The sequence below is a fragment of the Pararge aegeria genome, chromosome Z (genome assembly GCF_905163445.1).
Source record: "Pararge aegeria chromosome Z, ilParAegt1.1, whole genome shotgun sequence".
NCBI lineage: Eukaryota > Metazoa > Arthropoda > Insecta > Lepidoptera > Nymphalidae > Pararge > Pararge aegeria.
This window is the reverse complement of record NC_053208.1, coordinates 16,133,932-16,422,289: the sequence shown is the minus strand read 5'-3', so window position 1 is coordinate 16,422,289 and position 288,358 is coordinate 16,133,932. Positions and strand designations below refer to the sequence as shown.

The following is a 288,358-nucleotide window of genomic DNA, read 5'->3' as shown; positions in this document are numbered from 1 at the left end:
TAAACAAATTTTTTTTAACTACAGTAGAACTCCAATTATCCGAACTCCGACTATCCGAATCGCCGATTATCCGAATCACAAAAAATTGTACCACACCACTTGCAACTGCTCACCGTCAAGCGAATGCGTGACCTGGCTGCCCGAAAACGGTTGAAGACCGAAAAACAGCTTACATTGACGGAGATGTTTAAAAAACAATGATTTTTATTTCTAAACTTGTACATAAGTACATTTTATTTATATTTAAAACATGTGAAAATTTCATGTTTTCAACGTAGCTTTTATTCTCTCCAATGGGAATTTTTTTTTTAAAAATCCGATTATCCGAATATTTGATTATCCGAATGGGTCCCGGTCCCCATTAATTCGGATAATTGGAGTTCTACTGTATACCATTTTTTCTCTTGCAATTAATACCCTAAGCCTGATTAGCGTTTCGTCCGAAGTGGAACCGTCTAAAAAAATGTTAAAACTGTTATAATTTAAAAACGCGTTTTTATCGAACTGACTCGTCAGATTTTCACTGCATCTATAAATTATAGCTATAGTCTTAGCGGGCAATTGTCTCAATATTAGTAAATAAGGTATATCCTATAATATAAAAATGGTAGCTCTATTATTTTCTTTTTACAAATACTTGTTGTATTTTTATGCCTTAGAATAAATTTACACCGGCCACGGTTAAAACTAACTTCCGTAAAGTAGAACTTACCCAGCATTATCCAATGTATTAGAAGCCAAGACTTCGTCCTTTGCTACTTTTCTTGTTTACTAGTAGTAAAGCTTTTTGTGACAGAGCTAACAAGAGCAGACAGTAGTAAGCATATATTTCTGCCGCCAAGCAGCATTCCAGTTATCGGGGCTGAAGGGCGTGGTTCCATTAAAGGCACATGAGACTTAACCCCTACACCTGTATGAAGACAGGGCGGCACTTTGCGGCAACAGGAAGTGTTATTTGCGTGCGTTTCGAAGTGTTGCTCTGTTCATAGGCAATGATGAGTAACCACGCTTCACGCATGCACTCACACATACATGCATGCATACATTCAGTCGTTTGTACAGTTTTATTTAGATATTATAATATTTATATAGAATAAAAAACAAATTTCAATGCATTACTTTATTTATTCAATACACAAACATACTTTTAATAACATTGAATTGAAACATATAGATGTATAGGATTAGAATAAATGTTTATTAGCTAATAGCTAAGATATTATACTTCTACTTAATATGTATGCCATGACTTTACTTCAAACACAGATGGGTAAGTTTTAATAACACAGATTTTGTATGTACCTATAACGCTCTACATTAATTAGGTAAACACTTTGAATACTTTTTACAGGTAATTATGATTTGCATCCTTAAATCATAACATCCATTTACAACACGTGTGTGGTATTATTATAATAAGTAAAATTGCGCCGTATTCCATCACTATGATAAAAAGAGAGTTCAATTATTATCAATACCCCACGTGTATAATACTATGTTTTTCATTGCATTTGAAAATTTAAATAAAGTTAAATATGTATGATAAATTAATTTAAGACGAACCAAGGATATAAAGTAATAAGACCGGAAATGGCGAGATTTTTTTTTTTCAAATCGCAGATTATCATTAATATAGTGTCTACGACTTATTTTATTAAAATAACTAAGAAAAGCGCGTATACATGATGCGCTACATTTACCTAAGGTAGTAACCTACTAAATAAATAACAGAAATACTGTATTTTATTTAGATAAACACAGTTACTTATTTATCGAAATTTTTGCATATCTGTAAGTAGCGAATAAAGTACATCCCGATTGTTCAGCAAAGAGTTTGCTCTAAACTCTTATGTAACACAACTGTAATTTTTTTATCTTTGGTATTTTGAAGGCCATCATCTTGGCCGCCATTAACTACATACTAATGTTACGTGTTATTTGCTATGATTACTTTCTATATACCTTAGTTTAGACAACGAAAACGAGAGCTACATACGATAAAAGGTACTGAATATAATAAAAAATACGGCAAATTTCACAGAATAAGAATTACATTAAGTCAAATTAAATATTATTAGGTATAAATTGGTAATTAAATTAATTTAATTAGAATTAGTATTGAAAATCATTTCAATTAATAAAATAAATTTTTATGTGCACGTAGGCAATATAGATCATTATTACAAGGAATGTCAACAAAAAAAAAGAGTAAATAAAAATAACTTTAACTGAAAAAAAAAAAAAAAACACTATGAATTAAATATAACCTCGTTGCGGTTATGCATTATAATAAATATCCTTTGCAATAAGTATAATTACTTAACCATATATTAAAAGGTATCATAGATTATATAATGATTAATGATGTTAGGAGAAAATGCCATCATAATATTCATCATCATCATCAAATCAACCGTTAGACGTCCACTGCTGGACATAGGTCTTTTGTAGGGAGTTCCAAATTCCACGGTTTTGTGCCGAATGGATCCAGCGGCTACCTGTGACGCGCCAAATGTCGTCCGTCCACCTCGTCGGGGGTCGACCAACGCTGCGTTTACCAGTACGGGGCTGCCATTCCAGCACCTTGGGACCCCAACGTCCATTCCTCCTCCGAACTATGTGCCCCGCCCATTGCCACTTCAGCTTCGCGACTCGTTGAGCTATGTCGGTAATTCTGGTTCTTCTACGGATCTCCACATTTCTGATTTTATCACGTAGAGATACTCCGAGCATAGCTCTTTCCATCGCCCGCTGAGTGACTCTGAGCCTTCTTATGAGTTCATCACTGGCAACACGCACTGTTCGAAGACTTTGGTCTTTAGGCACTGAGGGATTTTTGACGAAAAGATGTCACGAAGCTTCCCGAACGCTGCCCATCCGAGTTGGATTCGGCGGTTCACCTCCTTCTCGGAATTGGACCTACGTAATTGGATCGTGTATCCTGGGTATACGTATTCGTCGACAATTTCGAGTGCAGTGCTCTCAACGATTACTGGTTGAAGCGGAACATGAGCATTAGACATAACCTTCATCTTGCTCATGTTCATTCTTAGGCCAAACTGTTGAGAAACTATGCTGAGGTCACTGAGCATCTCAACCAATCTGCTAGGCAATCCGGTTCTGTAGTTCCAGTTGAAAGCTTTCGGGGTTTTGAAAATGGGCACGAGTAGGTCGGAGTGTAGACTTCACCAGTCTGACTCTTTCAAGCTGAACATTTATACTCAATGTGCCTCTTACCATACGGTGATCGTTTCGGTTTTAATCCTGTTGATCACAGAGACATCATTGAATATATGCCGTTTGGTCGACATGATGAAGTCGATCTCGTTTCTCGTGAAACCATCGGGGCTTATCCAGGTCCATTTCCTGTGTGGCCTCCTTCTACATGAAGTCGGCCAACATTTGGCCCCTGTGGTTCCGTTGCCCGTACCCAAATTGCCCCACGCTCAACTCTGTACCGGTTCGCTCGCCAAGCTTCGCGTTGAAATCCCCCACCACAATACTGTAGTAGGTGCTCGAGGCATCCTCCTCACATCCTCGTCTGGATGTGCCGAGGTATAGGAGGCGCGTATACCTGTATGACCTTCAACGAATACCGTTTGGTAATTTTGAGTATAAGGTATGCTCGACACACTTTCGACTTTTACAATATTGTTGACGAGAGACTTGTGGACGATGAACCCGACACCATCCTGGGACTGTTGGTCACCCTCCCGGTAGTAAAACCAGTTGCCGGATTCCAGGATTATCGAATCCTCCCCCTCTCGTCGGACTTCAGATAATCCTATAATATCACAACGCAACTTGCTCACCACTTCTTCCAGCTCAATCACCTTTCCATCGGTCCTCATCATAATATTAGTTAAATATTTACGCATTTCATCAATTCATTTACGGAACAAGTTAGGGGACCCCTGAGCATCATTATAAGTTCTAGTCGATTGTTTTATCATTCATAAACCATGTGTCTGAATAACACAGACGCCAAATACTTTACCGGAAAGGTATAATAGTCAAGTAATTACAAATATCAATCTCAAAAGTGGAGCTTAACATTATTATTTATTTAGATATACCAATTGTATATATTTTGAAAATGTAAACATCGAAACATTTATAAATGACGTTGAGTAAACATTAAATATATTATTCAATTGGGTTTCGGGATTTTAATTGGGTAGGTATATTTTAATTAAATTCTAGTGTTATTTCTATGCTTATTCATACCATTAAAATTGAAACATCTACGTTTTTGTTATCAAAGGTTAGATAAAATTACTTTGAATAATGTATGTTAGCATGCAAATTTTGAATTTAGTGTATTTTTTTTCTTAATTGGGTACATGATAATACGCATAATACTACACATTTAAACAAGGTCTCTTAGGTCCCGTCAGCGTCGCTTTTTTACTTCTTAGATGATACCTTCATATAAAAAGATTGAGAAATTTTCTGAGATATAACCCGTTTCTAACAATATAATTCCAAATTTTATAAAGAATCTAAAATAAAAATAACCAATATAATTTAACAACAAAAATGCAATTTGTATATTATTCATCAATAATATCTACTGCGGTCCGGCTGGAAGGTAACGGTTTCCTTAGTCAGGAAAGGGTATGTTACCAACTTTATGATTTTATCAAGCACCTTATATAAATTTCACACGCCCTTCCGGTCCAACTTTACTAGTTGGACCGGAAGGGCGTGTGGAAGATTATACCGGAAGATTTATAAATGCGTCTAGCATATCAATAGATTCTCACGTCGAATCTAATGATACCATTCTAAAATGAGAAATGTGTTTCAGAAACGAGCCACGTTCGAGGAGATCGAGATTACAAACTTACTTATTTTATCAAGCACCGTATCAAAATTTCCCATGCCCTTTCGGTTCATCAGGTAAAGTGAGATTTATAATTGCGTGAAGTGTAACAGCCGATCGATTTTTTCTATAACCAGCCTAAAGTTAGCGATGACTCAGAAGCTCTAAATGAAAAAAGTTGTGAGCCGTCACGGGACGCCTGACATATTATGTGAAATAATTAAACTGTTTTATATAATACTGTTACTGCATAAAAGAACAGAGTACGACAGGAATCAGATATATCGTACTGAAAAGATAAAGCATTACAAATTTGTTCCATAAAATAAATAAATTAAATTTTCTATACAAAAAAACTTAAGAATTTATTGGAAATTGCGACAACTCAACTACGCATAGTAGGTACATATATTCCATCATATAGCGTAGCCATGCGTCGCCACGGCATGTACAGCCACGCCAACAATCAGGTTTACCTTCACCTATAGATGTTTCACATCAAAAATACTTTTGAGAATGAGCCACGTTTGGGTACATGAAGATACGAAGTGTCAGCGATGTGTGGTAGATACCATTGCTCTGAGGATCACGGTCGTCGGAGTCCTAAGGTTCAAACGATGCCAGCGACACATAGCTTTTTAAAACGCAATGCACTGACAGCTGGAAACGCTATATATAGGAAACTAGTGGCAGTAATATTGAAATAAATATTAGTTCTTCTGAGTATCGCTCCCTGCAATTATAAATCAACACCATTTTATTCCACAGTAAACTTACACTTAACAAGTCATGGGAAATTATTAACTAAAATAATGAATGTACATATTAAGGTAAAATTATTCTATAGCAAGTAGTTATTACAAAAAATATATATAGAAACAAATTTACTAAAACTACACAATATGTATAAATATATTTATTTATATAGAAGTAAATAAACCGGAAATATATATTTCGATTTTCAAACGCGCACAGATGGATTGAGTCTTACATCTTATTCCTCACTGTCGAGCACTGAGAAATCGTAGCGTTTGTGGGACCTTAATTGTCATGGGCGACCAATTCGCAATTTACGCACAGTTTCCACGTACAGCTTATTGTCAGAGGAGATCTCATCCCGGAGAGCGCGCGGCAGCTGCTCGAAAGTCGGTGCAGGCGGTTCCTCGATATCGGATCGCCTGTAGAACAGGATGTATGGCGTACTGGATCGGTTGAGCTTATTGAGGTGACTCTCATCGGCGTATGTGACCGAGCAGTCGTTATACTTGTGCCACTGATCGTTGTCTTTGGCGAGAGTGTAATAGTGGCCCGAGTCCAGAGTGGTTCCGGCGTGGATGACCGCAGCGAATACGTTGTACGATGCGTGCACCGCCTGTGCGCGCACAGTAGGCAGAGTTATGGTGTGGTTGTAATACACCGTGTGCATCAACTTGGTCTGCACCTGCAGCTTCGAATCGAACCTGTTCATAAGGATCATGTCAGTATTAAGGATCAGGGAATAAGCACCTAAAAGAGTATTAGCATTCCGTAAGTACAAATACCTATGTGGTTATGGTATTAACTCGAACGATAATTATTACGGTTGGAATTTAAAGTGAGACGAGTGCGAGTTACAAATCTTAAACCTGACTGCCATCATCTGTACCTAATAAATATATTCTGCCCTACTATGTACTCTTTAAAATACAACTACGGAAGCACGGTTACTTTTTCTAAAAAAATCTTAGTTTACGTACGTGTTTTTTTTGAAAGCTTAAAATTTAGCGCTTTGGTGACTGGCAAGATATATTTGTCTTAATTTAAATATCGGCTTAGTATTATTAAGTCACATTCGATTTATCATATCATAAAAAAATATTTTTTCAACTTAGCATTTTTTTTTCGTTAGGAATGGGAAAATCCATAAATTTACAAGTTATAGGGAAATCGTCTTAGGACTATTAGTTAATTATTATTTTGTCTTGTGAATACAATCTTGCTATGGATTTATTTTTATCTCAAAAGCAGGAATTAACCATAAAAAATAAATTGGCTATTGTTAAATGCCGATAAATTAAGTAATCATTTCAATGAGTCGGAAGATTTTATAAGCTATATATGTGGTAAAACATAACCCGATTTTCCGTGGTAGCTTTTAAGAGACGTAGTAGTCTGTTTTAATATTTTTTTTTTAATTAGATAACATAATTTAGGTCTTGCGGGGCCTTCTTACCTGATGATCCAAATAATATTAAATTTTCTCAATTACAGCTCAGAAGTTTATATTACAGACAGATAGAAAGACTGTCGCGTTTTAAATTTAAGTCTGATAATTTTTATCGTTCTCAAAAATCTAGCTTTGAAAATTAGTATATTGATTAGTATTTAAAGATAATTTTGACTGAATTTAATTTATGGTAGTATTAATTTATTATCGATACAGACTTTCGTCTCCTATTTCAAGGGTGATTTGTATAAATAGCTTGTAATATTTATATATTATTTTTTTAAATATATCAAGCTAAATGCATCCGGCATTGTTCAAAGAGTGGTATTTTAGTTTTATTTGCAGTGTGAGCCCCATACATATGAACATGAAATAAAACTACTGGGTAGAACTAGACGAAATTTTATCGACAGGGAAAATAATGAATTTATACCTAAACATTGTAAACTACTGACCAAGTATTTTAGAATGTTATTGTTTATCTTAATGAGCAACTATTGTTAATAAAATGTACCGAAGATGGATTATCATTTACCCCCAAAAAAATAACATCATTCAAAATTTTAAAAACTAGAAATAATTCACTGAAAATCAATATCTATAAAGCTCTTTTATATTCTCTTATCTTAGTTTATCTTGATATTCGTTAAAATATTCCTTTCAGTTTTATTACTTTCTTTCGTCTTTGTTGAACGAACAACTCAAAGGAAATGTTTGATCTGGGATAGCAACTAGGTAATTACGGTTTTAACATGATAGAAAACTTTGTTCAGATATTACCAGACAGAACCAATTTCCTTACCTGTAAATAAACTTGAATCTTACTTCACCCAACTTCGTTACTGCACTTTATGGAAACCCACACTGTATATGTAGTTTATGTGTATCAGGAAAACGCGGTGTATAGATATTTGAACTATAATAATGCATAATGCGTTTGTACTCAAATCTCTAAACTAAAACTTAATTGTCAAGCACTCATTTATTATATTCCTAAGGGAACATTTTTTTTAAATTTCGGTGGTATACTTAGCAGAAAACAAATGAAATACTTATCGTTTCATAATAAAAACATAGATCATGTACGATTCTTGCGATTTGATTTTACTTATAGTTTTTTTTAAATGTCACTGCTGAGCGCATACCTCATCTTTCATAGATGATTCAGAGCAGTGACCCGCCACGCTGCTCCAAAGCGGGACGGTGGGCCAATTATGAGTGCCACATTTATTTTAGCTAAGAGACTTGTGTCCAATCGTATAAACACCGATATAAGCTTATTCTAAAACGATTCATTCCATTTTACAACATTTGAAGATGCACAAGGTTTAAACTTACTATAGATTTGGTCACGACATGTAGAGAGACATGTATCTAAGAGTTGCTCAAGTCGTTATATAAAGGACTATAAGAGAGCTGTTTAAGAAAGACTACACACTAAAGCCTGCCCGTCTATATGTGCGGCTTGAAGCCATCGATTAAAGCTGTCTGCTAAACGCTATTCCGCAAGCGTTTATATATAATTAAACTCTTAACAAAGATGAAAAGTTAGCGGGCTATCGGATTTGGTTTGTAGTCATCTTTATGATCATAACAAACTATTTCGACTCAAAATTGAAATATAAGCTATACATCTTGCGACATAACGTGCAGTTCGAACAGTATAACGCATGACCGACGCGTGCCCAACGAGTGGTCCACACGACGTTCATTACTCGCACAATATTATTGAAATGTTTGCTTTATGCCACGTCGTATAAAGCTCACATTCAAATGCATGGTGTCCATGCTTAAAAGCAAATCTACGGCTATTAAAATTTCATCTCGATCATCAGAAACACTAAGCCTACACGTAGCAAATTTTTTTTCACTGACATTCTGATACTTACTGCCATGCGAAACTGATTAAAAATAGTAGACAATAAATCCATAACCCGTAAAGGGCGGCTAACATAAATATTTAACATTGAAGTTTAAAAAAAAATAGATGACATGAACGCAAGAAAACATCGACGAGTGCAAAAAAGCAAAACAACAAACATTAAACAATAATGAAAAAAATATTACGAAGTTCTTTTCCGACGATTGCTATGAAACAAAAATTTTCAATGTACTTTAGAAATTGTATGCTATTGTCAAAATGGTTTTAAATAAGTTATGAACTCCCAAAAATACCCCACAAATAGAAATATATATAAATATCCAACAATTATTCTAAGATAAATTCCAAAAAATTCCAAAAAATAGAAAATTTCTTTAGGTTTATTTTTAATTATTCTAGTTCATCAGGAATAATTAAGACCCAAAACTCAATGAATATTGTAAGAAGACCAGCTTTGTTCATTTTACCTTTTAAGTACAAGTTCCCAAAAGATTTATAATGTCGCAACACATCAATTACTTCGATTCATAAAGACATCGGGTAAAAAGTTATATTGCAAATTTTAACTTAATTTTAAATAGGCGCTCGATAAATAGGCGACCGACAGCTGTCACTTTTGCTAGTCATCAGTTAATTAAACAATTATTAGATTCTAGGTCATACTTAAAAACCAATAAACAACACATTGGTTTGTCCCCGTTATTTAAAAATAAAATAAGTTCACTGAATCCATGATAAAGATATACATATCACTAATGAATTTACAGACTGCTCGAAATAAAACTATGACCCTTTTTAAATTAATTATGTGATAAAATGGAGATCAAATAGATTATAATAAATTTAAAAGAAATACTTACTCTGGAGCCATATTAGGTCGGGTTATATACCTGGATCAATAGATTAAATACAAATGAACACCTACCCGCCTAGATGAAATATTAAATTATTTTAAACAATATTTCATCTAGGGTTGATTATCAATGGTCACTAAAGACCGGATTATATGCCAATAGCATAAAGGCACAAAAAAAGTAAAATAAAAAATTGTAGCTCAATTATGTGACAATTTAATGTTATCCGACATAGGCAAATTTATGAAAATCTTCTGAAGAGGACTTCAATGTTAGGCATCATAGTATGATATTCTTTAGTTAAGTTTATATTAATCTGTAAAAATATATTTAAAATTTATCCGGTCTCTAATGATTACTTATTATACACCGATAACCAAAATGTTGTTAATATAACAATTAATTGAATCTCAGATACTACGTTTTTTTTTATACTCAGAATTGAACTGCTGCAAAAATGTAATAGTATATACCATTAACGGTTATGCAATACTAGATAAAATTTAAGTTTTTCAAATATTAAAGACTATAAATAAATAGCAATCGCAATGATTATTAACGGAGAAAATATAGATGTTATTACGTCTCACGCAAACCAGTTCATTAGGGTGAAAATTGATGAAATTATATCGTTCAGTAAACAGTACTGCTAAATGAGATTGAAATAACTTAAAACTATAAATAATCTATATAGTTAGTCATAGCCAAAAATAAATATGTTATTCATGTTAATTTTTCTAATTAAATGGTTGACCGTTTTACACGATTCAATGAAACTTTCTCGACAGATAAAATATAAAAGTTACCTCTAACGAGAATTTGAAGTGGGTTTTTCTTGGTCATTTATTAAAATTTTGGGATAAAATAAAAAACATGGATGTTGTGATTATGGAGTATTTTGCTTTTCTTAATTAGAACTGTGATTCTGTTTTATAAATTTTTTCAAATTAAAATTCTAATAAAAATATAAAATTTAATTTGTGATGAACACGATTACTGATGAACATAAATAGCAATGTTGCATACTGAAATCTGGAGTACTGGTTACTGAACGATTCGTCTCGTAATTCCGGTCGGTGAATATGTATCTGTGTTCTGTGGTGTGTTACGTATCTAAGTTAGGTGGAACCGTACAAATCTTACAAAGCACACACAATGCATCGCGAAAATACCGGCCAGCATTTCTCACGTGTATCATTACGGGTGAAGTGTTATAAGTTAAATCATAAATTTGATACTTACTTAAAGTTCTTCAGCACTAATATAAGGTATTTGGGCGTAGTCTCGATGAGCACGCTCCTCTCGGCGTCACGCAAGCCGCCGCAATCGTGGCACTGGTACTTGTTATCACCGGAGAGGCTCTCCTTGGAACAGTAGTATTCCAAGAGACTTTGCACGCTGTGCTCCCTGCCCTCAGGCTTCTCGGGGAATGCGAGTTGCAGATCTCGGAAGACGTCGCGAGACAGCGAAGAGGAGCGGCAAACGGTGCATTGGACTCGTGTCAGCAACACCCCTCCGAACATACCATCAATGGCAGAGTCGCGACGCAACACCGTCGCTTCGTTTGTACGTAACCTTTTCCTGGGTGGCAAAGCTAATGGCTCTTTGTTAGAAGAATTACGTTTGAGTGCACTTGAACCGGAGCCTACAAAAAAAGAAATACGATACGGTTTACGTAGTTGGTTGGAATATTGGCGAACATTGCTCTTACAAATAGGTTGGTTATTGTATTGTGCTGTGTGTATGTGGATAAATAATGGATGAAATATTCAAATTCAAAATTCAAAAATTATATTCCTTTAGTTGCCTCGTGCGACTCCCACAGCGGGATGTTTAGTTGATGACTTCACACAGTCAAATTAACGGTACTCCAAAATTTACTCTGCATTAATAAACTGAGTAATGCTTAAAGTAAATAGTTAGAACATACTTACCACGGCTACTACCAGGGCGTGGCGCGACGGGTTGACGGCTGTGACCAGGTTCGGCATGATCTTGAGTTGCACTATAATGTAAAATCATGTATTTAACGAAATGATATGAAATACTTAATGATATAAATACGACAAAAATATAAGTCATAAATATTTCAACTATAGAAAACTTATAAGAACTCATATTACTTTGTCGGGTTTTGATTTTCACTGGATGTCATTATTGCCAGGTTTGCCAATTTCATTATCTGGATAGACTTATTGCTAAAGAATACAGATGGATACTCAAGTAGTTTTGAAAGTTATTACAGTGATGCAAGAAACATCAAGCTTTACTGAAGTAACAAGTCTAAAAATCAATAAATTAAAAATTTAAGACCCCCGACTCTCAGTAAAGTGTAATCTAATAGTCAAGCCCGTTCATGGTTCAATATGGGTATCGAACCTATATTCAGGGAATTGTGAAAGTATAATATGTAAACCGCCATTTTGTGGCGGCGGTCATGTTGGACCGATTTTCATCAAAAATCATTTCAATCAAAGATTCGATGAGAAATTCGATGCTTCATACAGACGCACATACACACAAATAATAATCTTTAATAATTTTTACCTCGTGGAAGTGGAGGGCGGAACATGTGGGTACAAGGCGCGCAAGCGATTAGCTCCATTCAACACCGGTGGCCGAGAGTAATCGTGGTTAGTCTCCGTAGAGTGCTCGTATGACTGGAATAACTCCAGCAAGTAGCTGAAAATATCATAATCATCATATCAACCCATTACCGGCCGACTACAGGGCACAGGTCTCCTCCCACAATGAGAAGGGGTTAAGGCTGTAGTCCACCACGTTGGCACAGTACGCATTGGTGGACTCCACACACCTTTGAGAACATTATGTAGAACTCCCAGGAATGCGGCTTTCCTCACGATGTTTTTCTTCGCCGTTGAAGCAAGTGATATTTTTATTGCTAAAAACGCACTAACTTAAAAGTTTCGTTTTAGTTAAAAGTTAGAGGTGCGTGCTGGGATTCGAACTCGACCCCTCAAAAGTGTGAAGTGAAGTCGAATTCCAATCCACTGGGCTATCACCGCTTCAAAAAGCTGAAAATATACCACTGTTGTTTTACAGAAATGTTACTACTTGATATATGCCCATCCCTTATTATATCTTAAGCTAACTGTTGCATTCGCATTCTTATTCCGCGTTTATTACGAACAATGACTAGCACAAAAAGTATTCCCTGTTACTCTCCTTCAACTAACTCTACGAAAAAAATCACGTTGATTGGTTCTTTAGTTAGGGAAAGTACAAATAAACAAAAAAACATACTTTCGCATTTATAATATAAGTAAGGAAAACTATCTCGTTGGTCTAGTGGTTAGCTTGTCGACTGCAGATCACGAGGTTCGATTGCCGGGTCGGGGAATTTATTGGGTATGGGTTATTTGTATCAAGAAATTCTTCAGAATTCAGTTCCCGCCCGGAGTTTGAAAAATTCGGTTAATCATCCCCAAAATATAAATATTATAATCAAGGATATTATATTCACAGCACAAATCTTATATTACACTTATGGGTATAAAGTATATGTATGATAGCTATATATAATCTATTTCGTACAAACAGACAACACATAATGACTGTCCTTGGCTGGACGCTATCTTTGAAATCATATACTCTTATATTCTTCTGACTAGGAGTGTTTATTTTCCATGGATAGCAAATTTTTATTGAATAGATAACTATGAACGCATGAATTGTTGTTTTATACTTACTGAAATTTTATGAGGTTTCTTTTAAAATGTCACATGTATCAACTCTAGAGTACGTTGCCTGTATTGAACATAAACAAAGAGCGACTTGGATTACATGTCAACATACTTGCACTGTAACAATGTGATTTTATTCCCGATGACCTTACCCCTAATGGAGCTTGTCATATTGTTACGCGTCGGAATGCAGGGATCAGATAAACAATATCCCTGCTTTAATAATAATGGAATATATAATATCTTTAGTTATGGAATTGCAGTCTTATAAAGACATATTACTAGTTAATACTTATATACACCTAAAGTAAAATTAACTAGACGTGATGGCATGTCATTTAAACAATCAGTAGCGACAGTCTAAGTATGAGTATATTAAGCCCGCGCAACTCGTAACAATGATTACATCGCCTATTTATATAAACAAAAATCAATTGCCGTCCGTGTGCATTGAAACTCCTGTATCGGTTTAACGGATTCGAATAATCGAACGAAGTGTCTTAACGCTCGTGCGGCAGGAGTTAACTGGTAGACAACGTGACCTAACGAAAAAGCGTAATGGCCCCTCAAGTATCCAGGAAAACCTTTACTTTTCGAGAAAAGTTTGAAACTCGTTAGTTTTAGGTACTATTTTTGTATTTACTTACGGGGCACGGGTCTCCTCCCACAATTGGTGGACAAACAACATATTTTCTTTTAGAAGAACTAAAAATCATGTTCAAAATATGTCTTCAAATCTACCAAAATTCAAATCGTGACTTGATGAAACATCCATTAATTCAAATCAAAATATTAAATTCAATGTTGAATAAAATGAAAACGTGAACTTATTGGTTACGTTATACCAGAATTGCCACTTTGGACTCCTTGTAATAGTTCCTCAAGAGGTACAAAGTTCACCGTGTCATTTAATAACACATCAATTCACAGTACAAGTCATAAATCAATCACAGATTGATGTATCGACACATGATATATTTATTCGAGTAGCGAGGAGTTCCAAAAAAATTCAATGTTCACTCGGAAGATTATTTTAAAATTATTAATTTCTTTCGACGTGAAAAGGATAAGCCTTTAGAATTTCCCTGCCCCGATAAGGAAAAAGAAACCTAAAATATAAAATGCAACCAACCTAGTCTAATCGCGAACCTAAAGCATCCAGGGGCACACTCAATTTAACAATCAAATAGATTCATCATAATCGGCCCTCGCTTCGCTTAGGAGGATTTCAATGACATAAACACGTTCAGGAGAACTGTATACATACAGATAAGCATGAAGAATTCTTTTCGATTTGTTTGCGCGTTAACCCAAACACCTTTATAATGTAATTCAGTATGGCGATTTAAATTTAGTTTCAGTTACGACAACCAATCTTTTGTCAGAGCCTGTTGCTGTTTTATCAAGATCAAGATATTTAAATTCATTATTCAGATATTGGAAATAACTTTTCATACAAGGTAACATTTACATTACATTGGAGAACCTATTGAATAAACTATTATAGTTCAGCATAGTGAAAAATAACAATACTGCGAAAAAGATAAGGCAGTGAGAATCAAGATACGATTTGGCGGCCATCGGCTATGTCGCAATAGAAGAAAAACGAGCCAAGTGCGAGTAAGACTTGCGTACTGAGTGTTCCGTTCTTAGGAAGGAAACACATATTTATGATTTTGTATCACTTCTGAGAATAGCTCTAGGGTAGGGCTGCTTTGTCGGATTTTTACATTTTTTTATACTAATTATAAATCTCTGAAAAGAAAATTAAAACCTATTTTTGAATACTTTGGGGCTAGATGGCGATAAAATATTAATTTATTTAAATAAAAAAAAAAAAAAAAAAAAGCCAATGAATCGTGCGCCTTAATATGATCATCCCCCGTCCTAGTGATAATTTCTCGTAATTTCAAGATCTCTGGAGGTTTCGATAATCAGCCAGTAAAATAATCAGACCGCTTTCCGAAATCGAACGAAAAAACCGCCAAAAAAGCTTTTTTTTATTTATTTCGTTTCCCTAAAGCCTTATGTTTTTACACAAGGTTTTTTTTTTTTAAATTGAGACTATTGAATTTCTTATTTGGATTAAGTTTCAAATTAGTACCTCAAGCCGTAATCTTAGCAAAAGGGTGGGACGTCCGAACAGACTAATAGACCACGCAGTGATCCAATGAGAGTTTCGTTTGTTTTTTCCCTAAAGCCTTGTGTTTTTCCACAAGGTTTTTTTTTGAAATTGGTACTACTGAATTTCTTATTTGGTATAAGTTTAAAATTAGAACCTCAAACCGTAATCTTAGCAAAAGGGTGGGGACTTACGAACAGACAGATAGACCACGCAGTGATCCAATGAGAGTTTCGTTTGTTTTCGGAACCCTAAAAAGAGAATCTCTATTTAAAACGATGATTTAAAGAGGAGCGCCAAAACCGATCGCTTTATTATGGAAATTACATTCATTATCATATTTAAGCGGGGTATGTAGGTGAGAAGCGCTTCCAACTTAATTTGTTACTCAACAGTTCGTTCGAATCAATACTGTAGGTTAATAACTCTGGGAAAGGCTAAAGCTTGCCCGGGCGGGTATCGGCGCATGTGCTATTATGCACTATCGATCGACCATCACTCTTACATAGCTAGGATAACTTATAAAGGTCAAACCTCGCCGTTGCATGAACCAATTCAATATTTTTATATTAATTTTTATATAACGAACTTTTCCGTTGGTATTTCGGACGTTGTACGGCAGCTACGCTAACAGGATTCAGTATTATGTTCGTGGGTCGAGCGGAAAATTATTAAGGTATTGAATAAATCTGCCCGGAGATAGGAAATTTGCTTATTATTATCATTTATAAGAGCTGCGTGGGTCTAAGTTCTCTCTAATGAGACACGAGGCATAGGATAAATAAGTTATAAATATAATTAATCTGTACAGTGGGCGTGTAAAAGTTATAATTTAAATTAGCAAGGTAGAGTTCAAAAATAACTCTTCTGTGATAATAACGTTGATCTTTTTATTTGTATCAGTTTAGCGATTTCTTTTTTTTTACAGGGATCACGTAAAAAGTATTCTTTTACGTAATAAATCAACGCATAGCCTAAAGTTCTACACCATTCAATTTGAAACTTGGGATTTTGAAAGTAGATTCTTTTCTTACGGAAACATCCACAAAGAAAAAGTTTAAAAAAAGCAACATTCAAAGTTTCACGGGCATTACTTGGATAATGAATGTTATGTATTTCAACTTGGCCACCATTTATAGCTTCGTGTATAAAACATGTAAAATTAAGACTCGCATACAAACTTTTTTTAGGATATTTTGTGCCTTTGGGGTCAGAATTGTCAAAAATTTTGGTTTCACCGGCAACGCCAAGAAATAAGTGCATATACAGGGTCGTAATACAAGCCCTATACAGTCGCTGCGTGAAGTGCGACAGAGATCTTGCCAATTTTTTTTCTAGTAACTATTAACTATGATTTGACGCCCGATTGGCGCAGTTTGCAGCGACCCTGCTTTCTGAGTCCAAGGCCGTGGGTTCGGTTCCCACAACTGGAAAATGTTTGTGTGATGAGCATGAATGTTTTTCAGTGTCTGGGTGTTTATAAGTATTTATGTATTATATTCATAAAAATATTCAACAGCTATCTTAGTTCCCATAACACAAGCTACGCTTACTTTGGGGCTAGGTTGCGATGTGTGTATTGTCGTAGTATATTTATTTATTTATTTATTAACTGATAAAGCAGATGGCCCACCTGATGGTAAGTGGAAACTCATCGCATATAAAGGGTATGCAAGTACACGTCCTGCAAAGTGCCGCTCTGTGTCCAACAATCTGAAATGTAGGTGATAAGCCTCATGCACCGGAAACCACGCTCTTCAGACCGGAACACAGCAACGCTGGTCGGCGACGGAACCAAGCGTGGCGGTTGTACTTCCCCGGACGATACGATACTACTTAACGACATACTGCACTCGACGGCGAGTACACCGCTGAAGTTCGGTATGATGCTCATCGTCATAGCCTATTGCGGTCCGACGCTGGACTAGAGGCCTCTCCCAACGGGAGGTTATGCGAACGGTTTGTTCATCGCATAAGATGGTAGTACAACAGAGGGCGCTGCCGTGGTCCGTCATATTCCATAAGTAGCCTCATGCGACACTTTCGCGAAGAAGAGCGGTGACAACTGAATTCTGATCTGCCGTGACCACACGATACATCACAATGCTCAGTATCCTTAACGGGGTTGGAAGTTTGTTAAGTCACAATATGCGTGCTAAGATTTGATGGAATTTGAATAGCTAGCAAGTTGCAACATATTCCCACACTAAGCAATTCCGAATGTTATTCGTACCGCATTATTACGAAGTTGATCATCCATACTGATATTATAAATGCGAAAGTGTGTTTGTTTGTCACTTCTTCACGCCCTCATTAAGCTTTGTTTGGGGATTATGTTAAATTGTTTTCCAAGAATTTTAAACGCGCTTGCCACTTAGAAAAGACGCGATACATCAAAAATAAAATTAAAAATAGCAGCAATGCAATCAAAACTACTTGGAACATAATTAATGAGGAGACGGGAAGAGCAACACCACGAAATATTAACTTTAAACTTAATGTAGATAATAAAGCCTTAACAACAGATTTCGAGGTGGCTACTGCTTTTGAAACCTTCTTTACCAACATTCCCGTCTCCACAACAGAATCATTAAACTCTTTACCAGATATGGCTCTCTCTCTATTAAAGGAAAATGTGCCTGAGTGTAACCATTCTTTTAAATTCACGCATGTTAGTGGCTCTGACGTTATTAAAGCCTTTAAATTATTAATTAATAAAAAAACAAATGATCTGTGGGGCATTTCCGTAAACGTTGTCAAATCATTAATTGATATTGTTGCACCCGATTTAGCCTTAATATTTAATAATTGTATAGATTGTGGTGTGTTTCCTGACTTAATGAAACTTAGTAAAATAGTTCCATTGTTTAAATCGGGTAGTACTTCTGACCCCACTAACTTTAGACCAGTATCGGTAGTACCCACTTTCAGTAAAATCTTTGAAAAACTCATTTTAAATCAATTACTTTACCATTTTCATAAGTATAATTTACTTCATATTAAGCAATTTGGTTTCACACGGGGTCGCTCAACAATCGACGCAGGTGTTGAGCTAATACAAAACATATTTGAAGCCTGGGAGGAGTCACGTGATGCACTTGGTGTGTTCTGTGACTTATCTAAGGCGTTTGATTGTGTTCAACACGAAACGTTAGTTAGGAAACTACACCCCTATGGAATTCAGGGTGTAGCTCTAGACTTAATGAGTAACTATCTACGCGATAGAATTCAGAAAGTCGACGTGAATGGAAAACGGTCTAATGGATCAGTTATGAAAATAGGTGTCCCACAGGGGTCTATATTAGGACCATTTCTGTTCCTTATTTACATTAATGACCTTCCTTACCTTGCCAAGGATAAACACGGGATAGTTCTGTTTGCCGATGATACATCACTGACTTTTAAAATAAATCGACGTGAACTAGCTTTTGACGACGTAAACAACTCTCTCGCTAAAGTGGTACAGTGGTTTGAAGCTAATAATTTGGTTCTTAACGGAAAAAAAACCAAGTGTATAAAATTCACTTTACCTAATGTTAAACACGTGAAAACCACTGTACTACTTAATAATGAGGAACTGAAACTGGAGGATACGACAGTTTTTCTAGGAATAACGTTAGATTCTAAACTTCAATGGGGCCCTCATGTAAATAATTTATCGAACAGGCTTAGTTCTGCTGCCTAAGCGGTAAAGAAGATACGCCATATGACCGACGTAGAAACTGCGAGACTGGTATATTTTAGTTACTTTCACAGCATTATGTCATATGGAATTTTACTTCGGGGTAATGCTGCTGATATTAGCACTATTTTCGTGCTGCAGAAGAGGGCTGTTCGTTCTATCTACAAAATGGGTCCGAGAGAGTCATTGAGAGATAAATTTAAAGATTTTAAAATAATGACAGTGTATAGTCAGTACATATTTGAAAATTTAATGTACGTTCATAAAAACATTTCTAAATTTAAGAAAAAATGTGACTGCAATAATTTAAACATTAGAAGTAAGAATAAACTTACAGTGCAATATACTAGGTTCATAATTCGTTTAAAGGAAATTGCATACAATTCTACAATAAACTACCAATTGTCATCTTGGAGATGTCTCTTAAAAAGTTCAAAGTTTGTATTAAACGTAAGCTTAAAGAAAAGTCCTATTATAGTATAAAGGACTACGTAAACGATAAAAAAGCTTGGGTGTAAATTATTGCTCTAACCAGGTTGCTCTTCTAATAATTTAAAATGACATTGTGAGATGGTGATAACAAAAAAAAAAACACCCGGCTTAGTTTGTTGTGGGCTTCTTCTTAGACCAGGACGCGTTTGGAACCCTCGTAGCTTTAGTTTTAAGTTTACGAATGTGGTTATCGCCATCATCTCACTACCGTGTGGTTCTTATGTACGCATCAAACTTTTGACTTTTGACTTTGACTTTGACTTTAAGCAACCGATAAAGCTGATTTTCGGAGCTAGTTGAAACGGCGGAGAGTATGAGCTACTTTACGACTTTCAGTACACTGACAAGTCGACAAGGCTTAAGAATGCGTAGTACCTATAAAATACAAATGTTATATTTTCTATCAATAAAAAAATATATAAGAGCCAGGAAAAAAAAAACTGTTTCTGTTAGCAAAAAAAAACGTGATATCTCGGTCAAAGAACGCGGGCAACAGCTACTTAGTTATTAATAATTTTTATATCTATTAAGGTCGCTATGATTTTGTTTTTACATCCTTTTACATGTAAACCATGTAAACTTTCGTAAAAAGGCGACTTGTTTTTCAAGTTAGGTCTTGACTTTAAACTCTGTGTGATGATGCTCTCCAAGATGGTAGAGTGCTAACTTGTAAGGGGTACGGCAGTTATATTCTATCGATACCCCTAATCGGTTTCTACGCAGCATTGTACTGGAACGCTAAATTGCTGGCGTGTGTTTGACCAGACCAGGAAAAATCCTAAAATTGTATAATCCCTAATTGCCTCCGTCGTGGATCCAAACAGCGCTCCCAACCGTATCAGGTAGGTCGACAAGAAATAAACTGGCAGAAGCAGGTTGGTACTTGACTCTAACAAAAATAAGCACATTTCCTGGATATTTTTTTTTTGTAATTTGATTGTAATATTTACAGAAATATTACGTGCATAAGACTGAGTAACAGAAATAGTTATAGTGCAAGGCACACTATACTGCCTCTTGCCTTCATGGCTTAAAATTATAAAACTTGTGACGTAAGAAACTACAGATCTTCAATGGCATTCGTATTTATTATTAATTTCATAGAGAAGGCTGAAATAAATATTACAATAAAGGTAAAGTATTAATTATTATAACTTACCCCAAAAACTCGGAACTGTCGTGTTGTGTGTCCAGAGTGAAGAAGGGCGGTCTTAAGAATCGGAAGTACTTGTCGGGGTCCAGCTTGTTCGAGACTGAGTACATCATATGGGCAAACAGTTCGCCCAATTTTTCCCAGTACGGGACCGTGAGGTTCCGGAGCACTACATGGGTGCTGAACCTACGACAATGCATGGTAAATTTTACTTATAATTTTAATGTTAGTTTCTGGCATGTGTAAAAGGATTTGAACTTCGAGATTTTTATATTTCGCTGCTGCAGACGATAGATAATTGCGCACACTCATAAGCTGGATGGACTATTCATAGATATCGCAACCAGAGACCCATACAGCCAAAACAATATTTTCTGGCGGCAAATATTGTTTATCGAAATGAGAATTCAAATTTAAGGATTGAATCAAACTGATTCAAAATTGAGATACCGCATTGCTCTTGTAGCAAATAAATAGTCAAATGCAAAAGCAAAGTATTTTTAACATTTACGCACTCATAATTAATATGGAGAGAATTTCTTAGAGAGTCTTTTATTTATTACCTTTAAATAAGTGCAACATTATAATTTGTAATTGCTAGCGTTAATCAACTATCAGAGTGTAACTAAATCGACCGAACAGCAAGCCATAGGGGTGGCGTCTATGCATGTAGGTCTCCGCCCACGTCAGACTTTGTGTAAGTTCGGTGAACGAGCCGATAATTTCGCCGTCTTATTTTCGACTGACTTTTTGCAGGGCGTATGATTTTCGGTATGGGACGCCACCCACGACCGACAATCGCCGAAATTTTATTAAACATACTGATTGAATATTGATTAGAACGCCCATAAAAGTTCGGCAAAATGAGCTGCCTAATCATTGAAAATACACGAGCCTGACGTGGGCGGAGCTAACCCTATTGATTATCAGTTTGCTTCATTTTTTGCCGACATTACATCGGTCGACGATTTGCGAACGTGGGCGCCGCCCCTGAATCGCTAAATTTCATATTCTTGATAAGTAGATAAAGTATTCACTGCTTGCCGGTTTTTATGCCACATATCCGTGTGGTAGGCAAGTATTTTGTCTAACGCCTGCTCTCAGGGTAAAGGCAACATCACGGAAAGAACTAACAATCGAGACAAAAGTTCGGTCTATCTCGCAAGGAATGGTTGACATAGAAGGTAAGTGTTAACATTCACGTGGCCATAAAACAAGTTTCTATAAGCCGCAAAGAATGACTGTGCACACCACATAATTAAATTATTCTAAATATTTTTTTTAAATATATAACTACTAGCATACCCGCGCGACTTCGTCCGCGTATGAGTCAACTTTTAAAAGTATATAGTCTAGTCATATCTTCACACGCTCTCAAAAAGGATATTTTTTGCAACATTTCTCATTAATAACGGTAGCCATTGGTCGTAGCGTGATATTATATAGCCTTAATTGATACTACCAATTAAAAAAAAAACGAAATCGATGCAGCATTTTCTGAGATTAGCGCGGTCAACGAAACAAACTCAAAAACTTGGTAATATTTCAACTATGCCTATCTAAAAAAACACATCAATCTAGAACTCCGTTGCGCGGATTTTAAAAGACAAATGCGGAAAAAATAGCGATGCTATCCTTTAGGAGCTGTTGGCTTTCCTGGGATAAAAATAAGCCTTTCAGCTATTCCAGGATACGCATGCATTCGATCGCTGTCCCATATGCCTTGCGACGTGCTGTTATCTGTCAAGACTTTTGTCCTTTATATCCGACAATACTCATCAGATCTTCATTACGGACAATACATGCTTAATATTACACACTTTCGCATAAAAAAAGAATTATTAAAATCGATTGAAATTTAACGGAGCTATGAAGTAAAATTGATAAAAAATTTCATCCCATTTCCCGGAGGAAACATACTGTTTATCGGGATAAAAAGTATCCTATACCATGAATTATAAGATGAATTTCTTATTGAAATCATATTAAAAACAATTTGCTTTAATCGAAGCATGTCCAAAATTAAATGACCGCATGAATGACATAACAACATGCTGATACTGTCAACACTGAAAAAAGTTCCAATTTGACAGCACAATCCCCATCTGAAATTTCCATTGGTCAATTTGCCCCCATTAACAAAATGATCCGCTATTTATTGAATTTATTAGTTACAAAAACTCCGTTTCCCTCAACGCAAACCACGCGTCAGGCCTTTTCTCTGTATAAAAAAAAAAAAAAAAAAGTCCTTAGAATTTAACTACCTTGCTGAATGAATGAAAACGATGGTAAATCAAAAGGTATTTAATGGTAAATAAAAAAATAATAAAAACATTCGTTAGCATAAGCAAATTTCCGTAGCAAGAAGTAAAATTCGCTTGGCGTGGGTGCGCGTAAATATATATATACATAGCGAAATTTTTGCTTCAAATAAAAAAACATTTCAAATAATAAAAAAATCAAAAATCAATAAATAAAAATTGCTATTTGTAAAACTAAAAAAATAATAGAAGTCTGTAAAAGTAGGCGCAATAAAGAAAACAATCTGTCTTCATGAAAAATCAGTCAATAAAATAATATTATTATCCAAACTGAAGGAGTATTTTTATAGAATAAAATATTTTTGAACAAAAAATAACCGACTAGAACTAAAAAGCAAGAAATAAATATTTTTTACAACTTTTTTAAGGCAAATTTGGTTTTTTACAAATTTGTTTTTTTACAAAACAAATTAAATAGTAATTCGACCAACACACAAGACTTTATAATTTTTATTTTTTCTAGAAATAATAAAAATTGACTTACTGCCTGGTGACAAGAAGTGCTTGGATCACGCTGTTCATATAGCAGGTGTTGCCGAGGTTCAACAGGCCCACCTTCCGCATTGAGACATTATTGTTCCCACCTGGGAATGAATTGCGAGTGCGCCAGGCCGGCAGCTGGAGGAACGTGGACGCTCGAGATGCCATGTGTCGTTCCAAACACAAAATCTGTTGACATTTAAAAAAACTAAAAAACCCACAACAACGGCAACACACTTCTTCACAAACCACCATTGATTTTAATGGAAATGGGACCTGAATCAGAAAAATCTGAATTGTTTGGCGAAACTGCGCTTTAAAATTGCTACACAAGTTGGTTCTAGGAAAATGATTTTTAATCATAAAGTATTGCACTGTCTCCTTGTTGGCCGTAAAATATATCTTGAAAACTGTCCAGAAAAAATATTATGTAGGTAAATAAAAATACACAAAAACAACTCACGCAAGCGCAAACTTTCGTTTTAAAACTACACATATTGTCAATGCAACGTGTGCACTCTACAAGTTTAAGATTTAAATGGCGTAGCCACACATCAATGACCCATAGCCAAGTGGCGGCAAATGATAATTGCGCTACGACGAACGTAGCTACGATATGTAGGTTATTTTATTGAATTTAAGCCCACTATAACGTAGCTCTTTATAACAATCTCACCTGGTAAGTTAGTGATGGTGCAGTCTAAGCTGGTCGCGGGTTCTTTGTTAGAGTTTGCATTTTTATGTAACCTATACCCCTAATTTGATTTTAATGCGGCATCGTACCAGAACTCTAAGTTGCTTGGTCTTTATAAGTGTGGTCTAGTCCGAAACCTACCACCAGTCAATGGGAGTTAAAATGCTATAAAATGTAATAGAAATCGACCTATAGTTTCTCAGACGGGTAATAAGGTTTCAAAGATTTTAAAAACAATAACAATTTCGGTCCATTAATTAAAATGTTAAGAAACTCTTTTGCAAGGAAACCAATCAACCTTTGTATGAATGCTCAATAAAACTTTCTTCAGTTCCTTTATTTGATAAAATGTTTCGAACCATTTACTCAAGCGACCAACCCCGCTCTTCTCAAACAACAAAACATTATATGGCTGCTTTGCTTTGCTAAAATAACAAAAGTTGCACACTTTTACAAGGGCAGGTACGGTGGGTACTCGATCAATATAATGATTAAAGATTTTATTTCCACTTAATAATAAGTATATCATATCTTGGATATAATGTAAAACGACACTAGTTGCTGAGACTGCCTGAGTTTGACAGTCTCCAGTTTGGTTACGAAGTTGTGTGCAAGAAATTCCTTTCTAACTTTCTGCAACTTCATCTTGAAGTTTTCGTTCGAATAACATTCCTAAACTACTATTTCATCAACTATTACTACGCGAATAGGTAGAGATACAGGCATCCAACCAAACATTCATATTGATCTACTATTGCATTTTGTAATATAGTGTGGATAGCAATCAATTTTAAACGTAAGCTAATAGAGAAATTCTATATTTAATTTGTTTAATTATTGTTTGAACGCGCAGCCACTCCAGGACTTTTCGGATTTGAAAATTCTTATTTGCAATTGATAAAAGTAGCGTAACGCTTTGTTTAATTGAAGGCTCAATTGAATTTAAGTAATGTTGAACATGCCTTTTTTTTCTATTTCCAAAGTTTGAAGAGAATAATAACTGATAAATTTAATTATAACGCTTATTTTAAGTTACAATCATAGCCCAAATTATTTATTATATTAAATTCTTCTTCGCGCTACATTTCAAAGTGTAAGTGTTTGAAACCTAACTGAATTTTCACCTATTTTCTAATTGAAATATTAAATAAGTTTATGGCTATGGTACGATACAAGTTACGATGATAATTTAAGTAGGATTCAAATAAAACTGAGGTACGACGTCGTGGCCCGTGATACAGCAAGAAGCAACCTTCGCCCTATATATTATATGAAGATATGTTTTACACGTGTCTGAGTTTTGATGCCGTGATAGTGCACGTCTTTATAAAAAATGTATGGTGCCCTTCAATAACTTTATATCATAATAACATTTTTAATCATTAAACAAGTCTTCAATCGTCGTCCTTCTAAAGAACACTTTTTGCACATGATTTCGTTACAGTAAAAGCCGTTTTCTTCTATAACTTGCGAATATATAAATCTAATAATTCTTCTACCGATGATCCACTCATTTTTATCTTGTCAGATATCGTAAGCCAGCCAGCACACTTAGATAATTTTCATTTGCTGCTGCCAATTCTAATGCTTTCATTGAGTTATCGTGTTCGAAATAAATATGTATGTGTGCTTTTCTCCACCTGCAAGAACTTTCTTACTATTCTGAATGCTTATGAATATTAAGAAAGTTCTTTCTATTCATAAGCATTCATACGCCTATCAATATTAAACTATGTATATAGTTTTAAATGATGATTGGGAATAACCCCTATGGTTGAGAGAACGATTGGAACCACATAGAACTTTTGTTGTTTCCAGGAACCCAACACATCACATCACATGTCTTTTTTGAGTTCAACATAAGTATTTTTAAACAAAATTGCTACCTGACATGCCCTCATGACTATTTGAACTTTGCGTGAATACAAATAAATTATCCTGAATATACCCCACACAATACTGTTTGGAAAGGATTTAGTTACTAGGACACCACCCAAGGAAATTGTCACTAATATAAACTCTATTTGGAGTAATGATATTTCGGTTTCATTTAAAAGTTAAAAAAAACTAAATTCTAAATAATTGACCTGTTTTATTATCCGTTAAGAGGCATATTATTTGTGTTCAGTTTTATACCCCTTTGTTTTTCTTTATCTTTAAACGAGAATCGAGCTGAAACTGCTGGATAAAATTTAAAGCGCGTAATTATAAACGATTAGAATTTCGATTATATTTTAAAAAATAAATTAATTAATTTGATTAAAGGCACTATATAGATGATAGTAAATCTGTAGATATTAAAATTCATGTTCCAGTTCGGTACGGGTTAAGAATCTTGTAAAGTTACTAATTTGTAAGAAGTCTAAATTAAAAATAATCCAATGAAATATTAAACCACTTTCATTTATTAAGTTAAACCGATTACTTACCTCTTCAATGAACAAGGAGTTAAGCTACAGGGATGCGGTGAGTTTTACGGAGCGTACCGCGCCGCTCCGACCTGGCTATACTGTAGACCGTAACACTTACGAGTACATTAAACGTTGTCGTCGAGACCTGGGACTGAACTCCTGGCGAGGTTCGCGCTCCCCCCACCCTCCTGTAACGCTCAACCCTTAAGGTGGTAAGGGTTGAGCGTTACAGATGGGTGGGGGGAGGTTTCGGATGGACATCTATTGTCCATCCGAAACAAAGCGTGTCGACACTCTGTTTACTACTTATATTTCAGCGAAAGATATTTAGAAACTTTTAAATTGTTGATGTTTATTGGAAAAGCATCCAATAATAAAATTTTATAACACCACTTTTATACAAAATATAACAAGTATACCAAATATTTCGCAAAGCTAAATGCGGACGTCCGTTCGGAAGCAATCTCTGATGGAGACTAAAGAGGAAAAATCAGCAACTTCGTAAAAGGGGTAGGTTTTTGATGGCGCGTACGGCGCGGGTGTATCAAAGGCGGTGAAGTGATTTGAAAATGCGGCGGCGGCAAAGACGCCGCTGTAACTTAAGACGGCGTATAGTTACAAGTTCAGATGTTTACAACATTTTATAAATTAATGTGTCCGATTTGAATTTTCATTATTATATAACTGACTGCCCACTAACCTAAAAAATTCTACTAACTGCCCACTTTCTGCAAAAATAAATTGGTGATAACTCAGTGGTTCGGAATTAGTGTCCCTATCGGGGGACCCAGTTCGATTCCCGGCACACAGCTTTATCTTTTCGGAGATATGAGCGTTTTTAATTAAAGTAATTATAATATCACTTGCTTTATCGGAAGGAAAATATCGTGAGGAAACCTGCATGCCAGCGCGATCTCCATAATGTTCTCATAGGTGCGTGAAGTCTACCGAACGGCACTTGGTCAGTCACTTGATCTTCTCATTTTGAGAGTAGACCCATGCCCTGTAGTGGGCCGGTAATTTGATATTTTTTAATTACTAGCAACCTCTAGACAACATCTGTCAAGTAAATTAGTTCCAACGAAACTTTCATTCAACGACCCACGTGTTGCATCGCTCACCTGTTGCTTGTCTCCTATGGATAGAAGCGTGATGTTAAAATTAGCTTATAAGCCTTAACCATAAACTTGTTGAAAATGCAAATAAAAATTTAATCCAACTGTTACTTGCAGAGATTAATTAGCGCGTTCTAATAATACATTTTTTATCCCTTATTTAATCTCCGTGGGCGGTAGAACTTTTATAAGTCGTGAACCACGTGTTTTACCTTTTTAATAAGAAAACCGACTGCTACTTCTAGAGATAAGTGCGTTTTTAAGAGACAAAATAACGTTTTAGCTGTATTATTGTATAGATAATTTTACGTTTTTGATAAGTCTTTTTATTTATACTAGCGGTCAATAATAGCCATGCTGTAGCGAACTTTTAAAGGATTATAACTTACGTACGTTACGTAACTTACGTAAGTACATGATTTTATCGAAACTTTAACCGTTTACGTAGCGTACGCAGCGGAAGCTGTCAAAAGGAAAAATTGCCCGATTCTCAAACATTCTTCATAAGTGCTATGTTTCTATTGGTCTTAGCGTGATCATATATTATAGCCTATTGGTCTTAGCGTGATCATATATTATAGCCTTGCCCGATAAATAGGCTATCCAACACGATGAAAGATTTTTCAAATCAGACCATTATTTCCTGAGATCATCACGTTCAAGTAAACAAACAAACTCTTCAGCTTTATAAGTGTAAATGAAAAACGGAATAATACTTCACAGACTTCAGAGGTACATTATGTACTGTCTCTGAGACTTATCTGTGAAACCGAAACGCTAAAAGTTTTTGAGTAAACCACTGCCACAGTTTTTACTGAAAGAAATCAGATACAGCCCTAAAATCATGTGCAAAATTAAATTAAACTGTCTACTGTGATTAGGTACGCATCGCGTAGCGTAGGTACTATGCACGTGTCGGTCTTCAATACTAGTACTATACTAGTCGTAAGTTGAAAAATAAATAAATAAAATGGGGTTGTCATAACAACGTAAACGTTAACAATTAGAATATTGTGAATTCGTTTCTATGGAAAAATAAATATGCTTCTTTTGATTTAACTGCTAGTCATTGATAATACAATGGTAACGGGCTAACCTATTACGTGTAGGGCAGTTATATTACACCCATACCCTAATCACTTTCATGGCGTACCGGAACGCTAAATCGCTTAGGGGCATTTTTCTAACAGTCCTCCCACTGTGTTAAAAAACCTTTAAACAATTTGTGATGATCAATCGCAAAGTTTGCACCTAGGCCACATTAGAGTTCGAGAGATAACTGGTAAGTTTACGTCTATGCGTATGTGTACGCTGGATTCTCACAGGTTATACCTGATTTAAAAAAAAGGGAGTTTACTGCCATGCAATAATTGATGTTTCGGTGAACTCGTTGCGAAACATTCCATTTTCCTGGCTACAAACTAGGCCTTTTTATGTATATAGCTAACTGTGAAAGTTATCTAAAAGATGGTGAAAGCCGAATCAGAAATCCGACGCGTGTTTCATTAGGAGTCAGCGGATAAACAGACAGACGCAGTGTAAGACACGCTGCGTCTGTCTGTTTCGTACTTTATCGAAATGATATTACGTTACGACCACAACCATTAGGTGAATTCGTGGGGAGGCGCTAGTTCAATATAAGTAACAGGACCAAATTTTTAAATAATTCACCAAAAAAAAACCATTTCTTAATTACACAAAAACAAACTGAAATTGCTCGCAAAGGTTATTATATATATAAGGATTATTGCTGATATCAAAAAAAACTATGCTAGTTAAAGACCTGGTTTTATATTTCCTGTAATAATACACCTACAAACACTCGCCGTGACTAGCATTTGCATTTTATGCATTGAAACTACGAACTTTAGGTAAAATATTATAATAGGTTTTTGAGAAATACTGATTTCGTTGTCAATCTAATAGCTTTTGATAGTCCCTGCTGGACTAAAAGCCTCTCGCATTGTGTATCACACTGCCCAGACAGGTTTGTGATCGCAGTAGATGGTAATAGTAACAGAGGACGCGCCTGCAAGTTCTTCGTTATATTCCCTTAAAGGGCTCGTACGGCAACCGGCGGTAAAGAGGGATGGTGAGAACTTTATTCTAATCTGCCATCAACACTTCATTGTATCCCTACTAATATTATAAATGTCAATGTTAGTTTGTTTGTTAAGCTTTCACGCAAAAACTTCTTAACCGATCCTCATGAAACTTTGTACACATGTTCTTGGAAGTGTTAGAAGTAATATAGGACACTTATTATCCCGACATTAAGCTCGGTTCCTTTGGGAGAGGGGATGAAAGTGTTTGACGATTTTGCACCATAACTCCGACCAATTATTACCGATTGATTTTTTTTTTGTACTATAGAGGTTATAATATGTATTTAATTTTGGCCAAACTTTGTGTAGATCTGATGAATGTGGTTGGAGATAGAGCACATAACTCCTCAGCGGACAGCAGCAAACCCCTCATTTAAGGCTTAGCGATACTGAATACTTTAATTTTTTTAGAACTACATATAACTTAATTGAATGCCACATCAAAAAACAAAACCAAACGCAGACGAAGTCGCGGGCAACAGCTAGTAACATAGTATTATGAAACAATAAAATTTACTTTGAAACATATTTCCCAAAATCCCTTTTTTATAAGTAAGTTAAAAATCTATTTCCTTTATTCATTTGAAGTAAAGAATGTTTTGTAATATTGCAACAATTAAGTGACAATATCATTTTTATTAGAAGTTATTTCTATGAAGAATTTAAAATATCATAAGTAAGAAATTTTATATTTGTGGAATGCAATAGTTTTTACACAAAAGATTCGCTGAACGAATATAGATGTTTTCTTTTTATAAAGATGCCTGCATCCTGGAAACAAACGCGGACGACGCGACGAAGCGTAGAACGGCAACAGGATAATAATTTTCTTTTATTTTCACTCATTCAGTTAGGTATCAGACTCTGCTCTCAAATAGAAATATGAAATAACTAATATTCAGTACAATGAAATAACACAACACTGAATTTAGATTGAGTGCCATCGACTTGATCTAAATATATGTATTTACTTATATACAGGTATATAGGTAGGTTATACGAATGATTCCCTACCCTACCTAACCTAATCCTTGGGTAAGAGACACAAGGTTTATTTCGTGAATCTTTAGTTTTGCACAACATCATAATTATTTTCAACACAAGATTGGTCACCTGGGATTTAGTGACCAATCCACGGGTGGGTGAAATGTTTGTAGAATTATAAAAAGATTGAGACATGATCGGTGTCGATTTCACTACGCAACGTTGCATTTTTTTATGTTTTCGCAATTTTTAATGTATGCAGTTTTTGAGTCGCCGAAGTAATAATAAATCACATTTTATATTTTCATTAGTAAGTGATTGTAACTAAACTCGGAGGAAATAATCTATACTAATATAATGAATGTGAAGGTGTGTTAGTTTGTTCTTACTTTACGGCCTAACTAAACAACAAATTGACTTTTTTTTATCCCAAAAAAAAAAAGGCGTTTTTCACTGGATTCGTAAAAACCATAATAAACGCGGACGAAGATCGCGGGAAACCGCGAGTATCATTATAAATGAGTAATTAAAAAAAGTAGCCAATATATTCAGTAATGTCTGAATAATTTAGTATTTTTTATTTTACCTTCAAATTTCAGTTACCTTTTTCTATCGAGATAATTCGACTGAGTCGTGTAAAACGATCCATTCGGACAAGAATACATACCATTTTTTATTTCGTTGTGAAAAAGAATGTACATAGATTAGTAATAGTTATTTTAACATCATCTTTGAGATGTCTCTCAACAAGTTCAAAGTTTATATAAAACGTAAGCTTATAGAAAAATCCTATTATAATATTAAGGATTACATGAATGATAAAAAAGTTTGGGTATGAATAGCTCTGACTTCATAGCTCAACTAGACTGTGAGATGGTGATAACAAAAAAAAAACCTGGCTGAGTTTGTTGTGGGCTCTTCTTAGACCAGGGCGCGTTTGGAACCCTCCTAACTTAAGTTTTAAGTTAACGAATGCAGTTATCACCATCACTAACATAAGTTTAACATGTAAAATGTATGAACGCTTCATAAGTGCCTGTAATTAGGTCTACATAAATAAAATATTTTTGAATTTGAATTTTGAATGTATTTAGCAACAACTTAAATAAGTAAATAAAGAAAGACCAGCTGTTTTCTAACAATATACGTAGTGGTATATTGTAATAGAACAACACAAGAAGAAATTTATAATCCTTATGACCAGCCGTAGAACATTTGTCTGTTAAAATAATGACGATAATGAAAGGATCAATAAAATTACTTACCACATCAGCATATTTGTCACGGAACATTTCCAGTGCGTCATCCTTCAGGCAGCTAGAGATACGATCGACCATTGCAGTCACTATGTCCACTAGATCTTGAAGGAGTTGCCGGCTCCAATGGCCACTGTCCGAAGCGAGGTGGACCAGCACGTCACCCACCACTGTTGATATCTTTTAAAAAAAAGGTAATAAAATAAAAAAAATACCCGCTATATATAAAGCGGCCGCTAATGGTCACACACACACACACACAAATACACACGCAAACACACACACGAAAACACAAACACATACACACTAACACACAGAGTTATAAAAGAACAAACACGATGGAGACATTGAAAATTTAGCATCTGCGAACGGCTTCAGGGCTAAGTTCTAAGGTTTTGTATCGAACAAATGAAAGATGCTTGACATTGACACAAAACTTCGCTTGACATTTATGGCACTTAATATTTCAAATTGTTACAATACGCCTGCACGCTCTCCATTATCATACACGAACACACAAAGTCACAAAAAATATGGTAAATATTAAGTACCCTATCAAAAGCTTCCACTGATTCGCGAAGAGAGGCCAGTACGTGGAAAATTACGTTGGCTGTATTTTGGTGAACTGGATGCTGTACAGACAGGCAGGAGAGAAGCCTGGCCAGATTATCTTGGCTCGTCTCTATGAGAATGTCATGATGCACGCTCTCCTGTTAAAAAAACAAAATATTTGAAAAAATTATGAAAAACGTGTTCACATGTAACCTTTGTGGTCACAAGGAACTGCGGGGGTGCGGGGTGTCAAGACTCACGGGCAGGATGTTTCTACACGCCTTCTTAGTCGTTTTGAAGTTAGGTGTATCTCGAACTGTTCGAGAAACCAGTAATTTGTATAACACCATAGTACACGCGTTTCATCGTTGAATTCAATATATAATACAACTCAATTCAATATATAAACAATACAATTCAATGTATAAACATGGCACTGGCATATACTCGACTATATGGTTTCGTTCGTTTACATGAAGATATAGGCCGATGGCGCTTCCGTTATCCAGTCCCTGACACACCACGTTTATCTAATGTTTTTTTTTTTTTTTTATAATTATATAACTGGCATAACTCACTTCTAATGCTTTTATGTACGCTAAAATCCAGAAACCAAGCCCGGGAGTGCTGTGCCAGCTATGCAGCCAGCGGTACAGGCAGGACAAAGCAGCACGGAGGCCGGGTCCAGCCGGTCTGTTTTCCGTTTGCTCAACCAACACCCGTGCTGCTGACATAGTCTCATTCTCGTCCGACTCATCTATTATTATTAAAACCGCTGCCGTGGCAGGACAGGCATCAGATTCTATTGACAATAAAATACATTTCGATTTAAACTCCTGTTAAAAGATGTCCCGTCCACACGCTTGCTGTTTGTCACAAACACTAAACACGAGCCAAACAGCGACCACAATCAACAAACACAAACAGGGCATCCACATGCTTGGCGTATTCCGGATAACCAAACGTGGCGAGCGATTGTATGGCAGCAATCACTTGCGGGTTGACCTACGAGTAACAAAGCAAAATGTTGACAATAGAAGACTTTGTTAATCAACTAGAAAGCGAAAAATCTCGAAAGGAATAAATATTTTCTACAACATTTTTACGTCGGTGCCAAGTAATATGTGGAAATTACTGAGTAGGTCTATAAACGTTGTATACCCTATGATATTGTAGCAAGGAAAGTACTAAGTAATTATCGTATGACTTAAATATGTTGTAGAAAATATTTATTTCTTGCTACTTAGCTTTATTTTTAGTCAAAAATTACAGATCTGTTAATAGTTAAAGAGTTCTCCCGAAACTTCAACATTAGCTTTTTTATTATAACGAGCTTGAAATGCTTGAAAACCATATACCAATATCGAATCGCAATTTGTGTAATACTCATTATTATGTAGTCTCAGTGGCTATCCGTGGTGTTCATCATCAGTTTAATTTAACCACACGTTATATGGTTTGAAACAAAAAATAAATTTTCCAAATCGGTTAAACAACAGTAGACAGTGGTCACGAAAAAGCTCTGGTAACAATCATAAAAAAAAAAATATGTATTTACAATCGAATTGAGAACCTCCTCCTATTTTTGAAGTGGGTTTAAAAACCTAGATAAAATGGCATTTCGTAGTAGAGTACATTATTAAATCCGTCCGCAGCCCGCAAGCTTGCGCGTACTACTGATTGCTTGACAAGCGTGGATACATCGCAAACGTGTGTGTCGAACGTTCTTTGATTTGTGCACAAATGCCGCCCACGAACACTGGCAAAAACAAACAAGGCCAACCACACGTTCGTGCTTGTTGTTTGGAGTTCGCTGTTTGGGGTTGTTTGCCAAGCGTATGGAGACACCTTTAGAGCTAGCCCGCACTGCGAAAAAAATCGCGCTATTTTTATTTATATTTAACGTATAGATTTCACCTACTACGCACTGCGAATAAATTTCCGAGTTTTTGAAAGTATTTTTCAAGTTCTTGGCTAATAAGGAGGTCTTAAATGGATAACAAAATATTCAACCGCGATGAACGCTAATTTTAAAACGCAAGTGCGCGTATATTATTGCAAATTGCAGTGCAGACTAGTTCTACATATGTTCCCTGCGGCTTAACCCGCAAAATTAAACAAAGTAAAAATCTCTATTACCTCGTCTCAACATGACATTTTTTTTTTTAAATCCGATTAGTTAGTTCAGTTCGTGAACGAGCAAACTTTTTTTACTATTTTTTAAACTCTTTATCATCATCATCAACCTATAAACATCCAAAACCCAGGCACAGGCCTCTTCTGTCATAGGAGAGGAGTTTAGAGCAGAGAACTACCTGGCTGCTCTAGTGCGGTCTGGTGGGCTTTAAACGACTATTATCAAATGTTAGTGATAATAACCGAGATTAACGTGCTTTCCGACGCACGGGCTGTGGATAACAACAATTTCGTTACCCTGGTACTGAATACACGGTACCCGGTATTGTTTGGATTATCTCGGGAATAGAAGCCACGACGTTGTATTACGTAGTAGAACAAGGTAAACACTATTACAGACCAACGAAATTTTAATCAAAGGTAATGCAACACGTAAATATAAAAAAAAAACATGGTATACTCACGTGGATCAGAAATATATGAATAGAACTTGTTTAGAATTGCGTTGAAAACTTCATATCGAATATCATTGTTGACTGTTGTGACACTACGAAGTAAGTAATTCTCGACAGGTTCCAGTAATTGCCATAGTTGATCCGCGGTGCCTGCAGTGCGAGCTATTGCAAAAAAAATAAAAAACATTTAAATGCGTGTCATAACACGCAAAAGTAAGGTATGTCAGAGCACGCATAAGGCAAAGTATCTGTGGGCAGAAACACCAGTCAAAATATTAAAAGTAAAGAAAATATTAGAAATTTAGCGGTTCATTTTGTTTGTATATTTTAAGTATTAAGCCTTTGCTTATCTAATCTCCGTTTTCAAAATAGCAGCATTGTATTAATAGCTCGATTTAAATACTAACCAAGTCCAAGGCGTGTTACTTCTAAGATGTAAGCTACCAGTTATTCGGGTGGTTTTCAGTGAATAAACTTACAAGTAACATTAAACGTACGAATTGGCGTTGAAATATTTTAAATGTTATTCGAAGTCTATATCTACCCGACATCGACTGCCAAAATGAATGCACTGTGAGGATAAGTAGATTTGAATGATTTTACAGTGAGCTATGTTGCGATGTTAATGTATTAAATCAATGTCTGGACGAGTAAAACTGTAAACTACCAAACGGATTTTCATGCGGATTTCACTAATGAACAGAGTGAAATTAATTCATGCGGAGATTTTAATGTATATTTCATTATGGTATTCTGTAAATTGGCTGACTTGGAGCTTTACTGGCGTACGCATAGTAATTATTGATGATAAATATAAATAATGTACCACATATTTAAAGTAATCATTATAATCTACAAAGTCACAATAGCTGCTTTTTGAAATAATTTGTCAATCAAAACACGGGTATAATCGAAAGAGGGTTACATTCCTTTAATCCTTATCCAGATAACCTGCATTTTCCTTTTTAAATTATTCAAATTGAACCTATTGTTTAGAAGTTACGACGGGTATAGAAATGCTAAAAGCAAGAAAAATGCTGCGAGCCATCTGGCCGCATATGATATAGTTTGGAAATGAAACTAGACCCAGTAGGGTGCGCTGCAATTAGGTTCTAGGTTATTTTTAAGATATTAAAACTTGTAAAGCAATAAACGATTTGATGCAGACGAAGTTGCGCGGGTCAGCTTGTTTTTTTATTATTCGACTGCTAAAAGAATGCTTTTCAGACGTCAGTTGTCAGTTGGTCTCATTACATAACTTAACCGTGTGTCCTCGGTATAAGTAATTGTTGACAGTTTCGCGTGTAGTTTTACCAACAATTACTGGTTGAGGTGGATCCTCATGATCCACCTCAACCAGTAATTGTTGGACAGATTAGACATAATCTTTATAATAAGGTCTCAAAGAGTCTCTATCATTATGATTACATCGTCAGCAAACCGAAATTAAGTGATATACTAGCCGTGGACGTTGATGCCTAGTCTAATCCAGAAGCTTAAAAACGTCCTACAATACAGCGCATCGCACGCCTCGCTGCAATATTATTAGTCTGATTTTGTATACTAAATGACATAGTGGCGTTTTTGTACCGACACTGCAACACTTGACCTTAACATCATAACCAAGTTTCCTCCGAATCGAAGGCTTTCTCAAAGTCCATAAACGCTAAGCAAAGTGGCTGGTTATACGCTTCAGTCTTCTGTATAACCTACCGCTGTCTATGAATGTGGTAGGTATATGGTACTAAAGCTCTTACGAAAACCGGTTTGTCCGGGAGGCCTAAATTCGTTGACATGACTCAGAAGCGAGTTGGGTCTGCATTTCTTCAGCAAGGTATTATCGCCTTTCTTCAAGAACAGAAGCACCACACCTCTTTACCATGCGTCTGACATTTTGCCTTGGTTACTAATGGAATAGCTGAAGAAACGGGGACACTGATTATAGATTTTCCAACCGCTTTCAGAAGTTCTGCTGTTATTTCGTCATCACCCGGCGCCTTTATGTTGTTAAGCTGTTAAAAGCCACATTATTCTCGTATAAGCGGACGTCCGGGATATCTTCAGTATAGTGAAAGGTCATTTGGCTCTAGAATCCTTGGGCAACTCCTCAACAAGCGTCTGTGCTGTGGTAGAAGTGTCCATAGAAGCTCACCCAAGATCTCAGGATTTGAAGAAATAAGACTACAATTGTGGGTGTTCATTCGTATAAACTGGTCTTGAACGACAGAGAGATCTCTAGATAATCGCAAGTCTGTTATTTAGAGATCCACCGGTAAGCGGTCGACTGCTGTAGGCTGTTTTCTCGTCTCTTGCCTCGACATCATAAGCTTGAGTGTATTCGTCAATGGATTTGTATCTAAGGTGGGTCTTATAGAACTTTGACCTGCCAGCTTGTTGTTCAAATCGTCCACAGCGACACTGTGGACGATTTGAACAAGCTGCTAGGCAATCGAACCAGTTCGGTAGTAGTTAGTTGAAAGCTCTCGGGGTTTTGAATATGGGTAAAGTAGGTTGAAGTGTAGACTTCACCTTTTTGACTCTTTCAAGCTGATAGTTCATACTCAAGGCGCCTTTTACGGTTTACCTTAAGGTTATCGCTCACGGTTTTAACCGATTTATTGATTACAGATACATCATTGAATGGTAAAGTAGGTTGAAGTGTAGACTTCACCTTTTTGACTCTTTCAAGCTGATAGTTCATACTCAAGGCGCCTTTTACGGTTTACCTTAAGGTTATCGCTCACGGTTTTAACCGATTTATTGATTACAGATACATCATTGAATATATGCCGTTGGGTCGACATGATGAAGTAATTCTTGTTTCGCGTGGAACCATCGGAGCTTATTGAGGTCCATTTCCTGTTTGGCCACTTCTCGAAGGAGTTCATCATACATTTGCCCCCGATGCTTATAACCAAATTTGCCATTCCATCTTGATAATTTACTTATATTTAGAGTGTTTTAAGAGTACACAATGGTGCTAATTCCAAAAAACTGTTTTGTGCCGCTGTTTGTGCTAACGTATCTAAAAACTAGTTTGCAATAAATCGATCTACTAATCTATCACCTTTGCAATTTTGCTCTTTAGCTCTGTAATCTCTTCATTTTTCTTTTTCCAAGTTTGTTATTTAATTTTCTTATTTAAAAATCATATCTAAGAAGAAGATTCGTCAGTTGACTGTAAAAATTTGGATACAATACATGTTAAAGTAAAAGAAGTCCGTATTTACTTTTTTAATGAAATATGTTTTGTCTTTTACCATAAACTACATATATTCTTCTACGATTATAACCAATATTAATTTAAAATTGGCTATAATCTATATATTCTTCTGAGCTTGCTTTTAAGTTAACATTAAATAGCGCTTTAATGATCTTTGAAAATTTTATGAGCAGTTTATTCTCATCTTACACATCTAAAGAAAATGTCAAGTACTAATCGAAAGGTGATCGTTTTTATTGAAAAAATATTTATACTACTAAGTATAAAGGATTTTTTACAAAAGATAAAAACTATTTTGCTAAAACTGCAGCCATGTCCCCCTTCAGAATTCAATCTACTAAATGAACATCGAGCCAACGCATTGCAGAATATAGACAGAGGCACACTTCGACTTGTACGTTATCAGTGTGGATTTCTGTTGTAGAGTGTTTAAACTAAGTTTCAAACATTTCGCATGTTTGCAATGGCGGGCAGCCGTACGTTCGGTGCCTGTATTCTGTGTACACGTTGCATACAAAATATAACCATAATAAAGCCGCCTTTGACCCGGAACGCCCCCGGTCGTCCGCCCGCTGTTTGACTAGTGCTTTATGGTAAATTCAGAAAACTAGTAGCTTTTACCAAAAATTAAACAATACATCAAATATAAGGGTCCATTATCATTTGGACTCGAGGGCTTTTACAACGTTTACGCATCTTAAAGTTTAATTAAAAGCAATGAATGGACCACTTTAAATTTATAAATTCGACAGAACCATATAACTCAAATGTAGGGTTCGGAAACCAGTTGTAATATCGAACCAATTTCGTACGTTTACTTTGGTTTTGGAATCATGCAGGGGGTTTCGGTTTCCTTTACTTATAACCGGTTAAATAGAGTAACCGCTTCTAATTCTATTTCGCTCAATTAAATGATATCAAGGGTCGTATCACTTATATTTTTTAAATCGCGGCATAAACCGGTTTGGGAAGATGGTAACCAGTTGGTTACCTTCTTCCCAAACCGGTTCCTTTCCGGAATCGTAGAAGATTGTAGGAATACCTTTCCGTGCTGCTCCTCATCCAAGAACTATATTTTATGTGCACAAAAATACTTATACCTATGTTCATTTCTTTACCTCTGATAAAAGTAAATAATAGATTGTAAAAAAAAAATTCCTTATAACTAATCAGCAACTGCTGAATTCAGTCTTAACGGTTATTTCCATACGTCAATTATAATTTAAGAGAAATAGGTATCTTGTTTTTCATGTACTATTTCGGTAGATTTTAATATTAAAATTTTATATTAGTTTAATTTGTATGATAACATCTTCAGTTTTTGCAAAATCGAATATTTCTTTCGTGGATACTAAATGGCTGAACTATATTAAAACAAAGTTTAGTATAGTAGTATAGAAAATCATAAAGGATTTTTCTTTTAATTATCATGGTAATCAAAAATTTAAGGCTGTATATTCTGTGCATGTCTTATAAATTACATGCAGTACTGCCATGCGCAATAGTAGTTTAATCCTAGGAAAACAGGCTAGCAGGCTTACTACCTTCGCTATGAGTGTGTTCAGAATTATTAAAGCTTATTTCTACGAAGGGAGGTCCAAAAATTCGAGGAATTAAAGGGTTTTAAATAAAATGAAGCAAAAAAAATCAATTTTTCCTATTTAATATAATCACTATTAAGCTGAATACATTTATTAGATCTATGAATTATTTTTTCTAAACCATCGCATAAATATTTTTTATATTTTGCCTAAAAATTGTCTCCTTTACCTCAATGTCGTCGGAAAATTTCCTAACCCTAAAGTCTATTTTTAAATTGGGGAACAAATAAAAATAACATGGGGCCCAAATTTAACTGAAGGGTGGGTGGACTAGTAATTCGAAGCCATACGGGAGCAGAGCAACCATTGTAACTCTGCTCTTGCGAACCAGCGCGTTCTCTTTTTGCAAGAGCAACACACCTTTGGTTAATTTTCCTCTACGTTTTTCCTTGATGTCCTCCTTTATATTTTAGTATCATTGCGTAGTATTCTACAGTTATGGTCCTTCCCTTTTCCTTGTAATCAATCAGTATTATCCCCTCACAATCCCAAAAACAGTAGCTATCAACTTTCCCGCCGACTCCGACACTTTAAATTTTTTTGACGGTAATGTCCCATTTTTGTGCCATTGCATTGAGTCTTGTTACAGACAAGCTCAAAGTGATGAACCAATGTTTCATCTCCGGTAACAATCCGCTCCAAAATGTGTGCTGGACGCTGGTTCATCTCCACACAATTCCAAAAATTGGTTTGACGCATCTACGCGTTGCAGTTTGTGACGCGGCGTGAGCATTCTTTTTGACCCCCCGTTGTAAGACGACCTCGTAAACTGTTTTAAGTTTTCTGATCTTGTGGTGTGGAATTTTGAATTTTGAACCGTGAAAATATTATTATGAATCTACTACGTATTACGTTTAGTAGATCTCAAGCCAAGGCCAAACCTCAGCGTCAAACCTGCGTCCTTAGTGGCGTTCAAGTTTGCGTCTGGCATGCGACCAGTCACAAGAAGCGCACGATCGAACAAGACTTGTGATTGGCCGCACGCAGGTAAGAGGCGGCATTGTGACCTTAGCTTAAGAGCTTAACCATTAATTGCAGTCGTTTCCCGAATATGTACAACACATATATTTGATTATGAATTGTTATTATGTGAAACTAGCAACTTGATGTAAAGCATTTATTTATGGTAATTGTTCAAATACAAATTCAAATTCATTTACTTCAAGTAGACCTACATTATAAGCACTTTTGAAACGTCAAGTATGTATGTTTGTGACTCTACCACCGGTTCGGAAAGCAGATTCTACCGAGAAGAGCCGGCAAGAAACTCAGTAGTTGCTCTTTTCCAACATCAACATTTACAATCATTTTGCTATCTTGCGGTAGATGAGAGCGAGGCTGGCTGCTTCCAATCTACCTTGTCATTGAGGAATTCATCAAATGTATAGTAACCTCGCTGTACTAGATGCGTTTTTACACATTTTTTAAATGTATGCATTGGTAGGTCACGAATTTCCTTAGGAATCATGTTGTAAAAGCGTATACTCGCGTTTATTTATAAAGAGTAATATTTTGTCTCACAAAGACTATATTATTATAAATATATTGCGAAGCTACTGTAAGAATACCTATTTGTTTAAATTTTTCACGAAGAGATTCGCGTGATCCAAGTTTATATATTGATCGTACGGCTCTTTTCTGTAGTATAAATATACTTTCAATATCTGCAGCTCTTTCACACAGCAAGATCCCATAGTTACAAGGATTATCTACTGTTAACAATTAAATATAAAATCGTTTTAAAACCTGGAATCAATTGAACGTTATGAAATTATTTCGATGAACAATCAAAGCGGTAAAACAAAGAACAATATTAACCGATTAACCGGAGAGATAAATGATATCAGTTACGGGCCCAATGGCGACATAACTTTTTCAAATATATAAACGTTACTTCAGTGGGGCATGATAGCTTTCAGAAAATTAAATGCCCCACACAAATTAATAACTAATAACACTCCCGGGGGCGTTTCGCTTCTGTTCAGGGTTGATTAAGTGCCGATACTTTCGGTTTTTTTTTTTTAATAATTTTCTGAAGTTGAATGAATCCTTGTTTTCGTCTCGTAAAAACATTTACATCTTCAGCCTAATTAATGAGTCCGATTGTCGGCTTCCCCTCTCATAACTGAAATAACTCAGAGTTTAAGGTCACCATTATCAATAACAATGATCGAGAACTGGGGGCTTTACGTATTCTTCGAGGTACGGAAGACAAAGGGTAAAGGTTAAAAGGCGGCTACCGATTCGCGACCAGATAAACCAGTCCAAACAAATGATTGGCCCTGGCGCATCTAGTTTTCAATGCCCTTATCAAACATAGAGATAGTGTTTTATTTGTATATTTAAAAATTATGATGAAGATAGCTAAGAAATACAATAATACAAAAATAGAATCTTACCCAGACACTTGACAATATCTTGGCATTGCTTGATTAGTTCTTGAAGTGGCGGCAAACAGGTTGACTGTTCATTCATCATTTGGAAGTACTGCGCCAGTGCAGCCAAATCCAGTTGGTCGCGGTTATCAGCAACCAACTGATGTTTTTTAACAGCCATCTTTCCTCTGTAATGGAATTAAGATAATTAGACTTCATCGAAATTACAAATTACAACCTAGCAACTACCCTAATTCGGCGCATCATCATCTCAACCGATTAATGTCATCTGTCGATTTAACAAGGGGTCGCTCCGTTTTCTGCTGTCAAATTCATGTCCTTTAAACTCTCGTTCTTCTACGCATCTCATTATTTTTAATTTCATCACGTAAGGATTGCCAGTGCATAACTCTCGCAATAAGATGTGTATCCTTAATACAAATCTACAGTATGAAAGCGAAATAACTATGGCGATGATAAGCGACTAACTCTCTAGTTATTCGCGTATTTCCGTAAAGCGTAAGAGGTCGCATGGCGAGCTTAATTACGTCTTCTCCTTTTTTTTAAAGTAATTATTGACGGACCGAGCAGATGGCCCACCTGATAGTAAGTGGAAATCCATCGCCTATGAACAGAGCCACATTTCACAACCATATTTCACAGGGCATACAAAGAGCACGTCCTACAATATACCGCCCAGTGTCCATCATATTAAGGTGCCCTACTCCTGCCACTACTGCCCTTATAGAACGTTATGCGGGGTCAGCACTACATGTCTTCTGCAAACTGAAAGACAAACTAGTTGTTTTGGTTTTCGCATATAATTTGTGACGTCAATATGAAGGCGATCCATCCATCCATCCATGGCGCAACGGCGAGCGCTGTAAATTTAAGTTAGAGGTCCCGAGTTCGATTCCCGGCAGAATTTGGGAATTTATAATTTCTGAATTTTCTCTGACCTGGTCTAGTGGGAGGCCGTGGCTAGTTACCCTACCTCTAGCTAGCTAGCTAGTTACTCTACCGAAAAAGACGTGACGCTTAGCGTCACGTCTTAGTGTTCCGGTGCGATATCGCGTAGAAACTGATGAGGGGGTTTGACTACCATACTCCCTAACAGGTTAGATTGCATTCAAGGGCTAACGTAAGGAACAAAAAAAAATAAAAAATATAATTCTCAATAAGGGTCTTGAAACTAAACCCCCGCCCCATGTATCTAATCAAGTATTGTAATCATCCTTCTTGACTCTTGTAATCGCAAAGTCAGTCAGTACATGCTTTAGTAATTTTTTTGGGTATCCGACGGCAAGGATAGGAACATTTTTGTTGATGGAAAAACTGCCATCTTTCGGATCTAATATTGTAATCCCCTTTTAATCGCAGTCAGTCAAAGTCTTCTTTATGCCGTTCACATTAAGATGCATATTTAAATATAAGTGGTTTAAGGAACAGTCACATTATAGGGCAGAGTAACACGAATGAGGGGTGTGCATTTTAATAATATATGTATATTTTATTACGTGACAGTTTGATCTACCGCAGATTGCTCCTACGTCCTCCTGGCGATACGTAAGGTGCCCTCCTACACATTGTATACATTGTATATCCGTGTTGTAGCCACGGATTCCCGCTCACGCAGTATGCTTCGCTAACTAGGCTAGTGAGAACTGCCAGCTTACTAAAAGGTCTACGCAGGAAAAATTTAAAGGAACGGCAGTCTGGCATCAGCCGTTACCGCGTTAACTACTTAGTAATTTGTTATTTTTTTTATAAATGACTTTCGTTCACCGCCACGTCGTATCTGGTGCAGTTGGTTTTGGGGGACGTTTCAGCGAAAAAAAGGCCAATTGAACTATGTCGATCGTGAAAATGGCGACTTTGACTTGGAAGTTGCAAGGAGATGCTGAGAAATTTGAGGTGATTAATGATTTTCTTTGTATTTGAGTATAAGTAGTATATTAAGTTCTGCTTTAAGCTAATTTTGCTTAATAATTAAGCTAAGAGTTGTAAAAAATGTCATGGTCAGGAAGGAGCCATAGTAATACCAAGATGTCTAAGTACTGTACATAACAAATTAATATTATCAAATAGTTAATAGATAGTGGATGCCAAATTACGGTAGTGGTGAATTGAAATATGAAGATATTAAACTGTAAACGTAAGCAATACAACGCTAGTTCCAGGGCAAAATAAGATGACTCCATAAAAAGACAGCAATAGGTACAGAAAGTTATCTTGAAAAGTGCATTCGTGATAATTATAGTCGAGCAACCCTTTCTTAGAGTTGGAGTGTCCAACCTGACCTACGACTGCCCTTTTCGTGATTGGTTCGGTCTAAGAGGAATGGGTTGGTGCGATTTTATAACAGCTTTTTAAGAAATTTATTATTTTTAGAAAATTTCTTGATTGCTCTGTTTAGGGTTTGTTTGTCATATGATTATTTCATAATAACAGACAAAAAGACTATCATTTTACTACTCTTCTCTGTTTTATAACACGTTTTATTTGAAATAGCAAGTGTGAGAACGTCACATTTGCTATTTCAAAATTGAAAATTAATTTATTTCAACTAGGCCTAGCAAGTCAAGTCAGTCTGTTATTGAAGTCTAACAAAGGTTCGGAAGGCAGATTCTCCTTAGAAGAGCCGGCAAGAAACTCAGCAGATTGCTCTTTTCCAACATCATTTTATAGTAAATCTTTAGTTTTTTTCTGTTTTGTGTTGGATGAGAGCGGAGTGGCCTGCTCCAAGCAGCCTTGTTGTTTAGGAATTCATCAATCGTGTAGTATTCACGATAGGTTAAATGTGTTTTAATATATTGTTTAAACTTAGGTTAAGAATTCGGCATCATGTTATAAAAGTATATTATATAGCCATCCCCGCAAAGGATTTCTCGACTTTTCTAAGACGATATGCATATATAATAATATATATAATAATTTATGTCAGTTTCTAGTAATTCGATTGTTTATATAGACTTTTTGTTTGTTTCTTTTTGGTTACTAATGTTTAGTTTAATAAAGATTATATAATTATAAATATATTGCGAGGCTACTATAAGTAGACTTATTTCCTTAAATTTGGCACGAAGGGATTCGCGTGACATATATATAATAGTTTCTATATCAGCAGCTTTGCCCCATAACAAGATCCCATACGACATTACACTATGGAAAAATGCAAAATAAACAAGCTGCTGCACTTTCAACATCTGTTAACTGTCTAATATTTTTGACAGCATAAGCAGCTGAACTGAGCATACTCGCTAATGTCTCGATGTGGTAGAAGTTGTAGTTGCGAAGGTAACTCTGTAATTTTCTGTACATTTGGTAAAATAAATTCCACACACTTTGTTTTTTTTTGTTTTCAAAACTAAGTTAGTTACAGTAAACCAGTGACATACATGCGACATAGCAAGGCTTGTAAATCGTCAGAATTGTCTATACTTCTGTCAGGCTTAAAAATTAAAGATGTATCATCTGCAAACAGTACAATGTCACAAGTGTTACTGAGATGGTGTGGGAGATAATTTATATAAACCGAAAATAGAAAAGGACCCTAAAATGAGCCCTGTGGGACACCTATTAAGGTTGATGAGCCTTGAGACTATGACTTTTATGCATACCCTTTGTTTTTTATCACAAAGATAGGAGGCAATCAAATTCAGTGCAAAAGTTTTGATGCCCTAGTGGCTTATTTTAAGTAATAAGATTTTATGTCAAGGGTAATCTAATGCCTTCGATGAATCACAAAAAACACAAATGGCATTCTGCGAACTTTCCCACACATCATAAACATGTTTTATTAGTTTAGCACCCGCATCCGTTGTGCTACGACCTTTCGTAAAGCCATAATGTTCTGGATGAAGAAGTTTATTAACATTGAAATTATTCAATGGTTGATTAAGTATAATTTTTACAAAGATCTTGACAAGTGCTGGTAAGACTGCAATAGGCCTGTAATTATTTAGATCATTTTTATTGCCAGTTTTAAACACAGGAATAAGTTTTACATGTTTCATTAAATTTGAAAAAATACCTATATGAACATATTTGTTAAAAAATATGGATAAATAAGGGGCAATTGTGTCTATGATTTTTATACATCACTATCACAGACATATCCCATAAATCACCTGTTTTGTTTCAATTTTATCTTACATTCTTTATATTATCGGATGCAGATATATTTTTGAATACAAATAAAATGTTGCACTCTTTAACATTGTCTATTAATAAACTCTTAGCTGCTGTGGGTGAGGAATTTAGAGGATCTGTCAACAAGATGGGAACACTCTGGAAAATGTTTTAGAAATTACTTGCAACCTCTGCGGTTATTTTTCTCAGAGGTTATTTTATTATCGTTGACATAGTACCTTGAAGATTAATAATTTTCCAGGTTGCTTTTATTTTGTCATCAGATTTTGTTATTTTCTCTTTTATATGTAGAGATTTTGCTCGGGCACAAATCTTTTTAAATATTCTTGAGTAAGTTTTGAGGGGTTCGAGGTAAGTTGGCGTCTTAATATACTGTTTTTCCTTATAAAGCTCATAGAACCTATCCCTACTTTTGTATTTGTCTACTGTTTCCCAATAACTAAACCTCAATTTTGTATTGTAATCTAATAAAATTCAAAGTTTTTATTGTTCTAAAAGTGTACCATAAAGGTTGTCGGGATGACTGTTTTCAAATGCAAGGACCAGAACTTTAGCAGATATTTCACCTTTGAATCATGTTAATTTGTTTTTAGTTATGGCCTACCCTTGACAATTTGTTTTTTTTTAAATTGAGATTATTCAAGACTTTAATTTGTTGGCCACAATGGTCTGGCTTTAATTTTTTAGAAAATAAATGGCAACAAAACAAATTTAAACCTTGGTCATACTGAAAGTATAATACTTACTTAAACATAAAAGAGTTATGTTAGAGATGTACATGCACTTAATGGGTATGTTGTTAACATCAATAATAATTAGTAGCTCCTGCTAACAAACATTTTAAATGATCCATTCAAGTAATAAAGCAATGTATCTTTTATCTCATAGACTACCGCTGGCTATAACTGAACCATGTTGTTTTTTGTCATTAGTTATACACCATAACTTATTTAGCCCTTCACCATGGCTATCAGGCAGTGTTATTCTGGTCAATGATCCAGTTCATATGCAATACATCTATTGTCATTCTTTTTAGTTTTAATTTCATAACTAGAATTTTAAGATACAAATGTAGATAGTCTTTTATGCTGTGACTAACCTGTATTTTCTTGAATTTAAACTTAAGCCTTTATTTTGGTATTTTACATCAAAATAAATTGTAAAACAGGCCCACTACAGGACACGGGTCTTACTCGGATCATGGGGGTTACTAATCCTTCTAGAATCACTCCCTCCTCTGTTGATGCATAGACTATTTAGTTTTTTTTTAAATTGTTTTAAAATGTACATTACAATGCACATTTTATATTTACATTTTTTGACTTTCTTTATTTTGTCTATTAAACTCTTTCAATGATCTAGGCCCATAACTATATTATTAATTAATCCCAATGAAATTTTAAGTTTGTGATGTGTCACTGTTTCTCAAAAGAATATGAGTTCCCCTTTTAATATTTATTGTCTCACTTAACCTAGTCTACCCTCCTTCCTTTTTACTAGTTTCCATCCTCCAACTAGTGGCCCACAAATCAAATCTTTAACTACCTTACATTTATTTTCTTAAATTATGTGGTTTCTTTAATTATAAGGCATTGGATTTTGGTAAAGACTATTGCCTAAACCTATTCACTTTATCCAGGCTGTATGATTCTAAGCCCAACATTTGGTAACAATCATGCTAAGAAACTGAGCATAATATTTTGAACAATAAATTAATGGGTATCAAAAAGAAATTCAGTTGCAGTGCAAAACAGAAACAAATATGGAATGCACTTCGTGGCTTTGTGGTATATTAACCACCTTGGGGCTCAATGGTTAAAAGATGAGGGAACTTGATCAAACAGTTCTTGAGCACTCACTCCGAAAATATATCTTATAGAATACCGAAAGACAGGCAACCTTGCAACTATGCTCCAAATGTAAGTTTTTTTATGCCTATGTCACCGACGAGCCTTCAAGCTGTACTTGGCAGGGCCATCCCATAAATGGGAGCATGATTATCACAATTTAATTACATGAAAGGTTGAACCTCCTACCTCTCACCACGCCCATCTGCTTCATCACAGCAGTACTATTGTTATAGTGTCATCGAATGTACAAAAATTATACTATATTATAACCTATGATTAACTTTTATAAATATTACTAGACAGACTGCTATCTGTGTACTGACTGTTGTCAACTTAAGGCTGCTTTAAATATTATCCAGCTGATTTTCCTTAACATTCCCAGTTCATTAATCTCGCATTGTGTTGTAGATAAAATAGCAGTAGTTTATTTTGAAATAAATTAATATTAAGTATAGGAATCAATTCTCTCACTAATCAGCAATACAACTTATTTGGAGCATAATTACATACAGACATCATATTTAAAAACAAATATTTATAGTAGTAGTAGTAATCTTATGATTGACTATAAAGTATAAACTAATTGTACACAGAAAACTTAAAAGCTATATTTCTACTATGAATTTCTTACTTCATTAATTTGGACCTCAGCATTTTGGCTAGCTTTTTTTGCTTTGACGAAAATGATCAAATGTCTATTGCATATTGTTACCTAACACCTAATTCTTAAGTGTTAATTGATAACAACACTATACAATCGTTTAACTAATTTTTTTCGTAATAAAACCTTAAACAGGTCCGTTCGCGCCCGACTCCAGGTAGCGACTATACACCGGGGCTTCTTATCATGCGCATTTGAATCTAGGTCGTAAGTCGTATCTCACTATTTATATCACTATTCCAGCCTCCGTCACAGGACATAAAATGGCTACCTGTACACATATGTTTAATATCTAGATTTCAAACGTCCGAAATACATATAAATACTCACGTTTACGACGAAAAATCGGTGAATCCAACAAAACAACTACGCACGTATTACAGTCCAATCATTGTGAGCACACGTATTTTTAACATCGTCTAATCAATTATCTTTTATATTCTTAACCAAAGCTCTTCATTGTCCATGTATTAATGCAAATACACTCAGTTTAATACTGTCTAGCTGAATTCCGTCATGTTTTGTGAAGTTCAAATACGAATTCTAAATCGACAACAAAAGATTTGTCCACCACACTTCACTGAGTACACTGTATGTACACTTTATAGTATGTATACATATTCCGACCAACCAGATTATTTGTTACTGTCGTTGTTTGTTACAGTTGCTAAGATGTTGCTAATAACTTTTTATCAAAAAAAATAATAGTGTTCATCAATTCATCCCATAACAATTATTATAATTTAATCGCGATTTTCCTTATTTATCAAAAGAAAAATTGATTCAGGAGAATGGAAACCTTTCGTGAAGTTTTCTAGTATAGTCTATGTTATAAAACTAAAATGAGACAACTCGTTTCTTTTTTTAAGGCTTTAACTCAGAGTCAAATTAAAATATGATCTCTTTGCTAAGTCTCTGCCAAGTCCTGGGCACAGACCACATAGATTATATTATAAATCATAGAAACTTTATAATTAAATCTATGATATGATATACCTACCACAATTAGCATTGAGTATACAAATACTTCAGAAATAAGTTTATTTGTGCATTTCGATATGAACATAATATTATAAATCAATGATTCATAATATCTAAAGAAAAAGTCCCGTGCAAAAACAATTTAACCTTAAGGTCCGGGTTGTCTAAAGGTGCGGTCTGCATACTTCTGGACAGAGACAAATATTCCTTCCCATTCCTTCCTCTCAGCATCCCTCCGACTTGAAGTTAAGAAAAACCTGACGCAAGGATCGAATGTGTACTGAAGAAATACTATCAGATAGTCTAATTAGACGGTCGGAAACAGAATCTGACGTGTATTGCCAGCCTTATGTTTCTCGCACACACCTCATTAAAATTGACAATAATCGAAACGCAAAATAAGAAGAAGAAGACAATCATCTAAGTATCATATTATATGTTGTACGTGTATCTACGGAACTATCTACGACCCATTAATATACTTCTATTATATTCACTGACCTCTATTATAACACGCGTACTAAAGTATAATAGAGGTCAGTGATTATACTAGTATAATTTAGAGGTCAGTAACATATTCAGACAGCGAAAAACGTATTAATGTAATTCAGAATTGGCACTTATTTAGTTCAGTTTAGAGATTTCTCTACAACAATATCATCACATTTACGGCATTACTGACCTAAAAGGCAAAGAAAATAATATAATTATTATTCTAAACATAAATAATTTATATGATATGGGTGAATCTATTGTACGGATGATTGCGCGTTGTGTTTATATCCTCTTTGGCTGTTGTCAAATTTACTGTATTCTCAGTTTTAAATTGAAGGTTTATTTACTCTGAAATTGCAGTCCATGCACTACAGTTAGACCAAAAAGTATGATTTTTACTTTTATGAGCAACCAAAAAGCCAAAAACCAAAACCAATTTTGAGTCTTTCTGTCAAATTTGTCATAAGAAGGAAAAATTTCAGTACCTACCTACGAAAAAATAAAAATGTAAAAAATAACTAAAAGTTGTTTATACAGTCTTATTGGTGCAGATGTATAAATTTTGAACAAAATAATGGTGAGGGAGTTAAATTTTAGCGAAAATTAGGTGCATCTATAATGGATGCTTCGGCATCCAAAGTACGGAATGCCGAAATAGATAATTTGTTTGGTATTTACCTCAAAATTGAGAAAGCGTCGTATCCACCTACTTCAAGACAAAAAAAAACAGTGATCAAGTATACAAAACTGCCGGACGACATCAACACCAAAGGTAAGACAGTGAAATGCTTACAAAGGTCTGGTCGATATTTGCTTCCATTATAGAAGTTCATTAATAATTCGTGATTGTAATCAGACATTGCGAATGTTGTAGTATCCGATAACCATAATTAAAATGACAACTTTGTATATTTATTTACTCCAGTGGCGTATTTGCAGTCTTGGCCACCCTAGGCCCCAGTTACTAAGCACCAGTTTCCCAGCACCCATCATATTAGTCCACATATTTTATACAACAAAGGTACGAAAGGTATTTGATGTGAGTGTTATTTATTGGGTGTGTTATTTATTTTATGTGATATTATTTATTTTTACTTTGGGATTTTTTTGCCTATTGGCAATCCCTTAATTCACGCCGCCCTAGGCCTTCAGCCTTAGGGCAAATCCGCCACTGATATACTCCAATCTGTGTCTGTATATTAATAAGAGTAATTGAGTGCATGTATGGGTAGGCTACCATCCAACTGTTATCCAATGTGTTAAAAGCTTACTTGAATTGTATGAAATCTGTTATGCTGTGCTAGGGTTCCATATTATGAGTTCAGTACAACATGTCATATGTTCCAACAAATGCCAACAAAATTAGCCTTCGTTGTCAGTCCATCTGCCTATGTTAGTGGCCTATACTTCCATACTCTAGTAGAAGCTTTTCACAGAATGTATGTTTATAATGTCAAAAATCTTAATAATATTAAGTAGCGCTTCATATTGTAACATAGTATTTGGTATAGTTAATAGAGATATTAACAATTCCAAATACTATGTGAAAGAACTTTGGGTATATCTTCAAATACTCAAAAGAAAATGTAGTCATGCTTCCAATACTTGAATTATCAATTCTTTTATAATAAATGTTTATTTGCTTGCTATCAATGTCCTGCTTATCCACTGCACAAACCTGAAACTGAAATTCTGCTCATATTTAGCTTGCATGATGAAGATGGACATAGTGTAGTTAAAATATAGCGGTGACTGTGTAAGATTAAAAAGAAAACTGGTACAAATGCAGGCAAAGTCGCAGGCACCCTCACCCTAATCATTGCTAAAACAGTAGTCCATAAAGGAAAAAATCATTTAAATGTTTGATTTATAATAATAGATAACTTATCTGCCTTAACCTAAATTATTAACATTAATTTTAGCTTAAAGTTTTGCTTGGAAAATGCTAACAAACATATGGTCAACTTGCATAGAACTCTGTTGGTTTCTTCATTTGTTTTCATTAGATTGCATACAAAGTCATAAGGATACTGATAGGAAATCTCAATTGTAACCAATATAAACATAAACATTAATCTGTGACAACCAGAACAATACGCACAATGCAACTAATAACTTCTTTATATATCACACAACATAAGTAATATAAGGCTTATAGCTTCTGCAACACCACACCACATATTATAAATAATAAATACTACACAAAACTGTATAGTATTTGTCTGGTAATATTGTGATTACAGCAATTTAAGTGTGGTTTTCATTATTAACTATGGGCTACCACAAAGTAACACCTGCTTAACCAAAAATGTACATCCCATTAACAAAATCCTAGCTTACGCCCAGTTTAATCACTTAAATATTATATTAAAAACATAATAATAATTGATAGAATAATATATTAATAATTTATTCAGTCAACTATCATGTTAGCATTTGGCATAATATTATGAGATTATAGGGTCTCGGTATACACTACGGCACTAATGTATAGTTAGTAAAGAACACTGCACAAGTTAAATTAGCATAGTTTTAAAAGAGACACAAAGAAAACTTTATTAATAAAGAATAACATTTTATGAAAACTGTTTAAATATTGTGTGATGGGGCTTTGGTCTGGCATCAAGGAAACAGGATCAGATATTATAGGAAAGAATATATCTGTGGTAAAACATCTCATAGCTTTTGGATATGGGTCATATATCTAATAACTTAAAAAATATTTGAAGACCCCATGCCCTGTAGTGGGCAGTGGTCTTTGCTTAGAATAAGAAAGGTGTAGGTCAAGTTCAGGTGGTAGACTTCCCGAGATGCCTTTGAAAACATAATGGGGAACTCTCAGGCATGCAGGTTTTCTTGCGATAGTTTAATTTACTTTAAAGCAAGTGATATTTAAATTCATAACATACATATTGTTACACTCAGTAGCTCAAGCATAAAAACAGGTGTATATTAACCATGTTTGAAGAAAGATGCTGCTTTTACACATTCCTGAGTCAATGTTCTCCAAAATGTCGAGTCATTTTTGTCTTCAGGGCTTTCTAAGCACAATGATACATCATTATTAACCCATTACCAACCAACCCACTTCAGAAGGGTTCAAGCTCTGCATATTTTATAGGGTCTGCATATATTTCAACCAAATTGAGAACAACCTTTAAGAACATTATGGATATCTCTCAAGCTTGCTGGTTTTTCACAATGCTTTCCTTCACCATTGAAGCAAGTGATATTAAATTGCTATAGAACAATAACTAGAGTAAAATGAATATCTTAAAGTATACTAACCTAACATTATGATTTAAACATATATTAATATTTTAGCATCATGGATGCCCCAAACTTACATTTTAGAACCCAGGCTCAGAAGAATCATAACAATTGAAGAGCCAAAAATTAGCACTTGCAGGTCTTTACAAACAGAAGTGGCAATTCCATCCACTGTCATGGCTTCTGACATTTGTAAACGAAAAATTGTTACAATAGAAGAAGATGAATATAATAGCTACTATCCTAAATACTGTATGTATTCAACAAATTAATATTAATTGTAAATTATTTTATATATCTGCATAACGGTGCTCAAATTTTACAGCACATCATGTAAGAAAAACTTATAATACAAATGTAATTAACCGAGCTATTGAAGCAAAAGAAGATAAACTAATTTCACAACAAAAAATATCAAGATTACCATACAGTTCCAAAAGTATGTATTCGAACTATGGATTATGTATCTTTATAGATTTTTATTTAATGGCAGAGTAGGTTAGTATTGGATGTCATTTTAAATTTAAAATCTGCGTATAAAGTTCTCTACAAAAAAAAGAACTGTGTAGCTAAGAGCTGATAACATATTTATCAGCATTAGCTTCTTAAAATAAGTTCATCATGGTGTTGTTATAACTACGCTCTTGCATAGCTGAGAATTGTTTTTGGACTACTGGTCTTGCAATCTCTGTATTTTACATTCAAATGATATAATCTACATCCGTCCCCATTCATCACTTTGTATGCGCTTAGAGTTTATGACCGTTCTTAAGTAAAATCAGATGGAACAGAATTTTCGGAAATCACATTTTCGTTATATTTTACATAAAAACCTAAAAAAAAAAATCCGGCCCACCACAATCATGTAGTGGTCATGGGTCTCCTCGTACAATGAGAAGGGTTTTTTTGGGATAGGGGGTGAAAATTTTCTATAATTTTATACCATAACTCTGTTAAATCTAAACCGAATTTGTTAAATCTTTTTTACTGGAAAGTTTGTATCATTAGTTTAACTTTTGCAAGCGACTTCACCTACGTTTGTTTTGGAATATTCTTAAAATTCCACCGGAGACCGATTGAAAGTTATATGCCAGCTATATGCAAGCTATATAGCTATATAGCTATGTGCCATTTTCATCATGATTTGCGCAGCGGTTGAGCCGAGTTGAGGTAACAATCAGACACACTTTCGCATTTATAATATTTGTATGGCGTTAGTGAAGACCTGACAAATATTTTTTGAGTTAAGAGGAACGTACACTTAAGCAGAAAATAGCCTAAGTGAGTGGCACTTAGCGCTTTAATTGTAATTGAATACTTCTATGTAGTAACTTCCTTCTATAATTTTTAGGTCCTAAGGATGTAAAGAATACAAAATCCAACATAGCATATACAAATGAGTTAAGCACGAAGTCGGAAAACAAATATAAATTATCAAGAGGAGAAAATGAAAGCCAGGACTGTTCTAAGAATAAAAGTATATATGGTATAGTAAAAAAAGTAGTTACATGTTTTCGTTTTAAGTCAAGGAATTACTTAATAACTTTGGATTTTTCCCTTAGGAACTTCAAGAAGTGTAAAGAATGTTAATTCGTCGTCTAAATATGGTTTAAATAAAAGATGCTCTTCCAGAGAACCTGGCAAAGAAATACCAGTTGCTAAACATAAATTAATAGATGATCGTTTGACTAAACTTGCACCTAAGAATAGAACAACTGTAGATAGAACCAGATTTAGTAGGTCTTCCAATAAGTTGAATCAGAGTAACATATCTCTTCTAAAAGATATCAAGGTAAAACACAAGCCAAGTCCTGTAATACATGTCCCACTTGATGGAAAATTACCCAAGAGGGATGTTGCAACTGAAGTATCAGAAGATATATTAATTTGTTCACAAACTAAGTCCCACGAAGTGGACTCATGTGTTCAAATTACTAATGATACTCTATTGAGAGATACAACTATTGCAGCAGAAGTATTGGTAAAAAAAGTGGATCAAGGAACTGCAGTATATGTAAATAAAGTGGACCAAGGAACTGAAGTATTGCTAAATAAAGTGGATCAATTAACTCAAGTAGATCAAGATTTTATCAAAAATGAGTATAGTGTAAATGATAAAAAAAAGTCGTTTGATAGTCTTGATATACCAAATGTAAGCTTAATTAATAATAGTAAAAGTGATCTGCCCAAAGAAGATATAGTCGACATTATTAATAAGGAATCACTTACTCGAGCCATCCCTATTAGTGTAGTTTCTCAAAAAGATGAAACTGAATTTGGGGAATCTCCTCTTCACAAAAGCTCTTCTTATATTATTAGCAGAGCAACTTTAACATATACTACAAAACAAAAAATAGATTTTCATGTTATCGGCAATAACGATATATTGCAGGCTCACGCACCGTCTAGTCCACTAACGTATCCTGTGAACGTTGTTTCTGTATATAAAAATGAAAAGAGAAATCAAGAGTACTGTGGTGATAACACGAAATTAGATTACGGAAAGGCAGATGAAAGCGATAAATCGCATGACGAACTGGAACATTCAACTGGTTCGACCTCAGTTCATTGTTCGTACGTCTTTGACAATGATAAATTAGTTAAACCTTCGGACATAATTAGCACAATAAAAATTAATAACAGTTTGTTACAAAGCGACTATATCTTTGAACAGTTCCAACGTGAGCTTAACTTTATTGACTCGTTTTTTGAGTCTTTACAGTATTTAGAGAGCTGTTCCCTGTCTGAAAATTGTATTGGCGAAAGGGAAGTCGAGAACTGGATAAATAGCAGCGGAAATGAATTTAAAAATGTGGAGTTCGGGTCATTTTTATCGAAGTTTGAAAATGAAATTAAGATTGGCGATTCGAAAACAATGGCATCCAAGAGTCTTTGTCTGGTAAGTGTTGCTTTTTTAACCGTAAACAATTATGAAATTACCATCATTTGTTATCGTATAATGAGGATACTATTGCCTAACATTCAATTTAAGGTTACAACGTTTATTAAAAAATATTCGAGCGTAATAGTCGTTAGAAGCTCACGTTGAGGTAGATCAATTTATATTTATTTAATTAAAATATTTAAATAATTGCTATTATAATTCATTTCTAGCTCAATTTACTCATTCGCGATGAGCAGAGGCGAGCCAAAAATCTCTTATTTGTCCTTAAAATGCGAGAAGATGCTTTAAAAGATTTTACTAAATCGCAAATACTGTGGCTGGAAAACAAAAAGAAGCAAGATAACACTGATATATCACAACTGAAGAAAAAGCAACGTGGTGCTTTGCTAAAATTACAGCATGAATGTGGTGAAATGCAGCGTATGCGCAAAGCTTTGGTGACTTTATCAGAAAAGCGCAAATTGGCTCTTATGAAAACGAAAAAAAACATCGAAATTAAATTAAAAAAGAGCGTGGATGTAGAACAAATTATTTTGGGCAAAAAGAAATTGAAGCGAAGCTTTTTCAGCGATCGCAACATTGCTCCTCTTAAATGCTTCGAATTGTCTAGCAGTGGATGTGACGACAGCACCACATCACGACCTAGATCCAACACATCAGTTTTCCTACCAAGTATTCCGAAAAGCATAACAAGTGCTGAAAAGTGTGTTCAAACCAGTGAAGGCATCCTTGAAACAGTCTGTGCGGACCGTTCTACAGACACCGCTGACGAGAACTTTATAGTTGTAGATGGCGGTTATCTCAATATCCTTTTTCATAATTTGTCGCCTCAAATATTTAGCAGTGAAAAACAATACGAAGTAAACAAGGAGGCGTTAAATAACATCGTGCACGCAAGTAACATGCACCATTTTAATTGGAACAACGACATCGTAATTGAGGAACTTATGGATCAGATCAAGAATAGTGAGTTGGAATGCCCTAATACGCCTTCCACTGCTCATAGTCTAGTTGAGGAATTTGACCAGATTTACAAAAGTCTCGCCGAAGATATGTCGCTCGGCGATACTACCGATCAAGTTCAGAATGACGCTATAATTGATGAGATTAATGCTGATGTGTCTCACATAGCCGAATCAGAAGCTGCATATAGTGAAAGTTTGCAGAAGTCAGGCTCGCTGGAAAATAGCGAAGATATGAGCGTGCCACCCACAGATGAGTCTTTTGTATGTGAGCCGCTGATGGTATCTGTGGAAACGCAATCAACGAAGGGCAAAGATGCCGCTGCTGTTAGCGTTTCGGGTCCTTTACCAGTGCCGGCGGGAGCCGCGGCCGTAACAGACGATGTAGCAGCTGATCTACCAACTTGGTTGACGCAAAAAGCATCCATGTCTTCTCTTGGTACGTATACGCCCAATTTATAATCTTCAATGTATACCTAATTCTGTCTATATTTTTTTGTATTCATGGAAAGTGAACAGTTAGCGTAAGATTGGACTCGCGTTAGAGAGCCTGTTTTCATTGAGATTAATTATTATAATGTAATTTAATAAAATAGGCCATCATACTACATGTATTTTATATATATATAATTGTCGCAAAATAACCTTGACCCAACTATTAATTTGAGGTTCAATTTGGAAAATTATAATTTTCATTCTCAAATTATAACAGTTAATTGGACTTGTATGAGTAAAACAATAATTCCCACTTAAACTGCAATCGTACTTCATCATTAGGTCAAACGATTTATACGGTACTCGCGGTTCTTTTTCAAAGCGGCTAAATTATAAACATTAATCATCCTAATGCTCTATCGCAAAGTACCTACTATTCTATATTGACATTAAGTGGGTAGTTAGTTAATAAAAATTATAGCAACGTAAATTACCCATCAAAGCGTAATACACATAAAAAAATTAAAATGCTTAGACGAAAGAAAGACAGTGTTCCTAATCACACCATGTTATGTAAGTTTTTAAAAGCAAATTAAAAAGTTTTAATCGTCTTTAATCTTGTATACACACGTATATAAAGCCATTACCGCAGACTTAGCGTAAATAGCCTAAAATGCAATAGCGTGAACGTAATATATGACGAGTTAACAGTATTTATTGTTTTAAATGACATTTCTTTCCTAATAATAATAGTAATATTGATTTGCTGATGAGTGTCATATCTTTTACAGTTGACAGCAGTACTTCGAGCAGTCAGCAAGTGTGCCCCAGTGTGTCTTCACCAGTGAACTACGAAGCTGAGGAGTTACGCCGACAGCAGCTAGCTATAGAAAGAGAGGTGATTTTCATTTTATATTGTTATCGCCCTTTAACTACTGACACCACCAAACTTACATTTCAAACTCAAAATATAAACTAAATTTAAGTATTAAGATCGAAGGCAATAGGTATTTTTAGGTTGACAATTATATTAGTAGAATATACGTAGGATTTAAAGAAATTCCACCCCCAAAGTTTTTTATTTTTATTTTTTAAGACACGCTAATCCTTGGGCTAATAACTAGTCAGGTTTGAAAAATCTTTTTGCATTTGATAGTTTATTTTTTGAGCACGGTTACATGCAACCCTAAGCTAAGAACCCAAGGTGTAGAATGAATGTTTCTATGGGACAAATTTACTTATCAGAAGTTGTAAAAAGCGCGGGCAATTTATACTACTTAGACCTTAGTTCAGAGTTGGTGATCAAAATTCACCAACACTGAACTAAGGACCCGCGCGACTTCGTCCGCGAATGAGCCGACTTAAAAAAATATTCGTATGTTGTCGCGGACTGTTTTATAGAACTTTAAAGAAACAACAATTCCGACAATTCCGATATGCTTACTACATACTTCCGTCGTTTGGCGTAACGTTTACCGTTCACGCATCGCACGCATCAGAATCTCTCAAAAAGAATATTTTTTGCCATTTTTTCCCGAGATTCCAATATAAATGAATACTAGCTAGATCGATCGACCCCGAAACCTCCCAGTATACTGAATTTTATAAAAATCGTTGGAGCCGATTCCGAGTTTCCAATTATATATATATACAAGAATTGCTTGTTTAAAGATATAAGATTATATAATAATATGTGAGTGAAAAGATTTGTCTACAGAGTCTTTGTATTTAACATTTCATAACATTATAAAGAAGCCTTTGATCTCATTGTGAATTCTATATTGTCTTGACATCGTCGTTGCATCACGACACTAAGTAGAGGCTATGTAGGACCCTTGCTATTTATTAAGGCCAGTAAAGCCCGTTTTCACTTAACCTAGGAAACGCTTAAATCAGATGCCTATTGATTTGGGTGATGCGTAGAGAACAAAAGCGTTTCACCATCACTTAGATTATGACTAAGTACGTTAGGCGCCATCTAAAGTTACGACACCGAGTCCGCGGTATGTAATGTGTAGGGTACTCATAAATTGACACTTGACAAGAATCATAGACAAACGAAATGTATGGATCTAGGAATTTTCTTAATTAGACGTTACTTTCTGGGGCATTGTAGCGTGGTTTTAAAGATATATCTAGGCATTGTACTGAAGCTTTGGTTGGTTGATATTATAAGTTTTAGCTTCTAGAATGGACACTCTTTAATTAATTTTTTTTTTAAATTCTTATGTATGTTTTTTTCTCTCAGATCAAAGCTCTAGAACAGCAGCAATGTCAGCTATTGGCCGTGAGAGAGATACCTGATAAGCCTCCGCCGCCTTACACACCGCCCTCGGAATCTAAAGCGCCAAAAAGGCTTGGAAAATATTCCGTCGACCACATAGTCGAAGAAAAAATACGCGCTTTCTTCCCCGATCCTAAGCAAGAGAAATGTGATCCTATGGATCCTTTCGACGTATTCGTCAAAGACTTCTGTCAGGACTCCATAGAAAGACACAATTTGGAGAAGAATCAGAAATATTGGGACACATGTCATTTCCCACCATTTAAACCTGAACTCAATACTGAGGACTTAATCGCGAGGACCACCTCGGAGTTTAAAGAAGTTTTAACCAGTGTTCCACCGACGGATGTGTCTGGTAATTTTTTTGTCTCTTATAATTTTAAGTTCGTGGACATTAGGGAGCGTCCATAAAATACGTGAGATTTTTAAGGGGCGGAGGGGGTCGAGTCATATCTCATCTAATCTTACACTAGAGAGACGGGCGTCTCGGCACGCAATTTTTTTTCTGATTGAAACAAACAAAAGTTATACACCTTTGGACTATTTAATCTAGATTGTACATGCTTGAGATTTAATTTTAAATGCAATCGTAATACGATTAAGATCGTTCACTAATTCGTTCGAAAGAAAATAATTTCGTTCATAATTCGACGTTATACATCTACTGACTGAAAAATTTGTTTTATACAGTTGGTTTTTTTTCTTTTTACAATAACAATTCAACGCGTATACGTAAGAAACCCACATTTTGAAAAATCTCACGTGAGATTGGGGGATGGGGGAAGGGGTTGAATAAAATCTTACGACATCTCACCATACAGAAAATTGATCCTAGCCGTACGTATCAAAAATGTTGATAAAAAAAACGTTTCGTTCGTTTTGATGGAATATCAACCGTAACAGAATGCCACCGCTCACTGCGTCCTGTGGTAGAACGGGGACGGAGGAACAAGATTGTGAAGTTCCAGAGCACACTCACCAGGTTGAGAAGGGCTTACGCTCGCTGGCCTAGTACGGAATTCTTAGGCTTCGCACCCCTTTGAGAACATTATGCAGAACTTCCAGGCAAGCAGGTTTCCTCACGATTTTATCCTTCACTGTTGAAGGTGATATTTGATTGCTCGCTACTTTTATTTTTTACACTTTGGAAAATTTTGCGTACGTCGGTTTCAACTCATACTAACAACGTATAGTAACCGTTAAATTAAGAGAGAAGATACTCTTCGGTAAATTACTTTCAGTTTACGTGAAGCAATATATATATATATATATATATATATATATATATATATATATTAAGTAGTGAATTACTGTACAAATATCAGAAGTAATTTTTCAATTGAATGTATCTCTACACACAACTCCTTTGCTTACGTTTAATCCGTAAATTATTTAAACTCGTGATATTTTTTTAAGTATAGGTCAGATTTAAATGAATATACTAAATGTGTATTTTACTGCTATGTAAATTTCCTTAATGATAAAAGTATTTAATTGAAAAATAATGAATACTGTGATACAAATTAAACCCACTTTCGTTTCTACTGGAGATCTAGTAAAATGTAATAGCACTATTGCGATTTGACTTTGATAGTATATCTAATAATGAGTACTTAAATCATGTAGTACGTATTTTTTTGTATCACCAATAGTTTTTCTCAGCATATGGCAAGTAATTAATTTTACAGGCAAAATTTTACTACTCTAGGTTTTATTGCAATTTTCTTAAGGATTTCAATATTTTTTGAAAATAAATTATATTACCTCTGCTACTTTGAGAAAGTTTAGCTTTCTTTTGGTGAGGAAATGGTTAAAATCTGTCCAGTACCTTAGAGCCTATTTGATACAAACAAACCAAAGAAAATCTTGCCTCTTTATAACATTAGTACTAGTACTATAGATGAATAAGAAAAATACTTTCCTACTATTTTGAGCTTAGTTTATTCTTGCAAATAATTTTAGTGAACTTCCTCCTATGTTAAAAAAAATATATAATATTTTTTAGATATATAGAATCTCTCTCTCTATGTTATATATTATTTTGTTAACAAATTTCAGGCGTAGGAGCAAGGCGGTCCGATCATATTGATGATATACTATTCGCCGAATGGAAGCGATGTGAACCTGAATGGACGTCATTGCATGCCGACGAAGTTATTGTCAAAAATCAAGTGTTCGAAAGTATTTTCCAAAAACTCCTTACAGAGACTGTTGATGAATATAAGAGAACTGTCATTGAGCCACGTAAGGAAACGTAAATTTGAAGTTTGTGTCTACATATTTTTATATATTTACTGTTGAATATTGCTGTGCAATTTCATATTTATAATAAACTTTTAATGTTCTTTTTTGCAGTATAAAAATATTTATTGTGATTTTAACACGCTTACGTGCATGTACATTGACTGGCATTATTGAGCCAGTTAACTAATTAGACTTTTTAATGATCTTTCATACACATCACGTTAGCTTATGTTTGAATTTACCCTAGACTTTACGAGACGTTAGAATTGGTTTCATTCAAATAGACCGGATCGTTTGTTCATACATTTAGTATGATTTTGTAGTTAAAACAACGTAACAAAAAAAAATAACATAATATATTTATATAACATTTCTTCAATATTTAACGGAGATAAACTGAAAAGCCTTTGAAAATTATTTCCTATTCGGGGGATAAGACACGAGGAATTTCAGTCATCAGCCGTACTACTTAAGTAGCCCGTCAACCTACCGCCCGTTAGATGCCACCATTTCAATATGGCGGTATTCCCAATAAAACGGCACATCAAGTACTAAATTATTTATTTAGCAATAGTAATAGAAATGAAAAAAAATATCACATAGCTCTTACATTTTAATCTGACTAAATGTTTTATAAATATTTAACTTAATACAGATTTTCAAGAATTGTTATTTCATAGCTTAATATTATTATAGCTTAATATTATACATTTAAATAATGGATAGTCAAAAAATTATGCCTAAATGTTTTTTTTTTTAATAAATGTATTTATTGCGTTATAGTAATGAAAACGACAGATAAAAAGTGAGCTGGGAATCACTAACAAGGCTTAATATATTTTTTTAATAAATTATATTATTAATAAAATAGCCCGGACATATGCAGAACAAAATCATGTTTCAAATTAAAAAATAAACATTTTAGGCTAGTTAGTGATTTAAATTAAATAACGATAATATACATCATTGATATTCTTATTTGCCATAAAATTAAATTCACAATAATTATCAGAGTATGTTTAAACTAAAGCGGAGACATGAATACCACAATCAAAATAATAATGTCAATTTTTTTACCCTATTTGTGAGGAATCACGTCATCTTTCAATAATAATCTGATTGGTATATCCCTGTACATCTCTCTTTACTGTAGTCGAAGGGTTGTTTAGATAGTCTGTCTCAGAGAGCAAAGCAAATTTTGTTCCCAGTTAAAAAAGTTTTAAATCTGTAGAAATAATTTTTATATGAAATCCCCATTTTTCCCTGGTCTCCGAGCAATTCTATCTGAACACTTTCTAAAATAGCTCTTTTTCTTCTTATTTTATAACCAATTGTATATAGTATAATATGTATATCAAATTATTATTTATATATTAAACAGACACTAACGAAGAATACGCTAAATACACGATACGCAACACAGAGCCTAAAATATAAAATTGAGAGTCAACATCTAAGCATTTTATAATCTGTGGTTAGAGAAGTACATATATTTTTATCGCAAGTGTCGGCCATTGAGTGATACTAGTTGTATAATGCCGAAAACACACCCGTAACACCCCATCTGACGGCAGAGAGATTTGTTCATTCATATCGATTGTATTATTTTATGTGCCTATAATTCTAGATTTTTTTACATATCACATACTAGATTTTTTTGTTGCACAAAACGTTATTTGCACTTCACTGGGGTGTTATTACCACTAATACTGACCAAGTTAAGAAGTATATCATCGTAAGGCCTCGTCTAGTATTCTGTTACTCATTCGGTTGTACTCAAAACCTTAATTAAATGGGAACCTTTAATCTTAGATTAATAACATGTGCATCTCTTAGGGGGAAAATCGAGAGAAAAGGTGTTCGACTTTTCTTCATACTTATCTGTTACTATATCTTGATTGGCGCAGTGGGCAGTAGCCCTGCTTTCTGAGTCCAGGGCCGTGGGTTCGATTCCCATCGCGGGAAAGGGTTTGTGTGATGAACATAAATGGGTTTTCAGTGTCTGGGTGCTTATCTCTCTATTATAGGTATTTATGTATTTTTCCATAACACAAGCTACGCTTACATTGGGGCTAAATGCTGATGTGTATTCTGTCGTAGTATGTTTATTTGTTTTATTTATTTATGAAATCTGTTAAAAAATAACGATACCAATGAGTTATCTGTTTAATATATGTAGTAGGTTCCCGCTTAGAATAAAAAATTCTGTTTGTTTCTAACTGGCAAATTGCGAAAATTGGGTTACCAAACCGTGTGTGACATTTATTTTTCGCAGTTACTTTTTGACGACTGCAAAATATCTATTTTATTATTAGTCGATGGCAGCACTTTTTACCTATAAAGTTTTTCGTATGATTTGAGTACGGACCGAATTGAGTATATAAATGATTACAACCAGAGCGGTTTAAAGATATCTAATTCAACCTTGATATTAGAAATATACTGCACCCGAACTATATATTACACTTCCTGCATTTATGTTTCTAGCGCAGTCTATTTCTAATTTTTATTTTGCATATTGGTATTTGTCCGAGCCTTACGAATATATAATTAAACGCCATTTACATGTAGAGAGTATCTTTTCGTTTGGTTGTGAAAACATGAGTGCATTTTTCACAGGCATAAATCTAAAAGCGATTCTCATGCCATCTTATAGGATTACATGTAGATTGCCTAGGCAATCGTAACTTGGCATACCAATGGTTATCTTTTTGTGCGCAATAGATCACATGCTTACAATGAAGAAATAACAAAGACATACCTATGATTAGCTCATATGTTACCCGTCGGATATCATCATTATAAGTACGATTTCTAAACTATGGTACCAATCAAGAAAAAACAAAACTCACCTGTGATTATGGCATGAATTACTCGTCGGCTAATGATAACTATTAGTGGTTACTTACAAGACATGACATTGCAAAGTGTTTGCTACTTATGATTTCTTGACTTGTCTTAATAATATCGTGTACATTGTTGACATTTTAATTATTTCATACGCCCGGTAATGTTAACATGGAGACTTAGGTAGAAATCGTAAGAAAAAATGCTTATATACTCACCATATGTGATATCCTCCGAACATCATACGTTAGTTACATCTCAAATTTGACTTCTTCAAAATGTACAGAGTACAGGGGAACGCTCCAAAGGGGGATCCCTCGAACGCAAAAATTATTGTTTTCTTGACATCTCCGAGACAAGAAATTCTCTCTATGTAAATGGCGCCTTAAAATAAGAATTCGTTAAATGATTTTATGTGCAACTACCGTAATATAATTTTCAGTCGTCAGCTTTAAGAATTGATTCTAGTGGATTGGGTCCTTTTCTCCTAGGATTAGAAGGAACTTTGGTTGTCTCCGCTGAAAGGAATACATGAAACTTGTTAAAATTTAATATGATTATTGTGCTTTGTACTATGAAGAGATATTCTGGCAATACACAGTAAAAATTATTGATTTATATGTCAAACCAATCTATAAAAACAAATTATGCTTACTAGTACGGCCTTGGGCCGCTTGGTTCACTTCTAAGCAGGCCATCCATTCTGTGATACTGATTTTGGAGTCGTGGTTAACATCGCAGTAACGTGGCAACTTTCTCCCACATCTCCTTAGTGGTTCCGCGTTTGCTATCAATTGGTGGAATGCTTTCCACTCCCGTCTCTCCAGAGCCTTGTTTTTATCCTTGTCTAGCATCACGTAAGTCCATGTAGCCGCCTGCTCTTCTTTTGATGCACCCCATTTCACCATGTCGCTAGATAGGGAATATACAATGTAATTTTATAAAAAATTTTCTTCAGCATTCAATTTTATCCTGTAACCAATACATTGGTAGTCCCAAATACTACCAATGTACATCATATCTAATTGGAATAGAGGTTTTACCATGAGACTTCTATGTCAATCTAATAAGTCGTTAAATTACTTATTTAAATGAAACTTCATAGTCTGAACTACTATATATGTCTATTTTATATAATAATATATGTCTTCTAACTCGAGGCTTTATTGGTGTTATTCCATTGTTACTAAATGATGTTATATTATTATTTTGTTGCAAATTCATCTAATAAGTGCATGTCACTCATGACTTCCCGACCACACATTTTATATATTTATCGTTGCAATATATTTTGTTGTAAGTCATATACGCCATTATAACAGTAGTTTTTTGACTATAACTCAAACTTATCCAGCCCAATGTTATAAGCAGGCTAAATGGCAGTGACTGGTGTCATTTTGTTTAAATTGGGACCTAGGGACAAATACGTTTGTCCTACTTCATGCAATATATTATATTTTTATAATATCAGCGTGTAGTGTAGCGTGTAGTTTAAATTTAAATCAATGTAATGCGTGTTAAATGTCAAAATATCAATGGCTAGTTTAAGATATCGTCGATGTAAAGATATCTTTATGACTCTTTCAAGGTTATACAATGTTTTGGATAAGTAGGTACGTTTTTCTTCTTTAAAATTAGATTTCTGTTGGCGTACCTAACCAGAGATATCTTCTCGGTGTGAGGTTATTATCGTTAACTTTTATATCGTAACTTTAGATGGCTTATGCCCGTTTTCACTAACAACGGAGATGGCAATGCTTAAGTAAGTAACGCCTAAGCAAAGAAGTCATACAATTACGTTTCACTTTTTTGCAAACGGGCATTAGCTGCCACTGAATTAAGGGATTTGTAGTATATGTTGTATTCTTTATAGTGTTGTGTTTAACTAGAAAATTGTTGAATAGTAAATTTGATGTTGTGCTAATTGGTGTTATAGCTAAATTTAAATGTTATCTCGTACCCTGGTCCTGTTCCGTTAATTGAAGTGGTCATCTTCGAAACGAAGAAACTCAACAAATCCTTTAAGAAATGACTCTTCATTGGTTCAGGGCAACCTGAAAATATATTATCTCTTTTAATATATCATTAATGTTTATCGAAGTACCTTGGCAGTAATCTGTTTTTTTGTGAAATCGCGGTTTTTCAGTTCACACTCCTTTGAGCTAGCTCTTCTTTTAAAATAAACTAGTGCCAGCATCCGCGAATTATGCGAATTATATCATTAATGCGAAAAATGAATTGCTTCAGACATAGACGATAGTGAGTAGATAAAATGTTATCTCGGTGAAATAAACTTTGCTGAAAAACGTGATTTTACAAAAATTTTACATTTAGATTAGACAGAAGAAAAATTAGTCGTTAAGGTACTTTGCTGTTATACTAGCCTAATGATATTTAGTGATGATACAGCCTATGGTGGTTTAAATATACGAAAATGGGAGCAAAACCTTATCTAAATACGTATATTCGTCAAAATCTTTATAAATATACCAGAATAACTCGGTATTTAGAAATATACCAGAATATATATACATATAAGGTACATTATATAAAACAATTGCGCAAGTTAATTATAAATGACACTGCGCAATGGTATTGATGTCGAGAATATCATTATCAAGTCATTTGTGTAAATAGACTACGTACAACGATTTTCAAAACTTGTAAGTAAAAGCTACAAATTTACTCGTTTCTACCAGGCCATGAATGCTGTCGGATACTAAATATTATCGCATTGTGTTTATAAGGCGACAGTATAGTTATATTCTTACAGCACAAACGATGACATGGTGCAACCGCACGAGTGAAAAGAGCCATTTTACGAGCAAATGTAGTTGAATTTTTGTATGCCTTCATCATGCCTAGTTTAATAATATGTTTTATACATAAATACATCAAAAGTCTGATTACAGTACACTAAATAGTAGTATTTTTAATTATACAAGTTTTTGCCTAGTGTAAATCGTGCATTTTCTTATTTAGTCGTATTTATTGTTCATTAGTAAATTAAGCTAGTCTTTTTACGATTTGTAAATGCAGCGTTCACACTCATATAAGCACCTTAAACCCAATCCCAAAGGTTCCCAATCGTGTTTGAGCTGGACTCACACTTTTACACCCGTATGCCTGCCCGCCAATTCGCATTAGAGCAATGTGGGTCTGTGCTCTGAAATTCTCCTATGGGCCTGTTTCTAACAATGGTATATATAATGGCAAATAAAGTAAGGGTGATGAGATAGGAGATAAATATTGCAATGATGCTTCCCCACAAATAGTCACCTATTTGCGGGGAAGCATCATTGCAATATTTATGATGAATAAAGGCAAATTAAATAAAATGTATTCTTTTTATAAGATTGCAATAGCTATTTATAAAATTGAGATTTTGTAGTCTTTCGCAAAACTTTAAAAGTGGTCAATTGATTTGATTTTTGCAGAACGTTGCATTTCTTTTTAAAAAGAATAAAATGCCATCGGGAATGGGAATTAATATCAGACTGAGCCACAGCAAAGTATGGCCGGATAAAACTAATAAAATCTTTATTGAAAAAATTAACCATTGTTATGTAGAAGAATTTTTAAGTGAGAAGTTGGGTTATGGGATAGGTACACTCTCTTTAAACTTTATTGTGAACTCTCTGGGCTATATGATAACTAACCTTCAGATCATCAAATTGCCTCAGGTTAAGTAGGTTATCAATAAAACATAAGCATATACATGGCCTTTTGCCAGCTAAATTAGCAATGTGTAAGTTTTCAAAATCAAATAAAGCACATAGCATTAACTGTAATTATATAGTTACTTGGCAGAAAAAAAACTACTCCAGGTAACACAAAGGTAAATATCATAGGCGCTGGTTGAGAATCACTGCTAAGTCTTCGTATATAGTGTGAACGCAGCAGGTCTGAGTCACCGTTCATTTAAAGCGCTTTAACATGATTAAACCGCCTAAGGAGGGCTGGACAAAAAATACTGCCCTGGAACTTCTACCATTGTTTACAAGGTCACTTCTCACAAAGGGTTACTAGGACAGCACATGTAAAAGGTATTCCTAATACTCGATTTAGACATCCACATGTAAACAGTATCACTAATTGATTTTGGGAAATTCTTTATAGTTTTAAGTAAAAATACTTTTTATATAAAAGAAAACTTAGAAAAAAAGGTATAACCCTAGCTAATTTAACATTTACATGTCTATGTGTGCTTGTGAAATTGAGTTATTTTTTAATAACTATATTTACTGCATAAAGTTTTCAGAAATCTTCCCCATTCATCTTGCACGATATTGTTAGCTTACCCATTCGACATATTCTCCGACTAGGCTTGTTAAACGGCACCACATGTCTTATTAGACAATTCTCTCTTTCTAGTTAATTATATTTTACTAGTGGCCAGTTTTCGATTTCAAATTCAGAAAGTAAGACGATTTCTAAGAACAAAAATTTTAAAGAAGTATGTTTTTTATTGATTCTTATCTGGAAAGTAAGTTTTAAAAATAAAAAAAAAACAATGACATTATTTGTACTTTGATAAAAAATCTATGTGAAATTTACATAAAAGCTTTGACTGTTATAAATATAGTAGTAGTATCTTTGATTTGATGAGGTTGATAATGATACTATGTAGAAACATAGCATCATCAGCCTAATACCCCACAGCTACAATAAGATCAATGTCGTGTAAACAACTCTGATCTACGGCTTAACGTGCCCTAATATGCAAGCAGAAAATATGAATGCCAAAGTCGCAACTTATACCGATATCGCTAACCATCTTAGGTCAGTGCAATCGAGTAATTTGCCTTGTTGCAAGTCGGTCTTACCATCCTCTATTAAAATGTAAGAGTGCCAAAAATTATCTATATATCATATCGATATCGATGTATCTGTAAAGTTTTCCAAAACACATTTGTATTTCGCAATTCTATTTGTTTTTCATATTTGATACTATGTATAATAATACTTCTGAATATATCTATAGGTATGTCAAACAAAAATAACGATTGATCGTATCAATACAGTGATAAATTATCTAGAAGTCTATCTATCTATATGTCGTGTCTATCGAACAATTTCATTGCAGTAAGTATATCAGTAGACCTTTGAATGATACATGGTTTCCAGGACCAAGCCAGACATTTTGTCCGGTTCTCCTTCAATAGGTTATTCCAGACAAGTTTTGTATCTATTATTGCATATTATTATTATTATGTTTACAAACTATTGTTGTTTACAATCGTTAATAGTAAAATATGTCTGCATTTTGTCGTTTATTCATTAGTTAGACAAGTTCATCCCCATAAGTGGTACTGTTGTTGTAAGCATTGTCTTAAACGTGTATACTACATTTATCGAAAATATAATCATGTTTCTGACAAATTGTAGTTTTTATATGAATAATTAGTTCCCTATCATTATTTTATTTTAATATATAGAGATAAACGCCTGTGACACCACAACTCTCACCACTGCACCAGCTGTGATAGCCCAGTGGGTAGAACTTCGACTTCACTTTCGGGGGGGGGACGAGTTCGAATCCCAGCACGCACCTCTAACTTATCTAAGTTATGTGCGTTTTAAGCAATTATTAAAATATCACTTGCTTTATTTATACTCTTTATTTGTATACCACTCAAACAAAGAAACAAGACAAAAAAAGAACAAACACATGAAGAATGAAGCAGGATACAAAAGGCGGCCTTATCGCTAAGTAGCGATCTCTGCCAGGCAACCTTAGGATTAGGAAAACTAAAAAGAAAACAAATAGGTGGGGTACACTATTTAGTACATACATACAAATATCTACATACTAATACATAAACCAGACTACACAAATAATAAAAAAAAAAAAATACTATTGATAAATATAAAAAAATAAATATACTAATACATATCTTAATATACCATAAATACTTAAATATGAGTTTGAGTAGATAAATAAATAATAATAGTCGTCTTTACTGAGCGAGATAATGAGCCTTAACAGCATTTTTAAATATGCCCACTGCTTCAATGGTGAAGGAAAACATCGTGAGGAAACCTGCATACCAGAGAGATCACAAGAATGGGTTGATATGTCGAAACGCCTCTAAGTATAACTTATATCCCGATCCCTACTAATGTCCCTACTAAATCCCTACTAATGTCTATTAGTTTAGGAATTTAGGATGGTATATGAACTATAGGCAATAATTACGGTGTTAAATTTTTCGTGCCCTCACTACTCTTATGATTCAAGATGGCCAAATTCTTGCCCGTATATCCAACAGGGAACAGCCGAAAAGTCTATATTAAACTAGCTGACCCCAGCGCCATCTGTCGGGCGGATTTGTGAATCTAAACCATCCAGGGTGCCACCCAAACGTATACCGAAAAATTCATGCAAATCGGTCCAGCCGTCTAGGAGGCGTTCAGTGACATACACACGCACACAAGAAATATATATATTAAGATTTTGTATCCGAATAGTACATATTTCAGATTACTTTCAATAGATGGCGCTCGTTGCTGACTATCTCTCGCTGCGCCATGCACTAATGTCATTTGAAATACTGATTAGGAAAAAAAAAATTTTGGGTGTTATATAAAGTACCTATCAAATTGATTTTGAAGTTTGGACGAATTCCCTGGTGCAGAGGTGAGCGTAGTGATCTTATAAGTAGGAGGTCCCAGGATTGATACCCTGTTTAGTTACCCGTCACTACACAAGCGTCTCTACGGTCTGAGGGGATGTTCAAGCTGTCCTGATCTCTTCGTTAACGAGGCAGCACCAGTAATCGGTTGGGGTGGATCCGGGAGGTAAACAATGGGTTCCCCGGGCGTCTTACAAAGCCAACAATAGGGACGTGCCGTGGCGGTTTTAAGTATGAGTATACCCCCCTTTAGAGGGGGGAGTCCCACATAACCTCCGTCCTGTCCAAAGGCCGGAGGTAGCAACAAAGCTTTTCCTCCACGTCAAAAAAAAAGGATTGATAACCGGCGGAGAAATTTGGGATTTTATAATTTCTTACTTACAGAGTATCTGTTCTGTTTAGACTTGTGCCGTGGCTAGTTATAAATAATAAATAAATAAATACACTACGACAATACACACATCGCCACCTAGCCCCAAAGTAAGCGTAGCTTGTGTTATGGGTACTAAGATGACTGATGAATATTTTTATGAATTATATATACATAAATACTTAGAAAATACATATAAACACCCAGACACTGAAAAACACTTAATGCTCATCACACAAACATTTTCCAGTTGTGGGAATCGAACCCACGGCCTTGGACTCAGAAAGCAGGGTCGCTGCCCACTGCGCCAGTCGGCCACCAGTTATCGGTACGATGCCGCGTGGAAACTGAGTAAGGGTTTAATTCTACTGCCATACCCCTGATTGGTTGGCCTGCTACCATCTTAGACTGCATCGTCACTTACCATCAGGTAAGATGGCAGCAAAGGGTTAATTAACATTTTATAGTGAAGTAAAAAGAAACGAAGTTCATGTCCGGGTCATTTAGTATTTAAAGCCTTAAATATATCCACTTTGATAAATTTAAGGCTAAAAGGAAAACATACTCTAGCGCTTATGTAGTTAACGTTTCAGCTTGGTGCAAGGATATATTAGGTATTCTTCAGACTTTTGGCCTGAGGGCATCGTGTACCGTCGCTATAGAGAAGCGAGCCATCAAATCCTTTCCAAGTTAACGAATGAATACACTTTTATGTACACCAAAGAAAAAAGTAGTTACAGAGATATACACATAGAGCAAGAGAGTACAATTTGGTGCAGAAAAACAGAAAAGACGTAGGTGGTGCAATAAATTAGATATAAATATTACACAAATATATTGTATTTATATATGATATATGTATTAAACAAATAAGGTACATAAATATAAATTAAATATCATTACCCATAATTAATATAAACGTATAACATGGTTTAACATGGGCCTTGTTGCCTTGAGCGACTAAATAAAAATATTTTGCCATGCGGCTATTAAATCTTTAGATACCTCGCATGGGGCTCGCGTGTTGGGGCGCCGCATCACAGTCCGGTCTCTTATCCTTGACTGAGGAGCCAGGGATGGGCTTCCCCGTGTCTTGATGCACACACCAGCAATACCCCGTAGAGCGGTAGCATTGGGCCCTGGCGTACCTGCCGTCTCCCATACACTCCGGTACGTATAGCACTGCACTGCCAGCTTTCTGTATAAAGGAGAAGTATACTACAGTCGAAAAAAAAACATGCGGCGCAGTCTTTAGGTACTACCTATAGAAGAGAAAACTAAATTAATGTGTATATAGGGGAAGGTGGGGTAAAATGGGATACTTAAGAAAAAAAAAACACTTATACGAAATCAACAGTATTTTTAATAAACTTTTTAATTAGAAACAATAGTTAGATACTTATTCATTATTTTAATTTGTACTTTTAGGCTTAATCAACCGATTTTCCTAATTATAAGGAACTAATCACTGAGTGTCAAATTTCCCATTTTGCCCCATGGTCGGGGCAAAACAGGAAACGCTAAGGGGCAAAATGATGAAACAATTTACTCAGGCAAACATTGTGCACAAATGTCGGCCTCGTCATCATCGTCGTCTACTCCGGCGCAGGAATTGTGTGCCCAACCGGCACAAGAGCTACACGCAACCCAACCCTCATCTGACTGCGAATACAGTCATCTTCGTCTTCTTCGGATGAAGTAGGAAATGTGGCTTCACTTTGCTTTTGTTTCTTAGCCTTTTTTTTATTATTTGGTTTGGATATTTTTCTTCGGTCGTTTTTCTTCTTTGGTGCAGTCTTTTTCTTATTTTCCTTACATTCCTTTGCATTCTTTTCCTTAGTCAGGTCATTTTTGTACGGGGAATCCGTAAGTATAGCCGTTTTACCACGTTTTCTCTTTTGTCTTTCCTTACTTCTTAATTCTTTGGGAATTGCCATAATATTTTCAGGCGTAACTGTAAATGCACTCTTTGCTTTTAAAATTTGCCTTTCAGGAGTTTTATCTTTAGGCTTTGAAGTGGATGCGAGAGGTACAAATGGCTGTGTAGAAACTGAAACCATGGAGGTGGACATAGTTAACAAGTTGTCTTGGACGGCGGGTATGATTGGTTCAGAAATGTTTTCATTGAGGTTTGAAATAGACATATTTAATTGGACTTTCTGTAAAATTTGCCTTTCAGGACTTTTTTGACTAGCCATTGAAGCGGATACAGAACAGTTGGTAGGCATAGCATGTTCGTATAATTTATTTGGGTTTGATACGGGCGGATTCAATTGAGCTACTTGTGAATTTCCTGATGATGAAGGTTCGCAGTATGGTGTTGGTACGTCTCCTGAATTTTCCGTATTTAGGCCTTCGATGAAAAGGGTCTCAGTGTTAGTGGTTTCCGCAGCTAAAAAATCAGCTTCTGTGAAAACATTCTTGTCAACAGGCCATATGCCACATTTTTTAAAACCATTTATAGCAGTGCTCATGGTTGATGCTTGTATAAAAGCTTTTCCAAAAAGGTCTGCAACTTGGTAGGAAGTTACTACGCGTCCAGGATGATCTCTTAACCACTTTTTTACTTCAGCACTGTAATATGCGCTTAGTGGCCGCATGAAGGACACGTCTAAGGGTTGAATTCTATGAGTGCAATGTGGTGGTGTACACAACAATATAACACTGTTTTCTCTGGCATAATCTATGAGATCCAGATTTTTGGTGTGGGACACGTGGCCGTCTAACATAAGCAAAACTGGTTTGTCTTTAGAAGGCTTTGTAAAGTCCACGAAACGTGTGAACCAATCGAAAAAAATTGGGCAAGTTATCCAGCCATTGTCGCTGCAGGTTCCCCAAAAGCCGGCTGGTACCATCTAGAAGCTCGTTTTTCATGCGTTTCCTGGCATAAATTAGCATTGGTGGCAAATATACTCCCGTCGCACTAAAACATATTTCAGCTGTCACTAGTTGGCCTCTTTCTCCTGACGTTAGACATCCAACTTGCTTCTGTCCTTTCAGTGATAAAATTTTAGACTGGCTTTTTGGCACAGTGCTTATACCCGTTTCATCCACGTTATATATTATATCTGCAGTCAGTGCATGTTTATCCACAACACTTTCTAATAAATCAAAAAAGCTATTTACAGCGACTCTATTGAATCCCATCGCCCTAGCCGCAGAAGTCGGTTCGGGTTGCCTGTATGATATATCTGGATGGCGTTTAAGAAACCCACTAAGCCAATCCTTCCCTGCCATACCATCTTCTCGATTAAAGGGATTCTCTATATTATTTTTTATAGCTAGTTGGAAAGCTAGTATCCTTAGCTCTGTCCCAGTAATCCCGAATAATCGGGATTGCATCATTTTTACATAAGTGGCTAACTCTTCTTCTTGCTCTTTTGTAAACACTGGTTTGAAGTGCCCTAAACCTTTTTTCCCGTAGTCATTTTCTGAATCTGTATCTGCATCCTGAGACTGGCGAGCTTTTTTAACTCTTCGTTCTAAAGTTGATTTTGGCACAGTATAAGTAGCAGAAGCCCTGAGAAACCCCATTCTATTGAGAAGCACAGCTGATACTGCTCTTCTCATGTCTGCTTCGTCCCATTTTTGTCGATTAGTTTTCTTTTGTAGGTACGAACCATAATGACTGTAAATAAAGAAAAAGGACTTTTAATATAATAACTATAAATCCAGTAAACGAATTATATCCAAACTACTTACTGAGAGAAATAAAAATGTCCTCTATCGCCAGCTTAAATATTAAAATATTAAATTAAATTGCCTCTGTGAGAGGGGCAAAATGGGATACCATCCCAATATACCCCGATCATATTGCCCCAAACATTACTTCTTTCAAATTGGTCGGTCATTTCTAACCACAATAGAAATTGTCAAAAAAGAATTTGAATTTGAATAGGTTAATACCACTCCCACTGATTTATAGTATAAAAGTAAATGCAGGTTATGTACTTACCTCACTACACAAGAGTATATTATATTAAAATAAATAACAATACACTCAAAAACTGTTTTTGTTAGCCACGACACTAAAACACGCACCGACACGTTCCGCTTGCTCTGACTCACGTGCGGCGACAGAACAACGAACAAATGGCACCGCTGTCGGCTTGTGTACGCGTGTGTGCCACGCTCACAAGCTAACTTCCCGTTATGCCCCGAGCCTCATTTTGCCCCACCCTCCCCTACAACGTGTAACGGAATTACAAAATAATTTTGAAGGATGCAAAAGAATACTTCTCATCCTGTAAAAATATTAAATTCAAAATTCAAATTCATTTATTTCAAGTAGGCCTACTTACTTTATAAGCACTTTTGAAACGTCAAGTATGTATCTTTGTAGTGACTCTACCATGATAAATGAAAAGAAGCATATTTATTTTTCCATACAATCGAATTCAAAAAATTCTAACTGTTTGCTTATGACAACCCAATTGAAGATGAAAGACCGGCACGCGCATAGTACCTACGCTACGCGATACCTACCTAATAAAGTGACAGTAGTCTTTATAATCTTGCATATGATGTGTATCTGATTGCTTTCATTAAAAACCATGGTTTACTCAAAACTATTCGGTTTTCGGTTTCACAGATAAGTCTCAGAGACAGTACCTAATGTACCTCCAAAGACTGTGAAGTATTATTTCGGTTTTCATTTACACGTTGTATCCACATGATACATATAGCCTATCGGAACTGTGCGGTGACGATGACGCTAGTGTCACTCTTTTTGCTCACCTAAAGAGTTCACATATAGTATGCATGCGTGTATACTATACACACTACACAGTACACATAAAGTCGTCTCCGACCGCTTTCCATAAGGGTCGGAGACGATAGTGCGACTTTTATTCACCCAAAAAAACGTTAGCTGGAGCTTTGGACTTAAGAAAAACGAAAAGGATCCAAAATTGAGGCAGTTATGAGACTATTGCGGCGTTACCAATGAATTTATAGCATAAAGTCGGAGTAGTTGTGCAGTGCTTTTTCACGCGTTTGTCATTTGACAGGTGCTGTCAGTTGAAGTGTTATAAAACATAAACCTACAAGCATTTTTTGTAAGGCCCGAGATGTCTCGAAACTACCTCAATGCGGGTGCGGTTCTATTCGTCTAACTACTTTTAAATAATCAATGATTTCTCTCGGAGTCTGATCAATATTACGACATTAAAATTAAATCAATGAAAGGTTAACATTTAAAAGACAAAGACAGTCGATCAGTGAGTTTTGGCATGCCACAATACCGATGAAAAGGACCTGTGAACATCCTTTCGATGTCATGATGATGACACAATGTTTATTCGGTAAAATCTATCCATACAAATACAATGTTAAATACGTAAAATCGCAACGACACGCACAGCAATTAGATAACATAAATCATTATGCATGTAGTAAATCAATCGCAATAAATTTGAAGATTCCCAAGGTCAAAATCGCTATGCGTTAAAAGTTCTCCCACGCTTCTTTTGCAAAACATCTTTTAAAAAATATCACCTTGCAACTAGTTTAAGATAACGTGAGTGTGGGAGAACTATTACAAAGAGAATCGCAAGCGCTATAATTTTCGCAAATAGTTTATAACAGATTCCGCGAAGCGAAAAAAAATCTTGTTCATAGTTAATGGGAACCGAGTAATAATTAAAGAGCAAGCCAAGCTTCAATAGGACAATAGTAAAGAGATTGGAAATCCGCAAAGACGTGGGTTCAAATCCTTCTGTCGTAAACACTCCTAGCACAAACTTTACACGGAGGGGTTAGGGTGGATATTCATCGTTTTTGACATGGCTGATTTTGAAATATTTCTTCAAACGAAGTGCGAGTAACAATTACGAAGGGTCCCGTACCATAGACCAATATGTCACGCTCTAGAGTACCTATTGCCAATTATTAAGATCTTGGGTCTCAACTTTTCGCAAAACTGTCAATCCACTGCTTACTCTAATGCAAACTAAATTACTAATAGTGCCTTCCCGATGCCCATTAATTTTAACACTTGTTATAATAATAACAATAGAAATACTTAAACAATCTGTAAAAAAAATTAACTCGCTACCTATTCGGTTCATGAGATAAAGCCCCTTGTCAGTAACTAAGGCTTAGGAAAAGGGTCCCACATCCTAGTTACAGAACCCTAAAAACATAAAACAACTTCACAGTTCACGTTCTGAAATGATTTTATGACAGTGTTTAAAAAATAGGATCGGCTGATTCAATACTTTAAAGCCCGTGCTAGGTAAGGCAGGCAATATTAATTGCTGAAATAAGCAATAATTTGTATTAATGACAATATCACAAGTGGCACACTGATACTGATACTGGCACATTCATACCTGTTCATCTAACACAGCTTGGCGGTCCGTGAGGCAATCGTTCGCCTCGTCCTCACGCGCCACTGAGCCATCGGGGGCGAACGAGTTTCGCATAATTCCCGGCAGCATCGCTGAAAGATAGATTTATTTTATCCCCAAAAAGGTGGGCATACGACATCAAACGACTGCTATATGCCGCTGGAACTCCAACAATAGATGTCACTGGTTGCCATGACGAAATAAGCCAGCAAATAGGTTGTTATTTTAAAATATACTAAATAATAAATATACTAAGACACTATCCACATCGCCATCTAGCCCCAAATTAAGCTTGTGTTATGGGTATTGGGTACTAAGATAGCTGATGAATATAATACACATAAACACTTACAATATACAAATAAACACCCAGACACTGAGAAACATTCTTGTTCATCACAAACATTTTCCAGTTGTGGGATTCGAACCCACGATCTTGGACTCAGAAAGCAGGGCCACTGCCCACTGCGCCACTCGGCCGTCGGTTTTAGCACTTAGACGTTTAAAATCGAAGGTTGGAGGTAATACGACTGAATGTTTGGACTATGTAATTTTAGTCGATAGCTTTAAGGATTCCACTGCTGGTCTAGTCTAGACTAGTCCTCCTCATCGGAAGGGTTTGCATCACCACACGCAGCACAAGGGTAATCGCAGTAGATGGTAGTAGTAGCACAGAGAATGCTCCTGACCGTTCTCCGTTATATTCCTTTAGTCGACTCGTAAGGAACCCGTGAGAAGAGGAAGGGTGGAGATAACTGTATTCTGATCTGCCGTCAACACACGGAACTCTTGTATCTCAATACAATAACACACAGAATATTCGGCAACGGCAAACTGCCTACTCGTAATAGAAGTAACGGCAAAGTAAACACACAGAATATTCGGTATATATTTCCGGTAAATTCAAACAACATAATAAAAAAATCACTGGCTGAAAAACCTAACATACAACATTCGCCTGGTAAAGATAAAAACACAACGCCGTATAAGGATGGCACAGCGATCTTTGCGAAGATATCAGCTAAACACCAACATTGCTTTCATTCAACACCCTTTTAAAGTATGAAGCCCTTGTACACGATGTCAGAAAAACTACAACCAATTCCATAATACATTGTTCTAAACAAAAATGCTTGATGTCGTCTGTCCACCGATGCAGGGTCTAGAAACACTGCGCTTCAAGGTGTGGGTTCGCCACTCCTGCCCTTTGGAAAATACAAATGTCCAGCAATGGTCGCCTACCAGTCGATTTTTATAATAATGCAATAAAACAAAAACGACAAAAAAAAATTATGCACAAAGATGAAACAATAAGTAAAATTATCATTAATCGCGTTAACGATTTCATAACTGTACAAAACCTATTATTTTGCTAGTTTGGTATGTTGAGAAAATTGTCAGTAGAGAATCTGGCACTATGCGATAATTTTGTAATTTCAATGTGCAGACATAGCAATATCTAATCGCGGATCTTAGTACCTACTGGAAGGGCTGGAATTATATCGCTGCACCACGCGTTCTTCCAATATTTAGTTTCACAGTTTGCTTGTTTTTGGTTCGAATGTTTGAACTGGAAAAGTCTGTTGCCAAGGTACGAGATCGATCGAAGTATTTGTTTGTACATATGGCAAAATAACTGAGATTGACGAAATCTGTTTTAAACCGAGTATTATTCAGAGCAATGTATAAAAGAAGTTCCTTTTTTTATTTAAAAAAAATACTAAAGATAAAATTTAAAATCGATGTTAAAGCTTCTCATTTCTCAAGTGTCTTCACGAATTTTTCCCCGAAAGAATTCGATCGAGCTGACGTCATAGTAACAAGGAAACAGTTGAGTTAAATTACAGCGTTAGCTATTTATTTTAATTTGTAACAAAGGTTTATTTGTGCAGCAATTAAAAAGTCTCAAGTCTCCACTTCATATTGTTTGATTACTGTTTGTACGTAAGTGCAATTAGCTCTCATTTAAAACATTGCAGCTACTAATATATCAAAGCAAACTGAGTCATTGCATTAGCAAAATTCAATTGTGAGTAATATGTCCAAGAATTTTGATGATCGTCTCGTAGCGGCCAGCTATATCATCCTTTAAGTGAAGTAGTCATTTAGAGTCAAGTTTTCAGTTTGCAAATTTACAAACATTCTACATCCATAATATATCTAGCTGCGGAATGATTTCTCTAAACCAACCTACAATTTCTAGTTATCTACATTATATGCATTTCCTTTTTTTCCTTTTATAAGCATATCTGAAATGTGTATTTTTTATGTAAATATTTCTGCGTTGTACAACAATGACCCAGATGATTTGTACAATGTATTCTATTCATTAGTAAGAAATAATAAATAACAATAAGTTGGAATCGTAAATAATGATTTGGAATATAAGAGGCATTCTATATAAAGTGTCAGTGGTGTGATGCGGCGCATTGTGAATTGTGAATGTGACAAGTGAATTGATATACAATCAGTAATAAATTGCGGTCGTTTCATGCTGCAGAAAAAATATTCTGATAGTTACTTCATCTGAGAAAATATTAAATGCAGAAATTAATATGTTACATTTTTTATTACAGTTGTAATTTTTTATTTTTTTTAAATATTGAATAAAGGGATGTGTTCGAATGTCGATGTCCAACCATAAAAAAATCAATATGCACATCTATACTAATATTATAAAGAGGAAAGTTTTTTGTTTGTTTGGACCCAATAGACTCCGTAAGTACTTGACCGATTTTAAACATTAATTTGCCGAAAGAAAGCTCAATTATCTACATAACTTATTCAAAAAGTTTTTTAAATTTTTTTTTAAAAATTTAACGCGTATAAAGTCGCGGGCTACAGACTGTTATTTTACAATTTATTATAATAGAAGCCTATTGTAATAAACAGCTGTTATCATCTTGTTATAAAAGAAGCCTATTATATTTCTTAAATATAGTTCAACGGGTACATACCACGATAATATTTTTAGATTTGTCGATTTTTCGATCTAGTTGCATGGATCGTGGTCACGGGACTCAACTGGGACGGAATATTGACAAATCCAAAAATATTATCGTGGTATGTACCAGTTGAACTATATTTAAGAAATGTTGATAAACCACGAAAATCTTAGTTTAAAATCTTTAAGCCTATTATAGTAAAAATGTTGATATTAAGATTTTATGTAACCCCGTTGGGTGTGGCCCTTGGGACTAGACCACTGACGCTAGGTATAATTTACCTGAACTGGGGTCCGTTGGCGGCTCCTCCTCGTTATAGTCAGGCTCGGGTTCAGGTCCGCTGTCGTCGTCTGCATTCAACGACATGAAGAAACGGAGAGAGACTATATATTATTATTATGTTTGCGCATACTTATGCATGCATAACTAACTATTTTTCTTACTAGATAACCGATCCTATAAAGACTAAATAAACTTTTATTGTAGAAAAAGCATTCGACCTAGTAAACGGGACAACTAAATAATGGAATGTGCGGGCGATGCAACGCGGAGTGTCGCAGTATAATGTGTGGAATAGCGAATTCAATTTTTCATAGTGGAAGCTTGAGCGGGAAAGAAGCCGCGGAGAAACGGAGTTTTTAAGTAATGTCTACATAAATTAAAAAAGTAGACACTTCCCGTGTACCTAAATATCCAGGTTAATTCGATATAAGACTAACTAGCATGGCTTCTTATCAAAGTAAATTTACTCTTCATTATCAGGACATCGTACAATCTCCTCATCTGATCCATGCATCCGGGTTTTGCAATAATGAGAATACGGTACAAGTGACTACCACCCTGGCGCAGTTCTAAGCGCTGTGATCTTATAAGTGGAAGTCCCGGGTTTGACCCCTGGGCTATTTGGGAATTTATAATTTCCTAATCTACCCTACCAACAAAGACGTGCCGTTTGAAGCGAGGCTTAGCGTTCCATTACGATGCCGCGTATCTATTGGGGTGCCATCCTCCAAACAGGTCAGCCGCTACCTTGTTCAAATACCGATAAAAAAAAGTTTTTTCATTATACGCCACTGGTTTTAAAACAGTAAACTACTGGTTTATTGTGTTAAACGGGTAGTGTTCCTTGGAGGGTCCCTGTATCGAAACTAGTTGGGTGGGCCCAAATGATACACTTTTCTGGCTTTTTTTCGGTAAATTGATTTATTAAATCTATAATATAAAGGTGAAGACGGTTTCACTTATTCTAAATATCTGCCTCCAAGACAAGTCTGATAGCCGTTCCTGCCCAATCAAAGTCATTAGGTAATTTTTTATCAGTTAAAAAAATTTTTGCTTTTGTTATTTCTGAAGTGAAAACTCTATAAGCTAGTATGATAGTTTATTTTATATGTTTTCTTTCCCGTTAAGCATGAGATTAAATGACATTGTGGATAACATTTTAACGTTAAGGGCCTGTGTAGCCCCGGGGCCCACCTATCATTGATACGGCTAATAGGAAGGTAGGTATGCCACTGGTTAAACCTGTATTAAGGATCTGGATCCTTCCTTTCTTTCTCCACTAAAAGAGCAGTTTCGAGCAGTGGGACGCTAATAGGAGAATTATGATTCTTCATAAAGGTACTTACAGTCCGGAGCTGGAGGCTCAGGGTTCGACAGCAGGCACGCAGTCCATTCTGCTCTTGCGATTTCACCATCCCCATCCCCGTCGCACCCGCGAGTCCACGCCCGCGCGCATCTTTTTGGCTTCACTACCTGTATTTAAAAAAATGAGAATACATACTTATATTATAAATGCGTAAATGTGCCGTTTGTTCCATCTACCGGCTAGCATGGGCAGGATACATTTTCTCCACGGAGAAAGGATTGAAGGTGAATAATATATTAATTAAAATGTTATTTATTTATTAATCAAAAGTAGATTTTAGTAACATTAACAGGGCCGCCGTGTGATATATTAGCCAACCAGCCAGTATAGCCACCTATCGCACAAGCTACTCTTACAATCAACCACGGTATATTATGTATCTAGTATATCCTACAAGGACGTCTTCTTGAATAATAGGTAAAATCAACCTCTTAATTAATCTTGATTTTTGTGTAGGTACTGTAAAACTTTTTCTTTATGTGCTTGTGTGTCCTGATATGACAAGTTATACTGATATTAATTTATTAAGTACAAATACAGTAACGTTACATTCCCTAAGGTTTATTTTTCCACAGCAAAGTAAAAAAAAACAAAGTCCACAACAGAAGAAATTAAGAAATACAAAAGTTCAAAAAGTTTATCGTAAAACTCATCGCAGTTGGACAAAGTTTTAAATGCTTAGTGGTACAGACAAGTGCCTCCTTCAAAGACAGGCCAAGAAAATATGTCGCTAGTTTGACAAAGTTGTTTAAAGGCTTCGTAGTAAATTAACGTGGCTTCGTAGTAATTCTTCAAAGACCAAGTTACCGTGGCGTAAGGTGCCACGCTACTGGAAATAGCAAAGTATTTTTGTTTAGTTGATAAATGATTTATCGTACGGACATGAGTCTCCTTCATGGACCAAGTAAGAGTCACAATTGCGCACACCACTGGAACTTATAAAGTACCTATTTGAGTATTGTTTTCGGTTGTAAAAGTCTAAAGAATATCAGTTTTGTTTTTAGTTGTAAAAGCTATGCCTTGAGGACGCATGTCTCCTTCATAGACCAAGTAAGTTATATTTGTTTTCTATTTATAACAACGAGTCACGATTAGGTATCCTTTACTTAAAACTTTAACTGCAAACAGACTGTACTGGAAAGCTATTTGAACATGCTAATCGCACGCAGAGAGAACTGTTTTTGATTTAAACATTTAATGCTTTGTTTTTCGTGTTTTAATGCTTTGTTGTTGTGTTGTATATTATTTCTGGTTTTTGAAGTTATACTTCTTTTGGCGCGTTAGTGATAAATTATGAGGGTAAATTTTTACGATGCGAGTGCACACCGTCACAAAAAACAGACACCCTGAAGTAAGCCATAAGTCAACATTGAAGTTTAAAAAAAAAGGTTTGAAAGTGTACACTTTCAACTGTCAAAGTCTGCGGGCTCATTAAGTGATTTAATTGATTAAATTGTACGAAAATCTCAAATTTTAATGTGAGTGAAACTTGGATGTCCGATAATGAGATAACTAGATAATGCGTTATAAAAAACTATCGATGTATTAAATACCTTTTTTATATTGTTAGTGTCGTTTTTTCTACAAACGTAGAATAAGGCAAAAGACAAAATCTTGTTACGTCAAAGAAGTATAATTTCTAACGCGTGTACATAAGTAAACACACGTTTTTTTTATGTTATTATTGACGGACCAAATATTTGCTTGGTCCCACCGGATGGAAGGTGGAAAACCATCGCCTAAAATCTGTTTTAAACACTTCGCAGGGCATGCATGGAACACATCCTGCAAAGTCCCTGTGTCCTTCAACCTGAGGCGTAGTTAAGCCTTGAATTACCGCCTTAACATGGTGGTAGTATTTCCCCGGGATCTGTTAAATAAAAACTCTGCTACTACTTAACACAATACTAATTAACACAATAACAAACAGATAGTACCTATCAACTCGACCTGACAAACTCAACGTAACGTAACAAAATCGTAACGTTCTATCACTGACCTACTATATCGCAAGCCAGATCGTTTCAGGATGTTAACTAATCGATTCTATTAATTTCACGTCGTTCATCGTGAATTTCGCGTCTGATCGCAATAGCTGTTCAAGCAAAATTGCCTTCACTGAACGTTACTGACACTGACAAGAACCGATAAAGCCGGAATGTATGGAACTTCATCATTATTTACTGACACTGACAAACAAAGCGTTACACGTGAGGCGAATTTGAGTCTTTATCGGCTAATAAATATGTTCGGCCATTTCGAGGCCTGAAATTAACAGACAGAATACAACTTTATTAACACATTACAACTCACTAAAGGACATGGGTGTCCTCTCAAAATAAGAAGGGATTAAGCCGTAACCACCGAGCAGCCAAGTGGGGATGGGTAGACTAGACACGCAATTGAGAACATTATGGAAAAGTCTCAGATATTCCAGCAAGTGATATTTAAATTGCTTATACTAGCGGTCCCACGCGACCTCGTTCGAGTAAACGAGCCTACCTGTACACATATACATTTTTGTTACTCATAATTTAGATTTTTAATTATTTATAGCATATAACCTGCCTCGATAAATGGACTATCGAATACAAAAGATTCTTCCAATTCTATTCTTCCAAAAGTTAAAAAGAAAAGCGCGTTCAATCAGTCTAACTCTGCCGCTTTAAATATTAGTAATTATATCTTGATAGAACTAGCGATATAGTCCGGTATATAGTCATGACATATATTAAATTCAACAAATCGGTGATCCTAAGGCACTGACCTTTATTAAAACTATCGAAGTCAGTGTTAAGGTGTCTGAAAGAAAAATCGATCTAAGCTGATCTTACAAAATTTCGTATCCACACAAATATTATAAATGCAAATGTGTTTGATAGGCGTGCCTTGTGCATTTGCATTTCTCTCGTGCATAACCAATTATGCCACAAATTCTCTATTTCATTATACACTTAATAATTATGTTTTTGAGTTAAATATCTCTTTTTTTCCACTTCCCATAGCAAACAGTTGAAACTATCTTAGCATAACATAGGTACATTCGTTAGTAAGTTAACTTAGCTATTCTGTTCTATAAGCCTAGTCTGTTCTTCTTTCTTCTTCTTCAATTCTTCTTTCTAATCTTTAAACTATACTTAATTGGCATGTTAAAAATAGTGACAGAGTTCGTACGGACAAGTAGGAACTACTTCAGGCCATGGTTATTTCTTTATTTCGGCCGCCAAACAGCATTGCTGTGGTTCGATCTGAAGGACGTGGTTGCTGGTGTAATACACACGCCTCAGGCAGGCTACTTAGCAGAAATTAGAGTGAATTAACTGTTTATCCCGGAGAAAGGCATAGTCTTAGGCATAGAATCACGTCTGTCTAACGTATCTGTTATAACTATAACCTCTCAGTGTATAAACGCTATTGCATTTAAAACATTAAGAAGGTAGGGTTACAATAAATTTCAATAGTATTACATACTTGCATCGGATGAAGACGTCTGCACTTCTAATATTGAATAAATAAATGGTGTTTCAGTTTTTTTTTTAGACGTCATTTTAGTTTCTTAATTTAATTCAATTATCATCATTCAAATCAGCAGACTGTTGGATATTGTTTTATAAAGTTTTTTTTGCTTTTTCCATAAATGGGGGTGGCCAAGGGTCCTGAATCATTAAATACGCCACTGGTTTTGGTTTCCAGTAGCGTGGTTTGATACTGAACTCCGAAAAAAGAAAAGGACGTCACTACGTTAAATTTAGAAGACATCAAAAGCATTACGGACATGCTGCATTATAAATACCTTCTTAATTAGCCGCCGCAATCCTCTGTACTCTGATTTTTGAAGCGTGCCGCTCCTATCTCGGTCGAGTTCCCTAAATTTCCAGTCAGCTACGGATCGGGAATCTGCGGCCGCCCCGCCTTGATCCGATCTTGCACGATCGAATTCGCCGCTGAATATTTTTATTAGGTTGCTGTTGAACTGAGCACGATCGATTCGCGTACAACCTGGATATCAGAATTGATCAATTTCCGAGTTAAACTGCAACATGTTTTTGTACACGCTGTGAAAATCACGTATAAAATTTTTCAAACAGTCATACGGAAAATCGTCGTTTATACTAAGTAATAAAGTATTATTTTAAAGATTCTAACTGCAGAAATGGAAAGACACAGCCGATGTAACGAACCGAAGTGATGTCATAAGAACTGCGGTGACAGAATGCAAAATAAGTGTCTAATTGATGTCAGCTTTCCAGAGTTTCTAAGCTTAATAGGCCTGCAGATTGCTGACCAATTTTCCACCAATGGTTCGGAGAAGTCAAGCGTGGTAAATAAAGAAACACGCAACGCATCGCGTGGTGGCTACTAATTAACATAATGTGCGCATGGATACCGTGACTCCAAACACTGCAATGAAAGTAAATGCTTGATATGGAAAATAAAATAGGGCCAGTATCCAGTATGTACATTTAGGCGTTGCAGATTTTGAGAACAGATTTTGATATCAACAATGAGCGCCAGCCACACGTCTGGCACTGACATGTTTCGGACTAGACAGCCCCTTAACACCACAAAGGAAAACATTTTTAAATATTTGTTCATTTCGTAAACCCAGAAAACCCCTGATTCTAATTTAAAATAACGTCAGTTTCAATGATAAAATGTCTCTAAAAATAAATTAATTAATAAGGCTTCGGTGCCAATTATACCTATATTGCAGTTCCAGTAGCTTTAACCGGCTGCATGCTCTTTAATTATGTTGTCTATTAAAAATTTACCAGGTCACACAAATTATATTTATACCGACAAAACATTTTTGAGCTATGATATATAGAGACACTACTTTAAATAAACGATTGTACACTCACTTCTTTTGTTCCGTTGGCCACGTACTGATGATCTTCGCTTGGTTTGTGATTTACCTGTAACACACATTTTAATACAGTCAGTGTTGAGTGCCCGTTAGGTCAGATTTGATATCTGTATAGATTTAATTTCATTTAATAACTAACTGGATCTAACATTTAAATTATTGCTGTAACCGAAATCTACCCAGCAGTTATTGTAGGTTGAGAATGAGTACAATGATGATGAGCACATAAAACAATAGAAAACCACTTAAATGAGAAAGTCCCCTCAGTTTATTGTAAATTCGGAGTTCCACAGAAATTTACCAGCTCAGCTAGTATGGTCAGGAAACATTTTTTTCCCTGGTAAGTAAAAATTTTTTCTTCTCCCACCGCTTTATCAACTCTCCAAACACGAGTGGAAATAATGAACAAGTAATATACACTTCTCCTAAGTATTCCCTGTTGCCGTGCTTTGGACCCGTTAATTTTATTCTTTACCAGGGGATACATTTTTTGTCTCTTGCTATGCAGAATCCTTATTGTCAGGTTTGTATGTAAAGTAACATCTGCATTTTAAGGTAAATCCGTCACTTTACATGGTCAAAGCTCGACAGATCCATGCAAATGTACCATATTTAAGATAAGCTACAAATAAGGGCTCGGGCATTTGCCTAAGTTTTCAAATGTATATGGATGCATCGTTTAAAATTAAAGTTGTTCTCGCGGAACCTATTTATTGATCCCCGCGAATCTTATATTGAATTAAAATTTAAAATAAATGAAAATATGTATTGTAAAGATCATTTTCTTAATAAGGGTAGTTAGTTAGGTTCTATAATTTCATCATCACAAAGAGATTCAAGCATCTATAATTAAATTCAGACAAAAAAAGTCGTGGTTGTCTAAAGTCTATTACGAATCCTCTACGGATCATGCACTGACGCCTTTCTTGATCTAAAATGACGTTAATGTCAATTTTACAACATTATTAATAGTGGGTGTGTGGCCCTTTTAAATTATTTCATCCTAATGGTACAATTGATCCAACTCATGACTTTACGAGTTAAATTAGTTAGAACGGATTTAAACAGCTGCCGCTGGTGACTCAATTGCCGCACCTCAATAGCTGTATTTTTTGTTCCACTACAAATTAACCTTTGACTGCTATCTCACTTGCTGGTAAGTTTTGATGCAGTCCAAAGTAGTAACGGCCAACCTGTTAGGAGTATGGCGGTTATACTAAACCATCGTACCGGAAGCTCATTTCTGTAATACACTACTTTCGGACGTTTGTCGCATAAAGACTAAAGCGGTACGTCATCGTCATCATAACAACCCATTAGCTTACAACGGGACACGGGTCTTCTAGAATGGTTACAGATCTGGTTCTCGATCTGGTTACAGCGCATAGAGTTCCACATAAATTTTATACATTAGATTTACATTCCCTTTTTAAAAAATAAGCAATCTATATGACATAAGATATTGTAATGGAATTGTACAGTTCAATGGGTAGGTACATACCACGATAATATTTTGGATTTGTCAAAATATTATCGTGGTATGTACCCGTTGAACTATATTTATGAAATCTTGATTAACCACGACAATCTTCGTTTAAAATCTTTAATGGAATTGTAATTGAATAAATTAATAAATAAATGAGAAGTGTTTAAGGCCACAGTCCAGCGCTGGCAAAGTCCGGATTGATGGACTTCACACCCCGTTGAGTAAATTAATGAGAACTCTTAGGCATGCAGGTTCGCTCACAATTTTTTCCTTCACCGTTAAAGCAAGTTATATTGAATTGCTTGAAACGCACATAACTTAGAACTTAGATGTGCGTGCCGCGGTTCGAACTCGGCCCCGGAAATTGAATCTGAAGTCCTAAACTATTATTATAAGCGATACATTCGTATTTAAATATCCATTCACCATAAATGCAAACGCGCGGCTGTATCTTTCTATTAGATTGCCGACTATTCTGGGTATATATGTGTGTATCGATCGATATGTATTCACTTCTAAAACAGGAATGTTTGGCTACAGTATCAGTTATATTATAACTGCCAAACAATATTTTAGCCGTCCTTTTTCCACGCAACTTCCACGAAACTTTGATATTAACAATATTAATGTGAAAGTAGTCAATCGATAGCCGATAACATACCACATAGCTGGTCTTGAAGCCTTTCCCAAATGTAAAAATATGTGTTAGATAAATATTTGGCTTGGAAACAATAGGCAGCTGTAGGCCGTACATTAAAGATCTAAAGGTGATTTTCATTGCTAAAAACGAACATATCTGAAGGGTGTGAGGTGTGTGCCGGAGATCATCATGATCGGTCCACTAGAAAGGGCAAGCCGAAGTCTTTATTAATACCAGTTTTCCCTGACCGATTTCGGTCACGTTGGTCAACTTCCAGAGAGATTATGCATCTAAGCGGGAGATTAGGTATAGTTCACAACTGTGTGCACACAGGTGCACTCTTTATCCTCAAACTATCGCTCATAGTCAGTTGGGAAGGCAGATCCGACACGACCGGAAAGAGACCTTCGTGCTCAACGTGACACGGTGAATCAACGCCAATTTCCTAACTCCGGGCTTGCACTAAGAATTTTTGTATGAGAAAAAACAGGGATCGGATCCTCGTAATCTGCAGTCGAACATGCTCTTCACGTCTAGTCAACGAGACAGTTAAACTTAAGATCGATGTAACTGGAACAAGTTTGTGTGATGAACATGAATGTTTTTCAAAGTCTAAATGATATATGCACGAATCCTTTTCATTCTGAGATGAAACCCATAACCGGCCCACTACAGGGCTGTAGTGGGCCGGTAATGGGTTGTTGATGATGATGATGATGATGATATAATTAATAAATTTTCATTAAATTTTATTTTAATAACCCATAACATAAACTACGCTAACTTTGGGGCTGTATGTGTGTAGTTTCGTAATACATTTTTTTTTATTTATTAAATAATTGTGCACAAAGAATAAAAATGAAAAAACACAAGCACGCGAAGCTGCTTGCAGAGCTAGTATTACCTACAGACATACTTGATGCAAGTGTGGCGGTGTCCTGGAAGGGGGAGACGGGACCGTAATACATTTATTTTTTTATTTATTAAATAATTGTGCACAAAGAATAAAAATGAAAAAACACAAGCACGCGAAGCTGCTTGCAGAGCTAGTATTACCTACAGACATACTTGATGCAAGTGTGGCGGTGTCCTGCAAGGGGGAGACGGGACCGTCTACACAACCGGTCCAAATGGCAGTGATGTACATTAGTCAATACGAAAACCGGTAACGAACGAGCGTCCCGCAAATGCCTGCGCTGTCCCCATACGTTTTTAATTGAACGTTGGGTAAATGTCTCAATTTGAGACGCTTTATTGCCATGATATGTTTATCAGGGCTTAGGTAAATTTGCATTTAATTTAGAAACGCATTTGCAACAACTCACCAACCGACCAAATAAATCTCAGTATTTATATCAGATACCAGCTGTTGCCAGCGACTTATGTTATTATTATTATATTAATATATATTACAAAAATAATGGCATGTTTAACTCCAAGATGCAAGCTGAATCTATGCAAAATTTTGTCAAGATCGGTTTTGCTACTACGCCGTATAATTTGACTAATCAAGAAAATTCCAATTTTATTTGTAGTGTTAGCGGTCAGGCCTTATGTGTGTGTATAAAGTAACCGTAAGTTCTATGGGCTGTAAGTAGGTTTCTGACAAGACAACACAACAAGACTTTTAAAAATCGATTTATATGTGACAGAGTGGTTAAATGTCGCAGAAGGACACAGATCTTGTTAACAGAAGTCTTAGACAAACCGAAACGTATTATAATAAACTAAATTTATAAAACAAATGGGTTGGTTGCTTGGTTAAAAGCGCTTATCTCCGTAAACCGTCATTGAAGGATAAAGGTGTATGCTTTATAAAATCACGCTATTCTCTAACTCTAATCTGACTCAAAGTTACATTGTTATAAAGGAACAGAAATAACAAATAGACATTCAACGGCCTATTATTTTTACCCTTTTTTTGGAACAACAACGTCGCTGTTTTGGACTCTAAAATAACCCAGTGATCTGATCGGTGGTATCCGATTTCGTTACGTCCCAGACATCCCGGCGGCTAACCGTAGCGTGAACTACTTCAGCCTCGGTTCGGTTATGTACATCATTATAATGATGTACATAACCGATCCGGTCTTTATTATACTCACGTGTTCACGTTGTTAAATTGCCATAGCCCTTTTTGCTCTGCACGCTAATTAAAGGAATGATCGCTGCAGTAGATGTTTTAGTTTATAACTGATTTATGTTTTATATACTAGAGGGTCAAAAACGAAACTTGTGATTGTCACAATTGTTGGTATTAATTGGCTGAATTAGGTGTTCGCTTGCTTGAGCTGCGTATTTAAATTTGTAGCCAATAGTGGAATATTGCCATCCAATCAGAAAGCATTTGGATCGTCACATTGTCGCTTCGATTCAACGCCAATCCAATCTATTTAATTCCAATATGTCCACAACTCCCAAACTTTATTTGTCGTCAGTTTTTCATGCAAATCCATTTCATATTTTCCAAACCCATTTTTCAAATGAGTTTTGTTTGATGATGACAGACACAGATGATTGTCTTTTCGCTTTCAAAGAAAATCGTTAAAATATATTGAGTTAAGTATTAAGTATGAGGTCTTATTCTGTGGATTCCGAAACTAAATGTTTCATATCTGCCACAATTATTTGTATTGTTTGTATGACCGTTCCTATGTATTGATATTTTAAATATACAATATGGAAAAGCAGTTTTTTATTGATATAATTTGTATGACACACATACATACAAACCATAGTTTGTATGTATGCGCTCTTTTATTGTAACACTAACCACCATGCAGGTAGATGACTCGGCTAAAGTACGTATATAAAAGATCAAAGCGGCAAGTTATCCCAGCAAACCTATAAACGATGTCTGAGGAACTTTTTTCTGTCGCCTCATGTTTGAGACGCATTGGCTTTACAATCAGATGAACAAAAAACAGGGTTCCATTGTATTACGGCGTCGAGCTGTCTGACAGGAACGATTTTTTCTTAGAAAACCCGCTCTAACACAGTCGCCCTCACAGTTAACTTCGACAAGTGTTTAATGTGAAGCCATTTTGGTAACTATGTATATGCGACAAAATGCATTTTACCTTGGCTGATCGTTTTTGGAACGGATACGGTAACTTTAATTTTTAAGTTACAGCGTACACGGCGTCTATGTTTAGGTATATATTTATTACTGTAGTTTCAGGTTTGAGGTTTAACGTGGTGCGTTGCCGTGGTGACATTAACGACACAGTTAAGAGCTTTTAAAGCAATTATACCGTTATCGGCATTTACCAATGGCATAAGTATTGGACTGAAATTAACCAGAGTTATAAATAGTTTGTACTTCTTTTCCACGACCACCAGTGCAAAAGGCAGCAATAGGTATAGTTTGAAGATCGAATATTAATTAATGTGAAGTTTTATTGTATTTTTGCAGTAAATACGTCTTATGCACTATGCAAAGCAGAGTAATAACAGAGATATTGAGAAAAAGTAGACTATATACTCACTACTAAGTAGACTATATATATACTTCTTCTGTCTGTGTTTTCTTTAATTCTTCTTCTGTATTTTTTTTTTTTTTTTTAATTTAAATTTGTGTGCAAATAAAGAGTATAAATAAATACATAAAATATATACTATATATTAACCTCTTGCATGTATATATATATATCTATATACATATACATATGTACAAGTGGCTACAAATAAAACCCATATATCCTCGTATTTCGTATCACTTGATTCGATTGTAGTCGATTTAAAGAAATTATTATACAGTCATTCGTGACCCCATTCCCTAATTGACCTTAATTGTAAAAACAGCTGATGCCAGGTTGTCACTGCGTAATTTTCATGACGACTTCATATAGTTATTTCTAACGACCAGTAGTTTACCGAGATCATCACGTTGAAGTAAATTAACAAAAAAAAAATTAACTCTTCAGCTTTCATAATTTCATAAATTCATTAATTATCATTATCAACCCATGACCGGCCCACTACAGGGGACGGGTCTCCTCTCAGATTCAGGAAGTTTTAAACCGAAATCTAAAACGCTGCAATGTTAGAAATGTTATGAATTATGAGGTTTCCTCACGATGTTTTCCTTCACCGTCAAAATATCAACAACGTTAACATAATACTGCTTTTCGCGATGATGGTAAGCCACCCGGAGATAATAAAATAAAATTAAAAAATTGGGAATAAGTAACTATTAAACTTTATCGGTGTTTTTTCCTGCTCATCCACGTTTCTCACAAAACACACCATTACAATGCATATGAGAATAACAATAAATGATTATAAAATGCCTACAATCACAGAGTCTACTAAATTATGCATGATTACGTAGGCTTCAATAAAATTGATCATGTGAAACAAGACTCGATTGTCATCAGTTAATCGGTACACAGTAGGCATGCGTTTACTGGCAACTGTGAGAAAGCAACCAATATCAGTAGGAATCAACTTGTCTCAAAGGTTTCCCAGTAGTTAATCTTACAATTACTCCTTAATATCACTACCTGTTAGTAAAGGGTAGTTGCGGTTGACTTTCACTACTTTTTCTCCTTCTTCTTCTCCTGGGCCGTTTACGCACTTGGTTGGCCTGAAACCGTCCGTTGTACGTGTGGCCACTGATGCGGCTCCCCGCTGGATCATTCCAGCCAGCTCACTCCAGAAGCTTAGCAGGCCGCCCAGGTAGCCGAGTGCTTCGTGGAGTGTTGCTGGGGAGCCAAGGTGTGCTGCGAGTGGTTTTGCTATTTCATTGGAGCATTACGTGTATCGGTGTTTCATCCATCTCCATGCATGCTCTGCAGAGAGGGCTGTAATTTATACTTAACATGGAACGGTGTTTGTTCTGCAGGTAGTGCCCTGTTATCATACCTACAACTGTCCTTAGTTTAACCCGATGTAGTTGCAGTAATTTTGTTGTTAATCGTATGTTGAGGTCTGGTCTGTTGTTTTAAACCATATAGCTCTGAGTGTGTTCATATGACTTTCACTTATAAATGTATTGAAAACATGAGTACTCAATTTTTTTTTCAACCTGTCCTATTCATGTAAAAATCGGAGATTGCAGTCAAAAGTAGTGAAAAAAATCGGGTTCGAGGGCTTTAATGATTATCATATGTTAAGGATAAAAACTAAAAAATTTACTTGCGACAACGCCAATCAAATAACTTACTATTATATCCCAGAGTACATTTTGCCAGGCCCGGGAATCAAACCCTGAAATTCATTATCCTTAAATCAAACATTCTAACCACTAGACCAACGATTACGTACACATCGTGCGTACTGAATTTCATCGTCATGATTTAGGCCTTTCGCACAATCGGGGCAATATAAGTGCTAATGTAATCACAGTATAATTGCCCACGTGAATACTGAACTGCTGTCTGGCGCCACGGGCTCACACAACTAGTATTTATAAATTATGGTCACGTAGACATACACGAAGAAATATGAGCGAAATACTGATGTCGAAAGCTAGGAATAACACGTCCATATCTTCGATGCATTTATTATAAGCAACACCAAATACAGTTCTCGCCACCCCACCTCTTCCCGCGGGTGTCGTACGAAGCGACAAAGGGAGTATAGCAAAGAACGGGCACCAGCGTCCTCTATACTACCATCTACTGCGATCACCAACCAGTGTGCCCAGCGCGTGGTGATGATGGGCAAACCACCCGTAGAGCCGGCAGTGGACTGTTAAGGGCTATCGATTGATTGATTGATCGGAGTTTAATCAGGTAAGACTTCTTAGATTGCCGAGAATTTGTCTGTGACTGCATTAACTCCATATAACTTAGATAATCAATCGGGAATTTTGTCGGTTAATGGTTAATGGTCAGGAATACAAAGAGAGGATATACGTGGGTAAGGCTCGATTATATAATTATTAATTTTCGAAGGAACCGTTAGTTTTCCCGGAATATATAGTATCCTATGTCAGTCTCAAAGATGCAAGCTGTATCTATGCAATATTTCGCAGCGATCGGTTACTGAGAAGCCGTGGATAGGAACAAAGATTGTTTTATTAGAGAAAACCCCCATGGGCTAGAAATACGGGATAATAAGACCAAGATGCTAACAACCATTGTGCACAATATCGGTGCAGTAGTTGTGACGAGGTAACAAAAAAACAAACACACATTTTCGTATTAATAACATTACTATGGATTAGTATGTAATATCAACATCACGTTATAGTTTGAATTATAAAGATGACAGTATGATTCATTTATCTACACTTGAAACAAGAAGCAAGAAATAAAGTAGGTATACTTTATTGTACACCAAGAAACATATACAATGTTAACAAAAACGATACATTGAATAAATAGCTTTACAATTGGCGTCCTTATTCGCTGAAAAGCGATCTCTGCCAGGCAATCAAACTGCTGGATATGATGGAACAAACAGGATACGATGAGTGACAAGTGAGTTATGGTTGTACAAATGGCCTCTTAAGTATTATTTTCATTAAAGTTAAGATTTGCCATAAAGCCTATCGACTGTAAGAATAACACAAACAAAAATACCCGAAAATGCACTATAAATTGTCAGTTTTTCTGTTATGGCTGACCTCTTATTGATCTACAATTGGATGTTCAGCATTATTTCGGAGCAAATTCTGAGATTTATTTCAGTTTTAAGTTCATTCTCCGAACAGCGTTAGTATAACTTAGGTACAACGCGGAATTCTAACAATTAGGAAGATTTTGTGTTAAAAAATAAATATTTGTAGTATTGCTATTGATTAAAGGGGGTTTATAGATGATCGTTATTTCGAAAAAAAATGGCGGGCAATAAGTAATCAGTCAGGATCCATACTAACATATATTCAAACATCTTTGTCTTTAATTAAGTCTTTGAGGCGAACCTCTTTCATCGAGAACCAGATGGACGTTTAACGTAATCTGCGCAATTGAAAATGTGAAATAATATAATATCTAGGCCAACTCAGTGTCAATAAGTTACATTATAACACCCGAGATATATTTTAATGTTTCGCAGTGACAGGTTCAGTATCTCACGCATAATTGAAAAATATCCACCTGTCAATATATTTCATTTATCTCGCCTTTGAAATAAAACTAATTAAATTGATATTATGTTACTATAAATCAAATTCCATGTTAAGGTTTCAAGTAACAAATATTAGAAACCAGAGAGAGGTTAATTGGAAAAACCGAATTCAACAGATTATTGAAACTTTTGCCTATGTTTGTTGATTCGCTAAAGTAGGTATGAAAAAGATAAGTGGTGCAGTTTTATCAGCATAGTGTTTAACAAAAACAAGATGCTTTAGTTTTATTTAGTGTTATTCATTCATATTCATTCAATGAACAATGATATAAGGCAAATTGCATAGAACAATACTTCGATTAAGAAACATTGCTGTTATCGTCTTACATAAAAAATAAAGCCTACAGGTACACAACGAACCATGACGAAATGACAATAATAATTTTCTCAACACATATTAAATGAATAATGCATGCAGACATTCCTAATGCCCATTGGTTTTATATAAATATGAGAATATAAATATAACGGAGATAATTATTGAATATTAGCACCTATCGGTATTCTATAGTAGCTCTAGTTTAAGACTAAGCCCGCGAGAAATTTGAGTCCGTCTTTATTTAGAGTTTTTGTGAAACAATTTTGTTAGAGTTTTTTTTAAGTATTCTGAAAGTTGTATGTCAATTTATAATAGTAATTATGTGATACTGAAATAAAAACCAATAAACAGAGATCATTGAAACTTCAAAAGGTAATAGCCAAACGGTCAGAAATATGTTACTCTTACAAATATAACTTTAACTAATATTATCGCAGCCAGTTATGGCACTTTAACTGCCTGAAAAAAAATCTGGCGAAACATAAATCTGTCAAAACGCAAAAAAAAAAAAAATTTGTTAACGATATAGTATAACGGAAATATAAATAGATATTGCTTCTGTGCATACTTGGGATACACACTCGTGTGTCTGTTAAAATACGAATTTTATTATGCGTCGTTTATTACGAAAGCAACTATAAAATAAATTATTACCATATTCAGACGATAAACAGGCATTCTGTGAGGCTTTATGATAACCGAAAGTACTTCAGCTTAAGGTCTAGACTTATGTTTGTATACTACAATATGTATATTATGTGTATAGTTTTTCTTTGGTTAAGATTGGTTGTAAAATTTTATATTAAAGCGTGTATAAACATCACTGTCCGCCAACCTAATGACTGGTCCATAAATTCTTTAGAAATACCACGTTACTCTGGTAAATAGGTCTGATAAATGTCTGATTTGGTACTAAAACTAATAATTAAACTTTAATTACCTTTTATGTTATTCCTTCTAATTTACAATTAAATTAAACAAGTGGTCAAAAAGAGCTACTGGTGAGCAAAACTAAATATTCTGGGAAAGAGTTTTCCGTAAAGACATGATTTTAACCTTATTTTAAAGCTACAAAACAAAAAAACAAAACAAAACCTTTCCTCTGATTTCCGAAAAACGTGCTTACAAATGAGATTGACCAGATAAATTACCACTGTACTAAGTAATCAAAAACAAGACTCTAAAGTTACGTAAAACATCTGTATACAATATTGTTATCAACAGTACGGATGTGTTGCGATACCATCAAAGTTGTGCATGGAATAAGATATGTCGGTATTCGTAATTTAGATGTTAAACTTGTATACGCTACCTACTCTGGGATATATTAATCAATATCGTACCTAGTTTCAGCTATTTACAAACAAGAAACGGATTTTTAAAAATTCTAATTCAAATATGGAAGGGTGTACTGAGGTCGATTCCCAGCTCTAATGTTATGTGCATTTTTAATTTAGGCAACTAAATATCACTTTTTTTCAAACGCTTGTGAAGTCTACCAATTTGCACTTGACCAGTGTTGTTGACTATGGGCCTCAAATCTTCTCATTCTGGGTGGAGACCCGTGCCCATGATAGCGGGCCCTGCCGCGGGTCTGTGTCCATTAACTATATTACAAGAATAAACCCACCGATGACTACTTTAAATCCATTTAGTACAAGACTAGCGGACTCTCGCGACTTCGTCCGCGTATGAGTCAATGAAGTTAGCATCAGATCTTTTCTAGGTTCTCTGGAATAGATCATATATCATAATCATCGTGGCTAGCTACCTACAATTATTTTAGGTGTTATACTGAGTTTGAAAGTTGTCATTATTTTAGTTGATACATACAACCATCCATATATCCATAGTCACAAACTTTCGCATTTATAATATTTTTTTTTTTTTTTTTTTTTTATAAATATAAAATAAATAAATAAATAAATAAATATACTACGACAATACACACGTCGCCATCTAGCCCCAATTTAAGCGTAACTTGTGTTATGGGTACTAAGATGACTGATGAATATTTTTTATATATAATATACATAAATACTTAGAATATACATATAAACACCCAGACACTGAAAAACATTCATGCTCATCACACAAACATTTTCCAGTTGTGGGAATCGAACCCACGGCCTTGGACTCAGAAAGCAGGGTTGCTGCAAACTGCGCCAATCGGCCGTCATTATTATTAGGATGGTACGCATGCATTCGATCGTTGTCCCATATGCCTTGCGAGTTGCTGTTATTTGTGAAGAGTTACGTCCTTTATCTCCGACAATATTTATCAGATCCTTTTCAAAATAGGACAATACATTTCTGATAGTACACACTTTCAAATAAAATGAGAATTATTAAAATCGGTTCAAATTTAACGGAGCTATGAAGTAAAATTAATAAAAAATTTCATCCCATTTCCCGGAGTAAATATATTGTTCCTCGGGATGAAAAGCATCCTATATATTGACCCGGAATATCAGCTACTACTATACCAAATTTTATTTTAATCCGTTCAGTAGTTTTCACGTTATGCCCGGACAGACAGACAGATATACAGACTAACACACAGACAAAAGTTAAATAAAAATCTGTTTTGGATTCATTATCAATCGATTATAGATAAAGCATTAGTAATATATGATGCTGAAATAAAAACCAATAAACAAAGATCATTGAAACTTTAAAAGGCCCAACAACGGCTATTGCCAGAAATATGTTACTCTTACAAAATACTTTTTTATTTATTTTGTGAACAATAACATAACTTAACTGCTTATAAATGAAAAGATGATCACTTTAGAAGTATGAAACTGCGTAACAGTGTTATACTGACAGACAGACGGACAAAAATTAAAATAAAATCTGTTACGGATTCACTATCGGTTATAAAATAAATTAAATGTACAGAAATCTTCCAGTTACTATTATAAGTATATATAGATATTTAAAGACTGTTACGTTTACATAACTGTTTAATGAAATAGGATTTTTTAAATGCTGGTGGCTAAACGGTACACCAGATGTCATGAATATTTTAAATTAAATATAAACAGTTTTTATAGTATTGCTAGATGGCACGCCCTGGCGCCGCAAAAGTGTCTTTAAATTGTGTTCTTTATTGGTGTAAACCTGAATAGGTGCGTCTCATGCGCTTTATCTAGCGTCTTCAAAACTGGCACGCATTAAATGGAAGTAGAGCAAGGGGGAGTTGCCTTGTTGGTTTAGCGGTTAGCATCGTGGTGTACAATAAAATATCTTATCCTATCTTTCATGATGCTTTGGGTTCAATTCTCGGTAAGGGCTTGTTAGTTGTTGGGTGTTTTGTCGAAAAATTCTCACTTAGGAAAATAGAATAATCCACACACTATTTCATTGGATATCATGACGTGCAGCCATTGGTCTCCGTTACTATCAAATAATATAATGGTAGCATTTAATTATTAAATCAGTCGTAGCCCACCAATTCACATATTATGGGGAGCATGGGGAGTCTCTAAGTACCCTTTTTATTCTCCTTTCAAGAGGTTGCTCAGGTATAATGCTGGCTTACATAAGCATGAGCCTTTATTATTAGCCTAAAAAAAAGCATTACATTATAATATATTTTTATATCATCACATTGTCAAATAAGTAGGTACATTTTGTACAATATTAATACTCCTAAGAAGCCGGCCTACGCAGGGCGATGACGTCCGATGACTCCAGATTGTAGTCTCTAATCGCCAACATCCTTTATTTATTCTATGCGATATACTCTTGCTTATAGATTTGAGCATCAAGTCTAAGTCTACGCATATAATAAACGGGCCCAGAGGATTTACTTTTTATAATTGACTAGCTGTTGCCCGCGACTTCGTCTGCGTTTGATTTTGTTTTTAAAGTATTCAGTATCGCTAAGCCTTAAATGAGTATAGTTGTATATACATATAACATGTGACTGTCAATTAATTATAGACAAATAATTTGCAATAAAATAAAATTGTGACTTTACTTAAAGATCTAAGCTATCCTATCTCTTAAGTTGGACCAGACTGCTTACGGTGTGCCAATTTAATTTAAAATCGGTTCAGTAGTTTAGGAGTCCATCGCGGACAAACATCGTGACAGGAGATTTATATATATTAAGATAAGTCTTTGACTTTGACGACTTTTATGACTTTACTATCATAATAAAACCCAATCTATCCCATTTATTCATAAGTAGGTATACTTTGTGACAGTATGTCTTATATCTATGATCGTGTTTTAGATTATAGTCTAATAGATAAATTACTCATAGCTTTAAGCGAATATATACCAGTATAATTCAAGACTAGAGGTTCGAGTTTGCCCGAATTCCGGAATAAAGAGATGCATCATCTTACAATCTCTGGTTAAGATGCGCTGACAAAGCTGCGGGTATTTGTTAGATTGTTATAAAAATAAACTCAGGTAAAAATTGGCCTGGGTCAATAAGTTTAGACCCGCGGCGACTACATTTTGCACTTAATTCTATCGAAGAATTTTGATTAAGGGCAATTCTTTTTTATTTGCATGCATATAAAATGTCGTTTCTGTGATTGTTTTAGCCGACCAGCCCATTTTAGTAATTGTTTTTTTTTTAAATAAGAAGGAAATAACTTTCGAGAAGCGATTAGTTTTATCCGACTACACAAGAATGGCGAAGGTATTTTACTAGGTGCGTTCACTTACGCACGTCTATTTCTTGGCCGATTTGTGGGAGGTTGTTTAGGTATGAGATAAGACTAATAAATCAACGCATGTAGCGTCCCGTAATTAAAACGCCCATCCCGTTTCAAGTTATTTGATAATGAAATTATTTACGAACATAGCGATTTATTTTCAATGAGAGCAGGAACATCGATGGTTGTACTGAACCACATTTATCTGATACGGGCAGCCATTTCGCATTTGTACTCATACGTCTATCAATGTCGTCTAATAGGATGATAGTAGTGGCCAGTAATCGAGTCTGGATTGCTGCCTTCCGCCTTTGGCAATCGCGCGCTTTGCTTACACAATATATAACGTTAGTACAAGGATAAAGGACGAGATATAATAAAAATACATTAGAAAGACTATATATTGCTGTATCCCTCATTTAAGGCAAAACAAGGGAGATTTGTATAATAGGGTAAACAAAAAAAAAATAGGAATATTGGTTCAGGCTCTAGTATCTAGTTTTATAGCTTATGATATGTGCGAAATAAATAACGCAATACTGTTTTTAATTTTATAATAATTCGTAGTGTGCCGATAATTCAACCTTGTTGAATAGATCGCGGTCATGACGGCACCTGCTGTGGTGGGGGACGTTAATTGAGGTGTCACGGGCAGAATCTATCTTCCATAATCTAAACACGGTTATAAATAAATTGGTCTCTACCCTTTTATAAAAATTAATTATTTTAGTTCACCGAAATTTCACGCAAACGAACTAGCGTGAGCAATTATTATATTACATGAAATTTTTAGTGTTAACATTAGAAACTTATATAACGTTTAAATATTTTTGATCAAGAGGAAGAAGTAAGTATTTAATAACTATGTCTGAGCTCTACTTCGCAAGTATTGCGTGAATTGACTAATTTGTCATTAACAGAATATTGTCCCATATCGTTACTTAGCAGTAAGGTGGTATTTAATTACCAATTTCATATACTAGCTACATATTATTAATAGCTAATAATTAAATATTAACAACTTTTGATAACGCGTTAATGTAGATTTCTTCAATCGCTTTGGGTTATCCTTTTCGTAAAGCTATTTTACGTCCATCGGGAACAGTATCTTTTTCTTGGCGGAAAGTACCCTGTATTCTTTTCTGTACCCCGGGCTTTATGCATTTATGATGATCGGTTGAGTAGTCAAGGCGTAAAATCATAACAGTCAAACCCACAATCGCATTGATAATATGAGTTAGAACAAAATAGGTACCTAGCAACAATATTTACAAAAAAAAATGATAAGTATGAACCGGCTTATTTATATATCTAAAAATGTTGTAGTTGTATAACAAAGTAAAAATTATTAATTTTTAGTCTTTTTTGTCACAAAAAATGTTTTCACTCTTTTTAGAACCCACCCAGGGTTTGCAGTCATATCTAATTTATAATAACCGAGTGTCAACTTCTCATAACCTTGTACAAAATGTTGCTTTTCCTTTTTTTATTAAAGCTCCTTTATTGTGACGAACTATACCATAATCGAAACGTAATTAGTGTAATATTGTTTACTACACTGTTTCACTTGACCAAATGGTGCTTCTAAAAACATAGTCAAATCGCTATAGGTATAGGTGTCCCTGTAATATTTGAAGATTTCCCTCAATTTCTTCAGGACCCCTCAAAAGATCTTGACCTGACGAAAATGGGACCACATGGGAACTATACCGTCTCAAATCAAAATAAAAATATTATTCAAATAGGTCTATAAATGACCGATTTGAATAATATTTTTATTTTGTTTGTACCGAGCTATGAGCTAACATAAAAAAAACGAATTGAGAACCTACTCCTTTATCGCAATTCGGTTAAAAAATAGAATATGCCGCCCGAATTTGTATGGTTGTATTGCAAATTTGGTTTATATTTTAAGCTGCAGCGCTTTGGTGCTACAGAAATGCTCATAAGAGCGGTGAATCGTGTATTGACCGGACTGGACTAAAGAACGACGCTAACTAAAACGCGACCTATAATATTAAATCCACTTTTCAAATTTCAGTTTTATGCAATTGCGATTGTTAGTTGCCTATATTAAACATAATCAAAATAATAAGTAAGCCCCACATATACCCAGCTATACAATATTTATTTTATCTAAAACGCATCTAATTGGACAAATCTTACTGAAAATTTCGAAAAGCTTAGATACTTTGTATTTTGCTTCTATAGAAATAATGTCACTAAATCGTGTAATGCTAAACAATTATTCAGAAATATGGTTTATAATAACTAACCTTTTATAGATTTTTAATAACGTATTTGTTGTTAGATACTCATTTTTATACGACTTACAAAAAAGGAACTCCTCATTTCGGTTGTTTTTTTTTATTTTAACGTCTTTTAGCTCACGACTCGGTCATTTATGAAACGATTTGAATTTTTTTTTGTCTTACTTCCCATTTGATCCCATTTTCATCAGGTCAAGATGTGTTCAAGGGATCTGGAGATTTTGAGGGAACTCTTGAATTATAATAGTCACCTATAGCGATTTGATCATTTTTTAAAGTAACTTTAGCCCCAGCTCCGGGAAAATCAATATTTTGTAGAAGGTTATAAAGATTTGAGATTCAGCTTTTATAACTTAGGTATAAATCACAAACTTATCCTATAAAAAGCATCAAAAAGTTTTTTGTGACACTCAGTATCTTAACATCAGGTGACCCACTATTAATTATAGGCAAAAAAAACTTTAATTACCAGGCAGCAGGCACTAGAACACATCTGTATTCCGAAAAATAAATGAACCATGTTATTTCTCATTATATTATGAATTTGTAAATGATTAAGCTATTCGTGGGAAATTTTAGATGTTAGACATTTAGTCTGTTTTGTATCGTATTGGATAAACAAGTAATACTTTTCGGTGTGAAGATACAACGCAGATTCTTGGCGCCCGAGACCATGCAATAATAAATTAGGAGCCAGTCAGCCGGCCAATGCATTAAACATAACTTAGATAACTCCCAATAAACATCATCACATAACATGCATCATTCAATGCAATGTATCATAATTTTTTACGTTCTGTAAATAGGTAGGTAGGTAACTTCTACGTAGATAAAGATCGCGTCACGTAAAAAGAACTCTGTAGCTCGACATGACGTGCAGCAGATAATTTTTACAATTGCATGCGAGTGAGTTTTTGAATTAGTTATTGAATTTTTTTTTAGTGTTAATAACATTAAAATTAACAATTACTTAATACGTGAAGAGAATATATGGTATAGTGTTCAAATCGACTTACAAAAAAGGAGGATGTTCTCAATTGGTAAACATAGTAGACATTTATTATAGTTACATTTCGTATTGAGAAAGAGTGAGAAAGCTAAAATCCTTTCTAATATTATAAATGCGAAAGTGTGTTTGTATGTTTGTCCTTCCTTCATGCCCTAATTAAGCAACTAATCAACTTGATTTTTGCCATAGAGTTAAAACGTTAGAAAGTAACATAGGCTATTATTTTAAGAAAACAAACTGTTTCCAAGGGATTTGTAAAAATCCGTAATAAACGCGGACATAGAAAGCGGGCAACAGCTAGTTTACAATAATCAACCGAATATTAACCACTAAGCGACTACTTTAGTTTGTATGCATTGCCCTTTGCGCAGTAACACTGTCGGTGCTCTTTTCACGCGACTCGAACTATACGAGTTTGTATCCTAGAATCATTTACGCAAGACATAGTGAAAGATTCGTTCAAAGAAGATGCGCTTGTAAAATAAACTTTGGCTCTCATCTGGAAGAATGTTTATAAACATGCTGAAGCACATTATTTACAATTTGTATTAAACTTAGCAGACGCTTTGAATCCGGGTAGGAAAGATTAGTTTCTAGTAGTGTTGATAAACTGTTCTCTATCACGTAAGTATACAAATACGAATAGGTATGGATAGTGTTAAAAATAAATATTTGCTCTGAGGGATTTGTATCTTCCATAAAGTTAAAACCTTTTATATTTTCTTAACAACGACATAACGTCACATACGGGTTTGTAGCATCAACACAATCACATTTTACAATACTGATGCTCGATGCCACAATTCATAGGAAATATCGTTGTTGCAAAATATAGTTTCTTTTGGAAAGAATACCCCGCAAAGTTTGCATGTACATTGTAAGCATCAAAAATGATTCCCAGTAAATAATAGTCCAGTGATCGATGCAGCGGTTCAGCCAGGCATTGGTAGCAAATAAATGAACAAACAAAGCCAGACGAAGACCAGAAATAATAAAAAATAAAATTTTAACAGCCCGTCCAATAAAATTCGCGATAAAAACTTAAACAAAAAACTGCTGTGGAAACTGCAAATCGAGGAACGTACATTTTCGAATTGGTCTAGGTATGAGAAATTTTTATTTTTTCCTCGGACGGCACTACCATTCGTCGAAGCGAGATGGCGGATATTCCGATGCGGGATGTGTCTTTATTCAAATCACATTACGACCCTTAGGGGTAATGGATTTCCGATTTATAATATTACTACGGAAGTGTGGATGAAATGCGATGCTAGTCTAGTGGTTAGATCTCCCTTCCGAAGAACCGAGTCTGATTTCCAGCACATCGTGCCTCTCAATTATCGGAGTTACGAGCGTTTTTTTAACACTCGCTATAACGGTCACGGAAAATATCGTGTGGACTATATGCCCAAGAGTACCCCATAATGTTCTCAAAGTTGTGTGAAGACTACCAATTAGTACTACAGTAGGAGTAGTAGTCTTTCTGAGATGATCCTGCGCGATTTGTGAAATACTGAAATTCACATCGATGAGTTATAACTTAAGCTTATACTTTTTTGTCGTAGCAAACTTCCGCGGTTTTACCCGCGAAGTCTGGCGAGGCTAGTAATAAATAGCAATCTACAGTAGGATAGTACTCACCCGTCTTTGTGCAGTCAGGCCTGCCGTTCCTCACAGCTGTGTCGGGAAGTGGTTTGCCGTCGGAGGTGACACACCAGCAGCCGGCCGCGGCACCGGCGGCAGCGCATTGCACGGCCGCGTAAGTGCCGTCGGCCCGACAACGCGGCACAAACGCGGCCCGACGTCCGCCCTGCGCGTTCAACGCGTAACGCAGCACGGTCAGGCACGATGACTGACCCTCTATTCAAGAATGCATATCGTTACTCTTCGACCAATATGTACTAGATAGATATGTGTTACACTATGTTGGTTGTTCACTATTTTAAAAGAAGCACAACACAAGACAAGACACTGGCCAAAATCATTGTCAAGGGGAATGTCGTCCCAGTTGCACCGGAGGCATCCAGAAAAAATAAACCATCATTTGACAGTTGCTGTCGTTTGTTCTCTAAAAATTTTTTATTCCACTACAAGTTAGCCCTTGACTGCAATCTCACCTGGTGGTCAGTGATGATGCATTCTAAGATGGAGTCTGGTATTCAAAATTCATCATAGTCTCTTTTGGCGAAGCTAAAATTTGCTCTCCGAGAGGCTCACTTACGAGTACATATATAATATGACACCAAGCATTGAATTTCCAATTTCCAAAAACTTTTTTCCTTCATAGTAGAGAACAATTGACAGACCTAGCAAAGGAATAAACTAGGTAATAGTAAATGGAAAACCATCGTCTATAAACAGTGTGAAAAAAACCAAAAAAATAGCAAGTACATCAGTCGCGAATATTAGGGATAATACTTACGCGATCACGTTTAAATACCAATAAATTAGCAATCCGAATACGACAGACTCTTTTACAGAGTCAAGTCACTAATGTAACTGTTTACATAATGTAAATTGTTGTACATAATGTAAGTTGACACTATAATAATTACAAACTATTAGCAAGTACTTCTTTTAAATTTTCAAGCAGGCTCTTTCATATGGGTAATCTATTATAAAATGTAACACAGCTAAGCTTTCTATTTTCATGTATTGAACGGAACTATAAGGCTCGCATTGTCACGAAAAAAGAACTCACGAAAAACGCTATTGCGGTGTAATCTCTTTCGGAAACTTTTGGTTAAAGAGATGTTCTTAACATAATAACTACCTAATGTATTATGTTAAGGGGCGTAAGTAATTTAATATGTGCTAGTAAAAAAGTGTATGTGCTAGGGAAAAGAGCAACTGCTGAGTTTCTTCTCGCTAGAATCTGCCTTCCGAACCGGTGGTAGAGTCACTACACACAGACAAGACATGACGTTTCAAAAGTGCTTATATTGGCCTATTTGAAATAAATGAATTTTGAATTTTGAATTTTGAATTTTTAATGAAAGTCTTCCATCTTAAGTCGCTATTAGGGACCTATTTATTCATGTAACTAGATAAGCCGCCAGTTATGAAAAAGTGTCTAAGAACTGATCTTCACGAAGAGTGAGAAATGAATTATAAGTGATAATAAGTAATAACCACAATACAGTATATATATTGATAAAGAACAGTCTGACACTTTTTCCCATTTAGTGTGCTAAATACTTGTAAATATAACTTCTCTATTAAATATCACAAGAAACTACATAATTGCTAGCACGCTTGTATAATAGAAGTAAATTTAATAATTAATAGATAACGTAGAGACTTTGGGACGGTGGGGTCCGGAGGCACGAACTCTTTTCAAAGAATTATCGAAAAGGGTTATCCAGTCTACCGGTGACCCTAGCCCTAGCGGGCTGTTACCTTGGTCAACGAATTAGTTTGGCCATCCAAAAGGGCAATGCTGCCAGCACCTTAGGAACTGTTCCTCGCTGCGATGGTTTCGAAGACGTTTTAGATTTTATTTAGTTTTACATAGTTTATTTTAGATTATATTTATAAAACAAATATTTTTAATTATTTAAAAAAAAAAAAAAATCAACTAATTATTTATATTGTTTTGTTCCAAAAGTAATGCGTTCCTTTAGACCATAATATTTGTATCATCTTTGTTGTAGATATCCTTAGTTTAGTCTTTGATGATTTGATCTGTCAAACAATATACAGATGAATATAGATAACTATATAATAAAAATTTAGTTATTTATTAAATAAAAAAAAGAACACTATTTCAATAAAAATGTATGTGCGAAATACTTCTAAATATAACTTTTCTATTAAGTATCACGGTAAACTACTTAATTGCTTGTAATAGAAGTAAATGGATAGTTGGCGTATCACATTATGCAATATAGTAATTGAATCAATAGCCTTGTAATCTTCACAAAGTATTTAACTGCATACGACTACTATTATAATTATCTATTTTATGCTGGACGCCGTTTAGAAATACGATACATCAATGGGTCAGACCAACAAATAAGTAAAGATGGTTATTAATTATTCTCTGAACGTGTAACTGAGGTCTAGTGGGTTTATCAATCCGTACAGGCAAAACAGGTAAGTTGCCTTTTAAGCACTACTAGCTACTAGCTGACCCGTGCAACTTCGTCTGCACCAAATCGGATATTACAGGCAAACACGAATAAAAAATGAATCCTAGCTAGATCGATTTATCGCCCCCGAAACCCCCATATACTAAATTTCGTGAAAATCGTTGGAGCCGATTCCGAGATTCCAATTATATATATTTATATATCTAGAAGAATTGCTCGTTTAAAGATATAAGATATGAGATACAGTTAACATAGAAGGAGGAGGCAAGAGCCCTTTTCAAAGAATTATCGAAAAGGGTTATCGAGTCTACCGGTGATCCTAGAGCGGGCAGTTACCTTGGCCAACGAATTAGTTTGGCCATCCAAAGGGCAATGCAGCCAGCATCTTGGGAACTGTGCCTCGCTGCGGTGGTTTCGAGGACGTTTTAGATTTGATTTAGTTTTTAAATAGTTTATTTTAGGTTATAGTTATGTATTAATAAAAATTATATTTTACATAGAAATACATTTTTGTGATTTTGCTAAAACTGTCTTTAAAATACAAAATAATAATACAATACTACTTACATAAAAAAACATTATTTAGTTCTAGTAAATTATCTATTATCCAGTCGCAGTCGGCAGATATTTGCTACAGGGATTTTCGGTATACCGTTTTACGTCATTATAATCTTCATGCTTATATTACTATCAATACTGTAAAAATAAATCTCTTGAATGTTAACTAAACCCGGATACATTAAGGTATAAAAATGAGTTTTGTGGCGTAAATTTTTACAGCCCTTTATACAAGTAAAGTACCTAGTGTAAATTTTTACGTCACAAATTACGCTATTTTAGTTTATTTTATACAAACCATTTTTTTAACAATAATATCACTCGGTCTTGTTCTCTTGTGTTACCCGTTTTTATTCATATTTTAGTTTTATTGTTTATCATCATCATCAGCCTGGAGATCCTACTGCTAATATAGGCCTCCCTTGTAAATAGAGATTAAAGGCTCTGGCTTCCATTTGATTACACGGACGATTCCCCATATCGCTGGTTCAGAGCTCTGTGACCGATGTTATACCTAGAGCTTCCAGCATGAAGGGTCATGAATATCTGGTCCAACCGAAGCTTTGACCCTCTTTGCTATGAAAGAAAACGCTTGTTTCCAGCTGTATGATAGGCTGAGAATGGTCCATTCTTAATTTTCAAGTTATTCCCGCCTCTATCGTCTCAATTGGCCTAGTTTGCACGCAAGAACAGTACTTAACAATTATAAGTAAATAGATAATACCTTACTCACCCACACACGGTCCTCTGTGAGCTATTGTCACCGTTTCACCAGTACACTGGGCTTTCATAAGGTGACATTTGGAAGGGTACGTGCGACCGTCCGTGCCGCACACAGCTCTATTTGCATTGCCCGTATTAGCCTCACATGCGGCTACCTTGTGATAGCATGTCGCGCTGCTTTGGGTACTAGCCTGCCAAACAATATTTATCATCATCACCATCATATCAAGCCATTACCGGCCCACTACAGGACACGTGTCTCCTCTAACACCACGCTAGCCAAGTGCGGATTGGTGGAATTTACACACCTTGAGAACTTTATGAAGAACTCTCAGGCATGCAGGTTTCCTCACGATGTTTTCCTTCACCGTTGAAGCAAGTGATATTTTAATTGCTTCAAACGCACATGAGTTAGAGGTGCGTGCTGGAATTCGAACTCGGCGTCCCGAAAGTGAAGTCGATGTCCCACCCACTGGGCTTAAACAACATATATAGTGAAATAATAACGTACTGCTACGATCATACGATGCGATTCGCCGTAACTAGCAAAAATATGATGTCAATAAAATGTACAGTTATGGCTTATACTACTTATGTACTTCGCAGGTATTCATTGTGTCAAGACAATACCAGTGAAAGTAATGGAACCAAGAATTTTAGGAGTGTTAACTAACTTAACCGATTATATAAAGCTATAGTACCTACGCAACACGATAGGTCTTAATATATTGTAATGCTTGAGACACTACTGGGGTTTTTTTATGTATGTTATTATGTAAATCATTTATATAAATTAATTCCACTATAGGGTCTGGAAAATTATCATACTTATGCTCAGAAGAGCAGTTACGATGTTTAACCCTTTGAGCCGATAAGTTGCGGTCATTGATTTAATATGTTAGGTTAGGAGTAGTAGGAAGGTTGACAAAATATGCCAAAATCAAGACCACAAGGCTCCAAAAGTCTGTTATCAATATAGAAGAAGACATATTTTGACGACCGCAAGAAGAAAAATAATTAATCAATTCCACTATCCCCTCCTTATTAACAATGAATAACATAAAAAGGTTTTAGAACTTTAGAGAAAAAATTTTAATTCCGTCGTTTTTGCGTAACGTTTACCGTTAATACATCGCACGCATCGAAATCTCTCAAAAAAGATCGTAATCGGAATCGATCGTAGCCTGGTCGTGGTATCTATTGGTCGTAGCGTGATATAATATAGCCGATACTACCAACCCAAAAAAAAAAAACAATTTGAAACCTCAGTTCCTGAGATTAGCGCGTTTAAACAAACCAATTCAAAAGCTTTATAATATTATAGCTAGCAAGCGCCTACTTCATTAGGCGTTAAACATTTTTACTTGTATTCAAATTATCAATGTGTTTCGTTTAGTACTGAGTGCTAAATTAACTGATTTATTACCTGACTTCCAAAAAGAACCTTATATTTTTACTACATATGTAATTGCATGTCAATTTGACTGTATTACATATGAGTGAATGAAATTATTATGATTGAATAAATACTGTTAATTTTTATTCTTCAAAATTTCTCTGTATATAAAAAAAAAAAAGCTAAATTTTGTACACTCCGCGAAATGCCGGAGAATTTGTATGGTGTAGTTTATAATTTCTTCAATCTTTATTTCCACGCCACAAGGATTTTCGGCAAAGTTACGTACGTTTTGCTCCAACACCGGATCATCCTCAGGAGATGTTGACTTCACATTGAATAGTTGTTAACAATGTTTGGTGTGGTGTATAAAGATTGAAGAAATTATAAATTACACATACAGATTCTTCTGCTCTTCGCTTAATTTTCATAATATATCATGGAGTTCCGCAAAGAAACGCCTGCTTCTATCCAATATGTTATGTTTTTATTTGGTACAAAAGGAGTTCCAAGTCGACATAAGCCGACATAGATTATTTCTAAATAGATCGAAATTTTTAACATATAAAAAAACGTTAGGTAACACAAAAGATTACGACATGGTCGCGGTTCCATACCTATCTCGTATTATCTTTTTAACCATTTGTCCAAATTATATGTAGTAAAAGGCAAAAGTAATTTGAATTAAATAATATTATTTAAAATAATATATGTAGTAAAAGGCAAAAGTAATTTGAATTAAATAATATTATTTAAAATAATATTATTAATAGTGTCCCAAACTACATCTTTAACTCATATCGTTAACCCAAATAAAATAATAAAATGACGCTTATAAGTTAATAAAAATGTGTGCGATTATTTATTATAATCCATATTTTCTTCATTTTTTTCCTTGAACGTCAATGACGAAGATACCTATTGTCTCTATTTATATTCAGTTCACAACAATAGCAACTGAGTGAATGTTTCGCTGGCTGCCAATTTAGTCTCTCATGTATCGAATGCCTCTGCATCCGGAAAGATAAATTAAATATTTCTGACCCATAATGTATAAAAAAACTGGATACCTACCTACATTAATGCAAAGTCTACCGAGGCGACTCGATTGAAGTGTAGGGTTAACGAACGCAAGAATAAAATATGCAAATACCATTTTATAATGTTACTTTAGATTATAATTTACTATATTGATCGAGGGTTGTGTGGCCTAGCTGTGATAGCACAAATAATCATTTCGACTAACAGTTTATTAAAAAAAGTTATAAACAACAACAACATTTTTAGAATCGTGTGGAGTATGAACATATAATCACTATCTCAGCATACATATATAATTATATCTGTTATTTTTATATATAAATTGTTGTATTCAATTTATAATAAGAGTACCTGTTATAAAGTTATACAGATCTAATGCAAAAAATCGGTTCAGTTAGAAATACAAACAACATCGCATCCCAAACGCTTGACAGTCTTCGTTCTGTCTTGGGTAAAAAAACTGGTAGATACATCGTTCCATTTACTCATTCTATCTACGTATAGTATTTCAAACTATGCTATGTTTGCCTTATTTCGCGTCCGGGCGAGATGCGATTCGATATCGTTGAACACAAGAAAGTTAATACGTGCGAGTTACGCATACCAACTGGCGCGTTTTAATCTCCCCCCCAAGACTATATATATATATATATATATATATATATTGTTCGTTCGTTAATGGGCCAGATCTGAAGATGACAGCAAACCTGTGAATGGCAGAGCTGCGGGCTTCGACTAAATGGGGATTTTTCTACATAACAAAAAACCTCGTACAATTCTACAATTCACTATCATCAGCATGAATGAAAAAGGTCCCTCTCACTTTTGATATTAAGATACACTTTGAAGACCCTTTTAAAAGATCTTCAAAAAGAAGTTTTCGTTGTTTTGGAAGAAATTAAAAAAAAAAAACGAGCAATTCATTGCTCATCAACAAAATGGTGTTTGAAATTTAATTAATTAACCCCCACGCAAAAACTACCGGGTATTATTATTTTTACGTGTCTTTGTCTGTCTGTGGCATCGTAGTTCCTAAACGGATGAACCTATTTTGATTTTACCTGAACCTATTTTAGTTTTTTTTGTTTGGTAAGGTGTAAGGTCAATAAGTCGGGTGTTATCTTAGCTATGTTTGATTGATAGCCGCCAAAACAAAATTGCGGATTACATATTTTTTCGCAAATCCCTCAATATGGGTATCAAATGAAAGGAATTGATTATTAGAATACTATAATCTATGACATATTTCAAATGCAAAATGGCCGCTAGCACAAATTGGCGAATTTTTATTTTTCATAACGCTTTTTATATAGATATCAAATGAAATGGGTCTACTAGTCATAGTATAACGATGTACACTATAAAAATTCGGGGTTTTTAAATTTGTATTTTATATATTATGCTGATATTCTTCTGGTGTTTCCAATTATGCCTCTGTTAAATCTGAGATAGCAGTACCTACATTAGCTAAGTATATTTTTAATCCCATTCGAATTCTGTTTTGTCTGGTAGGAAACTTTGGCTGTGACTATTTACCACCCTACAGGCCAATTCGAGCCACCAAGCGTTTTAGCGTTCCGGCATGATGTCGCGTAGAAACAGATTAGGTTTAAACTATCTGGTTAGCCCAATACCATCTTAGACTGAATCATCAGATGAAATTGCAGTCAAGGGATAACTCGTAGTGGTGTAAAAAAAATCTACAATACCAAAATAAAGAAAGCTCGATTGATTGTCATACCTAAATGGCCATTTATGAGGTTTATTTGGGTTATTTTATATCATTCGAGAACTAATGCCCGTTTTTACTAAAACTAGGAATCTACTTAATAGGCGTTACTTCTTAGGCATTGCCATGTCCGATTAGTGAAAACGGGCATTAGCTTGTTACTAAGTGTAATATACGCGTAGCGTCTGCCAAGTAACCAATCTGGATGTCTCGACTATTCATTTAGAATGCCGACCGCAATCGTTTTATTATTTAACTTAGTATTCGATGCCCTCTAAAAGATTTCCTGGCTATTGAACTTTATATGGAAATGGTCAGGTTAGGATATCCTTGTGTAGTATTAAATTGTTATCGGTAATGAAACGTTATCTGGCGTCAAAATTAGTCAAGTACGTCTGTGTGTATATAAGGTAGTGTTCTGTAGTGATACCAATTAAGAAAACTTTGAAGTTTGAACACAATAAGTCAAAAATTATTATTGATAACTGAGTTGTTTTTTGGTAAAATTTTCTCTGTTTTAATATTGTTTCTTTTCGTTTCGTTTTGCGATAATGAAAAAAATTAGACCTATTACAAAAAAGAACATATATAGGTATATTACAGGTATACATAGGTATACAATTTTGCGGGGGAGAAAATGAGGAAACTTAAAACCGCTTATTTGGCCTATTTTACTAAAGGGAAAAGTTCCCGTATTAACAGAGTAATTTAAATTTAATTATACATAGGTGCGTTTTAATTAAAATCAAGAGAGAAAAGATTGGGTTTTACTATTCCCCAGATGAATAAGTTACTATTGGTTGACAACATAGCATAATATATTAATTAATTAATATAATATTATGTTTTGGCCAGTTGCTCGTACACTTTTCTGTGCATTCACCTTTGATTCGCCCGGTTACGGTCTAGACTTACATTTGCTGAATCACCAATTTGAAATCGTTTATAGTTAAGATAATTATGATTATCGTCGACTATTTGGGAGTATATTTATAAATCATATCTATATTTCGGGATTTATGTGTATAGTTAAGAAATTATTATTATAGATATCAATTATTACAATAAGTATAGTTTTTAGCAATTAGTAGTATCCTTCCTACAGTATGACGAATTTAACTCAACCGTGATTAGTGGGTCACTTCAAACTAGGAACTTGCGTTATAGGATTTTTTAAAAGGTAGTTTTCGGGATTTAATTCTCCGAGATTATGAATTATTGTTATCTGCATGGTTTGGACCCCACTGTTTTATAACTGTCGAGTAATTTTTGGATATGAACGAAATATTGTTACATAGCTCGCTCTCGGCTGAAAAAAAGAAAACTATCTGGCGTATCGTGACATTTTTAAATTGTAATCCTAATGAACAGGTTCTATTTTTTTATGCGCTATCTACGACTTATTTAGGGAGGTCCAATATTCGAGTATGGAAGACAGAAATAAAATATCCTACCTACGCCTGTAAAAAGCATAAGAACTATTGGCAAAGTAAAAAAAAATGTTAGATCTTTTAAATACATGCTTTCGGGTAAATTTGCCTCCTGATCTTTAAGATGAATGATGGTGAGGATCGTCGTACTCCACGCTGCAGACATAAATTATTTGTTTTTACATTGTGGAGAACAGGGTTACCACCCTGTTCTCCACAATAAATGCAAAGAAATCTTCAGATTATCCCCCGGCAAAAGGAACCGCCCGTTCCTTTCCTATTTAAATGATAGTCATAGGTATCAAACTGCTTTTGTATCTGCACAGGTCAGAGTTGTTGATGTGTTCCAGCTCAGTATGCCATATTTGGTCGTACTTTAGCTATATATAACCAGATCTTGTGTGTTTAATTGGCTCTGCTGAAGCTTTCCTATCCAAGCGATCTAGCTGGATACACCTGGTTTCGAAATGTTATGAGGTATGTATAATCAAAGTTAATACGTGTATTGGATTTTAGTGGTAAATACGTTAAGTTGTATGGGGTTACATTTTACAATGTTTATGGACCCTATTTCGATATTGTACGAGTAAGTTTACATTATCAGCCACGAATTTGCTATACCACTCCACCTGAACACAAGAGAAACGTGCGTCAACTGTACTACTCCCATAGAAATTGATACTGTTGTCTTACAGTTCTTCCTTCATGTGGTGGTTTGAGTGGTTAGGGACAAAGCTTTGTTGCGGTTGCGGTAGTAATGCCATTGATTATTTTGGAATTCTGAAAAAATATTTTCGGCTGCAGCAATGCTGCATAGATTATTAAAGCTGGCGACGATTGCACATTTTCCTGTGCAGTCTGCAGGATGGAAGTTTTTGAAGAAGTGGTCTATGTCATAAACAGACAAAGGTAATTGATTTCTGTCTTTAGGGCTGGTTAATTTCGGTTTTCTATTACCGAATGGGATTCCTAGCCCTTTGTATATATCGCAGCTGTTATTATTGGCTAAATTAATAGCACTCTAGCTAAAATTCAGTCTTATAGCCAAAAGGACAAGGGTAAGCTAGTTGATAAGCACTTCATGTGGTGTAAGTATAATTTCGTGCTAGGCCCTCGGGGTAGGGATTACCGATGTGCGGTATCAAGGCACAACGACCCTATAGAGGGACAAGTTTTCGATAGTACCTCACATGCGAATCGGCAGGATACATCATGAGCAGCTCAAATTGACGTTCGGATATCTCCCCCAATCTCACCCATAATTAAACGTAATGCAAGTAGGTAGGCACCTATTATTTGTTGCTTATCACAACCAATATCTCTTGTAGAGCAACCTGTCACATAAATCACTAGCTCATAGAGTAGGACGTATGCATTTATGTTTAAATGAACTTTAATAAAGATAATATGTTTAATAAACAGGTACCTACTTCATAATAATAAGCTAATAAACATCGATGCTATGAATTATAAACATTATAATGATAATAATTTGTTATGTACATAAAGAATACTTCTATAAACTTACACACTATATTATCTTTTTTAACTTTATTCTAAATAATACAATCAAAAATAATAATACACAAAAAAAATATATTTACCTTCTCACCGGTGCCCGAGCCGGTAACATAATAAATATAATTGAGAAAAAATATATATATCACAATTTCATTGATAATCATAATGCCAATTTTACGCTACTAATAAAAAAATATTAATAAAAAGTTGTAGACCGCTTTTGTTTATTAACAACACTCATTCACAAAACAAAATCGAACTTTCATTGACTCTATGTACGATTAAAATCATTTTTATTATCATTTTGGCATTATCAACATTAGTAAGATAACAGCGTTCTTTGTTTTAAACACTAATTTTAGTTTTAAATAAAAACTTCACGTAAAGATGATGGATAAAAGAGAGAGTTACGGACAGAATAAAGTACAGTACAATAAAGATAAATCCCGATACCGGGTCGCCTAAACACGAGCAAAAAGCGCTCGCGCACCCCACCCAAGTCCCAACGTATATTGAATAGCGTTTCGTTTACCAATCCGCTGGTATTACATAGACAATATACGTATTTGTGTTTCATTTGCTTGTTCATAAAATATTAAAAAAAAATAGATATAAAGCTAAATAAGTACATTTTAACCTTTATTTACTGCATAATTATTTTAATGAATTGTTGAAGCTCTTGAATGATTCTGAACTTAATGTAAGGGTGCACACAAACTGTCAGACTGATCGTTAATCAATGTCATTGTCAACTCTGTGTTTACAAAACAATACCTTTTTTTTTTAGTAAAAAAAAAATATCTTCAATTCAAGCGCAAGCGCAATCTATCTTTTAAACCTATCATCATTTTATAATAGCTAAGAAAAACATATTAATTACGTGATGTGATACTTTTCGAGGTAATCTTTCATGGGTACCTTTCGATGATAATATTTTCGTAAGTTTTGAGTGTGTTGGAACTGTAAGTTTGTAACTGTTCTTTAGTGCTAGTAGGTCTTGACGAATTACTTATTTGCTCTGTTTTTCACATAGCTCAGTGATTCATTTGATAAAAAGTAAATTCCTCTAAACTCCTTACGACTGCCGCTGCCTCACTAAACATCTTCAACTAAATGTTACTTTGGGAATACAACAAGTCGCATGCTGACGTTACAATTCATTACTTTAGAGTAACTTAAAAGCCGAAATTTTCTCAAAAGACTACATCCCTTGTCGCAGCAGCTTTACAGCTTGCAGAAAAAATCCCACATACTTGATGTAAGTTTTACAATTTTAAATAATACCACTAATGGTTGTACATCTAACATATCCTCTATTATAGGGCATATCCCCATGACAAAATATTATTGTAGATTATTGAATAATACAATGTTAAATAACAAAATCCTAACTGTATCCCCACTATTTAAACATAAAAAAACAGTTGAAGTGAAAATCTAAAGGCACACTTAGGGTGCCATGGCCATAACTATTTTTTGAGTAAAGAATCATACATTAATATAAAAATATCCCTTTTGTAAAGAATAACTAAGTTTGATTATGGATGATTAATGCTAATTTCTAAAATGAAATGCTGTTTTTCCATATGATTCTCCTATTGACCTATGTTTTAGCGTAACATTACAACATCCTTTTATTTAACATGGGAGTAGTAATAATGGATTGTACGATAAGACCTACTTTTTTGCCAAGTTTAAAGATTCACAAGGTCAACAAGAAATAACCTGAAGGTGTTGATTGCAATTAATACTAGCTGGTCGGTAGCTAAATAGCACATGCTTTTTACTGTAAATCATGCTTGGAAAAAAAAAAATGCAAAATGGAAAATGCAATTTTTGGTATTCCCCCATAGCCTGTGCTCATCAGGTCTATTCCCTAACAAAAATATATGGCTAGTGCAGGCATTCTAAATAATTTAATACATGGTTGAAACTTCTTACATGAAAAAGAAGTTATCTACAACAATTTTTTTTTGTTACAAAATTTCATCATAAAATAGGATGTAAAATATTATGTTGGCTGCAATAAAACCTGCAGTAAAACTATAGTAGTATTTCTACATCAACACCAGCAATATGTATAGAAGTTATTCAACAACCTCTTTTCAATTAACTATTATTATTACTTTACTGTTATTGATTTTAATACACAGTCATAAAAGGACACATCGTTATAAATTTCACACTAGACTAAATCCAAGAGAAGTCTGTGTACGAGTGGACCAAACACTCAAAGGTTGTTGTCAAAATTACTAATGGAATCAGCGGGAACAAACATGAATGCCTGCAAAATTTTAATAATTACTTAATTGTTTGGGCTTTTCCAGCTCGTCAAAAAAGTTGTTTTCTTCGTCCAGATACAGGTCCATGCAGAGCAGACATTATCCAATGGTATTATGATGTGAGACAAGCAAAGTGTTACCGTTTCTATTGGGGTGGATGTCAAGGCAATGGTAACAAGTTTGAGTCAAAGAAAGAATGTAGAGACTATTGCAGATTAAATATAAGTTATACTCAAAGTATGTTATTGTTAATTTTTATGTTTTTCTACTTCATTGTTATGTGACTGCAGAAGACTGAAGTATGTGAAGTCTTAGTATGATAGTGAAGTAAGAAGTTTTTTGTTCTCATTATTTGTTAAATTATTGTTCTCCCATTATTAGGTTATGGTCAATAATAGGTTATTGTCAAAATGAGAATTTAATTTAATACAACTGACACTGAGTGTTATAAATTTGAACTATTTATCTGTCTGTCTGAACATAATAGCGCTGTAACCAAAGGGCTGATAATAATGAAAATAATAAAATGTATTATTTCAGGCACTAGAATTATTGCCCTATGTATCCTCTATGTTTGATGGAATACCAAGGGTCCAATTCTGAAGTGTGTTTTGGCTTGTAGGGGTTTTATTTTTAATCATGGAAATTGAATTTTTTTTTAGCAAGGATACCATGTTATTGTTCACTATCATTTGATTATGGTACCTGTTTTGGATACTTCAACCGTTGGACTTGGGATGCTTTGACCAAGTAAGACTGACTCATGCATTCCACTATATTTGAAAAAAACGCGCACGAGGCTCTATACGTAAGCCTAAGTTTGATGGACATACGGCAGACTTCACATGCATGTACACATTCTACAAGAATGTGTACATGCATGTGAAGTGTTGCTCTGTATAGGCGAAGGGTTTGAATTTACTGTCAATCCGGGCCATCTGCTTAGTCAACAGACCAAGTAGAAGAAAGATAAAAAAACAGCTATAGTTTGCAAGGCAAACTAACTCGGTTTTCCCCGCAACGAACATACATACATGATATTTTTTTATTGTACGTGAAGTAAAAAAAAATAGCTGTACAGACTCACGACGGGTAACACCGCCGGACAAAAAAATACGTTAGAAAGGAACTTTTTTTTTCGCAGGACATGTCGACGAAAACCGTCGACATGTCCTGCGAAAAAAAAAGTCAGGCCGAATGCCGGGCGACTTGCTTGAATCCACCGAATAATACAATGGGCAGATCTCATTCGTTCACAACTTGCATACCACTTCACGTGCCTGATATTCACTGATATATTTGTAAATTGGTAATATTATTACCATTTCACTAATAGGGGACAATCAAACCTTTTTTTCTGCTTGGCATGCATATCATATTAACATTTAAATAACAAAGTTATTAGGTTTGGTTGTCCGTTTCAATGTGCTTAGGAGTTACCAGTTTTATAAATAAATAAATAAAAATCAAATCTGGACAACCTTTGAACAGTTGAACACGCAAATCTGAGGAGCCACCAGTAAAACTTTTCTTTTTTTGCATTGATTTACATTTTTACATTATATTGTGTAACACTAAGTTTGTTTTCCCAATTCAACAATATTCGTACCTTCTCTGCAATCGAAATACACTATTTAAAAGTTTGCAAACCTAGGCCTTTTTGATGAAGAAAGCTAGGTATATTATTTTTAAAAAATTTACTTGGGTAAAGTAAACTTAAAGTATAACTAGATTCTTAAAAGTCCAGGAAATAATAAAACAACAATTTAATATTTAATACTACTTTAATATTATGATGTGCCTTTTTCCTACTAATCATTTTTCCTACCAGGAATCCCGATAGCGGTGAGCTGGCACTTCAGTGCAAGCACTGAAAGCTTCGGATATACATGTAGACCTATCATGAGGTTGTACAAACATTGCATACCTCCTGCCCTGCACTAAATCTTAAGCGAGAACATAGTACTATCCAGAGGAAGCAAAACTTAGCTTTAGTTCCCATCACCTAGCTTTGGAAACTTAACGTCGATGATAATAGACTCGTAGCGGTCAGTAATACAGACACTTCAAGGCCTGCCTAGATTTTGCATTTAATCCAGCTCTGAAAGTGTGCGTAGCATAATGAAGTATGACACTGATGTCTTTATTATCTGAAATGTTTAAAGTAAAATTAGAAATTTTAAGTAGGTACGATTGTTTAGTAAGTCGGGCATGTAATATTTTAACTCCTGACGTAAATGAAATAGCAAATAACTAACTAAACATAGTTTAGGAGTAAAATAGCATTTATTTGTGGAAGCTCAATTTAGATACTTTAAATATATAAAAAGTGATATATGAAAAGTTTACATGTATTAGCATGTATTTCCGTAGAAAGATGGATGATTTTCAATTTTGGGCAGAGTAGGTTCAGCCTCAGAACGTAGGTACTAAGTATATGAAGAAGATACCTATATACACCTACTCCAGCGCTGAAATAGGAGGGTATGAAAGTGTAGTACCTATTTCTATTATTATACGTAAAAATTATGAAAAGAAAAAGTTCGTAGTCGAGTCGTGTTTTAAATAATGTACATCATTATTGTAAGATTACGCTATTTGATGATAGCCCTGAGACCTTTACCTGAGGCCCTTCTATCAACGCTTATAGCAGTGTTTTTATAATATTATTGACCTTTTGTTACAGAATTATAATCCTTAATTTTAGGAAGTCAAAGTATATCAATTGAATTGACATTTGAAGAGAGGTAATACTGTTATAAGCGATAGTAGTAAGGCCTCTACATTTTTGGATTTGGTTTGTATTTATTGTGTTACTTCATAGTACAGTGTATGTGAAGATATATAGATAGGTGATATGTAATTAGTAGGTAATCTTTTTCGCACCGCAGCCATAGTTTCTACTCCGACGTTAACCATATCCATAGCTTTAATCGCCAACATTCTTTGGGATTGTATCATCATCAAATATACCATTCTTCTGTTAGAATTATCCATGCATTCCCATGGTACACTGTAAACTGCGTTTATCAATTTGTAACTCTAAAAACATTATATTATAGCTTTATAATGGTGTTAATTTATATATTAAACCCTTACATATGAAATTGGCGTTTTGTAAGCGAGAACATCAAAGTTGATTTTTTTTTAATCAAATCTTATTTGATCAAAGTATAATAGCTAATAAATTAAATAAAGCATAGATAGCAATGGTACATCCATTGCTATCTATTCTTTAAGTAGTTCCCCGGGGAAAATTGAAAATTGTTAACGAGCTAAGCCGCGGGCAGACAGCTTTGATCTGGTACGCATGTCGCCTATACTGTGGAAAAGGACATGTACTTTCTATACCGATCTCGAACGAGCGTTAACAAGCTAAGCTTTTTGACCCGATTCTGCAGTCTACGCCGACGAAATCGCGGGTAGATGCTAGAATTACATAATACCTACATTAATTATTTTAGGATAATTACTCCGTTGTATGCTGTCTTATGTCTGTCCGTTCGTGTGTCACCACATTGTATCTCTGAGACAACTTGTGAGTTGTGTTGATAGATTACCTATAAGTACATACCGAATAATTAAGTCAATGTTGCGATAATGTTATACTTAAACATTTCAAGCGTCTCGTTAAAAGCAATAAAATTGTAACCATGAAACCATGGTTCCACCATAAAACACCCACTTAGGGATACACTCGTTCATACTTCATGAGATTTTTCATACATGATCGCAGAAATAAATCAATGTTTTAAAAAACCCCTGGTGAATAATTTAATATACCTAGCCAGAAATTAGGTCAACATTTTAAGAAGGGTATACCTACTTATTAGATCCAAAGGGGAAAGAACGAACGAAACTTCTGGAGGTCGATATAAATTTGAATATGGCACGCATGTTGGAAAAATCTATGATCTCGTAAGAAGCTTCGGAAGTTCATGCGGATTGTTTTTCGCCCCGCATTATTGCCATATTTACAATCTTAGTTCACGCCACCCTGACTCTAACACAGTTTTCACAGCATCATATTCTTAACAAAAATAGTTTCCATCGGCAGCTATCCTAACGCTAATAAATACGAACCCAATATTTTTGTTTTTAATTCTATAGGTATCATAAAATAGCACAAAGCTCTTTACGATGTGTTGTGCCTAAAAAGTACGACCAGTACGTATAAGATTGTCGAGGGAATGGTAATCTTAGGAGGTAGCCTTACCGTCCAAAATAGCATGACAGCTGTTTACTCAGCAGTTTCCTGCGTTTCCAATTCAGATCGAGGGATTCTCATTCTGTTTGCTCCATAATTGATAGATAAAGGATATTGATTCTTATTTCTTACCGTAGTTCCTAAAAGTTCGAACACTACTGACACTTGTACCAGTTGTTGGAGCATCAAAAAGGTTAGCGAGCCGTAACGGATTAAGGCTACCGAATCCTGAAAATACATAATCAGGATAAGTAATCTATTAAGTAATCCTATTTGATTAAAATAACTAAAAACTCATAACACGATTAATGGATTTTATTTAAGTTATTATAATTAATCAAATAGATAGAAATATAGTCGCTAAACATAAGCGGCACAAAACCGTGGCAAATGGAAATTCCCAAGTATGACCTATGTCAAGCAGTACTCATAAACAATAATTGTTTCATGAACAGTTATAAAAATACATAAATGAAACTATGTTATTGTATTGAAGTCGGACGCACGTTGATTGTGACTATTCGGAAGCCAAAGTTTTGCAAATGATTTAAGGATTTTTGTCATTCTATAATTCTATTAGGGAAATATATTGTTGCCTCTTTGAAAGCAAGATTTGTTTGTTTATTTTTTACTTTTATTAATAATTCTTGCTTATAAGAATTACAAAAATGTTTTTTTATCATAATAATTCTTAGAAAGCGTCTTTATCCATAAATAAAATAATTATACCTACCTACTTATAATTAAACTGTAACTGGAAGATTTCTGTACATTTAATATATTTTGAAAATTTTGACCGGGGAATTATAAAGCTATAATCGATACTCAGTCAAATACAGATTTTTATTTAATTTTTGTTTGTCTGTCTGTCTGTCCGGGCATCACGTGAAAAATAATAAACGGATTTAAACAAAAATTTGGTATAGTGGTAGCTGATATTTCAGGTCAACATGTAGGAGACTTTTTATCCCGCTAAACAATAAGTTTCCTCCAGGAAATGGAATGAAAATTTTCATCAATTTTACTTCATTCCTCCCGTTAAATTTGTACCGATTTTAATAACTCTTTTTTTATTTGAAAGTGAATACTATCATGTATTGCCTCATTTTAATGAAGATCTGATAAATATTGTCGGAGATAAAGGACATAACTCTTCACAAATATCAGCAAGTAGCAAGGCATATGGGACAGCGATCGAATGCATGCGGACCATCCTACTAATATTATAAATGCGAAAGTTTATGAGGATGGATGTTTGTATGTATGTATGTATCAAATAAAATAATGACAACTTACTAACTCAGTATACCACATAAAATAAAAGTAGATATATATATAGCTAGCCACGATGATTATGATGTCTATTCTAGCTTCTCGATTGTCTCTCCGCTAGTTAGGCTATAATATCTTATTCCAATTCTTATAAGATTTTAGCGTGAAATAACTACTTAAATATACTTATTTGTAAATAAAGCCAATAAAAATTAACGATCTGTTCTACAGAATAGTGAAAATGTAATTAGGTTTACCTACGTTGATTCTTACAATTATAATATTAGGTACTTAAATATAAATGCACAAATATACATTGCTTCCTTACCATCTGTGAACACTCCAATAGTAATATACACCCGCTCACAACGTGAAACGTGTAATAAAGGATCATAACTGGACCAAAAATTTCCTTCATTCTTGACGTAAATCTGAAATTTTACCAAGTATTGTACCTAGTAACCTACACTCAAGTTGCATCAGCGGAGTTTTAGACTTTTAGTCGTACCCAGGAGAACAGACTTTATACGTAGAAATTTTCCTTAATTGACGATCTTACGTAGGTATCTTATATTCGGGCAAAAGCCAGAAATTTAGTTAGGACAAATTTGATGAATTAAATATTCATCCTTGGAAAAACTGTTGAGTGCGATAGGGCCAGATGTACCTAGGTCAAACAGATTTTACCTACAAAATAACACGATATCCACGTTTCGTATTCCCACGTTTTCTTATCCAAAATTGAGCCGATTAAATTATTATTGGCTTGAAAATTTTAAGAAAGAAGTTTTTCTTTCTGTCATGTTATAACGTTTTCAACATAGTACACTGCGAGCCAATAGGGCTAATATGGGAGCCACGAAATATATGTATGTCTAACATTTTTTCTTATAAGATGAGGCGACAAAATATGAAGACAAGATGTATTTTTGATCAAGAAGACGAGAACATTCACACTCTTCCCGAAAAGTTACTTTATAATTTGAAACTTTACCTTCTAAAACGCTTAGTTCATGACAGGCATATCGAACTGTCAGTTCGCTCCTGTTTGCACAAACCACATATTAACTGACTATCAGACATTGCGGTTTGTGGGAAGCTGCAATTCACATGTATCGACACGAGCCTGTCAGTCTGCGTGTAAGCCGGACAGTCTGTGGTGTCAAGAGGGTCTCAATGTTCAGTTAATCAAACACGTCGACACGAGCCGACCGATCGCCTTCAACGATTATCTTCAAAATTGCTATGTTTTTATTACGAAATGGGCAACAAACCTCCAAGATACCTACTACTCACTTTGCTTACGACTTTTACATATTATTCAGTCTATATCTGTAGGTATAAATTTATCTTACATAAACTCTACTATCGACACCATACAAATCATAGTTAACTTTTACGCGATCGAATTGATGAAAAATGTTGCACTCAGCGCACTGTTAGAGCAGTGTTAAAGTTATTTTCTAGAATTAAATACATTAATGTTTTAACATTAATGTTACTATACGTACTCTATAATAAGATTGTGGTATGTAACAAGCTCCTTCAGTTCGGATGAAACTAGTTTCATTTCTTCCTCAGAATACCATTCTCCGATTTCACCATGTTTGGTCGCAGGTCTTCGGAAATTTTCCAAGCTATGAATTAGTATTTGCAAATGTCCCCAAACGTGGAAAATCATTAGAGCCATTAACCAGTCGAATGTAGAAAAGCAAGAAGAACATATAAGTGTTATATACCAATTGAACATAAACAATGTAATATAGCCTCTGATATCGTGTTCATAATCGAATGGTAGCTGGTAATAAACCGAGTGTTCGAAAGTAACGTTTGTCGTTTTGTAATTATAGAAAGCTCCAGATACTATGTTATTGTAAAGTGGAGTGCATGTGAAGAGAATTATTCCGAAGATCATCGCCAGACATGTATAAATAGAACAGAAATGAGACACCTTGTGTACCAGAATGTGGGTCTGAAACATACAAAAATTCGTAGATTTAACAAATTAGTTAGTTGGGAAGCTACGATAGCACAGTTTGCAGGACTTCACCTTCACTTTCGGGGGGTACGAGCCGTATATAAAATAATATACATAAATATATAAAATAATATTTTTAACTCTAACATTAAAAGTATAAGTCAGAAACGCACTTTATCTCAAGACGTACCTATACCTAATTTTTTATTCGCACCATTTATTTACTTCCATACAATCGATAACTCAAACTACCGAGTAATAATGAATTATCTGCAATTTTCAAAAAACTTAATGTACAGACAGCGCCATGGTACACTATGAAGATGAACTTGAAATTCTAAAGAATAATGCCGAAAAATTTAAAACAAATTATGGATAGCATTCGGTGTACAAATGTGATTTATACAGATTTAGAAAATATAATATTTCAAATGTTGCTAAGTCTGGGAGAAAAACTATCTTTATTAAGAACTCGATTGATTTGATTGAATATATTGGTCTGTGGACAAAAGCAGCGGCGTGCACTGCATACATGCACAAAAGCACTGCATACCCTAATATCTATATATAACTGGGATAGGAGGAGGATTTTTGGCATTTGATGCAATATTCCTGTTGTATGCATACCCTGGTATATAAATCAGTGCACGCAAGTGGACAAAAGATATATAATTATCTGTGAACGATAGCCATTGGCTCGTAGACAGAGAAGTAAATAGACAAATGGATAGCATCCATCGCATTCACACAAGTAAGAGAACAACTTATGTATACGTCTTGTAAATAAACGAGATAAAGCGATAGGGTCTTTTGTTTCATACCGCGTGCCGGTTTTTTCATGGATTAGCAAAGCACTTTGCGAAACAAGTTTGACAGTGAGCCATCGTTTTATTAGTAAGAGATACTCTTATTAGTAAGAAATTCGAGATAAACGGATTGTGAGCACAAAAATACAGACCTAACTAATTTGACATTGTTAATAACCAGCTTCCGTGAAGAGTTTCTGCGAATACATGGCTCGGTGCAGTGTTTTAGGATGTAAAAGTGATAGAGAACGTAAATTTCCGGATTTGTCGTTCCACTCGTAAGTACAATACTTTTGATTTGTTAAAAGTATAGATAATTATCGTTTATTATATTTCTATAATATACAACACAATTTACAATAGAAAATAGATCGTTTATAAGGTTTTATGCTAATTTCAATCATACATAACCTAAAGTATAATAGAGTGCAGTGCTGCCTACATTCAGCATGAAAATTCCCCAAACTGCGCAGTTTAATTTATTAAAATTATAGAATTTCAAGTTTCATGTGTATGTGGAAATAAATTAAATTAATAAATAAAATTAAATAAATTAAATTAATAAATAAAATTAAATAAATTAAATTAATAAATAAAATTAAATAAATTAATTAATGAAATTAAAATAAATTAATTTCATAAATTTAATTCCATGGATGTATGATACGATGTTGATGTATTAGAGAAAAAATGTATTTGGTGGAACTGTAAAAAAAGGAGTTCTGCTGTCCTAATTTAATTATTATAAAGTAACTTTCACAACTTAATACCTATTCTATTGAACAATTTGGCGACTGTTTTTAGAGAAAGTCACCATCACTCACACCGCGAACGATGCGAAGAAAGTTGCAAAGAACCAGACAACAGTCAGCAGATAGACTTAGAAAACTGCGAGCTCTTCGGGAAAAAAAGTAGAAGATTATTAAAGGAAGTGGCAAATATTGGAAAGTGTTATTGCATTAAAATTTGCATCAAGGAGTAGCATTTTTCGCAGAACAAAATATAATGCTGAAACTTATATCTTCGACTTTGAAAATTTGCCAATCTGTGTTTACCAAAGACCATTTTAATAACCAGACTTTTGTTGGTAATCACCGGATCTTGTTGATCAAAGCAATTACGGCGCGTTATTTTGAAATCCGCATTCACCATGCCACAAAAAAATTTGCACCAGAGGATAAAATCAGAAATATCTATACTAAACTTATACTCTTTAAGGGACAGTAAACAAAGAATTCTGTTATTAATTTACGAATTATTATTATTTCTGTTAAGAATGGTCTCCTTGATACAAATATCCCTGATAATCTTTAACAAATTTTCTGCCAAAATACAATTTTTTTAAATCTCGAGAGGTATTCATGAACCCTCGGCTATCTTTAATTAAAACTAGTGGTTCGATAAAACGTGACTTCGTTCGCTCACATTTTTCTATAGCCTTCCTCGATATATAGATTCTTCTGAATTGAGCTGATTAATGCGAAACCTACATTATGCTTCTCTCTTGTTTGGTGTACTTGTTAAATTGTAATTATTACAATTCAATTTTATGATTGTAAAGAAACCATTTAAATGCCTGTAAAACAGCAAAACAATTTTTGTTAATCGTAACAAAATACAGATGTTTACAAAAGTATATATGCAAATAAATGATTATTGTTATATTGTTACCATTATAACGTTGTTTTATTTTTTTCAGTATTTATGTTTTCCTATTCCAACTAATCACGAGCCGAAAGCCTTTCTCATAAAAACTGCCAAATTGCTTCACAGACCAACGTACTAATGTTATTCCATAAACTGTTCCCTTTTTACAATGAAGTTATTTACGGAACATTAATAATTATTATGCAGTTCCTTTAGGATATGTTTCTAAGTGCAGCTGCTTCTAATGAAACAAATGCCTACATTTTGTATGGAACAAATAGTAGATAATAAACAAATACCAACAAACTATAAGTGTGGTAGAAGACCGGAAATCTGGGACCTTAGAATCGGGGTAAAAAAATGTATGGCAACACTTCTCAAATATGCTCTGTCTCACAACCATTCGTCTATTTACTTCTCTGTATTCGCATTGGCTCTATTTTAACGGTGCAAACCTCAGAAAAATGACTTATTACTGACGAATAGTTCTGTGTGCGATGGCTGTACGGTGATATATCTAACTATTTATTTACTGTTCTGGTGATATAATTTTGCCTTTTCAACAGGGAAAAAAGGAAAGGAAATTTTCGTTGTGCAACATAGTCAAAGTTTAAACTAATGAGGTTTGTCCAATAAAAAAATGTGTGTGTACTTATGTACACGCGTTAGAAGTTATACTCCTTTGACGTAACAAGATCAAAATTAAAATTTTTATCTTTCATATTCTACGTTTGTAGAAAAAGGTATCTAATACAATAAAAGATTTTTTATAACGCATCATAGGTTAGTTACTTAGTTAAATATCATAAAGAATATATTTCTATATAATTAAAGAAATGGACATGAATAAACATAATTAAATTTGGAATACTAATGGACTTTGACAATTGAAAGTGCACACTGTCAAACCTTATAGCTAACGTCAGGAGTCGTCTGTGTGTCTGGTGGTTTTTTGAGACTGTGCGCGCGCATTGTAAATATTTACTCTCATCATTTTTCCTAACGCGCCAAAAGAAGTATAACTTCAATAATTTTATCCAACCAATAAAATAACGGCTTAATGTGAAAATGCAGAATGTATTTATATTTTATTATCTAATTTCTATTCATAGAACAAAACCAAAAAGTAGGTATGTAAACATAAAAAAATGAAACCACATAAATATATGAATGTTATTTTAACCTCCATGATAAGTTAATAAGATATGATAAGAATGCTAATAGGATTTTATAAATAAACATATATAATTGCTAAACGTATGTGAGAGACCTTCTCATGATAATATTATTAACTTATAAGTTTGCAGATTATTAAACTCTATAAATCATAAATATGCTACCCAATTTTTTTTTAGTTTTTCTAGGCTTGCTTATCCGGGTTAGATCATAAGATTATATCATCGTTAAAATGGGTTTGAACCAAGTTTAGCACTGCTTTATATTTTGATTGCAAAGAAATATTGAAATTAGTTACTTACCTACGTTTTTAAATGGTGTGTCATTGTTGAATAAATTAAAATATACAAGCAATGAACAAAAGTATTTTAATAATTGGAAAAAAAGAACTAATAAACTTCTTAGTGTTTATATATTCTTAGAATCAAAAATAATTTAATAACGTGTTACACTGTTAAACCAATATATAATATTGTTATGTAATGTGTTGTGTGTTATAACGCCCACCTATATTTCAAACGTTAAAATAAACGGTTGATGATGATGATGATGATGATGAAATTATAAATTTATAATTTTTAAAAACCTCCGATTATAAATAATTCACTTTAAATATTAAACCGTAGGTAGGTACACTATTCTACTTTTCTATGTTAAATGTATTCCGCAACCCTGACTGATTTTGTGAATATTGAAAGTGAATGATTTTGTGCCCGTTGTTTTTACATCTGGGCTTAGGTACAATTAGCACTCACCTGCATTGCATATTCAGATCTGTTTCTATGGTTAAAAAGGTGTATTTTATTAATAAAATCAACAACGATTTTCTCGAATCGTTTCAGAAATATTAGAATTAATCGTAGCTGAAAAATAAATAATACCATAATTATAATTTCAGTAGGCGTCAGTTTTTGGTGATTTTTAGATTTAGTAGGGCAGATCGGAGTAATTTATGTTTTATAGTTAAATTCTGATTAGATCCTGTTAATATTGTACCTGATTTACTCTATAAGTAATATAAAGTATATAGTGATATGAGCTTAATTATTTGAAACCGCGACAACAACCCTTTTGGACTTTTTAAAAGCTACATAACGCGATTGACCTTCCTCGAGTGGGCGTTACGGTGAAAAAGCGCCGGGCCCACACCCCTAACAATAACCACGCGCAGCGCGGCTTATTCTGTTTGAGGTCAGGAGCGGCGCATCGCAACGAGCGGGTGCGTGCCACTTGCAGATGTGTTTAACCTTTTTGATTTCAAGGACCTAGAATCATAATGTTTTGTTCGGCCCGTAACACAACTTAAAATATATAATATTTGTAAGGGGACTTGAATATTTTTACATACAAGTCTAAGATTTTCGTTGTTTTTCAAAATATCGGCCACGTATAAATCACGAGTCAATAGCTTGCATCAAAACTAATAAATATTATCATCAGATACAAAACTATAATTATTTTATCTCATAGCTCATGTCTCTAATGTTCAGCTTCAAAACAAAAACTTTAGAGGTTAACAAACAATAAATTGTTACGTACGGGTTTTTTACGTAATAACTTAAAAAACCGTCTTGTCTTGCGTATGGCACCCGATTAGTGTCATCCTTATTTAATCCGTTGAACCCAGTAGATAAACTCATACTTTATCTCTATCTTTTTTACCACCGAATTAGCGTCTAACCGACAAATTTAAAAGTTTACATTTGACAGTTTACTAAAATTCATTTTTAAAGCTTGTTTTGGAAACTTATTAGTCAAGACTGTAGGGATAAATCTTGTTTTTACTTATTCATAAAAAAGTCTTCTGAGTTACCAAATTTGTCTCTTGAGTCACCATTTTAGTGACCTAGTAGAAATACCCTATAAGAAATTTAACTAATGAAATATCAAATAATAATCTTAAAGTTAAAAGAGTTTTTAAACCGCGGATATTTTTGTGAGCAACTAAAATAAAAAAAAGCATTTGCAGATTCTTCATTGAAACATGCATAAAAACATCCTAATAGTTAAATTCTTTCTTTAGTCTAATTTAGTCCTAGTTTAATTTAAATTACCAACTGCAGTAACTGTTGTTTTAAGCAAAATAAATAATATTAGAAATATTAAAAAATCTATAAAAAATTTGAATTTTTTTTATGGTGTTCCTTTGGAGCTTTAAAAGAACGTAAAATGTGGTTTGATATGATGACAATGATGACTTTTTTTCAAAAAAATTCAAAACAATAATTCAAAATGTATAGAACGTACTAGAAAAAGTAACTGTGCATAAAAAACACGGGTTTGGAACAAAATTTACTATAATGTAGCGTTATCCCTAACTCTCAGTATCGAAGATTTTTAAATCGGTAGGTATATATATAACGTGGCATTAGTAGTCGTTTCAAGGGTCCGTTTTCTACGTTAGGAAATAGTTTCCGGAGGCTATCCCAAGCTTCGGTTATTATTTAGTTCTTAAATAAGAATTGATTAAATAAAAGTTCAGTAATTGATCGTGTTTCGTTGCTTCGGCATTGGACCGTTCATTACTCGTGCCTCTCGAGCTGGCGAGCTCTCTAGAGTTTTTAGAATTGATTAGCACACCCCACAACCGTAGAAGATTTGACCCTTCTTTTGTTATTTTTTAAAAGTAATAACAGGTTACTTCATAATCATAATGAATTATTTAAGTGGACATACTCGTATTATAATACATTAATGAATGAAACTGTTATCAATGTTCTATATGTATGTACCAATGTTATAAAGACGAAAGATTATTTGTTTCTTAGTTGCATGGTTTGTAAAACATAGAATTTGAAACTAGTAAATCGATTTAAAATAAATTATTTCAAAAAGTAAAGTAAACTTTCAGGATGTAACATACGCTATAAATTATTTTCTTCAAGCTTTATAATATTCATAAAATAAAAAATTAAAATTTGTGGTTGCTCAGCAGAAAAAAAAAGCACGCTACCGATATAACTGTAAAGTCTGAACTATCTGAACGATAAAAATGTCAAAAAAATGGCGATAAAAAAAAATTACAAAAAAATATAACATAAAGCATAAAGTTATGCACCATATTTTATGGCAAAAGTAGGGACAAGCATTTGACAAATGATATTTAAAAATGTTTGTATATATTATGAAACAAGGAACTTCGTTTATATCATACGTGCGTTAGAATAACACATGCCTTAGAGATTATTTTAAGCAAGCTATAACGTCCATATCAATTGACCGTTAGGGGCAACCAATATTTGTATGTGAGGCTAATATTTTCTTTTAGGGATACATTTTATTTGACATATACTATTTAATATCAGTGTTACTAGGATGTCTATTGATCTAGTTTATTATGTTACCAGAACTTTAATAATTTTATTTTCGACTTCTTATGGATAAACTGCCAGGACAAAATTCAAAAAGTTGATCGTCACAATATATATTCGTTCCATCCGAAAAAATATAATCCTCACATATGTATAATGAGGATAATATTTTTCCATATGATCAACAAAACTACAACCCGAAACCAGAAAGACAATCATAACTTAGATATATACGGTCTCTCTGCTTACAGGTAGTAGTATACAAAAGGTTTGCAACACCTGACTAAAATAAGTTTCTTAGCATCTTTTTTAAATAATAAAAATTTTAATATATTATTTATTCTACGAGTGATAAAAAAAATATAAAAAACAAAAAAGAATAAAAAATAGCACACAAATTCCTATTAAGTTTAAGTGTAATCAAAACGCTAATATGGACAGAAATAAACGCAGGGCAGACTAAGGAGCAATCACCCACCCTCTATTATGAAAACTAAATAAAATCTAAAACGTCTTCGAAACCACCGCAGCGGGGCACAGTTCCTAAGATGCTGGCAGCATTGCCTCTTAGGATGGCCAAACTAATTCGTTGGTTAAGGTAACGGCCCACTCTTGGATCACCGGTAGACTCGATAACCTTTTCGATAATTCTTAAAGAATAAACAAATTTAATACCATTATTATGATAACGATAAATTTTAACAGCCTTAACACCAACTAACTTCACACTAAAAATAATCTTTTTGGTAACGCACTGATTTATTTGGCGATCAAAGGGTTGTCGATTACGCTAAAAAAATTATAAATCCGAAAGAAAGTTTTTTTTACACTATAAATTACATTACACGATATTTTATTTTTTCATTATATAAAATGGTGAGAGAAACAAAAAAATGTTGTGATTAGGAGAACAATGGTTTTTAATTACAACAAAAACAGAGCCTACTTTGCGTATTTATTTATGATAACAATTTTACTATTAAAATTCAATTCAATTTTTAAATTATTATCCTGTCATTATTAGTTACCCCATTTGACGTATACCCACGCCTTAAGCGATTTTAAATCGTATTTTAAATCAACACTTATACTTGTAAGCATAAAAACCTTTTTACTTCAGCAATGATATGGCATAAAATTAAATTGAAAACCCACACATTACTTAGGTAATTAAATTTCTTTTATATACTTACCGCAGCGACAACATTCATGAATACAGTTATATAAGTACGACCTAAGTCAAGAAATGAAATTGATCCAATACTACGTTTTATATAAAGAATTCCAGGTGGTAGACAAATAAACTCAATGAAAAATATATAACATTTCCCATAGGATGCGTATTTTGATGGATTATTATCGATGATTTTATCAGGCCATGCGTAGAGAATTCTCATAAAAATCCTCAAAAGTTTCATATATTTGATATCTCGAACATGCTTAACGCCACTGCAAAATAAAATAAACGAATCATGAAAGCCAAGTTTTAGTGTGTACGTACCTAAGTAAATTACATTTTCGTCGCCCGCACAATATGATAATTCATATTGACAAGAGCTTTACCCTGCTTTGTGTTTTTTATGCTTCAGGGCTTTGGGCTACATATGTTCCGAGTTTCTTTACGAGTCACACTGTAGGAAATCTTTGAAAATTTTAAATTCATAATAATAAACGCATATTCGCAACAATTTGCACCGGCACCTAATCCAAATCCGTAACAGACACAAAAATAATAGGAAAAATACGCATAGAAATTCTCTATCCACTAGGGACTCAACACTTAATAGTAGACATTAGCGAACTCTAATATAAATAAATTATTAGAACGCGCAAATTTCTGGAAGTACTTCAGACTATTTCTTGAGAAAGGCTATAGGCGTTATAACTTTAAATTTCAGCCGTAAGAAATTTAAATAGGTATTGAAAGTTCTTAGGTTAGTCAACTTATATCGATAAAAGATTATTATTAGTTTAGCCTGAAATCTGAATATTATTGAAATAGTTAATACATTTTTAAGTAGGTACATAAATGCCTCAGCTATGGGGGCTGAAAATGTAATTGGTAAAAGACGGTAATCTCTGACACTAGTCAGTCGGATTTGGCATTATTTTTCTTTGCATAAAGATATATAGAGAAAAACATATGTGAAAGGAATAAAGATGTTAGAATGAATGATTGTTTGGGGCAGAAGTTTTACGCAGAAAAAATCGGCGGGAACACTGGTCATAATTAAAAATAACACCTTATTAGGTGTTACATATGGTTTTTAAATATATTAATTCCTACACACACAAATGCGAAAGCGTGTATCTTTGTCTGTCCTTCCTTCACGCCTTGATAGAGCAACCAAATAACTTGATATTTTTTATTTTTCATTTCAGGAAAGCAAATACTTCCCATGGGTTTTGTTAAAACTGTTATGAACGCGGACAACAGCTAAGAATTAAACACAATATAAGTACATACAACTATAATAATTGATGTAGGCGTAATATTATCTGATTTAAAATAGTAAACTAAAATGTTTGGGAAGTTTTCCTTAGTTCTACAAATCTTCATTTGTAGAACTAAGGAAAAAGTTCTTCAGTTATCTAATGAAAATATAATTATTAAACTTATATATAATAATAATTATACTTTTTTTTATAAACTTTTAATAGTGTTTTTTATTATTTTTTTAAGCATTGATAAGAATTTAAAAAAAAAGGAAAAAGAAAAAATGATAGAATTAAACTTACATAAGATCCCGGCCATCAGTAAATAGCATGACAACCATTTGGTATATTTTATTGTCTTTACTATACTAGTTACTCTTCTGCAAGACAACTTCATATAATGAAGTATCTTTAAGCTACATATTATTACTCATCATAATCGGAATGAAATAAGCAATGCGAAACATAAAATTATATACTCACTTAATAACACTATAATAAGTACCTACTGTACATAAAACTTAAAAGTTCTCTTGTCTGTTTAGCATTATACTAAATTGCAAAAACTCTGATCACGTTACACTTTTCCCTTTTATTATTTATCTGCCATCCTGGGAAGTAGTAAGTGAAATAAGATGTAAACAAAAGAAATCGAGAAATTGAAATTTAAAAATGGAAACCGGTTAATTTTAGACTATTTATTATTTAACAATATTGTTATGATATTGTTTGTTGCGATTGAATATTGTTTGAACAGAAAAATGTTAAAAGATCTAATACAAGTTTATTTAATCAGATTAATTACTTAGTGGTTATTTTGCACTGCCGCTCAGATAACGTCAATCATGAACAGGTACATGAAAATTCTCTCATAGAAAAGACGGAATTAAAGCATACACCAACCTAGCTGGCAAATGACAGTCGGAAACAATCACATGTAAGGTGTAAAAACCGAAACGCGAGTAGCGGTTTTGCTTGCAGCGCAATATGGAAGTACGAGCAAATGCCAATTAGCTAATGCCAGGCTGGTACTTCTTAAATTTTTGGCTGTAGGTACCATAGATAAAAATGCAAAGTACTAGACCAACAAGGCAGTTTATAGATACATAGAAGAACCTTCAAAATGTTACCTACCCAGAAGCGAAATTCTTCTATAATAGATGCTTAAATAACTTGATAAGCTTGTGATTCAGTTGTGCGTGAGTATCGCAGTAAGTATAAAAAATATTATTCCATTTTTGTTGGCAGCGCTTGCAAATAAAAAATATCATAATTTTGAAAAATTACTATGTATCACACAATAAGTCAGTATTATCAATAGTCAGGTAGGTACTGGCAACAATTTGACCAGAAAGGGAATTGGTATTCGAAGTTCTAAATATAATAAAGTTCATATTACTAAAAATTAAGTATAAAAATTATGTAATGATGTTCACGGTTAGCATTAACTAATGTCATGATTATTGAGTTAACGTGAAGTACCTAACCTATTGGTTTTGATTGTCTTCCCAATGTTAATTTAAGAAGTAGGTATAGTCTGATTTTATCACATGTCTACTGAATTATATACGAAAACCTATAGCAGCTATTGAGAAATAAAAATTTAAAATTAATACCTGCTCGCGTTCCTGAGAAATAGGTTCTTGGCAGACAGACAGAGCGCGGAATGTTCCTATATAGTTGCTGTTTTTCTTTTTAAGATATGGTATAATTTAAAATACCAATACCCACCACTTTTGAAACGTGAGTCTATCGTGTAAACGTGAATCCGAAAGGCTACTTTAGAAACTCGTGCATTTGTAGGTCCAAAATAACCTTAGGAATCATGAAAAACACATAGTTACTATAGTTACTCAAAAATTTAAAACATACTTTGCGCTAAAAAGTAATTAAAACCTTGAATACATTATAAGACGTGTTAGAAAAAACGGAGTTAAATGGATTACTCATAAATGTCTCTTTTGTGGCCGTTGTGAGTACTGATTAGTAGGAACTTAATTGTTTCTAACATCAACTTTTTGTTTATAAAGAGTCATGATATGCCTAATAAAAATGATATTGTTTTTCCTCAGTTTGATAGTCGGTTAAAAAAGTAATTCCCGAAGTAGGTGGTTCTTGATAACGAGAATTGCAAAGCTAATAATTATGTCATTAAGCTGTGTTTTACTCACAATACAAGTGTGTTTATCCTATTAAAGATACGTAGGTAATTGTCGTTGCTTATCAATTTCTTTCCATATGTCGCGATAGAAGGAAATTGTTCCCGTAGGTCTTTATGTAATTTACTTGTCAAATGCAATTTGCTATTATGATTAGATAATCGAGTCAATTACCAATTTCTACAATAAACTTCACATTTAGTCATCATAAAGAAGCTTTTCCGCTTCGCTCACATTTTTTATTAGCGCCTGAGTAAACTTTTTAACCAAGGCGCTTATTTTAAGATGGTCTCCTCATTGCAGCAGAAGGTGCATAAGCGAATTTGTAACATTTGTTCCCTGAATTATCTTTATAGTTGAATATTGAATAGTGTACTAGAAAACTAAAATCTATTCCATTTAACTCCATTTTTTCTCACACGTCTTATAATATAAACAATGTTTCATTACTTTTTAGTGTAAATAGGCTAAGAATTTGTTTAATAAGTATTATTATATTAACGAATATTTTTGTGCCAGTTCTTAGTTAGTGTCTTAAGTTTAAAATTGTTGTGTAATCTAGTGTTATAGTAATTCGTAATATAAACTCTAAATATGTAAGAAAATTGCACGCCAGAAATTAGTACAACACCAAAAACATGTACACAGTTAAAGCAATAAAAAAATTATTCTATTCTAAGCTTCTCTATCCACAAGTGATAGGCTATATTTTATTTCTGTGATAATACCATTCAGTCTGAAATAACGTTCATAGTATGTCTTAGCCGCGTGCGCTGTCTTAATGGCGAGTCATACTGAAATACTAAGTATGTTCTGCAAAAACTTCAATTCAATAGAGAGTCAGGGTCTAATAACACTTCACTGGTATTGCTATTATTACGTACCCAATCCGTACTACAAAATTTAATTGATTTCTCAAATGTTACGTAACATACCTTCTTATAATTTTTCAATGTTGTTTTGCAATATATCATTTCACAATTTTATTACTACCTACTCATAAACTTTTAACTGCCTACTTGGCGTTTTTTTAAAGTTTACAACGATTTCTTCACAATCATTCTGTTAATATGAACGTATTTGGACTCTACCTTTTTGGGATATTCTTAATGTTTATTTATCTCACAAATGCTGTAAGTATCATTAATATTTATAGAAATTAGTTCCGTATACGATTTTGCCAGATCGTAAACATGAGTAGGTCCTAGGTACCCGCTTTAGGTATTTAATTCTAAATAATAATAATGTTAAGTTCTTATTTTGGTTACAATTGAACAACAATCGAAGTTTCTGTCTTAGCTACCTTACCTAGTTACCTAGATACCTCTGGGTAATCGAATTACCTTAATTTAAGCCATCTAAATTAAGGAAAGTTGATGAATGGCGTTTTTGTTTGTAGGAACCTTGCTGGAAATTCCCAGCACGACGGATAAAGGAAAAACTATCACAATTCAGAGATCTTTTTAATAAAACAATCGAAGTTTTTAAGCATCGCTTAGCCTTTAAGTATTTAGAGTTAAATTCCAAGTAACAATAAAAGTAGTTTTTTTAGTCATATACTTAACAGCTATCTACTGTAGTATCACTAGATTATACATTAAACAAATTAGAAACGGGACATTAGGACACCACCCATAATAGTTTATAGGTACTTATATAGTGAAAATCATTTTATCCCCCCCCCCCCCCCCCCCAAAAAGAATACGTGGTGACAACCATAACATCAGCTGTGTTCACTTTAAAGGTCAAGTGGGTTAAAGGATTCCTATGGCAACAAATAAGGTTTAATTTTGTCAATTATCTTAGGGTCCTTTCATATAAAAAATAAAGTGATTTTTATTTAAAGAACTTTTATAGTTATTTTGAATGATGTACTACTTACTTATCCTATGTTTGATGATATAAACAAATATAAACATTTTTGAGCTATTATGTGTTCCCATAGCATCTAGATTAAATAAAACGCTTAATTTGTTTTTGTTAGGGGCACCTACAAAGTATTAGTCTCTAATTATGTAAAACTTGACCAGGAAAATAAAACCCTCGTCATATTGCGAAAAGAAATGGATTTTTCTTTTCTATGGGTAGAAACTAGGTAGAAACACTTACTCTGCCCTGGTGTCCCTAGAAGGAAGTTTTTATTTCCCTGGTCAGGCTTTACCTTTTTTCCTTTCTGAACTACGTCATACTAAATGCACCTCGGTATGCATAGGTAGGTACAAGTGAGAAGCCGACCTATCATTTTAGAACAACAAAACATTGTTATTGTTAGCCTTCTGTTTAACGAAAAATTCTATTTCATTCCGTAAATACTTTGTTTTATTATTTTTCAGTGTACAATATGTAATGCGCGTAATAAGCGCGAAGAGGTTGCGGAAAAATATTTCAAATATCCCGTAGCTAACAGGAAATTTATGTTTAGAATGATTAATAGTACATCACCTTACTAGTTTGCTTATCAGATTAGAATTATTATAAATCTTAAATAACTATAGCCACGCACCTAAGTCATTGACTTAATAATACCTAAGGGCTTCGTTAATTTGCCATCTAACAGGATTTTCAAAATAAAATTATGGATAAGAAGAATTTATGGTCCAAATTGAATGAAAATAAAGTACTAGCTCCACAAGTTATGTATATATTGGAACAGCTGAAAGAGAGCCCTCTATTAAAGGATCAGAATGTGCAACAGTCACTTTTGCATCGTTTGAAAGAAATTTTTCATACTACGTCCGAAAAACAATTTACGCGTACTTGCAACCGTTGCAGAATTAAAAAGAATTGATAATTGAAACTGTTTTTTTTAACTACCTAACTACCTTAGTAGTGTGACATAGAATTTTTTCAGTTTATATTTTTCACAGCAGATTAGCGCAGTGGGCACTGCCCCTGCTTTCTGATTCCAAGACTGTGGGTTTCAAAATCATGCATGTATAAACGGGCATGTCATATAAAGGAGAATGGCACGACCCGTAGGACAAAAACCCTGACACGAAATACACTGTTGGTTACACTGTTGATTGTTTAGTGGATAACATGCACGAAGTGCCCTTATAAAGAATATATAGATGGTTTTCCTTATCGTATCAGGCATGTGTTTAAAATTTTCTTTCTCCTTTGATAAAGGAGATGTCATGGTGTGCCTTAATAACATTACAAAAGATATGGTGACCAGTAAGAGTAAAAATAATCAAAATAAAACACGCCTAAACCTAAGCTTGAAAAACTAATAATCAAGTAGAAACAAAGTAAACATGAAAAAGACATATTGAGTCACAAGTGAGTTATGGGTGAGCTGATTGCACAATAATAAGTAAAAGGGTACCAAAAATCTCAATCATAGATAGTATGGAACGCCTCAGAGCGAGGTAACGCCGCATACGTCATGTTTTTTCGTGCGTGCAGCCGGCTCCATCGAATTATAAGACGTTGTCACGTCAAAAGTTTTCATCCAACCAAAGCTTAAAACCAATTAGATAAATAGATAAAAAACATTGGGGGCTGCTGTGTGCTTTACTCTTTTGAGACAGGCATGCTATAAGTATTCATTGTTCGCAGATTTGATACGTCTTGATTTTTTTTACTATTCACTAGTAATGGAAGGGACTCGATCCTTTATGGACTTTGAAAAGACTAGACTCATTATTATCGCCTTACGAATAGATCAGTATTTTAATCCAGAATTCATGTGCCATAATAATAAACAAAGACTAATTTAACTCAACGACGTTACCCTGAGCCTTAAAAACTAAGTTTTTACTTACAAACCTTATAGAACTTAAAAAAAACTCGTACCTTTTTATCTTGAGAGTATTGAGGCATGTCCATATAACAATATGTTTATTTTGCGATTGTCCTGTCCACTAGCGCGCCCATTTTGATCAATTTTCCGCATCTGTTGGGGGTAGTCTGACTTTTAACGCGATGCTGGCAGTGGCACGTGACATTAAAATTTGAGTAGATATGTAAATGTTTGTTTGGGAGCATTTCAACCCCCATTTTACGCGTAGAAGTGAATATTCGAATAAAAAGGAGCCTTTGTTAGGCAGTTTCTATATATTACAGACAGACACGTCAATTTTACTTAGATCTATCGAGTATACATAAAGGAATGATTTGTAACTTTAAAAATCTTAGATGAAAGTGGAAAAACCTTCCTTTATCTGAGGGTAAAACCTATTTGAAAGTAAAATGCAAAGCATCGATATTGATATTGACATTGACAGTTGGTTACTGTGTACATTTCAGAAAAAATTAAAATTATATAAGAAAAGAAAAATCTTTAAAAAAATGTATTCAAACGAATTTCGACCTTATTACATTCTAATCCGAAAAGAAGAAGAAAAAGGTGATAAGTTTGCAAGAATTAATATGGAAGTAAAACATCAGGCAGCACCGGAACCTATCAATCCTTTTACAAAGAAAACTGTGCACACTCAGACGTATCCAACGAAACTTATACCAGCTGCACCACGGCGGGATTGTTGTTACTACTGTAAATAAACAGCTCATAAACTATGCAAAGTCTCTTAGAAAACTCTTAATTACGAAGAAGAAAAGACCTCTAGTCGATTTACTTGGAACAGTTTGGGCGAGAAGTTTTGGAAACGTCTTAGGATCAACAATAGAATTAATTTACTGTCACAAAATGTCCTCTAATTTTTACATCTTCGTATTACAGACTTACCGATATTTAACAGAGTTTTTAAATGTGGAACTTACAGGTTTGGACCAGCTCAAAATTGTAGGGATTGTTAATAAAAATTAATATTAATCGTCGACTAAACAATAAATAAATTACATGTTCCATCAAGGATATGAGTGAGGTTCATAAGCAGTTCGAAATGGCGGAATTTAGCTTTAAAATGATGTGTTCCTTTACCGCAAAGCTTAACTATGTTAAGAAATCTTAAACGAAAAGAATTGGTTTCATAGGAATTATAACAACTTAGCTAAGCACCTCTCGCCTTACATGCTTCTGATAATAATTTTATTTTATTATTAACCTGCGAATGCGATCTATTCAACGTCCAGAGCTAAGTAATAAAAAAATATATCTGCCCTGAATGTTTTTCGCAAACCAAAAACCTTGGTTTGCTAGTCTATTTTCTACCAATGAATGAGCCATGATGAAATTATTTGTCTTTTTGAACAAGATTGATGTAGGCAAGAAATATTATCCTGCAGAAGTTTAAACCTTTATCGATATTTTTGTTTTTGCCGACTCAAATGCAACGTTTAAATGTAACAATCAATAATAAAAAAAACATACATTTAATATTTTATTTTCCCCTCCAAAGAATAATCAAACTAGTACCTAATACCCAATAAGTTATTTGAATTACGAGAGGAGGAAGGAAAGGAGAAAAATAAAGCATGAAACATGTTTGCAAAGTTACAGCAATTAAATTAATAATTGTTAATCTATGTGAAAATTACGTAATACTTTATTGCGAATCTGAAATACGTAGGCAGGTAGATGTACTGTGATTGCTGACGTAGGGATGTGTACACGAGCCTGTTGTTAGATAAGGTTCCTAAGCCTTCATTAAAAATGCATTAGCGAGTACTTCTATAAAAGAGTTCAAATACTACTGAAATGGAGTGTGAGGATATGCAAAACTGGAATCTTCTGACGAGGAGGAAAGAGATAAAGGTGAGTTATTGCTATTTGTCTACATATTTTATATTGTTATTCCAAATGTTAGATGGATTTAAAAAAGATAAATATGAGTTTTAAATAATTATGAGTTAGATAGAGATATCTACTTTATTGTTAGGCTCCTAAAATGAAAATATTCCAAAGATTTATTAGACAAAATCGATTGGAAATCTTCCATAGAGCATTAAATACGCATTAAGGAAAATGGACATACGTAGATAAGGAAGACTATCGCAATATAGCAATATGTAGGTACGTACTTATTATATAAGCTGTTATAGATTGCAGCGTATTGCAGAATTGCATTGCAGTACTTTAATCTTATTCTTACTGCTTTGTAATGATTTTAATTAGCGAAAAATTTTACGATGAGTACCAAAATCCGGACATACGTAGGCCTATGGTCATAGCAAAGGCTGACTGTTGTATGATATTTTTCTACCACGTAGTCTCCAAATTTCTTGCCGAGCTGAAATAAACTACCGCGTAGTTCCGCCCTGAGGCCCCAACGTCCATCGGTTCTCCGAGCTATGTGCCCTGCCTTTTGCCACTTCAGCTTCGCGACACGTTGAGCTATGTTTGTACCTCTAGTTCTTTCTATTATGAGGATTTCCTCATATCTGATTAGTTCAGAAACTTCTAACATAGCTCTTCCCATCGCCGGCTATGTGACTTTGAGCCTTTTTATATTACACATAAATTATTTGGATGCTATTTCCAAACGTGCGTCAATCAGTGCTGGGTGAGATTTTTTTTTTAACATATTTAACACATAAAACTGTAAACCAATAAGTAAAACACTCACCACATGCTACTAATATTATAAACGTCAATGTAAGTTTGTTTGTTACACTTACACACAAAAACTACTTAACCGATCCTCATGAAACTTTGTACACATATTCTTGGAAGTGTTAGAAGTAATATAGGATATTTTTTATCCCGACATTAAGCTCGGTTCCTTTGTGGGATGAGTGTTTGACAATTTTTCACCATAACTCCGACAAATTATAACCGATTTCAATAATTATTTTTGTACTATAGAGATTAGAATATGTGTTTAATTTTGCCCAAACTGTGGTTGGAGATAGAGGACAGAACTCCTCAGCGGACAGCATCAAACCCCTCATTTAAGGCTTAGCAATACTGAATACTTTAATTTTTTTTAGATCTACAACTAAATTTAATGCCACATCAAAAACAAAATCAAACGCAGACGAAATCGCGGGTAACAGCTAGTGCGTGTATAAATGCAGCCATGACATGTGACGAGCTTACGTACCTACTAGGATATTTTCTAATACGCCACGCCAAAGTTCTGAGGCAGCATCGCGTCGTTGGATTCGCTCGGTACGGTCGGTCGAAGACCATATAACTGATGCATATTCGATTACGCTTCTCACAAAGCAGTTGTATACAGATATTCGGTTACCGATGCGGTGTCACCATTGCAACACCTTCATACCCCAACGTCCATCAATAGATGTCAGGGTTGGTAAATGCTAGCCGTACTGGCCGGCTTCGGCCGTGGCTATTACCTATTACCACCTTAAGAAGACAGAATAAAATTATACTCCAAATAGATTATTCTAAATATTATTTCATGGTCATAAAATATCAAACTATATTTAGAGTAATTAGGTTAGTGGGGCTAAATATACGGATCACCTTGCTGGTGAGGAAACTTAGAATAGTAATGCATACGCTAACTTGTAATGTGATAAAAAGAAACTCCATATAGACACATGAATTTTATTTTATTGCAGTGATATTCAAAACAATGTCAGTTCATCATAATTTTAAATTACGCAAGACAGTTGCGGATGTGAATCCGGATATCCCCTCACTTATATTGTTATGCTTGAGTTCTGATTGAACAGCTCACTGCATGTTTAATTCAAGAAAGTAACTTTTATCTGAAACTCGTTGTTACCTTTGTAGTATGACACTAACTGTTGGAAAATGACTTTCATTATTACAACGAAGCAGTTATAACTCTTACTTATCTCGGTGGTCTTGTGGTATGCATGTTCAACTATGGATCATGGGACTCTAGTTTCGATTCCCGGGTCGGTCCAAGAACTTGTTAGGAATTGGGTTAGAAAATGAACCCTAATAAGTTTATTTTTTTAATAGTCATCATCATCACCATATCGAACCATTACCGGTCCACTACAGGGCACGGGCCTCCTCCCACAATGAGAAGAAGTTAAGGCCTTAGTCTAGCATGTTGGCCCATTGCGGATTGGTGGACTCCACATACCTTTGAGATCATTATGTAGAACTCTCAGGCATGCAGGTTCCCTCGCGATGTTTTCCTTCACCGTCGAAGCAAGTGATACTTTTTAATTACTTAAAACGCACATAACTTAGTAAAGTTAGAGATGCGTGCTGGGATTCAAACTCGGCCCCCCCGAATATGAAGTCGAGCTCTTACCCACTGCGGTTAGCGTTACCCTTTTTAATAGTAAAAGCCCGGAATAAGAAATGTGTGTTGTTCACCGTCTTGCTCTCGGACCTCGGAACCGGTGCTGTTAAAGCTCACCAACCAGTATTGAAGCAGCGTCGTGCGGTCATGCTCTAAAGACTTGTCTCCTAGGAAGTCCTATGAGAGAGGAGGCTGGGGCTCAGAAGTGGAACGTTGACAGGCTGATTATAATAACCATTAGCATCATTATTATAAGCATAGGATTCCAATAAAATCCGATTTAAAGCGACGTGCTTTTATTCATCAGCTACTTGGTTAATATAAAATAATATATATAAAAAAAAATTGGACAAAGACTTTGACTTTGAACTAAAAAGCAATAAATAAATATTTTCTACAACATTTTTACGTCGGTGCCAGGTAAAATGTAGAAAGTTACTATGTTTTATAGATCATATACATCGTATTCCTTTTTATATAGTAGCAAGGAAAATACCAGTTATTTTCTACATTTTATTTGGCACCGACTTAAAAATGCTGTAGAAAATATTTCTTGCTTTTTAGTTGTATAATAACGTCGGGTCTTTTTGTCAAAAAAAATATTTCTCTCTTTTTAGTGGAAAGATGTGAAGACATCAAAGTTATAATAGCCAAATGTCAACTGATCATAACCTTCTACAAAATATTTTTTTTCCCGAAGTCGAGCGTTAATTCTTGAGGAGTTCTCCCATCAGCTCCTTTATTGTGTCGAGCATAAATTGCTTACCTACTGTATACCATAGTCGAAGCGCAACCAGTTTAATACTTATTATTGTGTAGTTCCGGTGGCCATCAGTGGCTTCATCATTAGGTTCACTACTTAAATCGCTATAGGTGTCTCTAAAATATCGGATGAGTTCCCTCAATTTCTCCAAGACAAGGGGTTTTGTAGAATCATCCAACTGATCCTGACCCGGTAAAAATGGGACCACATGGGAAGTATACACGGTTTATAAATGACGAGTTCTGAGCTTACAAACATACAAAATCTCCTCCTTTTTTGTAACTTAAAAATAATTTAGATTTAAAGAAGTAAATAGCAAAGTAAATAGCAGCAGGACGGACGAAAAAAGAAGAGAGTACCTAATGTTAGTAATCGTTTCAGCCTGCTTACATTTTCGCAATAACAAGCAACAATTGAAAAAGCGTGCAGCACCCAGTTCAAAATTCTCTACATTTAGAAAGGGGGTGCCAAGCAAGACATGATTATATACACGATAACGTTAAAAATAAGTTTGATTTAAATTAATATTTGTAGTCGTTTAAAACGGATATTTATGTATTAGCGTTACTCGTTCTTGACTCGGATCGTAAAACAAAAATCGAGGTGCTTGTTAATAGCCGATTCCAACTGAGACCAAGAGAGCACGATTGACAATCGCGATAATAATTATAAAGGTAACCTGTCAGTACTTAGTTGTGTCCGTGGTCGCTATTTGTGCGCTCGCCTCGATGTAAGCGCAACGTATTTACGAGTACGTCAATATTATTATGTTTCGCGCATATTAAAAAAAAACAGTAAAATAATAAAAGTGGAAGTTAAATAAACCGAAATAAACTTACACGATGGCTGCTAAGGAACCTGGGGTCAGTATCAAATCATATTAAATTGCAGCCAGAATTAAAGTATTAAAGTTGCGATTTGCTATCCAATTCTAGGTTAGCAGGTAGGTATATTTATGAACTTTCTAATGTTTGTGTTTGTTTACTATTTTATCTTGAATTTAAAAATGGCAACCAATCGTATATAAAATTATAGCATTGCTAATTCGACAATTTATTTTTAAAATCTACTATTTGTGATAAAAGTCTCAGTACTTTTACACTTACTCTTGAGGGTAGGGTTTTTTAAATGAAGGAATTATCTGATTCAAATTGTGCTTTGCGTTTTGTACTATAAAATAGTTGCGAATAATTTGATGGTGTACATACAATACAAAAAGTCATTTTTAATAGATCTGGTTTCCTGGTTGAGTTATTGAGAAGGCGATTTTTTATTGTATTTTTCCTGAAATATTTAGTGCAGTACATTTTTTATTTACTGTTTCGAACCTTCGTGAAACATTAATTAACCTGATTATACCTTGTTATTCCAGTTTTTGTAAATACTTTTTGTAATTAACAGGATAAAAAGTTGGCTGCGTCCCAAGCTTGGGCGAAGGCATTCTTTATACCTACCTAATTAAGATTGAGTCGGTCATAGCCAGTGGATATAACTTCGCCTTGACTTTCGGGGGGCCGAGTTCGAATGCCAGCACAAACCGCCTTACTTTTCATGTTCTGTGCGTTTTAAATAATTAAAAAATATCACTTGCTTCGACGGTGAAGGAAAATATCGTGGTGAAACCTGGATGCCAGTGAGTTCTACATAATGTTCTCAAAGATATGTGGAGTCCACCAATCTGCACTGGGCCTGCGTGGTGGACTACGGCCTTAACCCCTTCTCATTGTGGGAGGAGACCCGTGCCATGTAGTGGGCCGGTAATGGGTTGATATGATGATGATTAAGATTAGGAGGGCCAGATTTTTATTCTGTATACGTGTGCTGTTAAGGCATGTGTGGCTCTGTATAATGCCCTAAGCTATATGGTGCTGATTTTGGATTAAACCTTAAAGTTCATAACATTCTTCCCTGTAGAAGTCAAATTCTCCGTGGTGGCTAAGCAAGTGAAAGAAAGAGTATTTCGTTAAAATAGTTTCTCAGTGCTTTATTTTAAATGTCGTTAATTATTATTCCTCGCGTAATTCTATGGGTATTCATAAAATAATATATTTTATTTAAATAAATAACTTCCATGTAAGTATGCGTAAGTAACTGATTATGAGATGTAAAGTACTTATCTATACTTAGTATAATAATTTAAAATAAAATATTACGACCCCGTAAATGCCGCACCGATTCACTTACGTGCGTACCGTGTTATGTAGTGTAGTGTACCGGTATCTTAGTAGTGTTAAAAAGACGCAGATTTTAATGTTTAAACATCGACCAAGAATTTACGTTGGATAAAGATAATCACACAGCGAGCGATAGAGAGAGCTGTGCTTGGAGTATATCTACTTCAAATCAAATCAGAAATGAGGAAGTCCGTAGAAGAACTAGAGTTACTAAACGAATCGCGAAGCTGCAGGTGCAATGGGTGGAGCACTAGCTGTCATAACTGATGGGCATTGGGGTCCCAAGGTGCTGGAATGGCGACCCCAAAAAACGAAACTAGAACGAGGTCGACGAGTTAAACGAGCAGGTGGAAACCGATTGAAACTAGCGGCCCAAAACCTTGGACTTTTAAATACATGGATCCAGCCGTGGACGTCAATCGATTGATATGATGATGACACCTATGTAGGTAAATTTGTTCCATCGATTCTGTATATCATGCATACGCATTCTAGAGTTATCCCATTGCCCATTAAATACACTACTTAGCGTGTGCCGTGTGCCAATCGTATTAATAAAAAGTGTTATAAAAAATAAAAATGCTTACCTAATTGTGAATATGACCCGACGGCTCGTAAAATATTAAGGTATTACCAAAAATATTTTACGAGCAGTCAGGGCATATACACAACTGTAACGGTATATTACGAGACGGCAGAATCAAGTTCGTTTTTTATGTTATTGCGGAAAAACAGGTAGTCTTTAAGAAATAAACTGTTTTTTTTTTCGTATCCGCGCCATGAATCTGCACGATATATATGTAGTACAGTGTAGAGTATACCTGCTATGCAAAAATATTAAGGACCACAAGCGTCAAATGTGAAGGACGTCAAATCAGAGTCATCACCATAATGTTGTACAATGATTGATGAGAAGATTTTGAGGATATTGATGCAAGACGATGCAGATTTCATTAATAGCAACAGTCCACTGCTGGACCTCACCCAACGGAAGGGCTTTCCCATCATCACCACGCAAGATAATGGTAATAACACAGAAGACTCTGTTGCCCGCTCTCTGTTTTATTACCTTAGTGGCCTCGTACTATGTACACTCCCAGGAAGAGGGGGATGGTGACAACTGTATACTGACCTGCCGTCACTACACAACACGGCACTGAGAAAGTATTATATACATTGAGCTAGACAATTTCTTAGACGGAGGTGAAGGCCATTTCCCAGCTGCAGTGCAGTGATCACTTTTGAGTACCCGTAGAATGGTAATGAGTTGGAGTTTGTTAACCTTTGAGCAGCCCAGCGGGTTGATGGTTGTTATCCTCTCTCCCAATAAAGACCAGCGCCCAGCAGTGGGATAAATAATGATGATAAAGAACACCATAACAAAAAGTCATAAAAGACTTAAGTTTAACGTTTGGACAATATCTATATGTTAGATAACAGTTATAAGACAGTCAGTTTATTGCTTTCAGATTTTGTGATAAGAAGAGCTTATCTTAATCTAACTCTTGTATCCGTTTCGTAACAAAAGTCTTGTAACTTTATCACTTTTTTGATAACAACAATCAAAAGTCATGAAGTGTTTCTATCATGTGTCAAGCACTCAATGTTGTCAGTCAAAAAAAGGATTATGGTCGAAAAGATACTATATGAATTCAATAGGGTATCTTTCTATTTTCATCCAATTCAATTTAAATAATATTTAGCCTTTGTTACTTCCGGATAAAATACTTGGTAAAATAGGTTCAATAATTTCAGAGTTTGTCGTTTACTAACAAACAAATCACTCTTTACAATATTAGTATACAAAAAACTGTTTATGTTGGTACATAGATTTATGGATAGGTTTTATAGGTAGGTAGCACTGGGTAGATTCTAAGGCGTGGGTCGAATTTCTATGCTTCAGCAGAATTTTATTTTGGGACCGGCGGTATAGGTCGTTGCCTTCACATAATCATGTAGGTAGGTATGATAGGTACCCATAATATAATATTAGTACAATGATAACCTATCGATTGTTATTAATTGCAAGTGTTCTCTCAACAACAACCCTGTTTCTGTAATTGAACTAAATACCTCCAATCCGAGGCCATAAGTACAATGGCAGCCCTTCAAAGATAGTGTCGGTTTGTTAGTTTTATCTGAAGAGGGTTAACATAAGAAAAGAAAATACATATCTGCCTATTTGTATAGTTTTCGTGATTATAGATAGGTATCTATCGAGTAGGAGTGCTAAGCGTTCGACAGGTTTTACTTTTTTTTTAAAGTCGCGTGATTTATGTGGAAAAATTGTAGGCGTCCGGGCTCTGGCTTTTACTGTATTTTATTTGGCAAAACAGGATCTCATAATATCGCTCGGTTTCTGTATAAACTGAAAGTTATATCGCTTTTTGAATGCTACCTGCTAAATTTTATAGCAATCTGCTATAAGTTGAAGATATGTCAAAGACTTCCGCAAAGTGCTTATTTAGTTAATATAAGGCCTCGATAATTATTATTAGCTATCCTTCCTGTTGATTGGTTGCATTATGACCCCTCGACCCATCCTTGTTTAGACGATGCTAAGACAAATTGGTAAGTATTTTGAAAATCTATTGCCGGCCGTCGTCGTGTTAAGCCTGTATTTACGCGTTGACTATAACCGTTCACACCGATTTTACCTTTAAAAATTTGAAAATATCGACGTTTCGTACCTATTCCCTGTTTTCTCATCCAAAACTGGGCCAATTAAATTTATTTGTGCTTGAAAATTTTATGAGAGCTTTTTGACCTTCTTTCTTCGTGTTATTTTTTTCGATGATGTTGATGACGATGATGATGGGATACGAATAGAGCCTACTTGACTATAACTAGTACTAGTTTATCACCGCTATACACACAGTACGTGTACAGTATGGCATATGAATAGAGCCTTTAAATACATCGTACGTGCAGGTTAGATTACTTAGGCTATAACTTTTAAGCAATGAAAAATGTAGCTGTAGGTATAACAATTATCTCAAGAATGGAGAATCATGTTCGTAAATAGATAGGTATATACCTACTTGAATTGGTAGTTATTTATCTTCTTTATGGATACTGTATCATGAATGGTACCTACAATATGTAAAGGTCCCTATACACCGACACGATTTCAACGGCAAGTGCACTCGCGTAAGTGTAGCAAGCATCACCGGGCTACCGTATACCGTCGGGTCCGCAGGGTGATACGTATCTCGCGACAGCAATGCGACAAGCGTAAATCTTGCAATCACTACTGTCAAACGTCACTTTTGTTCATTTATTGTATCTATCGGTGAAAAGTACATTAATGTATGCCTAGGTATCTTCTTTGATTAGACGTTACTTACTTAGGCATTGGCGTATTCGTCATTAGTGAAAACGGGCATAAAGTCACAAATTCTGGGTTTAATACAGTATATTAAACCCAGAATTTGTGACTTTATCTTCTTCACGATTTTCACTACTCAACTCTTATAACCTGACTTGTCTATGGTTCTTGTCACAAGGTGGAGGTATTTTTTTGTTTGTATTATCATATTTATAACTTTTCCGATGGATTTTAGGTTATTAAAAGAAAGTGTCAGTTTACGAGTCCTCTAAACTTTCCGCCGAATTGGTGTTGTATTTTTAGATGGCGCCTAACATCGTTAGTCATCACATAAGATTTCGTGAAACGTTTTTTTTTTTCTCTGTGAATCGCCTAAATCACTAGGCATCCGATTAAGGCGGTCCCTAGGTTATAAGAAAACGGGCATAATTAGTATAATTTCATAAGTACAATTTTGTTTTTACGTTACAGTGTCGATAATCGAAAACGATCGCGAGCGTACTAGGTACCTAACTACTAATCTCGCATTAAATGTAGGTAAACATGGTCAATTTAAAGCCAAGGATATAAACCTATTAACGAAATAGCCTATACTTGCAACTTTGCATGGCATGTTGCCCTGAATAGTAAATAAAACGTAGGTAGGTATATAATACCTGTCAAATGCAATCATTACCTTCACTGAGTCTCATTTCGTCCAACAGTTTGCCTTGACATACCTAAGTACTCGGTCGAGACAATGAAAAACGGCTTGATAAGTCGCTGTATAGTAGGTTTCACTACAAAAGAGCGACGATATAAATATACCTTCGTAGAGGGGAATTAATAATAGTAAATGAGTCCGATTATATTTATTGATGAATTATTATTGAGTGTGATAAACAGTAAGTATACATAATTATTATCGTAATGATGGCAAGTCTTGATGTAAACATTTTATCCACTTATCGGGTAAAAGGTAAAAACTATAAATTAAATAATTAGAGAAAGTATACAAAAAATATCCTTAAAAATTAAACAAAAAAAACAAAAAACTATTTTTATTAATTAGAAATAATAAAAATACAGCATTTTACCCGAGACAGATACTCGTATTACGGTTTTCTGGTGATATTTTAGCAATTAAAACGCACATAGGTAACTAAGTGTGGTTTTACAGTGACGCTTTCGCCAGCGCAGTTGGTAAGCGTCGCGGGCCACGAGCTTTGCGTCTCATGGATCATTACATAGTCACGCGGATGGCCCGCGTTGACGGCAATTCAGCCGCGCTTTTCAACCGCGTGCGGGCGAGGAGTCATTGTGTTCAGTGTGCGTTGCACAGTCTCGCCGGTCGGACGCGCGCATGCGTACCGTCGTCGCCAAAATGAATGCGAATTATATCGATACGGGTCGATTGATTGAAGAAGTTCGCTTTCGACCGTTGCTGTGGGATCCATCGAACGAATTATACAAAAACAAAGACGCAAAAAATAAGGCTTGGGAAGAAGTTGGAGAAGCAATCTTTGGAGAAAATTACATAAAGAAAGACAAAGGTATGTTTATAAAATTTGTATTTTTATCAATTACATTTATAATATAAAATTTATATTATGTTGGTATAAAAGTCGTCGTTAAACATATGTAGGGTAAGATTTCAATCGATATGTAGGGTAAGATAAGGTAAATTGATCAATTTTACTTGTTGGAGCACTATCTTTATGGATTTAAAAATAAGATTGTGGATTTTTGATGATTTGAACACTCTTCAACGGTTTACTTGCAGAAAAAACACATTAGATTAGTCATAAATGACTATGAATCATCACTATAGTCTATACTTGAAAGGACGACAATGAATTCAATTCCACTAATAAGTTCTTTCAAATAGGTACTAGGTAGGTACCTCTAGAATATTTGTCTGTCTTGCCACGAAACACTGCCAGCAGGCGATATAAAGTAATCGGCAAACACTTCGCGTAGTGTGTTTCCTGTTCTAGAAACTGGCTGAAGATTCATGTCAATCAAACCACTAATGCTTAATAAGTCATTTCCATTGTAGCCGTCTCGCACTCTGATAAAATTGTGTAATACGCAACAAGCTTTAACTATAGTTTTTGCGTTGGAGAAGCTCACGTTCATTGGAGTGTGAAACACTCTAAACTTGTTTGATAATATTCCAAATGTACATTCTATGTACCTTCTGGCACGGCTTAGACGGTAATTGAATATCTTCTGTTTGTGGCTCATATCATTTCGAAGATAAGGTTTCATCACATAGTTCGATATGCCAAATGCACCATCACCAATTATTATATGAGGTGCCACAATATTAGATCCTTGCAGGTACTTTGGAGCCGGTAACCTTAAATTATTTCTTTCTAACTGTTGAAATAGTACACTGTTTTGGAATATGGTGGAATCAGAGTTTTTCCCACAAGAACCAATGTTGACATAAGTAAAGCAATAGTTGGCATCGCACATTGCCAGAAGGACAATAGAATAAAAATGTTTGTAATTGTAAAACATTGACCCTCCACCTGCGGGATTAACTATGCGTATATGTTTACCATCTATTGCCCCACAACAGTTAGGAAAGTTTGCATACATCTCAAACTCTGCACTAATACGTTGCCACATTTGCGTTGTCGGTTGAGGAATGCATTCTTCGCGTAGTTTTTCCCATATCTCACAGCAAACTTCCTTGACGATTTTGCTTATAGTAGTAACGCCCATTCTGTATGTGACATGTAGATCGGAGTAAGTGTTCCCAGTAGCTAAGAATCTGAAAAAAATATATATAATTATTAGAACTAGTAGAAAGTTCCAAGTAGGAAAGGATTCATAAAAAGTACAAGTGAGAAGGCGTGATACACAAAATATTATTTTTGCCAATTTTTTTTTGTTTCAGATAAGCTTTTACGTCAAAGATGGAAATCTGCAAGAGATGGATATTTCAAAACCAAAGCTAATATGAAAAAAGCACCATCTGGTAGCGGGGCAAAAACCGTTACAAAATACATTTATTTCAAAGAATTAAACTTTCTTGATCGTATCACTGAAAACGAAGTTTCAGAATCTATGTACAACATTAATGAACAATCAAGTTCATCTGAAACAATAGCTCACGTAGTAAATAACGACGAAATTTCTGGCTCTTCTCAAAACAGTTCTACTCCGGTGGCTGACCAAGATAAACCAACATGGACTCGGAAGAGGAAACATGAACGGGTACAAGAGAACTCCGCGTTTGAGAAAAAGTTGGTAGATTTGTTAGACAAAAATATGCCAGACATAAGCTCTGACGATTTGTCATTTTTTAATTCTCTAGGTCCAATACTAAAATCTTTTAACAGTTATAAAAAACTATTATTTCGTTCCAAAGTATTGCAAATCGCCATGGATCTCTCCGCGCCAACTTCAAGTGGCACTACGTCGACGTCCAACATCTTGTCACCAGAACATAACTCAAATTCTACTACAACATCAACAACCAATCATTCTAATGATACTACTACGCAACGAGGTTATCAATCAGCAAGTCAATATTACACCGTCATGTCACCAGAAAATGATTCTAATTCTTCTGTAATGTGTGCAACCAATTCATCATATTTTTCAAACCAAACGCTACCAGTCAACGAATCAATGTCTAGTACCACCACTCAGCAAGGCTATCAAACAGCAAATCAATATGATCCTCATTCAACAGTCAATAATTCTGTTCAGCAAAGCTGTGAAGAAATACAGCACTTTCCAAATATTGCATCAGAAAACGACAATTTCTATTAATTACATTTCAACGAGTTTTGTTTTTTTGATTGTTTAAATTTTCTAAATAAAGTAATTACTAAAAATTAAATAGTATTTTTCATGCCACTTACCTTAAGGTAATCGCCAACTTTTCAACTGGTTCTATAGGTGCTCGACGTAAACTTGATCTTTTTAAATTATGTTCTATCTTGCAGAGTAATTCATTAAATGTTGTTATAGACAGACGAAAATGTTTAAAGAACTTGTCACTATGTTCTCTTAAATCCGCAAACGATGTAGAGAACGCGCCTCTCAGCAATCTAGTGGCATTGTAAGGATGTACTTGTATACGTCGTCGTCGTTGCCTTTTTTTCCATAAGTAATATAGTATAATAAATACGAGAAGTCTCATCACGACTGTATGAGCCGGCAAACCGATCACGACTGTACGAGGCGGCTAACCGCGCGACTAGCTTTAAACTAGTTTTATAGTTTCGAGCGGGTCATCCGCGCGCTTACCACCCGCGCGGACAGTAAGCGTCACTGTAAAACCACACTAAGAAAAGTTAGGTGCGTGCTGAAATTCGAACTAAGCACCCCGAAAGTAAAGTCCAAGTGTTACCCACTGAGCTATCACCGCTTTGGTATTATTAGTCTTCTTTATTGTTAATAATCACAAAAAACTAAATAAATACAGAAAAAACAACTGGCAAATCATTATCATCAAAAGTTAAAAGTCAGCGCTCTTTTGCTGTTATTGATTTATAACAACCTACGTAATCGGTCGTTTTCCTTCTTATGAGATGTCGCGCGGTCGAAATTTTATATAGCACCAAAGTATTTTATCTACTATAATGTTTTCACATCGAAGTGAATTTTTTAACGACATCTATGTATAATTACCGGCTTGATTTCTATGGTGGTATCAGATAGAGAATGTCCACAAAAGTTTTGATTTCGATATTGTTTGGCATAGGCAGCAGTGGCGTGCATAGGGGGTTTTTACGAGGGTAGGCCGAAATCCGCCGGATCGGTAAAGCCGGAAATCTCATAAAATTGAAAAATTCTCCTTCTATAAAAGTTGTATGAAATTTTAAGGGTAGGCAGTGCATTTGTGCTTATACGAAGGCCACACCACTTGTAGGTAGGTAGGTACAAGTTTTGTACGACTAATTTTGAATATTATAATAGGTATGATAAAGATCTTAAATGTTAGTTGTTTTTGTTGTTAAGATAAGTTAAATGTTAGTTATGTTTATGTGTTGCGTAACAACAAAATACTATTTTTTAAGTGGTTTGGAAAATACTAATATACGTATATATATGAGATACGTACTAATCACTCTCTTTACATACGTAGTATTCTACATATTTAATGTTAGTTTTTTATTGTTTTTATTTAGTTTAGTTTTTAATTATTCTATTTATGTTATAGTGTAGTGTGTCGTGATGGGTCATAGATACTAAATAAATAAATAAATTAATTAATTTGGTATGTTATATTGTCGGTAAACCGAAACCGAAAACCGGTGAAATATCTTTTTTTGAGGCCTATCTAGAGTAGGCACCTAGTCTCCCTCATTAAACTTTTTTCTAATATTTACTTGGTATCCATAAATACCTAAGCAAGATTTCAATCAATACGCAATAACTATTTAAACCCAAAACACCAAATCTGGCAATAATAGATATGATATCTATAATGTAGCAATATATTATTTTTCTGTTTGACCTAGATAATGGTAGATTGTTGAACATGGGGGTAATGCAAAGTCTTAATCGCAATCGTAACGAGGCATTTATGACAAAGACAGCTAAACCCATGCTTTAAATAGTCTTCTTTTCAAATCATGCCAGACAATAAAATCAAGGCTAGCATAATAAAATATATCGTCAACAATCGACTTATTTATTAAATAATGAATTTTAAATTAATCAATACCTACTCTTTAGTTCACGTTTCACTGGTTCTGACCAGTGAGAGGGACGCAATCTTTCGCCGAAGCGATATAAAAGCAATATTAGAATGAATAGAATTTTCCATGGATATTTCACAAATCGCATAACAGCCCATAGAAATATTGAATTTCAGTATAAATTTATAACTCCTTACCCCGTAAACCCTTTTGAATGTAATAACGTCGTATCCATTAAATAAGAGGTCTTGTAATAAGGCATTATCGAGCGATCGATCAAACCTCCCACCAGACCACACCAGAGAAAATTCAGATATTAAAATCCCAATTAATACAATTACCTACCGGGCATCGAACACGTGTTCATAAGCTCAGAAAACAACAAAATACTATTTTTTAAATGGTTTGGAAAATACTAATATACGTATATTATATGAGATACGTACTAATCACTCTCTTTACACTACGTATGTAACTCTTTAAAATCTACGTTGTATTCTCTAAACCAAGTATTAAATTTGTATTTTGTTGTTTTTTGAGCTTATGACACTTGCTCAATGTCCGGTTAACTTGTTATACGACACGACCTACAAGATTTTTTGTGCAAGATAAACAAAGATCTTGCAAAGTAGTGATGAAACTAATACAGACCTACATTTATTCAAGGATAAGATAAAAACAGATAAAGATAATAAAAGAGAAAATAAAACATATAATGTTATAGAGAAGACGTAAAACAAAGACAACTCCTTAGCTCATAATTTTAATATGCTAAAGAAATAAATCTCCACTGACAATGAACAATCACATTCCTTATAAATTATGCATACCGAAAGTTTATTGTCAAGACCCATCTAAACACCTTGACAGCGTGTTTATGAAAACTAAAATCGGTACACTATACATACCGGTACAACTAAAATCGGTACATACTTATAATAATAAGTATAATAAAAGTGAGGAGTTTTTTTGTTTGAACGCGCTAATCTCTAGAACTAACACTAAGATTTGAAAAATCTAAAAAAAGTCTAAAAGCTAGTTTACATAACGATGATCGAACGTAGTAATAGTTAGGTTACGCGATTCGGTGGGTCGGTGATCGTAATACAATGTGTAGAATAGCGAATGAAAGTTTGTATGTAAACTCATAAGAAGTTGTAAGCCGCGAAGTATGCCGTTTTACATTTTTTTTCTGCGTAGTTCATGTTTTCAAACGACCTAACAAAATGAGGAGGTTCTTAATGCGACTGTAAAATGCCAAGTAAAATGTAGAATATAACTAGATAATTTCCTTGCTACTATATAAAATACATTACATTTTTCTTGGCATCGACTTAAAAATATTGTAAAATATATTTATTTCTCGATTTTTGTTTGTTTTCCTAAGTCGGTGCGTTTTTGTTAAAAACATTTTTTTTTGCATACCTACCTTTCGAGGAAGGTTATGTGGGAGCCATAATTACCACAAAACCCTAGTGAGTGTAGTGTTATTTAAAGTGAACTCCTCGGTACTAACGGTATCCTCCTTCAACCTTGGTGTCCATCATTGTGTTTTTGAGTTGAGTCAGTGGAGATTTCTGAGTTTACGTAGGTAGGTAGAGTGGTTGTGAGTTAGTTCTTATAGAGAAGTACTGGTTGAGAGTACTACCTGTTTAACTGTTATACTTGCAAGCCCTTAGAAAAGCCGAATGAGTGGTGCAAGATGGGATTGATTGACCTGATTCCGTGACAATTAACTCAGTTTTAAACTTTAACTTCAACCAATTTGAAAAAAAAATAATGAACAAAAATAACAATCATAATCTTCTGTCAATTATAAACTGCGCATTCAATTGCAATATCGTGTCATAAATTTTCAATCATCAGTGTGCAAGAACAGACTATTGTTACGTTGTTAATTGTGATTAAACTGTGCAACGATTAAAATATAGGTACTACAGGAAATTTAGAAAATTCAGTAACTAATAAAAATGAATTGAAATGAAAATGAAATACAAATAAAATAAAAATGATATGAAAATGACAATTAAATGAATATGAAATGAAAGTGAACTGAAAATAAAATAAAAATGAAATGAAATTAGATATGCAACTAAAGTGCGAGTAATGAAGTCTTGCATCCAATCCAGAGAATCCATTCCTCGAGCAAGTCTAAACTTCCTGGAGGAATGGATAACTAGACTAATTATGTGCTTTAAGGGACTTCAAAAAGAGAGAGAGTCTCAAATAAATTCACGGACGTACATACTCGTACGATCTAAAACGGTAAATGATAATGTTCGGATTGAGCAGATGGTCCTCTTGTACACATGCAAAGAACTCTGTCCTGTTGAGACTGCTGTTTTCATTAACATGAAGTGTAGGGGCTAAGCCTCAGGTGCCTATAATAGCACCGACAAAAACGCCCTTTAAACCGTCACGTAGATGTTTGAAGGCAGAATCAAGCATGGGGTAGCGCTTGTCCGCGGTTGTACCTACAACCGCGGACAAGCTCTAAAACTAAATCACATCTAAATACACGAAAAGGCATAAATTAAGATTACCTAAGACTGGAACTAAGAATGGCAGTAAAACTTAGGTTGAGGTAGCACTGCTATACAACAGTCTAAACAGATTATTTGCGAGAAATCTTAATAAACGCGCTACCTTTTATTTTATTTTACTGCTAAAAGCTGTTATAAGTTTATGCTGCTAGTTTTGTATCATACTAACTAGAAAATATATTATCACTTCTTAATGTTAATTTTAATTTCTCATAAGTGAAACTGTTTCTATTGAGAATAAATATCTTTAAACCTAAGCTCAGTCACAAAAAATTCAACTACTACTAAAAGTAAATCTTATATTAAAAAATAAAAACGTGTGTGTACTTACGAGTATGTACACGCGTTATATTTCTTTGGCGTAACAAGATAAAAATGTTTTGAAAAATTGTATCTGACGCCTTATTCTACGTTTTGTAGAGAAAACGACACTAACAATAGAAAAAAAGTTTTGTTTGAATTATTCAATGTCAACTGTACAACCTTTTTTAGAAAAACTAAAATGTTGACTATAGATAACTACATGGTGTCGGTTTTTTGTGACGATGTGCGCGCGCATCGTAAAATTTATTCTCACCATTTTTCCCTAACGCGCCCAAAGAAGTATAACTTCAATATAAAGCTAAAAAGTTTTTTTTATTTGTTTGTTTGTTTGCTTGAACGCGTTTATTACAGGAACTACTGGTTCGATTTAAAAATTTTTTTCAGTGTTAGATAGCCTATTTATCCAGAAAGTCTATATCTAAGAGCTAAGAGCAATAGGAGTATAGCACCAATGAAGAATGCTTAAAAATCCGGGGGCTATGTTCCTTTTCCTCTGCGGGCGCTGCCTAAACGGCTTTTAAATATGCCTATCTTTTAGGCTCACTATATAACCTCTTTTATCTTTACCAAATTTGTGCTAAAACAATTCATTATTTGCGAAATTATTTTTATGAACATGATGTTAATTCTTATTGAAATAAATCTGTTATTCTTCTCTTGTATTTAGTTAAAACCCAAATTACCTTATAATTGCCAACATTCGATTTTTTGAATATCTAAGTGGAAGATTATGTTAGAATTTAGCCCGCAATAGATTTTCGCCGGAAGAGAGTTAACAGCCTTGAGAGATTCCTCGGAGCGTAGCTAATGGAATAGCAAGATGTCTAAGTTGTACTGCAGTAATTAAGACAAAGGAAACCACTAATTTCCCGAATACGTTATAAGTATAGTGTTGAATTACTAAACTGAAATATACTTACTTATTTTTTAACAATTGTAAATTTTGAGAGTACCCAACGACGGGTGCCAAGAGTATCCTGTTAATAAATCCGGTTATCAAAAATAAGACAGTCAAAATGAAGGAGGTTCTCCATGTAATTTTTTTATTTTTTTGCTCAATTAATATTGGTAATTATGACAAAACTGTAACGTATATAATAATTGCTCGGTATTTGAACACTTAGATACTTAGATGGGTAAGGAGTACAAGTAAAATTATTAAGTAAACTAACATATCTAATGATATGGTAAAAGGAACCTGTGTATTAGACACGGATTACGGTCCAAAAACCCATACTTTTTATACGTCGCCCTAAGAGGAGAACTGAGCCTCCCAGGAGGCACCCTTGAGGTCGACGTTTCCCTCTTCCCTCCCTCCCTTCTTTTTATTTAATTCATTTCATAAGAGTTATAAAATCCGTTAACCAATCTGATATAGGTACTCAGTAGCTGCACAAGGCTGGACAATGCCATTTTATACTTGCAGGAGCTATTCAAAGTTTCATCATTCAATTTGTTTAACAATATAGACCAGTGAAAAATTCTGAGATTAACTTCTGTTATCCAAGTAAAGGAGAACACATAATACTTTTCTTTGTATAATTTTAACTTTAAAGTCGTTGCAGAGCAATCAAATTATTAAGATTCGGTGTATTTCAAACAACATATAAGTAGATTATTATTAAATCTATCACAGTGAGCAATTTTCACGAACATATTTCTATACTAATGAATGATTAACCGTTGTACATGATTAAGTAAAATTTTCTCGACAGATAAAAGAACAAAATCAGTAACATAATCGCGTAATCGTAATGTAGTAATAATAAAATAGCTAGGAAAGCTATTTATTTAATCTAGCTAGTTATTACCCGCGACCTCTTACGCGTTTATTTTTACTAGAAAATGTATGACTTCTCGATGGAGGATGGATTCAAACTATTTATATTCAAAATTTCACTAAGTTATAATGGTTTGGAATGGTGATTTTATTGTCATTCCTTCACGACGGGGGGGTAGGTAACGTAGGCCAGCCTACGCCACCCTAGGCTTTTATCCCAAGAAAACAAACTATTTTCAAAAACCGTACTTAATATGAAAGAACAATTTATCATAACTGTTAAATAACAGTGTAAGTAATTTGACAACAGAGTAAGTAATACATATATTGTTTATACCATAACAAGTTAGCCCTTGACTACAATTGCACCTTCTGGTAAATGATGATGCATTCTAAGATGGTAACGGTAACGATGCTATTAGGTAACATAATGACTATCTAACGGAAGGTCAAATCGCTGAGCGGCAAGTCTTTGTCGGTAGAGTTGTACCTAGCCACGGCAGAAGCCTCAAACCAGAAAAATATAAATAGTTAACTAAGTCTAATCTTGAAACAAAACAATTTTTTTTATATTCCTTGCAAATTCCTTGCAAACCTTTAAGCAAATGGCATAGAGAGGAATGGGTCTGAAATTTCTGAAAAATACCTATGTCCAAAGTATCAATAACCATTGAGACAATGTGCGAACAATTCCTTGCATAACTTATTGTATAACTTCACGATTAATTCAAGCATTTATAATATTAGTCAGGATTTTTATCTTTGTCAGTGTATGTATGCGGCATAATAAAGCCAATAAAAGCACTTCTTTATACGGCGGTCCTTCAAAGGAATTTGGAATAATATTGGCTCTATAAACTGGCAAATTTATTGTAATTGAAAATTTTGGTTATCGATGTTCTTTTTTAAAACTAGTTTTTCCCCTGCATTACCTGCATATTCCTATAGCTCTACTAATCTGGTTTAATTCTTGTATCAAGTGTATTTTTTCCTTTGCAGAAACTACCATATCCCAAGTCAGTGGGATTCATCGTCACAAATGAATTCTGCGAGAGATTTTCATATTATGGAATTAGAAGTAAGTAAAAATATCTCGTTATTTAACCATAGACGTTATGTAAACAGAATGACACCGACATATTGGTTTTGAATGTTCAAAGGTGCGAGATGACTGTGTTGCCGACTTGACAGTACCTACAATTTTGTACTGGTTATAATTTCACAAGTTTAACTTCAAATTACTAGACAGTGTAGATTTGCCTTTAGCATTAAATAACTTTAATGGAATGGACATGGTTCAATGTGATCCAAGGAATTATGTTTAACTTTCTAAAACATAATCTCATACTGATCTATATAAATAAAACTGTAACGGGTCGAATTCTGTGCATTGAAGATATTTAAAGATGTTTGGAGGGCACTCTGTAACCGATACTGAACCCAAAACTATATTTTTTTTCATTCGTGTCTGCCTGTCTGTATCTGGGCCGCGCATCACGCTGAAACTACTGAATGATTTCAAAAGAAACTGAACGATTTGAGTTTATGCTACGAGGTAGGACATAGGATACTTTTTATCCCAAATTCTGCTAAGTTCTTTTGGGAGAGGGGACGAAAGTGTTTCACGATTTATCACCATAACTCTGTCAAATGTTAACCGATTTAAATATTTTTTTTTTGTATTGGATAGGTTATACTATCAGTTTAGATTTGCCCATTTCGATTAGATCTAATGAACATGATTGGATATAGAGGACGGAACTCCTCAGCTGATTCACATGAGACTTAACATGTGAGCGGTTTGCTTGTATTATCATGATTAAAGTTATTACCTACAAAAGAGTCCCCGAGGACATATCTAACTATCATAGTTTACTTACAATAGCAGCTCAAATATTGTTTTTGAAGCCGCGGTAGAAACCAAAGTTGGTTGCATTAGTATCGCAGTATTAATGCTTATTAAATGAATAGTTTTATCCTCAAGGCTTATGTAGTAGTAAAATACTTTTTAATTCATTTGTATCGGAATGAATTCAGACGTTATCGAGAATTTTAAAATTTAAGGACTGCAGCTAACCAGCCTTTAGGGTTTAAACCAGGCTTTTAAGGGATAAGTACACTTAATTTAAAAAGCTATTTTTAAAATAATAACTAGAACTACGTATGTTAGTTTCTTCTCTCTCAACTTAACGATAACTATTCGTTGTTAGTGATAAAAGCTGAAACCGACGTACACTAAATTTTACTTAGAAACTCCATAGTGGGTCCTATCCAATTACTGACTCCAGATAACATTGCTTGCCCAGCGCAATCGAATAATTTTTCGCAGCTGCTAACACCACACATTTCTCATATAAACTGTTCCTACACGATGCTTTAAAAACAAAAACAAACGCGGGCGAATTTAGGGGTAACGGCAAGGTGTATATTGGTATGAAATTACATTGTTATTGTTACAAAAGTCGGTTGAAAGGTCTATATTTAGGTTTTAGAAAATTATGAAAAATGTATATCACGGGACGTCGCGTAAGTACATGAGTAAAAAATCCGTGAGGCCAATGCTAATTTAAGACCTTTTAAAGTAAACGCTGGTGAAACCGCGCGTAACAGCTAGTAGATAATAATACCGTTATTTATGAATTGTTTTATGATTGTTATTAGAGTGACGCGTGCAATACATTCGTATGGTCCCGTTTGAGATTACCATCGATGTATTTCAATTCAACACGCGTCGCTTTCGTATAAGGAAGCTCAATTTTAACTGGAATATTTTTAAGGGTGGATAAAGTGTTTTTTTTGTTTATTTGTACCCTATAGGTTCCGAAATTACTGGACCCAGTTTAACTATTTCTTCGCAAAAAGAAAGCTAAACTATCATGAAGTAGAATTGTATGTATTGACTATAATTTATTTTCCATAAAATTAGAGATCCATGAGATAATTGCAATAATGTAACCCAAAGTAGCAATTTTGCCTATGATCTTCATCGTTTGGCGTGCGCTGAGAAAACTATTGAAGATATATAAAAAGTATGTACTACATGATTAAAGTATTTATTATTCCACGAGGCTTTATATCTAACTAAGTAACAATAGTACCTTTTGTGTTATAAAATTTATTTTAAAGCCGCGGTAGAAACGATAGCGGGTAACATTAGTAACGCAGTATTAATTCTTTTTAAATAAATTATCAAGGGTAAAATATTTTTTAATTTATTCCAACTTCTAAATTAAATGTCCAATTAAATTTAGAAGTTATCGCGAGTTTAAAACAATTTAAGGACTGCACTTTGAAGTTATTTTTGTAAAAGTTCTATTTAACTACTGGAACTTAAAAAAATTTAAAAAAAATATCTATAGGACTACACTTTAATTTAATGGTACACATTTACCAAATAAACTGTTCCTACTGGATAGTTTAAAAACGAAAATCAACTCAAACGAGGTCGCCTGCTGCAGCTAGTTGTCTATAAGTAATTTTTGAGTAAATACTTCTTTTCGATTAGATAAGCCTTGCAGATATAGTAATACAGGTATAGTTAGTCAGTCTAGTCTAGTCCATATGGGGTATCGAAATTTTATAATTATTATTGTAGAAGCTCAGGCGTCAAATAAAAGCTGTAAATATACAAATAGTTTTGTTGATAGGTACCTACAATTATTTTGAATTTAAATTACTGTCATACTGATACAAAGTATTTTTGTTTGTGCATTGACTAATGAAATTGCTGCTATTATTTTAACGCTATATATTGTTATTATTTTGACGAAAAATATGATTTAAAAAATTAGAGCTAGCTCGCTGTTAATTTCTATCTATCCATACTTACCGAAAAAAACTTCAATACTTTGGATTTTCTTGTAGTCCTTTAGGTTTATAAAATTTAAATACTTAGTATATAAATAAGCATAGCGAAATTTTTATATGCACACTCTACAGAATGGAACAGAATCACGGAAATCAGATAGGTAGGTACTGTTTAATCAATGGTAGAAATCATTTTTAAAAATTACTTTCAATAGTAAATTATTATATTAAATATCAAACTAAATAGTCTATTCTTTGATAAAGGTGTAAATGGCACATTTTCTAACATTATGATTTCTGTTTATGTTATAAACGCACTATTGAATAATGTCTTACTTCTCATTATTATGTAAATGCGTTTGATGTAAGAGGACACGTGTTGGAATTGATTACATATTTTGCCGAGCGTAGGTTACTTAAGTTTCTTTTAAAACCGGTAGTGTCCAAGTTTATCTATAATAACTTTATTGCCTACAACATTTAATAGTACTAAAATCGTATGTAATAGACTTTTAATAGGTTTGACAATATTAAGAGTTGATTAAATTAATTACCTACCTTCTCAAAATGGAATAAAAATGATAACTAACACCTTTTATTAGGTAATTTAAATTACTAGTTCAGGTACATAACCCAGGTACCTTCCTACATAACCCAGTCATTATTAGCTTTGCGAGGAGGCTCTGGATAGAAATCTATCTTGGTTATATAATATGTTCTTTAGGATTTAATGAACCAAAATGTTGGTAAATTGAGGAAAATCACGACGAATAGCGGGTAGCAAGACTGTGTCGTAACTGAAACTCTTTTTACCGATCGACTAAATAAACTTACGGCCAATTAGTGTCACTGGACTGTTCTTACACTTATGCCCAATTAGCATATACCTACCCGTATGCTTACTTAAGTTTGTTAATTATGGTTTATACATTGATTATTGATTGGATTGCTGGACCGAATTTGACGTGACTCTCACTGACAGATAGATTACCTATTACACAGATAGTTCAGAGTGTTTAATATGGTCTAGACAGCGCGCCACAGTGCGCTAGTAGTGTGGGACCTGATAGTAACATACGGGATACAGTCCCTTATGTTACTATCAGAAGTAAGGGATTACAACTAAGGCCAGTAAAGGTCCTACACTTACTACACCACAGCTCTGTCTGTCTAGACGGTTCATCGTACCTATCGACTATGACTATATTTACTCTGTACTACGCCTTACGAAATATAATGATTTTATATTTTTGTTTCAGCGGTACTATCCTTATACCTCCGTGACAAACTGGGTTACACAGATGACAACGCTACGGTGATTTATCATGTTTTTGTGATGTTTGCATACTTTTTTCCACTAATCGGCGCTATGATCGCTGATGGATGGTTGGGACGATTTAGGTAAGTTATTAATTTAGGGAAATAAAAAACGAAGCATAATATATGAGTAGGTATGCTAAGATATATATTTTTTACGCTCTAGTGTAGCCACTTTTATTAATAAGGCTCTCATAATCATGTTATTAACAAAACAAAATGAACTATTAACATACATTACCTATAGGCTATATTAAAAAGTTATTATAACTTTGTAATAGTAACTTAAACGTAACTTAACTTTGTTACTTTAGCAAAAACAAAGTTAGTAGCTACCTAGTTTCTTTATTTTAATCAAAAGTAGTATTCTTGGGATTTGGGAGAAGTATTTGAAGTATTTGAAAAAAAAATATTGTTTGCAAAGGGACATAGCATGAAATATAATAAATATGTAACCAACGATTTCACTATCGAAACATTGATCGTGAAGAGCCATACACTGTCTTTTGATATTTACAATGTTCAAGATTTCGAGATTTGTTGCAGTCTCATATAAATAAAAAAAATATATATATAGTACGACAATACACACATCGCCATCTAGCCCCAAAGTAACCGTAGCTTGTGTTATGGGTACTAAGATGACTGATGAATATCTTAATTAAAAATATACATAAATACTTATAGTATACAGATAAACAAACACCCAGACACTGAAAAAATTCATGTTCATCACACAAACATTTTAAGAACCCGCGGCCTTGGACTCAGAAAGCAAAGTTGCCCACTGCGCCAATCGACCGCCCAAATAAAGTGGCCCAAAAATTTTTGTAAATCTTAAACGATATTGATATGTACACTGACATAATTACAGGCATATGACAAACTTCTTCACACCTAGGCTTCAGGTTAATGGACACAGGACGGCACTTTACAGGTCGTGTTCCTTGCATGCCTTACAAAGTGTTGGAATATTTATAGGCGATGGTTTGCCACTTATTATTTACTTCCCACACTATATAAGTTGGGCCATGGCCAGGCCTTAGCTAAGGTCTCCTTGATTGTGAGCGTACTAAGGCTGCTGGACCTTTAAAATTATCATAAGTCCTGACTCAGTGGCGTGCATAGAGGGTATGCACAGGGTATGCAAATAATATAAAATTAAGTAAATCTCCAGTACGAGTTATTAATACTTAAGGGTAAGCTTTTTATAACTGTAACAATGCCTATACTTAAGTTTTTTATAACGCGTACTGGAGATTTTCTTCATTTTATGTCATCTGCATACCCTGTCCATACCCTCTATGCACGCCACTGTGACCTGTGTACAAAGGTAATACACAAAAAATGGTGACTACACGAAATAAGGGACAGAATTATCACTCGTATTTAATAAAAACAGCGTTTGGAAAACTTTATTAACGTACCTATATTACCTATATACAAACGTGTAAAAATAAATTTGTATTTTAATGCTTATCACATAAATTCTTAAGTGATTACTTTGGCCTAAATTAAAAACAGGTTATAAATATCACAGGTTAGTCACAAGAACTCTTGGAGTTCAGTGAGCTTATAAATACTAGTAATATATATTTCAACGTTGGAGTCCGTCCTTAGATATGTTGTTAAATGCTAATTAATATAAATGTAATGTATCCATTTTATCTTCGATAAATAAGTTATTCATATTGTTCTATCTGTTGATGTAATGTCTATATAAAATTGCAGGCAGACGGCAGTATCATAGGCTTTTTTATTTTGGTAATTTAACCCTTAACGGTTAAAAGGGGGACTCTCATACCGCCTTACAGTAGACCGTATGAAAGTACCGTGTTTTAGAATAATAAGGACATCAAAAAGATTTGTGTATTCAAGTTTATGTATTTTAGGTTCCTTTTAAAGTTTTCCAGAGTATCCGTTAAAAGTATCTCTAAAATGTATCCCAAAAGGGGTGAAACGGGGGTTGAAAGATTATATGGAAGTCCTGCGTAATTTTGAGACGTTGATGTGAACGACCAAATGTTTATTCCCGAATAAAGAATTTGAATTTGAGGTCAGGGCTTTAAAATACGCATATTTTTAGGGAATATGTTAGCGGACATGGGAGAAATTTATGTGTACCTAATTAAAAATTAGGTACGGGCACCGTAACAAATATCTTAATTTTTTTTATTGTTTATTCCTAAGCAATAGCATTATGGCTAGCAACTTGCTACCTTAAAGTACCTCAGAGTTGAATTTTACGAAAGCTTGAAGATAACTTATTATTGTATTAAGTATACCTAGATAAGTATAGAACGAGTAAAAGTACCCTTGATCAAAAGTTTAATTAGTAATTTTCTAGATTCTCTGAGGAGTCTCGAGAAATCTTACAAATTTTTTGTGCCAGTTCAATATCTTACTTGTTTCCCATTTTAACCGAAATAAGAGCTTTCAAAAAGTTGTTCATGCGTGCACATAGAGCATTCTGAAAGGATAAGTTTGTTGTGTTATAACTTCTTAAACTGGAGGGCTTTTGAAACTGCCGTAACTCAAGTGCTGTTAAATGAGGTTGAAAGAACTTAAGCTATTCATAATCTGTATATTCTTCACAGAGATAAAGAAGAGTATGTTATTCTTGGCCATATTTCTGACTAAATGTTCGTCCATCAATTATTCACTCGAAACAAAAAAAAATACAATGTTACCTCTATCGAAAATACGTTTTTTTTTAGTTATGTACCAAATATTTTGTATAATATAAATAACTCATCACTATCAATAGTCATTAATGAGTATTTTGGTTGTTTTAAATTTTTTTGATACTAAAATAGCAAAAATAAAAATTGCATAAAAATATAATGGAAAATGCGAGGTACACGATGTAAATAAAATCTAAAAGTACTCCCCACCATTCCAAAAGTATGTTTTTACCAGTTACGCATCAAAACTGCCATCTGTAAATTTATTCAAGTTTTGAAGTTTTGTCTTTAACTAGTTAACATGAAAGGTATGGTAAGGTTTTTGAAAAATTTGCCGAAAAATAATAGGGACTCTACAATTTATTCTATGCTCTACATAGAACATAAATTTAAATTGACAAAATTATTTCTTTAATTTTTTGTTACAATGATAGATACTTTATTGGCTTACAATATTTTAATAAATTTTGGTTTAAGTTTATTTTTAAAACAGGTAAAACGTTTTCGAAACTACCACTGCGAGGCACAGTGCCTAAGATGCTTGCAGCTTTACCCCTTTTAATGGCCACACTAATTATTTGGCCAAGGTAACTGCCAGCTCTAGGATTACCAATAGTCTAGCGAGTTAAATGCCACTACACCTAACTGCGGTGGTTATGACGAAAAAGTCAAGTACCTAGGTTTATTTTTGGTAATATTTATTGGCAATTTTTAGCAATGAACATTAAAAAAAAGAAAAAATTAGTGTATAAAAATTGAAATACTTCAAATGTATTATATTTTTCAGGACAATATTTTACCTGTCTCTGGTGTACGCTGCTGGGAGCATTCTCCTATCTGTTACCGCGATGCCACCCGTTAGTTTACCGCCATTGTAAGTACCTACTAGCATAATAGTGATACAACTGGGCATTTATAAATTACATAATCCTAAATGAAAATCCCGTAAACTCCCTCAACGAGATACCATCTTATATCGCGTAGCTCTTATTATATTCTAAAATTAAAGATAACTTTTATACAAAACACCAATAATGGACAAGAGATTTGGAATTTCTTAATTTTATGTCACAATTCTTTTTTATTTTATTACAAGTTAGCCCTTGGCTGCAATCTCACCTGAGATGGTAGCAGGCTATCTTTTTAGGGAGTATGGTAGTCATGCCCCTAATCGGTGTCAGCGCGACATCGCACCGGAACACTAAATCGCATAGCGGCATGTCTTAGTCGGTAGCCACGGCCAGACCAGACCAGTGAAAAATCAGAAATTATAAATTCCCAAATTGCCCCTGCGGGGAATCGAACCCGGGACCTCCTACTTAAACTCACCGCGCTCACCGTTGCGCAAGGGAGGTCGTTAAATTAAGATGAAATAATGAACTTTAAGTACTTTTCTAAACTGGACAGCCAGTTCATTTATAAAATAATTTCAATCATTCATGTTATTAAATAACAATCATATATATTTCAGTCCTAATTTTACTTCTCTAAATTCTACATTTTCAGAGAATTTACAATCCTCGCTCTGCTGTTAATAGCATTCGGAACAGGTGGAATAAAACCCTGTGTTTCCGCTTTTGGTGGAGATCAGTTCAAGTTGCCAGAACAAGAGAAATACTTGGGATACTTCTTCTCCCTCTTCTACTTTTCCATAAACGCGGGTAGTTTGATATCGACGTTCCTCACACCGATTCTGAGAGCTGATGTTAAATGTTTCGGAGAAAATAGCTGCTACTCGTTAGCGTTTGGCGTTCCCGGGGTTCTTATGATCATTTCCATCGGTAAGTTACGATTAATTATTATGTATCTTAGCCTGTTAATATCCCACTGCTAGGTACAGACCTCTTCTCTCATAGAAGTGAGGATTTTCAGATTGAGATTGAGATCATTGAAGCCACACGCGGCTTTAGTGCAGTTTGATGGACTCTTGTACATGGCACAGTGATAACCGGGACCTACAGCCTCCAAGGCACGAGGGTGAATAACTCCAGGCCAGTACTGAAAGTTCCTAGACAGAAAAAAACGATAGAATAAGCTAAAATCATTTAGAAATTAGCAGTTTATTTTCTTTATTGTTGTTTCAGTTTTTTTCGTGGCTGGCAAAAGACTGTACATTATAAAAAATCCATCTGGTAACGTGTTGGGAAAAGTTTCTACTTGCATTGGTGTTAGTATTTTCATAATACATTAATTGCTATAAATTGGTATAACCTTTAAGTCATTCTTATACGCAACATCACATAGATCCTAGTCGTACGAGCATCCTCGGAAAATGTTGATTTTATAACCCATAAATGAGTAGTTTATGATAATAATCGATGATTAAGTATAATAATCAGCTAACCTAATATAGTTAGCGCGGGAGCCCCAAAAATCGGTTGGGGTAGGGTAGACGTCCGGGAGGTATACAACGGGCTCCCCGGGCGTCTTACAAAGCCAACAAAGGGGACAAGCCGTGGTCGATTTTAGTTTATATATCAAAGTTTATATATCCCCTTTACAAGGGGAGACCCTCATAACCTCCGTCCTGCCCAAGGGTCGGAAGAAGTAATAACATTTTCCACCACGCCAAAAATAAGGGTTGACTTGTTTTAGTACAAGAATTGACTAGCTAAAAAAATGATTGACTTGTTGCAGTTAGCATAAGCACTTTACAATATACATAAGGGTTAAAAAAAACAGGATAGAGTAACAATAGTTGAAATTTTAACCTGAAAAATGTACGATTCCTATACAATCTGAAAATTATTAAATGCCTGAACAGATTTTAATGAAATTTTATGCTAAGACTAATTGAGGTTTTGGGATGATGCACAGGATACTTTCCATCCCGAAAAACTTACAATAATATCGTAAAAAGTACAATAAACAATAACGTTATTTTTGCAAATGTAGTCATTTTAATTAATTATCTTTCCTTATTGAGTATTTTGTGAACAGCACGCCATTATGAATTCCTGGAAGTCGAAGCAGAAAAGGGAGCACTGGTTGGACCACGCTGATGATAAGTATGACTCTAATCTAATAGAAGATATAAAATCTCTTCTAAGAGTGCTCGTACTATTCTTGCCGCTACCAGTCTTCTGGGCTCTATTTGATCAACAAGTAAGTTAAACCGTATTCATGATTTATTACACGACCTGATAACTAAACGTAAAGTACGTAATTACACATGGCTTAGCATGTTATGTGATTTAAATTAAGAAAGATCCAGCATCCGAAGAAAAAACTGTAGCTTAGTAGGTACGAGATTTGCTCGCTCGTAATCGAAGAGTCGTTTTCGTATATCATACTCTGTATCCCCAAAGTGAAATGGATCTAAAATTCCTCGTTTTAGAGTCGCAAATCCTGTACTTCTGATTTTGTTTTACAAACGTTCTTTTAAAAACCCTAGCTAATGAATTGTAGGCAATACTGAGTTACAACGTAATGTCAACAAGATTCATTTTACTTCCATACTCGAAAACGACTCCTCATCTAACATCTTATATAATGGCTACTGTTAATTCCACGTGAATAAAGACTTACCACAACCCATATTATGGATTATTGAGTATTATGTTATAAGGTTTATAATATAGGTACTTAGATACTAGCCCTTATTGTATGATCACGCGAGTGGTGAGAAAGAAGTAAAGTATCCAACGCTGGAGAAAAATGCGCACAGAATTATGAAAATACTACTGATACAAACGTTCTATTTAATGAAACCTGTTGATATGGCACAAAGTCGAAGACCTTTCGTAGTCTGAAGCGATGGATGTCCAGTGCATGACGTAGGTCACAGGTCTTTGGAACGGTCTTCCGCACCTTACGTTTTCTATCTTCTGTAATAGTTTTTTGCATCGTAACGTTAATCAAATGCAATGCAAGTTAATAGGTACCTATTAAGTACCCAAACAACCATTAATTTACCGGCTTATTTATCATTTAGTACGTACGTAAAATTGTAAGCGAGGATTTACCACTTTTCGCTCAACTCCAAACTCTCGGTCATCGTCGTAAGGTAGCCAGTTGGTCGGCGTTTTATAGGATATACTTCGGGGACTGTACTTAGGATTGCTTAATCTCGTTCCCTCTTCCCCATTTTACAATCGCACCCCAAGCTACCGGGCGAGTTTACATCCACATATTGTCAATATCCCGAAAACTGGGACAAAGCGATTTTTCGTCTTTCTTTTTTATACGCATGCCTAAAACTTGGAATGCTCTCGAGAGTTCTGTGCTTCCTTACTCTTACAACCTGCGTATCTTTAAAACACGAGTGTAAAGGCATCTTTTAGGTAAGCGCGTCCCATTTTAGGAAAGATCTGCACTTTCCATCTGGCCAGATTGTGGTCTAGTGCTAGTCTATTGATAATTAAAAAAAAAGTAAAAAATATATTATTTCGACGGCCGAGTGGCGCAGTGGGCAGCGACCCTGCTTTCTGAGTCCAAGGCCGTGGGTTCGATTCCCACAACTGGAGAGTGTTTGTGTGATGAACATGAATTTTTTTCAGTGTCTGGGTGTTCATCTGTATATTATAAGTATTTATGTGTATTATATTCATAAAAAAATATTCATCAGCTATCTCAGTACCCATAACACAAGCTACGCTTACTTTGGGGCTAGATGGCGATGTGTGTATTGTCGTAGTATATTTATATTTATTTATTTATATATTTTTAGGGTTCAAGGTGGACGTTCCAAGCAGATAGAATGGAACAAGATATTGGAAGTTGGACATTGAAAGCCGATCAGATGCAAGTTATCAACCCATTTTTAATTTTACTTTTCATTCCATTGTTTGAAGTGGTAAGTTGTTGATAACATTAATTAATTTGTAAATAATGAGTAGCAAGGGGATTAACATAATTTACAGATTTACAATTACTTTTGTTTTTTTTGTAGGCTATTTACCCCTTCATGACGTATTGCAAGCTGATCAAGAAACCGTTGCATAAAATGATCTGGGGTGGAATTTTAGCCGCTGGTGCATTTATAATATCTGGAGTTGTTGAACTTAATTTGTTGGTAAGTATTCTGATTTTCAGATAAAAATTACTTACCTAAAAGTGACATGTAATAACTGCTATCTACCGTTCATAAATACATAGATAGATAGATAGAAGGAGATAAATGAAAAAGTTAGTCCACCTGCTGTCTTTATTATGATATGAAACGGTTTTCTTTTGAGGTTCTCGCAAAAGCTCTTGTTTCTTGTAAAATATTTAATGTTCTTCACCACATTTTATTAGGTAGTATAGTTTAAAAATTTATTATTACATTATAATAATAAATTTGATTAGAAGTGCAAATGCATTTTTCATATCTGCCATTTGGCGGCCGATTGGCGCAGTGGGCAGCGACCCTGCCTTCTGAGTCCAAGGCCGTGGGTTCGATTCCCACATGTGGAAAATATTTCTGTGATGAACATGAATGTTTTTCATTGTCTGGGTGTTTTATTTATATTATAAGTATTTATGTATATTATTCATAAAAATATTCATCAGTTATCCTAGTACCCATAACTTAAGGTGTGTGTATTTATTTATTTAAAAAAAAAAATACATATATATATATATAGTATAGTAGCTTAGCAATGAGAATGAGATTTTAACGAGATATTCAATTAAAATGACCTTCAAGATCCGAGTGATAGTGAAACTGCAGCCCGATTCACTAACTTTTCCAACAAGTTGTCTTCTTCACACAAAAGTTATAATTAAGTGTATCGCAACACTTGTAAACTCATTGCATATTTTGTATAGATATAACAGGCGGCCACGTTTTAGGAACTATTCCTAGTCTATATCAATAATTGAAAATAAGTCGTAACCATTTTTTTGTCTTTTGTAGGTTAGTCATTATTATACCGAAGCTGTAGCCAGTAGTATGTAGATACGATAAGAAAACTTGTTTGTTTTTACGTCACTTTATTATGCCTCGACGATGCGGGCTCTGTTTCGATATTAAAGCGATTTTAAAGCCGGCAACGCATCGGTGGCTCCTCTAGTGTTGCAGATGTTTATGGGCGGCGGTGATCAATTAACATCAGGTGACCCACTTGCCTGCTAAAAAGATATATATAATATTCTCCGCTATCTCCTCCGCGTAATACTTCGGATAAGTACATTTTTCCAATATAAATTTTCTTCCGCTTTCCTACACAATATTCCCAAACGTACTTACCGCTTCGTATCTCCACCCTCGGTATTAATTCGTTTCTCTGTACATAAGGGTCTCAACTCTCAGCGTATATAGAATGGATATTAAATAGCAAGGCTGGTAGTTTCAGAAATAAACGCGTTCATATCAAAGTATACCAAAAACTCTGCAGCTTTATTTTTAGTATAGATTGAGGTGTTTATAATTATATATGTATTTCACAGCTTTCTATTTTTATACCACAATCTTTATTGTTAAATAAAATAAATAATGAAATATTCCACGACAATACACACATCGCCATCTAGCCCCAAAGTAAGCGTAGCTTGTGTTATGGGTACTAAGATGCCTGATGAATATTTTTATGAATAATATACATAAGTACTTAGAAAATACATATAAACACCAAGAAAATGAAAAACAAGCATGCTCATCACACAAACATTGTCCAGTAGTGGGAATCGAACCCACGGCCTTCAAAACATACAGTCCATAAGTTTATAAATATACATGAGTAATTTTGCAGTAAAGCTTTCAATGAAACCGGGAATAATGACAGCTTGTTAATCCTTTTTTTTCAGCCTACTTATGGTACACCTGTAACGAGTGGATTGGCACAATTGAGAGTTTACAACGGACAAAATTGTAACTTTGCTTTGAATATGCATAACCCATACACCAATACTACGGAAAATGCAACTGTTGGACCTTTAGGAGTATACGAAAAACTCGATATTGAGGCAAAGCAGTTGATTGAAATGTCTTATACCCTGCATGGATCTGATAGTTCTTGCGAGAACGTAACTTTCAATGGACATTTCCACTTGTTGGAGAAAAAAGCAAATTCTTATTTTATAACCGACAAAAGTGTCTATAGTTTTATCGATAATAACAATAAAGCCATTGATGGTGTCAGTGTGAGGTACGTATTCGAGTTCTCAATTAAATTGTGTTTACTGGCACTCCTTGGCTTATCTTTGTCATTACAAATGACGTGCTAGACTTTGTTTTACGCACGCACTTTAAGATCAACTCATAATTAACATCATCAATCTATCAACTAATTGACGTTCACTGCAGGACATAGTAGTTACCAGTTCCTAAGCCACGTCCCCTTTTTTTTGAAGAACAGAACCATCACCCTCGTGTGCCATGCTGTCTTGGTAAATTACTAGTATTGAACAAAACGAAGAGTATCGGTTTTCCTACCACTTAAAGTGGTTTGTTGTGATTCCGGCATCACTGGGCGCCTTGCTGTTCCTATTTTCCTAAGTTGTTTGAGAGCCGTGCCTTGAGGTACAGGGCAATTTGAATCAATATGTATATTATAGTAGCACTATCACTATCACTTTTTTGTATGAAATTTTTAATTAAAAATGCCAAAAAGATAAAGCGATTCGATTGCATAAAAAATCTCATTTTTATTTTTCAAATTTCTATACGAAAGTTAAACTTATATAATGGGTAGCAAAGGAGTAAATCTCTATAGCTCGTCTTTAAATTTATGTTTACAATTTTTTGGATCATAATAGTTATTATAGATTTTTTGCCAAAATTTAAACATTCTTTTATCTGGTTTAGAGTCAATTAATTTTGTTTGTTTCGCAAATTTGAATACATTATCTCTTTTTGAAGACATCGGGTGCCACGTAACATTACCAAATTTTTTTATCGAGGTCGGTTTACCCGTTTTGGCAAAATTTGCCCACAGTTGCGAAATATATTCAATAAAAATTCTGTCTTTATCATATTTATCTTCTTTTAGTTTTACGTAAGATTCCCAAAGAGGATCACATTTTAGAATGTAACATATTTCGTCTCCTTGTGCTGCGCCTTTGATTCTAATGTTAGAACCAGCTAAAGATGTCGATTTGACGGCATTAAACTTCCCGAGATAGTTAAATTTATAAACATAAATTTTATTCCCTACTCTTAAAATTTCGTTTATAAATTTAAATATCGGGTATTTATGTAAATCAGACACAAATGTTAAGAAATCATCTATTGAATTCTCGGAAACTCCGCGCTCAAAGTACCAGCTTCTTATTTCTTTTGAAATGCTTTTATATATTTGAGACGAGTATTCATATTTGCAGCCATCTTCGAATGGTACCATAAATTTAAATAAAGAATGAAATAACTTTAAATAGTGGGCGTCGTGAATAAAAGGAATTGCTTCGGATATGCTCTCCTGACTTGTAAAGCCTATAATAATTGGTATTTTACTGAAATTCACGGTTTTTAAAGCCTTATAATCGTATTTATCTATCGATAATAATGATTTGATTGATTTTGTCTCAATTAGTGGTGAAAATGGAACAACAGACCGTTGGAAATTCATAACATCGCTACTATTATAAATCTTCTGAGATGCTTGAATAATGTCTTTCGTTTTAGCACTTCTTAAATCTTTAATACCAATTTTCCCTATTTCTTTTTCCAATCTTTGTTTCTCAATTTCATAATTACCTTGGAATATTGATGGGGAAAATATTGAACCACTTTGTAAAATCATTTTTGTGAATAAGTTTTTGTATTTGGTTAACAATAATAACGAAAGCAATGTACTGGCAGATCCACTTCCCATAACAGTTATTTTATTTTCATCTCCACCGAAGTAGCGAATGTTTCTTTTTATCCACTTGAGCCCTGTAGCTATATCTTTAAGCCCCATATTGGCATTTGAATCAGTTTGATTAAGTTTCAAAAACCCAAAAGCACCTAATCTGTGCGTAAGAGAAATGAATATGACATCATTTTCAATCAGAAAGTCACCTCCGTGTATATGACTGAAACTAGAAGTGAAAGCGTAACCGTGTATCCAAACGATTACTGCTTTTGGTATTTGCTTATCATTATGAGGTAAATTTGGAGTGTAAATATTTAAAAACAAACAGTTTTCAACTCCGTATTGACCATGTTTATGTACAATATGAGCTTGTGCACACGCACCGTGATACTCTTTTGTTGCATCAAGTGGCCTTGTCCATTTTTTAACGGGTTTTGGATCTCTAAATCTTAACTTCCCAATCGGGGGTTGGGCATATGGTACTCCATAAAATGCATAATAACTTCTTTCATTGAATACAGTAACTTCTTTATTTCCAAATACAATTCCCTGTTCAACTGTTACTTTTACATTTAACGGGCTTATGTCTTGTAGCAGAATAGACAAAATTATTAAAGATTTGTCGAACAACATTTCTGGTATGCTGCTCACCTACCGCACTACAATAAAGTCTTATCGTTTTTTAATTAGCCCGACATTTCAACGTTTTCCATTTCGCTCGATAGCAAAATATGCATTCTGTGTCGTAAATAATGAATAGTGTTACTGTAGATTGGTGATAAAAAGGTTAATACTACACCAAACAGTAAAATTCCAGAGTCAATTTCCATTTAGACACTCTTGCTCACGGTGACTACGATTTTTTCCTAGAACTATTTCTTAAGCCAATGAGGAGATGAGGTGAGGTTCAAGGGACTAGAAGTACCCCTTAAATATGACCATAAAGGTTGGTGAGCAACCCACTCAATATGTTTTAAGAGTAAACTTCTTTAATATTTCAGATTTTTATCAAATGTAAACACATCGGCAACCATAACTGTGCTTGATCATAAAAAGAATAGAACAACATTATCATTAACAACTGATGACACATTACAAAGAACTATAGCGAAAGGACAATACGCTGTATTAATTAATGGAATCGTGGTGTTTGAAGATTTCAACTTTAAAGCTGGTGCAGTCTACACAATAAATGTGTTTGAAGCAAATAATGGAAATTATGTACGTATTTTCAGTGTTCGCAGATTTTTTTACATAGGAAATAATTTGAGCAATTGCTGATAACCTAGTGATTCCAGCCTCCCTTTCGAAAGGACAGAGTTTTATCCACGCCCACACTCGGTAACTTTTCGGAGATATGTGCGTTCCTAATTTATCAATTAAGATATCACTTGCTTTAGCGGTGAAGGAAAACAGTTTGAGGAAACGTGATGCCAGAGAGTTCTCCATAACGTACTCACAGGCTTTTGAAGTCTACCTAGTCTATCGAGTCATCAGCGTTGGCCTATACCATTTTTATTCTGAGAAGTGACCCGTAGCCTGGTACGCGAAGTAAGTGAAGTAGGCTGGCTGGTAATGATTGGATAGTGATGAAATATAATTTTTAATTGTCTGTTTCTACATTATTTCATTGATGGACACTGAAGCTTTTGTTTCAATCAGTCAACAGTCAACAATCAACTTCAACTGTTTATGTTACAGATGGCGAACGCGGTTACTATAACTCCTCCGAACAGTGTCCATATACTATGGCTAATACCTCAATACGTTATATTAACAATGGGAGAGGTGATGTTCTCGGTAACAGGACTAGAGTTCTCATTTACCCAGGCCCCTGCCAGCATGAAATCAGTATTAACATCAGTATGGCTACTTACGGTTGCTTTTGGTAATCTTATCGTAGTATTCATCGTTGAAGGAAACTTTTTGGATGCTCAAGTAAGTACAAATATTGCTTCGTTTTGAGTAGGTACGTAGCAAGGACGCTTTATCACTAGAAATTATTTATAAGCTAAGTACTAATAAAAATCTTCTGTCATGTTTAGATGTAAATATACTGAAAATTCTTCCTTTTAAAACATGTTCAGACTTAGTTTGTTGTGTGCAAATGAGCAATTGCCTAAATAACATAATTCTCTCTTTATCATTGCGAAGATACAGCAATAAAATAATTTTCTTGGTTAATTACATTCCACTTATGTGGGAATGTGAACTGGCTGGTTCCCAACATTCTGGGTAAACAAGAATTTCGTTTAGGATCAGGTTTAATTGGACTCCTTTCAAATAATTTTCAGTGAATAGGTACTGCTATTATATTAATTGTAGAACTAACATTTATTTCCCTTTTCAGTGGAAGGAGTTTTTCTTATTCGCTGGATTGATGTTACTCGATATGTTCATATTTATGCTCATGGCGTTTAGATATAAGTATGTTGAGTTGAAGTCAAGTGAAGAAAACAAAGCCGTTGAGGAAATCAGACTGCCTGATAAGGCTCCAAGTTTACAGCTGAAGGAGAACTAGTTGCCACGTTTCGTACAATAATAAATAAGTTTAAGTGTTAATTGTATTGTAATTTATTGTATTAATAATATTAAATGATCAAAAATTGTTACATTATCACTAAAGTTGTTTTCTTCAAACAAGCGTATTGATTAACCCTCCCGACGGAGAAGGCCTTTAGTACAGCAGTGGAGTGTCATAGTATATCAATGGAATGCATGATTAATTAAATCAAATATAATTTATGTATATACAATAATAATGGGTATTTGTAAGAAAAACTAAATATTAAATTTGTCCATGTGGTTGGATAGGTACGTTTTAATGAACGTAGCTTCCTCACCTCAATTTGATGACAAACGATGTAAATTGATATGTGTGTCCAATCAAAGACACCCATGTGGTAATTTGCATCTTTGCGGTTTGTTATATTAAATCCACCTGTGACGTGTATATAAGCGAGTCGATACGGGCTAAGTGGCCACCACTAACGTAAGTGTGGTTATGTGTGGTAATGTATACTAAATGACGTATTAATATTGCTAAACGACTAAGACAGTGAGGACCGGGAGGTATCTTTGCATCGTTTGAGTGCATGTAGGACTGAGGTGCATCGATAATGCAGTCGTATTTATATCAAAATACCCACCAACTCAATGTCATGATCATAAATATCTGGCATATATGAAGTTATAGTTATCAAAAGTTTAATTAAGTATTTACCCACTTTTCTTAATTTACTGTAACAATAGCTTTAAAAAAAAATTGGCAAACAAATATATTGTATACCTACTCAAAGACGCATTAATAGCTTAAAAAAAACAAACAAATATATTATTGTCGCACGTCTGTTGCCACAAATCTTTAAAGTATTTTGGCAGGTCTTAAGGTAGTCTTTCACTAAATTCTTTGTGATCAAGGATAGAACTTGATTTTTGGTCATACAACAGATTTGAGCTCATTGACGGCTCAAATATCTAAATATAGTGCCATGCTTATCCCCGGGGTACATAAGTAATGTTACCCCGGGGATAATGAATATCAACCCATTACCGGTCTACTATAGAGCACGGGTCTCCTATAAGAATGAGATGGGCTAGGCTGTCCACCCCTCAAGCCAAGTGCGAATTGGTAGACTTAACATGCCTTTGAGAAAGATATGAAAAACTATCAGGCATGCAGGTTTCGTCCCGTTTTCCTTCACCATTAAAGCACAAAATGCGCATAACTCTGAAAAGTTAGAGGTGTATGCACTGAACTTGGTATCCTCCAAATAACATTCTAAGTCCTAACCACTAGACTCGGAAAAGATTAGCATTATTTTAAGACAAGAGGAACCAAGGAGAAGGAACCATTTTGTTATTCGCACACAAAACATTAGTCTCGCGGTAAAGACAAAATAGGAACACCATGCAAAAGGAATCACAGACAGTTGCACCTAGTAGGTTTTAGGTACCTACGACTAGCAGCAATTACTATTATTTTTAGTGGCAATTATATTAGTGGCATATACTATAATAATAATAATAATAATAATAATAGGATAGGCATTATAAAAGTTATAAAAAGCCCACCCTTAAGTATTTATAACTCGTATTGGATATTTTCTTCATTTCATAAATTCAAACAATTAAAAATTCATTATTTCAAGTAGGCCTAATATAAGCACTTTTGAAACGTCAATTCTGTCTGTGTTTAGTGACTCTACCACCGGTTCGGAAGGCAGATTCTACCGAGAAGAAGCCGACAAGAAACTGAGCAGTTGCTCTTTTCCAATATCAACAATTTACATTTTACATTTTAAAATTAATTTTTCTATCTTGCGGAGCCAGATGCTTCCAAGCAACCTTGTCATTAAGAAATTCATCAATTGTATAATAACCTCGCTGTAATAAATGTGTTTTAACACATTCTTTAAACTTATGCATTGGTAGGTCTAAAATTACCTTAGGAATCATATTATACTCAATCCCACAAATGACTTCTGCACCTTTCGCAGACGATATGCAGATGTCACTAATTAATGACCATTTCTTGTAAGTCGACTGTTTATATCAACTTGTTTTTTACAAAGACTCATGTGTTGTCTTACAAATACTATATTGTTATAAGTATATTGAGAGGCTACCGTAAGTATACCTATTTCTTTAATCATCATAATTTATCATCTGCATACTCTAATTCACACTTTGTTAAACAGCCATGCGACTATGGCAGTACAAATTGGAGTAAGTATACTAAGCAATGATCATGGTACCTACTCGTGCAATTTGCCCGTAAATAAAAAGCCTACTCGCAAAATTATTTTTATATTGGACACTTATTGTTTATGTGCGCAAAATGCATCTTGCAACTTAAATTATATCATCCGCAGCATAATAACATTATCGCCTCGCCTCTTATAGGAAATAATGTTTCGAAGTATAGATTCACGACGCTGCAGCAACGCGGATTGGTGGGCTAAAGTAACTTAATATTAACTTCAAATGCTTACGTTACTAATTGTTGATATATGAGAGTGTTACGATTTAAATTTAAGAGAAGAAGGACCTTGAACTAGTTATTTCTGTAGGTAAGAAAACTTGAACATTTTCACCGAGAAACCTCAAACGATACAGAAGATTTATCTGACGTTGGTATCTACTTATATTCATCTAAAAACTAACTTTAGACAAACTCAAAGTTATTAATTTAAGTAGGTCTCAGGCACCTGTGTTTAAACTTCAGACATCACTTTTGTTTTCCACTTTCGTTAACTTTAAACCAAGAACAAGGGTAGGGTACTAGAGCCGGAAACTTAAATACGTGGGTTCTAAAGTCGGACGAACTTAAAATCTATACTTTAAAACAGAGTCTACAGATACCTTTTGTAAGTTTGCTAAAAATAAAGAAGGGTTGCAGTTACTGTTTAGATACGTGGGTACTTGCAAATATTTGTATAACAATCTGAGCACACTCAAAAACTACACTCAAAACGTCCAATCTGTTTAGTTTAATGGCGTGAACACATTAGACAATTCGTTTTGGATAATTTGTGTGTTGTTCCCATAGGAGCAGAGCGGTGACGAGTCTGCTTGCTGGAACATGCTTACTGGAGGGATGAGCCGTGTGACGTCGGTTAACCCTCGTGTTCGCTTTATTTTCAATGGGGTCGCAGTGCTCCTCAAACTTAAACGCGTTTTTTTTATCCCAATCCTTATAATTCATGTAGGTACACAAATAATTTTAATTATAATTAGACTAATTCTACCCACATAATTTTTGTTATGAGAAAATTAATTTCATTAAACAATATAAATGTCAATTTGATCTACTTTAAATTAACACCAATACATAAACTTATTTGAAACAGAACCGTTTTTGATATGTAAATTATAATAAATTCCAATAAAACTAAGGATTATTTCTAATTTTTATTTGTGATTTAGTAGGTAAGTACTTACTGGGATTTCGTGATCAGTAACAGGTTTTTGGCTTATAGCCATTGAAACACTGTTTCCTATGTAAACTGCTTGGTATAAAATATATATCCCTAGGGATCTTCATTTGAATATAAAACCTGACTGTTCTTTTTTTAATATAAAATAATGCAAAATAGTTTTGGAACCACTGGCCTGCAGTAAAACTCGTGGGTCTGCAGACGACTTGTTAATAATTGCGTATAATAAATGCTTAAATACAACAAACAGAGAGACAAATACGGGTTGGGGTGTGCAAATAATAGGACCTATTTGGTTTCCGAGCTATTGACAATAATGTTAAGGTTTGTATGAGCTTAAAGATTTTGCGATTTGCATTGACCTCGGATATCGATTGACGAACATTGTCTATTTCCGTCAACTTATTAGTATTTTCCAACGATATTACGAATTTTGATGATATTTGACCGAGATTTCACGATTTTAATGAGCTTTAAGTTTTCTTTCGGAGAGGTTTGTGCATGTGCCATGTAAAATGGCACCATTTAATTCCTAAAGGCAATTTCTGCGAAGCCACTCGTGACATACTTAACCAACTTCGTCTAATCGACCTGCTCAGATTCCGTGTACCTACTATAGATACCTGTAGCTTATATATTCCAAACATATACCAAAGGAACACAGTAATTCAACACAGACGAAATCGCGAGCATAACTGTTAGTAGGTATTTTTATCAGCCGGTCCGTTTATCTGAATTTGTCGCAATGTTCCGGAGCATGACAATTGCAATTACAGTGTTTATTGTGGGAATGCACGACATGGATTAATTAAGTGCTGCCAACTATAGTGTGGACGAAGGCGTCGGTACATGCTCCGACCACTTGGTGCGGCACGCGGCACGCGGCAGGCGGCACGCAGACGCGTGCGCGTGCGCTCGACCCAGAAACACAAAGCCGGGCCTGCGTCAACGTACCCACGTGCATGCACTCACCAGATAATCTCATAGCATATGCAGTCGTATAAATAAATTAACTGGAGCCGATATCCAAAGACGCGCTCGCGGTTTTCCGCTTTGATTTTGGATTAAAATTAATAGGCCTGTGAGTTTTTTTTCTGCTTGGATTAATATTATATTTATTACAATGTATTATGCGTTCTTTGTACTCCACTGGGACCCGATATTTTCTATATTGTTACAAATAATTGTGTTTAAGGTTTTGTGTTATTTTAGGTTAATATACACATATAAATATTATATATCTATATGAGCCTCTAGTGTAATTTATTAAGTTTATTTTCGAGTAACATAAATTTGTAAAACTTGTATGAAGTTCTTCCGCTGAAACTTCCACAGTCTAATTGACAATCTTAATATATATAAATCTCCTGTCACGATGTTTGTCCGCAATGGACTCCTAAACTACTTAACCGATTTTGAATTAAATGGGCACACCGTGAGCAGGCTGGTCCAACTTAAGAGATAGGATAGCTTAGATCTTTAATTATAGTCGCAATTTTATTTTATTGCAAATTTTTTGTCTATAATTAATTGACAGTCACATGTTATATATATATATATATACATATATATATATACTACTATAATCATTTAAGGCTTAGCGATACTGAATACTTTAAAAACAAAATCAAACGCAGACGAAGTCGCGGGCAACAGCTAGTAAACTTATATATTTTCTTACTTATTTAAAAGTTAATATCAATCTAATTTATTATGACTTTATTACTAGCCTTGGTGTTGAATTTACACTTATATTTCAGCTATAGGTCCCGGTTATTATCTTATTAAGTAACAAGTGATAATCAATAACGAAAAGACTTGTGACCTCCCGAAATAGAGCCGCATGCAGGGTTAATAGAGGTCTCGTAACACTCTCTGCTATGACAGACGACTCTGCCCAGCTGTGGGACTTTTAGCCACTTCAGCTTCGCGCCTCGTTGAGCTATATCGCTAACTCTAGTTCTTTTACGGATCTCCTCATTTCTGATATCATTACGTAGATATACTACTTAGTATAGCTCTCTCCATCGCCCGTTGAGTGACTTTGAACCTTCTAATGAGGCACGTAGTAAGCGACGATGTTGTTGACGCTGTAAAACATCACTGGCAACATGCACTGATCGAAGATTTCGGTCTTCAGTCTTCACACACACTGTGTAAAGTATAAACAAACATATTCATCTCGCAAATATAATATCTGCCTAAATACACGGTACAGGCTTCTGGCTCGTTGGGGTCCGTCAAACGGGGTCGTGTGGGGCGTGGTTTGCCCCGTGCTGGTCGCGTGCCGTGCCACTCGCAGGAGTCGCAGGACCCTGGCTGCCCCACTTGCCGTGACAAATCAATTACAGGGTCGACGAGGGCACAACTTCCGAGCGGGAATTAGCAGCAAATTATGGTCGTTGCAGAAATTACTTGTTTGTGCTTCAGGGGACGATTTATGGACGAGTAAATCGGTATGGGAAGCTAAGGGCAGTGGCGTGCATAGAGGGAATGCACATGGTATGCAGATGATATAAATTGAAGAAAATCGCCAGTACGAGTTATAAAAAACTTAAGGTTAGGCATTGTAAGAGTTGTCAAAAGCCTACTCTACTTAACCTGTAGTAGGTTAAGTAGAGTAGGCTTTTGACAACTAGCCTACTTAAGTATTTATAACTTCTTCTTCATTTTATATCATCTGCTTACCCTGTGCATACCCTCTATGCACGTCACTGTCTAAGGGTGGTAGACTTCTTGCAAAAGCATACTATATAGGTTAGCAGTTAGCTGTATATCATCTATTTTAGCTTAGTTTAACCGCCACCTTATCTAAATACAATTCCAGATGATTAAAATAAATTTATCTTTTAGGTCCAAATCTTCAAACCCATGTCACAACTTTAATCATTATTAAACGAAAAAAACGCTCAAGAGAAAATTTCATATACCTAACTATTAATCGAGCTGCCGATTTCATGTTTCTAACTTTAAAACATCACCGCTGTGTAATGCTACACCTGTAAGCGAAAGTCAGGTCAGAATCGAAAAACACAGACAAAAGTTTTAAATACATGTGGTTACGTTGCTGTCTGTAGCGTGCTGTCGAGAAACAGGGGTAGGCTACCGAAGTAAAATGTCGTAATCGCGCGGAAATTTTTGGTAATAAAAAAATGGATATACTTACTTACCTAATTAGGGTTTATTGATTGTGTACCATAGAGTCCTGGGGTCCTTGGAAGTCGGTCATGGGTAGTCGACCCTAGGGTCTATTACCGTAGAATGTCGAGGGAAATGCGACGATCGGAATGCTCTGTAATATGGCCTGCTACGGTTGGCTCATATTATGATCATATTTATCTTATATATCTTTTTCGTTTAGCCGCTCTCTGTGATTTGTTTTATGCTATTCATCCACCTAGCTCAGAGTCCAAGGCTAAGTAAACCATTGCAGCAACTCGGGACCCAATCTTTCATTGGTTCTTCGAGCCATGTACACCGCCCAATGTACTTCAGCACCACGACACGTTGAGACACAAGTTACGCAATTGACCCAACAGTTATGATCACATGCAAACGTCTGATTTATGCGGTATAGTTTGGTACCATTAGTGCGATGTTTGTATATTTACCTTCCTACAATCGCAAATTCAGATATTTAACGCGTAGGTAAGGAAAAATACTGTAACTTTAAATCTGTTTGAATCTTTTATTTCATTCTTAGTCTTTATTTTAATGTTTCGATACGAAATCCAAGTAATTACAGAATTCGTGTTCCACCGTGTACGGTACGTTGTAAAAGCAGAAAGCAACAAGTGGGTACAGAGCGTGTACAGTAGAATTGAAGGCATTACCTCGTTACGGGTTTTGCACACATCCGATATGGAAATTTGATCTGAAAAGTAAAACCCTCAATCGCATGCAGCATAGTAGATTACGACGAATTAGAAGGTGATTGTGGAAGCTAATGATATATTATACTTAGTAGTATATTTATTCTACGGTTAAGTTAGTAGCAGCAGCTTTCGACGTTAGCATTCAAACAATAGTGGTAAACATTTTCATCAGGTTGTCAAGGGAAAACCAGATAGACAAATAGTTGCATCATAACTGCAAGCACAACGAACCCTTTGAAGCATTCCTTGCATTCCTTGAGTTGCTTAACAGGCTCGGAAACGGGATCTGAATCGCACTGTCACTTGCGAGAGAAAGCGTATACTTTTTGACACTCATCGCTCATCGTGGCCCCTTTACCCTGGTTTTCCAAGGCAAACCCCCATACGAAAACTTACCACTAAAAAGCAAGTCACCGTTTGTTAATCTAGAGCAACCGCGATACATAATATCTTCTTAATAAACAGTATGAGTATATGACGATCACGTTTTGGTTTTTATTTCCCTACTTTAATCTATTACTTAAAAACAAATGGATTGCATTAAAGTTATAGCGGTTTGTGAGTCAAAATCCATTTTTTTCCCTTCCTTAAAGTCCATTTTTTCATGTTATTCTAACGACAAGTCAGTATATTTGTAGTGACTGAACAACCAGTTCAGAAAGCAGATTCTACCGAGAAGCGCCGTCAAGAAAGATTAGAACTTTTCGATCTTGTGAGAGATGAGAGGGGGACAGCGGCCTGCTTCCAAATAGCCTCGTCGTTAAGAAATACTTAGGTACATCAATCTTATAGTAATCACGATGTATTAAATGTGTTTTAGCACATATAACATTGTCTTAACTTATGCAAGGTCCAAAATTACCTTAGGAATATACATACTATTACAGTCAAACATATCGTATGATATTACCGGGAAGGAGTACCTAAGTATTATAACATAAACTGTCCCCGATAAAATAGTTATTTAAAAATTTAAGAGCTCTAGGCACCATATATCATGCAGGTTATAGGTAGGTAGTAGTAAGTAGGTAGGTATTAAATTGCCCTTCTAGACAGATAAAGGCATCTGAAATTTACTCAAGCGTGTAGATCCAAATGTTACCCTCAGGTTTATAGCGCTTAGGGACCTGGGTTTGTTTTATAGCCACTGTCAAGTGCACTCCAGCTCTCCTCCAATGAGCGAAAATGGTCCGCATCGATCTGAAGCCTCCCAACTTGAAAAACAGCCTCGGAGAACGACGTAAAATGATACGAGTTTCAGTGACATACAGTTAGAAAATATGAACCGATTAGAAACTTTCTTTATTAAAAAAAACACTTGTTACATATTTAAAGGCACTTTAGATGCCTCCTTTTTTATCTATAGTTATTAGGAGACAGTGATAATTTTCATTATATGCTAACTAAAGTTTCAAGGGTACCTAATGTGACCGGCTACCCTCTTCAGTTACTTTTGTGGCAGTGCTTAGAGGACATATGAGTATCAGAGCTGAGGAAAAAAAACCTTACTCCTCAGAGCCTTAAAATATTCATATGCTTCCAAATGTGTTACGACTGATGATAGATTTAAACGATAAATTATTTGGATTTAATATTAATTTCACTCGTACGGTTATACATTATTGAATTATTTTAGCATTATATGCACTTATACTTATTTTTTATCTATTTTAAGATCGTAATGCTAGTTGAATTTATTTTAATCATATTTATTTTCTACTTGTACCTTATTGTTTTATCATTATTATATTTTTATAAAAGAAAAATTGTATGACATCCATAATTTTTGTACCCATAGCCTAAACGAATTGAGATCCTATTGATTTAATTAACATTTAGTAAATATAATTATTATCACTAGAAAAAAGAATATTGGAATTAGAAATTACCATTTAAGACTCTTTCTTGCATGGCCGTCGAGGACCATCCCCTAACCGCCCTAATATTTGGTAGCTCCGCCCAATCGACAGGGTTGAATTGAATATTTTTCAAAGTATCAACCTCATTTAGTAAATTTGAACCTTGTTCACCTAGACTTACGATCCATCACCCCTCGAGCAATGTGAGACAACACGCTCTCAGCTGTATTTCACAAAATGGCTACCCCTTATGGTATAAAATAATTTCTCTTACTCGGCAAATTGTCAGTCTATTTCAAAAGCGACAACTGTTAGTACGATATTGGTCACATAATTATGTCAGGAGCCAGAACTCAGGTTGCAGATTCGTCAACCTCACCACCGTTGAGGTATAAAAATAATACATACGCGTTTTCACTTTCCATTTGTTTATAGATTTTCTGCAAAGCCTGTTTTTTTATTCCCTGAAAAATTAAAAAAAAACTGCGTTCAATTCTTGGTTGATCGAATTGGTTTTTCAGGACGCCAGTGTTGAACTAATGGTGTTATTGTAAAAAAAAAAAATAAGTTTGCTTTTATGAATATCGGAAATGTAATGTGATACGTGACTTACTAATTGTTTGACCTGATTATTTTAAGTGAAAATCGACGAATGGACTATTCGGGTTTGAAGTTCGCATATGTTGACGGGTCCGATGACGAGGGCCCGTCAGTAACTCCGGACCTGCCGTCGTGCGTGTATGCGGCGGCTCGTACCAGACTCCAGCTGCCGCTGGCGGCCTACGTCCACCAGCACTCCAGGCAGTTACATGCAGGTATTGTCTTGATAACTTCTCGGAACTTCACATTTATGCCGCAAGATGCAAGTGAAATTATTTGTTTTATTACTCAAGTGAATTTATTTAGTTCTTTTTGTGATTACGACAATGGCATAAATCCAAATAAATTAACTTGAGATTTCACTCTATATGTGAATCTATTAAAGAAAAAAATAATATAAAATCTATATAAGAAAAAAATCATCAAGCTCTAGAGCTCAATGATTTTACTTCAAAAAGGAATTTATTTATGTTTATCAATTCGGATGTTCTCATTTAGATTGGTATGATCGGGCATAACTCCGTCATTTGCAAAATTTGTTTTTTTTGTGGTTTATTCCTTTTCGGGAAATGGTCTTGATGAGTTCCGGACACAGACCACGGAACTCTTCAAAAAATCTGCTGCCTTTGCATAAATATTCATTGCTTGCGCAATCACACAACATAACATCATGCTTGTAAAACGCGAAAGGGCCTATGTAACTATGTACCTATACCTATAGGTACACCCACATTTTCTACGAAAGTTAGTGGTTATCTACTCAAAATGTTTTTTCGCGACTGGACGCTAGTTTAAGCACATATTTTTTCGTTGGTATAACATTTATTCCCTAAGTATATGGTATAAATAAAAGTTTTGTAAATTTTTTAATGCCATGCATTGTCAGGTTTAAGCACGGCACATGATTCAGCCTTGGTTTAAGATTAAAATTTTTAACCTGCAAACATAAATAACAATTTTTCAATTTCTTATTTATAAATTGTTTGTTCCTTTTTCAAATATGAAAAAAAGTTCAAATTTTACAGAGGTACTTTAATAATATATATATTATTAATAAATATAGTTGCAGCGCGCAATCATCTTATGTTAATATAAAAAGCGGAAGAGTGTGGTAAACAAAAACTGTTAATACCTACAAAAAGTCCGCCAGAACATATTATATCCAACTATCATAGTTAAACCTTTACCTTTACTTTAGTTACCTAATAGGTATGATAGCAGATTTGTGATCTATAATTTTATTAGTTACATTTATATCGCAGTATTAATTCTTATTCTGATTCCTTCGTTTAGATCTATAATATAGTGCATTTAGAGCATTGAAGATTAAGTTACGCGATAACTTCTCAAATTAATCGCGATTAATAACTTAACTAGTATTAATCGCGAAATACGTGTAGTCCACACGTAAAAAAATTTTGAGCTAAACTTAATAGAAAAAGTTATTTTTAAAAACTATAACTAGAACTACACAAGTTAGTATCTTCTCTTTTAACTTGACGGTTACTATTCGTTGTCAGTGATAAAAGCTGAAACCGACATACAGTAAATTCTCCTTCAAACCTCCAAAGGAGGACCTTTGGAGGTTACTGATCCATTTACTGACTCCAGATAACATTGATTACCCATCGCAATCGACTATTTTTTGCTGCTGCTACACATCTCTGAAATAAACTGTTCATACGCGATGCTTTAAAAACAAAAACAAACGCCGACGAAGTCGCGGGCAGCTGCTAGTTTCTCAGATAAGGTGAAGACAACTTATTAATTAATTTTCATGGTTAAAACTAACTCTCGCCGTCTCGCCATAAACTTTCTTGTAGGTACTTAACTCCTGACCTACTAATACTATTAAAGACTTGTTTGGAATAGGTACTTTTGAATAACAACGCTAGCTTTAAGCTTCCCTATTATTTCCTAATTACTCACTAGCTCATGAATTTCTGGTTTTCTGCAATGAGGTCTAAAAATGCAAGCTACAGGCAAAATGTATCAAATTTACTCAATAGTTTATACGTCAGATGGCCACAAACAGACATACTTTATCATTAAAACACCTACGGTTCATGTCGATTTTTGTAAAATATGTTTCAATGAATTCCGATGCAAAAGTGTTAAAAGAAACAATATACCTCTACTCCATAGGGATGCACCCTATGCTAGGGCATAACAAAAATATTTGATCCAGAATTATTGGATAGAAGCAGTAGTAAGTAACGCCACTTTGCGTAAATACATGATTTATATATATATATTTTTTTTTTATTTATAGCCTTTACGACAATCTTATCTTACTGCAGATTATTTACTTATCGAGACACCGGTTACGCTTGATTGGCTTGCTTTAGCATAGGCCTCCCCCCATATTATGAAAATTAAACTTAATTTTCGAAAAGCAGGAGAATCTGTATGGTGTAATTTATAATTTCTACAATCCGATTTTAAGTAGGCATTAGCATGTTCAAATATGGATCACGACGTCCTGAGATCGAATACCAAGCCGGGCTGGAAATTATTAGGTTTTCGGTTTTCTGTTAAAATAGATCAGTAAGTCTGATGGCTTAACGCGCTTTCCATGCCTCGTAGAGCACGTTAAGCGATCGGTTACTATATTATGTGATAATGTCCGTTAAGACCAAGCCGCATTGGAGCAGCGTGGTGAGTCTATGCTTCAAACTCTCTTCTATCAAAGATGAGGCATTTGCAGTGGGGCATTGATATGCTGATAATAAGAGCTTATCTACCAATGTTACTTTACTGCAAATTATAAACATTGTCAATTAATTTCATAAGGGCCAAAGTATAGGTGTCAAAATAAGTGGGGTCACAACCTCAATTAAATAATATTTTTTCAAGCAACAATGCTTTTGATTTATCGTGAAAAAAAAAAGCATTTCCTTATGTCTAAAGTGTGGAAAATGGAAAATGATCAATATGAACTTTAACGAGGTTTACGGAAATAGGAAAATTATGTTGTCTTAACACGACTAGCAACGTTATTTTGTCTTAACAAAAGAGCCAAGTATACAGAAGGGTGAAACATGATGTATGAATAAATTTAAGAAAGAAGAAAGAAGAAAAATTACTGAGAAATTCAATTTGCACATTCTTTAAGGTACTTAAATAAAATTATTGAAAAATAAATGTTAATTGAAGTTGATCGCGAACCCGTCTGCCCAGCGTGGTGATGTTGGGGGAGGCATATAATCCAGCAGTGGACTGTTATAGGATATAGAAAATAAATAATTTGTTTTTAAATTTCCCTCGACTTCAATGGGTCGATTCCCGTATTATATATCCTGACTTGGTACCACCAGCTACGAAGTAGTATTACCAAACTTGTATAAAAGATACTTGCTCTGTGTAAACGAAACGAACTACACTTACTTCCTATATATACGAGAGGTACTAAACTTGCATAAAAACTCTGCGACCTGTAGGTATACGAGACGTATTGAACTTGGATAAAAGACACATTCGACCTGTATGAGAGACGTAATTGCCTTGCATTAACGACAAACTAAACTTGCACAAACGACATTGGCTTCCTGTATACGAGACGTTCAGAACTTGCATAAACGACACTTGTTTTATATATACGAGACTAACTAAACTTGCCTGAACGACACTTGCTTCCTGTATACTACACGGACTTTACTTGCATTAACGACACTTGCGACCTGTATAGGAGACGTTCTAAACTTGTTTAAAAGACACATATGTACACGAGACGTACCAAATTTGTATAAAATAAATTTGAAACAAAAGCAGAGTGACCGCTGGCCCGCAGCCCTGGTTGCTGTGCCTGCAGGTATAAACTTGTATTTGCTTCTCTAAGATGTTAAAAATAGTAATGGCAGAGTACTCGATTTGGCAACGATGAAACACAGTAAAACATGGGCTACTCGGAGAAATATGTACTCCGTACACCTCAAATTGAAATATATAAATTTTATGAAAATAATTTCAGTCATAAAAAAACTTAGTTAACATTATTTTAACATATAGGTCTAAGTACGTCGTATACGTGGTTTTGTTTAATTTTATACAAATTAAAGTGATGGCCAAACATGGCAAAACCTAACTTGGACCTCGTGAACACAGTTGAACATGCTAAACATGCTAACCGTGACCAGCCGACGACGAAGATATAATCTAATTCATAAAGAATCATGTTGATGTAAACCAATGAACAGAGACCATGTTATTGTTTATGGAATGTTCAATGTATCAGCTGTTCCACCGCCGCCACCATATTGAGTGGGTGTTTTTTCAACCCCTAAGATAATATACTCAGTCATATAGCTTGAGCGTGCCCATTCGCCATTAAATTATTTCCTGAACAAATAAGATCAGTGAGCAGCGCAGACGTTTTGTAAAAAAAAACTGCAACAATAATAATAATGCACTAGCGTAATTCACAATTTTAGTAACGACTTGATACTTTAGGGCTTTCCTAGTAATAACCGCTGATCGATTCTCTAGCTTTTCCATACAGTTTCCTCTTCATACAAAACACATTTTTGAATAGCGATAGTCCTCAATTCATCGCACATTTTGTATGGAGAAAAGAGGTGGCCACCGCGTAGCAACTGATGGAAATTATAGCGAATTGGGCAGCAGGCAATACTCTACTTAACTTAGTGGTTGATATAAACTAATCCCAAAATTTTCCGCAATGTTTCTTTCAAGAAGATGCTCTCCTGGAAACATCCGTGGAGCCCGATTACCAGTGCGGGGGCTCGCCGTACCGTGTTCAGCGTGCTGCAGCCAACGTTCGCGAGCGGCGACGGATGCTGAGGTCCGGCCCCAATGGGTATCATATTTATTTGCATCTGTGTGTAGTTAGTTTAATAAGTTTTATCGTTTTTTTTACATCAATATAAGGATCATAATTAAAAATACAATATACATAATACAAATACAAGACACGCGTTTTATTTGAAAATTACCGTACGTTTATTTAGTTCAGTTTGTATCACTGCTAGTTGAGTTTTAATTTAGCCGGATGATACAGATTTTTTTACGCGACTAAAAATTAACAAATATTTTTACCTTCTAAATTTAATATGATAAATTAACGTTTAATTTTATTCAATTATTCATAATTCATAACTACTTATATTTTAAACATGTTTTAAAAATGAAAATATTCCGTTTATTATATTTTCAATAAAGGCTGCATACAGCGAACGATGCTGGCTGTATATTGGCATACAATCGCTAGTGAATAACCTATTTCGACCAAAATCTAGAGAGCGGCCTAGGAAACTTTCATACAGTAGAAAAAGCAAAAAATGGTCAGTTATTTTCTGAGAACGTATTTTAAAGTTTATTCTGGTTTTCACACAACACTTGTTACTTGTAACACTCTCGGTTTTCTAAGCTTTAGGTCATGCGCCTATTACCGCCTCGACTGTAGTCTATGTTACTAAAATAGATGCGTTAACTAATCATCCACTATTTGAAACTTTCAATCACATTATTAATCGTCCCGGGGACCTACTCCAATATCATCTTACTTAATTTTCTCTAAATTTTCTATAGCAAATAATATGTATATGTAGCCTAGGAACCTATCACAGCAGAAGTCAAATAGTCCCGTAATGGGACCGAAGTCGCAGGGCACAGCAAGTAATTAATAACTACCTAGAAATAGTTGTTGCATTAATAATAAAGTTTGTTTTAACTGATCAAAACATATTTGAGAATGAAGCGAAGGGAAAGAAATTAATGTATTTATTGTATGATCGTTGAATGGGTTGATTGAACGTTTTCGATCTAACAGGTCTCACAGCGCGCCGAAAAGCGGGTATTTCTATGCTAAGAGGAGGTTAAAGAACGGTTTGATAGATCGTTCCAAATACAATTTTCTCTAACGTCCGCAATATAACTAAATGGTGGGATTTTAGTCATCAGAGTTGGTATTCTACCAATGGATACGCTAACGAAGAAATGTATTGAAAACCTATGGACCAAGCTCTCTTTCCTTTGAATAATTCAATTGTAACTCTACTAAAATGTGTGTATGATGTTCTGTCTTTAGCAGTATAAACTCGGCGTTCGACGAATTGCGTGTGCATGTGCCGACTTTCCCCTACGAGAAACGGCTCAGCAAGATCGATACTTTACGCCTCGCGATCGCATACATAGCGCTATTGAGAGAGGTAAATACACGGATTTATTCAGGTATTTGTTAGGTATCTATTATGCTATTTTAATATGGATAAGTGACACAAAACACGCTGCAACAAGTTTTGAACAACTGAACTAAACTGTCAAGACTGAAAATAATGTTTGATATCTTTTCAAAGTGTGAAGGACCTTCGTCATCATGAAAACCAATTGATGTTAACTGACCTTTTGTAAGAAGTTCCAAATAGAATTGTCTTGTGGCGCTTGGGTCCAGCGGCTGTTTGCGACTCGTTTGATGACATTTTTCTACCAACGTTGTGTTGTGGTGGTCTACTAACGATACGTTTACCGGTGCGAGGTAGCATTCGGCACCTTGAGACCCCAACGTCCATCGGTTGTCCGAGCTTTGTTCGCCACTCGTTGAGCTATGTCTGTAACTCTGGTTTTAAACAGATGCCCTCATTCCTGATACGTGGAGATATTCCGAGCATTGAAATGTCCATTGCCCGCTGAGTGACTCTGAGCCTAGTTATAACACTCAAAGCGACCACGTTTCGGAGCCATAAGACATCACTGGATTCAGTGCCGCGAGCACTGTTCGAAGGACAGTAGGCACCATTTTAAGCCCAGTTAGTTTTGTTTAGAGATTATTATGTACAACAAAATTGGCACCAATGGCATCATAATAGTAATGAATGAAACGCACTTGAACACTTATTAATAATGACAGCTTTTGTCGATTTTACGGAATTGGTTTAATATCAACAATTATAGAAACGTGATTTTTAAAATAATTTTTACGAAAAAAAAAAAAACAAAAAGTACCGAAAATCGCGAGTACTTAATGATACCGCTCTTTTTTTCTTAATTTTACAGTGGTTACTATCAGATTTTTCTTTATACCTAGTTAAAACCCCCGCCACGCCGCCCTACACTTTGTAAGACTGGGCCTCAGGGTAAGCGCAAACGTTCCAAATAATAAAACTAGTTATTTATTTCAGGTATTGGATGCTGAGTATGATCCTCTTACATACGTTGAGAAGTGCCTTCGGGGAGAAATCAAAGCTGAGAGAGCTCACTGGAATACAAGTGGTAAGTACCTGTTTTAACTTTTAGGTAGGTGGGTAGCTAAACTTTTAATCAAATTAATCAATGCTAAATATACCTACCTAAACACTTTACTTACAAAGTACATGGGTTTTAACCAAATTAATCTAAGCTACTGTTTCCTCGCCTCGTAAATTCTGCTATGCAAATAAGGTTTTGATTAATTTGTTGCAAAACAATGGGTAGAAGGAAATATATATGTATAAAAATAAAATATAAAATAATAATAAGTTTACTCTTTCCTCTTATATTATGTACTTCACGAAAAAAACTTAGGTTCATATGCAGTGGCGCTACCTTGGCACAGGCAGAGAAACCTAGTAGTCCATTTCATCTTCAAAGAGGGCGTTAAGATCGTAAATAAGCAGTGACAAAAGCGAATTACAATTTTTCCAAAAAAAACTCACGTGTACCTAAGTACGTAAAAAATAAGTCACATTAAAATTAAAATAAAAGTGAGCATACCCATTTAGTTTCGTGAGAATAGTACCTATTTAGTTTCGTGTCTAATTCACGACGAACAATGAAAACTACGAAGAACAATGCCTAAAGACTGGACAAACAATTCCTATTTAAAAAATTTCAGCGCGTCTATTTTGGAAATAATTGACGCAATGAAATAAAAAAATGCCTAATCAAAATGTAATCCTTCATAAAAAACTCCACATCTCAGATAGGTAATGTATGTTTCTTTATAACTACGTTGGTACATAAAATTAACAGAAGTTTTGCAAAGTCATGATCCCGCTAAGGAGGTTTACAAACTTTTAAGGTACTTATAACGTAAAAACCGCGGTCCCGCGTTGCAGTATTCCTGCATATAGCCGTATTAATTTTTATATTCTCATAGAAGATATTAGGTACTCGGTGGGAGATTTTATTTGGCCGCATACTATTTTAAGTGTTAGCTAGGTTTCATTCGGAAAAATTCACTCTCATCCGACTTTCATAACGCAAACAAAGATGTTTTCCCTCAAAATTATCATATGTTCATTATAATCTATATGGTGTATCACATATACAATCAATTTTTTGTGCGCAGATTTGACAGCTCGACTATCCTGGATCAACTGGCAAAATCTTGGGGTCAACCCGCAGAGAAGGAGCGTGCTGACATCACTCGCACTAAGTTCCGACAATCTACAGTATCCACATAATTAACAGTATTCCAGCATATAATTTATTCTGTCTGTCTCTTCACCCGACTACGGGTTTTTAGCGGTTTGTATGACTGTTTGTTAATGTATTAGTACTCATTACATAGTCATAACTACGTGTAGTACCCGTTTCGTGCTGTTACAAAATGTGGACTTAAAAGGTGATATTGTGAACGCAATATTGAGAAAATCTTCAATAAAACAGATCACCCTCGATACCAACGAATTAACTTTGTACTTTAAAGCATAATTATAAAAGACCTAACTAACGGAGGCTTTGGTGTGTAGACTCCATCGAAGATTGATTTCAAACAAATGGCATATATAATATATAAGAACGAATAATCGTAAGTCGGGTTTTCAGATTTTCGTTGATCTATCTATCTATTAACTTTAAATTTCTGTGCCAAAAGCTTAATATACTCATTATATTGAGAAGTTCTTGTACTGCAGCGACTACTAGCTTCAATTATATATCGCTGACCCCTCAGCTCCTCCTTAAAACCTCGGATAGAATCACTCGGAGTATAGATAGAATCAATAAGCAAAAATAGGATATCCAATAATGTAAAACCTAGCAATTCTTTTTCTTTCTCAACACTCGTAAAAATTCAAGTCAATATTCAGCCCGATTCGTTTTAGAACATCGGATATTAATTAGTACCATAATTTCAGATACAAAATAATTACAAAACAAATGATCAACAGGTTTTCTTTTAAATTGGACGAACACTTCTAGAAGTCTGAGGGATTTTTGACGCATAACGCATTAGTACAAAAATATTATGAGGTAAATAGTACAAAATTAGTAGTAGTAAGGTAGGCAACTTTAATTGCTATGTAGATAAATAAACTTTATAGTGCTATTTACTTGCATTAGAATAACCATATTAACAGGTAGGTAATGCGTACCTATTGTAGTTTAAATAGGAAGTATAGAATAAATCCAATTATATCAATAGGTACAGTACAAATTTCACAATAATTAAAGGTAAATGCGCCTTGAAGCACCCTATAATAGGAAATTAAAAAAGGGACATAACTAAGGACACAGCCAAAAACATAAGTATACAAAATATGTTATGCTGACGTTGAACACGTAAGTAGATCTCCAGACATTCATACTTTAAAACTAATATTGCGAGAGCTCATGGTAAATAGATATATAGGAATCGCTAACGAAATACTTGAACAACAGATTAAAATGGATCTTATTAGAATTGTTTTAAAGTTTAAATATTCCCTGCGATTCTTCGGCTAGGGCTTTTGGCAGGACATTTGTAAAATAAAAAAAACGGACGGTAGTTGTATGTCTAAAACAAGTAAAATAAGGCCCATTTTACATTGACGGTACAGTTTGATATGCGAAAACGACTCTCCGATTCCGAGCGAGCAAATGTTCTAGTAACGCTACTGTATCAACTATAAGTAATGTATAGTAAGTGTATGATACACAGTAACGTCAAAGCCAAAATGCGCAAACACTGCTAGAAGTAAATGAGCTTCAAAGCACGGCTTACATAAAAGCATATAAATGATGTTAACATTTAGTTGAATTTAAAGGTACCATACCTGTATTTAAACAGTTTAAATAAAGATGGTGGATAAAAGTGTAGCTTCCGAAGTTACAGGGTTGCATCCTTGCTACCTAGAAAAAACTTTAGCAATATGTTTGTCTATCAAAATAAAAAAAATAATATCAGACCCCAGTGTAAGTTGTATAAAACATAAATTGTGCAACGTGTAACCGAATTACGAAATAAATTTGAAGGATGCATAATTATATTTCATAAGGAATCACCCTGTACTATTATTAAATCAAAAGAAGCATATTTTTTATTTTTCCATGCAAACGAATACAAAACATTTTAAGAGTTTACTTCTGACAACCACATTCGAGATAAAATACCGACACGCGCATAATACCAATGATATACGACGCGTACCTAATAAAGTGACAGGAGTCACATGATTTTTATTTTGCATGTGATAGGGCTGTATCAGATTTCTTTCAGTAAAAACTATAGCAGTGGTTTACTCAAAAACTATTAGATCTTCGGTTTCACAGATTTTCTCAGGGACAGTATATTATGTACCTCCAAATCCTGTTGTATATGGAAAAGCTAAATAATTTAACTCATACATAATGTGATCTTAGCCAGCATCACGTTGTTTACTGGGCTCTGATGTAAGTTCTGGCACTACGACTCTCTGATTTATAGACCAAACTTGGTGGGATACTTCTCCGAACATACTGTTTTATTTTTTTCTTAAATATTTCAACGGGTAGGTACATACCACGATTTTGGATTTTGTCGATATTTCGACCCAGTTGCATGGATCGTGGTCACGACGGGACTGCAGGTACGAAATGTCAAGTAGGATGTCACGAGCAAAATATGACTAACCAGTTTCGTGTTCTTTTTGTAAGTATTTCGCGACTGTTCGACATACACTGACGTCACTTTTAAATTGAGAAGCTGTACGATGCTTCATTGGTTTACACAATTCTACCACTGGATCCCACACACACACATTTAAAAACTTCCTCACTACACCTGGCGTCGGTTGCTAGTACACATACAAATCGCGCTCACGCCTTATTTAATGAGTTTCACTTACTTAGGTCGCGACGTGACCAAGATCCATGCAACTACAACGAAATATAGACAAATATTATCGTGGTATGTACCCGTAGAACTATATTTAAGAAATATTGATTAACAACGATCGAATCTTAGTTTAAAATCTTTATTTTTATTTATAATAACTAAATTATTATTAAAATTTATAAAAAAGGTATGGTCTGAGAAAATAATCCCATACAAAATGTTTCACTTAGCTGTGCAGGTATATATATGTATTTCCTAGTCATTTTGCTTCAAAGGAAAATACTTATTCATTGTTGTGCGTTTATTAGTACATTTCATTTCCCATTGTCCCTTTTACATTTCATTTACATTTGAAGTAAATTTTATATGTACTTAACTACTAGGTATATTCAGTGGTTCAAAATATCATCAATCGTTGTTGTTTGTTGTTTGTTGTTATTTCAAATTGTTTAACATTATTTTCGATCATTAAAAACACGAATTGTAATGTCACATCGGTGTCAACACGCAAAAACGAATACAACACGCAAAAAAGTACGACGTACTATTCTAAAATGTTTACAAAAACGTTATAACGTGTATTTTAGGCCTTATGCATACGATTTTGTGCGTTTAAGAGTACAAGTCTACATTCAATAAATTCTTATGAAGAGATATCATCATAATTTCCCATTCATTGACACCTGTGATAATTAAATGTAGTAAAATTATGTGGGTACTAATTTAAAATTAGGGGTGAATTGTTGAAGTTACGTATCTACAAAATAGTCTTACCTTGGAACGTAGGTAAATTACATAGAAATACTTCTTGGTTATAGTCCAAATTTAAATAATAATGTAAGTAATAAATTAATCTTTGGTGATAATGACAGACGCTCTTGATAGGACTGAAAATTGAAATAGTAAGTCATGGCTATACAAACTTGCCTCAAACAGACGAAAGTCTTTCTTTTTTTTTTAATAGTTATAATTGACGGACCAAGCATATCGCCCACCTGATGGTAAGTTGAAAACCATTGTAATTATTGTTTCCCTACAAAAACATTTTAAGTTGGTTCATTAGTTAAAAAAAAAGGTTAAAACCTCTTTTTGTTAAAACTTCGCAGGGCATGCAAGGAAAACATCCTGCAACGTGCCGTACTGTGTCCATCGATCTGAAGCGTAGGTTCTCATGCCTCATGTGCCTCTAATTGCAACTCAACCCTTCAGACCGAAACCCATCATTGCTGGTAGTAGTACTTCCCCGACGAGCTCTGTCACAAAAAGCCTACAACTACTAGTTATTCAATAGTGAAAAAAAAATTGGACTATAACAAAAAAGTTTTTCTATATATAATTATGACAACGTACAGGAAAACATACGTCGATATAAATGATATGTGACTAAGTTACGAAACACCTTTTAGCAATAATAATATGGGTCACTTTTTTAACCTAAAATAATCTACACAGGGTTAAATAAAAATACTAGATAGCTCTCGGCCTTTAGCTGTTTACATTGAAACTAACAACTTTTGTGCTAAGACTCTTCTTCAACTCTATAGTTTTTGAAGTATTAAATATTTAGCCCTGTATATAAATGTAACAAAAAGTGAACACTACGTTTAAAGGTAACACCGCAGATTGAACGGATGTAGCAATAGGAAATTGTAAAACAACAATTTTAACTATTCCGCGAGAAAGGCGCACAACTTCTTTACCTTATAATACTTATAAAGCTACAATAATTAATTTAGTACCAAATACTTTGGTTTCTTATTTTTTTTTTTCATTTTTTTATCATCATTATTCTACACTTTTACGGAATGAATAATTTATCAATATTTTAATAACCTAGTGTCATCATCATTAGGCAGTATAGATGTTTACAATGCAATTTAATTGATCGTGTACTTATGTTTATCTAGTCAAAAGGTGCAATATAGATTTTAAGGTTATCGTATCTAAGTACATAAACCCAAGTTAGGCAACAGAAATTCGTGACTAGGTCAAGACTCCTATTAAAAAAAAATTAAAAACAGTTAATGCGAATCATTTTTTTCTGGCTGACATACTAACACCAAACGCTCTTAGTGTAAGTTTTCAGTTTGTCAAAATACCTGTTAGCCATGGGTGTAAAACTGCACCCATGCCCAAGATGACTATCGAAAATAAAAACTAAAGGAACAAATTAAAGTTTATTGTCTTTATTGGTTTTCACGTAGTTATCACGTGACATAAGCTGTCAACTTTGCTATGGGAGCTGTTTAATGGCGATCAAATATCATGATTTGACAACTCCATGGAACCTTGATATATTAATATTACTCCGGCGTTTGGATTAACTTGAAATTCACACTAAGAGTATCCAGAGTATAAAGCCGGATTTACACAGCAAAATTAAAATATATCTCCTAAACAAGTCTTGTAGGGTCATATTATATATAAATAAATAAATCATTCACTCATTCATTCATTCGTTCATTAATTCATTGACTTAACTTTGGAATTGATATGCAGTGTTTTTTCACGCTCTTTGAAATGTTGAATAATGCCGTTAGTTTAAGACAGTTTAAGTGTACCAAAAAAGTAACCGACATTACGTTACGCTGTTTATTAGCCCTAACCGACCGACAGAGAGACAAAAATGAAAAAAAAATACAGTATTGGCTTTAATATCGATTGTAGAGGGCACTAATATCCCTCGAAAAGAAATTTTCACAGAACAGCCTTGGACGATCTGACCTAAAAAAATGTCATCCCTGCTACTACTCCTATCTCCTAAGATTTTATGTAATTGATTATCCGTCGAAAGTAGTTTCGCAGTGTAAATACGGCTTGAGTAAGCGACCAGAGAAAAGTAACTTTATTCGCAACTCCGTAATAAAGTTTCGTAATACGGGCGCTTATGTTATTAATACTTAGATATTAATAGTACTTCAGGAAACTGTTCATAATAGGGTTTAATCTAAACTCATATCTTATCTGTCACGGTAGCCAATTATTGAACTAATTGACACCAATTTAAAATATAATAGTGTTGTTAGTCGCAGTAGTAACAAATACGCCTACACAGGCCCGGATAAGTTTGTGGGGATAAAACATTGTCAGGTTATAAGACAAGTTGTCCTACTGCCATAGACAACGTAACCTGCAAAAATAGAATAAATAGAAACCTCCTTGGTTGTGCCACAGAGTTTTTAAATTAGTATTAAGGACAGTGGTTTTACATTTATTTCACTTATGTGAATAAAAAATGTAGTTTTTCACTGGTTTGGAATGCACAATAGGGATTTTAAGATATGAGTTTAGTTTAATATTAGTATGTATGCCATAACACTTTGTAAGATAATTATTTGTTTTATTGAATAAAGAGTAGTAGTTATAGTACTAATAAATATAGTTTTATTTCTGTTTCCGCAGTTATCCTACAATTACGGTAACAGCATCCTTCTTAAACTATTTTAGTGGGTACCCCACATTAGTACATTTTAGTTGCAATGCAGAGTACATACCAATTCTATATAAAGATAGATTTCAGAATATAAAAATACGTTTAAATAATAAACATCAGAGAAAAGTCTCATTTAATTCCTCGTCATTTAATTATATATATATAATATATATGTACTTGAAGTTGAGTGACTAGTATTTTACCAGGGCCCTGATTCCGTATTACATTTAAGTTTTCTGAAAAGGCTTAAAACACCTAAAAGCATCTTCGTGCCGTTAGTCTCTCAGCAAGACTAAAGTGATTCGGTAATACTCCAGTATTTAAATCCCAATTCCCATCGATACATGTCATAACAATTCGCGGTGAGCCAAATATATTTTTGATTAATTATGCAATTAATCTAATAACAATTACAGAGCAGATTTATAAAAATGCTTAACTAAAATGTACCTCTTATGAGATGCATTTAATGTCACTATAAATTTTGGCACTACTACAGTCTTTAAATACAAATATACAAAAGTCAAGTATTTCTATATAGTAACACTACCACTGGTTAGGGAAGTAGATTTGACCGAGAAAAATATCAGCAGATTTTTTTTTCAAAAATGCTTCATTTATATGTATGTTATTGTTATTTCTATGACATTACTATATTAATTATTATCATCATCTTCATATTTAGCCTATTAATGCCCCACTGTTGGGTACAGGCTTCTTCTCTCGTGGGAGAGAGATATTAGAACTGTGACCCTCCGCACTGCTCCGATGCGGTTAGGTGGGCTTTAAAGAGCACATGTTAATGACAACTAGAGCACATATTAATGGCAAGGCCAACTTTTTTAACTCTATGCTAGAACTGCATATTGCTTGTCAGTAAAACACAATACTTAACCTATATCATACAAATCTTTGTACGAGACTATATAATCATACTGTCATGATTGACGTCATAAATTTGCAGACTCAAAACTTGAATGTCACAGGGAATCAAGGACCAGTATGCTATTATCTTAATTTAAAAGAGTACATTAAAGTCAAGTATACAGAATATATTTTATACCCATTTGCTCTTATAATAATTAATAAGACAAATATTTTACTTAATACATCTAATAATATCGATTATCAATCACATTCAAAGTTATATATAGTTCTAAAAAGACGACATTAAAATATGCAATAATCTTTATTTCGCAAAAACTGACTATAAAACGCGGTAGAATAGATAAACATGTAAAGATTTATCTGTTCTAATAAAGACTTTTCTTACTATTCTAGCACCTATAGTCGATTCCTATATTAAATAATAAGACGGTCATAATAAGGTACAATGATTAAAAAATGAGATCATTCCGAATGGAACATTTAAAAATGGACGTCAAAAATGTTTTTTAATCCTATTGGCTCAACATATATTTCAAGTTTACGTACAGCCTACTGTATGTTCTGCAACTTCAGGATATATTTGAAACCGTAAGGGGCGGTTCGGAGTTTGAAAGTAGGTACAGTTTACTGGTGGCATCAAATTAGGTTAGCGCCATTAAATCACTGAATAATCTAATACCGACTCTGACCAACCCTAATATATCGAGATAAACCGGTTAAATCAACTATGACAAGATGGGTAGACTTGATCTCAATAATTATAAATGCGAGTATAATATTCGAAAGAGGGCATACGTAGAAATTGTAATAACAATCCAGAATTTTCATATAAGTTACAGTTAGCTACGATTAACAGCTTAACATTGATACAATTAAAATGGAAACTCTCGAATAGGAAGCTTCATAAAGGCTCACTAATGAACATGAGACTAGCATGAAATTCATTATTTTTAATCCAAACGACAAAGTGGGGAAAACTTGAACACTTTAATCTTAGCGAATAAATGGGTGATATTTGCTTTATTGTGATGTCGATCGAAGGCGTTGGATAGGATATAAGAATACTATTCAAGATCCCTCCCTTGCTGCACTTGTATTTAATATATTTTGTAGAATATATTGTACATTTCCCATAAATAACACTTGATTAACGCCTGCCTGGACAAAGAGAAAGATAAAAATCCGGCACCTCTATGAATACGGAGCAGAACAACATTAGATGATGAACAGATTGTAAAGTAGGTATACATAATTATTATGTATACTGTAAATAAATGCTTAGACTTAGTACAAATAGTACGAGAAAGAAGATAAATGTATTTGTTTTCTTTGCTCAGTGTTTCGCACCACGAATTAACGAATTAATACAAAACTTACTCAGTTTAAAAAGTAATAACAAGCCCTTCGTTAGGTCAGAGGGATATTGAGCTAATCCCCTAGCCACGCGGGTTTAACACGAAGAAATTTATGTTTGTTAAAAATGTAATAACGCCATTATTGGTCTCATTACAAAAGTGCTAATGTCACCTTGACCGTAAATGTCGTGCCGTTATCTAATCTGTGCTGACTAAACATCAATAATATTCACGCTTGTTGTAAAAACATCAGTGGATCTGTAACAAATCGATCGGATAATACTTTAAATCTTCAATAATTGTTGAGTTAAGGCCAATCTTCAATTCCATTACTCGGAGTATGCCATGTCAGTCCCGTGCCAGCCGGAGGATGTCGGGATGGGAACAGGATGTGTCTCAGGAACGTCCTACCTTGCGTCAGTCCGAGGAACAGTTTCCAATTTTTCTTCCGGCCAAAGTTGTACGGGTTCCTGAATTGGTGGCTCTTGTGCGTCTTCCTCAGTGTGGCGTTTAAATGGGATTCAATGCTCGTTTCGCCTCTGGTTATATTCCTCGCGTGGATAACAGTGAGTGTGCCAAGAGCGAAGAATACAGACAGACACATGATTACCATAAAAACAACTGCCTTACGTTTCGCCCCGCTTGCTGTGATCCGTTGAGCCTCCGTGATTATAATGATAGGCAAATTGTGCCTTCGTGGAACATTTTCGGCATCGTACTCGGCAATGAACTGTCCTGGTACAAACACGCCGCTCTGATTCAAGCGCACTGGGTGTCCGATCAAATCCGGTTCATCCTCGTTTGTGAGGCCACCTGTAAGCAAATTACAAAACAAAATGTGTATAACTATAATAGTACTACGAAAATTCAAATCCAAAAATGTTTTATAGACCTTATCAGAGGCACTTATGAAGCGTTCATACATTTAAAATGTTACACTAATGTTAGTGATGGTGATGATAATTGCATTCGTTAACTTAAGTAAAGCTAGGAGGGTTCCAAACGCGCCCTGGTCTAAGAAGAGCCCACAACAAACTACTCCTTTATGTTGAGCTATTAAGCTAGAGCAATTCATACCCAAGCTTTTTTATCATACATGTAATCCTTAATATTATAATAGATTTTTTCTATAAGCTTACGTTTTATATAAACTTTGAACTTATTGAGAGACATCTCAAAGATTTCATCTGGTAATTTGTTATAAGGTATCTATTCTATATTATAACAAATTTCTCAAATTGCAAATTCTATTATTTATTGCATTTTAGTGTTCGCAATTGCTAATATATCAGCGAACGGAAAAAAACATATATATGAATACGTGAAGCATAAACTTTGTACCCCTTTCACGAAAATTGCGCGGCCGGAGGAGTGTGAAATTTCCTACACCTACAGTTTATATAGAAAAGTGGTGCAGAAGAATTTTTTTTTATATTGCATAATAAATACATTTAATCAATAAAAAACATAACACACACTACCGCGTATTTGACACAGATCGCATATATGTATTCATTTTTATAATAATTTTTGGATTACAATTTGTTTGAAAAATATAGACAAATTGTCAGTGTTAGTGTCAGTGCCTGGCAAAATTTGTGATTATAAAAGTATAGGCTTTGACAATAGGACCTTTATAATGTTGTTATTAAATTATTATGGTCGAATTTCGATCACTGTCGACGAATCAAAAATCTTCATCATTTCATGTTGTTCAGGACTCATAGCAGTCGCTTTTAGCAGTTTCGCGCTTGCCTTCCTCGATTTAAATGTAATATTTATAATAGCCCGGATTTATAACAGGTTTAGTTAAAAATCGACAACAGCATTTTAGAAGTAAAAGAACTAACTACACCAATGTGTTATTAATCATCACCATATCACCAAATCGCGTGGGCAACGTGAACGTGAATAAAATTTCGCTAAAAAGTACGGTAGTAGATAGCTCATTCAATTTAATTACTAATTTAATTTAATATAATATTTATTTAAAAATGAAAGAAAAGAAAAATAAGAATTGTATGTTAAATATATATGTATAGATATATGTATGTTTATATCGGACGACAGGGATGATAGATACTGTTTTAGCAATCTATAATCCTGAGACCACATGTTATAGCAACTGGGCTTAATTGTTATCCATAGCTAAAACATACATAAGTTCACTTACCATTATCATTTATCCATAGAACTTGATATCCCAGATCGAGGCCAGCGACTATGAGAAATGTCACTCCAGTAACCATATAAGCCATGTAGAGGAAAAAGTAGCGGGCATTAAAGTATCCAACACAGTTGTTGAGCCAGGGGCAGTGGTGGTCCATACAGAGGATGCATCGGTCGCAAACTGAGCAGTGATGAGTGCGCGGTGGTTTGGGTGTTATACACTTTCTGCATATGCTAGCAGCTTCTGCTATCACTGCTCCCTGAAAATAACATCAGTTATTTACAATTCTGCAGGAGGTATTTTTTATTATTAAGTTGCTCTTATTCAAGTAAAACTGTTACAATTGTATGTTAAGCATAATCTGAAGGATGAAGGGCTAACGCTGACAACTCAACTCAATGAATGGACTAAAACAGATAAATACATACATCAGGTGGATATCCTGGTGAGGTAGTAACACCCATGTAATAATGAAATACAATATTAATCAAGACCCAATTTCCAAAAATCACCAAAAACACTGTCACATATGGATCTCTCTCCCACCAATATGGCAACCCAACCCAATAGGCAATTGAAACGACCGCTGTTGTTAGAACTGTCACACAGAAAACAAAAACCTGAAACAAAATTAGTTAATTCAAACAAGTGCTTCTTGATAACAACGTCAGCAAAAAATTAAATATTATGTTCAATTTTACCACTTCACTATTCACTCATGTGGCAGATCAATTATGTTATTTTTTTAATTTACTAAATAGACAGTAAATAATATGAATCCTACTCTAATTAATACTCAACACACCTTTCCCAAACATCCTGCAAAGTTGTCGCCAAACCAAAATATGGGTTCCAAAAGACAATCCACCACATAGCTCCGGCTCATGTGTATGTTGTATGTAAGCGCGTAGAATGTTAATACAGCCTGAGATATTCTCCAGGCTACAGCACTCCTGTAATATGCCAATATCTTTTTGGTCAATGATAAAATTAACAGAATAAAAAAGTTATAGTAAAAATTTATAAAACCCCAGATGCAAAAAAATAACATAAATTTATCCCATTTAAGTACCCACCTTCGAAATCTAAACCTTACCCTAGCATGTCATATATAAAATCATGGTTTTCGTTGTAAGTCAAAGTCATATTTATTCGATTTTTGGTACTGTATTTCTTCAATGATATTGAAAGTAAATGGTAAGGTTCCATTTACTTTCAATATCATTGAAGAAACACAGTACCAAAAATCAAACAAATATGGCATATAGAAAGTAGTCAGATCACCTCATCCACTATTCAAGAGCTGATGATCTTCAAACTGCTGATCAGGCCATGGTTACCTTACCATATACTTTCAAAATCACTGAAGTAACACGGTACCAAATTACGAATCGATCAGACATAAGGAAGAAAGTCCCTTCAACACCCAGAGAAGAGGTGATTATCTTCAAACGTCTGAACAGATTTTCATAAAAGATGGCTCAGAACACTGGGGATAAAATTCTATGTTACAAAAAAAAACAAAACGAAAATCGGTTCATCCGTTTGGGAGCTACAATACGACAGACAGATAGAGAGAAACGTCCATAAAAATTAAAATAAATTAAGAAAGAAATTGGACAATTTAAATATTAGAAGCAAAAATAAACTTGTTGTGCAGTTTACTAGGCTACATAAAATTACCGAATGAAATCTCTCAACAGGTTAGGTTAATGCTATTATAATGTTAAGGATTACTAAAAAAATAAACAAGCTTAGGTGTGAATTGCTCTAACTTCGTTAACTGTGAGATGGTGTTAACAAAGAAATTATTTACCCGGCTTAGTTTATTGTGGGCTCTTCTTAGACCAGGGCGAGTTTGGAACCCTCGTAGCTTTAGGTTAAAGTCGGCGAACGAAGTTATCACAATCCCCTTACAATTATGTAAACATATATGTATGAACACTTCAAAAGTGCCTGAGATAATAAAGAAATTTTGAATTTATGTTAAACTTATAACACCCCTTTTCCTTATGGGAAGGAATAAAGGAAAAAAAATTATAACACCCCTCTCTTTTTGTGTCCAGATTCCAGGGTTAAAAATAAACTATTACATTGAAATTAAATCATCAATCTAGTGCATTGATAAGAAAAAAATCTTTTGTTACATTTTGTTAGTTAATATTCCTCATTCCCTTTCAATATACTTAGTGTACATTATTTTATTAGCAAAGCCCTTTCATTTGATACCCATGTTGAGGGAATTGTTAAAGAGAAACAGTAATTCGGCATTTTGTGGTGGCGGCCATCTTGGATTTTAAATTTATCATAGTGTATCGTATTCTACTAGCCAAGCCTTTTCATTTGATACCCGTATTGAGAATTTGAGGAAGATGTGAAGGAATATGCTATCCGCCATTTTGTAGCGGCGGCCATCTTGGGACCGATTATTATCAAAGCTTAGAACACTCCTGACTAATTCACCTTTCAAAAGAAATAAAAAAACAATATCAAAACACACCATCAATAAATACTTAATAATGCAAGTTATTTTTCTTACAAGTTTTTAATGCAGACAGTGCTCACAAACTGATCACATTCTGATTCTAGTTTAATAAAAATAAGTTAAATAACAATTTTTCATAATGCATTTTCATTTATTATGGTTAAATATATAGAGATTATATTATGTAGATTACATTTGGCTTTCAGTTATAGTGTTATGTTAAAATTGTTTTAAATTCAATATTTTTTTATAATGGCACTACAAGTTAGATGCTGACTAAAATCTCAATGGTGGGTAAGTGATAATGCAATCTTAGATAGAAGCGGGTAACCTGTTAAGAGCAGTTGTCTTAACCCAAATAATTAATCGCTTTGTACTGCATTGTACCATAATGCAAAATTGCAGAAGCCATGATTAGCTACAAGCCCACCCGACAAGAACAGATAAAATTCAGAAATAACACATATAAATATAAATTCCCAAATGGTCTCTATTAGTGATTGGAGTGCTGACCACTGCAAAAATTCAACAAATTACACATCATCATCAAAAGCTTATAAAATCCACTGCTGGACTAAAGGCCTCTCTGGACAGGAGTGTTTACCTGTAATCACCACACTGGACAGATAGATTGGTGATTGCAGTATGTGGTGTAGAGTAGCGGACAGTAGTATTGAAGACACTGCTGCATTTTCCATTATATTCTCCCAGTCACTTAGTATAACACCTGCAGGAAAAGCAGGGATATTGGCATTTGTATTCTGATCTGCCATTACCACACAGCTAACAAATCAAATTACACACATCACTAGCTTTTTTGGTGTAATCATGACCAAAAGTTGTCTAAAAACTGCTGCTACCCATACTGTTCTGAAATTTTCTTGTTGGACACTGTCTAACAAAATGTCATTTGATTCAAAGAAAAACTTTACCCAATAAAAAACATGGCAGTTAAGTTTTGTCTAGGGTGGCACCACTTGCCATTATCAGTTATTCATATTTACTTATGAGCAATATTTGATAATGTATTCAACATGCATCATTGTTAAAATTTATATTTCATGTAGGTATCTGTAATAGGTCTATAACAATTTAGATGAAGTGTTGTCGTTAATATAACACTTTTACTACGGTAATTTGTAAAGTGGTTCAGTATCATAATAATCAAGCTTTTGATAACTATGAATTTATATATGCAAGATATTTTATAGAATTTTAATGAGTGTGCATTCAGTATTAATTAATTAAAATCAAGTTCATATTCATCACTTGTACCTCTAAAACAGCTTTATCAGTTTGGATGAAAATTTATTTTCAGCTAACATTTTGATTATTGAAGTATATCAATAATCAAAATGTTAGCTGAAACTAAAAATATGATTTACAAAAAAGAGTGCATAGCTTGGGAACCCAGTGGTATACCACAGCTTAGGTCAGTTATTATTATTATAATATTGTCAACACTCTTGTTTCAGAATCACTGTTTTAAAATGGATGAGCCCCTAGGTACTGTCAGTAGCCACTATTTTGAACTCTCAGTCATGGAAGATCTTTTTATCTTGTGGGAAATCTACAGAGATTAAGTTGTTGACTAAGTCTAATGATTTTGTCTGTTTTGTTAATAGTCAGCATAAATGTGAAGCAATAGTCAATTCTTAGATCTGTATCTGCCTGTGTATTTCTTTGCTCACAGTTAATAAAAAAGAAGAATCTAAAAATCTGTCTAGATGGTACCAATTCAATCAATTTCAAATATATATGGTCAATGAAATTAGCATATTTAGTGATTTTCATGTCAGTTACTCTAGAGATATGCTATAATTACACCTTATATTAGTAAGTTAATGGGGAGATACATGTAACAATGTTACCCATTAATTACCTTTAGCCCTATAAGAAACTATATTCCAAATTTCAAACTTGTAGTCTATGTGATTCCTTGTTAAAAAATGGTGGAACTTCCCTTTAATACCTTTACTGATTGATTATTGTGTTGTTATTTCTATTAACATTTACCAAATACCTAGGTACTTACTTGATATTGAAAATAACATCTGTGTAGAACAGGTTTTGGGAAGTCTACTCAGGAATAATTAGGATCAATACTACTGATTAATGTTGGGCAACAGCAGTACATCTATAATCTTTCTTCCTAATCCCCTTCCCAATCCTACCATAGATAACAATAATCTATTGACACAGGTAGTGTTTTTAGTGATAAGGGAAGAGGGTGTGGAATAATATTAAAGCACCTTCTCTAAGGAATTTAAAATACATCCACCTAACATTTTCAAGATCAAGAACTTGTTTAGTGTAAACTGTAAAACATATTTACTGATATATTTATACTCACTTAGTATTTTCGAAGAGTCCTCTCAAATTAAATCTGCTTCTCCATTGAACTAACACCATGTTATTACGGCGGTGACTAAAAAATTTAACTAAAACTTATAAAAAATGTAATAAATTCACTGTTAATTAAGAATGTGGTACTTCAGCGAAGGTTTTTTCATAATTTTTGTCACTAATTACATTAAAAACAAACGCATTTCCTTGCAAATTTCTCCGACAAACCACGACAAACTGATTGAAACTGACAATTCACATTTACATAGTGTAACATTGTGTGACCTATATCTAAGCCTATACATTTAGATGTATAGGCTTAGATATAGGTCTCTGTTATGTCTCTGTGATTGTCACGGCGCGGCGTGGCGCACTCCTCTGCAAAGACTACATAGTACATACTTAAGTTATAAAACCAACAGCCTGGTTGTATCCTCTTTGTCCACTGAGATGCACAATTTGAGAACGCCATATACGAATCGGTACCCATCGCATAGCGTATTAAATCTTCGATTAAATTTTACTAGCGTAACTATGCTAGACAAGCAATGTGTAGTGCGATACCACTTATTATACTCCAGGCAAATCTGGCTTCAGTTGCCAATATGACGTATCCGATAACAGTATGAAAATGTGAAATATGCCATTAAAGTTTAAATAATCGCGGCCAGAAAATATATTGAAAAATGTAATGTAACGTTTCAAGCATACATTTACTTTAAGTGGTTAGATTATTTAAATTGACAATAACCCATGAAAGTTATAAGTTGCAAGGTCAAAATATTATGGCTGTTAACTCGTTTAAGCTCGTAATTAATATAGTAGCTGTATTGATTAGATATTCAAAATGAAATAATATTTATATGTAATGTAATAATGATAACATATATTATTTGTGCTATTAAGGTGGCCAGCAGAAATAGATTTTTACTATCCCACACTGTCGGAAGTTTCGTCAAAAGATAATAATATGATGAAAGTAAGTGTCGCGACGTGAACAAGTTAAAATTCAGTAATCTAAGATTATCATAATTTATAAGTCATTGATTTAATATCATGGTATGAAATGATTGCACATATCTACACGATTCAGCCGTATGTACCTATTCAGTTCACCTAAGATAAAGGAAATTCACACATATTCGCTTGAAATCCCGATATAACGTGCTATTTTACTTTTGCATTAATCTATACTTATAATAAAACTGTAACTGGAAGATTTCTGTACATTTAATATATATATAATAATCGATACTGAGTCCAAACAGATTTATATTTAATTTTGTCTGTCTGTCTGTCCGGGCATCACGTGAAAACTACTGAACGGATTTAAATAAAATTTCGTACAGTGGGAGCTGATATCTCGGGTCAACATATAGACATATAGGATACTATTTGTCGAGATAAAGGATACTATTTACATATAGGATACTATTTATCTCGATAAATAGTTTCCTATATGTCTATAAGATCGAGATAAGTTTAATTTCATGGAAATGTGATAAAAATTTTTACTTCATAGCTCCGTTAAATTTGAACCGATTTTAATAATTCTTTTTTTATTTGAAAGTGTATACTACAAGCATGTATTGTCTAATTTTAATGAATTTATCAAACCAATACAACTATGTTTAATGATAAATGTTTTGCAAAATGAGATTTTGAGGATGGTTATGATTGAAGGCTGCCTGCCATATGCTCTTTGTAACGCGTTTCAAAGTTACGTCCGGTCTGACCTACATGATATGATGCGTGGCATTCAGAACATTGGAGTTTATATACCCCTTATCTCTGCTTAATGTCCAATCTGTCTTTACCGTTACAAACAGCTCTCAGTTGGTTATTTGTTCTATAAGCCTTATCTTATAGCCTTAACGCAATGTGATCTAAGTATCCTTGCTACACGCTCTGATACAAATCCGAAGTAAGTCAGACTAGTCTTATACCTATTCAGTTTGTCCATTGGTACAGCGTATAAATCCTTAGCAATCAGCCTCAGTTGTTACTTTTTAATTATGCTATCAACCAAACCTGAGTTGTAACCATTTGAATCGTGACGCGAATAGGTTCGACGACTTCCGGCCTCCCGAACAAGCCGGTTTCCGAAAAGCTTTAGTACCATTGACCACATACATACACTGCAGCAGGTTATATAGAAGACTGAAGAGTATAACCGGCAAATTTGCTTAGCGTTTTTGGACTATCAGAAAGCCTTTGATTCGCTGGAAACCTTTAAGATCATTCAAGGTTAAGATCATTGCAGAGATACCGAATTGACTACCGGTACATAAAAGTTTTTAAGTGTTTGTACAAAAACGCCACTATGTCAGTCCGTATACAGGATCAGACTACGAGACCGATCCAACTGCAGCGAGGAGTGCGACAGAGAGATGTTATCTGCCCGAAGCTGTATACCGCTGCGTTGGAGGACGTTTTTAAGCTACATCACTAAACTTCGGTTTGTCAACGATGTAGTCATAATGGCAGAGACTCTGGGAGACCTTAATGCGATGCCCAATGACCTCAGCAGAGTTTATCAACAAGTGGGCCTTCGTATGAACATGAGCAAGACGAAAATTATGTCTAACGCTCACGTCGCACTTCACCCAGTAATTGTTGGGAGCTCTGCACTCGAAATTGCGGACAAGTACACATACCTAGGACACACGATTCAGTAAGGTACAATCCAACTCGTATGGGTAGTGTTCGGGAAACTTAGTGACATCTTCTCGTCCAAAATCCCTCAGTGCCTAAAGACTAAAGTATTCGAACAGTGCGTGTTGCCAGTGATGACTTACAGATCTGAGACGTGGTCGCTAACTATGGACCTCATAAGAAGGCTCAGAGTCACTCAGCGGGCGATGGAGATAACTATGCTAGGAGCATCTCTACGTGATCAAATCAGAAATGTGAAGAGTTAGAGTTACCGACATAGCTCAGCGAGTCGCAAAGCTGAAGTGGCAATGGGCAGGCCACATAGCTCGGAGAACCGATGGACGTAGGGGTCTTAAGGTGCTGAAATGGCGACCCCGCACCGGTAAATGCAGCGTAGGTCGGCCCTGAATGAGGTGGACAGATGAACATCAGGCGAGTCGCTAGGAGCCTCTGGAGGCAAGCGGCCCAGGACCGTGGATTGTGGAACTCCCTACAAAAGACCTATGTCCAGCAGTGGACGTCAATTGGTTGAAATGATAATGATTATAATGACTGTACACCGTTGAGGAGTTCCTTTATTTCAATTTCCTCTTTTATTCTCTTCTACCATAAAATTAATTGCAGCTTAGATAATAGTAGAAGTTATCGTATTAATTAAAAGACCCCACAGTTTGGCACACGTAGGAGACAACTCATTACTGAAAATGTGCATAAAACCAACGCGCTACTACAACGCGGGTTAGCGGGCGGATTTTTACTACTTAAAAGAAGTAAATTTGGGTAATAAGGTAGTTTCTACTCTATTTTGCTATTCTTCTGTGTTTATATAGTTTTTGATTTAATACAATAAGAACAACTTAATACTGAAGAACAAGAACCTAGAGCAACAAAAATACAGGTAATTTAAAAATAAAATGAACACAGACAAAAGTAAACATCAGTGTAATAGGTAGGTACAAGACAAAAAATGTTTATATGAATTTACTACTAGGCCGATTAAAAAAACATTTCACTATGACCTGTGAAGCTGTTATTTGTTTTGTTAAAACGCCGATCATATTCATATAATACTTCTCTCAAATTTCATATGAGTAATGTGAATATGTGATGCGATTATATACATTAAAATGGGTTTAACCCGCCTCACACGACTCATTTTACTGAGTTGCTTTAAAATTTTGATGGTTAGTGCTGTCGATAAAGATGACCTGTGTAACGCAACCTATTCGGATCGCGTCGAATATGAATTCAAATCGGACATAGTGAGCAGCGAACACATTATAACTTTCAAAGGATATTTTGCTAGATCCACAAGAGAAAACTATGTCAATGCTGCATTAAAAACTGCTGGGGTAAGTAACATTTAACAATCATTATAAGATTTTGGCAAGGAAAAATCCATCTGAAATATCAGTGGACCTAACAAGTTACTAAATTTCTAGATGTGCCTGCGTTATACGGGAAGCAGGATACTGATACATAGACTACACCTATAGTATTTCAACATATTTAAACGAATAACTGAGTAGTGGTTGTTTTATCTCTTGGAGCATTAATTACCCGCTTTTTGAAACCCTCAATCACATAAACACACATATACATATCAGTAGATAGTAAATGGATTGATGCGTCTTTGGAAATTTCAAAAATAATTTGATATCAATAAGTCTTAGCTCCTATCACTAACAAAGAATTTTAAGATTTTTTGACTACATTTTTTTATCTTTTATAAAAAATATTTTAAAAGATAAAAAAATTATCCTATATTTTTTCTAATACCTCCAAGAATATGTGTACAAAGTTTCATGATGATTGGTTGGGTAGTTTTCGTGTGAAAGTGTAACAAACAAACTTACATTAACATTTCAAACTTTCGTAGGGATTTAAGTACTTTTAATTATGAAATCTTCTAATCACCCTTTTTTAAGTTACTTTACTAGGTACTTGTATCTTAAGCCTGATATCATAGAACTTGTGTAATAGTTTAAATGGTTGGCTTAGAAATTGTGGAGAGATAGTATTACCAACTTTTCAGAACTGCTTTTAGAATTGCATAAATGCTTTTTGCACTATATAAAAAGTGTCTTCACTTTTCATATAAAACAGTTTTCTATGTAGATTTCATACTTTTTTATCTTAGTTAAAAATTTACTTAATCAATGATTGAAATATTCAAAACTTATGAGTATAAATTTTCAGAATACATAAGTATTTCATATGATATGATACCCCATTGCCACTTTTAGTTTTAAAACAACCTATTTCCATTGAAACATTAAGTAGGATAGAATTGATTATATTTTTGCAATTGAGTACACTGTTACATAATCTATCCATACCATAATATGAATATTACGTCAGAGAGTACATGTGTGAGCTATCCTGAATGTATTAAAAATTGGATTATTTAAATAACAATTGAACATTGCTATGAAGGTTATATAAATATTTAAATAAAGTTTTGCTTGCCATTAAGGATCCCATTCTATATTTTACCTTTGGAAGAATTAGTAATACAGTAAAATATATTCCATAGGACTAAAAACATTGCATGAAAAATTGCATGAAGTGCATTGTGTCCAAAAACAGTGAAAAGGCCCTGCACACGACTGCCTTCAAACCCGCAGAATGTTGCTAACTTAGAAAGTTTTTCTCATTTTCCCCATTTTATGTTAAAGAAAATTGGAGGTAAAATAACTTTGGACTGCTAAATGGAATTAAGTGACTAACCGCTGTTTGAGAATAAGCATCAAAAACCACTCCACTTTAGAGTGCTAAAGTGGAGTGGTTTTCAGGTATGCTTCCATCTTCTGCCTCGTACATGGTATTTAATTCTGTGACCTACAGGAAAACTTTAGATACCTACCATAAGTGCAGATATAAGTAAGATGTGCAAATGAAAGTACTAAATCCTCCCATGTATAAGTTAAATTATGCTAAAATAAATTATATTGAGGTAAATTAAAAGTTTTAAAGTCATACATAAAACATAAAATAATTAAATAAATACTCAATCTAACATATTATTTTGTATAGTACATTTAATATAACAGGTGAAATAGATCCTAGCTAGTTAGGGATAATTGTTTTAAAATTCTCTTGCAAGCAGTGCTAAACTAACATACAGACATTCCATGCTTAATAAAAGCTTGTAAAAAGTAGGTTAAAAGGATGCAGATGTTGTATAATGACATCTGCATCTTTTTAAAAACAAGCAGTCATACTAAGCAAAGCTAACTACTTTCCTTCTTTTATTCTATTCTTAATAGTCATTTATCTCCCTCTTATTTAAGGGATCGTTTTCGCTTTATTTCTGACTCATCTTCTCATTCCAACCTCCGATCCCACCTTGGTAACCGTCTGGTACTCCCTTTTAGTAAAACAAAGTTCTTCAGTAATTCTTTCACCTTTAAAGCAATTATGCTCTGGATCAATCTGCCTGCTGAAATCCGTGGAAGTAGTTCCCTTCCGATATTTAAGAGTCGTCTGAAGGACTACTACCTCTCTTTGAGTGATGAAATTTGAAGTATATTCTTTATATTCTTTTTTTTTTTTTTAACTGTGTGTTAAAATCTACTTATATATATTATGTTTGTTATATATTTATATATATTATGTATATTTTCTATTTATATATCATGTATATTTTATATATTACGTATATTTATTTAAATTATATATGTATTTGTATCTTTACATTTTGGTATTTATGTATATCTATCAACACTCTTGGCACTATCCCGTTCTCTTGCTGTAAGTCCAATCTACAAAGGTTGCCTGTAAGAAATTGCTTGCAGCAATAAGGCCGCCTTTGCATGTCTACATTGTGTACTGTATACTCCTTACTGTTTCTTTTTCTGTATGTTATACGTGCAATAAAGTGTTTCTTCTTCTTCTTCTTCTTCAAAGCGCTAAAGAATTTTCATACAGGACAAACCTACAAAAACTACCGAGATAAGGGAGAGTCAAAAGAAGATTTTTACGTGACATCATACTGAAACGCTAAATTGCATGGCAGCATGTCTATGTCATATAACTGGACCAGACCGGAGTTTTATATTGGAGCCCTTTTCGAGTTTTAGATTATACATTATTCCAGACAATAATTGCCTGTTTAAAGGTATTAGATAACGATCGTCACAGTTGTAAGATCTTGTTAAAATAGTGGAGGTGTGTCAATCTCTAGTATTGTGAATATCGTTTGCCGATTTGTTTGCCGATGGGGAAGTGTGATGATAATTTCAACAAAACAAAAAAAAATATTTTTCACATAAACATTGTTTCAGGTATCGAATTGGACGATTGTACGACGAAACAACCCTGCGAAAGAGTATCCTAGTGACTTTGACGTGATAGCATTTGGAGAGGGTAGTGTGGACGCAATTACAGCCCTACGTGACCACCCCGCCGTACGTCGCGTAACTGCGCAACGCCAAGTCCAGCGCACAATTAAATACGTGCGCGAGGTCAGTAGGCTGAAATCGATAAATTCGTTAGCTTTAGCCCAAATGCTTTATTGATTTTCCCTGTTGTAGGTGACCGGGTCAAACCAACTGCAGTTTGGTAGCAGTTAATTTTATGATGAACATGTAGTTATGTAAAGTTACTTACCTGCATATAACGCTTCACTTTTGTTGCGCATTTCTTTATACACGATGCGTTGATAGTTCTTACAGTCATCTTAGTGAAACTAACTGCACTCTCCGTCTGTCTGTCTGTAGCAAGGTACTAAGCCACCATGGCTTAGTACCTTTAAAAATACTTCAAACGAATAAAAAGGTGTAGACGCAAAACTGTACTACGTACTTTCAATCACTGTTAATAATGTCCTGTCCTGTATAGGAAATTATATGCAGGATAAGTCTACGAAGATGCGGGTGGAATCTTGTCATGTAATATATAGTCTAATTGTCTTTAAAATAGGATGAATGTGGACCAGGCGGATGCTTATACTCCGGCTGGAGAAACCATAAACATCGGGCGCGGTCGCTGCATTCCCTCAGGCAACCACGAGAGGTATATTTTTGTTATAATATTACAATTTTATTATAAGAATGTACTTCGTTTAGTAAATTTATAACTAGCTTCTGCCCGCGACTGCGTGAACTTCAGAATTAGGTCTAAAGCTTCGCTCGTTCACAATTTGAATCAGGTGTTAGTCAACACTTGCTGAGCTGACGATGGCAGTTACATCAATCCAATAACGCCTAGCAGTCATAGCAAACTTCTAGGCGTTGAGAGGTTATGTCCTTAGAAACTACGAGAAGTCATTAAAATCGGTATATTTATTTGGTGAAAAGCTTTATTATTATTAGAATTTTATAGGGCCATATATAACCGCAAATACCCTAAGGCATCAATATGGATGAAAATACTATAAATCGTACATTCACCGAAACCGTAACGTATATCGCGACGAGAGTCTAGCCATACCATCAAATTCAATCTAAACCAATCAAGGCAATCTCCTAGCGGCGATAACAACGTCGGCGTGTCTTTTGACTAAATGGTCGCGATAGGTATCGTTATCCGGTAGTGCTACATAGTTGAACAACCTAGGTCAATAGAATTTTAACGGGACCTATTCGACGTCATCCACTATCATACAAGTAAATGACACGCAAATCTACCAATAGACGTCTGAAAAGTGGTTGCATCTACAATAATAACTATAAAAGTATTACGTATAGGGCGCTAATTTAAAAGTTATAGTTTAAAACTGTCGCTCTGAAAGGCAAAGCGGTCGAGCGCGATCCATTAAATAATTTAAGAAGGTGATATTCGTTATCCCAAATCAACTAACCTCCCTCTGCTGGGTAAGAGAAAGTGAATAAGAGCCCACGAGTGAACGACTAACTAATACGTTTTTATAAACGTTGAAGCCCGGCAACACAGTACATATAGTAATCTTCTATATATACGAGTATAAAAGAGAAAGTGTGTGGGTATGTTCCGCATAGGCTCCGAAACGGCTGGAGCGATGTCAATGAAACTTTCAGCTAATCTCCTGATTGTCCTGGCGAGTAATCCTGTAAAGTTTTGTGACGATCGGAGCAATCCTATTTTTGAACTGTCTAACTGTCAAATACAGCTTTTATTTACTATGATGATATTCTATTGTTGGGTGTACATGGGTGTAGATAATAATCTTCACCCGCTCGAGAAGAGAATAGAAGAGCATGAACACGGAGAGAAATTAATGATTTAATATATTATGAGACTTCAATTAAAAATTGAATGATGTAAGTTTATTGTTTAAATAAAATAAAGCAAAATCTAGCCCGGCAAAGCGGGCTGGGTACGCTAGTAATATATATACGAAAAAAATTAAGGAGTACAGAAACTACGAGCAAACGCGAACGTGCGAAGAAGCGCATTCACAGAAGATGCGCGCACCGACGCGACGAGGCCCCTAAGCTAGTACCACCGACTAAAAACCTGCGATAATAGCATTGGGGCCACGTCGATGCGTACATCGGTGTGAGTGTGCCTTTTTGAACGTTTGTTAGTAGTACTCCTTTACTTTTTTCCTGCGTCGCCAAGATAACAGGCCTGTGCAGTGGGATGGGAAACTAGGAATTTCCCAACAGAACCAGGAACGGAACCAGGTGCCACCTTGTGATCGATAGACGAATCACGCTAACCAACGACCAACGAGCCAGTCATATGATATTATTTTTATATGTATTTTTCGTTCACAGAATAGTGGCTATACATCTAGGAAACTATTGAGAACCGTCCCGCGGCAGATAACATCGGTGTTAAAAGCAGACCTGTTGTGGTCTCTGGGGGTCACAGGTCAGTATGTATTATTAATTATAATCGTTTGTTTGTTTTTCACAGAATTGTTACGTTCAGTATGTAAATTACTCTGATAGCGTTGATTCACAGTTTTAGTAGCTTAGGGGTATAATCCTCTAAGCTAAGTGTATTTAAATTAATATTTTTAATTATACAAAATAGTCAATTATGACGGCCGACTGGCCCAGTGGGCAGCGACCCTGCTTTCTAAGTCCTTGGCCGTGGGTTCGATTCCCACAATTGGAAAATGTTGAACATGATTGTTTTTCAGTGTCTGGGTTTTTATCTGTATATTATAAGTATATTCATTAAAATATTCAACAGCTATCTTGGTACCCATAACACAAGCTACGCTTACTTTGGGGCTAGATGGCGATGTGTGTATTGTCGTAGTAAGCCAATAATTTTATTAGGCATGTAACATTTGCGCAAGGTAAGCAATAACTTGATAATGTTTTATCACAATCAGATAAACAGCGCTTAAAATAAGAACTAACAAACATTCATTAAATTTTAGAGTACCAGACAGTTTGGACGGACAGATAGTGTGTGTAGTGTATGTTTATACGTAGCTTATTAGCTCAGAGACTGTTAGTACTAGGAGGCTGTAATTTGACTTGGAGAAGGCGTATGGCGTAATGTTATGTGCAAAGTGTCAAACAAACGATATGCTTACTAACTTAAGGTGGTTTCCCTTCTAAGCTTGCCCTTCTAAGCTTAGTGCTCGAATATATGAATATGTAATAAAATTAACAAAATACATAATAATATTAGTTCCAAGCCACGGAATTAATGCAAGAAAATACTTACATTTTGACAATCAAGGTAACAGAAGAGCTACTTTAAATCATAGAATAATTCGTATTTTACGCACTTTTCAAACGCACACACACACACACACACACACACACACACACACACACACACACACACACACACACACACACACACACACACACATCATTGTAATTAATTTAATCAATAGAGTATAACTGTGTCCATTAGGAGATTCCTGCTGTATACATTTTTATATATGAAATAAATAAATTATTATTATTATTATATTATTATTATGACGGGTAACTACAGAGCGCGTGCATCTACACTGCGCGTGGCCCAATACTCACTTGACCTGGCTTTTATAAAACGTGCATTTTTTTATCGAATTTATATTTTAATTCTTTATCACTGGTGTAGTAGCACCAAATTTCTGCATATAAAAATTAGGAAGCAGCTGATCAAATTAAATACCTACTTGATTTTTTTTTTGCTGCATCAAACATTCACATTTGATTTAATTGATATATATATTTTTTTGGTTGTTAGCTCAGAACTCTGGCATATTACTTGGCACCGACTTAAAAATGTGTTTAAAAAAGTCGGTTCTTTTTTTATATAAATAAATAAGGGAGCATTTTCGATACACTTCAGTCTATCACTATTAAATTTTCTATACCATTATAAGTTCTCTTTTTTTAAAATTTCTATATTATTAAATATCCTATACTTTTTTTTAAATTACAAATGAATAGTAGCCAGGTTAACTGAATCAATGTAGTACGACGATAAAAATCGCCGTTGAAGGTGTGCCTTAAGCTTTTTATGATTGTATGTATTATAATGTACCTATAAGTTGTCCGCTGCGCAAGTTCTACTGCCAGCGCCGCGCTCTTGTGAAGTGGCACCTACAATGCAGAAAATCTGAATGAGGTCTTCAAAACCCCTTGTGTAATAATTTAGGTTAGCGAACGTTACGCGACAATTAAACTTAACTTAACACATTTGTATGGAGTTTTGAAAACACGCTGTTTGATGTTCCATATAAAATAACTGATTTACGCTAACGCTGATGTGACGTTTTTTATTAAGAGCACGCTTCGAACACGACCGAGTTAATATTTGATGTTTTTTTTTCACTACACGTTAGCTCTTGATAAATACGATGGTAAGCTGTGAGGGGTATGGCATATCTAACCCATGATAGGTTTCTACGCGAAATGGTACCTGAAAGCTTAATCGCGTGTCGATAGGATGGTAATGCAGCAACGGCCGAAGCCTCGAAGAGACCAATATCAATATTCAGAATGGAGGAGCCCAATATGCATTGCGTTATTTCAGAGGCAAAGTGCTGGTTGTACTGTAATATGGGATCAGCATTATTAACATCGTTAAATCAAATTAATAAGTCTTAGAGCTTTTAGTGGCAAAGATAGTTCGGGGAAGTATTGCTGTGTTCGGGTCTGAAAGGCTAGGTTGACGTCACGTGGTTGAAGAATCTATAATTCCTCAATAATGGCATGAGATTTAACATCTACGTAGTAGATGGAGGCTAGCCCGCTCCTATGTTAGGGTAGTGCATTAAAAACATGAAATCTTTGCTGAAAATAACTTATACGAGTTTTCATTAGCATACTTACGGATATCTGTTTACCGATTCTTGAGTGGGTGGGAACTTAATTTTCACGGACGTAACGAGTGGCAGTATATCAAGTATATTTTTTCATGAACGTCTTGTTTTTTTTTAAATAAGTAGTAATTATACTGCACATACTTTTATAACATTAAGAAGAACGCTCAGATAACAACCCATTTATTACAGAGTTTTCTATACAATTGAATTTCTTAATGACTAAATTACCTCACTATGTTTTCCTCCGTTGTTAATAATGCAAGTGATATTCGATTGCTTTACTTTAAAACGCACATAACTCTGGAAAATTAGAGGTGTTTGCCGGATATCAAACTCGGTCCTCCCGAAGGGGAAACTAGAGTCCTGAGCACTAGGCTATCACCGCTATTTATTTTATTAGTATAATTTATATTTATTCGAGTACCTTAGAGGTTCAATTGCATTTACGTCTTTAATTGGTTCGTGTTATCCCAGGCGAAGGTATCAAAGTGGCAGTATTCGACACTGGGCTAGCGCGACATCACCCGCACTTTGGTCGCGTGCGCGAACGTACTGACTGGACGGGCGAAAACACGCTAGATGACGCGTTGGGCCACGGGACATTCGTAGCCGGCGTCATTGCGTCCCGAGCTGACTGCCTCGGCTTCGCACCGGATTCGGACTTGCATATCTTCCGGGTCTTTACCGACAACCAAGTGAGTAATTCGTATATAAAACTTTTTAAAACTTAACTTTTTAAACATTTTAAAACACTGAAGCCAGTTTTCCCTAAACCGAGGCGTCGCCTGAATCGAATTCCTAATGATTTAGGCAAAGGCAGGAAAACGTTTCACCCATTCAAACGGTGATAACTATTGGGGAACGGTTTATGTATGCCTAGGAATCCCCTTAGATTAGGCGTTACTTTTGACGACCTCCCTGGCGCAACGTTCACCGCTGTGAGTTTAAGTAGAAGGTCGCGGGTTTGATTCCCGGCAGGAGAAATTTGCAATTCTGAATTTTCTCTGGTCTGGTCTGGTGGGAAGCGTGGCTAGTTACCGCCCTACCGACAAAGACGTGCCGCTAAGCGATTTAGTGTTCCGGTGCGATGTCGCGTATAATCCGATTAGGGGTATAAATACCATACACCCTAACAGGTTAGCCCGCTACCATCTTAGACGCAGTGGCGTGCATAGAAAGTATGGATAGGGTATGCAGATAATATAAAATGAAGAAAATCTCCAGTACTAGGTATAAAAAACTTAAGGATAGGCTTTGTAAGAATTATAAAAAGGCTACCCTCAAATACTTAAGTTTTTATAGCTCGTACTGAAGATTTTCTTCATTTTATATCATATGCATACCCTGTGCACGCAGGCGGGATTGCAGTCAACGGACAAATATTTAATATTTATTTCTTGCAGGTTTCTTATACTTCGTGGTTTCTCGATGCCTTCAATTATGCTATAATGCGGAAGATTGATGTTCTCAATTTGAGTATTGGAGGGCCCGATTTTATGGATCATCCATTCGTCGACAAAGTTTGGGAACTCAGCGCTAACAAGGTAAGATGAAAACTGATTGTATTAACGAATCTAGCCATAGACAACGCATTTTTCAGTTCTAAAATTGGTGACGATGAAGGATTTTATTTGCTCATTCGAATTTTTAATTCAGTTTAAAAAACTCTCTGCACGTCACTACTTAATATTCCAACTTGTTAAAAAGGTGTGAAGCTGCCGGCAAAAAAGACGCCAGATGTGTCTGAGGATCAGTGTAGACTCCTTAATAAATGCTTTCACATCATAAATCAGTGAACTAAAATAGCACTGAAATTTTAATGGATTTTTCAGTATTTTCGGTTATATTATATTATTCATAATCATATCAAGGCCGACTGGCGTAGTGGGCAGCGACCCCGCTTTCTGAGTCCAAGGCCGTGGGTTCGATTCCCACAACTGGAAAAATGTTTGTGTGATGAATATAAGTGTCTTCCAGTGTCTGGGTGTTTATCTTTATATTATAAGTATTTATGTATATTATTCATAAAAATATTAATAAGTCATCTTAGTTCCCATAACACAAGCTACGCTTACTTTGGGGCTAGATGGCGATGTGTGTATTGTCGTAGTATATTTATATTTATTTAAAAGGGTTTGGGCTGTAGACCACCACGCTGGTCTAGTGGCGATCGGTGGACTCCACTCGTCTTTAAGAACATAATAGAGAGCTCTCAGGCATGCACGTTTCCTCATCGATCGGTGGATCCTGCTAAAATATTTAGGGTCCTGTTGAAAGGATGCCATCTTGTTTCCAGTGGCGTGCACTTCATACATACACAAAAGCACTGCCTACCCAAATTATTTTATATATTTCGTATGGGAGAGGAAATTTTCCAATTTATGCCATGTTCCTGCTTTATGCATGCCCTGGTCGAAGACCTTGTGCTCGCCACTGCTTGTTTCTCATAACGAAATTGAGAGTCATCACACTTAGGCAAACATGCCTGACGCCAAAATAAAACCGTGGTAAGCTGACGCACTCTAAAGCTGCATGATTAAAATAGTTGATGTTCATTATTTAAGGTGATTATGGTATCGGCGATAGGCAACGACGGACCCCTGTACGGTACTCTGAACAACCCGGCGGATCAGATGGACGTGATAGGAGTAGGCGGGATCGGTTTCGACGACCGAATAGCTAAGTTCTCTTCCCGAGGCATGACCACATGGGAACTGCCGAATGTGAGTATCGTAATGATTATCTATCTACTTGAAGATCTAACCCTCTTTAATATATCAGTTTGTATGTATGTTATACGGACGGGCTTTTTTAACAAACTAATCTTGCAGGCTTTATTGTTTTTTTTAAATAATTTACAAGGGTCTTACAAATTTTTGACGGCCGATTGGCGCAGTGGTCTGCGACCCTGCTTTCTGAGTCCAAGGCCGTGGCGACTCCGACAACTGGACAATGTTTGTGTGATTAACATGAATGTTTTTCGTTGTCTGGGTTTTTGTCTATATATTATAAGTATTTACGTATATTATTCATAAAAAATATTCATCAGCCATCTTAGTACCCATAACACAAGCTGCGCTTACTTTGGGGCTAGATGGCGATGTGTGTATTGTCCTAGTATATTTACATTTTTAAAAATTTCCATAAATTTTCAATTTTTTTGAAATTTTATGGAAATTGTTTAACCTAATCATCATCATCAATACAACCAATTGACGTCCACTGCTGGACATGGATTTTGTAGGGGTTCTGGGCCGCTTGTCACCAGCGGTTCCTAGACACCCGACCGAGGGGGCCGACCAACGCTGCGTTTTCTGGTGCGGGGTCGCCATTCGAGCACCTTAAGACTCCAACGTCCATCGGTTCTTCGAGCGATGTGCCCTGCGCATTACCACTTCAGCTTCGCAACTCGCTGAGCTATGTCGGTAGCTCTAGTTCTTCTACGTGATTGAATCAGAAATTTCTGATTCAATCACGTAGAGATACTCCTAGCATAGCTCTCTCCATCGCCCGCTGATTGACTGAGCCTTCTTATGAGGCCCATAGTAAGCGACCACGTACCGGATCCGTCATCACTGGCAACACGCACCTACATAACCTAATGAAAGTGATTTATAGATTGCTTTAAATAATAAACTGAACGTTTCCAGGGTTATGGGCGCGTGAAACCTGATATTGTAACGTACGGAAGCGGCGTTCGAGGTTCCAGCGTTACTGGAGGATGCAGATCTCTCAGTGGTATGAATATTTAATTTTAGGATACATCCAGACATACCAGGGTCTGTAATGTCCTGGCTCCGGGTTTACTGGAACTGTTGAGTTAATATGGGATGGGATCTTTGTCAGATATATACACAAAAGCATTGCATATTCAAATTTTTATGTTACACGTGTAGTAAGAAGGATTTTCCATTTTATTCCTTACCTGGTTCAAAGCAGCGAATTTATAATGGTCAACATTTTCATTTTTTCTTTATAATAAAGTTCCGAATCCTAAAAACAAAAGAGGTACATCATTAACAATTCATTTATCTGCCCACTGGAGGGCACTTGCCTCTTCCAGAATGGGTAGTAGAGTAGCTTTTTGTGATAGAGATCGTCTGAATTCCTGGTGTACTTGAGGCACATGAGGTTTAACACCCTCCTCGGGATTATGGACACAGGACAGCAAGTTGAAGGAAACGTTCCTTGCATTCGAAGTATTTGCTCTTTTAACAGGCGACAATTTTCCACTTATTATCATGTGGGACATCTGCTTCGTGTCCGTCAAGAAGTAAAATCTGTAAAGCAAGAAATACTCTAAAAAGAAGCCGAAGAATACTTACCTGGCCTAATTTAAGTTTGACTGTGAATATTTTTGCAGGGACGTCAGTGGCATCTCCCGTAGTGGCGGGCGCTATCGCTCTGCTAGCAAGCGGAGTGCCGCGTCAAAACCTCACCCCCGCGTCAGTAAAACAGGCTCTGACCATCACCGCCAGGCGGTTACCAGGCCCGAATATGTTCGAACAGGGCCACGGGAAGCTGGATCTTATCAGTGCATATCAGGTACATATGACTCCTTTATAGATTTGCTATTTAGAAGACAAAATGATATGCTATCCTACTGATCTTCCGTCTCGAGACTTTTTGTTATATTTTAGCTAATTTAGATAAAATATTCATAAGTCATATGCTATGTAGGTGCTAAGTACGTACGTACATAAGGTACAAAATGAACGCACGCAATCGAGCAGTCTTTTCCGAGTATCGAAACAGAGTAAAATGGATCTTAACAGATTGTTTGAAAGCTCAAATTTGCCTACAATTTTTTGGCTAGGGCTTTCAACAGAATGTTTGAAAATAAAAATCTGATTTTTAGTATTTGCAACTTTAAAACGAGTAAAATTAGGCCCCTTTTGTTATGACACTATAGAGTTGTTGAAAATTATTTCGTGCAAGCGAATCTTGTAATAAGTGTACAGATTTGGATAAAACTGTACAGTTATATAGCTCAGTAGTTTTTGTATCAAACATCCATACATCCTCATTAACTTTCACGTACCTACATCATATTAGTTCGCATATTTATAGACAGTTTTCCTCAACAGTTTCTCCGCGAATATGAGCCGCAAGCTAGCCTTAGCCCGCCCTATATAGACCTCACTGAATGTCAGTACATGTGGCCGTACTGCACCCAGCCGCTTTACTATAGTGCCCAACCCACCATCGCGAATGTAACAGTTATTAACGGACTTGGAGTGGCGGGTGATGTGGTGAGTTTAACATGTTTTATATAATCATTAAATTTCGCATATTCACTCCTTAGCAGTAAGTTCGTCTAATAACAATATTAATAAACTAATGGGTAGACCACGTCGACTTTGGTAGTTTTTAGGGATCCAAAAAAAAGCATTTTTATTCATTTGGAATATGGCAAGTTAGTAGCTTTTTAGCAGAGAACTGAACTGAACCAAAATAATTAATTCTTTACTTTTGAATGACCAAAAATGAGAACTATATGTGGGAATTGGTAGAATCAAAACGCCCATTGAGACAGCAGTCAATTAAAATATTAGGAAAAAAAAGAAAGTATCGAGAAGGTTAGTTAGCGAACAGCCAGTGGCGTTCATAGGCTCTTTGACCAGGGTATGCATAAAGAAGGTATATGGCATAAAATGGAAAAATTCCCCTCCAATACGAGTCTTATAAAATAGTTTGGGTAGGCAGTGCTTTTGTGCATGTATGAAGTGAACGCCACTGGGAACAGCCGATCTAGTATCATTTGAGATGAATTTGTTGATTCTCCAGTAAATTTGAAACGAAAGCTTAAAATGGTATCTGATACTAGATTAACATTTTTTTGTTTTAGAAAAAAGTAAGCTGGCATCCACACCTTCCACACGGGGTGTTAATGTCTGTGTCGGCAGATTACAGCCAGATATTATGGCCGTGGTCTGGTTGGCTGGCGCTCAGCTTCACTGTCCTCGAGAGTGGCGTTAACTTTGACGGCGTCGTAGAGGTAAATATCAGTTCATCTTACAAGTACTTTATACTGAATCTGTAAATAATACTTTAAATATAATGCATTGCAATAAAAACTCTAGCTGAGATAGTGTATGTTTCTTTTTATCTACTTATCTTGATTTATTGAGAGCTTAAAAGTATTGGATCTAAATTATATTACGTTCTGTGTCCTTACTTAAAGTTAGATTTTTCTTCACTTTTATTGCTTTTTTCGGACGTTCGGACGAGCGAGCACATTGGCCTTTTAACTAGCAACCAAAGAAAATCGCGAGGGCAAATTTATATTGCAAGGACACTTTTTGACAACTGTTTGTCAAGGTAGTGCAAAAAGTTAAAAATCAAATTCGGACGTCCAAGGGCATAAACGAAGCGTTAGTTAGTTGCGTTACATTGCAGTTAGAGACGAATGCCAACGTCACAAAAAAATTGTGCAATGCAGCTACAAATAAAAGATAATCTTTATTTCTCTTGAAATTTAAAAATTTAGGTTACCCCACTACCGCCAGACACTGTATTATAATTTATCAAAAAAGAATCAAAAAATATATTGAATTCTAACTTTAAAACGTATTAAGTCCATTTTACCGCAACTACCACGGAAGGCCGACTTTAAAGATTGATCTCCGACCTATACAACGTGTAAATGAAAACCAAAATAATACTTCACAGACTTTAGAGGTACATTATGTACTGTCTCTTAGACTTATCTGTGAAACCGAAAACCTTTATAGAATAGTTTTTGAGTAAATCGCTGCTATTGTTTTTACTGAAAGAAATAAGGTAAACCTCTAAATTAAAATCATGTGATTCCTGTCACTTTATATCGCGTCGCGTAGGTACTATGCGCGTGTCAGTCTTTTATCTACAACAGGGCCCCAAGTCTGCTATTTTACAAGATTTGTCATTATGACACCATTCCATTGCAATCCAATTATCATTGTGCCCAAAGTCGGTAGTCTACTAAATTCACAATGGTCTTACAATTGGATTGTAATTGGATGATAATTGCATTGTCGTAGAAAGGGAATCAGTGTTGCCATTTGCTCAAAATGTGTTTGAGAAGTAACATTTAAAAAACTACCATTAATTAATAATGTCCAATTAAGCGAATTTTTGATAAGAAATATTTTTAAATGTTATTGATTTGTGTTCTAAAGACGAACTTTGTATCACATTTAGTAAAACAATCAAAGGAATCCAAAAAACAAATATTTTGTGTGCCAAATTTTGTCAAAAATAATTATATTTAATCTGTAACTGTCGAATTGACATTAAATTTCATTGACGTTATTTCGTGCTATTGAAAATATATAAATTATAATCAAAACAAACAAAATGCTCAACAAAGCAAACTTCGTCGCTGCTTTTGGAGAGTTAGACAGATCAGCCTGGACACTGCGGCTGTACCAATAACGGACGTTGCCCGGCGAAGCGGCATTGGGTTGCGTACCTACGCTCAAATTTTATAAATAAATTCCCACAGAAGAGCGAAAGTAAGTAATGAAATCTTATACTGTTTAAGCATGATATGAAGTCTAAGTAGGTAACAAATTGGTGGGTTTTTTCAACAGTATCTCTGGTAATTTAATATAAAAAAAACACAAATATGAGGAGTAATCAAAAAATCAATAAAATTCTTAAATTCTTTATTCATGTACGCATATCACAGGTGCTTATGAACTTTTACTTATCATGGTGGTGCTAACTACATTTTTTAACTTAAAACTAAAGCTAGGAGGTTTTCATTCCATTCTATTTTCTTTTAAATTTTTTATCTTTTAATAACTTGTGGACCCATTTAAGGTATTGCACAAATTGTAACCAGCATCCCTCTAACAGAGTAAAAAATTGTTGTAGAATAATTAAAAACAATAGATAAGACAAAACACTATGTTTGACCCTTGGAACACATATACTCATAATATATGCCTTTGTCCACAGTCTTTTGACAAGAGCCTGCTGCAGTGCCCAACCTTCAAGCAGACCCTGGTTTACTCGTTGAAGTCTCTGTGAACCAAGTCCTTATGTGATAGAGCTGTCCAACTCGGCTCTAATCGTGAACAAAGTGATTTGCTGTTATCTGTTGAAGAATTCTGTCCTCTATCTATAAGGAACTTCATCAGATAAAATAAATAATTCTTGGAATGAATATAAAAAGGGTAACAATAAAGGTTTGGATTTCAAAATGAAATTTGCTATTTAAAGAAAAAATTATATCCTCCTGCTTTTATTGGAAGCCAGCTGAAGAGCCTTCATTTTTTACATGTAATCATTTGTAAACTAAATTACTGTAAATAAAAATCATTGTTCAGTGTCTTCTCTTTATTAACTTGTATTATTTGTCTCCTCATAGATTTATAAAAATAATTTTAATAACACACAAAAGTTAAATGCCTCTTGCAGAAGAATTGCTTTAATTGTGTTGTGGCTTTTATATTGTGCCAAACACAACATGCATCTGCAATCTTGCCAGCAGTGCAATTGTTTAGAGCAAGTATGCATTACAATGCATACTTGCTCTAAACAATTACCAGAAAAAGATATTTGGAAATAAAACACTTGACCATCAAACTATGTACATGATTTACTACAGTTTTCAATCTAGGAGACCCTAACATGCTATCTAAAGCATTTTATTTACTTTACCTGAAACATTCTTCCAATATACTTTTATAGCACTCTACTGTATTGCATACAGTCACAAGTTTCATGCATAGAGTAGTGTGGTGTATCTCCCCTCTATAGTATTTAAGTTGTGGTCATCATAGTTTTCCACAGAGGAAAAACTCACCTGAAAATCCAACCAATATTAACCTTGACAATTAAAAATCTATATTGGAATTAATTAAAAAAACCTAAAATAAGTAATACCTAAAAAAACCTCATGCCCCATTATCATTTAATGGAGTTAAGTGTTGACTGAGTGGGTGACTCTGCCACACATTGGAGTTAAGAGCAGAGCCTGGGTTGCAGGCACAATATATTTAAATCTGAGTCACAGATTGTTAAATAAATTAAAGATTATTGGCTAGATATATCACATAATATTAAAATATGAGTTCAATATTAAAGTTACTATTATAACAGTTAGGGAATGGAATACCTTAGTGTTATAATATTGCCTTTCATGAACATTTGGCCTTATTATTGCCACATGTGTCCCATCTATGATATCTGAAGTAATTTTTTTCATAGAAGCTGAAAAAGCATTCTTCTTGGTAAAGTACTCAGCATATAACTGGTAAAATATAATTTCTTAACTTAGCCTTAATGGCATCCTTATCACTCTGGACATTTAACACTTTTTATTAAATTTGGTGTTAAGCACCTCCGTTATTTGTCCCACAGCTCTTGAGGCAGTGATCTGAGAAACATTGTGGGGGGCTCTCTGCCCAATCGTTATTTTTTAGAGCCAGATGCATAAAATGCTAGTGCTACCAGTAACTGCAACAGAAATACCAGCATTACAGCCATGCCATCATAACATATTCTGAGATGTGGGTACTATACTTAATTAAAAAGCAACGAAAATTAAAGTTGTTTTCTTACCTTTGCCTCCGCCAATATTTCATCATTCCGACGTGGTTTGGGAATGCCTAAGTGGAGCGAGCTCCCACACTTGACTCATTACAGTCTGCTTCCCAAGCAACTCCTTTTTTTATAAATTCCGCATCGGGAATATGAAAGGGGTCTATATTGATCCTGAGTAAGCGGCGGGCTCGACGGCGCCTTCTACGCTCTGAAAGATGGTTTTGGCGAGCATCAACAGCATTAGCCATCTCCAGAATATTCCATCGCAGCCTTAACATTATCTGAACACTTTTATTTTTACACAAATTTTATTTCTATAACAATAATATTGCTAAAAGGCAATGACTGCAGAATTGCGTCTCAATGGTCTCACAATGATCAATAGAACTGTCAAAATATTAGCAGACTACCAATTCGTGCGATCATTGAATTGTCATTGTGCAGCAGACTAGCAAATGTTCATTGAAGTGTCAGTGGTTTTCCATCGGAAAATCATAATGACACCATAATGACACCATTGTGTTAGCAGACTACCAAATATGCCAAAATTGACAATTATGAAGTCACTGATCGATCACTGACACACAATTGTAATAGCAGACTTGGGGCCCAGGGTTGTCACACGTAAACATTAAGAATGTTTTGAATTTGTTGTAAAAAAAAAATATGCTTCTTTTTATTTAATATTTTTACAGGATGGTTCCTTTTGAAATATACTTATGATATTATTTCGTAATTCTGTTACACTTTCATCATTATCATCATTATATCAATCCAATTATCGGCCTACTACAGGGCACGGGTCTCCTCCCACAATAATAAGGGGTTAAGGCCATAGTCCACCGCGCTGGCCCAGTGCTGATTGGTGGACTCTACACACCTTTGAGAACATTATGGAGAACTCTCAGACATGCAGGTTTCCTCAGGATGTTTGCCTTTACCGTTGGAGCAAGTGATATTTTAATTGGCAAAACGCACATAACTTAAAAAAGGTAGAGGTGCTGGGATTCGAACTCGCCCCCCCGAAATTGAAGTCGAATTTATTTCGAGTTATCACCAGTTTCTCGGCTATCTCTACTTACCGTTACACGTTATAATATAGTGTTAATTTATTACATTGTTTCAATAACAGGGGCACGTGAACGTGACCATCGAAAGCTTCGATGAATTGCACGACCGTGGAATAAGAAACACTACTCTGATGTTACCGATAAGGTATACTATATTGTTTTTAAATTATACGCTACTAACTGTTACCCTAGAAATAGCCAGCGATTGTTTCGGTTCATAAAAATCATGCAGAAACAGATTTATTGCCAGGTCTATGTTCTATGTGCGAAATTTCGTCAAGATTTATATTGTGTTTATCGTGATTAACTACTAAACCGATCTTCAATCTATATGTATAAAAGAAAGTTGTTTTAGTTACACCATTTATAACTCAAGAACGGCTGGACCAATTTTTATGATATTTGTTTTATGGATTTCTCTTAGACCGAAATAGGATAATAAGTATTAAAATATAAAATTCATAAAAAAAATGATCCGCGGTACGAAGTTCGCCGGGACAGCTAGTTATAAATAAATTATACTTTTGAAACCGCGGAAATAGTTACCGGATGCTTTTTCAGGATAAAAGCTGTCCAATGTCCGTCTCGATGTGTGATGTCCAATAGCTTCATCGTACATAAACCCTAATCATTCGCACTTTCGAATAATTTATTGCATTTTTTTTGATTTGATAGTGAGATACACGGTGTCGAAACTAGACCCGTAGGTGAGAAATATTCGGGGCATTTCAGCCTTTGTCCTAACACCTTGGAGTTGCTTTACTCTACCTTACTAAATCCTTTCTTTAGTCTATTTTCCGTTTACTTATAATAATAATAAAATCTTTTATTTGGGAACAAAAACAAGACATAGCAATTAACATATAGATTACACGCTACACAAAAACATATCAATTACAACTACTATAAAAAAAAAAATACGATCTTTAAATTAGGTAACAAAATAAACTTAAATAAGCTCAAAACAAACAAATACGTATATAGTTATACATTAAGAAGTAGTACAGAAGTATATGTATATACATATACTTCGCTATTCCTTCTCTCCATTTTCCCTTTTATTTAATAAGTCGAGAGTGTAAATTGTTTTTGATTGCAAGAAAACTTTATTTGAAACCAGGGCGCGTATTATTCCGGTACCGGTCCGGGGAAGGCGTCTTCTCTGGGATCAGTTCCACAGTCTGCGCTACCCCGGCGGTTACTTCCCTCGTGACGACCTCCGAGCAAAGCATGATCCGCTCGACTGGCACGCAGACCATGTTCACACCAACTTCCGGGATATGTACCGGAGGCTGCGCGAGCACGGGTTTTATCTCGAAGTTATGGGTAATTAACCAGAGTTTCTAAAGACCGTGATCATTTTTCCAGGCGCCTATTATTCTGGTACAGAACTTGGGCGGTGTCTTCTCTGGGTTAGGCGCCAATATTTGCTCTTATAACCCCAATGGATGCAAAGTCCGAACCAGACTACATCATCGCGACAGGCACATAGACAAACATTTGATCCAACTTCCAGGATACGAACCGCAGGCTTCTCAATTACCTCAAAGTTGGAAAAAAAGTTTTCCAAAAAGCCTAGGTGAAAATAAAAAGCGATGAAGTTTGAAAAGCGTAACCATTTTGGGGGAAGAATTTACTTTACCTGGCCAGTAACCCAATGCTAGTTCGTAAAATTAAAGAATAAAAAGCCGTGTGTGAGAAAATAAAAAGAAACGAAACGAAATTATAGGCTAGTCAAGTTCAGTTAATTCTCGATGAAGCTACTAAAAGTATGAGCGATGGCTTATTCAATTCGGAATGCAGTCTAGAATGTATCGAAAGTATATATTAGCAAATAAAAAAAATTGAGTTTCTATTAATAATTTAAGATGAAAAAAAGATGAAAAAAAAAGATGAAGACGAGAATAATTAATATTTAAGGAATTTTGAATAAAGATCCTTATAGCGGAGGAAATTTTTATTCTATCTTCATTATTTATATTTTTTTTATCATCGCCGAAAATGGGTCTGTTTATGCGTGCTAATATATAGTTAATATTTTTTTCTAAACAGCATTCCGACCGGAATGCGCCAACGCTCAAATTTTTAGGTGCTTGATCAAGAATTAACACGTTTTTAAAATTTTTTGGCTAGCTTATAAGTGAAAAAAAGAATTTGATAAACGAAGTATTTTGTTACAAGAGTGTATAAATAAAGATATTTTTCCAGGAAGCCCCTTGACATGTATCGACACATCACTTTACGGTGCACTTCTCTTAGTCGACCCAGAAGATGAATATTTCCCCGAGGAAATGGCAGCTTTTAAGAAAGCGATCGACTCGGGATTGTCGCTCATCGTATTCGCAGACTGGTACAATGCGTCGTTGCTGCGTCACGTCAAATTTTACGATGAAAACACAAGACAGTGGTGAGTCCTACACACACAAGAACTAGCTCTGCATGCTTTATAGATTATATAGTAGAGGTAGAAGATATGGAGTATAATCTTCTACCTCTACCTGTCTTATAAGGTAAACATCTTTTCGTAAATTGTTAGTTACCCGTACTCGACGAGGATACACTGTTACTACATAACGGCCTGACAGTGCCGTGCACTGGGTTATCGCAAACGATAAAGTGCGATATGTGGAACTGGTTGAAACGCGATCATTATTTTTTATATTTTTTTGAGAACTACCTGTCATATTTTGTACGTAGCTTTAAAATACTTTACCTACTTATACTCGTAATTCCGAGCGCTGAACGATGAATACCGGTGTACGGATAAACCCGATTGGGTTTTTGTTACGCCGTAACAGATATTATTATGTTAACATAAAAATGTATATTTTTCTTTAAATAAATAAAATAAGTACTAGGGTATGCCCCTGGTGCACGGCACTGGCAGTCATACAGCAGGAAAATTGCATAAAACTATCTACTATAAATATCAATTTTAAGGTAGGCAGTGTTTTTGTGCATGTATGAAGTGCACGCCACTGTGGACTGTATATAGTGAACCTTCATAGGTAGAGCTAAAACTTTTAAAAGAATTTGTATGTCCACTGCTGGTATAACAACCAATACATTAAGAATAAGTTTATCATTTAGTGTTTGTTCATATTGTATCTGGTTACGAAATCCTTCGTGTGTTTATAGTGTGAAAATGTGAAAAAATTCAACTATTAGAGAATTTCTTTATGTACTTTTGTAGATTAGACATACTTACATACTTAATCCTAGAAAGTATTGAAAAAGTGGTTCATATGAGGCTGTTAAGAAAGATGGAATATAACAGCCATTTTATTGATATTCGGATCAAAATTAGAGCACGAGGCAGTTATATCTAGTCATATGCGAAGGTTTCCGCTAACAGGGAATTAAACAGTTAAAATCGACAGTATTTTAGTAGCAGTAGGAATGGAAATGTTTACGTGTTTTATAGTTGAATTTTGTTAGTAATTTGAGAATTTGTTAGGTGGATTCCGGAAACGGGTGGTGCCAATGTGCCAGCACTGAACGATCTACTAAGTATGTACCAAGTAAGTGCGTTTTCATTTACATAAATTCATGACGTTTATAAGTTACGATATCGAAACCTTTGAATGGGAAAGACCACTGTAAATTAGTTCCGCCTAGAGGTCGACAAATATTTGTTATAAACCAACTGTCTATCTGCTTAAAAATTGTATTTTACGATTTATTAACACCGTGGATTATGTGTATACAAAAACAATCCATGTTTTAATAAATTGTAAAATTAAATCAAACCATTATTCACGCATTCTATATTAATATTAATAAGTTTTAGTAGTAGACCTTCTTGTGACAGCTCGTCCGTGGAAGTACCTACTACCATTTCTGCCGCTAAGCAGCATTGTTGCAAGGCCGTGTTCCGGTCAGAAGGGCGTTAGGCGCAGTTGGCTTAATACTTAAGCTTCAGGATGATGCATTCAGCTTTCTACTATTGAACTGCAAGGCATCGTAAGGATCTGCACCGTTACGTAGTTGATGTCCCGTGGACTCGTACAAAGCGTTTCGCTTCGCACCTCAAAGATTTGGAATGCCCTTTCGGAGTTTGTTTAACTGATACCTATAATATGGATTCCTTTAAATCAAGACTTGAATATCTTCGGCCGCATCAAAACTTATTTCCGGGTGTGATTGGGGTGCTAGTCTATCGATTTAAAAAAAAAATACTTTGTGGATCGTGTTCCTTGCCTGCCCTGCGAGGTTTTGCTCCGGTGCGAACTGGTTGGTTTTCACTAACCATCATTTGGTCATCTGCTTAAATTGACTATAAAAAAAATTAAGCGTGGTCAAGTACTACTATACACAAAGCGTTTGTTTTGTAACATACTAACCCGAGACTGTTGACAACTGATAAATAGGGATCAAACACACAGCGCCCTCTTACCTAAAAATCAGATTTTATGAATGAAATGATGGATTTTATTTTATTGACGTTTATTTTAGGTAGCATTAGGAGACAGAGTGTTCGAAGGGTCCTTCAAACTGGCTGGTCATCCTATGTACTACGCTAGCGGTACGCACATTCACAGTTTTCCTGAACACGGTGTTTTGGTCACTGCTCAGTTAACAGATCAAGGACAACAGGTACGCTGTTTTTCTGTACACTTTTCAGTAGAGTCTAGTCATTAACAATATCTTCATCAACAGATTAGTGGATCGCCCATTAAAGGGCACTTGTCTCCACCTAGAATGAGAAGGATTTAGGCCGTAGTCCGTAGACGTCATACGCCATTGAGAATATTATTGAGAACTCTCAGGCATGCAATTTTATAAATTTAACTTTTATTAGTGTTTTTACCTACACTTGGAGGAATTATCAATTCTCCAATTAGGCTACGGCTCTCGTACCGTCGATGCCGAAATTAGTATATGCCTTTCACATCAGTCTTATAGCGACTTTAGCGTCATCTAGTAGGAACCGTTGCAGTTTCGATCTATTTTTTCAAAGGTTCATATTACAATGAGACACGTTTGAAACAAGAGATGACACATTGCTTTTTTATAATTTTTATTAATGTTTTTACCTACTCTCAGGCATGCAGGTTGAAAGAAAATATAAATATAAAATTAGTATTTCAAAAAAATTCCGACTAAAACCTTTGAGATGTCTCATAATAATTTCAAAGTTTATACAAAACGCAAGCTCGTAGAAAATATCTTTTACTCAATATTAAGGGTTACTTAAATGATGAAAAAGCTTGAGTATGAATTGCTTTAACTTCATAGCTAAATATTTATTAATTGTGAGATGGTGATAACAAAAAAAAAATTACCCGGCTAAGTTGGTTGTGGGCTCTTCTTAGACCAGGGCGCCTTTGGCACCCTCGTAGCGTTAGTTCACGAACGTATTTATCACCATCACCTAACAATTGTTATCATATAGGTATGGCTTCAAAAGTGCCTGTGATATTCCTACGCAAACGAAAATAGCTCTATAAAGTTAGAGGTGTGTGCTGGGGATAGAACTCAATCTCCCGAAAAGGAAGCCGAGGCCTCTAAGCTATCAACGCTTCTAGTAGAGTATAGTAAAGCTTTTTGTGACAAAACTCGCCCGGGGAAATACTACAAGCATGATTTGTTCTGCCGTCAGGCAGCATTGTTTTTTTCCGGGACATAGAGCGTTGCCGGTGTGATTACAGGCACATTACGTTTAACCCCTTCCGACCCGTCAGGGTTGATGGACATAGGGCTGCACGTTGCAGGACGTGCATGTGCTGCGAAATATTGCTCTATTCATAGCCGTTGGTTTTCCACTTACCATCTGGTGGGCAATCTGTTTAAATTTACTATTAAAATAAACATACAAAACTCCAGCGTATCCGCCTACAGTAATTGCGGTAAGGTCGGGTCGAGCAACGGCCCTTACTGGCATTTGCAGTAAGGGTCGTATACATTAACGCGACGCTATCATAACGATGTCATTTTTCTCCTATTTATGCTGAGCTTGTGTCTTTTTCCGTTTGACTAAATTCAATTTTTCAGGAAAAATTTCGTCACTGAAATATGTGTGTAATGTTCTGGCAGTGTAGTCATTGCTCTACTTTGATTTCTGATTGTTGGATATTTTGAGTGGCCATTGTAGTCATATGAATGAAGGATAAGTTATACTGTTATGAAACAAGATAACGAAACTTCCCAATTCTAAAGGCTACAGATTAATAATTATATTGGTTTTCTAAAATCTCCATTTCAAAGGAGGTGAAACGGTATAGAGGTAAAGATTTGTGAAATAGATTAGATGTTATGCCTAAAAGTGATTTCTAAGAAGCGAGAGAGCCACCTAATTCTACCTTAAATTTAGCTTGCTCTGATTTATAATAATACAATTTATAATTTTTTTTTCTTATTCAAAGGTTGCCTGACAGAGATCGCTGTAAAGCGATAAGGCCGCCTTTTGTATTCTACTTCTATCTATATGTTTCTGTTTTTATTATATTTTGTTTATGTTAATGTTGTGGTATACAAATAAAGAGTTTAATAATAATAATAATATGTCTATTATTTTTCTCCGCAAAATAATAATGGAAAAATCTTTTCATGATACAGGAATTTTAAAATGGTTAGGGCAGGCATTGCTATTAGGCTTGTAGGAAGTGCTCGCCGCAGCTTTTGAGTGGCAGGCACTGCGCTAAGGCTTGGTAATACTTTATCTGGACTTGACTATAAAATACCGTTTTTCTTTAGATAATGTCCGGTGAAAAGGTGAACGAAAGCGCGGGCACGTCGTCAGGAAGTCGCCCTGTTGACGTGCCCATACTAGGCCTTCTGCAAACAGAGGCCGAAACGCGTGACTACACTAACGACACGAATGACAAACTGCCCAAGGTAAGTCACCAGTCGTTGCTAAGCGATTGCTTAAGCCAAGTAATGATGTAAGTGTATCTACTTTCGTTAAAAATTCAACCAAATACTAAGCCAACGCTGGTTGTCATAGGAAAACGGGTACATACCACAATCATATTTTTTGATTTGTCGATATTTCGACCCAGTTGCATTGACCGTGGTCGCGACGGGACTGCGTAGGTACGAGATGTCAAGTTGGACTTCCAACTTGACATTTTAAACTTGACAAGTTTAAAATCTTTAATTAGTCATAGGACTTGGCACGTTCCAAGCATGAATTTCCCATATTATATACAACTGTTAAAAATCTTTTACTTTAATTTCGATAGCATGTTGATTTACGTTACAACTCCGGCAGTGTCGATTAAGCATAGCGCAGTCGAGGAGTTTAATCGAAGGACACAAAATAATCATAAAAAAAAATTAAACAATAAAAATCCAAACTACAGAAGCAAAGATTCATTGATCTGACAGTTCGAGGAGAGCACACAATAACATTATTGCAGGTCAAATTTGATGACGTCATGTCGTAGGTCGTTCAATTATAATAAATCGTTAAAATTCTAGACTACACTATTATAAATTACAATAGTGATAAGTATTATAATTTCAAAATGAGATTCAGTAATAATTATCGAAAATAAAAATTAACAATAAAATAATTTCACTGCTAAGCAAAGCAATGCCGCTACCGTTTATTTTAGTCTGTATAAGTGACAGTGCATATGTCAAAGTAGTTCTTTGCGGTGTCAAACTTTCAGCTAGCGCTAAGCAATGACTTTTTCTCTAGCAATGATTATTTCTCTTGGCCTAATTTTCCATGAAAAGACAAGGAAAATTAGGCAACGACAACATACGTCTCTCTTTTAAGGTTGGCTTACTGTAACCTTTTTCATTCGAACAAAATTTTTTCAACATAATGCATTATTTGTGAAGGCGTTTTTATATACATGATTTTAAACCTCTAACTAGCTCCGCCCAATGGTGTTACCCACGGTGAATATGCCGTTTGGTTGCTTTGTCAGGGGACGTGAAAGGGCGATATTTGCTGTAAAAATACGAATGTTCTTCTAAAACCCTTTGGGAATTCGATGTTTTTTCATCATACTTCGTTCGCGTGAATTTTATGCAGGCCGGTCGGTTGGTTGTGTACGGCGACTCGTCGTGCTTAGAGGGCGGGGCAGCTAGACCGTGCCACTGGCTGCTGTTGGCAGCGTTGCAGTACGCGATCGTGGGCCACGTGCCATCCACTCTGCGGGAGGCCGCCGCAACCAGTCGCCGCCGGGACGTACACATCATCCCTTCGGGTAAGTATTTTTATCGGGTTGATGACGGTCGATTGCCGCAGTGGGCAGCGAGCCTGCTTTCCGGACCCAAGACTTGGAAAGCAGGGTCCCACAACTGATAAAAAAATGTGTGATGAACATGAATGATTTTCAGTGTCTGGGGTGTTTATCTGTTTATTATAAGTTTATATGTATATCTATCTATCGATATATATAAAAGAGAAAGTGTGTGGGTATGTTCCGTATAGGCTCCGAAACGGCTGGACCGATTTCAATGAAACTTTCAGGGAATCTCCGGATTGACCTGGCGAGTAATCCTGTAAAGTTTGGTGACGATCGGAGCACTCCTATTTTTGAACTGTCAAACTGTCGAATACAGCTTTTATTAAAAATTTAATGATGTAAGTTTATTGTTTAAATAAAATAAAAATATTCATCACTTATCTTAATACCTCAGCTACACTTTCTTTGGGGCTAGATGGCGATGTGTGTACTGTATAGTATAGTATATTTATTTATTTATCTTTGTACAGTGCCATCTGCTATCGGAGGTTGGCAACCATTAAAGGTCAGATAGCTATACTACTGTAGCTTTGAACGTTACTATATAATATATATATATTTTAGACGCAACTGGGCGGAACAACGATCTGGTATATTTCCCGAGCCACTGGCGTAAATTTATAAGTCGTACTTTTATTTTTGTGGATCAATTTAGCTTTGAATTCTTCATAGATCTACCGAAACGCGCGGAAGGTGGCCGCTTGCATGCATACTCCAGGGTCCTCTCGCCGGACGGTAGCGGACCTCGGCCGGTTCCGGAGTGTGTGAAGCCTATCGGCCTAGAACCGACGCCTGTCCACGCACCGCCGTCTTCGAGAACTTTGGCTCCGCGGCATCAACCTACCGACCCGAAAAGCATTGGTAAGTTCGCGAAATATCAAGATGACAGCCCTATTATTTCAGTATTTAGTTTGTTTGGCTTTAGATCATTAGGTCCTTGGTTAACGTGTTTCTGCACCGTAATAATGATTATTTTTTAATATAACTAATCTGGTCGTTCAGAAGCGGTGATAGCCTAGTGTTTACAGTTTTGCCTCCCTTGTTTTCAATCCCACTCTCTCCTAACACTTTTGAGTAATGTGCGTTTTTGATTTAAACAATTATCAAATAAACGAACTATTTCAAATCGGATTAATAGTTCCTCAGATTAGCGCGTTAAAAAAAAACGAACAAACAACATCTTCAGGTTTATATATCATGCCATGCCATTTGTTATAGGGGCCCCTGATGTCGAAGGCACGGAGGCAGCGCCGCGAGCTTGGCGAGGCGCCGGGGCGGCACCGTCCCGTTCACATCCCGACGCCGAACCGGTCCCATCCACGTTCGCCAGCAAACTCTTTATGCTATGCGCCATCGTTCTAATCGTCTATTGCTTAGCGGCTTTCTGGAAGCGGTGCGGGCGCAAGATTAGAAGACGAAGACTGATTTCGTTAGCTACCTAGCATAAGCCTAAATCACCCAGGCGGGTGAAACGAGGTTAAACGGGTGTATACCGTTCCGGAATGTTCTAGGAACGGTATAAGCGATCGTACTTTGTCGATTGCGCCGCGAACAAACGTTTTTTAAAAGAAGTTTTATAGCAAGAATGCGATCTTTACACGCATTTACACTAACAGTTATTTCGCGGTGTATTCGACAATGCACCCGTTTTGCTTTGGATAGAACGGACAAAATTGAAATGTGAGTGCATTCCTGTCAAGGAAGAAAGTGTCCCACGAAGAACTTGAAGTTGCAGAACATAAAATATGTGAATTACATGAATGTTGGTATTGACTTCTAAAATATCAATCCGAGTGTTTAATAACGTTGTATTACGTATTCTCATATTTGTGTCCGCTATAATCCGGCCGCTGAAGGAGTGTTTTCCTGACATTTGTCAGTTAGTCATATAAAACAATAATAAACAGTTGACATAACCTTGTAACAGCGCAATATGGATTAAAAATATATTATTTTCTCATCAGTTTAACGTTAAATTTGGCGCAAAAATAAAAAAATATATAGAATTTAATTCAATGATACGGGTAATATAAAAAGTGAAATATTTTTATCGTAAAGCAACTTTATTCAAAATTACATCGTCTATTAAATCACGGCCTGTCAAGAATACATTCTTTGAACGCCCGATGTGTAATCGCAATGTTATACCAAATGTAAGTTTTTCCGCTAAAAGACTGCTACTGTGGGACGTACATGTAATGTATCTTTACATTCCAGCGCGGCTAGCATGGACAGGGAATATTTTCTCCGTGGGGAAAGGACAAAAATATGTACCAATAGAATTGTCCCCTCCCACAGTTTTATCCACACTTCGAGCACAGTCGCACGACTGGAAATAACGTTCTTTCCGTTACCGTAACATAACGTCCGTAACGTTCTTAAGAGTAAATTCGATCCCCTGTCAGTGGATATAACCGGGGATAAAATTTTTGTCCCCTGCATATGGTAGCCGTTCAGCTGGGCTAGCACAACATACAGGATTATGTGTTAAATAAAATTATATCGCTCAGTTTATTGTGTACATAACATAATGGTTGTTCGTGAATTCTTAAGAGTAAAATTTTAGATTCTCCGTGTGTAATTTTGCAGCGCACGACCTTCTTAAGAAAGCAGACCACACAAATGTGTTTCGTCTGGTGGAAGCTTAGGCCGTGAATATTGTAGAGGAATAAAACAAAAAGGTTAGCACTTGTTTTAAAGTAAGCGCTTTTATTTTACGAATATGTCAGCCCTATCGCACCTTACTCTCTTCTACAACTTATGAATTAACTACTTCTATGAAAATCACATAACATTTTGGCTTCTCCAGAAGTTGGGGAAGACGAGATGGTATAAAACGCACCTTTATATTAAAAGTATGTCACATCTCTCATTTTTTTTCTTAAATATAGAAATATAACAAAACTCCTAAGAGGATCGTATTCCGGATTGACGTTAGATTCAAAACCCCACCACTGTAAATGCAAATCGATGATATTAATGTTTACAAGGCGGCACTGAAACAGTATTATATTATTGGATAGAACCAGGCGTTACTTTTCGAAAATCCATGATATATTATCGAAATTAATTCACGGAGTATAGCAAATTAAGCTTAATTTCGATAGTATTATATTACATACAACGATTAGCTAATAATTATTCCATCTTTGTTATATTAAATTCCTTTTATAGTTTCAAGTAATATAAATAGCAAATTTTTGACCAAAGTGTCCTACTTTAATGGCTCATCAATAAATAGGCAATCACAGTCCACTGGACTGGTCTAAGAGACTGGTCTTAGAGAGGCCTTAGGCTAAGGCCTAAGGCCTCGGGAGGGTTTGTCAATATGGTAGCTGTAGATGGTAGTAGTTGCACGGAAGACGCTGCCGCCCGTGCTTCGTTGTCTTGTAAGACTCCCACGGGAAGAGGAGAGCGATTGTATTCACACAACACTTTACTGTTTAGTCTGTGTACTATGTACTTATTTTAGTTATTACTCAATTAAATAAGTAAGCCCATTCCCAACATAATAAATTAGTACGCATAAGCGTAATAAACTGCAAATAACTAAAGCAATAAGGTCACAAAAAACCGACACCCTGAAGTTAGTTATAGTCGACATTTTAGTCTATCAAAAAAAGGTTTGTCAGTGTACACTTTCAATTGGCAAAGGGCTCATTCCGGTGATTTAATTGATTCAATTGTACAAAAAATCTCAAATTTTATGGTCAATGAAACTTGGTGCTCCGATAATGAGATAACTAGATAATGCATTGTATAAAAATTTTCAATGTATTAAATACCTTTTTTCTATTTTTAGTTTCGTTTTCTCTACAAACGTAGAATAAGGCGTAAGATAAAAATTTTGAAAAGATTTTCATCTTGTTATCCAAAGAAGTATAACTTCTAACGCGTGTACATAAATACACACACGTTTTTTTTGGTCATATGATTAGTTAATAAAATTAACTGATTTGTTTAATTCCTTCTATGTATTGATTCAAATGCAAATACGCCAATTATGCTAGCCCTGGCGATGTTTATGAAAAGTGTACAGTCCGTTCACAGTTATTTCACTTCTAGAAGTAAGGTTGGCGTAATTTGTTTATTTAGTACTAGCGTACCCAGCCCGCTTCGCCCGGCTAGATTTTGCTTTATTTTATTTAATCAATAAATTTTTAATTTAAGTCTCATAATATATTAAACCATTTATTTCTCTACGTATTCATTCTCTTCTATTCTCTTCTCGAGCGGGTGAAGATCTTTATCTACACCCATGTACACACACAATAGAATATCATCATAGTAAATAAAAGCTGTATTTGACAGTTTGACAGTTCAAAAATAGGAGTGCTCAGATCGTCACTAAACTTATGATTACTCGCCAGGTCAATCCGGAGATTCCCTGAAAGTTTCATTGAAATCGGTCCAGCCGTTTCTAAGCCTATACGGAATATACCCACACACTTTCTCTTTTATACATATAGATTGATTAAGCCCAATTAAACTGCTTGAATTAATTGATTGAAGAACTATAAAGTGAAATAAACAATAAATTGGAATACTTTACTAATTAAATTAATGTTTTAATGACTAATGTCAGAGGTAAAATAACTATGAATGGACTCTGTAAGAAATGTTTATGAGACTGAAGTTACACGTTTTTTTCAATCAGTACAATCAAATATTATTTGTCAAAATAAAGACAAAATAACGAAAAAAAAAAAAACAAAAATAGTCGCGGTAACCTTGTTTTCCAAACTTATGTCGCCAAACAAGTGTCTTGATTTAGTCTATCCTTGTCCTGGTTTCGGCATCTGTACTGTATTTTAATCTTTGCGCACTAAGTATCTTATTTTGCCCACCTCTTCGATAACAATGGACTTAATTTTTATGTCAAAAGTAATAGATAAGCGTCTGTTAGAGCTCGTATATAAAAGTTTCATAAAATGTATTACGTGACGTAAATTTTGACACTTAGTTAATGTCAAGGCCGGTAAACGTCACAGATTGTGTCTTAAGTAGAAGATCACTTTTTGTACTTATTACGTGCATACCTCCTCTTTGTACTTAGTTTATGAGAAACGGATTACCCAGGAAAGGGTTGTGAAAGGGATTTATGAAAAATGCACTTTTGTACTGTCTCGTACAAAAGTTTTTATACATTGTTCCCACATTGGATAAGTTGTAATGTGCCAATTCTGTTGGACAGAAAAGTCAAATTTTAACCAAATTTTTCTTAATGTGGAAAATGATAGCTCTACTTTTTAGACCTGTTAATTAAGCTCCATTTAGAGATACACAGAATTGGCATCAATATCGCTATCGCTATATATGTATCGCTTGTTATATGGGAACAATAATAGGAGATTGAATGTTCTAATTCTAAGATATTATTTTAATAACACAAGTTTCTTCAAAGAGCAATATGTAGTGTCAACAGGTTTCCATGGTAGGGAATTATTTTTAAATGACGAACTACAGTCTATTATATACTGTCACTCAGCTTAAACTAAAAACCAATTTCTGAAATCAGGAAGTAAGCAAGTACTGTTTTTTCGTATGAATTAAATAACAATTTAACTCTATTGTCTATGACATTTCAATCGTATCGAATGTATTTGGGACGTGCCATTTTACAAATCGACAATAACTGTCAATTTACACGTCACAAACTTGGGTTATGTGTGCGTTACTATTTGAATGCAATAGAGACCTGGGACTGGGATCAGTGATGTTCAGTGATATTTTGTGAATTGGTATGGGAGAATCTTTTATACCAATCGTAGTATTCATTATAATGCAGAGCAATGAATCATCATCATCATTGTCTACCCATTAACGATATTCAATTGCTTAAAACGCACTAATTTAGAGCTGCATGACGCGGTTCGAATTCGCCCCCACCCCGAAAGTTAAGCCCAAGTCCAAATCACTAAGCTATCACCGCTTCGATACTTCAATGGAAAATAATTGTAGTTTTGATAAATAAAAAAGTACGCGGTGACAGCCATAACACCAGCTTTGCCAAAATATAAGGTCAAGTAGTTTCCCGAATAACTCTGAGGCTCTAAAACTTTTATTCATAACCTACTATAAATAATATGAAAATTGAAATATAAGTTACTTCAAATTACAATCATCATATGTAGCGAGTGCCGTGGAAGCTTGGTGTTTGTTTTGTTAGTGTCACTTTACATTTGTGCGTCTTTGAAAACGCAATGACTGTGTTAATTAGCCAATATGATATTTGTTACGAGATATTCTTAATTTATAATTAGTTTGTAAGTAGTAAAATGATCACATTTTAATAATAAATTACTATCTTGATGTTATATATTTTTTTTATTATTTCATACATTTTCCCTTTTTTACCAACAGTTATACCTACTAATTATGAATTTAAAATGAGTGAATACTGTCATATCTCTTACGTACATCTCTGAAATGTGATTACAAATATAATGCATTGTTTTATTTACAAAAAATATTATTTACAAATCCCGTGGCAACAGTTTGTTTTTCTACACGGCTAGCATAGGAGACAAAAATTATATTCCCATAATATACCCCCTCAGAGGGATACCATTAACGTGTCCACCCCGCAAAGCACATCAATAGAAGATTTTTACTCCGTATATTATTTCTACTTTGCAGCAAACTTCGAAGAGCTTTTTTTTTATTCCATTACAAGTTTGCCCTTGACTGGAGTATCTCACATGATGGTACTACGACAATACACACATCGCCATCGCCATCTAGCCCCAAAGTAGGCTTGTGTTATGGGTACTAAAGATGACTGATGAATATTTTTATGAAAAATATACATAAATACTTATAATATACAGATAAACATCCAGACACTGAAAACATTCATGTTCATCACACAAACATTTTCCAGTTGTGGGAATGGAACCCACGGCCTTGAACTCAGAAAGCAGAGTCGCTGCAAACTGCGCCACTGCCGTCAAATGGTATGGTAAGTGATTATGCAGTCTAAGATGGTAGCGGGCTAACCTGTTAGGGAGTATGGCAGTTACATTCAACCAATACTCCTAATCGGTTTTTACAGAGCATCGTACCAGTCTTCAATCATCGTAGTCAATCTTTGTCTTTTGGGCCGTAACTAGCCACGGCCGCAGTCTCCCTTAATTGCTCCCGCCGGGAATCCAACCTGGAACCTCCGACTTAAAACCACAGTGCTCACCGCTGCTCCAGGGAGGTCGTCAAAAAGAGTCGATATAGCAATGGGTGAAAACAGAATTGGGTCCTTTCCGCGGGGTGAAATAGTCTCCTTCCTGGCTACCGAGGATAAATACTATTCTGTTACTCTACGACCTATGTAGTCTCTATATTAACTCTGTGCTCAAAAATTTATTGGTTGTTTATCTATTAAAATAATTATCTATAATATTGTTTAGGTGTAGTCCTCATTTTTTTAAAACTTGCGGAAACTTCGACATTAAATGTCCAATTGGAATAAATTAAAAATATTTAATAAGTACTTTGTTACTACTGTTACTCGATTTTATTTCCGACGGCGCGAAAATTTTAGAACACAAAACCTGCTTTCGCGACTTAGCTATGATACATAGATTTATTGCCTCGTAGACTTTTTTGTAGGTAATAATGAGTACTTAAAAATAAATAATTTTTATGTATCTTAGTTAGCAATAGTTTTTTCAGCGCACGCTAAGTAATGAATTTTAAAGGCAACATTTTGCTACTTTGGATTATATTATTGAATTTATCTTAAAGCTATCCATTTTTTTTTAAATTATACCCGTGTGTTATATTATAGTAAGTTTAGCTCTCTTTTGGAGAAGAAATGATTAAAATTGCTTTAGTACTTTCGGAGTCTATTGGGTACAACAATCAAACAAAGAAATCTACTCTTTATGAGTTTATACAGTGCTAATCAGAAATTATAGCTCGGCGGAGACATAAGGTACAAGATAAAGGTTATTTTTTTTTTAATAACGAGATACAAGAATTCCCGCTATTACATAGGTTCGAGGCAATTCCATCATCATCATTAGCGTCAGACAATTTCAGTCAACTGCTGGAGTCCAGCAGCTGAACTAAGGCCTCGTCATAAGCAAGCCATCTTTTTCTTTTGCTGGTAATCTGCACCCATTTCTTCCCTTCTGCCTTGACATTATCATCACCCCATCGAGCTGGTGGTTGGCTGGCTTCTGTGTCTAGTGTGCGGTTGCCAATCCAAAATCTCTCCGCTGCACCCAGGTCTATTATATCCGCTGCTATTTAAACGATGTCAGAAATTCCAGTTCAGTTTCATAACTCTACGTTGGAACCCTATCTGATAGTCAAAATCCTAACGACTCCCTATTTTGAGTAGGTAGGTTTGAGTTCATCAAGAACGTTATTGGAGAACGTGAACAGAACTTCTTAGCGGATTACAGCAAACCCCTCACTTAAGGCTTAATGAAACTGATTACATAACTGTTGCCAAATTTTTGGCGTTTTCACTGCTAGGACGGAATAAAAAGTGTTTGAAATTTTCCTGATTAGGTACCTGATCTTCAGCATACAAATCATTTAACAAATGTGATTTAAACTCTTGCTTTAACGATTACTGTTCTTTAAAAGTTTAAGGAGCATAGACTGATGGATTCCGAATTACCTTTAAAGACTTACAAAGTCGGGCACCCATCCATTTTCAGACCTGGGTCAAAGTAGCTTACCCAGCTCTATCGACTTTCATGTGGTGCTGCTAACAATCCATACTTTATTTGCCGTTACAGAATTAAAAATAAATAAAATAAAAGCGAACAAAATTTAAATTTATATCGCGTGGCTCCCTGGGACGGTCATGTTTACGTGATGCTTTCAAAAAGTGGATAATTAAAGCTTGAAAAGCAAGTACAGTTTTATTAATAGCCCACACCTCAGTCGATTGTTTAAATAATTTAAAAGAAGTTTTGTCGTTATCTTTTATATGTGTACTTAATATCATAGATACTAAAATATAATATTTGAACTACTGGTATGAATGAAAAAAGCTTTACGTTAGGTATCCGACTTATTTTGATAGGCTGTAGACTTTCTAGCAGAAAGCTGCATCCAGCGATTTGTGCGGACAAAGCCGCATAACACATCTAGTTTGACCATATAAAGTTACAACGATTGACAATAGTTCATTGCGTTGCTCGCTACATTGCAGTTTAATTTGTTACGTAAGTAAAATAAAAAATAGAAGGTTCGTATAAGTTACGGACTTTGGTATTTTTTTCATACGAATTCGCGCCAATTTGAATAAGTCCAAAGGCGCACGCGCGGTAATCCATGCGTCATAGGCACTCGCAGATTACCAAACGTCAACTTTATTTAACGTTTCCATTCAGACTTCAGTAACCGTGCAGACATCGTCAAGGCAAGACAACTACATATTTGTGGCGCGGATTTAGCGCAAACTGCTAGAATGTCGCGCGTTTACAAACCGACCGACTATGTTGTCAATAAATCCTGGGTGCCCACCCTACAAAAATACAAAGAGATGTACAAAAAATCAATAGATGATCCAGAAGCTTTTTGGTCAAAAATAGCCAGTGAATTCCACTGGGAGATTCCTTACCAGCCCGGCAATTTCGTTTCATACAACTTCGATGTCGACAAGGGGGATATTTTTATTAAGTGGATGGAAGGGGCTGTAACCAACGTTTGCTTCAATCTTTTGGACCGCAACGTGAGAAATGGCCATGGGGATAAGATCGCCTACTACTGGTAAGTTGCTTTTCCAAATACCATTGAAGAATCGATAGACAGCTGAGCGAATGCACCGCACTGAGACGGCGCGCGAACGTATTGATTTTTTTGTATTTTAACAGTCTCTCGTTTTATTACGTAATTTTTTATATTTCTTTTATTTTATCGTACATTGTTAATAATTTTAGCGAAATTTTAATTATTTTTTTATCATCTAACTTTAACGCTATTTTTTTACTTTGATGTTATAATTTGTGGCTACTTTACTAATGTTTTTATATTTTTATTTTTTATAATTTTATTGTATTTCAATGATCATTCTCTTTATCTATCGGAAGGAAGGATTCTTATTTTTTTAGCTACGAATTATGTTTGTTTGCACTTGTATGTATGTTGGTTCAACTCAGTTTTCCTCATACATTACAAACTCATTGTATATTTTGAAAACATAAAACCATATTGCTATTTTTGAAGACCAGTAGATACCTAGTTTGGTTTACGTTTTTGTTCTTTAAGTCAGAAGTGTATAATATAGATTAATTGGTTATAAAAACAGTTTTGAAACAAATGTTTGAAGATTCCCGAATATATTAGTAATTGTAGAAAAAAATATCATAATCATAGTAGGTATATGATATCTTTTCGCATCCATAGCCTTTCTTGTTCTTAATATTGATTTATACTATCCGTAAGTCTAGTACGTAAATCCGTTATTTCGTAAGAGTAATTGTCTTATGACCTATCTACGGATAGGGATACATTATCTACGATTCCAGGATGAATTAGTAGAATTTACTGATTGCGTGAAATTACACATATTGAAATAAAATCCAAATATTTAGAAGGCACTTATACTGTGAAAAAATTAGATAGCATTACCAACGAAATTTTTGGGGTCACAAGAATTATTGGTATAGTTATGACGATCCATTTGCAAAAGGTTGATCGATCATAGCTCTTTGGGTCCTGAACTATGAATTTTGACGACGGAAGGACCACAACTTCTGTCCACTGACCAAAACTCAGTAATGATAGTTATTCAAAAAAATGTCCTTGATTAGCCTAATTTCCCTTAAATTATATGTTTAGCATAAAATTTAGTCGAATAATTCCCTATCACTGATCTATTCCGCTAAATACGGTATGATGCTAAATATTTCACGGAAAGCCTTTTTCGGGATACCAAATATTTGAAATTCCAAAATAGTTATAAGCCACGAACAGGTAACAGGTATTAGCAATAACACCTAGTTACCTTAATAGGTATGCCTATTATAGTATAAAGGACTACATAATCGATAAAAAAGCTTGGGTGTGAATTACTGCTCTTACCAGGTTGCTCTAATAATTTAAAATGACATTGTGAGATGGTAATAACAAAAAAAACAGCCGGCTAGGTTTGTTATGCGCTTCTTCTTAGACCAGGACGCGTTTGGAACCCTCGTAGCTTTAGTTTTAAGTTAACGAATGTGGTTATCGCCATCATCTCACTACCGTGTAATTCTTAAATACGCATCAAAAGTGCCACTTATGGGCCTATTAAAATAAAGATATTTTTGACTTTGATTTTGACTTTGGTTCCCAAATCGTGTAACAACACATTTTTATAATTCATTTCGTTCTCGTATAAAGGTAATTAATTGTAAAATTCATAGTTAAATTTTGCCATTATTAACGTAAGCTCAGATCATCCTTTAGGTATTGATAATTATTAAATTAATGAGTACGAATTTTATTACGAAAATAGGTAAGCTTTAAAATACCGTTAATTTTATGGTCTTGAATTTATCACAACAATAACAGACAGTTTTTAAGTATAAGTTTCGACTAAATAGATACATACCCAGTCGTGAAATGAGGTCGCTAACTATAAGCCTCATAAGAAGGCTCAGAGTCACTTAGTGGACAATGGAGAGAGCTAGTAGTTTCGGTATGTATGCTCTAAGTATGCGAGATCAGATCACATATTATGCGGAGATCCGTAGTAGATCAACGAACCGCGAACCTGAAGTGGCAATGGGCGGGGCGCATAGCTCTGAGAACCGATGTAATAGGGACCCCGGACTGATACGCACCATTGGTCAATCCCCAGCTAGAAGACACACGGAAAAGAACGTTAAATTTAGAACTCCCTGCAGAAGACAAACGTTCAGCAGTGAACGCCTATCAGTTGATATGATGATGATGATGACAATGATAGGTCTTTTCAGAGAAAAAGTGTGACTATAGAAGTCAAGTCAAAGGCGGTGGGTCATGGTAGTCCGGTGGGTAAGAATTCACCTGCACTTTCGCGGGCCGATTTTGAATCCTTGCTCGCCCCAATAATTTTCTTGAGTAATGTGCGTTTTAAGCATGTAAAATACAACTTGCTTCTACGGTGTAAGAAAACATCGTGAAGAAATCTGCATGCCTGAGAGCTCTCCATAATGTTCTCAAAGGTGTGTGGAGGTCACTAATTCGCACTGGGGCAGCGTGGTGGACTACGGTCTTAACCCCCTTCTTGTGTGGGAGGAGACCTGTGCCCTGTAGTAGGACGGTAATGGGTAGATATTATAATGATGAGAAGGCAATGAGACATTATACTCGAAAACTTTTGGCATGCTAACCGGCTGTCTCTGAGAAATAGTACGGTGACAGACGAACGGACAGGAAACGGAATGATCCTAGAGTTCCTAAAATTCTACGAACTTGTTGACCGCAATATACAACACAGTTACGCACAACGCAGACAGAGGAGACAGGCGGAGACATCAGACAAGCCCAGGGAAAGAAGAAAATACACCACAGTTTTGTAAGGAACGTAGTTCAATACGAACTAGACATATGAAATAATATCGACTGTAAAGTTAATTCCAGCCGTACGTAATTATCGAATGAATTTAAAAAAGTTTCCTGTAATATCTGTACTGTGACTGTACTGCAGTTTGAATAGTGCATATTCCATGTAGATTAAATTTATGGTTGTAATATGCTTAACGGATCAAATTACAGATTAAAATACTAAAAAGATGAATCCCTAAAAGAGCTAAGAGCGATTCCATTGTCGTTACAAACGCAAAAAATTCTTAGCATTCTTATGTATATGGGCTCTATTAGCGGTAGCAGAAAATATTTTAAACTATATAAGATATGTTAATATTAACCACGTCTTCGAAAGGAGAATTTATTTACATAATTACAATATTTCACGAAGAAGGAAGGAAGATACATGTTGAAAAATATCTGAAAGAATAATTTACATATCAACTCTTGAACACGGATATGGAAATATGCTATCTTACGGATATACGCGAGCTGTTAAACTTCTTTGGATATTATGTAACGCTCGTAAGTCCAAGTGTGCTTTGGCCTCGGTTAGACAGCGTAGAAAGGTCGATAGCTTTGGCTAAGCAACGTTGTTAAATGTCAGTTACTAGATGGGCGTACGACATTGAAGGTATTCACAAGCCTTTTGGCTTTACTGGCTTTAGTTAAATATACAAATTTCCCAATAAAGAAAGAATAAAGGCAATAAAGAAATTATAATTACCACTTGATACTATCCTAAAAGTACATCAACTCTAATTATCGTCAACTACGGATAACGAGGTTTAGGTCCCGAACCCGATATAGGGGCACACGGTTAGGTTTTTATGGTAAGAAAAGTATCAGCTTGGAGTTAGGGAATTGGTGGTGTCCACTAGTAACACGCGACTATGCTCCATGTTCTAAAACCCTCCGTCCTCTGAAAGAGGAGCTATGTGTCTAGTAGTTAGGAATTAAAATCTTTACTCATTTTTAAAGGCGACTATAAAATGCGGCGCTACCTTAGTTCCGATGAGACCAAGATCCATTCCCGGCACGTTCCTCTAACTTTTCGGAATCATGTACGTTTTCAATTTAAACAATTAATATATCACTCTGTCCAGGGAAACATCATGAGTTCTCCATAAAACGGTCCGAAAGGCCTGGATAAAGGCCGGTAAAAGTCCGGATAACCTATATGCAAAATGCACATATTCCTATGAACATTGGAATTTGAGATCATCCACCTAGATGGAAGCAAAGCTGCACGAAGTTGGCAAACCTTATACGTGAAGAAACAGCCTATCCTGAGGAAAATGCATGTTGAATAAAAAAAAGTTGCACACTTGTTAAGTTCTAAACGGAAGCAAAGGTTATCTGCGCTACTTTTCAAGCGCAATTCAAACCTTAAGTTGAACTTCCGCATTGCAGTTATACTCGTTGGCTTTGTATTATCTAACATTGACAACTTATACTATATTATTAACTCAACCATATAGGTATCTCTAGGCAATATTTAAAATAAATTGAGTTTAAGATACCAGTATATTTATTATTTTTTTATATTTATAAATTTTTAGGACTCATTAAGAAGCGCTGATAGCGCAGTGGGTAGGAGCTTGACTTCCCTTTCAAGGCGGAGTTCGAATCCCAGCACGTACCTTTTAATTTTGTAAGTTATATGCGTTTTAATTAATAAAAAACATCACTTGCTTTGACGGTGAAGGAAAACATCGTGAGGAAACCGGCATGCCTGAGAGTTCTACATTATGTTCTCAAAGGTATGTGGATTCCACCAATCCGCACTGGGCCAGCGTATTGCACTACGGCCTTAACCCCCCCCCCCCCCCCCTCTCCTCTCTGTATCTCCCTTTTGGAAGGAGACCCGTGCCCTGTATTGGGCCGGTAATGAGTCGATATAATTATGATGATGATGATGATGATGCAGTGCCCATTCGAATATTTGTTTCTACTTAAACAGTTCTAGATCAGTATTTAGGATTTCAGCTGATGGCTTTCGTAGGGTGAACATAATTATTGGTAGGTACCGAAGTTTTAATCTTTCGTACCTAATCATTAATGTCTGTATTCTTAATTGAAGCATTAATATATAAATGCGTTAACAATTCGATAAAAAATGTTTTGCAAAATTAAAATTTGTGCACATATTTGAGTATATATGATCCATAAAGTAGCTGAAATGATATACATAACACCTTGTCCATTCGCAAATGGCCATTGTGTTCTCCTACAAGATAAAATTGGTGCCCGAGTGCATTACAAAGAGCGCATTCTTAACAGTGCCACTGAAAAGCATTCATCTACAATCAACGCGTAAGTAAATAACTACAGTACCCTTAGTATGAAATTGCACATCACGTAAGTGTTGGTATGTTTCGAGTAGATATCGAAACACTATATGATATCAAATGGACCTTTAGTACCTACTTTTAAATTCCGTCTAATCTTTTTATGTTTAACAAAGATACTGCCAGGTTTTCACTAAGGGTTCACTGATATATTAAATGCATTCATGTATGGAAAAACGCGATCTTTAAATAATAATAATAATAATAAGCATAAATTAAAATTTGTAAGCATGGTTAAGAATTCCAAAAAAAAATGAAAATTAATAAATGATAGAATAAAATAATAATAATAATATTTGATTATTGTTCGAAAAAACATAGGTACAATTTACATTACATCTGCACAATAGGTATAACTGATATTAATGTTATAATTCACACGGACATACAGAAATCAACTGTCCCTAAGCTAAACATCGGTCCCTAACTTAAAAAATATAAATAAGGTACCGTAAGATAACCAAACCATAAGATACCGAAAACGGAGTTGCTCTGGGTAGGCACGGCATAAAGCAAACCAAGCTGGCGCAAGCCTGTCTTGATGACGCCTTTTCATTGTTAATTTTGAGAAGCAGGAAAAATGGAAGTCGACATGTTGTCCCAGATTTGATTTGTCCGAAGGTGGAACTGAATCAAACAGTTATTGAACCAAAATTAATTTTACTCTGACAGATCGTTAAAAGTTTTTAGGTATTAGAAATCTATAGACATTTGCGAGGTGTGGAATTTCGTACTAAGAGTATCGACTCATGAGTGTGAGAAAACCTCATGTAGGTATTATATTTGCGCATTGTAATGGCGACTTTTGTACATCAATTGGTGGGGTTGGTAATAGTTCGGAAATACATAATAAAACTCGTAAGTGGCAATAACTTGTCGGCTCCAAGCTTATTGAAGACAAGTTGCCACGCAAATCTTTATAAGTACTTACCTCCCCTGTTATTTATAGAGGTACCGATTGTGACTCTACAAATAGGTAGATATAGTAAATTTTTTCTTACTTGCGTGGGCTTGTCAACTACAATCTTTTGATTACTCTTTAGTAGGTACAACTTTTTACTTTAATAAGAACATATTATGTAACAAAAATAGGTTTTCTTTATATAGTTTTCTACTAGCTGTTTCACACGGTTTCAACCGCGAAAAGTAAACGTTAAGATTGTAATGCAACTAAACGTAATTAACTTATTAACGTTTTAGGGGTATAGCAGTTATAATTATCAATAAAAAAACGTGTGTGTACATAAGTACACGCGTTAGAAGTTATACTATGGCGGAGCAAAATAAAAATCCTTTGAAAAATTTTACCTTTTGCTTTATTCTACGTTTGTAGAAAAAACGACACTAACAATAGATAAAAGATATCTCATATTTCTAAAGTTTATTATAACGCACTATCTAGTTAAATAAAGTTTATGAAACTATCACGATAAAATATTTCTGCATAATTAAAGAAATGAACATAAGAATAAAAATTTAATTTGGAACACTAATGGACTCGTTATCGGACAGCTAAGTTTCACTCAACATTAAAATTTTAGATTTTTATACAATTTAATCCGCAGATTTTGACAATTCAAAGTGTACAATGTTAAACCTTATAGCTAATTTCAGGGTGTCGGTTTTTTGTGACGTTGTACGCGCACATCGTAAAAATTTATTCACATCATTTTCCCTAACGCGCCAAAAGAAGTATAACTTCAAAAAAGAATAGACCGTAAATAGTCTATAGGCTATTTCTAAATTTACAATTTATGATTTTTTTTGGTCTCGGCCGGTGCAAGGCTTCGGCAATGACTAGTTACCCGGAAAATACGATATGAATTAACTGCCATACCCCTAAAACGTTTGGAAACACCATCTTAGACAACACTTACCTTTAGTTTATGGGCCTACGTGCCTTCGCTGAATTTCTGTAAGCGGGCTGTATCTCATCAACCGTAGCTTAAGCGTTTTTTTTATTTACTCTTTTTTTTAATTTGGTATTTATTTTCATTTTACTAATGCCTAGGAGATTCAATATAATTGGAGAGCTAAAAATATCACAACTTCCTTACAAAAACCAAATAATTTTAAAAGGCGTAAGTAGGTACGTAAATTTATGAATATTGAAAATCGCTAGAGATGTTTGTATTGGGGGTCAAGACTCAAGACTGTCAGTTACTATTACATAAATGCATACGTATTGATAAACTTGTTATAAGTTTCCATATGCAGTTCAAAAGGCAGATGACTTTTCCGATAAATCTACTTTACACTAAGTATAAAACGATAACAGTTGAGTAGGTAACGTCACAATATTATTTATAATTAAATCGATGGAGTGGCATGCCATGATGTAGGTACGTTACTTAAGTCGATAGCTGTTTCTAAGATTTTAAACTAACTTGAATAATACTTAAATCAGAGAACGACTTTAGTAACTACACGCTTTCGAGTTTTCAAATAATTTAATCTCCATATATCTAATATGGATAGTTATAGAAATAATTGCGACAAGCATAACAAACAAAAATAAAAAAGATGTCTTAACTCTTAACTAAACAAAAAGGTTCCATATCCATATAAATGTACAAAAAAGGGTACGATAGCAGTATATACAAAGAAACATAACCTAATGGGACAACAGCGTAGACTAAAAATATCACTATCAAAGCCAGACAAGGTTGCCATCACAATATAAGCTATCATGATGTCAAAACTACTCGTACTATAGTGGGCCATACTACGTTATAATCCAGAGACATCGGGTTAAAATTCACTTCGTTACCTGGACATTGACCACGGGACGTAACAGGCGCCGGAGGGCAATCAATGACCTCCGTCCTCCATGAGTTGCAGGCCTGCGGGTGGCGAATTTAAGGGGACGTCTGTAACCCGACTATTGACAGGCCTGAGAAGGCGGCGTGCCGTGTAGCGTTGGCCTACCTGAGGGATTCGGCAGTGACCAGGCCATCGACGATGGGATGCATTGGGGGTCAAAACCTTGGCGAGAGTGCGGTGAATACGCAAGTGCATCCCGTACTCTCACTTATAGGTCTGTCGAGGGACACACATAGTTTTTAGTAAGTTCAGGCATTTTCTGTTCAAAAAAAAGGGTATGCATAAAGAAGGAAGATGGCAATCCTTCCCCTTTATAAGTTATACAAAAAAGTGGGCAGTGCTTTTGCGCCAAAATGGGATTAACCAGTTTGAGCATGTCCAGTTATAATAACAGAGGTCAGTGCGTGACAAGCATAATATAATGGCAAAATGGAATACGTCCCCGTAAAAATGCCCGTTTTCACTAAACAGATCCCGGCTAAATCGGATGCCTAATGATTTGGGTGATGCGTAAAGGAAAAAAACGTTTAACCAACTCTTAGATGACGACTAACGACGTTAGGCGCCTTTCTAAAGTTACAACACCGATTCGGGGCGGGGCGGTGCGTTATGATTAGGCCACTCCTAAACTGACACTGGACAGATGAAAAAACATAAGTTTTGTTGTTTTTTATTCGAAATAATGTGATAATACAAACACAAAAGACCGGACTTTTTCGCAAGCATTATAGACAAGTTAGGTTATATGAGTTGCTTAGTTAAAATGGTTTGGTTTAAGTTAATGCTTAGGAATCTCCCTAGATTAGGTGTAGGTACATAATTAGGCATTGTCTTGTCCGTTGTTAGTGAAAACGGGCATTAGGGATCTCTTATGGGAAAGAGGGAACCTACCACGCTTCTCGAATCACACGTTAGTGATAGTAACCGGGGCTGACGTGTTCAGCGACGCATGGGGGGGGGGGCATCGCTAATTCCACCACCTCCACCGCCAGTCCTCGCGCTGGTACAGAAAAGTTCTATACAGAAACTCAATAACTCTAAGTTTTATGATCACCCGGGACCGCGATCCATAGTCTAACCTGATAACCACTACACCAACGAGTCATTTGAATATTTAACCAAAACCTCGCCTACAAATGACAGACTACCTTATGTACAATGGAGGTATATATTTAAATGTATGGAGGTTAAAGAAGTACATAACTTGAGGAGCAACTGACAAAAAAATTTTGGTAAATAGCTGATCAATGTCACACGTGCCAAACAAAACCAAAACGAAAGAATAGAATAAAATAATAAAAGAATAAATGAATAAAATTGGTAGATTATAAGTCTGGATTCTAATCTCCGAATGTACGAGTGCCATGAATTTAGGTACAGGAAATGTGTTCGTTTAAAAAAAATACAGAGCGATTACAATCAAGAATAGTTTCTTTTTGAAAAGTTAAAATTTTGAATGGTTCCATATTTGCAAATCAATAGCCGTTTTTTCTTTCGTCTGGCATCATAGAAATCTTAATAACAATTAAGATTTCTATCGTCTCGAAATATGGATTGAATAATAGCAGGGTTTTTTTTTGGTAACACGAGTAGGTCTAGTTTATCTTCAATAGCTAAATCGATTTTTATACAGAATTTAGAATAACTTTTAAAGGCTGCTTTCTTTCCAACATTTCATCGAAGAACTACTATATGACTTAACTACATACCATAGCTGATCATACAAAAATTATATAGGAGGAATCTGAGGTTCATTCAGTTTATGCAAACTGTATTGAAAAAAAAAACGCTATAGATTAGTTAGTTCTACGAATGAATATCTAGTACGTAAGTAAGTGGGCTATCTAATTTAGAAGATTAATTCATAGTTGTTCTAAAAGTCTTTGAAATATAAAAGATCACGGATATATTAAGAAGATATATACGCCAGGAAAAGCTATCAGAGCGTCCCGTATCTTTCTTTATTTACAGCCATTACATCCATTTGTAAAACATAATATAAAATCAAAATTAAAATAATTTAAAATTGCATTACTTAAATAAGACCTATAAGCTATGTTATTTGGCATACCTTCCATTTACAGAGCACTGAGAAAACACATGCATACCCACCCAGTGCTGCATAAATGGATGTGCCTTGTTTCAATCAGTTGGCATAAAAATCTAGAAGATTGCTAGAAACCTCACGTTTTTGAAGAATCTACCCCTAGGTAAATTCGCGCATTGACATTTATGCACCCATGAAGGTTTTTTTTATAAAGATTTATCAAAACTGATTTCAATAATTAAACTATATTTTCACTCTTCGACATTAAAAAGGGTGTTCAGGGATTTTAAAGGCCACTTTAAATGTGACATAATACTGCGCAACTACTGCAACGTTATGCTACATTTACCTATTTCTAAGACCGGAGACATATTTTAGTCTCAAAAATACCTCAATGCGGTTTGGATCCTTTTCGATTAACTGCGGCCTCATTGAAGTCAAAGTCAAAGTCAAAGTAAAAGTTTTATATAGAAACAAAAATTTAAGGTTTGAATTTTGCTTGGATTCTAAAGGCTCATGTAACATTTTTGAAACTCACGAGTGCTAAGAAACTGAAGTGAGGTTTACTTGATTCGCTTAGTCCTGAAAAAAATTATCTACCTCGCTTCGATAGGTACCTATTGACCGAAGTTTCCTCCAGTGAATCACAAGGTAGTGAATATATTCGGTCTGCTGGTACACTTACATCACATGAGTAATAAAATAACTTGTTCGTATAATACCTATTGAAAACGTAACAAGGTTATGAAGATATAGGTGTTCTTGCGAACTCTTAACAAACAATAAGTAATTACATTCACCTCCTTTGCCTTGAATATTAAATGAAATAAAAAGATATGTATCTAAAATTTAGGCTGAAAACGTTACTACTTTATTAAGCTTTATTTAGCTCTATATGCAAAGTCATACTTTGCATCTATTTTATAGAGCCATATTATATTATATACTCTCGGTTCCGGCAGAGGTCTGTCTCTTTTCTGGAAAAGCAGCGCTTCATAAAATATTATATTACATACCGACAAGTTACATAACGACAGCAGAGCCAACTTTCAGGTCCAATGGGGCTAGGTATTTTATGATGTACGAGTTTAAAAATAATACAAATAGATTCTATTTGTATTATTTTTAAACTTGTACAAAGACTGGTAATCTACTCGTGGATTGCTTTGTTAATTCTGCAAATTCCTTAAATTTTCTCTTAAGCAGCATTACTTGTCATATCCTACTTGTGTGATATTATAGATGTGACAGTTTGGATGTTTGTTACTTAATCACGCTAAAGCGGTAAAATGGATTTGGATGAAATTGTGCATGCAAGTTGGAAAAGAACATAGGCTATCTTTTATCCCAATTCCTTAAGTTCCCGAAGAGAAAATTTAAAATTGTTTTTGAAATCTGCTATGGAAAAAGACATGTACTTTATATACCGAATGAGTTCCCGTGGTGAGATTAAAAATTGTTATATACGCGGGAATAAAAACCTTAATCCACGCGAACGAAGTCGCGGGTGATACCCGCGACTTCGTTCGCGTGGAGTATCATAAAAAGGCTATTATCATGGCTAGTATCATAAAAATTAAATAAAGCATGCTTCTCCTCTTATCTCCTCTGAAGTTCATAAAACTGAAAGGGATCATTATGATCTAACTAGCACATTATTTTCGAAATCAGCAACAATCTTTAAAGTTTTTATGGATTGTGTCTGCCCTAGTGTCAAGCGAGCATGGTGTCCTGAAGCATTCGGTTAACCAAGCCAAAAAAATAATCAAATGGGTTTTCTTCCGAAGCGCGGAACCCCCAGTGTACGAGTCTGACTTGCACTGGTTTTATTTACTTTTTTGTTAGTTTATACTTTTATTATAGTAATACTTAAGTACCGTTTAAACTTTTCATTGAATAACGTCACTAAAACAAGTTTATTTGGTAGACCTTGAGGTCAAACTAATTTTAATTAGGTATATTTTTTCACATTGTCCAAGATATTCACTTCCTGACCTCAATTACGGTGTTACTCTAACTTATCGCACGTGTCTTCGACGTGTATATATTATGAGTACCCAAAGGTTATATACCTAATCATAACCTATGCATTTCATTAACAACCAACATTATAAGTAAATTGTTATCGTCGTTTCGATGCTCTCTTTTAGGAGAGCGATGAAGAGAGCTATGCTACGAGTATATGTATGTGATAAAATTAGAAATATGGAAATCTGTACAAGAGCGGAGTTACCGACATAGCTCAACCAGTCGCGTAGTTGAAGTGGCAATGTACGGGGCATATGCATTTTATTTATTGCCATAGCTCGGAAAATTATGAACGCGGGTTCCCTGGAGCCTGGGTTCTCATGGTGCTGGAATGGCAACCCTGTGCCTGTTAACGTTGGTAGACCCCCGAATAGGTGGCAACAAAAGAGTCGCAGGGAGTCGCGAGCGGCATAAAATCGTGGGATTTGGCACGTGCATCGGTCGATATGACGTTATCTTCAATTTATTATGAACTTGAGTCTACCCCTCATTATATATAACTGTTAGGGGCAGCAATGTATAAGTAGTTAGTCGGTAAGGAGTTCTAGGGTAACTAGTATACAACAGCGGCGTGCATAGAAGGTACGCACAGAGTATGCAGATAATATAAAAAGAAGAAAATCACCATTACGAGTTACAAAAAACATAAGGATAGGCATTGTAAGAGTTATGTATAACCTACCCTTAAGTATTTGTAGCTCGTATTATTTTTATTTAAACCTCTATTCACGCCCCTGAGTATATAGTACCTAGACTTTGAAAATGTTTCATAAACTTAAATTATAAGAAACTTCGGTCGCACTGTCATTTGTGCTGCGGTTAGTGCTGTGTTGTTATAAGTATACGGTCACCCCGGGCAATAATAATTAATATATAATATGTAAAGTAATATATAAAGTAATTTATAATTAATAAATTGTCTCTGGTCTGGTTTGGTATGGCTTTGGTCATAGTTTCCATCATCCTATTAACAAAGCCCAACCCAAATCAGTTCTTAATATAAAACCTCTACCATCTTAGATTGCATTTACAGTTACCACGATGTGGGTATCTAGTCAAAGGCTAAATTTCAGTGGAATAAATAAAACATTAGAGTTAGATATAAATCTTTGCTTACCTGTGAAGTTTTAGTTCAGTTAGACTCGCTCTTTCAAACCTATACATAGTCATTTGATAAACAATTGATTCTACTAAAGGAAAAAACGCCTTAGACATAGAGGTCATTGGTTTGCAAGAAAATAAGTAGAGTTAATACAGTTTAAATGTACCTACGTTATTTAAAACAATAAAACAATGGACCCCACATAGCAGTTTCTTACAAATATACTTAACTGCTTTCCACGATAAATAGGACATTATTTGTAGTGCATTATATTTTTTGTATTAAACTTATCTAATTAATTATACCTACTTTACATTTTATTTTAACTGACCTTCCCGTTTATTTTCTACTATTCTTATAACTGTTCTACAGTTCTGACGGCCGATGGGTGCAGTGGCAGCGACCCTGCTTTCTGAGTGGCCAAGGCCGGTGGGTTCGATTCCCACAGCTGGCAAATATTTGTGTATTGAACATGAATGTTTTTCAGTGTCTGGGTTTTTATCTGTATTTTATAAGTATTTATATATTTTATTCATATAAATATTCATCAGTCATCTTAGCACCCCTAACACAAGCTAAACTTTCTTTGGGGCTAGATGGCGACGTGTGTATTGTCATAGTAAATTTATTTATTATTTATTATTACTGTTATTGTTCTTCTGCATCCTTATTTTAAAGCATGGGCTAGACGCTATTTATAGCCGTTGAATTGCCAAAGTTGTCTAAGCGCTTTTTCAAGGGTCCGGTTCAAAACAGATTGTAACCACATAAATGATCTTTCTTACAGGGCCGGCAACCACCCGGATGACTATAGCCGCATCTCATACAGAACCTTATTGGACGTGGTTTGCCAGTTCAGCAATGCTTTAAGGAGTCATGGAGTCAAAAAGGGTGATAGAGTATCAATTTACATGCCCATGATCTTGGAGACAGTTGTATGCATGTTGGCATGTGCCAGAATCGGCGCAATACATTCTGTCGTGGTAAGACATTTTTTACTCTCTAGTACTCATTGACTACATAAAGTCTTAGCTAAGCGTTGTATGATGACTTCGTAAGAAGGAAATCGCACTCAGATCTAGAGAGCTAAGATGCGTGCCGCGAGAAAATTACGTCTACCAATTTCATCGTTTTATCTCAAAGAAATATTTCGAGAAAATGATAGACATAATTATCTCGTCTCGCTATTTAGTAGTCGAGTTGAACACACTGCCTCTCCCCTTCCATGTTAGCGCGCTTCAGCTCAGAATGTGTCTATCACCATCAGACGTTAATAATATTCAAGCGCCAGCTTGTCATTAAAGGCCTTAAAATCAAACCTACATTTCTGTAATTCGACCTGAATCTTCTCTACACTACCGTCAGGTTTAACAGCTCTAGACAATGCAGCCTCTAAAAGTGCGGTATTTTTATCTCCGGAGTCTAAATGTTGAAATAACTTACCGCATAATAAACACTATAGAGATATTAAACTTCACTGAAATATACACAATTATTAATAATAGAGATATTCCTTTTGCAGTTTGCAGGATTCTCACCGGATTGTTTGGCGGAGCGTATGGCCGATTGTAAAGCTAAAGTCCTAGTAACCTCTGACTGTGCTTGGAGAGGCGAAAAGCTTCTCACCTTGAAGAAAACATGCGACGAAGCGTTAGAAATTGCGAGGACAAAAAAGAATCACAAAGTGGACATGTGCATAGTTGTCGCACACCTTAAACGGGTCACACCTTGTGGGCCTATGCCTAACATCGAAACATTGGTAAGCTTTGTATGTAACCAGATATAACCCAGCTAAAGCCTCGGGGCTTTGCACGCGTGTATTTCTTATACAATTAACCTTATTAAAAAACAGAAAAAAGAAAAGGTATGTACGAATCATTGTGCTCAGTAACGGACAACTGAATATTTTTGAAAATCCCTTAGGCACTTCATTTTTCCGGGATAAAAGAGATCTTAATACATTTGTCGCCTGAATGCTAGATATATTTTTGCCAAATATCGTTGAGATTGGTTCAGCGCTTGTTCTAATAATACTTACTTAGGTGAATAAATGTTTTAGTAAAACCCTTAGGAATCCTTATTTTCGTGGAATAAATCTATTTCGGTCTTCAGGATGCAAAGTGTGGCAGAACATAGTTAGCAAACAAACAAAAAGATATTAGTATGGTCTATAACGTAGAAATTGCTACTAAATAAAGAAATGCGAGAAATTGACAGTTTACGCAACCACAGAACCGATCTTAAAAGAAATTGTCAAAGAGGTACTCCTGACGACGGAAACTATCACAAGAAGGCACAATTTTTGTACAAGTTGTTTTTACTCTTACTTTACTATCAAAACTACATGTAGGTAAATATACCTAACGTGTAGTTTAGATAGTAAGGCCATGATACAAACTTCAAACCTTAACTGTGACAAAAGATATAGAATCTAAGTTCAAAGTGAGATTCAATAACGATCGAGTTCACGTTTAAGGACCCCTGAATACATTAGAAAACTTACCTGTGAGTTTTTTTAATTATAAATTTTAAGCGACCCCGGCTACGCACCGATGCTATTATAATTGTGAGGCATTACACTTCCGTGACGCATTAGTTTAATCAATCTCTTAAGGTTTGGCCAGCGTTTACAGTAAGCGCAAACTGTTTGTTGGGACACCACATTACAAAAGGTTTCATTTCATGGATATTCTCTTGTGTGATATGCATGCTTACTACATATAAACCTTCGCGTTAAATGACTCTACCTATTGCTGAAAACTACATTAAAATCCGTTTCTTAGTTTTAAAGATATAGCGGTAGCGACTTTGTTTTATACTATATAGATTTTTTATTGTTACAGTATGAATGGCATGACGATATTGATGTTTGGTGGCATGATATCATTGAGGATCAATCGACTATCTGCCAGCCTGAGTGGATGGGCGCTGAGGATCCACTCTTCATGTTATACACAAGGTATTATTTTATTTTCAAGAATGATTAGAACAGCAAGTTCAAAATGGTGGTTCAAACGGCGTCCCTGAAAATTCATATACGTGTATACAAATTAGATAAAATAGTGAAATTACTGCCATATATTTTTCGGCGGCTTATTTAGAAAATATGATATTCCTACTCATCTAAACAATGGTAAAAACCGCATCAAAATCCGATGCTTGCCTTAGCAGGAGTTCTAAAGTAAGTTAGTAACTACAAAGTTTCTAAGGACTGTGTTCTCTACATAGAGGAGAGACGAAGAGATTTTGAAGTAAGTTAATGAATATATATATTATTTTATTTATTATGTATAACATAATAAATAAAAAAAAATACACACAATCCGAAGAAAAATACCGATGGAGTTTCGTGGGCTTTAACGATTATTATCACTTATTAAAGATAATGACCGGAACAGACGACTCAAAGGCAGGGGACTCAACTGATTTTCATACTCCGGGGGCTAGTACTAAGAATTTTTACGATCGAACGAATGAACGAACTCAGGACCTCGCGTTATATAACCGATATCCCAACCCTCTCACAGTTGCGGCTTCTTTTTACTCACCGAACCTTAGCGCCACTCTCAACAAGTGGAGGCCTAAACATGTCCTTATCCTAAACGACCCTGACGATCAGATTCCCGACGAGACGAGGTCCCCGACTTCTAACGTCATCCGGACGAGATCTCGCACCACGTTCTCGGAAGCGTGCGGACTAATCACCGTCCGTAACCCTTTCACTCCAATCGTCGCCTGAGCCGAGGTTCAGCCTCGCATGAGGCGCACTCAGGCCGACGCCCTTCGCTTCTTCGAGCCCTAGGGTTCAAACTCTTCCTGGCAGAGCCACATTCCGAGGCTCGCCGACAAGCCCGCGTTACGCTGTTAAAATCATTAGGGTTAATCAGCTACACACAATCCGAAAAAAAAATATCACTAGACCAACGAGGGAGTTACAATAATATATAATTATTTATTACAGTGGGTCTACGGGCAAGCCAAAAGGCGTCCTGCACACAACTGCTGGCTACCTGCTGTACGCGACGGCTACCTTCCGTTACGTGTTCGACTACCGTCCCCAAGACATCTACTGGTGCACCGCTGATGTTGGCTGGATCACTGGCCACACATACGTCGTCTACGCGCCGTTGGCCAACCGCGCCACATCTGTGCTGGTAAGAAATTCTGATATTAAATAATTAATAATAATTATTATTCTGATGAACGTTCAAAACAGAGCGACCCCGGTTCAAAAGCTTAGTAGAGCATATTGAGACAGAGCTGGTCCGGGAAAGTACTACCCTATGCTTATTTCTCGTGCCAAGGGGCATTGCTGTTTCTGGTCTGAAGTGCATGGCTTAAGGGTTAGGAAACCACAAAACCCAACGAAGCACATAAGGGAAGGAGCTCGACTTCACTTTCGGGGGGCTGAGTTCGAATCACAGCTCGCACCTCTAACTTTTCTGAGTTAAGTGCGTTTTAAGTAATTAAAATATCACTTGCTTCAATGGCGAAGGGAAACATCGTGAGGTAACCTGCATACCTGAGAGATCTCCATAATTTTCTCAAAGGAGTGTGAAGTCCACCAATCCACACTGGGCCAGCATGTTGGACTACGGCCTTAACTCCGGTATTGGGTTGATATGATAATGATGATGATGATGAGGCATAACTGAGGATTAAATTTACACTTACCATAATTTTGGTCCGCAAACTATTAAAAAAGGAAAAAAAAACCTGGTCTAACAATACAATACTACTAATTTCCTACCATGTTTGACTGATACTTTAATTTTGTTAAAAGAGTAACTTGGAGAGTATATTAATCAGTAAAGCCGGCGAAACCGCATTAGGATGTGATGGCCTACGAGAGAGGCCCTATGAGAGACGAGGCCCAGCATTGGGAGTTTACGATAAGGACTTATTAAACAAATTACAGAAAAATACTATAAAGAAACCACCGCACGGGGATTCCCCTGTACGCGGGACTATCGCCCGTCTTTATGATACTTATTATTAATCCAATTTTATCAATTCGTACTAATATTATAAATACGAGAGTGTGTCTGATTGTTCTGTTACCCGAGATCCGCACTAGACACGCTCCTTGATAAGCCCATCAGAGATTAACCTTGGTTAGTTGAGCGTACAGAAAGGTGTGTACGCTCTATGGACAAACATCGTCATTAAACAACAAGTCGCCATTACTACCTACTATAAAAACACAATAATAGGTTCAAATTGTTAAATATTTCTTATGAAAACGTGAGCAAAGCCGCAGGCAAGGGCTAGTTGACTTTAGTAGTACTAGTAGTCTACTAAAGTCAACTAGCCCTTTATTGAAAAGCGCGTCTTACAGAGACATGTAAATATTTTTTCTTGGGAGATGAATTTTGTATCGAAGACAAATGCGAGTTCCACAAGAACAAACTTAGCTGGGAATAATTTTTGCTATCACCATCTCACGGTGTCAAATAAAACGAAAGTTACGACCCAACATAGGTACTAACTAGATGTCTTCATACATGACATGTAAAATATTTGTTCTGTTGACGAAACCTTGGCTATATTATGAAACGCCAAAACTCGAACATGATTGAACTCGAACTTGATTTTTGTTTCACAGTTTGATTTACAATTTGAATCATTACAAAGGGCAAGTTTAAAAAGGGGTACCTACTATTCCGATGGTGTATATATATATTCTTATTACAGTATATATTTGTGAAAATGAATTTTCTTTTCCCAATTTTTTTCTTGGAATAAATAGTTATATAATATATATTTAAATAATTTTCCTCCATTAAAAAACTACGCGGTGACAGTCATAACAAGTTTACTACTCGTACAATGTAAGGTCCAAAGAGGTTAGGAATTACACAAAAATAAAGCAATAATACACACATACAAGCTACAAATACACGTGTAAACGTTATGTAAAGTCGTTAGGTCAGGATACTAGCTAGGATTGACAATTTGTTTCTTAAGGTACCTCTTCAATAACAAACCGGAAATCTACGTTACCCGAAATTATTATATTTACATGGAGTTTCCGGTTTAAACAATGATGATTTTATCATTGAACATCGAAAAATTCTTTTGTCATTCAGACTCTCAATTCTAAGCAATATTAAAAATAAAACAATTTACAACACCAGTAATAAAAAAGAATAGGTACCTACATTAAATTTGGCATTTAAAAATTTGGAATTTGACCAAATTAAATTCCGATACGATTTGTTTTCTACTGCTGCACAAAACGACCACATTGATAGAATTGACACAGCCGTCGCACCGTGCCGCTGACACTCAATATAGGATCGCATAGAATTCGATTAAGTATATGGGTTAAATATAACTGGCATACTCCCTAACAGGTTAGTCCGCTAGCATCTTAGACTTGCATCATCACTTACCCTCAGATGAGATTGCAGTCAAGGGGTAACTTTTAGTGCAATTAAAAACACATAACATAAATTTTTAGGAATTATTTTATCTATTATATTGTACACATTTGACTGATTAAATGGGACATTGTTACACCGGGTTGTATGATAAAAAAGGAACCCGTCTATATACTGAACGTCTTTTGAAATGACATATATATCTATATTAGTGCCTATTTTTGGGTACATTCATTTCTGAATTCTCATGTAATATAAATAAAAACATTTTTGACTTCGAATTTGAATGACTCGATGCCGAAAATCCTTCTCCGTAAAGAAAATAGTGATATTATTTTTAGACATGTCAAATTAGTTTAATTTAGTGATTTGTGTGCTACAGAATTAACACCATATCTGCAGGTATGTTAGGGTTGCCAACATTTCCTCCAAATTGTAATCACGCTTTCTCCCGCTTCCACATTAGATTACATTATTATTATTACATTGTATCAAAACGTGAGTGTAACAGTAAGCAATATAACTAATGATAATATGCTAGAAACAGGTTAATATACTAGGCAGGCAATTCTTATCTCAAGTTCAAATTATTTTATCACGCTAAACAGCATCCACGCGATAACAAGAGAGGCGTACATTACACACTCGTACTTCATGTTTAATGAGTATATTTAATCTATTATCTAATAAAGGTTATATAATTAAATAGCCGTTGTCCGCGACTTTGCCCGCGTAGGCACAAATTCAAATAAGTAAAACTTTCTCATAAATAATTGCACCCTCTATTAAATATACCTTGCAGATTTATATTTCAATGATAGTTTCATAGAAATACAAATAAATCTCTTGCAATTAATGTGATCTGCAAGTTAATAAATCTATACTTTATTAGTGCTTCAAATATGTTATGTAATTATTTATTATTCTTTGGAACTTATCTTATCTTTTGAATTTTATATTTAATTGTAATTTTAATCTGATTTAAGTTATATTAACGTAGTCTATATTTGCTTATCTTTACCGTAATTTTTGTGTTAATTTTTGGCCTAAAATTAAAGCATTCATTATTAATTAATTTAACAAACATTTTAGACTCATAAAATTCTCCGTCTGCATCGATATAATGCTGAAGTCGTTGTCCATCTGCATATAAAATACCTGCCTGAGAAAGTCGAGCAACAATCGGTTAAGCTGTTGTAAATAATCATAATGAGTATATTCATAATCACAGAAACTCTTCAGTTTTATTTAGTTTTATAAAAATAATCTATTCCTGAGCGTACCGTAGTTATTTAATAATCAAAATTAGCTAAGTGAGTTTAAGTTATTATTAGAGAAGGTTTAGCACCTGAAATAAAAGTTGCATGCAAAAGGTCACTGATAAAACCATTACTTAAGGTTTTTTATTAAATTAGTAACAGACATGTTCCTTATACAAGCTTGTAATTCTCTCCACTGCAACAACTAGGTTACTAATCATATACTGAATTACCACCAGCTCCCGAACTAATGCTATTGATTACATGTCATACAAGATTCAGAAGGCCATGGCCTCATCAGGAGTTGTTATGCTTTCGTGTGGAGTTGTGGACTTGACGTAAATTGCTGATATTTATTACTTATTCACTGTAATGACCAATGACATTGAATCACAAAACTGTCTATAAAATAAACTTACCTAACTCATTGTGAGCAATTTTCAATTTATTTTATTCATGTGCGAGTATTCTATATTTGAAGGTTTTATAATACTAATTTGTTTTAGTCCAGAGAATTTAAATGTACCAGCCGCGCTGTAAGAAAAAAATATACGTTATATTTTTTTCATACAAACAACAATAATGTATGTAGTCAACATATAATGTATGTAGTCAACATATAATGTATGTAGTCAACATATAATGTATGTAGTCAATCCAATAATAAGTTTAAATTTAAGGTCTTGTAAGAATCTGTGTTGTAACTTGAGGATATAGGTACATACCACGCTGACCTACATATATTTTTAAATCCTCCATCCGAAATCGGAAGGATCTTTTTATTAAGGTTACGTAAGAAAATGTTACGTAAAAACAGCTCGGAGAACCGATGGACGTTGGGGTCTTAAGGTGCTGGAATGGCGACCCCGCACCGGTAAACGCAGCGTAGGTCGGCCCCAAACGAGGTGGACAGATGACATCAGGCGAGTAGCTGGGAGCCGTTGGAGGCAAGCGGCCCAGGACCGTGCATTGTGGAACTCCCTACAAAAGACCTATGTCCAGCAGTGGACGTCAATTGGTTGAGATGATGATGATGATGATGATGATGAAGAAAATGTTAAAATTAAACCCTTTTTTGTAGGTCTTTCACAACTTACTATGTACTTATTCGAAGATAACGAAAAGTCTTGTAGGTTACACATATATTGGACATTTAAATATTCAGAAAGTATATGATTTATGTAACTAGCATAGATTATCAAATATGCAGTTCCAAGTGAAAAGAATATTAGATATTAACTTTTCACGCAATCGAATAACGTTCAGCGTAAAAAAAATATGTTTACGCGTTCTCTACTAAGGTACGGGACCCGAGGTGAGAGCGTAAAGTTACGAGTTATAAGAAGCCTTTAAACCTTCACTTGCCAAATTTCCGCTTATCGTTACATGGTTAATATATGTATATTATTAGGTAATAAAAAGGTCGCCTTTGAATTAAATTAAGGAAAATATTCCTTAATTTAATTATAAGTTACCTTGTAACCTTTTATACTCTGTTACCTTATACAGAAAGTACCTAAATCTTTAAGTTTCGTTTTATCTGTCCGTTCGCTACGCCGGTTAATTAGGTGAGTCTTAGTTTAGGTATTAAATTGATTGTATTACGTTCAGTTAATTGTTAACGAGTTTTGTCATACGAGTATGATATTATTATTGGATTTACTTTTAAGGAAAAATGTATTGCTTTATTTGAAACAACAATACCTATTCTAATTGTGCGGCTATGCACCTGCGAAGGACCACTGCTCACCATATACATACATAATTATAAAGCTAGGTATATTTTGTTCAAATATTGTATTATAAGTGACGCTAAGACAAATAATTTAACGTTACCCACATATTATGTAATGTAAAGGTATCAATTTATGCTAAAGAGCAATCTGCTGAGTTTCTTGCCGGCTCTTCTCGGTTGAATCTGCCTTCCAAACTGGTGGAGTCACTACAAACAGGCCGACTTGATATATAAGAATTTAAAATTTAAAATTCTTACAATACTCTAGGGTGCACGGAACCGAAAAGTGAAAAAAACTTCCAAAATCATAAAAATTAATGCGGTGAGCCCTTAGCCTTATCAGGCCTAACCTATCATTCTTGTGATAATTATAATTTCTCCTACTAATTTACTCTAATAAATTCTAGATCACTAACGCATTCTAATACAGTTAAGGTGTTAAACAATTGAACTTGTGTAAAATGGGATTTTATGCTAGACGTGACGGGAACGAGCCGTACCGCGTAAGAGATTTTTGTCGACCTCTCTGGAACTAAAGTTAGCGCTGTGAATTTAAATAGGGGTCCCGGGTTCGATTCCTTGCAAGAGCAATTTGGGTTTTTATAATTTCTGAATTTTCTCTGGTCTGGTGTTGTTAACACCCTACTGACAAAGAACTACTGCTAAGCGATTTAGTGTTCCGGTGAGATTTCGCATAGAAACCGATTTGGGGTACCATAACAGGTTAGCCCGATATCATCTTAGACTGCATCATCACTCACCACCAGGTGAGATTGTGGTCAAGGGCTACCTTGTAGTAAAAAAAACTTTGCTCTTCATATGTTCGTTAAGTTTTGGATTAGTGCTCGTCAGTATCTCGTATGAGTCACGGCTCGTTCCCGTCACAGTTAAGCATAAATCATCCTTTATTCGTAAAAAATGTTCGATAAAACGCTGAGATATTGACTTTGTATGGCTTTACACGGTTTTTAATTTGATACACTCAAAACTTTAAACTGCTATGAGGCAGGAAGTCCAATTTGGCAACCCCTTGGTCCGATTAACGTACCTAACTATCTGACAGGTTGGCTTAATTGAAACAAAACCCACGTTTTTAGGGTTCGGTTAGCAAAATAGGAGAAATGATTTTTACAATACAAAGTAACCTCTTAATCTCCACCGGCGATTTAAAATTGTAGTACAAAATAGCGAATGAAAAGAGATTATACGAGAGATTTTGTTAATTTTATATCATCAGCATACCCTGTGCATACCCTCTATGCACGCCACTGGCACTTGGTTTCCTGTAATTCTTCAGGCCTAGTTCTACCAGTGGCGTGCATAGGGGGTATGCACAGGGTATGCAGATGATAAAAAATGAAGAAAATCGCCAGTACGAGTTTTAAATACTTAAGTGTGGGCTTTTTTATAACTCTTACAATGCCTATCCTAAACTTTTTTTTTATTAAAACCTTACTGTAGATTTTCTTCATTTTGTATATCTAATCTGTATACCCTGTGCATACCCTCTATGCACGCCACTGACTACTACTATCTCGTATGCTACAGCTCAAAAAACAGGAATACGTCACCAACCTGTGTGTTAGGTTAACACCGCATAAATGCGTAAAGGCACCTAGTTTGGTAAAATTTTGCTTTTCATCCTCATAACTCTTACAATGCCTATTCTTTAGTTTTTTTTTTTAAGTCGTAATGGAGTCGTAATTTTCTCGAAATACAAACGGTCACGCTTACTAGACAATGAACGAAACGATTTACTTGTAGTGCAGTTTACTAGGCTGAATAAAATTAGTAATTCATTTAATGGTAATTGTTTATTATTTTATAACAAATGAAATGAAATCATTAAGATGTTTCATAAAGTTCAAAGTTTATATAAAACGTAAATTATAGGAACAATAATCCTATTATAAAATTATGGATTACATGTATGATGAAAAAGCTTGGGCATGAATTGCGTTAACTTCATAGCTAAACATTAACTCGACTTTGAGATGGTGATAACCAAAAAAAAACTGGCTAAGTTTATTGTGGGCTCTTCTTAGACCAGCGTTTAGAATCCTCCTAGCTTTAATTTTAAGTTTCCTTAACTTAAAATTAAAGTTATCATCACCCAACATTAGTGGTAAAATGTAAAATATAGGAACGCTTCATAAGTTCCTGTGATAAGATCTTCATGAATAAAACAATTTTGGGTTGTTTTAATTTCAGTTCGAGGGCACACCATTCTATCCAGACAACGATCGGTACTGGGCTTTGATTGAAAAATATAAAGTTACCCAGTTCTACACTGCGCCCACTGCCATCAGATCTCTCATGAAATTTGGTGAAGAAGCCGTGAAAAAGTAAGTAACCAATTCTGATATCCTTACAAATGACTATTTTTGTCTGGTGGGGGGCTTCGGCCGGCTAGTTACCACCCTACCGACAGTGACGTTCCGCTTAGCGATTTAGCGTATGGGTTTAATATAACTGTCGAATAACAGTTAAGTTAGTTAGCGGGCTAACCTGTTACGGGTATCCCTAACAGGTTAGCGCGCTACCATCTTAGACTGCATCGTTACTTACCACTCGGGGAGATTGATTAGGATTTACAAATAATTATTAATATAACTTGGTTTATTTAGTACATAGATATACCTTATTTTCTGTGTCTAGCAACGATGAAAGCATAAAGAGATTTTATTATTATTATTATTTCAGGGGTAATATCTCAGGGCCCTTAGGGCTACGGCAGTTGTATTAAACCCCTCACAAGCCCACCAACCCAAAGTAAAAAAGTGTCCTTATTTATGAACTATGTTACACTTAATAATATGCGGAAATAATGGTACTTAGTTACATTTTCGTTTTCTTCCACCATTCTATATATTGTTCTGACTCGGCTGATAACAAATTTATTGTTAACGAAGTACTTTAATGCCTTGCACTTCAAGAACGGTCGCATTGATATTAATATAATTACTGATAAGTAAAATCTATAAGTTCGAGTAGGTATTAAAAGCGGTGATAGCCTAGTGGTAAGACCTGGCTGGGAGACCGAGTACGTGCCTCGGCACGCACCTATATATTCCAGACGTTACATATCGGCTAAAGGAATTAAAATATCACTTGCTTCGACGGTTAATGAAAACTGAGAGTTCTCTGTAACGTTCATAAAACCTTGTGAAATGAACCAGTTCGCACTTTGCTAGTGTAGTGGAGCCTAAAACCTTCTCATCCTGAGAAGAGACCCGTGCCCCTTAGTTGGCTGGCACTTATTAGTATGGATAATGCAATATTAGTTAGTTGCATCGCCTGCACAAATGATAGACAATTTTTTGTTGTTTTTGAATTCACTTCCATAACAGCCTTTCGTTAAAAGTATTAAAAAATAAATCACTCAAGGCGTACTCACTATAGATACAATATTCAATATCGTAAAGGCATGTTCAGATGAATAGAATGAATTAAAGTATTATTATATCATTGTCGTTTCCTCTTTTTAATTGATTTTTACAGATATAATTAAACTCATCTGATTAAAAACAGTAAACAATTTACTCGTGTCGCAACTACTTAACTAATTATTCAAATGCACTCTGCTAGATATTATAAAATAGACATTGAAATCGTTACTAGATCCGTGCGACATGGATTTTATGACGTCAATTTTGGCTTCACTTTACGCGAGTGACGTCGCAAATTGCGGTCACGAGTATGTTACGATTTAGATGTCATAGGCTAAGTTCAGATTATCGCGCGATACATTTTTGCTTATTTACACTGCTTATTAACATGATTACCGGCTATCACGTAATGCAGCAAAAGCGGCTCAATATTCGGACGCGTTGCGAGACTGAAACATTGCCAGTTTTCAAAAATGGATAGCAAACTAAATACACCTCTAAAACTTAAAAAAATGAACCCCTTTGAAGAATTTTGTAAGTCTTATTTTGATCCATTAAATCTCTTTACCATCTGTTATTATATATCTTAAAAAAAAATCGTTAAATGTTTCTTAGACGAAATGTACTGTGTATTGGAACTCTTGGTAGTTTTAGTTTTATGTAAACGACTATATTGTGTATTTCTATCTACACATCAAACTGCCTTTTATTTTAGGTGTATCTTAATTAATGAAATCACTTTGGGTTCTGATTTTCACTTATTTATTCGATAACAAAAGCAAATGTGATTCTCAACAACGCAATGCAACTATAAATCAGTTTTCAATTAAGACTATTTAACTGATTCGGTCGTTTAGCACATGTTCACTTTTCGACGTTAAATACAATTAGGTATATGATAGAATAGACACGTAATGGCAAAGCAATCTACATCTGTTGAAGCGGTTTTGCGTACGGAAAATACATGACCTTGTTAAAACCCCACCAACAATGTTAAGAGTCGCGCAGCCGTATGAACCTAGCCTTACGGCCATGAAAGGTAATAAATTTATAAGGAAGGAATTATATTAATGAGTAGGTAGGTAAGCATATTTAAACTCAACACGACTTTTTATCATCTATTACTGCTTAATATATCTAATATTAATCAACTAAGTAGTTGTCGTTTGTTTCGGTTTTTTCCGGGGACCGATCTCCCTGGGGCAATTCGTGAGTTTATAATTCCAGAACTTTCCTTTGTCTCGTGGTAGGCTTCGACCGTAGCTAGTTAACCAACCTACCGACATATAAGTGCCGCTAAGCGATTGAGCGTTCCTGGATGCCGTGTATAAATCGATTAGGGGTGAAGGGTTTGACTGCAATGCTCCTAACCGGTTAGCCCGTTACCATCTTAGACGGCATCATCCAACAGTTGATATTGCAGGCTAACTTGTAGCGAAAAAAAAAACGTGTCTGTACTTACTTGTACTTACAAAAGAAGTATAACTTCAAAAACCACTTATTCTCCTCGCATATAAAGTATCCCAAGTTGGTCTCCAGCAATCTTTCAAAGTAAAGTAATATGTATTTTTAGTTCTTAGTTTGTATCTAGATAGAGTGTTCATTGTATTGTTGGGAAAGGTTAAGGGATACAAAATAATATAACTTAACCATACACATATAAAAATCGAACCAACCTGCATTGGGACGACGTGGGGTCCACCAAAACCATCTGTCCACCTGTCATGGCGGTCGTAACATTTTTTTTTATTATACATGAATCTTAAATTACTAGATAATACAATATTTTAGCCATTCTTTGTTACTGTCATCATACCTATTACAGGACTTTCATCGACTTATTTGTAAGCCCGAACCTCCTTATGAAGTAATTACTTGCCAAAAGAAACATAAATCTACAAAATATGAAAAATGAATTAAAGCCGTACGTGATTTTACAATATTTCTAATTAATATAAAATAAGAATTTTAAATGAGGACTTTTGATGTCAAATAATGACGCCGCTGAAATAAAAAAAGCGCCGAATATCTATTCGGTGTTGGAGATTGTTCTAACTTTCTTAGGTTCAGATTAAGTCAACCATTTTATTCTTGAATTTTTTATACATTCGATGTATTATTTAATATTACCTTATGAATTACACTTATCCACCCTTCAACAATAAGTATATCGTAATTCCGTTACACATTGTATATTAATTTTAAAAAAAAATTTAGCTGCTGCATCTTGCAATTTCGTTAATATTTTTAAAATATTGTATTCCATTTAAATAAATTAAACAATGCGCCCGATAACGTCTGTATGCGGATTGCAGAGGCAGTTAGTTCTGCTAGTATGCTCAATGCCATTGACTTGATCATAAGCCGAAATACTCTTAAGTCGAGGCAATGCATTAATCGTAGACCTGTCTTAAATCTCTAGACTTTCACTTTATTTTAGGTGACTAGCAGAAAATGAATTTAATAAAGTAAGCTTAAATTCGCTAATGTTTTTAAATTTGCTTAGTTAGTTGGATCATTCTTTCTTGGGTAAGTGGGTAGGTACTTCCGCAATTCAGTTGTAATTTGTCTTCCGTATATATCTAACCTGACTACCTTGTTACTCAGTCACTGGTGGTTACTTGATTACCATGTTGTACTACATATCACGAGATGTCTGGGTTCAATTACCATCTCGATTCAAAACGTGTTAGGTTTTTTTTATTTAATTCTTAGAAATACCCAGTTAGGAAGTTGGCGTTCCAATCCCATGCCTCATTAGGCACATTAAGCAATTTGCCTAAGATTAATTCGTGATAAGACTGCCTACTTATCATATTTAGAATTGTTAAGTTGAGACGCTTTTCTAATTCTTTCCCAAGGGTGGTAGCGTGATATGAAAATGCATATACTTAATTCTTCCCAGAGACACCCACCGAAGGATAATGAAAGATTTTAGACAGGACAATTGAAATCTCATCACATACTCTCGACAGAATAGCGTGTTTAAACTAAAAACAAACTTTTCTTCTATTATTAGTACTCACTAGATACAGAAAGATAGACATATATTACTAAGTATTAGTTATTCTTGACCTTCTCGCAATAAAATACTAAGCTTAATATAAAATTTGGAATTTCTTTTTATTCATAGGCATAAGGTGAACTCGCTGCGTGTTTTGGGCAGCGTGGGAGAACCGATCAACCCGGAGGCTTGGCTCTGGTATTACAACGTCGTCGGCAATGGCAGATGCTCCATATCCGACACATTCTGGCAAACTGAGACTGGTGGCCACGTTCTTACTAGTCTACCTGGAGCCACACCTATGAAGCCTGGAGCTGCTGTAAGATCTTCGAATTTATTCGTTGGCAATGAACATTTGAGCGCAATCAATCGTAAATAATACATTATCAATTAATTCCATTCCAGGGTTTCCCATTCTTCGGAGTTGAGCCGATGCTGCTGGATGAGAACGGCGTGGTAATTGAGGGTGAAGGCGAGGGCTACTTGGTGTTCTCGAAACCATGGCCCGGCATCATGAGGACGCTCTTCGCAGATCACAGCCGATACGAAAGTGTTTACTTCTCTAAATTCAAGGGCTACTATTGTACTGGCGATGGTTAGCTACATTTTTTTCATCTCAGCGGAATTGCTAGGTGTACCTAAAGTGACTTTTTTAAGTTTTACATACACAGCCTATTAAATATCACAGAGTAACCCTAGGCAAATTTCAAGGTGTGTTCGGTTTATATCATCATCACCATCATCATAATTATCAACCAAGTAGCCCACTACAGGGCATGGATCTCCTCTCAGAATAAGAAGAAGATCGTAGTGCGCTGGCTAAGATCGGAATAAGACTTCAGAATCCTCTAAGAGCATTATAAAGAACTCTCAGGTGCAAGTTTCATCACGATGTTTTCCTTCACCGTTAAAGCATGTGATTTTGTGATTGCTAAATTAAAAACTTTATTAACTCCAAAAACTCAAGAGGTGCGTGCTGGAGATCGAACATCATCAATCCATTGGCCATCACCACTTATCCAGGCGATACAATTTTTACAATTTAATTTAATCAAGGTGATTCCATTTACTACACTACTGATCAATATAATATATTTGAATCATTTTACAGGTGCTAGGCGCGATGAAGATGGATTCTTGTGGGTTACTGGGCGCATTGATGATATGCTGAACGTTTCTGGTCACTTGATGTCGACCGCCGAAGTTGAAGGCGTCCTTACCGAGGAGCCAAGAGTCTCTGAAGCCGCGGTCGTCTCAAAACCTCACCCAGTTAAGGGCGAATCTCTCTACTGCTTCGTTATTCTCGTCGAAGGTGCTAAATTCGACGCTGATTTAGTTGCTGCTCTGAAGAAGCTCGTTAGGAACAGGATTGGTGCCTTCGCAGCCCCGGATGTCATCCAATACGCGCCAGGGTTACCTAAGACTAGGTCTGGTAAGATTATGAGAAGGATACTGAGAAAAATTGCCCTCGGAGACGAGAATATTGGCGACACTTCAACATTGGCTGATCCATCTGTTATAGTGGAACTTTTCAAAAATCGGCCTTAAATAGTATGATGATGTTATCATTCATCATTACAGTTGTCGGTCGACACGCTTTTTATTTTTATTACTAAATTTTTTTATGCGAACTATATAATTAGTTCAGTGTTTGTAATGCACAATTTTTTGTAGTTATATTATGATGAGCTTCGTTATTAGTTCACATACAATTTAGATGTTTAGAGAATAATAATAAACTACTATATTATGCTACTAAAACATTTACTATATATTTATTGATATATTATTACTGATTTTGCAATAAGAAATATTTATTTAAACATAAATATTAACCGTTACCTTTTTCTGGGGCACCTATTTATTAAGTATATTTAATTTAAATATTGGTCTTACCTTTATCAATATTATTTACCATAGCAATAATTGTAGATCATTAGAATTAGGCTTTCACCAAAGTAGAAATATTCAATCATTAAATGATTTATGCTACAAAGATTTATAATTATTAAAGTCCAGCTATTTTAATAGACCACTTATTGAAAGATTTATGCTTTCGTAAGAGATTTTATTTTCAGTTAATAGTTAACTTTATTACCAGTAGGTAACTTAAGCTTTCAAAAGTTGCCTATTAAAATAGCTGTCTAA

General features: G+C 35.0%; 12 protein-coding genes and 2 pseudogenes across 20 annotated transcripts; 7 read left to right on the top strand and 7 right to left on the bottom strand.

The window, feature by feature from the left end:
* Positions 1-2,829: 2,829 nt before the first annotated feature.
* On the bottom strand, positions 2,830-4,012 carry LOC120636077 (annotated as a pseudogene).
* A 1,735-nt stretch (positions 4,013-5,747) lies between these two features.
* LOC120636076 (ubiquitin carboxyl-terminal hydrolase 38) lies at positions 5,748-50,123 on the bottom strand. Of its 3 annotated transcripts, none has more exons than XM_039907364.1 (13): positions 49,622-50,123; positions 42,653-42,816; positions 35,439-35,591; positions 33,417-33,640; positions 32,838-32,996; positions 32,296-32,466; positions 23,726-23,910; positions 20,927-21,106; positions 12,315-12,449; positions 11,702-11,772; positions 11,010-11,412; positions 9,774-9,809; positions 5,748-6,285 (listed from the first exon to the last, which is right to left on the bottom strand). In XM_039907364.1, the coding sequence occupies exons 2-13, from the start codon at positions 42,807-42,809 to the stop codon at positions 5,874-5,876; spliced, it is 2,286 nt and encodes a 761-aa protein (XP_039763298.1). In that variant the 5' UTR covers positions 42,810-42,816; positions 49,622-50,123; the 3' UTR covers positions 5,748-5,873. The 3 variants fall into 3 exon arrangements, with proteins under 3 accessions (XP_039763298.1, XP_039763299.1, XP_039763300.1); XM_039907366.1 differs by lacking the exon at positions 5,748-6,285 and adding an exon at positions 9,057-9,119; XM_039907365.1 differs by lacking the exon at positions 9,774-9,809.
* Positions 50,124-51,243: 1,120 nt separating this feature from the next.
* On the top strand, positions 51,244-62,940 carry LOC120636387. Of its 4 annotated transcripts, XM_039907843.1 has the most exons (10): positions 51,244-51,539; positions 54,092-54,289; positions 54,363-54,476; positions 55,389-55,523; positions 55,600-56,189; positions 56,430-56,936; positions 57,152-58,343; positions 59,131-59,237; positions 60,588-60,978; positions 62,682-62,940. In XM_039907843.1, the coding sequence occupies exons 1-10, from the start codon at positions 51,386-51,388 to the stop codon at positions 62,879-62,881; spliced, it is 3,588 nt and encodes a 1,195-aa protein (XP_039763777.1). In that variant the 5' UTR covers positions 51,244-51,385; the 3' UTR covers positions 62,882-62,940. The 4 variants fall into 4 exon arrangements, with proteins under 4 accessions (XP_039763777.1, XP_039763775.1, XP_039763778.1 ...); XM_039907841.1 differs by having other exon boundaries at positions 55,600-56,936; XM_039907842.1 differs by lacking the exon at positions 51,244-51,539 and adding an exon at positions 51,733-51,788 and having other exon boundaries at positions 55,600-56,936.
* A 2,282-nt stretch (positions 62,941-65,222) lies between these two features.
* LOC120636045 (SPARC-related modular calcium-binding protein 1) lies at positions 65,223-118,986 on the bottom strand. Of its 2 annotated transcripts, XM_039907309.1 has the most exons (12): positions 118,579-118,986; positions 111,389-111,569; positions 107,648-107,866; positions 88,525-88,578; positions 87,456-87,661; positions 83,643-83,769; positions 82,296-82,364; positions 79,052-79,161; positions 73,725-73,917; positions 67,675-67,768; positions 66,370-66,626; positions 65,223-66,232 (listed from the first exon to the last, which is right to left on the bottom strand). In XM_039907309.1, the coding sequence occupies exons 1-12, from the start codon at positions 118,657-118,659 to the stop codon at positions 66,153-66,155; spliced, it is 1,671 nt and encodes a 556-aa protein (XP_039763243.1). In that variant the 5' UTR covers positions 118,660-118,986; the 3' UTR covers positions 65,223-66,152. The 2 variants fall into 2 exon arrangements, with proteins under 2 accessions (XP_039763243.1, XP_039763244.1); XM_039907310.1 differs by lacking the exon at positions 82,296-82,364.
* A 1,585-nt stretch (positions 118,987-120,571) lies between these two features.
* LOC120636595 lies at positions 120,572-122,474 on the top strand (annotated as a pseudogene).
* Positions 122,475-122,867: 393 nt separating this feature from the next.
* LOC120636141 lies at positions 122,868-136,616 on the bottom strand. The gene is made up of 7 exons (XM_039907455.1): positions 136,368-136,616; positions 132,619-132,726; positions 127,768-128,228; positions 126,585-126,687; positions 125,117-125,212; positions 123,664-123,819; positions 122,868-122,927 (listed from the first exon to the last, which is right to left on the bottom strand). The coding sequence occupies exons 1-7, from the start codon at positions 136,590-136,592 to the stop codon at positions 122,868-122,870; spliced, it is 1,209 nt and encodes a 402-aa protein (XP_039763389.1). The 5' UTR covers positions 136,593-136,616.
* An 8,673-nt stretch (positions 136,617-145,289) lies between these two features.
* On the top strand, positions 145,290-183,564 carry LOC120636023 (peptide transporter family 1). Of its 2 annotated transcripts, none has more exons than XM_039907261.1 (13): positions 145,290-145,428; positions 165,419-165,497; positions 169,486-169,627; positions 173,015-173,101; positions 173,734-174,008; positions 174,312-174,394; positions 175,168-175,332; positions 176,897-177,022; positions 177,119-177,241; positions 178,957-179,297; positions 181,946-182,165; positions 182,646-182,882; positions 183,295-183,564. In XM_039907261.1, exons 1-13 carry the CDS (start codon positions 145,372-145,374, stop codon positions 183,463-183,465), a joined length of 2,106 nt encoding a protein of 701 aa, XP_039763195.1. In that variant the 5' UTR covers positions 145,290-145,371; the 3' UTR covers positions 183,466-183,564. The 2 variants fall into 2 exon arrangements, with proteins under 2 accessions (XP_039763195.1, XP_039763196.1); XM_039907262.1 differs by lacking the exon at positions 145,290-145,428 and adding an exon at positions 149,331-149,488.
* Positions 155,440-157,993, top strand: LOC120636026 (uncharacterized serine-rich protein C215.13-like). The gene is made up of 2 exons (XM_039907266.1): positions 155,440-155,659; positions 157,015-157,993. The coding sequence occupies exons 1-2, from the start codon at positions 155,470-155,472 to the stop codon at positions 157,893-157,895; spliced, it is 1,071 nt and encodes a 356-aa protein (XP_039763200.1). The 5' UTR covers positions 155,440-155,469; the 3' UTR covers positions 157,896-157,993.
* On the bottom strand, positions 155,661-158,295 carry LOC120636025 (protein ALP1-like). Its single transcript, XM_039907265.1, has 2 exons — positions 157,988-158,295; positions 155,661-156,888 (listed from the first exon to the last, which is right to left on the bottom strand). Exons 1-2 carry the CDS (start codon positions 158,266-158,268, stop codon positions 156,012-156,014), a joined length of 1,158 nt encoding a protein of 385 aa, XP_039763199.1. The 5' UTR covers positions 158,269-158,295; the 3' UTR covers positions 155,661-156,011.
* On the bottom strand, positions 179,859-181,675 carry LOC120636024 (esterase E4-like). The gene has a single exon (XM_039907264.1). The coding sequence runs from the start codon at positions 181,575-181,577 to the stop codon at positions 179,859-179,861; it is 1,719 nt and encodes a 572-aa protein (XP_039763198.1). The 5' UTR covers positions 181,578-181,675.
* Positions 183,565-192,953: 9,389 nt separating the features above from the next.
* LOC120636511 lies at positions 192,954-201,749 on the top strand. The gene is made up of 6 exons (XM_039908019.1): positions 192,954-193,006; positions 193,257-193,432; positions 197,913-198,033; positions 199,264-199,384; positions 200,354-200,444; positions 201,502-201,749. The coding sequence occupies exons 1-6, from the start codon at positions 192,954-192,956 to the stop codon at positions 201,618-201,620; spliced, it is 681 nt and encodes a 226-aa protein (XP_039763953.1). The 3' UTR covers positions 201,621-201,749.
* A 3,550-nt stretch (positions 201,750-205,299) lies between these two features.
* LOC120636240 (palmitoyltransferase ZDHHC16B) lies at positions 205,300-217,119 on the bottom strand. Of its 2 annotated transcripts, none has more exons than XM_039907617.1 (5): positions 216,913-217,119; positions 212,880-213,027; positions 212,503-212,694; positions 212,078-212,333; positions 205,300-210,717 (listed from the first exon to the last, which is right to left on the bottom strand). In XM_039907617.1, the coding sequence occupies exons 1-5, from the start codon at positions 216,969-216,971 to the stop codon at positions 210,212-210,214; spliced, it is 1,161 nt and encodes a 386-aa protein (XP_039763551.1). In that variant the 5' UTR covers positions 216,972-217,119; the 3' UTR covers positions 205,300-210,211. The 2 variants fall into 2 exon arrangements, with proteins under 2 accessions (XP_039763551.1, XP_039763552.1); XM_039907618.1 differs by lacking the exon at positions 216,913-217,119 and adding an exon at positions 216,595-216,663.
* Positions 217,120-220,573: 3,454 nt separating this feature from the next.
* LOC120636207 (membrane-bound transcription factor site-1 protease) lies at positions 220,574-250,650 on the top strand. Its single transcript, XM_039907568.1, has 20 exons — positions 220,574-220,912; positions 223,847-224,026; positions 224,484-224,576; positions 226,262-226,358; positions 229,246-229,466; positions 230,175-230,315; positions 231,336-231,494; positions 232,422-232,509; positions 233,135-233,316; positions 233,859-234,023; positions 234,620-234,769; positions 239,438-239,520; positions 240,496-240,701; positions 241,584-241,782; positions 242,833-242,896; positions 243,831-243,971; positions 246,072-246,212; positions 247,363-247,537; positions 248,252-248,440; positions 248,798-250,650. Exons 1-20 carry the CDS (start codon positions 220,688-220,690, stop codon positions 249,019-249,021), a joined length of 3,123 nt encoding a protein of 1,040 aa, XP_039763502.1. The 5' UTR covers positions 220,574-220,687; the 3' UTR covers positions 249,022-250,650.
* A 6,291-nt stretch (positions 250,651-256,941) lies between these two features.
* On the top strand, positions 256,942-287,972 carry LOC120636514 (acetyl-coenzyme A synthetase). The gene is made up of 9 exons (XM_039908024.1): positions 256,942-257,305; positions 271,228-271,423; positions 271,963-272,199; positions 273,284-273,399; positions 274,402-274,594; positions 282,029-282,162; positions 286,340-286,529; positions 286,616-286,805; positions 287,322-287,972. The coding sequence occupies exons 1-9, from the start codon at positions 257,004-257,006 to the stop codon at positions 287,756-287,758; spliced, it is 1,995 nt and encodes a 664-aa protein (XP_039763958.1). The 5' UTR covers positions 256,942-257,003; the 3' UTR covers positions 287,759-287,972.
* Positions 287,973-288,358: the final 386 nt, after the last annotated feature.

Bases quoted from the DNA above. Each gene is read 5' to 3' on its own strand.
- LOC120636025 (XM_039907265.1), bottom strand. From the start codon at position 158,268: ATGAGACTTCTCGTATTTATTATACTATATTACTTATGGAAAAAAAGG. The intron at 156,889-157,987 runs GTAAGTGGCATG...TATTTTTTTCAG, and splicing joins AAGTTGGCGATTACCTTAAG to ATTCTTAGCTACTGGGAACA.
- LOC120636024 (XM_039907264.1), bottom strand. From the start codon at position 181,577: ATGTTGTTCGACAAATCTTTAATAATTTTGTCTATTCTGCTACAAGAC.
- LOC120636141 (XM_039907455.1), bottom strand. From the start codon at position 136,592: ATGAAACTTTTGAGGATTTTTATGAGAATTCTCTACGCATGGCCTGAT. The intron at 132,727-136,367 runs GTAAGTATATAA...TTTATTTTTCAG, and splicing joins TCATGAATGTTGTCGCTGCG to CTACGATTAATTCTAATATT. The intron at 123,820-125,116 runs GTAAGAAATAAG...TAATGTTTTTAG, and splicing joins TCGAACTTTTAGGAACTACG to AGTTACAAATTGATAAACGC.
- LOC120636514 (XM_039908024.1), top strand. From the start codon at position 257,004: ATGTCGCGCGTTTACAAACCGACCGACTATGTTGTCAATAAATCCTGG. The intron at 257,306-271,227 runs GTAAGTTGCTTT...TCTTTCTTACAG, and splicing joins GATAAGATCGCCTACTACTG to GGCCGGCAACCACCCGGATG. The intron at 282,163-286,339 runs GTAAGTAACCAA...TTTTATTCATAG, and splicing joins GGTGAAGAAGCCGTGAAAAA to GCATAAGGTGAACTCGCTGC.
- LOC120636045 (XM_039907309.1), bottom strand. From the start codon at position 118,659: ATGATTATCAATGAAATTGTGATATATATATTTTTTCTCAATTATATT. The intron at 111,570-118,578 runs GTAAATATATTT...ATTGTTTGGCAG, and splicing joins GCTCGGGCACCGGTGAGAAG to GCTAGTACCCAAAGCAGCGC. The intron at 88,579-107,647 runs GTGAGTACTATC...TGTGTGTTACAG, and splicing joins GCCTGACTGCACAAAGACGG to GTAAATCACAAACCAAGCGA.
- LOC120636076 (XM_039907364.1), bottom strand. From the start codon at position 42,809: ATGGCTGTTAAAAAACATCAGTTGGTTGCTGATAACCGCGACCAACTG. The intron at 33,641-35,438 runs GTGAGTATACCA...TATTGTCAATAG, and splicing joins TTCATATATTTCTGATCCAC to AATCTGATGCCTGTCCTGCC. The intron at 6,286-9,773 runs GTAAGTATTTCT...CCTTATGAACAG, and splicing joins CGACCTAATATGGCTCCAGA to GTTCGATTCGAAGCTGCAGG.
- LOC120636511 (XM_039908019.1), top strand. From the start codon at position 192,954: ATGTCAGGAGCCAGAACTCAGGTTGCAGATTCGTCAACCTCACCACCG. The intron at 193,433-197,912 runs GTATTGTCTTGA...TCTTTCAAGAAG, and splicing joins CTCCAGGCAGTTACATGCAG to ATGCTCTCCTGGAAACATCC. The intron at 198,034-199,263 runs GTATCATATTTA...TTCTGTCTTTAG, and splicing joins CTGAGGTCCGGCCCCAATGG to CAGTATAAACTCGGCGTTCG.
- LOC120636023 (XM_039907261.1), top strand. From the start codon at position 145,372: ATGGAGTGTGAGGATATGCAAAACTGGAATCTTCTGACGAGGAGGAAA. The intron at 169,628-173,014 runs GTAAGTTATTAA...TATATTTTTCAG, and splicing joins GGATGGTTGGGACGATTTAG to GACAATATTTTACCTGTCTC. The intron at 177,023-177,118 runs GTAAGTTGTTGA...TTTTTTTTGTAG, and splicing joins TCATTCCATTGTTTGAAGTG to GCTATTTACCCCTTCATGAC.
- LOC120636240 (XM_039907617.1), bottom strand. From the start codon at position 216,971: ATGGTGTTAGTTCAATGGAGAAGCAGATTTAATTTGAGAGGACTCTTC. The intron at 212,334-212,502 runs GTATGTATTTAT...TGTTATTTTCAG, and splicing joins CACCAGGATATCCACCTGAT to GGAGCAGTGATAGCAGAAGC. The intron at 210,718-212,077 runs GTAAGTGAACTT...ATTTGCTTACAG, and splicing joins TCTATGGATAAATGATAATG to GTGGCCTCACAAACGAGGAT.
- LOC120636207 (XM_039907568.1), top strand. From the start codon at position 220,688: ATGGGTTTAACCCGCCTCACACGACTCATTTTACTGAGTTGCTTTAAA. The intron at 240,702-241,583 runs GTAATTAACCAG...ATATTTTTCCAG, and splicing joins GTTTTATCTCGAAGTTATGG to GAAGCCCCTTGACATGTATC. The intron at 247,538-248,251 runs GTAAGTATTTTT...AATTCTTCATAG, and splicing joins CGTACACATCATCCCTTCGG to ATCTACCGAAACGCGCGGAA.
- LOC120636387 (XM_039907841.1), top strand. From the start codon at position 51,386: ATGGATGCTTCGGCATCCAAAGTACGGAATGCCGAAATAGATAATTTG. The intron at 54,290-54,362 runs GTATGTATTCAA...CAAATTTTACAG, and splicing joins TAGCTACTATCCTAAATACT to CACATCATGTAAGAAAAACT. The intron at 55,524-55,599 runs GTATAGTAAAAA...TTTTTCCCTTAG, and splicing joins TAAGAATAAAAGTATATATG to GAACTTCAAGAAGTGTAAAG.
- LOC120636026 (XM_039907266.1), top strand. From the start codon at position 155,470: ATGCGTACCGTCGTCGCCAAAATGAATGCGAATTATATCGATACGGGT. The intron at 155,660-157,014 runs GTATGTTTATAA...TTTTTGTTTCAG, and splicing joins TTACATAAAGAAAGACAAAG to ATAAGCTTTTACGTCAAAGA.